The 288,358-nt window shown below is 38.3% G+C and overlaps 3 protein-coding genes and 3 long non-coding RNA genes across 26 annotated transcripts; 3 read left to right on the plus strand and 3 right to left on the minus strand.

Annotated features, from left to right (window-relative positions):
* Positions 1–3,736: 3,736 nt before the first annotated feature.
* On the minus strand, positions 3,737–39,796 carry LOC309647302. 7 transcript variants are annotated; one of them, XR_014255920.1, is made up of 5 exons: positions 39,664–39,796; positions 38,581–38,710; positions 34,433–34,541; positions 26,620–26,794; positions 3,737–18,722 (listed from the first exon to the last, which is right to left on the minus strand). It is a non-coding gene; the product is annotated as an uncharacterized lncRNA (long non-coding RNA). The 7 variants fall into 7 exon arrangements; XR_014255921.1 differs by having other exon boundaries at positions 34,757–38,710; XR_014255923.1 differs by having other exon boundaries at positions 26,620–26,787; positions 34,433–38,710.
* A 358-nt stretch (positions 39,797–40,154) lies between these two features.
* RB1 (RB transcriptional corepressor 1) lies at positions 40,155–181,514 on the plus strand. 6 transcript variants are annotated; one of them, XM_082434393.1, is made up of 28 exons: positions 40,155–40,457; positions 43,242–43,368; positions 66,991–67,106; positions 70,985–71,104; positions 77,881–77,919; positions 78,924–78,991; positions 81,344–81,454; positions 83,838–83,980; positions 86,159–86,236; positions 88,560–88,669; positions 89,621–89,698; positions 92,857–92,944; positions 98,578–98,694; positions 99,952–100,008; positions 100,093–100,124; positions 100,204–100,280; positions 101,323–101,519; positions 148,303–148,421; positions 151,246–151,391; positions 153,978–154,123; positions 156,923–157,027; positions 157,854–157,967; positions 158,066–158,229; positions 160,107–160,137; positions 162,912–163,054; positions 163,567–163,616; positions 168,766–168,983; positions 181,375–181,514. In XM_082434393.1, exons 1-27 carry the CDS (start codon positions 40,318–40,320, stop codon positions 168,939–168,941), a joined length of 2,892 nt encoding a protein of 963 aa, XP_082290519.1. In that variant the 5' UTR covers positions 40,155–40,317; the 3' UTR covers positions 168,942–168,983; positions 181,375–181,514. The 6 variants fall into 6 exon arrangements, with proteins under 6 accessions (XP_082290519.1, XP_082290521.1, XP_082290518.1 ...); XM_082434395.1 differs by lacking the exon at positions 181,375–181,514 and adding an exon at positions 166,278–166,329 and having other exon boundaries at positions 168,766–168,925; XM_082434392.1 differs by lacking the exon at positions 181,375–181,514 and having other exon boundaries at positions 168,766–169,124.
* LPAR6 (lysophosphatidic acid receptor 6) lies at positions 124,024–126,732 on the minus strand. The gene has a single exon (XM_082434501.1). The coding sequence runs from the start codon at positions 125,359–125,361 to the stop codon at positions 124,327–124,329; it is 1,035 nt and encodes a 344-aa protein (XP_082290627.1). The 5' UTR covers positions 125,362–126,732; the 3' UTR covers positions 124,024–124,326.
* RCBTB2 (RCC1 and BTB domain containing protein 2) lies at positions 172,467–211,700 on the minus strand. Of its 7 annotated transcripts, none has more exons than XM_082434405.1 (15): positions 210,868–211,033; positions 202,963–203,062; positions 199,960–200,027; positions 198,657–198,707; positions 194,072–194,227; positions 193,695–193,845; positions 191,301–191,467; positions 190,358–190,516; positions 190,133–190,240; positions 188,928–189,070; positions 184,022–184,212; positions 183,379–183,505; positions 181,530–181,669; positions 177,319–177,449; positions 172,467–173,730 (listed from the first exon to the last, which is right to left on the minus strand). In XM_082434405.1, the coding sequence occupies exons 3-15, from the start codon at positions 200,011–200,013 to the stop codon at positions 173,590–173,592; spliced, it is 1,719 nt and encodes a 572-aa protein (XP_082290531.1). In that variant the 5' UTR covers positions 200,014–200,027; positions 202,963–203,062; positions 210,868–211,033; the 3' UTR covers positions 172,467–173,589. The 7 variants fall into 7 exon arrangements, with proteins under 7 accessions (XP_082290531.1, XP_082290532.1, XP_082290533.1 ...); XM_082434406.1 differs by lacking the exon at positions 210,868–211,033 and adding an exon at positions 209,823–210,535; XM_082434407.1 differs by lacking the exon at positions 202,963–203,062 and having other exon boundaries at positions 210,868–211,007.
* LOC309647309 lies at positions 186,849–198,645 on the plus strand. The gene is made up of 3 exons (XR_014255948.1): positions 186,849–187,287; positions 194,327–194,509; positions 196,609–198,645. It is a non-coding gene; the product is annotated as an uncharacterized lncRNA (long non-coding RNA).
* On the plus strand, positions 210,884–220,182 carry LOC309647307. Of its 4 annotated transcripts, none has more exons than XR_014255942.1 (3): positions 210,884–210,994; positions 213,681–213,839; positions 219,761–220,182. It is a non-coding gene; the product is annotated as an uncharacterized lncRNA (long non-coding RNA). The 4 variants fall into 4 exon arrangements; XR_014255943.1 differs by having other exon boundaries at positions 219,779–220,182; XR_014255944.1 differs by having other exon boundaries at positions 213,681–213,833.
* The last annotated feature ends 68,176 nt before the right edge of the window (positions 220,183–288,358 follow it).

A 288,358-nucleotide genomic window follows, 5' to 3' on the forward strand; every position in this document is an offset into this window, starting at 1 on the left:
CTCTGGCTCAAAAGGTGGAAGAAAATGAAATAATAAGTGTGAGAGTGCTTTGTACAGGTCTGTACAGTTGTTGGCAGTTACGCTTTTTGTGAACCCTGATCTTATTTTTTAGTGCATATTTTTTAAATTTCTGCTTTTCCTGTATCCATTTTAGATTCTCAACACACATGTTAATAAGTGGGATGCAAAAACAAAACAAAACAGTGTTCTAAATGGTATTTATCTCAAATAGCACAAGTGGGGTGTAGAATATAAAGAAACTTAAAGGCAGTTTAATAATGCTGATAACGAAAGCAAATGGATTATGGGGAGGAACACGTCCAGATTCCACGTTTGAATGTGGTTATGTCATACTGGCTGAATCTATAACATTCCTCTAAGAGCACATTTAATAGTTTACTAGACACCCCCTCTCCACCTAGCGAAGAGTTTGTTGCCCAGAATTATGTAAATTCTACTCTGATGGACAACAATCTTTGCACGTTTAACTCTTTGAGACTCAGTAAGGGCTTCATATGTATCTTTATAAAAAGGACACGGGACATGTCCTTTTTATAAGGACATGTTGTTGAATGTCTCATCCAAAGTCAATGTTAGCTTTCTTCTCTCTGGGTCTTTCTCATTCATGTATTACATGAGGAAGAAGCATGGTTTAGTCTCAACTCTCTCACTATTTATCATTGTTAGGCTTTTATCTTATTGAGAAAATATTAATCACAATTTAAGATTTAAAAAAATATATATACTGTAGCCTTTATTCAGTGTGGACTCTTAATCCTTCCAGCCTTCTATTGCAGATTAGTCCTGAGAAGCAGATCAGTGGGAATGGGCTCTTGGGAGCTCAAAATCCATTTCTAAGTGGCATGAAACGAGAGTCCTAACTCTCGCGTATATTTGTAAATAATTTGATGGGATTTCTATATTCAGTTTTAAGCTTATATTTGCACTCACATTTTTACTGTAGAAGTCATATAATATAGAAATGTTGATGGTAAAAAGTGCCCCCTTTTTTCTACCGTCCTCTTCTCCAGTCCCATTCCCACCATTGTTAACAGTTCACTGTGTAGGGTAATTTTTAGATGACCTTATTCTTGCCCTAGTCAGTAAGAAGATGAAAACACCTTCCTCTGGTCAGATGATGATGAGGTCTTACGTGTGTTCAACGAGGAGTGTGTTCAAGAAGCCCAAGCCAGAAACCCCATCCTCTCCCCAGTCACCAAGTCCTCCACCTCCCAGCGTCCTCCTGCTCTGCTGCACACATGGCTTAACATCCACTTTACCCCTGCAATCCACTCCTCATACTGCAGCCACCACAGTCTCTTCAAAACACAAATTTGATGTTTTCTTTATAACACCCACGGCTTTAAAGCACTTTCACAGCTTTCCCTGGCTCTTAGGATAAAGAGCCAATTACTTAATGCTGCAGAATACAGCCCTAACCCACCTCTGCAGCCTCATCCTAATCATACTTCCCTTTGCTCTTCGCAGTCTGTCACACTGGCTACCTTACCGTTTCTTGGTAAATGCTATTTTCCCTCTCTTGAAAATTATTCCCATTCATTCTTCACCATGCCCTTTCATTAGCTTCTAGTCAACCTTCAGAATTTATTTCCCCTTCTCAAAGGAAACCTTTCCTGAAGCGTTAGGAAAATTCTGTTTCATGATTTCACAGCATCACGTATTTCTCCTTCATGGCACTGAAAATGATTAAAATTTTATATTTTGTCATTGTTGCTTATTTGATTAATTCCCCCACTAGACTCCTCAATATCTTAATAGGGTGCCTGGCACATAGTTGGAGCTCTTAATTATTTGTTTGGTGAATTCATCATTCCTCCCCATTCCACCTTCATTCCCTAGTCTTGACCACCATCGCCTTTATTATGGATAATATACCATTTCCCAGTTGTCTAGATGTCTCTTCCAAAATCTACGTTGGCCTTCTCAAATCTGTCCACTCTGGATCTTTGTGAGTTGGGTTAAATATAAATCTGATCATGTCTTTCTTTCATAAAGCTGCATTTAGGAAAAAAATCCAAACTCTTTCCAAGCCCTAAAACTCTGCCCTCACGAAATTTCTCTTCACCACTTTTATGTTTTCATCCTAACCTCTTCTTTCTGTTCTGGCCTTCATATAAGCTGGTGGCCCTGCCTAAAATAATTTTCTCTCTCCCTGCACCCCTTCCTCCCCACAAACAAAACATTTAGTTAATTCCTACTCATCCTTTATATCTCGGATTAAAAATTTTCTCAGAAAAAGCCACTATACCTCTTTAATTCTAATAACTTCCATGTTATTTTATTATCTGTCTCCCCGAAACCTTCCATTAGACTATTAGCAAAGCTTACCACTGTGTCCTCTCTAGTTGGTGTGTAATAGGTCTTAACATTGAATGAAGGAATAAACTAACTTCTTGGTCAACTAGCTAGAAAACAAAGTTTAACATCAAAGCTATTAAAACCAGAGTATTTTTGGCAGACAATCTTCATCATTTGAATGGACAATTCAATTAACATTTATTGAATGAATGAGCTACATTTTGTGGATCAACTAATTCAGCTGGTGAGGGTTTTACTTGGAGGCTGTTTCATCCTTGCAGGCTCATTGTGCAAAGTCATAGCCTTATTCTAAGTAAAATGTTCTGTGAGAGTCATATTAAAGTTTTTGTGTGACAAGTGGATGACTGATACATATCCCCTAATGTTTCAAACCAAACTTACGTCTTTGTCCATGCTATGTCATTCCACTGAATTTGGGATCAGATGCTCTTCCACATTCAAAAGGATACCAACATTCTTTAAAGCCCCAGTGATTACCAAAAGGGGGTGATACTAAGTTTAAAAATGTAGGAGGGCTATTTGGTTGTCACAAGGACTGGGGATGCTATTTGTATTTCCTAGGTGGAGCCAAGGATGCTAAATGTCTTAAAAGCTGGGAGTCCTGCACAACAAAGTATTGCCCTGCCTAATTTGTCAATTATACCGCTGCTGGGAAGCATGGAAGGAGTCGCAGAAGAGGTTCCTGAATGCCAGAGATAAAGTTATCCATTAACACCTGACTAAATAGACCCACGCATGGTTTCCCATTTGGGCATGAATATGGCAGCTTCTTAGAACGTTTCTTATAAAAAACATATAATTAACCAAATACAAGTTTAGTAGCTGAACCCCACATATCTAGTTTTAACCAACTCCAGAGAACATTACACTTCAGTTAACCGTTAATTATCTGATACCCAACTCCTGTCACAAACCCAGCTGAGGCATCCAGGAAGGTGAGCTTATGAAATCTGAGAAGCAGTTATTTCTCAGGAATGAGTCTCTAGATTCTATCCTTGCAGCTAGTTGTCACTCTAGAAAGCTACCTTGAATGCCTTCTTAACTCCCCATAGAAATGCCTTCATAGAACCACAACGATATTCTCTTGACTTTTGTTGAGGATCAATAGAAATAAAAATGAGCCAAAAATGTCTCTTCAACTTTTATAAAGGTTTTATTGAAAAAAATTGTAATATTTCTAATCTAAATATTCTTATTTAAATATTCTTTAATGTTAGGAAAAAATTTTTCTCATACTTGCTGATATTAGATAATAGGACTAAATTAATTATTTCCCTTTTGCCTTGATTGCTGGGAAACTCAGAGCTCCCATTGTGCTCAATTAGATTAATTGCTTTTAGCCTAGGTTTTCCTGTAGTATATAGCGCTTTCAGTAGTTGGCTTATGTTCTGTTGTGTATTTTATTTTATTTTTTTAACATCTTTATTGGAGTATAGTTGCTTTACCTGTTGTGTATTTTAGATAAAATTTCCATACAATAAAATGTACATGTGTTTAATACAGTGAATTTTGACAATTTTGTATGTCTGGCTTTAACAATCATCAGAACAACTTCATTACCCCAGAGAGTTCCCTTGTACCCCTTTCCAGTCAATTTTTCCTTCATATGCTGCAACTACTTTCTGATTTCTATGACCATAGATTAGTTTTTGGCTGTTCTTGAACTTTACTTGAATGGAATCAGAATTTGTAATCTTTTAGTCTGGCTTTTTTCACTCAACATAACGTTTATGATATCCACATTGTTGCATGAATCAGTACTTCTTTTTAATTGCTGAGTAGTATTTTACTTTTAAAAATATACTGTAATTTGTTTATTTCTCCTGTATATGGATATTTTTGTTGTTTCCAATACTTGGCTATTATGGATAAAGTTGGTATGAATATTCGTATACAATTCTTTGTGAATAGCTCATGTTTTAAAATCTTTGTTTAATGATTTCATTATGAAAGTATCTTTATCGTTAAACCTCACATCTGGATGGGGGGGTGGGCGTGAAAATATAGCAGTGCCAGTATGATTAGATTTACAGTCATAAACACTAAAAACAACTTACAAGTTTTAGTTTCCCATTGTTTTAAAATTGAAGGCCAAGCCAAATATGTAACTTATCCCTTCAGATAAACTTCTGCAATTTGAATAACTTCTCTTTTAAATTCACCTTAAGCTATAGGTTGCTATCCTTTCACAGCTTCATTTTATTTGTCCAATAGGCACACCAGATTTAACATATTCAAAGCCAAACTTAATCCCCCACCCCCTGTCAAAAAAAAAAAATCTAGCCCTTCCATATTCTCACCTCAATTCTCTTCCCAGTTGCTCAGGCTAAAAGTGTGGCGTCATCTTTGATTCCTCTCTTTTTCATAAACCTCGCACCTAAGTCGATTAGCAAACCTGGTGTGCTCTACCTTCAAAATACAGATAATCAGAAATTCATCCACTTGTCACTCTCTCTACTGCTAACATACTAGTCAAAGCCACTGTCATCTCTTGCTTGGATTAGTGAAATAGCCTCCTAACCGGTCTTCCTGCTTCTATTATTTGTCCCTAGAGTCTATTCTAAACAGAGCAGCTAGAGTGGTCCTTTCTCCATCTCAGTTACGTCAGTCACTCCTCTGCTTCAATCCCAACATTTTCATTCAGAATAAAAGCCAAAGTTCTTATGATGGTCTACAAGGCCATAAGTAATCTGGCCTCCCAGGACCTTTCCTTACATCATCTACCTCTCCCCTTTCTCGTTCCTCTCCAGTCTCATGGCTGCCTCACTTTCCTTTGAACTCCCAAGAGCAGTCCTGCCTCAGAGCTTTTACGCTGGCTGTTTCTGGGCCAGGAATTCCACTCCTCCGACCTCCAGCCCCTACCTATAGCCCAAGGCTCACTGCCTTACTTTATCCATGTCTCTACTCAGCGTCACTTCATTAGATAGGTCTTGCCTGATCACCTTTTCTAAAGTGAATCCCACCTCCACCCTCAATGCCAGCAATGTCTATTTGTATTGTATTCTTAGCCTGACCCAGGCCAGACCACAAAGACTGCTTCAAGTTTGAGGATGGGCAAAAATGATGACAAGAACTTGACTGAAGATTCCTGAAACAGCTAATAAGCAATGCAAAGAATAAATAAGAAAGTGACTGGGGACACTTGCCCACAGCCTCTCTTGTTTTCTCATGGAGGCTCCTCTGGGATTTGGTGGTCTCCACAGCCCACTTGGAGTGAGAGGTCCACTAGGTAGAGGAGCACAGAACTGTGGGCTTTGCCTCACACACCTCCTCTCACCCCCCAGCCATTCAACAACCAGAAACAACCTATACTACCTTATCATTCTGCTGCGAAGTGAGACAGATCATCAAGGCTTTGTGCCTGGGTGTCCTTGTGGCTTTGGCACTCTTGCCTTATCTATGCCTACACTCCAGTAGGGTCTAAGAGTTTTCCAGCCTGCCCTGTTAGGGGCCATGAATTACCACAATGCCTTACTTTCTCCATGATTCTTATTATCACCCAACCTATTATATATTTATTCTGTGCCTATTTGTTGCTTGTCTCCCCAAGTAAAATGTAAGTTCATGAGAACAGAGATTTGACTCTTTTTGTTCACGCTGTATGCCCTCCCCAGTACCTAGAATAGCACCTGACACATAATAATAAATATTTACTGAATGAATTTTGTTCAATGTATTTAACGTGGTTCTATGTAGTCTCCTAAATAATTGGCATCACTGTATACACTTCAGTGGCTGTTGATAACAAACGAAACCTCTCTTTTTGCTTTTTTTTTTCCTTTGAGTTTCAGAATGTTATTTAGGGGTTGGAATGGCCATGGGAATGTAAGTTGCATACACCTCACACTTGGCACTGGTTTTGCTGCCATGTTAGGAAAGTGAGCTGGGCACTGGGTTTTCAGTAGCCGGAGTATAAGAAAATTTATTTTCTTATTTAATATCTAAAGTTCAAATTACCTCTAATCTAGGGACCTCTTGAATATGATAATGCTGATTCACACTGGAGAATAAAAGATGGCAAAGAATGTATTGAAATTCAGACTGATTCACAAGTAAAAGGCCTCTTGGAAGCAACATTCTGAGAAGGGTCCCGCTTGCTCAAAAATCTGAATGTTTTGGGGTCTGAATGAGTGTGAACGGTACAGAGACTCAAAATAGAAACTCTAGCTTCTCATTGATTCAGTCCAACAAATAATTTTACCAAAGGTCTAGTATATCAGATACTCCCTTCAAATAGGTAATCCTGACCGTGATCTATTTTTTTTTAAGTCAACATCGTCTCTATAGTAAAATATTTTCTACTAGATGACCGAGAAAATCCAACTCCCAGGTGGTCAATAAGTAGCATTCAGTGAGCACCTGTGTGTGTAGACTACAGCACTAAGCTCTGACCTAAAGGAGTCTGCAATTTCTATCTGCCTGTGGGTATTGGTTGAAAGGAGAATGATAAGCTTGCCTCTCTTTCCCTGTAAGTCTCATTGCTTCCAGTGGAAGAAAAGATGTTGACTAATAAAACTGTTTTATACATCATCTCTTTTTGTAATACAGAAACAACTAAAATTTCTTTTGCAGATTTTGATAGAATATTTGATATTGACCTAATACCAGTTTGATATTACATCAGCTCATTTTGGAGCCAAGGTGGACCTCATGCCTGGGAGGGTAGTGAATCTTGTATATCTGACTCATCTTCCCCAAATACTCGAAGACCATGGTCAGGAAGATGGTTACTACGGCTCTTGTAAGAAAAGGGCATTCCACACCACCACACCAAATTCTGGTCAGAAATAATAAATATGGAAAACGGAATAATCAGCTTTTTAAGAAGCCATGTATAGGGACTTCCCTGGTGGTCCAGTGGTCAAGAATCCGCCTTCCAATGTGCAGGACATGGGTTTGATCTCTGGTTGGGGAACTAAGATCCCACATGCCGTGGAGCAACTAAGCCCGTGGGCCGCAACTACTGAGCCTGTGTGCTTTAGAGCCCTGCGCCACAACTAGAGAGAAGCCTGTGGGCCGCAACGAAAGATCCTGCATGCCGCAGCTAAGACCCCATGCAGCCAAATAAATAAATAAATAAATATTAAAAAAAAAAAAGAAGCCATGTACACATAAAAACTGAATGTGCAAAGTCAAATATTCATGTGGCTCCTGTGAAGGGCTTTGCTAAATTAAACAAGTCTGGAATAGATTAACTCTAGGCAGAGGGGTTTGGCCAAGGATGAGGAGGCCCAGCTCTGGTTGATCACAGAGCCACACAAACAAGACAGGTAAGGAGAATTTTTTTTTTTAATATTTATTTATTTATTATTTTATTTATTTATTTTGGCTGTGCCGGGTCGTAGTTGAGGCACACAGGATCTTCGCTGCGGCATGCAGACTTCTTAGTTGCAGCATGCATGTGGGATCTAGTTCCCTGACCAGGGATCAAATCCAGGTCCCCTGCACTGGGAGCACGGAGTCTTACCCACTGGGCCACCAGGGAAGTCTCAGTAAGGAGAATTTAAACCAGCACAGAAAAGTCACAGATAGAAAGAGTTCAAACCAGGAAAAACCCTAAACAACAAAACAAAACATACAAACAAAAAAAACACAAGAAAAACACAAGTTAATTGGCAGAAAATTCCTTGTTTCAACTCTGATGACTGTCAATGCAGTTCACTTAGAACGATGAACTTGAGACCAGGTACGACCCCTTGACTAGTTATTTCACAAAGAATCAATCCTTAGAAAATGGAAGGTCCTTTCTTCTGTAAGTCATGCCTTACCCAGAAGTCACAGGCTTCCTGGAATGCCTATTAAAAATCCAAGATCTCCTGGAAATGACTTTGAAACACAATTTTCAATATTATTGACCCACCCAGCCATTCCTAGATGTACAGATTGTACAGTCACATGCTGTGTGACTGGAACAGAGGACCAGGAGGAGAGAGCAGGAACAGAAGAGACACTTTTGCTATTGACCACTACTTTTTGTCTTTAAAGATCACATACGTCTTTGACTTTTAATTATGGAAAATTTCTAATACAGACACAAAAGTAGAAACAATAGTATAATAAATTCTCATGAGCTCATCACTCAGCTTTACCTGTTAGCAATATTTTCTTTTTCATTTCATCCATCTCTCCCTTATTTTATTTTATTTTTATTTCTGTAGGAGTATTTTAGCAACTCTCAAACATTATTATCATTTCACCCATAAATACTATATCTTTCTTTTTTTAGCAAAAATCACAATACTGTTATCCCCATCCTCAACAAAATTAACATTAAATTTTTTTATCATCTAATATATATCTAAATCTATGTTCAGATTTCCTCAGTTGGCTTAAAAATGGCTTTTGATAGTTGGTTTGTTTGAATTGGGATTCAAGGAAGGTCCACACTTTGCATTTGATTGCTATATCCTTTAAATCTATTTTATTTATTTATTTATTTTAACATCTTTATTGGAGTATAATTGCTTTACAATGGTGTGTTATAAATCTATTTCAATTGATGAGTTCATCTCCCTTCTCTACCCTCCTGACGTTCATTGATTGAAAATTTGGGTCAAGTGTCCTGTAGTATCTCCTAAATTCTGGATTTTTCTGATTGCATTTCCATGGTGTCATTTAAAATTTTCCCATATCCCCTATATTTTTTGTAAACTGAGTTAGATCTGGAGAAAGAATTAAATTCAGGGTTACTTACTTACTTATTTTGGCAAGAACACTTCATTAGCTGTGCTGTAATCTTCCTATTGCATCATGTTAGTAGGAAGTGATAGCTTGATCAATGGGTTCAGGTATGTTTCTATAATTTTATTTAAAACTCTTAATTATAATATACTACATTCACTGTGGAAAAACTAGAAAATGCAGATAGCAATAAATAAGGAAATAAAAAGCAAGCATGTTCCCACAATTCAAAAAAGACTACCATTTACATTTGGTATATGTCTTTCCAGGTTTTTTCTGTCTTGATTGATTAATCTTGAAACTTTCTCCTTTCTCTCCCTTATTAGACTTATGCTGCCCTTTTAAATATCATCCAATAAATCCTTCAGTTAATGAATATTTGGGGGTGCCTATTATTATTATTATTATCATTATTATTAATGATACTAGAAAGAAGAAAGGAAGGGAGGAAGAGTGCAGTTTGAGCACCTGTATGTAGCAGTGCTTTTACATTATTTTTTACTTATCTGCACAATGACCTTCTCAGAGAGGAATTATAGTCCCATTTTATAAAAGAGGAAATTGACACTCAGGCCTCCTGGAGTCTTTAACTCTGAGTCCAGAGTGCTGAAGACTTCTGATTCAAATCTAAAGTCCTAACATTCATTTCCTTCCTGAATTTTGTGATACTGATATCAAACAGGACCATTCTATCTAGTCAGTTAAAAATGTACTTGATGGGCATGAAAAAATGTAATCGTTGCTTAAAATGCTTGAGAGATTTTATTTGATCTTTAATTTAGCAAGGCAAACTCATTTAGGCATGAAAACAAAGTGCAGAAAGTTCTCTATTTTTCAGAGATTAAAAAAAAAGTTTTGCATGTTTTCTATGTTCTACTTCATCTTTACTGTTTATATCTTTTCTTGTGGTAGTGATAGTTAAGAGTCTTTAACTTAAAGTAGGTAAAAGAATGGAAAAGTGTATAAAAATCTATGATGGAGGAGACTGGGTTTGGCGCTATCTACAAATCCTGAGTCATACCAATTCTTACATGAGTTAATTCAAAGAAGCACAGAATTTTAGAACTGGAGGGTATTTTAAAGCTCATGTTCTGGAACATTCTTAATATATAACAAAGAGACTAAAACCCCAATGGGTTCAGTGACTTTCCTCAGGTCACTCAACTGCTTTGATGTCAAGGCATGACTTGAACTCAACATCTTTGACCTTCAGTTGTATGTCGCCACTGTGTAAGTTTAACCCATTTTGAGAATTTTTCCCTCTATGAACAGAAGGAAATGCTTAAACAATCTTTTCATTACACTTAGGAAGGGCACTGGGTTTACCGGATTCAGAAGCATGTCCTACAGTTGTAAAACATGTGCCAAGAATGTTTTCCTACTATTGTGAAAGCTGAGGGCCAAAGGATACAAAGAGGGACTTCAGACAGGGAGAGAAAACATATTTAAATAAGGCTACAATTATATTTTTTCTAATTTCTTTAATCCTCTGCAGGAAAAGTTTAAATAAATGTGCCTTTTAGAACCACTTTAATTCCAAAATAAAAGTAGAAGCATATAAGCTTGTTTGTAATATTATATACCATACTTTAAAAAATAGAAATACTTGAATATAGAAAAGTACAAAAATGTAAAACTCACTAGGGAAAATTAAAGCAAAATCTTTTACTATGCTAGACTTTAAAATGCAAACATGAAAGTTAAAAATAAGTGACAGGAAACAGCTAATTGTTCACTCAGTAACAAGCTCTTGGGACAATGGTTTGAAGCAGCTAGATGATGTGTTTCATATCCAGTTTCCTACAATTTTGTATAAACATTGCCTCTCTGTTTCCTTCATGGATAAATTTAACCTAAAAATCAGTCTCAGTGTCTCCAGTGCTGTCCTGTTTGTAGGGCAGTAATCAGTCCACAGGTTTTTGACACTTTGTGGCTCACAGGATATCCTTCAGCAGACGTGCATTACTTACCCATTTTCTAATGATATTTCTGGACTGTGAACAGGGACTGATGGTGCCATGTGGTATATGGCTATTTATTCTGGCTTCTAAGCAACTGGAATGCGAGGAACTATTTAGTTCCACAGCATTTGACAGAAGGGAACAGATTTGCTAGATGAGGTTGAAAACAAGCATGTCATAGTAGGCTGAGAATAAACTGGCATAAATGTAGTATCCTTCCTATATGCGTACCTAGTAGTAAAGAATAATATCAAATACCACCAACTTTCAACCCAAATAAATATTTTTAAAAATACATAATGGGGGAGAAGGAACCCTGATGTATCTAACAACTAACTTCAACAATTATCAGCTCATAGCTAATCTATTTTGCCCCCATCTATTCCCCTGCCCTGACTATATTAAAGCAAATTCTAGACATCAAATTATTGTATCCATTAAATATTTTAGCACTTATCTCTACAAGACAGGGACTCTTTTTTTAAAAAGCAACCACAATACTATATCTCACCTAAAAATTGGACAATAAAAATTTAATTCATTAAACATACAGTTACTATTGAAATTTCTTTTTTTTTTTTTTTTGGCTGTGCAGCTTGTGGAATCTTAGTTCTCCGACCAGGGATCAAACCCAGGGCCCCAGCAGTAAAAGCACAGAGTCCTAACCACTGGACCACCAGGGAATTCCCCTTCCTTTGTTTTCTTTTAACTTTGTATGTATGAATCAATATCGAAGTAAGATCCATAAATTGCAATTGGCTGCTTCTTAAATATTTTTTAAATTAAAATTTACAAAAATTTTTAATTGTGGTAAAATACACATAACATAAAATTTACCATCTTAACCAATTTTAAGTGTTCAGTTCTGTAGTGTGGTACATTCATATTGTCATGCCACCATCACCATCATCCGTCTCCAGAACTCTTTTCACCTTGCAAAACTGAAACTCTATGTCCGTTAAACAACCACTCCCCACTCCCCCATCCCCTAGCCCCTTGGCAACCACCATTCTACTTTCTGTCTCTATGAATTTGACTACTCTAGATGCCTCAGATAAGTGCAATCATACAGTATTTGTTTTTTTGTGACTGGCTTACTGCACTTAGCATAATGGTCTCACAGTTCATCCATGTTGTAGTATTCAGAATTTCATTCCTTTTTAAGGCTGAATACCATTCTATTGTATGTATATACCACGTTTTGTTTATTCATCTGTTGATGAACACTTGGGTTGCTTCCACCTCTTGGCTATTGAGTAATGCTTCTATGAACATGGGTGTACAAATATCTTCGAGACCCTGCTTTAAATTCTTTTGGATATATACCCAGAGGCAGAATTACTGGATCTTATTGGAATTCTATTTTTTTTTTCTTTTCAGGGACCATCATTTTCCTTAGGGGGTGCACCCTTTTACATTCCAGAAATAGTGCACAAGTGTTCCAGGTTCTCTACATCCTTGCCAACTCTTGTTATTTTCTGATTTTTATGGGGTTTTTTTCTTTGTTTGTTTGTTTTAAACAGTATCCATCCTAATGGTTGTGAAGTGGTATACCATTGTGGTTTTGATTTGTATTTCCATAATGATTAATGATGAGCATCTTTTCATTTGCTTGTTGGCCTTTTGTACATCTTCTTTGGAGAAATGTCTATTCAAGGCCTTTGTCCATTTTTCAAACAGTTTGTTTTTTGTTGTTAAGTTGTAGGAGTTCTTTATATATTCTGAATATTAACCCCTTATCAGATACATGATTTGCAAATATTTTTTCCCATTCCATAGGTTAAATTTTCAATCTAATTGTGTCTTTTGATGTGTAGAAATTTTAAATTTTGATGTATTCCAATTTATCTATTTTCACTTTTGTTGCCTTTGTTTTTGGTGTCATATCCAACAAACCATTGACAAATCCAGTGTCATGAAGCTTTTCCCCTATGTTTTCTTCAAAGAGTTTTTATAGTTTTAGATCTTACATTTAGGTCTTTGATCCATTTTTAGTTAATTTTTTTATTTGGTGTAAAGTAAGAGTCTTAAATCTCTTTTAATCTATAGATCTCTCACTTTCTTCTTTTTCTCTCTTCTGCCTACTGCTCTCATTTTCCTCCCTGCAATTTATTTGTTGAAAAAACTCGGTTGTTTGACCTGCAGACTGGGTTTTGTTGACCGCATCCTTGTGGTTTCCTTTAACAGGTTCCCCTGTTTCGCTTCACTGCATTTCCCTATAAGCTGGTAGCTGGCTCTAAAGGTGTGATTTGATTCTAGTTTTTTTGTTTCTGTTTTTTTTTTGGCAAGAATACTTCATAGGTGATATAAGCACATCAGGAAGCACATAGTATCTGGTTGTCTTTTCTGTAGTGATGTTAACCACCACTGAAAAATAATTACTAGAATCTATTCATTCATAAAGTTTACAAAAAAAGTGATATTTTAATTCTCTCATTCCCTTTTCACTTATTTATTGGGAAACTTCTGTACAGAGAAACTTCTCATCAACTAATTAATTACCTTAGTTTAGAGGTCATATAAGAAATAAGATAAATATTTGATTCTTTCCTTTAATTTAACACTTTTCAAAATAATGAGTTGCTTCCCGAGTAGCCTCCAAAAGTGAGAAATGTATTTTCTTATTTGTTTTATTACAAGCACATCATGAACTCTTGAAAAATGTTTGACGTATCTCAATTCATTTTATTAATGAATTTATTAATCTTATTTGTTAATCTTAATTTGTGAATGAATTTATTAATCTTATTTGTGCTCAAGTTGCCCCATCTTTTTCAGTGGAAGCCTCCTCAATTTGACTCTTGCCTCTTTTTTGAAATAGTTATATAAATCTTCGATAGCTTTCTTCCTTTCTGTAATGATAAGCTGTTCCAAGCTTTTTTTAAAATATTTTCTTCTCCAGATCAAGAATCAGCCAATTTCTGAGGATCCCTGATTCCTTTTACTGAGAAATTTAGAGATGAAAACTTGGGGTATAAAATGTGCTCATTGCTACTGAATTGGCCATTACTTCTAGACCTTTTCAATGGACTTAGAGTGTGTGTGTATATATATGTATGTTTATGTATACATAATATAAAATACAATATATTACATATATATAGTATAAAAGATAACAAAACATTATTAATTCATCCTGATACTGCCAATACAGGAAAAACTTTAACTGATGTTACATCTGTAGTCCTTTCTCTCGTACTTTACTTTATTCTCATAAGACACACACACAAGCCTCAACATCACAATAGAAACACTACCATCAGTAATAAGATTATTTAGGACTTCCCTGGTGGCCCAGTGGTTAAGATTCTGCACTCCCAGTGCAGGGGGACTGGGTTTGATCCCTGGTCAGGGAACTAGATCCCACATGCTGCAACTAAAGATCCCACATGCCGCAACTAAGACCTGGTGCAGCCAAGTAAATAAAAATAAAATAAATAAAAATATTTTTTAAATTACTAGAAGAATAAAAAGATTATTTAAAATAGTTTATAAAATATTTTCTTCGTTCCCTTGTCCTTAAAGTATATCTCACTAGGAATGTACAAGTAGATTGCTATACTTATCTAACTTTTAAATAACACCTTTGTTGAGATATATGGATAATTCATACGTCATACAATTCACACATTTCAAGTGTAAAATTCAGTGGTTTTTGGCATATTCACAGAGTTGTGCAACCATTGCCACAATCCATTTTAGAACATTTTCATTATGCCAGAAAGAAACCCTGTACACATTAGCAGTCAGTCCTCATTTTCCCCCAACTGCCCTCCCAGCCCTAGGCAAACACTAACCTACCTTCCATCTTTGTGAATTTGTCTAATCTGGATATTTTACATAAACGGAATCATATTATATGCGATGTTTTGTGTCTGGCTTCTTTCACTTAGCATAATATTTTCAAAGTTCATCCATGTTGTAGTATATATTAGTACTTCATTCCTTTTTATTACAAAATAATACTTCATTGAATGGTTATACTGGATTTCATTTGCCATTCATCAGTTGATGGACATTTGGATGGTTTCCACTTTTGCCTATTAGGAATAATGCTTCTATGAACATTTGTGTACAGTTTTTGCATGAACATATGTTTTTATTTCCCTTGGGTATATACCTAGAAGTGAAATTGATGAGCCATAGAGTAACTCTATGTTTAACTTTTAAGGAACCGCTAGACTGTTTTCCAAAGTGGCTGGACCATTTTACATTCCCACCTGCATTGTGTGAGTGTTCCAAATTTCTCCACATCCTCCTCAACACTTGTTATTATTTGACTTTTTGATTACAGCCATCCTAGTGATAGCTCATTATGGTTTTGACTTGTATTTCCCTCCTATCTAATGCTTGCTTTATGCTTAATTTGCTCTCTTTTTCCAATGTGTTAAAGTGGAAGTTTAAGTTTTAATTTCAGATCTTTCTTCTTTTTTAATGTAGGCATTTACAGCTACAAATGTCCCTTTAATCACAGCTTTTGCTGCATCCCATAAATTTTGGTATGTTGTGTCTTCATTTGCATTAATTTCAAAGTATTTTCTAATTTTTCTTGTGATTTCTTCTTTTACTGGTGATATAGATGTATGCTGTTTAATTTTCACATAATTTTTAGTATCCCAAATTTCTTTCTATATTGATTTCTACTTTCATTCAATTGTGGTTGGAGAACATACTTTGTGTGATTTCAATCACTTTAAATCTATTGAGTTTGATCTATGGCCTAGCATATGGTCTGTTCTGGAGAATGTTTCATGTGTACTTGAGAAGAATGATGTGCATTCTGTTTTTGTTGGGTAGAGTTGTTCTACAGATGTCTGTTAAGACTAGTTGGTTTATAGAGTTCTTCAAGTCTTCTATTTTCATGCTAGTCTTCTATCTAGTTATTCTATCCTTATTGAAAGGGGGGTATTGAAGTCTCCAACTATTATTGTTGAATTGACTATTTCTCCCTTCAATTCTGTTGGGTTTTGCTTCAGGCATTTTGGGGCTCTGTTGTTAGAAGCATATGTGTTTATAATTATTATATCTTCCTAATATATTGATACTTTAGTCATTATAAAATTCTTCTTTTTATCAATAGTAAATAATTTTAAAGCCTCTTTTGCCTGATACTAATATAGCCACGCCAGCTTTCTTATGGTTGTTTATATGATATATCTTTTTCCATCTTTTTCCTTTCAACCTATTTGTATCTTGAATCAAAAATGTCTTGTAGATAGTATATAGTTGAATCTTGCTTCAGTTGGGAATTGGGAGAATGGGAGCTCCATCTTGTTGGCCACAGCTGCTCAGAGTGGAGTTTTCTTTTTACTGAACTAGAGATGGGGGAAGAGGGGAATGGGTTGTGGCTCAAGTGCCATAGACTGACAGTTCTTACTGAGATGTAGTAGATTTTCTTGAGTAAACATTTCATTTGCTGTATGACTTTAGGACAATTTACAGAGCTGTTAAATGTTTTTTAAAAATAATTTTCACCATTTATGGTTGTTTCACTGGAGAGCAGGTCTGTAGAACTCCTCACCCTGCCATTCAGATCATCTCCTTATTTAAGTTTTGATTGTAAAAAATTTCAAACATATGAAAAAGAGAGAAACGAATATAATAAATCTTCATAAGCTAAATATTCATTTTAAGCAATCATGAAACATGTGGTCACGTCTTACCTTCTTTTCCTTCCTCCTTTAGATTATTTTTGAAGCAAATCTTTAATATCATATAATTTATTCTATAAACATTGCTTTTAAAAGTCAGTTAGTCTCTCTCTCTCTTCCTCTCTCTCTCTCTCTCTCTCTCACACACACACACACACACAGACACAGACACACACACCCCTCCCTCCCTCATTGCTCAGCAGTCCCACCTCTGTCACATATCAAGTATCCGTACATGTTTGGATCTGTTTCTGGGCTCTTTATTCTGTTCCATTAGTGTTTTTATTCATTCCTGTGCCAATACCACACTGCTTAAATTATTTTTGCTTTGTAAACTTTAACACCTAGTAGATCAAGTCTTTCCACCTTTGCCTTCTTCAAAAGTGTCTGAACAAATCTTGGCCCTTTTCATTTCCATATAAATTTTATAAACAGTTTGTCATACAGCTTTGAAGATTTAGGAAAATTTGGCTAATTTTTATCAAATTCAAAACCAAAAGAATGTATGCTATTATTTTAATTCTACTAAGATTTATTTTAAATAACAGATGTGTAATCTAAAAATTAAACTCATAAATATAGACTTGGTAAGTGTCTCCTACTATAGTACATGTACTTATTTATGCTATTTGTCCAGACAGTCATTGAAATCAGAAGGCATATAGCTGCAAGTCAATCTATGGTCTTTGTGCAAGGGAAAATTTAAAGGTCCTTTATCTTCCTCTAGCCTCTAATTAAAAATTTGCAGGCTAGGACTTCCCTGGTGGCACAGTGGTTAGGAATCCACCTGCCAATGCAGGGGACATGGGTTCGACCCTGGTCCGGAAGGATCCCACCTGCCGCGGAGCAACTGAGCTCGTGCACCACAACTACTGAACTCACGGTCTAGAGCCCGTGAGCCACAACTACTGAGCCCGCGAGCCGCAACTACTGAAGCCTACGCGCCTAGAGCCCAGCTGCACAACAAGAGAAGCCACTGCACCGCAACGAAGAGTAGCCCCCGCTCGCCGCAACTAGAGAAAGCCCATGCACAGCAGCGAAGACCCAACGCAGCCAAAAATAAATAAATAAATAAATAAATAAATTTTTTAAAATTTGCAGGCATTTTGCATTTGTCAAAAAAAGCAATTAGAGAGAATCTTAAAATTTAGCACTGCCTTAATAGCTGAATGAAGGGCCATATAAATACATAGATATAGAAGCTGAGTCAAATATGGTGTATATTGAGGGATACTAAAGAACCCCTGAAGGAGCCCAGAGAAGGATATTGGAAATAAGGGGTCATTGCCTTGTCTATTCCACCCCTCCTTCTTAGTTTTAAATCTGATTGAGCCCCTAGTAACAAAGTAACAAGTGGGATGTTAGAAAGGTGTTGATCTCTTGTCTAGATTTTGGGTTTTGTCCAAATACCCACTAAATAGATCTATTTTATTTTTCAAAATGCCTGGTGTTAAAGTGCTTAATTCAGTTGAACCTAGAAGGTGGGCTGTGGAGAAGTGGAGTAGCTTTGCATCAAGTATTGACCTTGACCTTTGCGCAGAGCATTCTGCAGTACCTATCTTTTCTGCTTCTTGGACAACAGACTGAACTTGCTACTTGCCTCTGTCTATGATACCTGCCTTCCTTGCTGCCAGCTCCTGTTTCTTCCTAGGACTTATGCTATCTGCCAACTCCTAGGTTTCTCCTGGGTAAAATTATGGAGAAGCTAATCATATACCTAACCAGTGTACATGCTGGAAAAACTCCATGTTGGCCCAAAGAAAGGACTTGTCCACAGGCTCCACAGTTCTGATGCAAGGCTTCCTGGCGGATCTGCCAACAGCCAAACCTTATGTAGAGTCTTGAGCAGTTTGACACTCCCAGATTCCTTTATTTAGCTAACAGGTGGCCCTGGATCCTACAGCTGTGACCAAAGTCTCACAGACAATCAGCCTTTTGTTGGAGTGAAATGAAGACGGTTGGCTTCCTATGAACATAACTAGAGTCCCCGATAGAGCCCTTTACATAGGGTTTTTAGGAGTTCAGTGATCCACCAGAGCTGGTAAACGGTCCATGGTTCCATTCACTGCAATTCTGTAACTTTCATTTCCTGGACCCCAAAAGAGATTGGCACAAACTTTACTATGTGACTAATTTCAAGAGTAATTCATGCTACATTTAAAAGAGTGAAAGGGATGGGTAGAACTAGTTTGAATAATGTATTTTATTTAGTCACTGTATCCAAAATATTATCATTTCATCATGTAATAAATATAAAAATTATTAATGAAAAAATAAAAAGAGTAATTCATGGATCCCAGCCACATCAGTGGCAGTAACTCCCCCAATTGAACCAGGCAATAAAACCAGCTGGAGCGAAAGTTTGACATCAGTTCAAGTTTCCTTTATCCAGCTCTCAAGTACTCAAGACTGACATCCCTACCCCTCCATCTCTAAGGATTCTATCCCCCAAACCTAACATCCCGGAGTGAGTGAATGCAGCCTGGCGCCATTAGCCCAGAGGAGGCTCAGCTCTGTCTCTATCAAATGGTCTCTCCACAGGCAGAGATCCCTGTCTCTCTTACTTCTAGCCATTCCGTCTTAGGCACCGTGTTTCCTGCAATCGGTATGCAGAACTCTTGCCCCACACAGTTCATCAGAGGTTTGGGTGCACCAGGGGGCTTCATTGTCCTGAAAGACTGGCTGCCAATGAGCACGAGGACTGACGTGGTGACAGAGGGATCTCCTGAAGGGCTTCTCCTCTATTATGTAGACCTTGGGCTTGGAGATCCAGATGAAAGAACAGGGGGATGCTCTTATCACAACAGGCAGTAATGAAATGGCTTCCTAAATGGTCTCCTCGTGTCCATTCTTTTCCTCTTTTCAACTCTCCACACAGCAGTCAGGAAATCGACTGTGTCCTTCCTTTATTTAAAATCCTTTCCTGTCTCCCACAGTGTGGCCTGCAAGGCCCTGTACGCCCTTTCCAACCTCTCTGATCTATCCCATGCCACCTTCTTCCTGTGATGTGCTCTAATTTTCTTTTAGTTCCTCAAATGCCATGCTCCCTCCTGCTTTGAGGCCTCTCCACATGCCATTCTCTTTGATTCTTCAATTTATTGATTCCCACTCATCTTTCAGAGCTCAGTTCAAATGCCACTTCCTTAGGGAAGCTGTCCTTGAGTCCCCAGAGCAGACGAACTCCTCATTATACTCTTTATAGCTCTACATCCCATTCCTTCATACTCTGTAATTATAAAGCTGAGTAATTTTTAATGTCTTCCTCCCAATCCGCTTGTAAGATTCACGAGGGCAGAATCTCGGTCTATAAAGGCTCCCTGCTGGATCCTGAGTACCCACGTGGTAGGGGCTTGGTAAATATTTACTGGATGAATAAATTAACAAAAATAAATATGGAAGTTACTGTCGTAGGCTTCACCAGCTGGTGAGTACAGGTGTAGTGCTGTAACTTCATGCACTTTCAATAGTTCCATCACATTTGTGACAGCTATGAATTTTTTCCTTCCATGTGACATTCACATATTAGACAGCTGCAGGAGTGGGTGACTGGCTTCTCCTCTAGTTCATTCTCCTGAGCCTCTCTCTTTTCCCCTCTGGTCCACCCAAAATACCAAGGCAAGTGTGGACACACACACACACACACACACACACACACACACAGCTTTTACACAGTATACAAAGGGCAAAAGTAGGTTTAGAACTCTGGCTTCTTGAATTCTACAAAAATATTTCTTCCTCATTTCTTTATTTAGTGAGATCTGTTAACTGGCCTCATTCTGTTAGAAAATAATGTCAATCAAAAAATAATATAACCCTTCTTTAAGAGCCACAAATTTCTCAAAATTCTAGTTTCCTAGAGATCCTAATAAAAACTCAGACAATTTGGAATAATTTTCTAACAGCACATTTTACACTCACATCCTTATCTTGCCATTTAACATTTCATTTATGTCTAGATTTTGGTTTCTAAAAAGATCACAAGCTGCTTGAGGAGAGAATTTATGGGTCTTCTACATTATATTCTCCCCATATCTGTGCATAAAAAGGGCCTAACAAATTTTCTCAGTTGTTTTCAGAAAGAGAAATTAAATTGAAAAGGGAAAGAAAATGAACTAACCCCTAGAACAAGTTATTACAAAATTGTACGTTCTATAATTATATTTCATGTCCTATGACAAAGGAAAAGGAAGGCTGTAAGAAGGTAAAGCTGTACTCTAGCTAGTTGAAATAAAAGCCATGTTAACTGTGAAAATAAAAGTTTCCATTCATAAGTGAAAGATGACAGATTCAGAAATTATCTTTTTAATGGAAAATTATTTTCACAAACTTCTCTGGATTAAAAAGTCCTTGTGACTTAAACATTCTATTATGGCCAAATTTAACTCATTTTTTTTTTTAACCACTGGACCACCAGGTATGTCCCTTAACTCATTTTTGATTAACACTTTTTTAGATATCTCATTGAATCTTCATAAACCCTGTGAGGAGGACTCAGCATAAGCAATTATGTAAAAGAATATAATGAACCAGAGAAAAGCTTCCTGACTTCAGATCAAAGATCTTCTGGGTTGAGAGGAAAGGGAAAATCCAGATGGCAATGGAACAAGGGAGAACTTGCCTTGTGGGTCACTGAAGAGGGGACTGATCTTGCTCCAGTGGGGAGGAGTGAAATGATAGAAACACCAGGTAAGTTTGTGGGAACCAAGAGGAGGGGTAATCTAGACGTGTTCTTAAAAAGAGGCCCAAGGAAACCCAAGATCTCAGAGACCGAAGGACTGTGTGGTGGGTATGAGTCTGGGACAGTTTACAGAGTCCCATGTGTCACAGTGTAGCCTGGAAGCAGATGGATGGTTCTGTGGCCTGAGAGTGCCACAGGAGTGGATGGGGTTTTAGGTAGCACCCCACAGTTTCTGTGACTCAGCTTGGCAATGGAATGAGTTTTTTGCACCCCAGAGTCTGTAGAGAAGTTGAAAGGATAGTTGTTAAACCTACACGGGCCTTTTAAATGGGATTATGGCAATGTTGCCTGTATGTCCAGTAAACAAATATGAAACGAGATGATGGATGGCTAAATGGAAGCCAAGGTGATAACAGTCAAGGACCAGATGTCACAACTCCCAATGCTTTGACACTCCACATGCACCCCAGAAATTAGATATATCTCTTGGGTGTATATTGACTAAATTTAAATATTTGCCACTTAGAGGGTAGGGGCTCTAAATAGAAAATAATTTGGGGGAAAATAAGGTTACTATTTCTAACACAGCTGGTTTTGTGAGCTAAAAATGAAACCATTACTTTTATTAATAGCATCCCCTAACCTAGTTTTGCCATTGAGAAGCAGATCTGAGTGGGATGTGGGTCTCCATTGAACTAGCAAAAGAATAAAAGGTGTTTGGGGGAAGAAGAAAGGAAGTAGGAGAGGCATTGTGAAAGGATCCTCTTTCTAATTGGAAGAGAAGGAAGAGAGAATCAAGAGGAAGAAGAAAGAAGAGAAAATAGATGACTATCCAACATCTCTTTTGTTTTCATTATGATATTCATACTGACTTCATGGGATTTCCTGTTTTTCTAGCATATTCAGGAAGGATACTTTAACCTAGACCACTGAAATTGGAATTTTATCTGAGGTGAGAAAAAAAGAATGTTAGATTTGAAATCACAATCCGGGTTGAATTTCTGGCTTTGCCATTTAATAGATGTGTGATCTTGGACAACCTCTTAACCTCTTCAAACTTCAGGTTCAAATCAACTGTAAAAAGGGTTTAATAAAATACATACCATTGAATTATTGAGAGAATTGAGTCAATATACATGAAAGAGCTTTGTAAATGGTAAAAACTGCACCATGTGGGGTACCATTTTGTGGTGGAGACAACAAGGGGAACGAAGTGTACAGGTGTAGAAGGCACATGGGGGGTGAAGGGTGCTATTTTGGAGTCTCTGAACAGATAGTTCAACATGAAGAAATCAGGCTTACTGGAGAAAAGTGGTCCAGAAGAGGAGAAAAAGGAGAGAAGGACTTAAATGGGCAGCAGAGGCAAACCCAGGTATCCTGACTTGAAGTTTAGTAATTACGTCAAACTCTGTTTACTTATGTGTACGTATCAGAGTCTCTTGCTCATTTACCTTACAGATCTACTGACAGGTAATATGTGGTACGTTGCCCTATGCTTATAGTTTTGGAATAGGTCAATCACTTCTGAAGCCTTCAATGTAAGAAATTAACAGTAATTGGGGCTGTAGAAATCAATAGTTAATCTTTCAATCACTAGAAATCTTTCTTGGAGTCCTTACTATGAAAGCCCCTGGCTATTAGCTCAACTAGTTGTTCTTCCTTTGTGACATCTCTGGAAGTTTAGCACTTCTGTGTGAAAACTTTTGTCAGTATGCTGAAAGCTGAAAGTGAGGTTGGATGACATGCAGTAACTTCAGAAATAGAAGCAGTCCTCCTAATTTGGAAGTGTTGGAATCCTCCAGTTGTGACATGAAATGAAAATTCCATTCCGCAGAATTCTTTTGAGGTAGCGCTTGGTGGGAATATTTCATTATGTTACCTGGAGTAGGGAAGATATCTCAAAAACACATGCTCAGTTGCAATGATGGTTGCTAGACTGTCTTCTCGGGAGGGTAGGTCTTATCGACTAGAGCCCCCTAGGTTTCATTGGAAATTTTGATGAGTTTAGGATTGTGAATTTGAGGATAGAAGCCAAGCAGAGGTAAATTCTTTGTACAAATAGCAAGGAGACATATTTGAAGTGGGAGGGAAAAAGAAATCTTGTATAAAGCTCCAGAGCCATCAAAGATGGGGCAGGACTGGGGAAAGAGTATTCAAGAGAGATCCCTGGTAGTGGGGAGTCAATTGTGGATTTTGGAGAACAGATATATTGAAGGAGATTCCCACAAATGTTTTATTTTGAAAAATACCAAACTTTTAGAGAAGTTGCAAAAATAGTACAATGAACACTGGTATACCCATTGCATATACATGTATAGCGACAGAGAAAGAGTACATTTTTATAGATGTGTGTGTATTCACATTCTGTATATAGATAAGCAGATAAAAAGTACATACAGAGAGAAATTTAAGCATGTGTGTGTGTGTGTATATATATATATATATATATATATATATATATATATATATATATATATATATATACACTTCTGACCATTTGAAAATTGTAGGTAGACATCATGAAACTTCACCACTAAATACTTCAGTATGTGTCTCCTAAGAACAAGGCCATTCTCCTATGTGACCACAATACAATTATCCTACTCAGGAACTTAAACTTGATGCAATACAATATCTAATATTCTGTATATATTAAAATTTCCCCAACTGTCCCAATAACATCTTTATAAATCTCCAATTTAAAGGGGATTTAAAAATTGTTTGTCATGTTCAACATAAATGTCTTCTCCATTTTCCCTACAAGATCATCAAAAATGACTACATTTCTTGTTAATATTTTTATGCCAGTAATTTATTTGGGGGAACTTGTAGATGTCTCATGTCCAGATTGGTAGGGGGTGAAAACAGAAACAATAGCAGCTGCCAGAGGAGAGGTTGGTTGAAGCTGGCTACAACTGAAGTAACAATTTGGAGGAAAGGAACTTCGTAGAGACAGTAACAGATTTAAAACCACTGTTCTGTTCCTGGCGTGCTGCCCCTTTCCTTCTGACCCTATGATTTAAACCTGTCCTCTAGTCTTTTGTATGTGATAAGTCTCTTACACTGCTTGTTTCCCAGATCCTACCTACCGTGATATAAAAGCTTGTTCTCATGGTCTTTTTTAAAAAAAATAGATTTTATTTTTTAGTGCAGTTTTATACTTACAGAAAAATTGAGAAAATAGTACAGAGATATCCCATATATCCTCTCACCCCTACACACGATTTCTCTTATTATTAACATATTACATTAGTATAGGACATTTCCTACAATTAATGAACCAATATTTTCTGATTATTATTAATAAAGTCCATACTTTATTTAGACTTCCTTGGTTTTTTTTTTTTTTTTTAATCTTTTCACCACGTTGCACAGCATGTGGGATCTTACTCCCTGACCCGGGATCGAACCTGCACCCCCTTCATTGGAAGGACAAGGTCTTAACCACTGGACCGCTAGGGAAGTCTCTAGACTTCCTTGGTTTTTAACTGAATGTCCTTCTGTTCCAAGATCCCATCCAGGATATGAAATTACATTTAGTTGTTATTTCTCCTTAGGCTCCTTAGATGATGCCAGATTTTCAGACTTTTCTTGTTTTTGATGTCCTTGACAGTTTTTCACTCCTAGGTCTTTTGATAATTTAATCTCCATACATTGCTGGGCAGAGTGCCACAACAAATATTATTTTGAATTAAGTATTATCTCTGCTAATGGGTGAAAGTCAGATCTTGTTTGAAGTAACCGCATGATAAGGATGATAGTTATTTCAGTAGCCTTGTTTGTGTATAGGTCATATTGTGACTACTTATTGATTAAATATGGGCTATAGAGTTCACAGCATTCATTGGGTGGAACAATCTTCTTTGGGTGGATTGAGTCCACGAAGCTCCAGGCACAAAGGTCAACTGAGAGAGCAGAACCAATCAGAAGGTGCCTTTTCCTCTGGAACCCTATGTTCTTACAGACTCCACATGGCAAATGGTCTATGCTTTTCCCTTTATCTTTACAAGCATCTTGGGGTAATTTGGCTTGAGGCATATGAACTATCATTTACCAAACAAGTATTTCCGTTGTCCTTTGTTTTTTATTTTTTTCAAATTAAAGTATAATTTACATATAATGATAAGCACAGCTCTTATGTGTACAGTTCAAAATGTTTTGACAAATGCATACACCTGCGTAATCCATCAAGCTAGGGAGCGTGTTCATCACTGCAGAAGGTTATCTCGTGTCCTTTTCAAGTCAATGCCTGCACTTGGATCCCCAGAGGCAGCTACTGGTTCAATTTCTTTCACCATAGATTAGGTTTGCCTGTTCTAGGACTTCACATAAATGGAATCATACAGTTTACACTCTTTTGTGTCTGGTTTCTTTAGCTTAGCATAATGTTTTTGAGATTCATTCATGTTTTGTGTCTATCAAAAGTTTATTCCATTTTATTGCTGAGTAGAATTCATTATGTTGTATCAATATACCACAATTTCTTTTTTTTTTAATTAATTAATTTATTTATTTATTTTTATGGCTGTGTTGGGTCTTCGTTTCTGTGCAAGGGCTTTCTCTAGTTGTGGCAAGCGGGGGCCACTCTTCATCGCGGTGCGCGGGCCTCTCACTATCGCGGCCTCTCTTGTTGTGGAGCACAGGCTCCAGACGCACAGGCTCCGTAATTGTGGCTCACGGGCCTAGTTGCTCCGCGGCATGTGGGATCTTCCCAGACCAGGGCTCAAACCCACGTCCCCTGCATTGGCAGGCAGATTCTCAACCACTGCGCCACCAGGGAAGCCCCACAATTTCTTTATCTACTCTTGTATGGATGGAAATTTGTTTTTTCTGATTTTTGGCTGTTATGAATGAAGTTGTTATGAATATTTATGTATGGGTCTTTTTTGTGGACTTACGTTTCTTAGGATTTTTTTTTTTGGCCACACCGTGCGGCTTTCGGGGTCTTAGTTCCCTGACCAGGGATTGAACCCAGGCCCTGGCAGTGAAAGCACCAAGTCCTAACCACTGGACCATCAGGGAACTCCCAACTAATGTTTCTCTTGAGTATGGAATATCTGGGTCACATGGTTGGTGTATGTTTAATGTTTTAAGAAATTGTCAAACCATCTCCCAAAGTGGTTGTACCATTTTATAGTCTGTATTAGTTTTCTATTGTTGCTTAATAATATTGCCACAAACTTAACAGCCTAAAGCAACACACATTTATTATCTCCCTGTTTCCATGGGTCAGGAACAACTTAGCTTATCCTTTGTGAGGCTGCAATCAAGGTGTTGAACAAGACTGCTTTCTCATATGGAGGCTCACCTGGGAAAGGATCTGCTTCCAGACTCATGTGGTTGTTGGCAGAATTCATGTCCTTTGGATGTCCTTTTGGAGGGCTCTAATTTCTTGCTGGCTGTCAGCTGGAGGTTGCCCTCAGTTTCTAGAGGCTGCTTGTAGTTCCTTACCATGTGGGGTTCCTTAAATGGCCAGCTGCTTCCTCAAAGCCAGCAAAGGAGCAAGAGACCCCAGCAAGATGAGTGGTACAATCTTATAAAATGTAATCATGTAATCAAATACATTTAATCACGTACATCCCATCTCCTTTGCTACATTCTATTGCCATATTCTATTACAAGTTCCACCATATTCAAGAGGAGGGGAGCACATAGGGCATGAATACTAAGGGGCAGGGATCAAAGAGGGCCATCTTAAGAATGTGTGTACTACATTCTCCCACCATAAATGAATGAGAGTTTTGGTTGCTAAACATCCATACCATCATCTGGTGTTGCCATCTTTTTAATTTTAGGCACTTTAGTTGTTGTAGAGTATGTCACTGTGGTTTTAATTTGCATTTCCCTAATGTCTAATGATACTAAACATTTCTCCATGTGCTATTGGCCACTCATATATCTTTCTTTGGGAAATGTCTTTTCATGTATTTTGCCCATTTAAAAAACTGTGTTGTTTGTCTTTTTATTATTGAGTTAGAGGAGTTCTTTATATATTCTGTTCATAAAGATTTTCACAAATAGTACTGAAATGACTGAGTATTTATATGGAAAAAAATGGGCCATAACTCCTACATCACACTGTATATAAAAATTAACCTAACTGATATTTATAGACTATTACAGTCAACAACTGCAGAATATACATCTTTTCAAAGGCACATAGAACATTCACCAAGATAGACCACAGTTTGGGCCATAAAACAAGAGTGAATAAATCTCAAATGACTGAAATCAGACAGAGTATGTTTTTTGAGCTTAGCAGATTGAAATTAGAGATCAATACAAAAACTCTGGAAAATTCTCAATTATTTTTGTGTATTTGTTTTATCAATTCCTGTGAAAGAAGTACTATTATTGCTAACTATAATTAAGGATTTGTCTACTACTCCCTTTAGTTCTGTCAATTCTTGCATCATGAATTTGAAGCTATATTTGACATATGCATATTTAAAACTGTTGTATCTTCTTGAGTGATCCTTTTATCAACATGAAATGTCCTTTTCATCTCTGGTAAAACTCCTTGTTGTGAAGCCTACTTTCTTTTATATTAAAATAGGCACTCTAACTTTCTTATGATTAAAGTTTTCATGGCATGTTTATGTCCATCACTTTAACCTAGTTGTGTCTTCATATTTAAAGTAAATCTCCTGTAAAAAGCATATCGTCATGTCTTCCTTTTTTATCCAGCCTGACATTTGCTGCTTTTTAATTAGAGTGTATTTGTTTTTTAGTTATGCCTTTTTTTCATTTTTTGGAGATTGGTTGCTCTAGAGATTATAATATGCAACTCTGATGAACTAACATTATAAAACTTTACATATAATGGAAGAATCTCACAACGGTGATTGTATATAGTTTTTTCTTATTATAAAACACAATGCATGGATTGTACAAATCTAAACTTACTGTATAAAAATAAAGTGAATGAGGATAGAAAGCCCAGAGATAAACCCCTGCACCTATGGCCAACTAATCTATGACAATGGAGGCAAGGATATACAGTGGAGAAAAGACAGTCTCTTCAATAAGTGGTGCTGGGAAAACTGGACAGCAACATGTCAAAGAATGAAATTAGAACACTCCCTAACATCACACACAAAAATAAACTCAAAATGGATTCGAGACCTAAATGTAAGACTGGACACTATAAAACCCTTAAAGGAAAACATAAGAAGAACACTCTTTCACATAAATCACAGCAAGATCCTTTTTGACCCACCTCCTAGAGTAATGGAAATAAAAACAAAAATAAACAAATGGAACCTAATGAAACTTAAAAGCTTTTGCACAGCAAAGGAAACCATAAACAAGACAAAAAGACAACCATAAGAATGGGAGAAGATATTTGCAAACAAATCAATGGACAAAGGATTAATCTCCAAAATATACAAATAGCTCATGCAGCTCAATATCAAAAAAACAAACAACCCAATCAAAAAATGGGTGGAAGTCCTAAATAGACGTATCTCCAAAGAAGACATACAGATGGCCAAGAGGCACGTGAAAAGCTGCTCAATATCACTAATTATTAGAGAAATGCAAATCGAAACTACAATGAGGTATCACCTCACACATTAGAATGGGCATCATCAGAAAATCTGCAAACAATAAATGCTGGAGAGGGTGTGGAGAAAAGGGAACCCTCTTGTACTGTTGGTGGGAATGTAAATTGATACAGTCACTATGGAGAACAGTATGGAGGTTCCTTAAGAAACTAAAAATAGAACTACCATATGACCCAGCAATCCCACTACTGGGCATATACCTAGAGAAAACCATAATCCAAAAAGACACATGCACCCCAATGTTCATTGCAGCACTATTTACAATAGCCAGGTCATGGAAGCAACCTAAATGTCCATCTACAGACGAATGGATAAAGAAGTTGTGGTACATATATACAATGGAATATTGCTCAGCCATAAAAAGGAACAAAACTGGGTCATTTGTAGAGATGTGGATGGACTTAGAGACTGTCATACAGAGTGAAGTAAGTCAGAAAGAGAAAAACAAGTATCGTATATCAACACATATATGTGGAATCTAGAAAAATGGTAAAGATGAACTGGTTTAGAAGGCAGAAATAGAGACACAGATGTAGAGAACAAACGTATGGATAGCAAGGGGGGAAAAGGGGGTGGGTGGGATGAATTGGGAGATTGGGATTGACATATATACACTAATATGTATAAAATGGATAACTAATAAGAACCTGCTGTATAAAAAAATAAATTAAATTAAATTAAAACATAAAATAAAATAAAATACATAACTAATGAGAACCTGCTGTATAGCACAGGGAACTCCTGTACAGTAGAAACTAACACAACATTGTAAAACAAGTATACCCCAATAAAAATAATAATAATAATAAAGTGAATGAAGAGAAATAACCTTTGTCTGCACATTGTTGTTCATCCTTTGAGACCTTTTCCTACATGTATATGCACTTCATTGCTCCTTCTATGAAATTGACGTCAGTAGGTATTATATACAACTAATTGCTCAGTCTTATGAGAGCATCTTTCAAAAGACAATACAAATGACTCTAATCTCAGAACAAACTTCTGGGAAGAAGAAGAAAAAGAATTTATCTGCTATATCCCCTTGTCAAACCTTTTCTTCTCAGACATTAAATCTCCCACATTTCTGGGTTGTGCATGTGTAGGTACTGCCTGGTCCTGCAGCATCTCACGCCTCACTGCCAAAAGAAAAACCCCAGGATAGGAGATGGGAGATATATCGTCTGGGTATAAGGTGAGCCACCAGCAGGCTGTGCTCATGTGAAGTCTGTTGCCATAGCAGTATACCCCACAGGAGTTGGTTGCCAGTGTTGCCTGGGATAAAACAAGTGGCTAATGGGCCTGCAGCCAGTGAGGCCAAGAGCATCTGATTTTAGTATAAGTGTGGCTGAGGCAAGCACAAGAGCATCTGAGTACATAGCAGTGTTTGATAAAATACATCTCTTGTACCACTCATTTTCATTCGTGCCTTCCCATTATATTCACCCCCATACTATAAGAAGGGCATCAGTTTTTGTGAGAAGCTCATGCCCTCACTTCTTTCCTAAGGGGGAAGGAACAAGTCCATTTTGTCACAGAGTCCTATTCAAGATGGTGTCCAGCCACAATCTCTGAAAAGACTTAAGGCAAGAAGGTTGAGTCAAGCTAAACCCCCTGCTGATAAAGATAACACCAAGGATGACAATCTTCACCTGTCTCTCCTCTACCCTTTTGTACCCTCATGTCAGTCAGTCACTGGCTAAGGTTTGCTGGGGGTCGGGGAGTATAGATTTCATAGATGAGGCAACTCCTGTTTGCCTGAGGACAATTCTCAGTCAACACTCACATTAGCTGGGGGATGAGTGTGCCAGTAGATTTAAGCAAAGCACCAACGGCATCCATCCACTACAAGGGGCTAATTCTATCTCCACTCTTTATTTCTTGCACCTTTATATTTTAGTTGTTGGGGGCCACAGCACCATATATTAGCTGTTGATTTGTTGCTTATATTGTATTTTGTAGGGCAGTGCCCAACCAAGCACTAAGTCTGGAGTGTTTTGTTATGCAACAAGATCTAACAAATACAGATGAGTCACACAGCAAGACCATAGGGTCCCGTGGTCATGTGTTCATTGTTTCTCTTCTTTTGTCATAAAATGGATCCTTTGATCTGAGCCATTGTTGTGAGAGAAATCATGTCAATATATCAGGCTTCCATAAATTCTTGAGTCGTGGTGCTGGCAGAGGCACTGAGGGCAAAGAAGGCAAATTCATAACCAGATTAGGTACTAGTTCTGATAAGGATTAATCACTGCCTCCTCTAAGGTAGAAGGGGTCCAATGTAACCAATCTGCCATCAAGTGGCTGACTGGTCTTCTCAAAGAGTAATGCCATATCAAAGGCTCAGTTTTGGTCTCTGCAAATAGCAAGTTGGGAATTCTAGCTAGATCAGAATTGGTGAGGAGTCCATATTTTTGGACCCATGCAAGACTTTCATCCTTGCCACCATGACCTCTCTATCATGGGATCTTTTTGCTAGTTGATGCCACAAGACAAGTCATCTTGTTCACCTGGTGCCTGAGAACCTCTTCTGTGATAGATGCTCTCTGGTGAAAATTAACACGAGACACAAAGATACAAACACTTTATCCTCACTCCCTTGGATCCATCCATATTCTGCTTTCCAGACCAAACTGTCCCTAATATTCTAATCATTTTTTTCCAGGTTCTGACCAACTAGCCAAGCCATTCATCTCTGCCCAGAAGTTCATGTATATCCACATTTCAGGCCACTTCTTCCTCTTAAGAAGTAATCAAGTGTACTGCTCACAAGTCTGCCCAAGGGAGGATTTCTCATCATCACTGTACTTTGGGGCATTAAGCAGTGCATGTAAACTAGGTCCAAGATCTTTCCTCCTCCATCAGTTGGTCTTAGAGAGCCCCCTTAGACCAAAGGACTGAACTGAGGGAGAGGTTTGTGATATAAGAGTTAGGATTATTTGTTCACATAACTTACTCATGCCTTCTTGGTCTCTGCTTGGGCCTGATCCTGAATGTACCGTATCCATTGTACCACAGATTGATGCTGCGCCTGCCAGACCTTATAATTCAGTGGATCATAATAAACTCATGATGAGCTATTCCTACTGCTTAGGCACTTGGTCTCCCATTCAGTCTGCACTCAGTCTGCATTTGGGCCCAGGAGCAAAAACAGAGCTGATTTTTCAAATAGAGAGTAATTCTTTGTTGTAGAAGACATTGCCTTGCTCCAGAAACTTAGGGCTATAACTGATACTAGGGCTTGCCAGAGACTCTATACATCACTTATTCACCACAAATACCTCTCATCCCATTGGATCTGCTAGATTATACAGCTCAAGTAGCAGGGCATCTTGCACTGCAGCCTGGACCTGATCTAGAGATGTCTCTGGGCACCCACTAGCAATTATAAGTCATCTGATGAATGGGTTGTAGTTATATTCCCAGAGACAGTATATGCCGCCCTCGAACTCCAAAGAGGTCCGCAAAGTGATGAGTCTTTCTCTTAATGGTAAGAGGTGAGAGGTGCAACAACTTGTTCTTTACATTAAAGACGATATTCCTAGCATTTCCAGAACATTGGAATCCTAAAAACTTCATTGATGTGGCAAGCTCTTGGATTACCTTAGAGTCTATCTTATGTTCTGCAACATGCATGTGTTTTACTAGGCCATTTAGACTGTGCTATTCAAAGTGCAGTCTACAGACTGGTGCTGGATGGTAAACTCTTGGTTACTGGCTCATGGTGAGATAAATTGAGAAATTTGAAAATCTAGGTTTAGAGCCTTTTATAGCAATTTGACATGGCTGTGACCTCCAAGAACATGATCAGAAGACTCATCTTATTGAACAGGGTACAGATCATCTTGGTTACTGTCAAACTCATGCGGTGATTAGCATGTGCAGTAAGTTATGTACCGGGCAAGTTCAGTCATTTCCAAAAGTACTACTTGAAGCATATTGAAAACAAACAAACAAACAAACAAACGGGTCCTTCACCACAGATAGCTTAAGAGGCATTGATCTAGATTATTTGCCCCTTCATGCTCACCAGGAGAGAGGACAGAGTTAAAATAGCTCTGAGGCTAGAAAGTAAATGTGTACTCCTCTCCTTTCTATACAAAGGCAAAGTGATTTTGATCCTTCCTACTGATGGAACTCAGGAAAATCACATTTACCAATTAATACCTCTATACCAAATGCCAAAGTCCATGTTGATCTGCTCTAGTGAAGATACCACATGAAGCATGGCAACTTCTAATGGGGCTATCAACTGGTCAAGTTTATGGTAGTCTACTGTCATCTGCCATGATCCCATTTTTGCAGGGGTCAGACAGAAGAATTGGTTGAATGAGGATATAATGGAAATCATAATCTCTCCATCCTTTAAATCTTTGATAGTGATGTAAGTCTTCACAATTCTTTCTAAGATGCTGTCCTCCTTCTAAATTACTCTCCTGGATTGGGGGTATAAGTGCCAGTTTCAGGGACCTCTACGTGGCCCATCCTAAATAATGGCTAGTACTCCACAGGTCAGGGAACCTTTGTGAGGATTTTGCCACTTGTTAAGAGTTATCTGTCCTAATTATACATTCAGTGACTTAACCACAGAATGTGTTCATAGACCTACTGGACCTACTATAAGTTGGAGCTGAGCCAAAATTCCATTGGTCCCGGTTCTAAATGGAGAGTCAGGATGGTATCGTGTTAGCTCAGATGCTGTATCTAACAGTTCTTGAAGACTCTGGGCATTTCTTTTTTTCCAGTGCATAGTTACACTGGCAAATAGCTGCAAGTCCCTTTGGAGAGCCACTTGCTTCAGGAGTCACTGCATGATTTACAGGCAAGAGAAGAGATGATGTTTCTACCAGCCAGAGGGTTCAGGGCACTGGTGGGTTAGAGCTGGCTCATATCAACTCTCAGGAGCCAATTGTGTACATCTCTTCTCAACGCTGTTTAGTGACATTATGTTAGTAGCTTGAAACTGATTAAGTTGAGAGTGTTTATTCAACAGAAATTGGCAAATGTTACAAATATGGCCCTTCCCTGCATCCCCGCCCCACCCCCACCCCGAGAGCCAGTTGCTAAATTTTTTCCTGTGTCCCACAGGGGAGAATTGGGGGATTCAGTATTCTCAGGGTCACCCACTCAAATGTCCCATTCCTAGGTCTTAGCTGTCTTTTTCCTTTCAGGGACTAAATGTGGACATAGGAGACCCTTCAAGTCTATGCATTTAGTTGCTTTTTCAGCTCTGCTGCCCTTATAATCAGGTCCCAGGCCTGATTCTTAGTATAGTTTGCTTTAGGCTATAGGAAATCAGTCTTTTAAAAAACTGCCAGTAGAGGCCCTCTCACTTTCTCAGGGTGCCTTAAGGTGACAGTTGGCTGCCCTGAGGTATCATTTTCTTTTGCAAGGCTTACAATTCCATCAACAGAATCCATTCTATCCTATTATCCCCATACTGTTCAAGCACCACAGCTATCACACGTTCCAGTGCCCCACTGTCTGTGTGCACTGCACCCCAATGGGCCACAGGGGGGAAGCTTAGTAATTATGATATCACTGTATGGTCCTACTTACCATGCCCTGGGTCTTTATCACCACAAAATCAGTGAGGAACTCAACTCCAATATCCCATCCCGATCGTCTGCAGGACACTCCTGATGCCACATCTTTTAGCTTGGGTTCTCTAGAAAATAGAGCCTGAGGTCAATTTGAGAGAAACAGGAGAGAAGACAAAGGGGAGTGGTCAGGGAAGGAGGGGAAACTAATATAATACTATAGTACTAAACTAGCTACCCTTTGGTATCAAGCCCAACTGACTGCTCAGTGTTGTGGGTACATGCCAGGCATGGGGGCACCCTAGTTAGCAGAACAGACATAGATCTACCCTCACGGACAGACCTGGCTTTATAGGCACGTGAGCCGTGCAGTTCTATAACACTCCATGTTAGACGGGCCTCGCGCTTGGTTTAGTGTTCTGCTGTCACCATCTTGAAAGTCTCAATAACTTTTGAACAAGAGGCTCTGCATTTTCATTTCCACTGGGCCCCGCAAATTATGTTGTCTGATCCTGCTAATATAAATTACAGTTTAGTAGGGAAATCAATCATATTCTCTCTCCTCATGAGTGTGAACTGATGGCACGGAGAGTAGGTCATTGTGGCAGGAGAACAGTACAAAGAGATGAAGAATAGCAACATTCACATTGCCTGCTGTTGGATGGATGACAAGATACATGAATGCAGCAGCAGGGATTCTTTTGCTTTTTTTTTGTCTTTTTCACTTTTTCCCCCTAAACTAATCATAAACCCTGAATAATTCAGGTAAACTGAGTAGGTCTCTGTTTCCTGAAACCAGAAAGAATCTAAGAACACACATATGGGAGATAATTTAAATCATGGGAATGAAATAGAGCAAGAAGAGAAGAGAGTTGAAGATATTCTAGGCCAGTGCTATCTCACACTGTGAAGGAACGAACTTTCCTTTCTTTTAATTTCCAATTTTTCATGAAAAATAAACTTTCAGAAAATAAAATTTTAAAAAGTACTAGAAAAATGAAAACAAAAAAGGCACACCAAACACAAGCTCACGCTTTAAGTATTTTAAACAGACATAAAATTACATTTCAAAAAACAGAATTAAAACAAAAAATAACATAGGATAAAAGAAAAAAGTACAGAAACTGCACTTTGTTCACTGAAAGTGTACATATAGGTGATTAATATAGAGAATTGCTAATACACCCTTAATTTTCTATCATTCCATGGTCATAACAACTAAACAAAAGGTTGATAATGAATTGGCAATTTCTCATATTAAATACTATGACAGTATTTAATATTTTAAGTTTGTCAATATTTAAAGTTTTTAACATGACAAATGAATGTGCTTCTTGCTTGTTAAATCCTCTAATCTAGGTTGGATTGCTGACAATGCCACTAGCAGGAGATAATGTATATCTAAACTGTTTCTATGTTGTATTTGAGAACACTAATAGCAGAGAAATCAGTCTCTCAAAGGTATGTTTAAGGTATGTTTAAGGGAATGGAAGAAGAGATTTTATTTCATTCATTCATTCATTCATTCATTTATTTATTTTGGCCATGCAGCTTGCGGGATCTTAGTTCCCCAACCAGGGATGGACCCGGGCCCCAGAAGTGAAAGCACCAAGTCCTAACCACTGGACCGCCAGAGAATTCCCTGGAAGAAGAGATTTTAAAACAATTTCAGCAAGCTCAGATATTCACTTTTAATTTTTATCCCAAATGAAGCAAATGATGCTTTATTTTCAAAATTCATCTTCAATTCTTCATCAATAGCCCATTCCAAAGATTTATCCTATTAAGTTATAGTTACATTTAAATTATCTTTCAATGAAAGAAATGGATTCTGGATCCATGAATTCCCTATGTGTGTTTATTTTCATGGAAAATAAAAATTCAAAATGTTTTATCACATTCATAGTTAGTTTCTTTATATTTTATATGTAAATGCCATTGAAATTTGATGGCTTTATTGCTTCATTAGTCAGTTTGTGATTTTAGTACTTTACTATGAGTTATGGCTGTGAGCTCAGTAGATGGGGGATTATTTCTGAGTAAAATTCGTACAAACACTCAGATCTTTAACTCTTGGAATCACTTCTCTGGTTATTATTTGGTTTACTACTATTATTACTAACCCACTACTGATGTGTGTCTTTTCTTGATGAAACAGGACAGTGAGGCTTATTTCACCACCTATAATTTAGGGTTAAAAACAAATGACACAAGTTTTACTTCCCAAGTTTAGCTATGAATTTCAAAAAACAGGCTTGATTAAAAATTAAAATGACTGTAAAAATAACAAGTTATAAAAGTAAACAAATATTTACATTTTCACAGATTTGTATTCACTTCTGGGTTACAGTTGACAAACTAACCTTAAAAATTTCACTCCTTCACTAATGTGGTCCTATGGCACATGACAAGGACACAATCATGCCACTGACCTGCAACTCACCACGCAGGTTGGAGAACATCTGAACCACTCTATACTCTGTTTAATGAGGGGTGTCCAATGATCACGTGCTTGGATATTGCTGAAATGTGAAACTCCTATAAATGCTGCTAAGCATTTACTCTTAACCTCTGTACTTATCTCCTTGTGGACTAAACACGAGCAGTTTACAGACCGGCACTGGTCCAAGGACCACTTTGAATAGCACTGCTGGGAGAGCTAGTGGAGGAGCTTATGAAGTAACAGGAGAGAGGAGGTGAACAAGGAGATCATGGATTTGTGGAAGACTAGGGAAGTTTTAAGAAAGAGGAAGTGCTTAACTGTGTTAACTGAAAGAAAGGTCAAGTAGGTCGAGGACCAAAAAGAAGCCATGAGTTGACAATTAGGACACTGGTGACCTTTGAAAGAGTGGCTTCAGTGGAGTGCTGGTGGTGGCAGCCAAAGAGAGGCAGCACTAGTAGTCTGAGAAGTTGGGAGAGTGACAGCACAAGTGGGGACTACCCTTTCAAGAAGCTAGACGGGAAAGAAACGGAAACAGTGTGGTAGCCTACAAAAAAGGTCGAAGGAAGACTTCTTAGACTAGGGGAGACTAAGAAAAAAAATTCTGATATCACCGAAGGGGCCTCAAACTGAAGAGAGTTCTACCTCCAGGTAGAAAATCTAAGACAGATTTTTTTTTTTTTGTCTTACAGTAATCTTACAAGTACTATGCGGGTAGAGGAAGATCAGGGGAAACTTCTTTGAAGAATCTGCAGAATTTCTAACACTTCTTTGGTGGTGCAACAGAAAGCTGTGGGGGAATATAAGGATGTTGACTGACTCAGTTCCTTCTGAGTTTGGTATGAGGACTTTATAGTAGGGAACATAGTTAAAGTAATCCATGGTAAAGATACACATCCTTTTGTAAATTGAGAACTCTCTCTTGAGCTATCATAATTATAGTAAACCCAGGTGTTGATAAGTTGGGTTTAATAAAGCAAGTCATATGAAGAGAGTTTACTTCAGTTCCTAGAACTTTCCTCTGCTTTCCTTCCCTCCCCAGTTTTAGCAAACAAGCATTTACTGTGTGCCCAACACCGTGCTAGGTACTAAGGGCAACCTCAATGATTGGTGTCTATCCTGAAGGGGTTCACTGGAGCAAAATTATCAGTTATGATGCTTTTTGGTGGAAACAACTGAAAACCCCAGCTCTGTTAAGGTCACCTCCAGGGTTGGTCAAATCAGAGGCTCAGTTATGTCACCAAGGACCCAGATTTTCTGATTTTCCTGCTGTGCCATCCTTAGTATTTCTGCCTCATCCTCAGGTCAGCTTGTCTTAAGTCACAATGGCTGCAGCAACTGCAAGTGTCACATCCTCCAAATAGTTAAGGGGTAGAAGAACTATGTCATCCTTGTATCTCTTTTCAGCAGGCTCCCAGCAGACTCTCTTTGATCTTGCAAAGACCAAAACTGGATCCTGTGCTCCTGATTACCCTAATCCCGGGCAAGGTGAGTGGAATTACCACTGTGATGGTATGTGCTCTCTGTAGCCGGGCCTGGGCATGGACCCTACCACCAGATAAACTTTTAGTCCCCGAGAGAGGGTTTCTGAACTTAGGCAGAACCAGCTGTTGAGCAGGCCAATGACTGCCACCCGTTTTTCACATTCTGGCATACACCATGGCATACACAGAAAGTGATAATCCATTGTACGACACACAGGGATAAACCCAAGAGCTATGACTTGCCTGAGGCTGCTGCCTCAGCCTTGCTCAGCTGTTCCAAGGATGGGGGGGGGGGGCGGTTCACACCAGAGCACAGCTGTATTTTATTCACAGCACCTCAGTTGGGAGGCTCCGAATCGGCAACCCACAGCATCTGCCAATGAGAGAAAAACATGTACTCAAACTAGGCAATCTATTATTATAAGTAAATACCAAGAGACAAGAGACAGTTTCTAAGCCAATGTTTGATGGTGGTAGTTCCAGCAAACTCTTCTCTTATGTCTTTGTGCCTTTGCACATGCTGTTTCCCTCTCTTGGTGTTTTCTTTAACACGATGTAATGGATAAGTAGCGTCAAATATATCTGGGTTCAAATCCTCTACCCCCTGTAAACCCATCTAACATTGTTCAAAATAAAGTAACGCCTGTCAAGGGCCACTATCAAGTCTCTTTCAGACACCCAAGGACTGGAAAATTACTGAAGACAACAAGTCTGTTCTCAGAAAAAACACATCCTATAGAAGCACAGCCAGCCTGGTGACAACTGTGGACCAGAATAGATATCAACCCATCCCCTCTTTCTTGCATCTTGCCCTTTAAGACTCAGTAAAAGACTCAAAACGCCCAACCTTCAGGGCCAACGCCACTTTATGTGTTTGGCCCCTTTCCTCCCTAGGAAAGAGAATAAAAACTAACTTTTCTTCCCCTGTTAATATTTCGGTCAATTCTTTCACAACCCGCGTCGGCTCACCTAGCATCACCCACCAGCTCTGTAATATTGGGCAAATTAACTCCTCCGAGCCTGTTTTCCCAGCTGGAAAGTGTAATAGGACTACGACTCATTTTAAAGGGTTGTTTCTGAGTATTAAGTAGGACAATTATGTAAAGTGGCCAGAACAATCCCTTGTACACAAAGTCCTCCTTAAATGTTAGGTCCGTCGGGCAAACTTCTATTCAAATGCCACTGCTCCTCTGAAGCTGTCCCTTAGACATTTCGAGGGTGCTTCCTGATTTTACACCCCTGTTAAATCATTTAGCACCCTATCATCAGTTCTTTGCCCACCCCCTTCCCCAAAAGAACTCCAAAAGACCAGTCACTGTCCCATACTTGGTCTCTCCTAAAGGTTGGCAAAATTCAGCTCCTAAGAGGTGTTCCAGAAGTTTTTGTTTTTGTTTCGGACGACTTCGCTGAACGGATTGGGCGGTAGGACTGCGGGCGAGAGGGAGGGCACCGCCCACGGAGCAGAGAGGCGTGCCCGCCCCGGGTGCGCTCGCTAGATACTCCCGGCGGGGCCTCCGCCGTAGCTCCGGATCCACTCGCAGATAGTGATGGGGCCTGCGCTCGCCCACCAGGCTGGGTAGCGCCCCGTTACCGGAACCCACGCCTGGAGGAGCGAGTTTCGGGAGGAGACAGGTTCAGGCGGCTGCGGCTGCCTCTGGGCGGGCGCCTGGGCCCAGGCCGGGGCTCCCCTCTCGACCGCGCCCCCGCCTCGCGCATCGCCCGGCACCCCGGTGCCCTCCCGACGCCGGCGGGCCCGGGAGCCTCGCGGACGTGACGCCGCTGGCGGAAGTGACGTTTTCCCGCGGTTGGACGCGGCGCTCGGTTGCCGGGCGGGGGAGGGCTCGTCCGGTTTTTCTCAGGGGACGTTCAAATTATTTTTGTAACGGGAGTCGGCCTAGGACGGGGCGTGCCCGACGTGCGCGCGTCCTCCCTCCCCGGCCCTCCTCCAGCGTCCGCCGGCGCCTGCCCTGCGAGGGCGTCATGCCGCCCAAAACCCCCCGTAGAGCAGCCGCCGCCGCCGCCGCCGCGGAGCCCCCGCCGCCGCCCCCTCCGCCCCCGCCGCCCCCTCCTGAGGAGGACCCCGAGCAGGACAGCGGCCCCGAGGACCTGCCTCTGGCCAGGTGAGCGAGCCGAGCCGCCGCGCGCGGGCGGCGCGCAGGAAGGGCGCCCCGAGGGTGCGTCGGCGGGCGCCGCGGCGTCTAGGCGGGGGCGCGTCTCCGCCGGGGCCCGGGTCCCGGCGGGAGTAGGGACCCTCCCGGTGCCCCACCGCCGCGGAGCGCCCGGAGGAGGCTGACAGGAGTCTGGGTTCGGGAGCGAGGGGAGGGCGGCCGGGAGGGGTCTCGGCTCCAGCTTGACAGGTGTCGGGCGGGTGGGGCTCGGGTCGCTGAGCGAAGTGACAGGTGCCGCCTTTCCTCCGCGAGACTGGAGTCTCGCAGGCGGCGGGTGATTTCGAGACCCCATCAAATGCAAAACGAAAAAAAAAAAAAAAAAACTAACTGGTGCCTGGTGGAGAGGTTTTTCTCCTTTTGAGGTTTGTAGTCCTCCGGTGGTCGTTTGACTTTCTGTTTTGGTCTCCTGCGATGCAGCAGTTGGAAAGTATTTTCCTCTGGGCGTGCAGCTGCATCTGAAGCCCAGTCCTGGGAGAGGCCAAGCAGAAAAGCCTTGGACGCTGCTACAGAGATGCCATCGGACGTGAAGCGCAGGGTCCTGGGTGTCAGTTGCCCCCAGGAAACTCGGCTGAGGTGCTTTATGGCGTTCCCTTAGAAGAGTGCTTTCAGTACGTGAGGATTCACAGCCATCAGTAGTGACTGGTGGAACGTAACTCTTTAGAGGAACTGGTGCATGGGCAAAAATATTGTGAGACATTTAGCCCAAGAGCTTGAGAGTTTCTAAACTTTTTCTTTTTTCTCATTGCATAAAACTCTTCTTTCATGTTAGTCTGCTTCAGCGTGCCTCATTATTTCTTCCATTTTGCGTTTTGGCTTTGAGCCAGCGAGGATCCTGGTGTCCTTCTTTCTTGTTTTGTTTGTTTGAGTACAAAATTAGTGTTTTTGTGCTCACATGGAATTATTTTTTTTTTCTCCTAAGTGGATTCTAAATTTAAGCAAGTACATGATAATGCAGTAGAATATGACAAGGAGATATATATTGCAGCAGCTTATTTTTCTTGATTGTGATGCTTTATGGTTAGAACCTAAGATTGAACGAATATAGTTGCCATTATTATTGTAAGCACTAGCCCTACTTTGAGACTACACATCAGTTTCAAGGGAAGGGGACTCCTTTCTGTCCCTCAGTACTCCCTCCTGCCGATCTAGTCCATCAGCAAGTCCAGTTTCGTTTATCTCCCCAGACACGAACAGAATTCGGGGCAAATTGTTAAAGATTGGAATGGGCTTTGGAAATGGCTTGTGAAAAGCTCTTTGAAATTCATATATTTAGACTGTCTTATGTATTAATTAAAAATCATTCTCGCTAGTTTAAAAAAAAAAAAAAAAAGCCCAGGGATGTTCTGGGAGAAGACATTCGTTTCTGATTAAACTTTGATATATCCAGTACTTTCCAGTTTCCCTTTGTAAAGCGCAGTGAAGTCTACTGTAAAGAACCCCATGTTATCCACAGAGCTTGGAAGCATTCTTGATTATTGTAGGGTAACCAGAAATATTGAAGTTCTGGCCATCCCCTGGGAAAAGAGACTTTGTTTCTTTTATTTTGCAAAACTGTATTTTATATACCTTTAAATGATGGAACTATCAAACCTTCTCCTGTAAGTCAAAACCATGCAGTCTGTTCTTGATTATTCTTACCCATAAAATGTTGCCTTAGCATGGGCTATCAAACTCTAGAGGTTAAGTACTGAACAAGGATAGAACCACTGCCTGGCAGTCTGAAGCTGAGAAACTTATTGGGATGGATTCAGGGCCCAGTCCAACTGCATTTCCAGTGACAGAGCCCATGTCTACTTTGAGAGTTGAGGTCTTCCTTCTATTGTATTATCTCTGGCTTAAGTGATACAATTGTAAGGGAAACCATCACTAGGAACAACACACCATCTTCATTCTTGAGATAACCAAAAGGTAATTATGTTTCGAAGTAGGTTTGGCAGTCTGGAATAGTGGTCAGAGGCATGGATTATAGAGTTAGGTTATTGGGTTTATATCAGGGTTTCCCATTTACTGGCTGTGATCTCAGGTGAGTACTTTAACTTCTCTGATTTGGTACTTATCCGTAAAACAAGGAGAGTAAGAGTACTTACCTAGTAGGGCTGATGCGGGGTTCAGTCTGCCTTCATCCAGGGTACTTTGTATGGGACCATAGCAAATACTAAAAAACTGTAAGCTATGCCTCGTACTACTATTATTATTATTAGATGTCAACTAGACATTAAGTGAATGAAAAAGAATTAGGCAAGAAGAATTTTTTGACTGCCTGTCTTGGTTAAGAAAGATCAAGAAGAAAAGGCTGAATTTGATCATCATGTAAGAAATACTAGTAGGCAGATTAAATGAAACATTGATTGTATTTTAGCAAAGTTACTGATACTGAATTGATTTTGTAATATTATCTAAGGCTTTCCTCTTGGCTAGTATCATCCCAGCTTTCCCAAACAGTTTTAGCTATTGTACTTACTTTCCTTCACAAGGCTATTTTGCTGCTCTAAAGTATGTGATTCACCAGACCAGCAAACATTTTTCACTGTGTGGTATTCTTGTTTTGGAAAAGACCGAAGAAGATAAACATATGTTTAAATTCTAAGTGTAATTTTTTTCAAAGATAAATAAGATCCTGAAGTATTTAGTGATGCTGTCTTTCAGGATAGTGCTATTATATGCAAACTATTGAAACAAATATTTGCTTAATTAATTTGATTGTAAGTTTGTGCCTATTATATTTTCATTTGGTAGGCTTGAGTTTGAAGAAACTGAAGAACCTGATTTTACTGCATTATGTCAGAAATTAAAGATACCAGATCATGTCAGAGAAAGAGCTTGGTTAACTTGGGAGAAAGTTTCATCTGTGGATGGAGTCTTGGTAAGGATTGTCTTAAATTTTTTTGAAAACATTTTTCTAATTTTAAAAATAATTTTTAATCACTGTAGAAAATTTAGAAAATGGAAACTATAAAGCAAAGCTAGTAACAATTCTATTATCCAGAGGCAATTTACTTCTGATAACATTAAAAATTAAAAAAAAACCCAAAACTCTCCATGTAAGCCCCCCACCAAAGTATTTTAAAGCAAATTTTAGGTATCATATTTTATTCATAAATACTTCACTATGCTATAAAGACTTTTTAAAAAACAAAAAATGCCTCATAAAATGATTTTATACCTCATAAAATAATTTTAAATAATTTTTTTATATCTTATAAAATAATTTTTAATATCTCATAATACATAGTGTTCAAATTTCCTGATTGCCTTAGAATTAGGTATGTTAGAATTCAGGATCTTTGATAATATTTTGAAATATTTCTTCCATTTTTTCTTTGCATCTGTATGTGTATACCACCAGCAAATAATTATTGATGCTTTATATGTGCTGGGGAATATTTTAACCACTTTTCAAAGAACCCATTTGACAATCCATTAAGATGTGAAATATAAAATCTTTATTTTACATGTAAAATGTAAAACCTTCATTTTATAGATGAAGACACTGAAGTAGAGCGAGGTTAAGTAACTTACCAAGGACCCTGACTAATAAGATCTAAAGCATACTGTATATAACTACATGTATGATCCCGTACATGTAGTTATATGTAGTTACATGTAGTTACATATAGTTTTGTATCTTGTTTAAAAAAATTTTTTCTTAACATGAGCATTTTCTGTTATTAAATATTGTTTGATATTTGATAACGTAGTTTCCAGTGGTAGTGTAATATTTTATTCATTATATGTATTTTAATTTGTTAACTCTTAACTGTTATATGACATTTTTTCCCCAACTTTGGAGCTGTAAAATAATGTGATTAAACATCCTTATTCGTAAGAGTGATGCCTGGCAGAAAGTAAGTCTTTGATAACTTGTTTAAATTCATGAATCAATCTCTGATTATTAGAATACATTCTTACAAGTTGAATTACTGAGTCAAAAGCTATGAACATGTATAAAACTCTTGGTAATTATTGCTAAATTGCACTCCAGACACTTTTAATGCGTTTACTTTCTCATCAGCATTGTAGTAGAGTACATGTATGTCTTTTTTTACTGATCAGATCAATGCAACAAAATATGCTTATGTACAGCCCGTAAAAATAACTATTTAAAACCATTAAAAAAAATCTCTGATGTCTTAGTCTATTTGGACTATTATAACAAGTACCATAAACTGGATAGCTTATAAACAATAGAAATTTATTTCTCATAGTTCTGGAGGCTGGGAAGTCCAAGATAATGGTGCTGGCAGATTCTGTGTCTGGTGAGGGCCCACTTACTTGTTCATAGACAGTGCGTTGTCACTGGCCTCACTTGGCAGGGTGGGTGGGAGCTTTTACTGGCTTCTTTTATAAGGGCACCAATTCCATTCATGAGGGCTCTGCCCTCCTGACCTAATCACTCCTGAAGGCCTCATCCCCTAATAACATCACATTGGGTATTAGGTTTTCAGCATATGAATTTTGGGGGGACACAAGCATTCAGTCCATAGCATCTGGTAATAAAAAAAAAAAGGAGAAAACAAATCTCACAGTTCCAAAGATCTGAACATATTCTAGAACTCCATACTAAAAAGGAATACTTGAAGTATCTTGGATGAATGATATTATTGGTATCATCCCAAAGCACCTAATATATATTTCCACTGATTTGGGTACTTCAGGTACAAAGCTGTTTCTGTGCATGCAGTTAAAGAGTCCTTCACTTCTCTCTCTTCCATAAATACTAGGCTTTTAGTTTTCAGAAAGTTGAGAAGAGGTAGTTGTATAAAGAGTTTGGTGAGTATAGATAGTTTCCAACTTTTAAGCTGGTTGTGTTCCAAATCTCTTTGCAACTACAATATGGTAGTTAGATTTCCAGGCTGGTTCACAGAAAACTTTTTTTTTTTTTTTTTTTTTTAACTGAACTGTAGCAGTTAATAGTTTTGGGCTTCGGACTTGAATATATATATATATATGAATAAATGTTCCTGCTTTTGTATCCTACCCTTTTCTCCTCCTGGCTTTGTCCCTACTTTCTATGGGAACTGGCACAGTTTAAAACTCATCTCCTGATGGAGCTCATGATGGGGACTAGGACATGTGAAATCATTCCTGGTTGTGTGCTGAGGAAGACAAGAAAGGAATTTCATGTTACCTTTGGGATTTGGGGTACCTTTTTGTTGGGTACGACTGGATGATGTTGTATAGTCCTGTTATAATTCACCAGACTTTCACATAGAAATATTATTTTAAGTGATAGTTAAGTTTTTGAGGGTTGACCTGATAATTTAACCTTCATTTATACAGTAATTTCTAAGGGAGAATATGAGCCAGTGTGTGCTGAGAAGCGAATGAATGACAAAATGAACCTGTTTCCTATGCAGCCATTCTAGTTGCGATTGGCTATCTTCTTTGAAACAAGAAGAGGAATGTGGTAACTTAGGGCACTTTTTGGCAACTGAAAATAGATAATGTTTATTGGAATAGAGGATGGGTTAAGAGCAAGGATTTGTCATCAGACTGGACTGACTCAAGTCTCAGATCTACCATTTACTGGCTCTGTGATCTCGAAAAGTTACCTAAAATCTCCAAACCTCAGTTTTTTTATTTGTAAAGGGAACTAACAATGATTTTTGGAACTTGGAGTTATTTTGTGGATTAAATAAATTCATGCATATAAAGCACTTATTAGTGTAAATGAGTGCCTATATTAGGTCATGCAAGCGGAATTATTTGAGTTAAGAACTACTGCAGAAAATCTTACATTAATATTTTTTTAGGAGAATTTAAGAATCAGTTAAAATGGTTGAAGTTTTAAACGGATGTATAGTGATTCTGATGCAGTATTTTTGCTAAAATCCACATTTTTAAGTTCTTCAGAGTAAAAAAAGTTGTTTATACATACATGAAAGCATATATTAATTCTTTTAAAGGAAAGGTTTGTGGTATTTTGTCTAGAAATTTCTCCTTGTATAAATGTTTAGTAAGTATGTAATAGGTGATTGCTGTCGTAAGATTAGATTGTGTTCGTGCTGCTTATAGCATATGAATAAAATAAGGAACTTTCCATCAAGAAATTGGCCAGGAATGCTTTTCATACTGTGACTTATGGTGAATCAGTTGTTGGAATTTTGGTTTTCTTTCTGTATCTTGAATGACAGTGTAGTAGAATAGAAAAGACCTTGGACCTCAGAGCAAAAAACTCTGTAGTTGTAATGTAGCTATATGATTTTAGGCAAATTGGTTAATTCTCCAGTCTTGGTTTGCTCATCTGCAAAGCAGAAATGATGTCTGAATGTCAGTTTCTTAGGGCTTTGCGTGTGTATGTGTGTGTGTGTATGTTTTTTGTGTGTATATATTCAAGGGCTTTGAAATATATTGCCCTTGATAGAGGCATTTTTATAGGTCATTATATTTAGAAAGATAACTGAAAAAAATAGTTTGGAATTGGAGTAATACTAGGCATTCCATTTAAGCTATACTGCAGAAATATGAAGGGGTTTCTTACTAACGTTAGAAAGCAGAATATCTATTTTAAAATTATGTGTAGTGAAAGGTCTCTGCCTGTAGTTTTCTAGTCGTTAGTAATATATGTACCCTTTCTGTCTGGCGTTGGTGCTGGTATCCTGATTGTATGTGGATGTTGCTGAGCCAAATGCACTTCAGAACATGTACGTGAACGTTATATTTGTATTACAGTTGTAGTATATTTGCAGCTTCTTTTATTTCTGTTTCCAATCCTCAGATTAATTTTTTTAAACATTTTATTATGGAGAATTGCAGATATTTATAAAAGTAGATAGAGAAAATGGTATGAATTCTTATATACCTCTTAACCAGCTTCAACAGTTATCAGTCATAGCCAAACTCTATTTCTCCCTGACCTCAGATTATTTTGAAGTATCCCAGATATGATGTTTCATCTGTACATATTTCAGTATGTATGGGGAATAAAATAAGAACTCTTAAAAAAATGACCACAGTTCATCACACCTGACAAAATTAATGAAAATTCCTTAATATCAAGTATCCAGTGTTCAAATTTTCTTGATCGTTTCATAAATTCTTTTTTTTTTTTTCAGTATGTTCTAATGAGGATTTAAATAAGGTCCATACAGTATGATTGGTTGACTTGTGTCTTAAATCTCTTTTAATCTGTTGGTTTCACGTCTTCCTTCCCTCCCCCTTTTCCTTTCTTTTCTTCTTTTTTTTTTTTTCAATTTATTTGTTGAAGAAACTGGATTGTTTATCCTGTGGAGTTTCTTACTGTGTGTATTTTACAGGTTGTACCTCCTTCATTGTTTAACATATTTGCTAATTCTCTGTGTTTCCTAGAAATGGATCTAGAGGCCTGATCAGATCCTGGTTTGATATTTTCCAGAAGAAATACTTCAGAGATGTTGTTGTGTATGACTATTAGTAGACACATAATGTCTTGTTATCTCTCTCTCTTTTTTTTTTTTTGATGTAAGCTATTATTGATGACCATTGACTAGATCCATTAGGGGCTGCTAAATGGTGAACTGATAATTTTATCATTCCGTATTCAGTTATTAGTTGTAATTCTTCTGTAAATGGAAACTTTCCTCCATCAATTATTCTTATTAAGTACATATCATTCAGGAAAGGTAGGATAAGTGCTTTATTCTTTGCTTTTATTGACTAGTTTTCAAGCTGATGAGTTTGTTTTGTAATATTCTGTAAAGGTGACCGATGATTATAATCATCTTTTCAAGTATTATCTTGACAGTACCAATAGCCCAGTTTGACTGTACATAGACATTTAATAAGATCTTTACTCAATGATAGTATGACATAGAGTTGACCCTTGAACAGTGTGCGGGTTAGGGGCACCAACCCTCCACACAGTCAACAATCTGCATATGCAGTTCCTTCGTATACAAGGTTCCTCTGTTTCCGCAGTTTCACGTCTGAAGGTTCAGCCAACCTTAGGTCACGTAGTAGTATAGTATTTACTACTGAAAAAAAGTCTGCCTGTAAGTGGATGCACACAGTTCATAGCCATGTTCTTCAAGGGTCAAATGTATTTTGTAACATCAAGAATGAAATGGATGTGAGATCATATAGTATTTAATCTTTGGGATTGTCTTTTTTCATTCAGCATAATTCCCTGGAGATACAGTGATGTTATATGTCAATATATTAGTTTGCTAAGGCTGCTGTAACAAAATACTACAGTGGCTTAGACAACAGAAATGTATTTTCTCACAGTTTTGGAGGCTGGAAATCCAAGATAAGATATGGGCAGGTTTGGTTTCTTCTGAGGCCTCCCTCCTTGGCTTGCAGATGGCTGCCTTCTCCTTATGTTATGGAATGGTTTTCCTGTGCGCATATCCCTGGCGCCTTTTTGTGTGTCAGATTTCCTGTTCATGTAAGGATGCTAGTCTGATTTGGTTAAGCCCACACTTCTGTCCTCATTTTAACTTACTGTACCTCATTGAGACCCTGTCTCCGAATACAGTTACATTCTCAGGTACTTGGGGTTAGGGCTTCAACATAGGAATTTTGTGGGGGGAACACAATTCAGCCCATTGCAAATAGTTTGTTCGTTGTTTTTTTTTTTTGGTAGTATTCCATGGTATGGCTGGACCACAGTTTGTTTAGTCATTCACTTTTGAAAGATGGATGTGCTGTTTATAGGTTTTAGCTATTATGAATAAAGCTGCTATGAACATTTGTGTATAGGTTTTTGTGTGGACATCAGTTTTCCACTCTTTAAGTAAACACCAAGGAGTGTGATTGCTGGATCCTGTGGTAAGAGCCTATGGTAAGAGTATGTTTATTTTTGTAAGAAACGTCCAGATTATATCCAGAGTGGCTGTATCATTAATGAAAGTTCTTATTGTTTCACATTCTTCCCAGCATTTGGTGTTGTCAGTGTTTTGAATTTTGGCCATTCTAATAGGTTTGCTCTCTCATTGTTTTAATTTGCAATTCTCTAATGGTATGTGATGCTGAACATCTTTACATATGCCTACTTGCCATCTGTACATCTTCTTTGGAGCGGTGTCTACACCTTGTGCCATTTTTTAAATATGTTGTTTATTTTCTCATTGTTTTAGGAGGAGTTTTAGGAGGAGTTTATGTATTTTGGGTAACAGTCCTTTTCAGATATATCTTTTGCCAATATTTTCTCCCATTCTGTGGCTTGACTTCTCATTCTCTTGACAGTATCTTTCACAGAGCAGAAATATTTAATTTTAATAAAGTCCAGTTTATAAATTCTTTTCTGAATCATGCCTTTGGTTGGTATTATATCTAAGTATCATTGCTATCATACTTCCTGACTTCAAACTATATTACAAAGCTACATTAATCAGGATGGAATGGGATTAGCATTCAAACAGACACATAGATCAATAGAAAAGAATAGAGAGCCCAGAAATAAACCCACACACATATATGGTCAATTAATTTGTGACAGAAGGAGCCAAGAATATACAGTAGGGGTAAGACAGTGTCTTCAATAAAGGGTGCTGGGAAAATTGGACAGCCACATGCACAAAATGAAACTGGACCACTGTCTCACACCATAGACAAAAATGAACTTGAAGTGGATTAAAGACTTGAACATAAGAAACCGTAAACTCCTAGAAGAAAACATAGGTGGTAAGCTCCTTGACATCAGTCTCGGCGATGATTTTTTGAATTTGACACCAAAAGCAAAGGCAACAAAAGCAAAAATAAACAAGTAGGACTACGTCAAAATAAAACGCTTCTGTCCAGGAAAGGAAACCGTCAACAAAATGAAAAGGCAACCTACCAATTGGGAGAAAATATTTGCAAATCATATATCTGATAAGGGGTTAATATCCAAAAATACATAAAGAACAAACAATCCAGTTAAAAACTGGGCAGAGGAACAGAATAGACATATTTCCATAGAAGACATATGGATGGCTTACAGGTACATGAAAAGGTGCTTAACATCTCTAATCATCGGGAAAATGCAAATCAAGCCACAATAAAATATCACTCACATCTGTTAGAATGGCTATTATCAAAAAGACAAGAAATAACAAGTGTTGGTGAGAATGTAGAGAAAAGGGAACCCTAGTACACTGTTGATAAGAATGCATATTGGTGCAGCCACTGTGAAAAACAGTACGGAGGGAGGAGAGAGAGATCAAGATGGAGTTAAAGGACACGGGCTCACCTTCACTCACTTGAACACATCAAAACCAGAACTACATATAGAGCGATGTTTGGTGAAATCGACCCGGGGACTAGCAAGATGACTCTTCTACAACCAAGGCTGTAAAGGAAGAACCACACGAAGGCTGGTAGGAAGGGAGGAGAAGCAATCTGGTTGGGACCTGTACCCGCTAGTGGGGGACACAGAAGAGGAAGGGGATGTCACAGGCTTGGGAATTATCCCTGGGGGAGTGAGGGATTTGAGCCACATATTAGGCACCCTAGCCCAAGGGTCCAACACTTGGAAGATGACCCCCTTAACTGGTTGGAAAATCAGTGGGGCTTACTGGAGAGATATAAGAAACCAAGACACCGCTCTCGAAGAGCATGCACAGACTTGCTTCCTCCCAGTCACAGCACAGAGGCAGCAGATTGAAAACTTCCTGGGGCTCTGGCCGGCTTCTCAGGACCGCCCCAGTGTACTCGCCAGCCTGCACAGGGCTCCTGCTCCAGCGCCTCTTGCTCTGGTGCTGCACCCCACTAAGGCGCAGGCTGTTGATGAGAGTGCGCACACTTGGAGGGATCCAAGCCTGCTTGAACCCAGCCCCTGTCTCTGACCAGTGTGGAGGCAGCCATTGCCAGCATGTGTGTCAGTGTGTACACTCGGGAGGGAGCGAAACAGATCCCGGGCGGAGAATGTTGTCACTCGAGTGAGGCTTCCTTGCACACACTCGAGAGGGAGCGAAACTAGCTCTAGGGTGGAGACTGCCATCGCAGGATTGTGTGTCCCTGCTCACACCTAGAAGGGGGCAAAACCAGGTCAGTAGCATGGTACCAGCCCCTCAAGCCCTGACCCAGCCTCTAACCAAGGCATGTGCACCAGAGGGTGGGGAGAGTGAAACCAGCACAGAAGTGCAGCCCCATGCCCTCGAGCCCTGGATGAGCCCCAAACCAAGACAGGGACTGCCACCCACCTCGCCGAAACCCAGTTCCCTCAGGACTCCTGTTCCAGCCCCTTGAGCCCCGCCCCACCTCTCAGGGCGGTGACAGCCCTTGAGCAGAGAAGCCCCAGCTCTGACTGTAGCCACTCCAACTTCAGCCCTATTTCCTACCAAAGTGTTGGCTGCCAGCACACCCTGAGGGAAGATCCAGACTGTGCTCACTTCAGATCCAGCAGCGCTCCTACCAAAGCAACTGGGCACATGCAGACTGCACAGAGACATTCCCACACGAGGACATGCCTTCAAGACTGGGAGAGGTAACTGCTTCACCTAATTTCATGGCGACAGAGAAAGTTAAACAATATGAGAAGACAGGAATATGTTTCAAATGAAAGAGCAAGAAGAAAACCCTGGGGGGAAAAAATACAGACTCTAATGAAACAGAGGTAAATACCTGATAAAGAATTCAAAGTGATAGTAATAAGTATGGTAACGGAACTGGGGAAAAGAATAGATGAACACAGTGAGAATTTTAACAAGGAAATACACACACAAAAAAACTAGTCAGAGCTGAAGAACACAATAACTGAAATGAAAAACACACTAGAGAGAATTAACAGAAGGTTAGGTGATACAGGAGAACGCATAAGGGATCTGAAAGATAGAATAATGGAAATCACCCAGTCAGAACAACAGAAAGAAAAACAAATTTTAAAAAATGAGAAGAATAGTTTAAGGAACATTTGGGACAATATCAGGTGCACTAAAATTCACAATATAGGGGTCCCAGAAGGAGAAGAGAGAGAGAAAGGGGTAGAAAATGTATTTGTTGGAATTATGGCTGAAAACTTCCCAAACCTAGACAATGAAACAGATATCCAGGTGCAGGAAACACAGAGAGTCCCAAACAATATGAACCCAAGACGTATCATAATTAAAATGGCAAAAGTTAAAGAGAGAAAAGGCGGCAAGAGAAAAACAGTCACATACATTTCTGTTATGAGTAATTTGTGTCTTCTCTTTCACTCTCTTTTTGTAGTTAATCTGACTATAGGCTTATTGATTTTATTGATCTTTTCAAAGTACCAGATTTTGGCTTTCTTGGTTTTTCTGTTGATTTTCTGTTTTCACTAATTCTTTTGTGTTTAGCTGGCTTTTTTATTGAAATGTTTAAATTCCTTTCTTATTTCCTTTTGTGTATATTCTTTCATTTATTTCATTTCATTCATTTCTCCCCACTTCCCTAGAGTTTGCTGTTTTTTTGGTTTTTTTTCATTTTTGTTTGGTTTGGTTTTGATTGTTGTAGGCTATGTCTGTGCCAGGGATCAGCCTGAAGTATAAATTTAAGGTCTTCTCAGGTCTTTTCTGACTATGTGCCTTTCTTGGGTGTGCACTGTGACTTTCTAATTTCCTCCATGTATTCGGTTGCTTTTGAATGTCTTAGTCCAATGTCTGGCTCCCAAAAGAGGAAAAGGAGAAAAAAATGAAGAGTAGGGGGAAGGTGCCAACTTTTTAAATCTCCTGGCAGTCACTTCAACTAGAGGGAGAGGTGCTTGCAACAATGGGGGAGGTGCAACAACAGTAGCCCCCACCTCTTTGCCTGCTCCTCCGTGATGAGCAGCGATAAGTGATCAGAGCACAGATCTGTGAAATTTGGAGGACTGGGTCCTTTCTGCCCACCCTGGCTCCTGCAGATTCTGTGCAGGCTGTTCCAGGAACATGTGCATAGTTGCCTGCCAGGTGGGTGACAGTTGGCCATGGGTACCTGTTACTGTGTTCAGAGCTGAAATTGACAGAAATTAACTATCATTTACCTTCTTTGCCTTCCCCTGGAAGTTGTAAGCCTTTAATAGACTCCAGAGTTCCAGAATAGTTACATCAGACAGATTCTGCCAGTGCAACTGTTGTCTAGGTGGGGAGACAGATTTCTAGTGCTTCCTACTCTGCCATCTTCCCAGAATTCTCTCTTCATATGAATTTTAGGATCAATTTGTCAGTTTCTTTTAGAAAGACAGTTGAGATTTCAGTAGGGATTATACTGAATCTCTAGATTAATTTGGGGAGTATTACCATCTTAACAGTATTATCTTCAGATGCATGAGTGTGAAATGTCTTTCCATTTATTGAGATATTCTTTAATTTTTCAACAGTATTTTTAGTTTTTAGGGTACAAGTCTTGCGATTAAAATATTATTCCTAAGTATTTTATTCTTACTGATTCTATTATAAATGGAATTCAGTTTTGGTTTTTGGTTTATTCATTTCTGGTGTATAGAAATACAGTTGACTTTTGCATGTTGATTTTGTATGCTGCAAACTTGCTGAATTCATATTTTAATTCAAATAGTTTTTTAGTGTATTCCTTAGGATTTTCTGAATACAAGATCATATTGTCTGCAAATAGAGATAGTTTTACTTCTTCCTTTATAATCTGGATGCCTTTTATTTCTTTTTCTTCCCTAATTGCCCTGGCTAGAACCTTCAATACATTGTTGTCTTTTTCCTTATCTTAGGGGGAAGAACATTCAGTCTTTTACCATTACTTATGACGTGGGTTTTTTGTGGATGCCTTTGTCAGGTTGAGGACGTTCCCTTTTATTCCTGTTGTATTGAGTGTTTTGTCAAATGATTTTGGATTTTGTCAAATGAGTTTTCTGCATCTGTTGAGATAATCATATTTTTTTTCTCTTTATTGATATAATGTATTATATTATTTTAAGATTTTAAACCAACATTGCATTTTTAGGATAAAGTGGGACTTATCCTAAAAATCCCACTTGGTCATAGTCTGTAATTCTTTTTATATATTTGTAAATTTGGTTTCCTCATATTTTGTTGAGGATTTTTTTTTTTTTTTTTTTTTTTTGGCTGTGTTGGGTCTTTGTTGCTATATGCGGGCTTTCTCTAGCTGTGGTGAGCGGGGGCTACTGTTCGTTGCAGTACACGGGCTTCTCATTGTTGTGGCTTCTCTTGTTGCGGAGCACAGGCTCTAGGCGCACAGGCTTCAATAGTTGTGGCACGTGGGCTCAGCAGTTGTGGCTTGAGAGTTCTAGAGCTCAGACTCAGTAGTTGTGGTGCACGGGCTTAGTTGCTCCACGGCATGTGGGATCTTCCCGGGCCAGGGCACGAACCTGTGTCCCTGGCATTGGCAGGCAGATTCTTAATCACTGCACCACCAAGGAAGCCCTTTCTTGAAAATTTTTATGCATATGTTCATAAGAGATTTTGGTCTCTATTTTCTTTCCTTGTAATGTCTTTGTATGATTTTAGTGTCAGGGTAGTACTGACCTCTCACAGAAGGAGTTGGGAAATGTTTCCTCCTCTTCAGTTTTTATGGAGCAATTTGGTGAACTGATATTAATTCTACTTTAAATGTTTGGTGGAATTCACCAGTGAAACCATCTGAGCCTGGACTTTTCTCTGTGTAGAAGTTTTGAAATTACTAATCCAACCTCTTACCTTGTTAGAGGTCTTTTCAGATGTCAATTTCTTTTTGAGTTGGTTTTGGTCCAGCTCTTTTGGAGTTAGTTTCTTTTTAGAAATTTGTCCATTTCATCTGTGTTATCTAATTTGTCAGCATGCAGTTGTTCATAGCATTCCTGTTAATTCTTTTTTTATTTCTGTAAGGTTGGTTTTAATGTCCTTATTTCATTCCTAATTTTAGCTAATTTGAGTCTTTCTTTTTTCTTGATCAATCTAACTAAAACCTTCTCTATTTTGTTGGTTTTTTCAAAAAACCAGTCTTTGGTTTTATTGTTTTTTCTCTTCTATTCTCTAAAAAATTTAATCAAACCATTTCCTTACTATCCTTTTTACCATTTAATGTTTTAAACTTAATATATATGTTGGATAACATTATTAAAGTTCATCATGAACTTTCATCATGAACTACTCAGATATATCTAACATATAATTATATATAATTGTTATTATAATATATAATTTGACTTCCTACTTTTAAAATTGCTTTTTCTTCATGAAAGTTTTTACTGTTGGCCAGTATTGTTTACTGCAGTATAGTTTCTTCTTTCTGAGGATTCATGGAAGGAATTTTACTCTCATCTCGGAATGAAGACTAGCTAGGCTTCTTCTGAGAAGCTATTTTATTTTATTTTATTTCATGGTCATTATGAATCTTATAACTGATTACTGTTTTGAATTCCACCTTTCAAGGCATAGTATGTAGTTTTTCAGATACTAACATCTTGTCATTTTTTCCCACCATTTCTATATTTCCCTTTCAGCATTTCAAAAATATATATATTCATATATAAACACACCCCCATATATATTCAAAACTCAAATATACTTGTTTTAAAAAATTTTATAGTAATAGAGTGAAAAGTGAATATCCATTGCTCTCTTTGTATTCCCACCTCTGTAGAAATAACCACTGATAAATTTTTTGCTCATTCTATCCCTCCAACCCTTCCTCACTTCCCCTTTCACACCCACACACACAAAGGATTTTTATTTTACCTCACTGAGGTCTTATTATTTACTTACACTTTTTAGCCAGTTTATTATCAGTGTGTTTGAAATAGGCAGTAGATTTAGATGGTTCAAGATTCAAAAGAAATAAAAATGTAAACACTGAGAAGTCTCTCTCATTCTTTCCCGTAAGCTGCCTGCTTCTCCTCCATAGGCAGCTAATAAAAGTTTCTAGTTTTTGCATTTTTCTGCACCTTGCTTTTTTTATGTAGTGATGTATCTTGAAGAGCACCTCTCCCTCTATGTTTAGCTTAATCTTTTTAGTGGATGTATTTCCCATTGTATGGATGTGTAATTTATTTATATATTCCCCTGTTAACAAACATTTAGTTTATTTTTGAACATTTGATACTACAAACTGCTGCAGTGAATAGCTTTTTATATACATTTAATGCACAAATGAGAGTACTGCTGTAGTGTAGATTCCTAGAGGTGAAACCACTGGGTCAGAAGACATTCACATTTTAAAAATTTAATAGATTATGTCTTTGCTCATAGAATAAAATCTTTGCTGATATCTCACTTTTCCGGTGAGGCCTAAGACTGTTTAATACTGTAATCTGCCCCTTCTTCTCCCTCAAATTCTCTATTCACTTTACCCTGCTTTTTTTTAAATTGAAGTATAGTTGTTTACAAAGTTGTGTTGGTTTCTAGTGTACAGCAAAGTGATTCAGTTACGCATGTGTGTGTGCGTGTGTGTATTGTTACAAGATACTGAATATAGTTCCCTGTGCTGTACAGTAGGACATTGTTGTTTACCTATTTTATAATTTTTTTTTTTTTTGGCTTCATTGGGTCTTTGTTGCTGCGTGTGGGCTTTCTCTAGCTGTGGCCAGCGGGGGCTACTCTTCATTGCGGTGCTTCTCATTGAGGTGGCTTCTCTTGTTGCAGAGTTCTAGGTGCGTGGGCTTCAGTAGTTGTGGCGCGTGGGCTTCAGTAGTTGTGGCACGTGGGCTCAGTAATTGTGGCTCGCGGGTTCTAGAGCACAGGCTCAGTAATTGTGGTGTACGGGCTTAGTTGCTCCGCTGCATGTGGGATCTTCCCAGACCAGGGATCGAACCTGTGTCCCCTGCGTTGGCAGGTGGATTCATAACCACTGTGCCACCAGGGAAGTCTACCTATTTTATAATTTTATATATAGTAGTGTGTATCTGTTATAGTAGTGTGTATAGTAGTGTGTATCTGTTAAGCTCTTTCCCCTTTGGTAACCATAAGTTTGTTTTCTGTGTCTGTGAGTCTGTTTCTGTTTTGTCCATAAGTTCATTTGTATCATTTTTTAGATTCCACATGTAAGTGATATCATATGATACTTGCCTTTGTCTGTCTGACTTACTTCACTTAGTATGATAGTCTCTGGGTCCATCCATGTTGCTGCAAATGGCATTATTTCATTCTTTTTGATGGCTAAGTAATATTCAGTTGTGTATATATACCACATCTTCTTTATTCATTCATCTGTCGATGGACACTTGGCTGCTTCCATGTGTTGGCTATTGTAAATAGTGCTGCTGTGAACATTGGGGTGCATGTATCTTTTCAAATTAGAGTTTTCTCCAGATTTATGCCCAGGAGTGGAATTGCAGGATCATACAGTAGCTCTATTTTTAGTTTTTTAAGGAACCTCCATACTGTTCTCCATAGTGTCTGCACCAATATACATTCCCACCAACAGTGTACGATACCCTGCTCTTTTTTCTCTCTTTCTTTTTTAATTTTATTAATTTTATTTATTTTTGACTGCATTGGGTCTTTGTTGCTGTGTGTGGGCTTTCTCTAGTTGCAGCGAGTGGAGGCTACTCTTCGTTGTGGTGTGCGGGCTTCTCATTGCGGTGGCTTCTCTTGTTGCAGAGCACAGGCTCTAGAGTGCAGGCTCAGTAGTTGTGGCGCATGGGCTTAGTTGCTGCGCGGCATGTGGGATCTTCCTGGACCAGGGCTCGAACCCGTATCTCCTGCACTGGCAAGTGGATTCTTAACCACTGCACCACCAGGGAAGGCCTCTTTTTCAAACATAGTATATAGTTTACTTACAGATACTGATTTTTGTTTATTATCGTTCTCTTCCCCCTAAAATGTCAGCTCCAGGAAACAGGAATGTTTATTTTGTTTACTGATGTATTCCTAGCAGTTATAATAGTGCTCAGTGCTTGGTAGGCATTTAGTAAATATTTGCTGAATAAATTAAATGAATTAGAGAATAAGGTACAAAATTATCCTTCCTAAAATGCCCAGTTTCTTTACCCACATATTTTGGATTTTGGGGTCTTATTTTATATAGTTTTCTAAGATTAAAAAAAATTCTTTCTAGTACATGTTAGGATATAAATGACAGAAAACAGCTATAATGTATTTCTTTTAAAAAACTACCCCCTCATCAATTCCCCACAAACATAGGGACAAACTCTAAGTTTTATTCTCCATATTAGAAGTAGATACCAGAAGGATACATCACATACTGTATAGCATCTTCTTTTCCAAAGAATTGGAATGACTGTGGAGATTGTTATAGGCTTCCAGGTTTGCTAGGATATCTTCAAACTCAATTTAATAGGACTATTTGTTTTTCTGTACTTTAAACATCTTTATGCCCTATATAAATATAATTTAGATAAAACAGATGTTTTGAAATAAATGATTGTAAATGATCTATCAGTGAATTAATTAATGTTTTCCTTATTATGTGCATTATAGTTTTAGAGGCCTGATATTCATAATTATTGATGTTCCGATTGGTAGTTATTTCTGTCTATTACATGTTCAGCTATAAACAGATAGTCAAGTTTATATGAGACCTAGATATTTAGGAGAGCTTTGAAGTGAATTATTTTATCAAAATTTCCTATTTCTCTTCCTGTTTTAATTTACCTCTTTTCAATATGTGCTCTGATTTTCTCATTCTACAAACTTTTTTTAAGGTAAGTTGAATCAGAATTATCAATATATTGCAGTCAGAAACCACCAAACTTTCCCCACCTTGGATCTGTTTTAAGAAGTTTACCAAACTTAGTTTATTAAATAATAATTTTTCCTAGTTTTATTCAAGGCATACAAAGCTGCCAGCCAGTGCTTTTTTATCAATGTAAAGGTAAATTGTGTTACCTTGCTGAATTGGATTCTAGCAAAAGTGAAGTATTTGCTACTTTAGTTACTGAGGCATTATTGAAAGTAAGCATATGGGTTCTCTTACGTTTTTAAAAATTTCAGCACATTTGCCAAAGATTATCATTTTATGATTTGGAACCCTAGAAACTCCCAGAGCACAGGACTTGATGATCAATGATCCCTTTCATTTCCCTTCCAATTGAGATTCTTTCATTTTAACGCCAACTCATTTATTCATTAGTTATGTTTTCATTTTTTCAAGTATTATATGTGATACTGGTAGAAGGAGTTGACATGCAAACTTTGGAAGATACCTTTTATACATATAATTAAATCTGAGTTGTAGGAGTTGACTTCCTCAGTTTTTTCCATCTTTGTTTCTAAGAGTGGTAGACATCGGTTTCATTGATCTTTTACAGAAAAACCAATTAATTAGTCGTTGTTTTAATATGGCAGCAGTTTTCTCTTCTCTGTGGCTATATCTTCTTGGGTGGATCATCTTTTGGGCCTTTGACTCAATAAAGCAAGCAGAGAGCTTGACTAGAAACTAAATTCCAGGTCAGTTATATATCACGTGTTTAGGAAATGAGGTCTGTAATATCATTTGTTTGTGTGAGTTAGTCCTGTTGATACTCACTAGGTTATCAATGTGTGATCAGGAGCTAAAGAAACTAGTAGAACCAATATTCTTACCTTATATTTTTTACTCATGATTCAGTTGCTGCTTGTTTCTCTGAGCATACTAGGAGGAAAAAAAAGTCAAAAAAGTCATTCTATCCTATATGGGGGGATGACTATTGCTACTGCTTTTTTAAAAAATGTGCATTTAACATCAAGTTAGTGCTGGACATTGTACTAGGTTTTTGGGGGTGTAGCGGTGTATTAGATATAATTAAGTCTTCAAAATGCTTACAGACTAGTTGAGATATGGACAATTGAGCAAATAAGTAAACTGAACTTAAGTTTTACTTAAGTGCTTAAATAGGCCTATCCATTCAGTTCTGTAGGAGCTCTTAAAGGAGGGAGCCCCCGATACTCAGTTCTTGGGCAGAAGGCTAGATGAATCTCAACTTGCCAGGTACATGTTTTTCTGGGAGTAGAGTCAACTCTCTCCCCACAAAGGCATTGTGTAACTGGATGGCTCATTCAGTTGGTGTTCACCCTTGAATATGGTATCAAAAATATGATTGAGTACAAGGAAAGTTAGCTTTTGCATTCTTCTTCTTGACAGTGGTACTCTTGCCTTTTGCTTCTTCTGACCACATCAAAGAATTTCCTTAACACTAACTGCTGAGGGCTAATATTATGCAAGTGAGAGGGAGGATTTTCTGGCATATTAGCATATTATCCCTTTTGTTCCTACATATAACCTTGGTAAGGAGGAAATCCAGGAGTGGAAGATAAAGGCAGCTCTTATCCCCTCTACTTCTCTAATACATTTAACTTGTAACTTTATGGCTAATCACGCACTACAGTCTCATGAATCTAGTGTAAGGATGTATCCTTTTTGACCCTGAGATAAAGAGCATATTTCTTATGGCTTATTTCCATCTTGGTCATGGCTGATATTTTTAAAAGGGAAGATAAGAGAGAGTAGTGTTTTTAACTTTTAAAATTTCAGTTTGAATTCATGTTGGTTATGATAGCATGACTAGTAAGATAACCTACTTTCCAGATGTTTCCAAGATGATTTATGTTACCACTTGGTGGAGCTCTTTTATAAGTTAGTGCTTGTGATAAAGCAAGTACAAGTCATCACTAATTTGGGGTTGTCGATTGGGTGCTTCAGGTGAACTAAATTAAACGACAGCTTAAATAGGTAGCCTCTTAAGTGTTGATTGTAGATTTCGATTTAAACTATAGTATATGTGATTACAGTTTTAATATTTTAAAGATTTTTCTCAAGGATATTCCTAATTTTTCTCTCTCCTGCTTTATATAAATTTAATACTTTTAAATTGACTTACTTTCCCCCCGTTTTATAGTTGTCAGGTAATTTAGAAAATGTATCTAGTGTTAATGAAGAAAATGAAAATCATTTGTAATCCTACCACCTAGAGATAATATAGTTAACATTTTGGTATATATTTGCCTTTCCTTCCTTTTAAAATTTTTTCACAAAATTGGAGTCAAAATATACACAGAATTTTGTATTCTGGTGTTTTTTTCTCTTAACATGTCTTTGGTATTTTCCCATGTCCTTATAATCTTTGAAATGTTTTAAGAGTTTTATGTTATTCCATGATATAGCTCTATCATAATTTTTTTAACTGTTTTATTTAAAGATATTTAAGCTTTTCCCACTAGTTTTACTCTTATAAATAATTCTTTGAACATATATTACACTAAATCTTGACTCAACACTCCAATTATTTTCATAGGATAAATTCTTAGAGATAAAACTGAACTCTTAAGGATCTTGGTGCATATTTGCAAATTGTCCTTCAATTGACACTATTCTGAGGTTCAGTATTTTCAAAATACGTTTATTGGAAATTACCGTTTTTTTCTTTTGCAAAATACTTTTTCTTACCCTTTCCCCATTTTTTCTTCTTTTATTTATTTATTTATTGGTCATTCTTTTGACTGAGTAAAAATTACTTTCCCTCTGTTTTAACAATTTTTAAGGTGCTGTTCTGAGCTCATTTTGTAATTCTCAACTAAATTTTCAAGAAAACAAATCAGTTACAGATTTTAGGTTGTAAATTGCCATTGGAAAATAGGGCCTGGATCTTGAGAGAGCAGTGAGGGCTGGAAAGCAGGATGAGATATGAGAAACATCTGTATGGAGGTGATGAGGGTGCTATAGAAGTGGATGAGATTGTGGAGGAAAAGAGGAGGTTCTGGGAAAAAGTCCTTGGAGTTAGGAAACACTGAAAAAGTTGGGAGAAATAAAGAGAATGAGGATGTTAGAGTGTTTAAAAAGCTAAGGGAAAAAGTTTCATTACAGTGGTGTTAGATGTTATATAGAGGTTTTGTGGATGAAACCAAAGAAAAGGCCATTCAGTTTAGAAAGAGAGCGGTCTTTGGAGAGTTAGAGGCTAGCGTCAGTAGAATAGTGCTTATGTAGTAGATATGTTCAGTGGATGCAGTAGGTGTGACTGTGAGAGTGTACATGATGAGTATGTGTGTGAATAGTGAGAATAGTGAGAGGTTTAGATGTGTGGTTAGGCCAGTAGCTTGTTAAAGTCCAGGGATAGGTTTTTTTTTTTTTTTAAGGTGGTGCAAGCTTATCTAAAGGGAAATAAGAGTTTAGAAAGAACTGTTAGAGAAATTACAAGACAGAGGGAAGAATTAATAAACTAGGTCTTGAAGGAGATGAGAGGCAGTGTGATCCAAAGTGGGAGGTACAGAGGGATTAGACATATTAATTTGAGAGTGGAGGAGAATGTCCATTTGTCAAAGTCAGAAGAGGAAGTTGAAGATGCAGAGACATTTGGAGGAAGACTGAAATTTATAGTATTTAGAAATTATTGATGTGGAGAAAAATGTTGAGGCTTTTGGTATTGTGATTCTCTACCCTTCTCAGTAAAATAGAAATGAAGAGTACAGAATAGTAAAATAGTTAAGAGTACAGGACTCTTAGTAGGGTGATGAGATTAAGGATTTCAGTAGTGAAAATGTTAGGAACATCGATGTAGAAATGTAATTAAGGAAATATTCTTAAATAAATGGAACAATACTAAATTGAGTGTTAAGAAACTTGGGTTTTAGGTCTGTGGCATCGACTGGCTGTGTTGAGCAAGTCTCAACACTCTAGCCTTTAATTTCTTAATCTGCACAATGAGAAGTAAATCAGATGTCCTTTACAGATTTAAAAATCTTGAATCAAACTGAACTAAAAAAGAATAAAACATAGCTACAGTAATCAAGACATTGTAGTACTAGTAAAAAGAAAGACAGGTAGGTCAGTGGAACAGAACAGAGAATCCAGAAATAGAATTCACACATATATAGTCAGTCTTTGCACACAGAGGTGCTAAGGTAATTCAGTGGAGGAAGGATATTCGTCTCAACAAACGATGCTGGAGCAATTGGACGTCCATATGCAAAAAATGAACTTTAATCCATATCTTGCACCATTTATAAAAATTCAAATGAATCGTAGATCTAAACTTGTAGAAGATGACATAGGAGAAAATCCTCGTGACCTTGGGTTAAGCAAAGATTTCATAGATAGTACCACCAAAAGCATGATCTATAAAGCAAAGTAATAAATTGAGATCCATCAAAATTAAAAACTTATGCTCTTTGACATACACTATTTAAGAAAATGAAAAGCCACAGATTGGGTGAAAATTTTTGCAAAACACGTATCTGTTAAGCGATTTGAATCCAGAATGTATAGCTAATTCTTACAACTTAATAAGACAAACAACTGAATAGAAAATTGGCAAAATATTTGAAAAGACCCTTTACCAAAGAAGAGACATGGATGTTAAGTAAGATTTGAAAAAATACTCAGTGTCATTAGTCCTTGGGAAAAGGTACCATTACATACTTACTAGGATGGCTAAAAAACAGGCAAGAACAGACAAACAAAAACTAAGTGCTAGTAAGGATGTGAAGCAACTGGAACTCTCATTTGTTGCTGATGGGAATGCAAAATGGTACAGCCACGTTGGAAAACAGTTTATAGTTTCTTATAAACTTAAACTTGTATTTAATATAGAACTTAGCATTCCTCAACTAGATATTCACCCAAGAAAAATGAAAACATACATCCACTTAAAGATCTGTAGTTGGATATTTAAGGCTAGGGTTAGTAGCCTTATTCATAGCAGTGTATTCAGCTGTTGGAATAGATAAATAAATTGTGGCATATTTATACAATGGAGTGCTACTCAGCAATTAAAAGGAATAAATACTAATATTATAGATACAACAATATGGATGAGTTCTCAGAAGCATTATGCTAAGTGAAAGAAGCCAGACAAAAAAGGCTACAGACTGTATAAATCCATTTGTATGATATTCTGGAAAAGGAATTGAAATCAGGTCAGTGGTTTCCAGGGGCTGGAGGTCAATAAACATGATTTCTTACACACACACACACACACACACACACACACACACACACACACACACACACACACAACTCCAGCATTCCTTAGCATTCCCAGGAATGGATGTTTTTGGTGTGGAGAAGGTTGGATTATGGATAGTATTGAGACAGATATGATATAGAGGAATGAGTGCTAGATTCACTGATAATAGTGCTGCTGCTGATAGCTGTGATTCAATGAGTATAATGCCGGGCACCATGCTGATTACTTAAGTGCATTCTCAGAGACTTCCCTGGCATTCCAGTGGTTAAGAATTTGCACTTCCATTGCAGAGGGCACAGGTTTGACCCCTGGTTGGGGAACTAAGATCCTGCATGCCGCCATGTGAGGCCAAAAAAATAAATAAATAAAAATAAAAAGCGTCCTCACTGTTAATTTTCATAGTGACTCTGATTAGATATTATTATCATCCCTATTTTAGTAGAAACTGAGGTCTAATTGGATTTAAGCAAGTTGCTCACAGTTATACCACTAGAGTATTCAAACTCTTGAATGTTTGACACCAAAATCCATGTTCTTAACATAAATGAAAGTATAAGTCCCAGGGAGACAGGGAATTTTGTTTGTTTGTTTCTGTTTTCATCACTGTATCCCCAAAGTCATAAAACCATGGCAGCTGCATAATGAGTACTTCTTTTTTTTTTAATGATTATTTCTTTAAAAATTATTAGAGATATCAAATTTTGGAAGATATAAAAAAACAAACTGGAAGAGGCAAAGAAAACTATATGAAGATATATGATTTTTAAATGATTGCAAGTATGGTGGTTAGACTGATGTTTTCCATTTAGGCATTTATCATATCAGATGACTTCGTGTTAAATTATGTTATTTGTGTTCCAGTATAATCTACTATTTTAAAAAGTGAACAAAATGATGGTAAAGTAGGATTTTGTAGTTGATTCTCATCTTCATGGCTTTGTAAATTTTTTCCCTCTGGCAAATTTTGGTGGCATCCAGATATAAGATCAGACCAAGTGGATGTTATAGGTTACAACTAAAATGCAAGCCCTTTCCATATCTATCTCTATCTCTCTCTATAATTCTATATCTAGAATCTTAAATACTTTAATCTAGAAATTCTTCTAGGACTCTCTTAATTGGAAACTGATTATTTTCTTAACATAGATTAACAAAAATATTTGTGCATGAATCATTTGGTTTTATAACATTGATCTCGTCTGTAATATGGTTCCCTCTAAAGAACTAAATCAAATATAGGTGATTAAAATACTTAATATTCTCAAGTTTAGAAGGAACATTTATTTTTCTTCCATAGATAACTGTGTATGAAGAAGAAAGAACACTTTATCTATATATATAGTTAATTGGGATGCAGCTAGAACATCAACAATATCAACAACAAAAACAACAAGATTTATAAATCATCTGAAATAAAGGTCACACATTTTGCTTATAGGAAAGTTCCTCAGGTCCTTAAAAATCAGAACCTATGTATACAACATTTTATTTAGGCATTTTATCATTTCAGATGAGCTTGTGTTGAATCGTGTTTGCTATGTCCTAATAAAATTTGCTATGTAAAAAAAATGAATAAAACACATACTCAATTTTAACAAGCTTAATACTTCATTTCCCAACTTTAAAAGAGTAAAAAAAAAAAGATTGGAGTTGCTGAAAGAAGACACATTGAGAGAAGTTAGGTTCAACAGATGATAGCCTGAGAGCAGAGAAGCAAACCAAAATCATAAGAATTAAGCATAAAAATTAAAAAATCATGGTAGTTTGGAAGTTGTTTATTATAGAGACAAACAACCTTTTACATCTTAGTAGTTCCTGAAAAATTGACCATAGTAATGTAAATACTTATAAGTGTATATACGTATATGAGTTTATGTTCATTCATTTTATTAAAACATACTTAATAGTCATTATAAGAGTCAAGCAACATATACTTTGTTGTTCAGTTTCAGAAATAGTAAGTATGAAGTATAGTTTCAATGTCAAATTTATTGAAGTATAATTTATATACACTAAATCAACCAGTTTTAAGTGAACAGTTCAGTAGGTTTTGACAAATGTTATTTAACCATTGAGATCTAAAAATTTTTTATTACTCCAGAAAGTTGTCTCATTCTCTTTTGTCATCATTCCCCAACACCTCCACTCCTGTCCCCAGGCAGCCACTGATCTACTTTCTGACATTAAAGATTAGTTTTGCCTTTTCTAGAATTTTGAGAAATCAAAGGGTACACAGCATGTACCCTTCTGTATTTGGCTTTTTTTCCTCTGTGTAATAACTGAGATTTATCTATGTTGTATGTATTTATACTTTTCCTTTTTATTGTTAAATAACATTCCATTGAATGGATATACCACAGTTTATCTTTTCACCTGTTTTTGGATATTGGAGTCCATTTTATGGAGTCTAAAATCTTTCAACTTGGCTTTGATGATATTGGATTACTGAAAAATGAAAATATTTACTTCAGAGAACTGACTGGCCCCTAGATTTTTTATAGAAAGTTGTAATTTAACTTTTTGACCTTTCTAGTAAATTTTTTGCCTTACAGTATAAAATTTAGTTACTAATTTTGTAACTAATTTGTTTGTTACTAGTGTAGAATTAAATGCTCTCAAGTATATGACCTCATAAAGATTTAGTAACTAATTTTGTTATGCTGAATAAGAAAAAAGTTGCATATAATACAGTTTTAACACAGTATCCAGTGTGTGAATGATTTAATGAAATATTTGAACCTTTTTGTTTTGTTTTGTTTTGTCTTGTTTTGTTTCCAGGAAGGTTATGTTCAAAAGAAAAAGGAACTATGGGGAATCTGTATCTTTATTGCAGCAGTTGACCTAGATGAGATGCCGTTCACTTTCACTGAGCTGCAGAAAAACATTGAAACCAGGTAAAATTTCTTATATTAATATAGGCCTCTGCCATCAAAGAAAATTATTTCTGGACTATCGTTTTAATAGACTTTAGGGAATTAGTGGGAAATGCTAAAATTAAATAAAACGTAGAAAACTTAGGTCAACTAGTGAACTCCTGTTCTCTGTTGGAGCCCTTAATGAAGGTGTATTTATGCCACACTTTCTTAAAAATGTAGCAGTTTGTGTCCTGGGAAAATTTCCATTGTGTCTCTCACTATCTGTAAACGTTCTTAATTGTAGCTGTTGATAAAGTGGACAAAAAAAGCAAAGATTTATGAAGTAGACTTACTATATATTAAAACCTTTGTGAAAGTAGTGTGAGTCTATCTTAAAGGAATTTAGTTGATTTATTAAAGTTTAAGATTATTTAATATAATAGATATTATAATTATATATGTTTTGAGACTGTATGTTCAGTTGAGTATCTATTATAATACTTGTCCCTGTAATTACTTAATTAACGTCTGTATTGAGTTTCTAAGCCTAATAAGAGGAGTTTACTGTTTCCAACAAGTCAAGAGAAGCCTGGGAATTCCAGTCATTTCTTTTGCAGTATATTTATGAAATGTAACAGTAAATAATTTTACCAAAAAGATAGTAGTGTATGTTTTTTCTTGGATAAAGCCATCTAGAGTTAGACATAATTGGTGTTTTGTGTAAATGAGATAAATTAAATTGTTGCATGTTTTAGTAACTTTTTCTTATTACCTCTAAATAAAATGTGGAAACAAAGGCCTTGTATGTTCATATTTAACTTATTGACTTAGAATTGGTTTACCTCTCAGAGATTTCACAGTTTAACTTTATTAACTAAAATTACTAAATCAAAATAGTTTTTATATAGCTGAAAAATAATCTAAATATAGAGATAAAATTTTACGTTGATTTATTCATTTATTCAGCATATGTTTTCGTGACCTCTGAGGATTAGAAAGAGAATGAATGTTTGGGTTAAGATAAACTGGGTTTATTTTACAAGGTATATGACTTGGAGCAGATTGCTTATCCTTATTAAGTCTTGGGTTCCTTTCCTTTCCTGTGAAATAAAAGTTATTAACTACTTGATAGAATTATGAGAATTAAATAACTTATAATGAGCAGAGAAGTAAATAGTTCTCGAGTCAACGCCTGTAACACCATAGGTGCTGATGAGGTCTTGATCTCTTTTTTTCTGTAGATTCCTCCTATTACCCGCCCCCCCCCCAAACAAAAAGGGGGAAGGAAACAAAACTTATCAACTGCTAGGCACTATGTTACTCTACTAGGTTCTAATGATATAGAGGTGAGATATAGTGTCTGACCTGAAGAAACTCATCCAGTTTAAATTAAACAGATGACTGCAATACAGTGTTATATAGCTATCCATAGACTGCTAAATAAATATGACAGAGAAAGTCTATTACATCCTTTATCTATAAGGTGAAAGAATTTTCCTGGAAAAGATTGTCCTAAACTTTTTCTCTGAGTATTCATAGAGCAACTCTGATTTATAAAATGGGCATATCATAAATAATATCACTACAATAATTATAGTAATGTATTTGGTACAACTTTTTCTTGGGGCATCTCTCAGCATTCTGATAACTATCCAGGAATGTTATCTAAACCACTGCTTCTTAAAAGTACTCTGGTGAAGGGCTAGTTTCTTTTCTTCCCAGTATGTAATAGACTGATGTTTTAAAAATAAGTAATATAAATTAATTACTAGAAAAATGAAACAAAAATCATACTAAACACAGGACTAAATTTTTTATTATTGGATTCAGCAGGCATTAAAATTAGTGTCAAATTGCCATAAAAGTTTGTAAGTGTTTACCCTCAATTTCTGTACTTGATCGTGGACTGGTAAACAGTTTGTGGACCATTATCAATCCATGGAGCACTGCTCCTAGAATATGTAGTTATCTACAGATCTGTGTGTTTTAATTATGGCTTTGTATGCCTGTCTGCCTGCCTTCCTCTCACCTTCCTGCCTTCACTTCTTTCCTTCAGAGGAAGACTACAGAAGGAATAGAGACTCACTTAAGTTACCCCTAGAAAAAGAAGGCTTTTTAGTAACAATTCACAGTTTTCATGGTGCTCCATGGATAGGTATTGCCATATATCTCAAAACTGGAAGTGAGAGTGGTTCCTGAATAAATGCCGTTCTAAGTTTGATTTCTTTTTCTCAGCAGGTTAGCTCCATTCTTTTTCTTTTTTTAAAGGATCGATTTTTATTTATCTATTTATTTTTGGTTGCGTTGTCTTCGTTGCTGCGTGTGGGCTTTCTCTAGTTGCATCGAGCAGGGGCTACTCTTCATTGCAGTGTGCGGGCTTCTCATTGCTGTGGCTTCTCTTGTTGTGGAGCACGGTCTCTAGATGCGCGGGCTTCAGTAATTGTGGCATGTGGGCTTGGTTGCTCCGTGGCGTGTGGGATCTTCCTGGACCGAGGCTTGAACCCATGTCCCCTGTGTTGGCAGGTGGATTCTTAAACCACTGCGCCGCCAGGGAAGTCCCCATTCTTTTTCTTTTCTAAGCAGCATCATGATTATCTACTCTGTATCATTTCTATTCCTCCTTTATTTGCTTTCCCACAAAGCTTGTCATGGCTGCCCCAATCCCTTCTATATCAGTGGAACTTTTCATAACCTTCTTTTGTGTTCTGTGCCCTCTGCTGATTAGCTGAGGCTTTTATTTTTCCAGTTCCCAAGATAAATGTCTGAGTGGTACAGCCCTCTTTTTGGAATGAAACCTGTAACTCACTGGTTGCTAGACAGCCTATGGATGGGTCTAGTGACCACCCTGTAGTTCAGTTAGCTGCTTTGGTATAACTCCTTAGACAAACTTGATTAGAAGTGAGTATGTGAGGTGCAGTTGATGATTGCTATCTGTAGCGCCCTATTTTTCAGAAGTCAAAAATGTATGTATTGATATTTCAAATAGGTTAATTTTTATAGAAAACAATAAACAATGATTTAAAATTATTATTTAAACAACTTAAAATTTTTAATCAGTTTCCCTTTTCCCTTCCCCAACAATTCAGTCCTAAAACCGCTGGTGGGCTGAAGAAAGTAGGTGTGTGCATCTGTGGTGGGGAGCACTGTGGTGCCCAGAGAAGGATGCCAGAGCCAAAGTGGGATGAGGAGGTCATCCACGAGGGGCCTGGGGCTTCTTGACATGGGCTGCTTGCTGTGCAATGTCAGAGACCAAGCAGGGTGTGCGGGCAGCTGGTATAGGGAGTCATGGCACATGTGAGGTAAGGGCAGTCTGGGGTGAGGAGTCAGAGCCCTACTAGGGTGAGGACGGTATCCATGTGGAGGGGGGAGGGCAGTCTAGGATGGGGGGAGTCAGTCTGAGCAGGAGAGGAGGGTGCCCATGTGGAGGAGTGGGTAGCTTGGTACTTATATAGGGGGATTGATTAAATGAGTAAATTAAAGATAAGTGGGTCCCAGGTTTCTCACTGTCAAAGAAGAGTTATAAATGTAGAAAGGGAAACACTGGAAGGAACCCTGTAGTTTTTGTGTTGGAATTGGATAAATGGATGTGAACTTGTGATTTTAAAACATATAGATAGATACAGAAATAAATATATGTATATGTCTGTTATAACCCTTATTTTTTTTCTGTGTTCTTGATGATAAGTAGATGTAGGCATAGGTGTATAGATATAGTGGTATAGGTTGAAGACTAGTTGATTTTTTTCCTCTTTAAATTCTAGTAAAATGCAAAAACTAAGTTCCTTCCAAAGGATATATAATAGTGATTTGGTGTAGAGCTAACAAGTGTTTTGAATTGAAATGTCTATGCTTTGAAAATGAAACAAAATGAATTTTTAAAGTTATGGATTCACTTTTTTCTATTCTTTCCTTTGTAGTGTCTATAAATTTTTTGACTTACTAAAAGAAATCGATACCAGTACCAAAGTTGATAATGTTATGTCAAGACTGTTGAAGAAGTATAATGTGTTGTGTGCACTCTACAGCAAATTAGAAAGGTAAAGTACAAATTTTATTAGGGTTACACCCTGCTTTTTCATATCAGTGTTCATGATTAGCTTCCATCTGGGAACTGTTACATTCTTAGTAAAGTTATTAAGTATTACACCTTAGATTTGTCCCCTTAATATTCTTAACTTTCTTATTTGTCCAATCATATTCATTCTGAATGTTTCTTCCAAAATTACTTGTTTTACTCATGGTTCTCATTTTTTTTTTTAACAAACTTAAAGCTAGTTTCCACTTTAGCCTTCTCTGCCAGAAGACTTGTAGCTCTGAATGGAAGGGTGACCTAAATTTAAAATTCTTCCTAATGGTGATACTATGTTTAGAAAAAGAAAGCATGTTGGCACTGGAAGGTGTATGTGACCTATACTACTGAGCTATGACTTGTATTCTCCATGGTGGTTTAGAAGAGGTAGTTTCTTTGTGGAATATCCTTTAAGAAACTTCAGGCTATCAGCTGTTTTATTCCACATAAATTAAGAAACTACAACAAGCATTAATGAAGTGACTGTTAGTACCCGCTATGTGTTAGATGCTAGGGATGTAAAATCATATGATACTATGATCATCAATTAGCTTATAGTAAATAAGTAAATTCTATCTTTTAATAAAAATAAGTGCAATAATCATTTAATGTGCTATTGTAGAGGATTATTTGTAAGAAGTAGAAATTATGTAGTGGGCAAAATACTGTGTATGTTTAAAGGTAAGAATAATTTTGGGGTGAAAAAACTATAGAAGAAGGCAATGTCTGAGTAGGGTTTAAAGGATAGATAGAAACTCAGCAAGCAAAATATGTGGAGACTGGGACTGAGTATCCTAGGCAGAGTGATAAGCATGTGTGCAAAGCCAGAGCAGTACTGTAAAGTATTTTGATATTGCTAATGGCTAAAAGGTAGGAGGGAATTAGACTGATAGTGAGCTTGGACTTTACCCAGCAGGAGATGGAGAGTCATTGATTTTAAGCTAGGGAGTGACATAGTCAGATTTAGCCTTTAAAAGGTCACTCAGGCCTTTGCAAAAGGGATTTGGAATTTTCATTGACTAGTTATATGAGATAATTTAGTGTATATTGGCCTTGAAGTAGATCAATAGGATTTCTTCTATCTTATATGTACCTTCTTTTGAAGAGCAGTTGGGAAGATTAACTGTGATACTAAAGCCTATTTATTTCAGGGTAGACTATATGTGTATATATGGCAATGTGCTGTAGTGATTATGATAACTTTTAAAAAGCTAAACAGAGCTAGATATTAATAATAATGTTGTCATTCATTGACTGTGTGAGCTAGGGAAACATACTTAACGTCTTTAAACCTCAATTTCAATCTGTAAAATATAGCTAATAATGCTCTGCTTGCAGAGTAATTGTAAGATAATGTTCCTGGTTAGCTCACCTCCAAGCACATACTAACTGCTAAATAAACAGTAGCTTTTAAAGCTATTATTAACTACATTAATGCTGTCACATAGAAATATAAAAATGCAAGCCATATATATATATTTATTTATGTATTATTTTTGGCTCTGTTGGGTCTTTGTTGCTGCACATGGACTTTCTCTAGTTGCAGCGAGCGGGGGCTACTCTTAGTTGTGGTGCGCGCGCTTCTCATTGTGGTGGCTTCTCTTGTTGCGGAGCACGGGCTCTAGGCACGTGGGCTTCAGTAGTTGTGGCTCGCGGGCTCTAGAGTACAGGCTCAGTAGTTGTGGCGCATGGGCTTAGTTGCTCCGCGGCATGTGGGGTCTTCCCAGACCAGGGCTCGAACCTGTGTCCCCTGCATTGGCAGGCAGATTCTTAACCACTGCGCCACCAGGGAAGCCCAAGCCATATATTTTAAATATTCTAGTAGTTGCGTGACAAGTAAAAAGAAACAAGTGAAATTAATTTTAACATTTTATTTAACTCATATATCCCAAAATATCAAATTCCAACACATAAATTTGTATACAGATGTTCATGGCAGCATTATTTATAATAGCCAAAAAGTGGAAACACCCTGAATGTCCATCAGCTGATGAATGGATAAACAAAATGTGATCTATCCATATGGTAGAATATTGTTCAGCCATAAAAGGGAATAGAGTTCTGCTACATGCTACAATATGGATGAACCTTGAAAACATTAAGCTAAGTGAAAGATACCAGACACAAAATGCCACATATTTCATTATATGATATGTCCAGAACAGGCATATCCATGAGATGGAAGATAGGTTAGTGATTGCTAGGGAATGGGAAGTGAAGGGAATGAGGCGTATCTGTTAAAAGATGTGGGGTTTCTTTTTGGGGTGATGGAAATTTTAGATAACGGTGATGATTACATAACAAAGTGAATATACTAAAAACTACTGAATTTATACACTTTAAAATGATGAATTTTATGTTAGGTATATTATATTTCAACAGGAAAACATGAAACCAATAGAGAAGTTTTACATTCTTTTTCTCATACTAAGTATTTTTTTTAATATTTTGGTGTGTAATTTACATTTACGGCATAACTTCATTTGTACTAGCCAAAAACATTTCAGGTGTTCAGTAGCCATAGGAGCTTGTGGTTAATGTATTAGACAGCATAGATTTATAGTGCATGTCATTATCTTTACTGTATGATAACATTCTGTTCTGAGTTACATTAAATTACAAAATGATATAAAACAATGCATCTGACATTAAACATATTTTCTATAATTATAAAAATTCCCTCTTGATTACCATCTGCTTTTTTTTTTATATAAGATAGTAGTTTTCTCTATGTAAATTTTTGATCTACATATTTTTTGTGACTGGCTTCTTTCGCTTAGCATGTTTTCATGGTTCATCCATGTTGTAGCATGTTTCAATACTTCATTACTATTTATTATGGAATAATATTTCATTGTATGGCTATACCACATTTTATTTATCCATTCATCTACTTATAGTCATTTGGGTTGTATGTCTTTTAAAGTAGTTGACAGTATAAAGGAGAGCAAGTGTATATTTATAGAGTTTGTTATATTTATTATATATCATTTCATCTCCTCTTCATTTGTTTCCATGGATTTGATTTATCATCTTGTGTCATGTGTTTACTCCAATACAGCTTTGATCCTACCCACCTCTTTGTGCTGCTGTTGTCAAACACATTACATTTCATATGTTAGAGGCCCAAGAATACAATATATACATATTGTGTTATGCAGTTGTATTTTATATCAATTAGGAGAAGAAATATGTAATTATACCATCTTTCATAATAACATAATTACCTTTACCAGTGCTCTTTGTTTATTCATGTGGGTGTGAATTACTGTCTTGGGTCATTTGTTTTCAGCCTGAACTTCTTTTACTATTTTTTTATAAGATGAGTTTGCACACTCTCTGTTTTTGTTTGAGACTATCTATTTCACCATCACTTGTGAAAGGTAGTTTTGCTGTATGTATGAGTCTTAGTTGACATTTTTTTTCTTTCTTTGAGTATGTAATCCCCACTGCCTTCTGATCTTCATTGCCTCTGTTGAGAAGTCACCTGTTAATGTTAATGTTATTGGGTTCCCTTGTATATGATGGATCATTTTTCTCTTGCTGCTTTCAGGATTTTCTCTTTGTCTTTCAGCATTTATCCTATGATATATCTAGGTGTGAATCTCTTTACATTTATTCAACTTGGAGTTTGTTCTGTTTCTTGGATGTGTAGACTTGGGAGTTTTCAGCCATTATTTACAAAAATTTTTTCTTCTCTCTCTCCCCATTCTTTTCTGGTACTCCCATTACACATATATTGGTGTATCTTTTGGTGTCCAAAAAATACACCAATATATTTTTTGGTGAGCCTCTTCTGTGAGCCTCTTCATTTTTCTTCTTCTTTTATCTCTTTGTTCTGCAAACCACATAATCTCTTTTGATCTGTCTTCAAGTTTAGTGCTTCTTTTTTTCTGCCAGCTCAGATCTACTTTTGAGTCCCTCTAGTCAATTTTTTATTTTTGGTTACTATACTTTTCAACTCAAATTGCCATTTGGTTCTTTTAAAGTAATTTCTGTCTTTTTATTGATAATCCTCTGTTGGTTGAGACATTGTCAGCATACCTTTTTTTCTTCTTTAAGCATGATTTCCGTTAGTTCTGTGAACATATTTATAATAGCTGTTTCGAAGTCTTTGTTAAGTCTGACACTTTGGTTCTCTTAAATACAATTTCTGTTGTCTGCTTTTTTCCCTATGTAGAGGTCACACTTTCCTGCTTCTTTGCATATTTCATATTTATTTTTGAAAACCGGACATTTTTGATAACATTGTAGTAACTCTGGGAGCTGATTCTTTTCTCTGGTGGGGCTTGCTGCTGTTGTTTTGTCTTTGTTATTTGTTTAGTGGCTTAGCTGTACTATCTCAATGAAGTCTTTTTCTCCCACAGTGTGTAGCCTCTGGTCTTGCTCCTTAGTGTAGCCTTGGACAGGTACATAGTCACTCTGAGCTGACAGTGGTTTTAGCTGGGTTCTCTTTGACTATCTTTTCCCTGTTCTTAAGCTAACTGCCTCTGTTGATATCACACCTAGTTGCTACCTCTCACTAATTGCCGACTGATTGCTTTATTGTTTTTTTTTTTATAAATGTATTTATTTATTTTTGGCTGCCTTGGGTCTTCGTGGCTGCATGCGGGCTTTTCTCTAGTTGCGGCGAGTGGGGTCTACTCTTCGCTGCAGTGCCTAGGCTTCTCGTTGCGGTGGCTTCTCTTGTTGTGGAGCACAGGCTGTAGGTGCGCGGGCTTCCGTAGTCGTGGCTCGCGGGCTGTAGAGCACAGGCTCCGTAGTGGTGGCGCACAGGCTTAGTTGCTCTGCGGCATGTGGGATCTAACAGGACCAGGGCTCAAACCCATGTCGCCTGCATTGGCAGGTGGATTCTTAACCACTGCACCACCAGGGAAGTCCTGCTTTATTGTTTTTGACAATGCTGTGGGTCACAAATTGCTTTACAGTCTAATCCGATTAAATTTGGCTCCCTCTGCAGGAGTAGTATTTGAGGCTAGCCTTGAGGCTTATTTTGATACTAGGAGAGCTGTTCTTAGCTGTTTCTTTCCCTGGTTCTCTCCTAGATGATCTAGGATTTAGCTTTTTGCTCTCATAAGATCTGTTGGCTTTCTCTTACTTGCTTCCACCAAAGTCTGTATTGCTTTCAACAGTTCTCTTATTCTTGAACATCCCCACACTCCATTCCAAATGAATTCCCTTGGGGGGAGCTCAAGGCTGTATGTTCTTAGGGCCTGCCTCTCCCCTAGGCACCACTTCTGTGCTACTGCTTGGGAGGTCAGGATGAGGACAGTGGTCTCTTTTCTTGGAGTGATATCTCTGTTTTAAGAGTAGGGCACTGAGAAGAGGCGATAGCCCCTGGTCTTCCCAGATTGCCTTTCTTGGCTGGAACCTCTGTCCTATGAGCTGCTCAGCAAGAGAAGTCAGTATTTTTGATGTGCTCTGTGCCTGGAGTAAAACTTTACCCTGTGAGTGGGGGCTAAGCGGAGGACAGGAGCCCCAGACCTCTCAGCTCCTCTTGCTTGGGATAGACTTTCTGCAACACAGATCTGGGGGCGATGAGAAATGCTGGTAGCCTACTCTTCCCAGAGAGATAGTTCTAGGCTGGGAGCTGGAGAGAGAAGAGCCCTGTGTCTTGGCTACACCTGCCAGGGGTAGAGCTTTGTTATGCTGAGTTGGAGAGGAGGAGGAAATGAGTTTTGCTTTGAATTCTACAGACTGTCATTGTTCTTACCAAGATTTAGTAGATTTTCTTGAAGAAATATTTCCTTTTTTTGTTGTATGCCCTTAGGAAAATTTCCAGAGACTTTAAATGGTTTTTTAAAAATAGTTTTACCAATTGTAGTTATTATATTAGGAAACAGGTCTGCAGAGAACCTTACTCCACCATTCCAGAAGTCATTGTCCTAAATAGGTAGGTTTTATACAGTAAGTCCCCTACATATGAATGAGTTCCATTCCGAGGGCACATTCGTAAGTCCAATTTGTTCGTGAAGTCCAGCAAAGTTAACCTAGGTACCCAACTAACAGAACTGGCTACATAGTACTGTACTGTAAAAGGTTTATAATACTTTTCACACAAATAATACATAAAAAATAAACACACAAAAAATAGAGAAAACATTTTTAATCTTACAGTACAGTACCTTGAAAAGTACGGTAGTACCAGCTACGTCACTGCTACTTTTACGCTTGCTTCCAGACATCCTGGCCTTGAAGTAAAGATACTGTACTACTGTACTCTATACAGTACTGTACAGTAAAGTACACAAAGCACAACCACTTGTAAAGGATGCACACAGGTGACAGTGTACGCCAGACACGTGAACTAACTTACACGATTGGACATGTGAACGCACGTTCACATCTTTGAATGTTTGCAACTTGAAGGTTCGTGTATAGGGGACTTACTGTAGTACTTTTCAGTTGTGTTATTTCAGTGACACTTTTAGTTAAATAAGCTTTTATGACCTGATCTGAGATTCTAACCAGATCAAGATTCAATTACAGAATGTATTCCAAGTTAGAAATGCACATATCGAATCCAGTCTTTTTGTAATTAGGTATTACAGTGATGTGCGAAATGTCATAAATTGGAAACATCTACTTTAACTTTGTTTTATAATGCTGTACTTGAGAAAAAATTTATCCTTCTTAAAATAAGATGAATAAAGCATGATAAAACTGATTTCTAAATTATGAAAAAAATTTAAAAGTAAGTTTTAAAAAAACCATAATGTTAACATAATTATTTCTTCCTTTCAGGACATGTGAACTTATATATTTGTCACAACCCAGCAGTTCGTAAGTACCTCAGAGCATGTTAGTTTTCACTTTTGGGGTTGTTTTTTTTTTTTAGAGATTTTTGTGGAATAATCCCAAACACGTTGATAGTTTCAGGGTTAGTTTGATTGACTGTTCTATGCTACTTCATAAATTAAGGTCATAGATTTAAGCCCTATACAGCTTATTTATCTTTTCACAAAGAAAGTGGTATGAAATACATGCCTTTTACTACAAGGGAGAACTAATAAGGTTGAAGTTAATTCAGAGCAACATTTTACCAGCTCTGGGAAAAATGCCAATTCATTGACAAAATCTTTTTTCAGAGTATGTTATAGGTATTTTATTAACTAAGACTCAAGAGCATAACTTTTGAGTAAGAATAAACATGAACGTCTATATTAAAATTTCCAAATAGTCTTTTTAAATGTATGATACATGTTCCAACAGTATACCATTGTAAGAGCGCTAGAGTTTTTCTTCGGAAACAGAACGAGTAGTATGTGAGATTTTCTGCCCCAATGAAGTAATAATGCTGTAGATGATTGATACAAAGGGAAATTGTGTATTAATGACTATTAATTAACTCTATTAATTCCACTTGTTAATTCCAACAAGTGAATAACTTAATGTTTATGAAGGCATAGTGTTAATTTGGTAGAGTCACCTAAACCTCTGTTTTTCTGCTTACAGAAAATTGATTTTAATTAGAAAAGAGAGCAGAAAAGCATTAATTGGAAACCATGTATGTCATATTATACCACTTTCTGTGCATATTTTTAGATTACAGTAGAAGATATTCAATATTTTCTTTAAAAAATGTATACTACTCTGGGAAAATATATATAACAGGGTGAAAACACTGAATTGAGACAAATTGAATTCATGTGTAAATTGTGCATTTAAGATGGACTGTATTCTATTATGTGATCAACTGTGGTCTATAATTGTAAAAAATGAAAAAAAAAAGGTGTAGTTGGAAAACAGTGTGAGTTTTTTTTTTCTTCTTTCTATTTGTTTACTAGGATATCTACGGAAATAAATTCTATGTTGGCGCTAAAAGTTTCTTGGCTCACATTTTTACTAGCTAAAGGTAAAGTCATTATGTTTGTTACATACTAATGTTTCAAATGTAATAATTTATAATTCTTTCGACTAAGCTGAAAATTCTAATTCCATTTAATATTGTTCCTCCTTCCCCCTAGTTCTTTGTGTGACTTTTTAACTGTTTGCAAGTTCTTGTAATTCTGATACTGGAGGCAAGCTTGAAAATGTCCCATTTCATTTCTTTTTCTAATATTTTTCATTCTTTCCTATTTTTAAGAATAATGTTACTGTTTTTATAAAAGTGATACATATTCATGATAAAGAATGCAAATAATACAGCAAAGCACAAAGAAAAATGTAGAAAAATTACCCAAAACCCACCTAGAAATAATCATTAAAATTATGTGGTTGTATGCACAGAAATGTATCTGGAATAACATTCTGATTCAAAAAGGTGGGTGGATGAGTGCACTCACAAACATATATTTAAGTTTCTAAAAATAATATCATATTATTGTGCTATGTTTAAAATATAAAAATTAATTTTACTCAAATTTTATAGAAGAAAATAAGAGAAATGGAAGGAATTGCTTAAATTTATATGTTTTGTCACTTAAGCAGTATTATTTCTTAAAATATTACTCTAAGATTATGAAAACATTAAGAGGTTAGAATCTTTATTTGACTTTGTGTTTTGAGTTAAAGCAATATATATTAATCTGCTCTGAAGAAAAAGAATTCTCACTCTTCCTGTCACCTCCCTATTCCCTACTTTCAGATTTGCATATTTTTTGTTATCATTACATTACCAAAGATTATAATATTTACATTCTGTTCTGTAATTATAATTATCACAGTTGTTTTGTCTCATTTATGTATTTAAAACGGATTCTAAGCTTATTGTCACTCCTGTATCATAGCTTCTCCATTTCTGAGTTCTTTATTTTGGTCTGTCCTTAGCTGACTAGATTTTACTGTGACGGAGTTTTTCAAAAAAGCCTTTTTGGTGCCATGTTTTCTATGTTTGACATGTTTATGAACCATGTCTGTAGTCTTTAGACTTGAAGGACAACTTGGTTGAGTATTCTGTTCTTGTATCATGTTTTTTCCCCCTCAGGACACTATTTTCTGGAATTGAACATTGCTGTTGAGAAATCTGAGACTAGCTTAATTCCACCCCCCCTCATTTTCTTCCTTGAATATTTGAAGAATTCCTTTTTTTAAAATTTGAGATTTAATATATTAACCAGAAAGTTTCTGTACCTTCAGTATTGGGATTATTAGTGGTTTAGCAGTCAGATACCAATAAGATAGAAAATGAATCAAATTAAACTTCTCTTTTAAAAATACTGCACAACATAGAGCCATAAGCAAATATGTCATAGCTATATGATTTGTATATTTTGTGTAGCTATACTGTTCTTTTCTTAGGTGTTTATTATATGCATTAATTTCCTTATATACAGCTCTTTATAATAAATATACAACTCTTTAGTTGTATATTATATAAACTTTTAGGATTTTGTGCTAAATAATTGCTTTATAGATGACTTTACAATTATGTACTAATTTTATTATTTCTTAATGGCTTTGGTTATTTCTTAATATTTTGGAGTGTGTTGAAATTGAAAATATATGAGGTTTCATAAATAAATAGAACTGAAGACTAACATGTATCATTCTTCAAAATGATTTTCAGAGGTAATAAATTTTATAACTCTTACCAAAACTGGAAATGAGTTTAAAGAAGGAAAAATCAAAATAAATTTAGACATCGGGACTGAATTATTATAATAATACCTAAATGTAAAATTCTCATGGTAGACTTATACTTCATTTATAATTTTTTTTAATAAATTTATTTATTTTATTTATTTATTTTTGGCTGCACTGGGTCTTTGTTGTGTGGGCTTTCTCTAGTTGCAGTGAGCGAGGGCTACTCTTCGTTGCGGTGTGCTGGCTTCTCATTGCAGTGGCTTCTCTTGTTGTGAAGCACAGGCTCTAGGCACATGGGCTTCAGTAGTTGTGGCAGGTGGGCTCAGTAGTTGTGGCTCACGGGCTCTAGAGCACAGGCTCTGTAGTTGTGGTGCACGGGCTTAGTTGCTCCACGGCATATGGGATCTTCCCAGACCAGGGCTCAAACCCGTGTCCCCTGCATTGGCAGGCGAATTCTTAACCACTGTGCCACCAGGAAGTCCCCATTTATAATTTTATAACTTTATATATTTTTATATATTGCAAATCTGACTGAATTATTGCAAAAAAAAAAAAAAAGATCTTTAACATGCTTCTAGTGATTGTTGCATAAATGAGTATATGGATACAGCCATACCCACAATTTTCCCTGACTTAAAGACCTCAATCTCTACCTTAAGATGTGGACCTTCTTTGTTTTCAGGGCAAGTTTTACAAATGGAAGATGATTTGGTGATCTCATTTCAGTTAATGCTGTGTGTCCTTGACTATTTTATCAAACTCTCACCTCCTGCATTACTCAAAGAACCATATAGTAAGTATTTTAAGTAATGTATGCCCCTCCTACTTCATCATTCAACAGTTGTTTATGGACTTACACTAGATCCAAAACATGGTTCTAGAGCCAAGGGAATAATAAAAAAGAAATCAGACATGGATTCTGCCCTTAAGTAGTATAAGATATAGAAGGAGAGATAAGTAAGCAAGTAATTAGAGTATATGGTTGAAAATAGTCTGGGCCAAAATATAGCAAATACTATGGGAGTTGAGGAGATGAGAAAGTTTTCCAAGCTGGGAAAGACCAAGGAAGACCATAAAAAAGTGGCGGCATTTGAACTGAGTGTTGAAGGAGTAGTTAGGGTTTGAGTGTTGTGGTAAGTTGGGAGACTGCACTCCTAGTAAAGAGAAAATCAAGAGGCAAGGCATAGATATGAATGAGACTGCACAGGGAAGAGTAGCCCGTTGTATAGGAACGGATTAACTAAATTTTTATTATTGGAAGCTATAATGATTATGTGACTGATTTTTTTTTTTTTTTGCGTATGAACTGTAATTGATCCACTTCAGTGGGTGATGAAATGGGAGGTGTATTTAAATAATAGCTATTGCTGAAATAATTAGATAGCATTAAGCAAAGACAAGTATATTCCTCTTAGAATGGAATTGCTCCCTTTGGTGGCATGTAGAGTAGGATTTAAAATCACTTAATACACTATAGAGAAATGTAAACTTAACTAAGGCTTAGCTGATTCCTTGCTCCTAAAATGTTGACAGTATTAGTAATACTAAAAATAATAGGGGAAAGATCAAGACATGGAAGTCTCAAAGTGTTGAAGTGGCTGAAAAGCTGAAGCCTAATTAATGTTCGTGAACAATAACTTCCTGGAAAAATGAAACAGAATTTTGAAAAGATGTTGAACATGGCTTGACAGAAAAGGCAGGTCATTTAGCATAAACCACATGCAAAACAGAGGGGAAAAAATAGAAAACAATATATTTTTAAAATTTCTGAATCTTTAAAAATTTCCTTTATATGCCTTTTCCTCACTTTTTAAAAATGTTATAACTTTAATAAGTTGATATATAACTTTAGGTTGACAGCCTTTGTTCTTTTGGATAATTCAAATGTACGTTTAATTCTGTAAGTGCCATGTTAAAGAGAAAGCAGGATAAGTTGTTGAATTAACTGGCTATGGTAAACTTGTAATTAGCTTTTTATTATGAAGAATTTCAGTGAGCATAAGAGAAGAAAGTCATATAATAAGCCTCCATGTACTTATCACCTGCCCTCAATGCATAACTTATGGTCAACCCATAGTCCTATCTGCTGCTCAATTCTACCAGCTATATTATTTTGAAGCACACTTTTGCATACCATTTCATCCCTATAAATTTCAGTATGTATCTCTGAAAGATAAAGTCTTTTAAAAAAGCATAATGACAGTACCATTCTCACACCTAAAAATCAATTAATAGCGATTCTTTAATTCCACCAAATATCTAGTAAGTGTCCATATTTTCAATTGTTTTATAAAAGTAATTAAAAAAATTTTTACATGTTGACTAAATCAGAATCTAAATAAGATCTCTACTTTGTGATTGGTTGGTATGCTTTTAAGACTTAAAAAGTTCTTCCTCCATCTATCTTTCTCTCTTTTTCTTGTAATTTATTTATTAAGTAATCAGGTGGTCTTGTTCTGTTGAGTTTTCCATGGTTTAATTTTTAGTGATTGCATCCTATGGTATAGTCTTAACATGTTCCTCTATCCTGTCAGTTTCTTGTAAGTTGTTTGTTGGGCCTAGAGGCAGTTAATACTTTTTATACTTAGTCATCTGTAATCTCTTTAATAGCTGAATTCACATTCAGTTTGAATTGAAAATGCTGAAAATAATCCAGGGGATTTTTTTTTTTTAATTACAATTTAGTGTCACATGAGTATATTTGTACGCTTAATTTTTTAAAAGCATCGTAATTTATTTGCTAAAACTTTAAAAAATTTATTTTTTATCCTGTATTTACAAATTGAATCCATAAATACATGCTTATTATTTTTAAGACTCTTTTATGATAGAAAACATTTTTTCCCCTTGCAGACTAGTAGGATACACTTAATATTAGTTTATAAGTTGGCTATTTCCCTTGCATTTTTCATATTTGTCTGTGGGGTTTTAAATTTCTTTTTTGGGCTAGTTGGGGGCAGAAGAGAATAGGGATGGCAACAACTATTACCAGTATATAATTTACACTAGATATTTAATAAATAGATTAAACTGTTAGCTTTTTAATGAAGCCTAATAATAAAAGTAGCAGAATGTTACCAAGATTATTTCTGACCTTCCGAGTTATAATTAGAATACTTCATTATTTTATACAGTGGAATGTGCAATTGTTCTTATCTAATTTACCATTTTTACAGAAACAGCTGTAATACCTATTAATGGTTCACCTCGAACACCAAGGCGAGGTCAGAACAGGAGTGCACGGATAGCAAAACAACTAGAAAATGATACAAGAATTATTGAAGTTCTCTGTAAAGAACATGAATGTAATATAGATGAGGTAATTTAACTTCATGATTTCTTTAAAATAGTTAAAGTAGATTTAGATGTAAGTTCTTCCTAACAGTATATAATTCTTTTATGATGAGCTTGCTTTTTGTAATTAGTGCCAACTCTTTTGCAGTAGCAAAATATTTATAAGAAGTTTAATTTTCATACTCAGTTACTTTGATTTTAAAGAGAATAGCTCCCTCACTCTGGAATCATTGAAATGTACATGATTAAGGCAGTAGTTTTCAAATGTATTTGTTCTTTGATTCCTCTGTGGTTACTGATACTCCTAATGTTTTCAAGTATCCTGCTCAGAAAACCCTAGTGTTTTGGTTTAGTGCTAAGTGATACCAACATTAAATTTCTGTTTAGCCTTCTATAGTTACTCTTTTTCTAAATATCACACCAGATGTTAATGACTGGTAGAGGATACATGAACACCCAGGAATTGCTTATCTTGTTAATAAAATCTGGAATGTTAGAATTGGAAGGACTCTTACAAGTAATGTACTTGGCCTCCTTTTACTAATGAATAAACAAGCTTCTAGAGACTGATAGCTGATTACTAACAGAGTCTATGCTTTGGACCATCTGCTACCAGTGCTTCTTTCACTGTGCCGTGCTCTTTCTCTCATAGACTGTTATATTGTCCACAATTCACTACCACTAGATAGCTATGTGAAATGTTTCATCTTTGAAATTGCTCTGTCAACTCTGGGAAGGAATTGGGGGTATGATCTCAAAATCTAGTTTAAGAAGTGTTGGAATGATTTATCAAGATATCTGGGTTTTAGCACTGTGGCTTTTGTTAATTTTAACAAATATATAGATATAGACATATAGCTGTATCAACTTTACACATGTAATATATTTACTTTTCTAGAATAACAAATTATCTTTGCTAATAAGCTGACAAATGTAGTTGAAATATTTTTTTTTACTCCAGTCTGTTGCTTAGTCCCTCAAGATAATGAATAGGAATAAATGCAATTTTCTAATTCCTGGTTGTTAATTCTCTGTATTTTAGAACTACTTATAAAATTGCATTTCAAAAATCCGGAATAAATCATGTTTTTCCTTTTTATTTTAAATAATTCTTCTATAATTTAGAATGTAATAACGATTTGTAAAGTGTAGGTGATTAATAGCTTTGGGGGTAATTCATATTAATTTGACACTTGATTATTTACATGTAGCATTTATAGTTATATAACTATTGGTTAGTTACATTTATGGTTATATAATTATTGGTTAGTCACACTAATTGGTTAAATAGAACTACCCACCTTATAATTATTCCAGTTCAGTGGGAATTAATTAGAAAACAATACTAATATGTATTACAGAAGCTTAATCCTTAAAGCATTTTTGTGAAGTAGAAGATAGGAACTTATTAATAGGAAGATATTAAATTATTCTACCTTAATAAATGTGGACTGCAAATTGGAAAAGGAAGTTAAGTGAAGAAAAGTAAGTTATTTAAAATTCCATAACACTTTGCCAGTGTAAAATAGTTAGGGGTATAACTCCAGGTTTTCCAAGGACGGTCTTTATTATCCATGTTAAATGTAGGGTTTTTTATATGAAACTGCATAATGACCAAAACATTTTCACTCGGTTTTGAATAGAATTGTTGGGTATTTGTATGTGAAATCATCTTCTTATAAAAGCAGGTCATTTTCCTAAATTTACGCTAAAATAATTGACTCGATATTCCCTAAGCTAGGTAATGTGTGTGAAGTGGCCCAAAAATATGCTTTGGGGAGAAATCAGAGGCAGTGTAGAGAAGTTAAAAGAGTCTTGGCTTTGATGCTAGACAGATTGGGTTTCAATTCCAGCTCTGCCACTTCCTAGCTGTGTAACTTTGGTGAAGTCGCTTAATATTTTTGAGCCTCCCATGTTTTCACCATTTGATAAATGTGGGATACTGAAGTTGGTTTCGATGGATTTTCTTCTTATAAATCCCATTTCATTAACAATTCCCCCCTGCACCTCCATTTTAGGACCTGAAATCTGCCTCACATAAATTAAAAAGTGAATAATTGAATTAATTATAAATAAGCATCACACTGGGTTGAATGTAACTCATTGATCAAAATGTCAGTTAACACTTTCATTCTATTGTTAATAGTGACAGAGATTGTTCTTTTTTTTAATTTTAATGGTCATGTAACTTTATCTTTTTCAGGTGAAAAATGTTTATTTCAAAAATTTTATACCTTTTATGAATTCTCTTGGAATTGTAGCTTCTAATGGACTTCCAGAGGTAATCTGAAAGAAAACGTAATAAAAAATTAATGTGTTTCGGGACTTTAGCGAGGGAGGAATAGTTGCCTAAATTTCTTAAGATCACTTTACTGTATATTAAATATTTTTTACTCAAGGAAAGAATCTAAGTAGAATTGTGGTGAATCAACTTTATATAGTAAGAAGAAGCCCCTTTTGAACCCATTTATGCTCAAATGTATAAATAAGCAGCATTTAAAAATTTGCCCTAGAAGTTGATTTGTACTAAAATTTTTCAAAAATCAGAATGTAGGCTTTTGAACTTCTAAATGCCATTAAATATTTAAATAGAAGTAAATATCTATAATCAGATTTGATTCTAATTTGCTTTGCTATGCTTCTTTAAGCGTAGGAGCCATGATTAGTGCCATCAACATTATTGGCATTACTGTACTTGGAGCAACTCTTTTGAGGCTTTTTTTTTTGGCCGCAACGCGTGGCTTGCAGGATCTTAGTTCCTCCGCCAGGATGGAGCCCAGGCCCCGGCAGTGAAAGCCAAGTCCTAACCACTGGACTGCCAGGGAATTCACTCTTTGGAGTATTTTTAAAAAGCTACTTAATTGGATGTAGCTTTGGTTGAAATGACTGTGATTATATGGTAGAAACGTTTTACCTTAGTGGTGTGCCATCCGTCCATCTGTTTCTTTTCACATTTTTCCTCATATGTCTTGCTCTTCAGTGAGAACAGAACAACTGAGAACTTTATGCGGTAATGTGTGGAGAAAAGAATGCTTAAATAAATGATGAAGAACAAGTACTCATTGAGGAAGCAGTGTTTCAGACACACCTAGTATCAGTCACCAAGACCAAAAGACATGAAATCAGAGAGCTAAATTGCTGATTTTATGGCCTGAGTTGGTAGCTAGTCCTCCTTGAATTAACTAATTCATTCAGTAGTTATTTAGTGAGTGCTTAATATATGCCAGGCATTGTGCTAGATATCATCAATGCAGAGATTTAACTCACAGTCATTGTCATTAAGATGCTGGTGGAAGAGACGGACACAGAAGTAGAACATTAACAGGAGTCTACAAGAGTCTAATAGATGTGTACTCAGGGTGTTGTGATATCTCAGAGTAGGGCTACCTAATCCAAAGTGGGCCAGATAGGTTTTGCGGAAAATTCTTTGGAGGTGTTGTGATTTCTGAGCTGAGTAAGGTTTATGAGAAGTGGCATTTCCAGGGGTTGGAAATTATAGGTTGAAAGGCACAGTGATATATGATAGTATGGTCTGTTCTGTAGAGTGAGTGGTAAGACATGGTACTAAAGAAACAAGAAGGGACCAAAAGTTGTATTTCTGAGTTCTGTTACCAACTTATATACCAAAAAATACGCTGTTTACAACTCTAAAGAATCTTGGACATTCATAATTTTTTTCCCTCTGAAAGGATTACAGGGTTATTATTAGAAAATTCAAGATAAACTTTACATTATATAGCACTAGTAGCTGCCAGTCAATAAATGATTGATAATTAGTACCTAACTGACATAGGGCAGGAATGACGATTAAGCCTAATCAAACATGAATGGCTGTTTGGCCTAAAAAACTTATGCAAACAAGCAAAAAGTTTACATTTAACTGGATTTTTTCCTACCACTCCTTTTAGAATGCAATTTTAACTCTCTCAGGTTGGAAACACTCTGGCTTTAAAAGTCACAGGAGAAAGCTGCTAAATGGTTTTCTATTGGGCATTGGTTTTTATATTATGATTAGAAAATTATGAATCAGAACTGATAAAAGAATTATAGATTGTAGCATTTGGAAAAGTGTCTAAGATTGGAAATAGATTGTGCAAGTATGTTAATTGGGCTAATTAATTGAGCTTATCCTCTTGCCCAAGATACGTAACTGAAGGGAGTCAGAGTGAACCAAAGGATTTAGAAAAGATAGGCAGAATACATAATAAAGGTCTGTTACAGTGTTTGAAAAATTATTTTATATCGATAAGTGTAGTAGAAGATTAAAAGTGAGTGATGTATAGGATGGAGGATCTCGGCAATTAAGTGGTTATAATAATGTCTTTTCATCTTACAGTTCCATCTCAGTATTGTTCTGTAGCATTGGTGATCCTTGTCTAGATAAAATGTGAGATATGTGCATAAAATAGGTTTAAAATTGAGTTGAAAAAAATTTGCAGTTTTCTTTACTTCACTTTTAGATATGCCTTATTTATATTCCATGTGAAGTCTGTATAGTGTAAAATTAAGTGTATATTTTTACGAAGATTCTTTAAATCTGTATTTCTGTGTACTGAGAAGTAATGACATGAAAAGGATAATCATCAATATTTTTTGCCTTTGAGGTGGAAAGTCTCTCTAAACAATATGAAGAAATTTACCTTAAAAACAAAGATATAGACGCAAGATTATTTCTGGATCATGATAAAACTCTTCAGGCTGATCCTACGGACAGGTATTATACATGATATGTTATTATTTGTTGATATGCTGGTTCATTTTTTAAAAAGTTAATATAAAATTGTATTCTCTTGAATTGTCATATAGAATCCTAAAGTAGGGATGGTTGACGGTAAGTATAGGCGCCTGTGAGATATTGTGTGTTCTGTTCCAGGCCATTGCAATAAAGCAAATCACGCAAACTTTTTGATTTCCCAGTGCATGTAAAAGTTATGTTTACACTGTACTATAGTCTGTTAAGTGTGCAGTAGCATTATATCCAAAAAACAGTGTACATACCTTAATTTAGAAATACCTTATTTCTAAAAAATGATAACCATCATATGACAATGCAGAGTTTACAAACCTTCAATATGTAATAAAACACAGTATCTGTGAAGCACAGTAAAGCAAAGTGCAGTAAAATGAGATACGCCCGTAAAAAATTTTTGAATGATTGTTAAGTGTGGTTAATTTTAAGTCTTTAGCATGAAATCTTTTTAATATTAACTAAAAAAATATGTATATATATAAAATTTGGAAGTTAAACACAAAATGTTTCAGATTTTATTTAAGTCAAAGTAAAGTTTTTGGAAGGCGAAATGTTTGAAAAACTTGAGTTTTGATATTTTTGATACTGAACAATCTTGCTAGTAATATCATCAACATCTAACATTCTAGAGAAAACAAACATCTAACTTGCACTTTCAAAAAATTTCTTAGTGATTGGTACACTGTTTGTTGTAAACCTAGTGGAAAGAAACCCAACTTAAAAATTATGATGAAAAAAATAAAATTTTATTTATTTAAGCAGCTTCTGGATCATCTATTTCCTATCACTTCTATTATTTACTTAACCATTTTGTATGATGTTATGAGTCAACAGAAGGTACTTTACTGCTTTTTTGACTCATAAATCACAAATTGTAAGTTTTCAGTCTGAATGACTTTGCTTATCATTATTTAGTTTTGAAATGCAGAGAACACCACGAAAAAGTAACCCCGATGAAGAGGTAAATGTGATTCTTCCACAGACTCCAGTTCGGTATGAATTTTTTTACTTTTGATTTTCATTATAATTATTTATTCAGTACTTTATACTGCTTCGGGTTTATTCATTTGTTTCATTATATATTTGTATATACATGCAGCAAATATATATTGAGTGCTCTTTGTATGCCAGACATGTTGTTACTAGTTGCTGAGGATATGATTATTAGACGTAGTTCTGTCTATCCTTAAGGTATATAACCTAGAATGAGAATGTGTTCCATTTCAGTATATAAAAAAGAGAAAAAAAAGTATCACCATTTGCTCTGTATATAACTTAGAAAGATTGGAGCCATTTTTTAGTGTCCTTTTCCTCACTTGCTCCCCACACCTAATCTGTTTTCAAGTCTTGTGGAGTCTGCCTCCTGAGTATGTGAGTTCATCTACTGTTCCCCATTCCTACTCTTCTCACCCTTGTCCAAGATATCTCTGTCCTTCTCTTGGATTTTTTGCAGTAGCCTACTAACTGATCTTGCTGTTTCTACTCTCATGACTATCCCTCTCTCCCTATCACCAAATATATTCTCCAGAGAGCCCCCAGAATAATATTCTAGAAATGTAAATCAGATCATGTTCACCCTGCTGTTAAGTTTGTGATTGCTTCCTACTGCAATTGCAATACAGTGCAAATTCCTTAACAGTGCCTACAAGACCTTATATGATCTAGCTTCTTTTACCTCGTCTTGTTTTCCTGCTCATTATGTACTAGCCAGTTTTCTGAACTCTCCAAAATCTTCTTTTGTACTCAGTGACCTTCACATTTGCTTTTGTTTCTTCTTGAAACTCTTCCTTCTTTTCTATGAATTGCCAACTACTACCCTTCTTTTAGGTTCAGCACAAATACTACTTTTTTGAAGACTTATTTCTCTCTGAAGTATTTTCCTTTATTATTCTTTCTCACAGCATCCTGTTCTATTCCTTCAAAGTATGTATCACAGTTTGTAATTATAAATTCATTTGTGTGTTTGCTTGTTTTTGTCAATACCCACAATAGCCTTTAAGTCCATACCACATGGACCATGACTTTCTTGTTCACCATTTAATCATTAGGACCTAGGACAATACTTGGTACATAGTAAAACAATCAGTAATTTTTTCAAATGACTACATAGACACATAAAAATACATTTTTGTTTAAATATAGTAAGAGACATAGGACAAGTTAATGAGATGGCACAGAAGGGACTTTATGAAGTGATATTTGAACTGAATTTTGAAACATGTAAGTTTGTGTCACAGGAGACTGGCAGCATGTGCAAAGGCATGGAAGTATGAAACAACATGATGCATCTGGGGAACTATAAGCAGCTCTGTATTGATGGACTAAATGGGAAGATGAAATGGCAGGAGAGGAGGGTGGGTACTAGATCATGAAAGGCCTTATATTCCATACTCAGAAGTTTGGACTTTAGCTTGTGCAGGATATGGCCTGTTGCTATACCTGGGTGTTAAGCAGGGCTGGGATAAAACCAGACTTGATTTCTGAAAGTTTACATGGTAGTAGTTTGTGAAGAGATGGACTGAGGAGGGCGTGGTGAGAAATAGAGAGACCTGTCAGTCTGTCACAGTGGTTAGGCAAATTAGGATAACCTGAGGAGTTTTTTTTTTTTTTTCAAAGTACATATGCCTAGACCCTGCTGCCATAGACATAGTCAAAATCTCAAAATGCTCTATTGCAGTAATTCAGTTGAGAGATGCTGAAGATCTGAACCAAGAGATAGGCAGTTGGAATGAAAGAGCCAGAACAGGTTTGATAAATAGTTGATGAATTCATATTTAGAATATTATTCTTAAGGCATTTATGGGATATGAAGAAGATAATGTAGTAAGTAGTAGGATATAAGGATCTTATAGATTTGGGAATCATCAGGGAGAGTTAAAATCAGAAAAACAGGGTTGGGGGGCTGGTGTGATGAATTGGGAGATTGGGATTGACATGTATACACTGATGTGTATAAAATGGATGACTAGTAAGAACCTGTAGTATAAAAAAATAAATAAAATAAAATTAAAAAAAAAAAAAAGAACCAGAAAAACAGATGAGGTTGCCTGAAGTGACGGTGCATAATAGCAATAACGGTTGGCTAAGGGCTGAACCCTAAAGAATGCTAGCATTTAATGACGAGATAGAAGTTAGATTAAAGAGAATGAGAGGTGTGATTGGGGAGGCCAGAGAATGAAGCCAAAGAAGCCAAGGGAGGAAGGGAGTTTCAGAAGAGAGCAAGTGTTTAAGAGTGTCAAATACCTCAAGAAAATCAAGTATCAGAACAAATAAAAAAGATCTTTTGGTTTTAGCAGTTGGTCACTTATGGCTTTAGTCATTGTGGCTTAAGTAGATAAGTACATGTACACGTCATAGAAGCAATATATTTAAAAGTTGAGGAAGTGTAGATATCAGTTTAGAGAGGCTTGACTGAGAACACTGAACATGTTTTATTAAATAATATTTTAAAACCCTTTGGCTATAAACATTCTACAGCTTTTTGCATCATTAAACAGTGCCTACAGAGTAGCGATGAACTGCTACTCCAAAATTGGAACATTAATATTTACTGTATACCATACACAGACACGTGCACACACACACACACACACACACACACACACACACACAATTATATAATTAAAGAGATCTTAAGAGATTGACCTACTTTTATGTTTTAGTGATGATGACTTCTAAAATTATGTATGCTCTCATCTTGAAGGTCTCTGTGAAGGACAGTCACTTGGTTCTCTACTTGAGTTACTGAATATCTTACCGTCTTTATTTGAAAATTTTTAATATTTAATTGTAATAATGTTTTCTTAAAATATTACCATTTTGATGCCAGTTTATGTTTTATCCTTAAAATAATGTCATTACTTTCATCAATTGTTTTGTTGATATTTAGTTCTATTAGTAAATAAGCATATCAGTTCTTTAATTATAAACTTACTGATGATGGACATATGCTTTCTTAAAGATTTAAGTAAAATGTAATTCCTCATAAACAGCAGTACACTAAGGCTTTTATAAAATCTTATTTCAGAGAACCTCTTAAAGATAAACAGGAGACAGTGAGATTGAAGATACGTGTAACTTATGAAATAGATACTTATCATTTTTTCTTTTTATTCCTTCATTGCTTAACACTTCTTCCTATTTTTTTCTAGGACTGTCATGAATACTATCCAGCAATTAATGATGATCTTAAATTCAGCAAGTGATCAACCGTCAGAAAATCTGATTTCCTATTTTAATGTAAGCCATATATGAAACATTATTTATTATGATACCTTGGCAAATAAATTTGAAATTAGAAGTTAAAATACTGAGTGTTTTTTTAAATACCCATTTCCCAACCAACATGTAGTTGTCTATTATCTTATTTCTTGCTTTTTTTAACTCTCCAAATTAGATATTATTAGTAGTATTGTTTGTTTTTTTTTAAAAATTTTTATTTATTTATATTTATTTTTGGCTGTGTTGGGTCTTCATTTCTGTGTGAGGGCTTTCTCTAGTTGCGGCAAGCAGGGGCCACTCTTCATCGCGGTGCGCGGGCCTCTCACTGCCGCGGCCTCTCTTGTTGCGGAGCACAAGCTCCAGACGCGCAGGCTCAGTAGTTGTGGCTCACGGGCCTAGTTGCTCCGCGGCATGTGGGATCTTCCCAGACCAGGTCTCGAACCCGTGTCCCCTGCATTGGCAGGCAGATTCTCAACCACTGCGCCACCAGGGAAGCCCCAGTAGTATTGTTTTATTTAGACAGTGTTATTTTTAGATTTTCTCATATTTACTTTTTGTGTTGCTCACCATTCTTTTTTACAACTTAGACCTCACTTTCATAATTATTTTCTTCTTTCTTCAGATACATCTTTTAATCATTCCTTTAGTGGGGGTTAGTTTGGGATGAACTTAACAAGCTTTTTGTTTTGTTTTGTTTTGTTTTTTGTCTTAAAATATCTTTACTCTTGGACTTCCCTGGTGGTCCAGTGGTAAAGACTCCGCTCTCCCAATGCAGGGGGCCCAGGTTCGATCCCTGATCAGGGAACTAAGATCTCACATTCCACAACTAAGACCCGGCACAGCCAAATAAATAAATAAATAAATTACATACATACATACATATATAAATATTTTTTAAAAAATATCTTTACTCTTATTTTTTGTAAGGTAGTTTACCTGGATCTTCAATTCTAGGCTGACTTTTACTTTCTCTTAGTAGTTTGAAGATATTACTTCACTATTTCCTGGCTCTCATTGCTACTAAGATGTTTTCTGTCAGTCCATCTGTTGTTCCTTTATAGTTAATCTATCTTTTCTCTCTGGCTCTTTTAAGATATTTTCTTTGAATGTGACATTAGACAGGATTTAACATTTGCCATATCTCTACAGTCTTTTTTATTTAGCCCACTTTCATTTACATTTCTTGAGTGGCCCTGTGTGCATTGCAGTTTGCAACTCCTGATGGACCCTGAGTTTGATATCTGAAGGACCCCTGCTAGCCTCCCTCCCCTCAAAAAAGGGAGAGAGGAAGAGAGAGAATGAAAACTAGTGTCTGTATTCCTTGTTTGCTCCTTTACTCCTTTAAAATCAAGTGAGGCTTGGGAGCCACTGACATGCTCATCTGTGGCAGTTGGATGAGGCTAGGAGACTTACTAAATTTGGCTTATCCGGTAAGTGCTTTGTGTGGTTAACATTCCATTTAATATCATAAGCTGCCTGTGGTTTTGTCATATTCTTTGTTGTCTTCTTGTTTATATTTCCACCCCCCCAAGAATTAACAGAGTATTTTCTGTCATCATATTCATAATTGTGTTGGCTCAAAACTGATTTTGTTTGTCCAATTTGCATAAAGTTGCTTTTATTTGTGGGTTATCTGTAGCACAAGAATATTTCCCAAGCATAGCTACCCAGTTACTTAGAACTTTTAGAAGGGATAATGGTAGAAGTAAAAAGAATGATAATCTCTCTCTTCTTAAATATTGTTTTTAATATTTCCTCCAACATTTGGAGTATGTAGGAAGTCTTTTTTATTTTAAACTACTTCAGTTGGGCAGAAAATTCTGCCTCAAAGACATTTTCCAGAGCTCAGTTTAAAGCTTAACATTAAATGACATGCAACAGTTTAACTGCAAATTTTTATGCACACTACAAATGGCCTGTCTCAGAGTGGGCATATCTTGAAGACCATTAAGTTTTTCTTTGAATTTGCTTCTTTATTAGTTCAGGTGTCTTCATTTTAAAAATTAATGCCATCTTTTCTTCTGTGTGTAAGTAAAATCTTAGAAGCTATAGACATTTTTTTTCTTCCAGTTTTATTGAGATATGCTTGATGTACAGCTCTGTATAAGTTTAAGGTATACAGCATAATGGGTTGACCTACATACATCATGAAATAATCATCACAATAAGTTTAGTGAACATCCATTATCTCATTTGGATACAAAGTAAAAGAAATAGAAAAAAAATTTTTTTCCTTGTGAAGAGAACTCTCAGGATTTACTCTCAGCAACTTTCATGTATAACATATAGCAGTGTTAATTATATTAATAATGTTGTACATTACATCCCTAGTACTTATTTACCTTATAAATGGAAATTTGTACCTTTTGACTGCCTTCATTCAGTTCCCCCATCCCCTACCCCCACCCCACCTCTAGTAACTACAAATTTGATCTTTGTTCTATGAGTTTGTTTGTTTCTTTTTGAAGTATAATTGACCTACAACACTGGGTTAGTTTCTGGTGCACAGTATAGTGATTCGATATTTATGTACATCTCAAAATGATCACCACGGTAAGTCTAGTTACCATTTGTCTCTGTACAGAGATATTATATAATTATTGACTGTATTCCCTACACTGTACATTTCATAGCTGTGACTCATTTATTTTGTAACTAGAAGTTGGTACCCCTTAATCTCCCTCATCTGTTTCTCTCTTTCCCCACATCCCTCCCTTCTGGCAACCACCTGTTTGTTCTCTATCTCTATGACTCTGTTTCTATTTTGTTGTGTTTTTTTTTTTAGATTTCACATATAAGTGAAATCATACAGTATTTGCTTTCTTTGTCTGATCTACTTCACTTAGCATAATACTCTCTGGGTCCATGCTTGTTGTCACAAATGGCAAAATTTGTTTTTTCTTTATGGCCAAATAATATTCCATTGTATATATATACCACATCTTTATCTATTCATCTAGCAGTGGGCACCTAGGTTGCTTCTATTCTTGGCTATTGTAAATAATGCTACAGTGAACATAGGGGTGCATATCTTTTCAAATTAAGTGTTTTCATTTTCTTTGGATAAATACCCAGAAGTGGAATTGCTGGATTGTATGGTAGTTCTGGTTTTAATTTTTTGATGAGCCTCCAAACTGTTTTCCACAGTGGCTTCACCAATTTACATTCCCACCAACAGCACACGAGGGCTCCCTTTTCTCCACACCCTCGCCAACACTTGTTATTTGTTCTCTTTTTGATAATAGCCATTAGACAGACGTGAGGTGATATCTCATTATGGTTTTGATTTGCATTTCTCTGATGATTAGTGATGTTGAGCATCTCATGTGACTGCTGGCCATCTGTATGTCTTCTTTGGAAAGATGTGTATTCAGTTCTTCTGCCCATTTTTTTAATCAGCTAGTTTGTTTTTTTGGTGTTGAGTTGTATGAGTTCTTTGTATGTTTGGATATTAACCCTTTATCAGATATATCGTTTGCAAATATCTTCTCCCATCCAGTAGGTGGCCTTTTCTTTTTGTTGATAGTTTCCTTCACTGTGCAGAAACATTTTGGTTTGAAATAGTCCCACTTGTTTATTTTGCTTTTGCTGCCTTTTCTTCTGGAGTCAATTCCAAAATACCATCTCCAAGACTAATGACAAGGAGCTTACCACCCATGTTTTCTCCTAAGAGTTTCATGGTTTCAGGTCTTATGTTCAAGTCTTTAATCCATTTTGAGTTAATTTTTGTGTGTGGTGTAAGACAGTGGTATAATTTCATTTTTTTGAAACTGGCTTTCCAGTTTTACCAACACATTTATTGAAGAGACTGTCCTTTTCTTACTATATATTCTTGGCTCTTTTGTGGTAAATTAATTGATCACGTGCATGGGTTTATTTTTGGGCTCTCTATTCTGTTCCATTGATCTCTGTTTTTATATCAGTAACAAACTGTTTTGATTACTGTAGCTTTATTATATAGTTTGATGCCTCCAGCTTTGTTCTTCTTTCTCAGGATTGCTTTGGCTATCTGGGGTCTTTTGTGGTTCTGCACACAGTATTGAATTGTTTGTTCTATTTCTGTGTAAATACCTTGGAATTTTGACAGGAAGTTTATTGAATTTGTATATTGCTTTGGGTAGTATGGGCATTTTAACTATTAATTCTTCCACTCCATGAGCATGCAATAGCTTTGCATTTATGTGTGTCTTTTAACGTTTCTTTCATTAGGGTCTTAAGTTTTCATTGTACAGAACTTTCACCTTCTTGGTTAAATTTATTCCTAGATTTATTTTGGATACAACTGTACATGCGATTGTTTTCTTAATTTCTCTTTTTGATAGTTTGTTATTAGTGTATAGAAATACAACTGATTTCTGTATGTTGATTTTGTATCCTGCAACTTTACTGATTTTTTTTATTAGTTCTAACAGTTTTTTTGTGGAGTCTCTAAGGTTTTCTATATATAATATCATGTCATCTGAAAATAATGACAGATTTACCTCCTTTCCAATTTGGATGCCTTTTATTTCTTTTTCTTGCCTAACTGCTCTAAGACTTCCAATACTATGTGGAATAAAAGTGGCAAGAGTGGGCATCCTTGTGTTGTTCTTGACCTTAGAGGAAAAGCTTTCAGCTTTTCACTGTTGAGTATGATGTTAGCTGTGGGCTTGTCATGTATGGCCTTTATTATGTTGAGGTACATTCCCTCCATACTCACTTTGTTAAGAGTTTTTATCATAAATCGATGTTGAATTTTGTCAAATGCTTTTTCTGCATCTATTGAGATGATCACATAATATTAATCTTTTATTTTGTTAATATGGCATATCATTGATTGATTTGCAGATATGGAACCATCACTGGGATAAATCCCACTTGATCATGGTATAAGATCCTTTTAATGTATTCTTGAATTTGGTTTGCTGATATTTTGTTAAGGATTTTTGCATTTGTATTCAGGAGGGATATTGGCCTATAATTTACTTTCCTTGTGGTGTCCTTGTTTTGGTATCAGGATAATGCTGGCCTCATAAAATGAGTTTGGGAGTGTTCCCTCATCTTCTGTTTTTTGGAATAGTTTGAGAAGGATTGGTAGTAATTCTTCTTTGAATGTTTGGTAGAATTCACCAGTGAAACCATCTGGTCCTGGACTTCTGTTTATTGGGAGGTTTTTGATTACCTATTCATTCTTCTTACTAGTAATTAGTCTTTTCAGATTTTCTATTCCTTATGATTCAACCTTGGAAGGTTGTATGTTTCTAGGAATTTATCCATTTCTTCAAGGTTGTCCAGTTTGTTGCATTCAGTTGTTCATAGTAGTCTCTTATGATCATTTGTATTTCTGTGGTATCAATTGTAATATCTGTGAGGCTGTTTTTGATGGATAATGGAAAGGGCTAACAAATCTGTTCTTCCCTAACTTGCCAGCAGAAAATTTAGATAATAGAGTTTTTTAGTTGTACTCTAGTATTTTTTGGTCACTGTTATCCCAGAATGGAATCCTTTATGTTCCTCATATTTTCAGTAGTTGTATTTACCTAGTTTATTGTGGAAGTGTTTCCACAGTATAAACAATTGAGAGTGATAAGTCATGTACTATAGAACAGAAAATGTTAATTCTCTGATTAAACAATATTCTCAATGTTAATTTATGTTTTTCCTTCTTAAAGAATTGCACAGTGAATCCAAAGGAAAGTATCCTGAAAAGAGTGAAGGATATTGGGTACATCTTTAAAGAGAAATTTGCTAAAGCTGTGGGACAGGGATGTATGGAAATTGGATCACAGGTAACTTGAGTTCATTTTGATTAGTGCCACTATATAGTAAATAATTTCAAATGCAACATCTGTCCCAATTGTATAAATGCTGTAATAGTATCTGTCCAATAGTATAAAATATTGGCAGATACCATATCCCAGCTGCTTGTGTATGCTGCTACTTATGGAAAGCTTTATGGGACAGCTCCCCTCACTCCATTACAGAAACCAAAAGTAAACATGCAGAAAATTTTAGAAGAATTGTAGAAAATTTAAAAACTACAGTAAGAAAAAAATCAAAATCTTGCTAACATTAAGTTTTTGGTGTATATTCTTTAACTTTTACATATTCATGTATGCATATACTTATACAAATGGAATCATATTATACATGCCATTTATCAGTGATATTATTAAATGATGTTGTTTTTACTATTGCTATTATTATTTCAGAAAATCTAAAACTAATATTTGGTAAGCCAGTGGGCTCTGGATCAGAGCCCTGGGTTTATATCTGGCTCTATCATATATGAGCTGTCATCTAACTTCTCTGAGATTCAGGTTTCTATATTTGCTCTGCTTTGCTCTGTGGCATTAATGAGGTAATATATAAAATATATTTGAAAACTGTAATCTACAATACACATTTATTTCGGTGTAGTGAGGTTATATTTTGATTCCATCTGTGTTTTAAACCATTATATTTAAAAGTTCTTTTTGGTTATATATGAAATTTGTACTCATAATTTGGAATGAAGGATTTTGGGGGGGAGGGTGTGTATGTGTGTGTTTATCTAAAATTTGACTGTTCTTTGGACTAATGAAAACTAGTTATTTGATAGCTTTTTGCTTATAAGATCAGGTAGGTCTGATTTTTGCCTTTGACCAGTTTTATGGAAAGAGACTATTCTCTTAATCCTGGAGAGCTATCTTGAAAATATGTGTTCTAGGTCACAAGAAGTATTACATTAGTATGTAAAATGGTTAAAATAGTACCAGGTACGTAATATATTCTTAGTACATGTATATCTGTTGAATGATGTAGACTGAAGTGGAATAATAGAAAACCAAATACTGGACCCCTCCTCTTGAAAATTTATCAGGAATGTTAAAACCGTCATTTTATACTTAAATCTTGAGTTTTAGACAAGCAAGCTTTTGTGATCTCTTGGTAGCCATATTCCTAAGAAGGGTCAGGAATGTGTCTCAAGAGAAAACTTTTAAAAAATTAGTAATTGTTATGGTTTTCTAAAATAGTGGGATCTAATTTTTTTTCTTTCTTTGTAGCGATACAAACTTGGAGTCCGATTGTATTACCGAGTAATGGAATCCATGCTTAAATCAGTAAGTTAAAAAGAACATAATAGAAAAAAAATTTAATGCTGACACAAAGAAGGCTTCAGTTAATTTTTTTTTAATCTGTTTTAGGAAGAAGAACGATTATCCATTCAAAATTTTAGGTAAATTTTTGTTTTAGTAAAACAATCTCTTCTTTTTTCAAAAGGAAATGTTACAAAATCATTCTTTTTTTTCCTTTAGCAAACTCCTGAATGACAACATCTTTCATATGTCTTTGTTGGCATGCGCTCTTGAGGTTGTAATGGCTACATATAGCAGTAAGTTGAATTTTAGTAAATAAACATTTCAGTTCAATTTAAAGTTAAAAAAAACTTACCTAATGTGTGGTATGGGTTTTTGTGGTGGGGGGAATGGAGAAGTTAAGGAGTTAAGGAGAAGAAATGCATATTTTAGATCAGTATATACTGAAGAATGTAATTGGTTACCGTAATGTGGTCACCATAAAGTGGTTTATTAACCTGAATTATTTCATGTCATCTTGGGAATAGTTTCACTAGACCCCTATTCTGGGCTATCCTGAATCCAGGAAATGTACCTATTGAAACCCCTTCAAAGACTTATGAGACTGTAAAATGCCTGAGGAGTACTATTGAGCGGCTTCCACTGATATGAAAGCACTGCTACATATATATTCTGTGGTTATGAGACCAAAGGTTGGAGCTAGAATCCACCAGATAAACAGAACAGAGGCCACCAATAGTGGTTTTCTTTAAAATATAATTTTAAACATGTATTATTTTGCAAATAATGTAGCAAATGTCAAAAAAAAGTTTTGTTTGCAAAAAACAAAAGAAGAAAATTAAGGATACAAATATATAATAAAAGAGAAACTTAAATTAGTAAACAAATATGGACAACTGTGAATCCTCATTTATAACCAAGAAATACATAATTAAAACATATTTTCTAACCAATCAAATTATCAAAATCTTAAAGAATCACTTCCTCTCTTAATCAAGGATTAATGAGACAGCTAAAATGGATATGCTAATGCATTGCTGGTTAGATGTTAAACGTGTCCCGGATACAAGTTTAGGGTGTTTAAACCTTTGAAAATTTGATATAAGCTGTGAGCCTTCTATCCAGGAAAGACATATATGCACATACACTCAAACTTTGGAAGCCTATTTCCTAGGAGTCTGTGGACCCCAGAATAAAAAATTCTGTTCTAAATAAAAATTTTTGTTTAGACTTTCTACTGTGTTTTAATTTTTTGTTTGATAAAACCTTCAAACCGAAAAATACGTCATTCAAGGCTTAACATTTCATACCTAAGTTATGTTTTTCTTTCATTTTTAGGAAGTACATCTCAGAATCTGGATACTGGAACAGATTTGTCCTTCCCTTGGATTCTGAATGTACTTAATTTAAAAGCTTTTGATTTTTACAAAGTGATTGAAAGTTTTATCAAAGCAGAAGCCAACTTGACCAGAGAAATGATTAAACATTTAGAACGATGTGAACATCGAATCATGGAATCCCTTGCATGGCTCTCAGTAAGTAACTAGCTAAAATAGTTAAAGATACTCATATGCATATGGATAACAGTTATCTGTTAGTGAGAGGTATTTGTTAACATTTACCTCAAGAACAAATATGCAATTTAATGAATAATGATGTTTCAGTGTATAGCCCAAGAAGTAAGTGGAATATTAGAATGGAGTTTTCTTTGAGCTCCCCAGACTGTCTGATATAGGGATTTATTTATGAATAGCTTTTCTTAAAGCTTGGCACTTCAAAACAAAGCAGAATTCTTTAAAGTATTTGGGAACTTTATTTAAAATAGAGGTGTCATGTATGAAAATTTAAATGTCTGCTGTTAAAATTTCAACAAAATGATGAAAAAAATTGAGATTATGTTATTGAGATGATTTAAAAATACAGATTTTTAGTTCAATTTAACCTGATTTTTTTTGTCCCATTGTTAAAGGTAATCCAAAAATCTACACAACTATAGTTATTGTTTATAACATTATAAGAGCACAAAGCATATTCTGTAGGTAGTCTATTTATAGCATATAAGCTATTGATAAGGCTTTATTTTAGTAAAGGTGACATTTCCTATGTAGTAATAGTAAAATATTTATATGAAGTTCTTCTGTTATGCTCTTTAAATCTTCATAGTTGGGTAATACTTTGTTAATCATCAGGTTTGTAGATTAATATAGAGTTGGTTGCTTCTGAAACTGTTGCATGCTAAGCATATATCTTTTCATTTTTATCAGTATATAGAAATGGCAATAGAAAAATTAAGACTTTAGTTATATTAGAATCCTAATCTGTACATGTAAACCAAGTTTTGCTTTTTTGATATTTTAAAAATGTAATGGCTAAGAGTAACTTGTTTCTTAGTGCTTTTCTTGTATTGCTGTATAGACAGAGTGGATAGAAAAGGAGAGAAGTATGGGAAGTTGATAGAAAGACATTGTATTGCTAAGATTGAATTGGGTAACACCTTTATACAGGAGCTTCCACTGTAGAAGAAAAGGAGTGGTTAGGAGAAAACTCTCAGAATCCGGGGGTTAAATGAAAGTAGCAAAAATAAATAAGTAGATCAATAAATGAAACAAGCAGATAGAGTACTTTTCAGAGGCTGTTGTGCCCTCTCTTCCTGGAAATTGAAATCAAGACATCACTGTATCATCTGAAAGTGACTATTCTCATTTCTTTTAGAGAACTACTTTTATTTCCATCAGTACACATCTGCTGTATGCCTTGCATTGAGATAGACATTGTGAGAATATAGAAAAGACATGGGCTCTGAAAATTGTGGAGGAAATAGTAGAAATGTATGGTTTAACAACTGCTTGTGCTCAAGCCTGTTTAGTTCAGTTACTGGTGTTCTAGGATTCAAAACAATATTCCTTTATTTTTGAGAATTTTTGGAGAAAAAGTGACATGCACAAAGTCTGGAAAAGGGTATAATTTTTTAATAATAGGATGATGTGGAAGTCATAATAAGCGTCTGAATTTAAATTCTAAGTGTGGTATTTCTAGGAGATGATTTTTAATGTTTGGATTTTTAAAAAATCAACACATACTACTGTTTTAATTATAAAGAATGGAGTGGTAGTGGGTAACTGTGAAGATAAGTCATCCTACACAAACACAATATGTGAATTTTTCCTGTAAGAATAATTGACATTTTAGAGAAGAGACATACTATAGATCTATTTGAGCTTTCACAGGCTTTAGGATTTTTTTCTTTATTGAAGTATAACATATATACAGAAAAGTATATATCACAAGTTTTAGTTCAAAGAATTTTTTACAAATTAAATATACCCACATTACCAACATATACAATAGATCAAGAATCAGAGCAATTGAACACACCCATGATATCAAAATCCAGATCAAGAATCAGAGCAAACTTTCATGGTTTTTTGATTCTGTATTATAATAAGAGTCTCTCATTAAACTGTAGTGATTTATAAGAACATATTCAGTGTTGTTTACCTAGGGAAACATCAAGTGATATATTACTTACTTTTACCTGTTGATAATTTAATGAAAGAAAGAACATCATTGTATTTTTAATGGTTGCATGGGAAAAGGGTTCATTATCTTTATTTCACAATCTTGAGAAATAATAAATCAAGAACAGAATAACTTTAAGAAGGAATAAGCACACTTCTGTTTCTTTTGATCCCAGAGAGATTAACAGGCAATATATGAATGTAAAATGCTAAACAATCTATTGAAAAACCTAGTGAAATCTTGTTCTCTGGAAATTTGGAGGATTAGAGGTGGTTTAAAATAAACCATACCTAAGCGTTAGATTGAATGACTTCCAGATGTTTAGACCTCTTAAACCTGCTAAGCAGTTTATAATGCCAGCAGATGATGAGGTGAGATTTGGATATTTTACTTTCAGTATATTCAAACTGTATCCGATCTTTTCAGTAAAATCTTTGTAAACCGAAGTAGACCAGGTACTTTATTCTCTAAATGGTCTTTTTTTGTGGGCGACTGTGGACTTTTCCTGTTGATCTCCCCACATCTCTTGCTGCCTTAATACTATTTCTCTCACAGCCACCAGAGAAATTATTTCATAAATGCAGAACAAATCTCATTATGCTAATTCCTCAAATAAAAACCTTTTGTAGGGGACCTATGCATCTGGTAATATTAAAGATAGAATCCTGAGGAGCTTCAACATTTAAGTGATAGACAGAAAAGAGAAGCCTATAAAAGAGATTGAGGAATCTGATATTCCTCCTCAGAGACAGGAGGAGGATCAGAAGTGGTGTCATACTCTCTCTCTCAGAGAGAGGGTACTAAAAGGTCTGAGTGAGTGCTTGCTGTTTCAGATACTGCAGGAGCAGTCAGTAAGAACTGAATGAAGAGTGTTCATTAGTTTCCGCAACAAGGAAGCCACTGGTGAAGGTAGCGAGGACTGTTACAAGCGGTGGTGGGGGCAGGAGTAGATTGCAGTGGAATTTGGATGAGATGTGAGTGAGAGATAAAGTGGAGACAGTCATTATAGATAGCTTTCATCAGTCTTGTCTGAGAAGGGAAGTAAACGTATAGCTGGAGGTATGTGAGGTGGAGGGAAGATTAGTTTTTAAGATGGGAAAGGAAGGATTAAATGTTGACAGAAAAGAGCCATTAGAAGTGTTATCTATTGCTGGATGACACATTAGTGGCCTAAAACAATCATTTTATTTTGCTCATGATTCTGTGGGTCAGGGATTTGGGAAGAGCTTGACTGGGCAGTTCATCCCTGACCATGTAGTATCAGCTGGTGTCTGAGGCGGGATCCACTTCCAAGATGCTTCTTAACTCGCAAGTCTGGAACCTTGCTGCTTCTTGGTATGTGCTCACCTCTCCCTTCCTTTCTTTCTTTTTCCCTCCTCATCTCATCCTTCTGGGCTTCTCATATGAGAAACTATGCATCTTATAGCATTTTGGTTTTAGAGTAGTTGTGCTTCTTACACAGCAGCTCTTTATCACTGGTTTTAGGCAATTTGATTGTGGTGTGCCTTGGTTTAGTTTTCTTCATGTTTCTCTTGTTTGGAGTTCTGCTTCGAAAGGTGAGCTTATAGGTTTCATCAAATCTGGACATTTGGGGCCATTGTTTTCTTAAAATGTTTTTGTTGACTCCTCCCACCCCTTCCCTCAGGAATTCCAGTCACACATGTATTAGGTCACTTGAAGTTGTCCCACAGCTCACATCATGATGCTCTGTCCTTCTTTTTTTTTTTTTTTTTTGGTTCCAGATGTTTTTGTTTCTGTTTCGTTTGAAATACTTTCTATAGCTATGTCTTCAAGTTCATTCATTTTTTCTGCTAAAATGTCTAATTTGCTATTAATTCCATCTACTATATTTTTAATCTTAGGTACTATATTTTTCATCTCTAGAAGTTTGACTTGAATCCTTTTCTAAATCTTCCATATCTCTCTTTAACATGTTTGTGCTTTCCTTTACCTTCTTAAACATATAGAATATAGTTATAATAATTGTTTTAAAGTTCCCGTTTACTAATTCTAACATCTATGTCTTTTTAGGACTGTTTCTGTTAACTGATACTTCTCCTTTTAAGGGTCATGTTTTTCTGGGGTTTTTTTTTTTTTTTTTTTTTTTTTTTTGCCTGCTTGATGACTTCTTATTGGACACCAGACATTGCAAATTTTACCTTACTGGGTCCTGGATATTTTTATATTCCTTTCACTATTCTCGAGCTGTGTTTTGGGACTCAGTTTAGTTACTTGGAAACAGTTTGATCCTTTAAAGGCTTTTTTGCTGTTTATAGACAAAGCCAGGGCAGTCTTTAATCTATGACTAATTTTTCCCCACTGTTGAGGCAGTCCCCTTCTGAGTACTCTACCTGATGTCCCATATATTACAAGGTTTTTCCACCCTGGCTGGTGGAAATCAAAACTCTTCTTGGCCCTATGTCAGCTCCTGGAATGGTTCTTTTTCTGGCTTTGGGTAGTTTTCATGCACTGATCAGTACTAGGGGGAAACTTGAGGGTACCCCTCTGCAGACTCCTGGAGCTCTCTCTTTGCAGCTCTCTCCTTTCTGTGCAACGCTCTGCTCTGCTCTTCTGTCCTGCTAATTTTAGCTGCCTTAGCATTCTTGAATTCTCAACTCTGTTTTCTCCAACCAGGCAGACCACTGGGATCTATTTCAGTTTCTCCTCCCTGTGTTGTAGCCTGGGAACTGTCTCCAGGCAAAGGTGGGGCTTACCGTTTGCTTTCTTTCTCTCAGACATTACTGTCCTATACTGTTTGTTGTTCATTGTCTGAAAACTGTTATTTCATTTATGTTGTTCGATTTTGTAGTTGAGACAGATCTGGTCTCTGTTCCTTCATCACAGCTGAAAGAGTTATGTATAGTATTTAGTGATTGATAAAGTATTTTTAAATATGTATACTTAAAGAATATTTAGGGTATCATTTCTATTTTCCTGTATTGAATGCATCATATCTTCTGAATAATATTGTTTCGGAGTGGTACTTACTATATGGAAAGCATAGAAATACTAGTAATTAACTGTTGTATTTAATTTTAGTAAGTCACAAGAAAACTGAGCCTCCTGTAAATGTTGTCAAATATAGCTGACTCATTAAATTGGATTTTGTCATACTGTTTTTTTTGTAGTCACTAAACATTAGCAGGTTTCTTCATTCAGTTGCACAAATGTTTGGCCAGAGTACTTTTACCAAAGAAAAGATTAAAACTGTTTCCATTTTATTATTCTTCCAAAATTTAAATGAAGGCCAGTTTTACATGTCAGTACAGTTGTAATGAATAGCTTGTATTTTTAGAGTCCTGATTTGATGACAAACTTGTAAACAAATTTTTAAGCTTCTTTGGTATTCTTTGAAATGTCAGACTTGACAGGAAATGAACACAAAAGGGAGAAAAGCCTGTGGCTCTGAAAAAGCCAGAAAGGATATCTGTTGTATATTTGGATGGTAGATCATTAACCTCTGGTGCACTTTGCACAATGGTTTTAGTATTTACCATTAGACATTATTTTTTTCAAAAGTTATATTTTACTGAGAACTATGTCTCAGGAAGGTGAATGAAATGTAAGATAATGATTAAGCCATATTTAACAGTTTTTAAAAATATGGGTAAGGATGGTGAAGTAATATGATACCATATACTATATTTATATAGCAGCCATGCTACTATAATGAAAAATGTTTTATGTTGGGTTTTTAAAAGCTCCTCATGAGTTATTTTTTTTAAAAAAACATATATTTATCTCTTTGCCAGCAAGAGAACATTTGTTTTGAAAAAGTCTGATTCTTTCTGAAAATATCACTAAGGCTTTAACCTTTCTCACTCTGACCCAACATGTTCCTAATTTCTTGCCCTTAATTCCCATAACTAACTAGTAGCTTCTCAAGTGATTTAGGAGATTTGACTTTACCTTTCAAAACTGAAATTATTTTATTTTGTTCTAAATACAACTTTACTTCCCAATATCTATATTTTTATATTACTTTTCAAGTCATCCAGGCTTGAATACTGAGCATTTTTTCCTTCTTTTTCTCTATAGTTAGATATAGTCTTGTAATGAAAAAAACAGAAACCAAAACCCAAAAAACTTTACCATGTCTTTTATATTTATTTCATTATTATGTTAAAGATCTATTTTCGTTTACATTTCCCTAGATCAGATCATCACGTTCTTACATTTAACATATTATTTATTATAGACTCCTGCTTGGTCTCCCAGCTTAGGCACTACCCTCTATTTTATACTTTGGTGCTAAGTTAATATTCCTAAATGCTTATTCATGCCATACTCCTGTTCAGGAACCTACAGTAGCTCTGCATTCCCATGTAGACAAATGTAGCCTCTTTACTCTGGTTGTGATAATCTGGCCCTGCCTTACCTTGCTAGCCTTCCACTATTCCTCAGACACTTACTGTGTGCAGAGAGTTCTTTCATCTCTTGAGCAAACCAAACCACATTTATCTAGTGAGAGTGAGTATGGCCTAATGTGGGATGTGGAATCAGAAGACCTGGCATTAGGGCCTAGCTCTTTCATGTACAAGTTAATGTCTTTGTCTTAGTTTCTTGCTTTGTAAATTGAGACAGACCAAAAGATTTGAATATTTCTAGCTCAAATATTTTATAAGTCTACAAAACTGTTTAAGTGTTGAGAATTATTTGCCACTACTGAAGGTGGATCCATATTCTTTTAGATTGCTTCACAATTTATAACATTTTGAAGAAATATTTTTCAAAAAAAGGTAACACAGAGGTCTCATTTCCGTATTCTCCTTTAGCTCAGTTTTTCTCAATTCTCTTTGGGCCATACCTGATATTTGTACATCAGATATTTTAAAGGAATTATACTTTCTCCTGTGAGGTATCTAAGGACATGGAAAATAGCCCCTATCCTTAAAGAGGCTTGGAACTTAGTAGAAAAGTAACTCACTGTAATATACTGTGAAGTAAGATAAACCATGAGGGTCAAAGGAGGAAGTGATCAATCATATGTGGATGGGAAAAGACTTAACAACAGGTGTGGAAATGTGGACACAAGCAGGAGAGCCTAGCATGAGGTACACTGGGGGAGAATTCTGGCCCAGCATTGGCAGTGGTAGATGAGTACTGATTGAAGACTAGTAATTTAGTCTTAAAAGTTAGAGTTTTTAGCCTTGTGAAAAGTGGAGAGCTAGCTCTCTTGATAAATGAGATATTACACAAAAGTGAATGTACCAGATAATTTTATGTGCTAGTTGAAAGTAAAATGTATGTGTATGTGTGTGTGTGTAGACACACACAACTTTTTTGAGGGAAATAATCTTGAAATAGAATACATGCTTTCGTCTTGGAAAGTAATTTTACGTTTTCTTTTTGAGCCAGGGACATCATTATAAACATTAATATATTATTCATGGGCTGGACTCCTCATTTGCCTATGGAAAATACTGTGCTCTTTACCTAGTGTTTTAGTTTTTTCTGCCTTTCCCCTCCCTTTCCTTGTGAATTATTCTGTATTTCTCACTATTTCAAGTTCTACCAGACCATGATGCCTGTTGCCTCTAACTTGCTCTCCTAAGCTAATTAAATCAGTATGCACTATTGTCAATGCCCTTTGTCCTTTTGGATTTTTGGCACAATGATATTGATAAAGTCCTTTTCTTACTTCCAGGCTGAGGGTTATTTTCTTAGTAGTAGTTTTCAAACTTTAATATCCATGGAGATCTTACTAAAATATACTTTCTTATCAAGTGGTTCTAGGGCGGGGCTTGCAATTCAGCATTTCTCACAGGCCCCCAGATGGTTCTGACGTTGCTAACCCGTGGGCCACTCTTTAGAAGAGCCAGATTCTAGATGACCTTACATTACTGGGCTTTAAAATGAAATACTCTGTTGGTTCTTTACACTAAATCCACAAGGTAGGTGTAGCCATGAATCTCATTTCCCGTATGAGGAAAGAGAAACACAGAATATTTGTGTCCCACCTGGCAGCTAATTAGCAATGGATGGAAGGCAGCTAATACTCCTTGACCGGTTGCAATGTGCTGTGCACCAAAAGTATTTGTCTAATTTAATTCTCATAATAATCTGTGACATCACTAATACTATTTTCATTTTACAAAAGTTTAAACAGGCTCAGGAAGGTTAAGCAATTTGTCTAAGGTCACACACTTGGCATTTGAACCCAGATTGGTTAGATTCCAAATTCCACGTTGGTCGAGTAAAGTACCCCTCTCATTGTACCACATTTTTTCTGTTTATTCATTCACACTGTTTTTATTACCACTATAACATGTAGTCAAGCATATGAGACAGTATAAAATTTTATTCTAAGTGAAAATATGTATAATACATTTTTTATCTTGAGTAACAAGGTGAGTGTTTTGCCCTAGAGCTAGTCAGTAATAGGAAGGGGGGAAGGTACTACCCTTTGTTGACCAGCTCCTTTGTGTAGTGCACTCTCACTGTTGATCTACTGGATCCCTCAGGAAGAAAAGATTAGAAGACTTTACAAAAAGAGCAAACTATATTTTAAAAGGAGTTACTGCTGTGTCTGTATGTTCGTTTAGGTAACTCTTAGAATGAGATTTTAATATAATAATATAAGTATTTTTAGAATCCATGATAGTTTAGGGTTGATAAAATTAGATATTTGGATCAACCCTCAAGGAGATTTAAGGGAAGGGTGAGAATGAGGTAAAATGCAAAACCAGGTCCCTTTTCATAGACTGAAATTTTAAAACTGAGTTTTTTCTGAGTTTTTAATGAAAGATTCCAGGTATGCCTAAAGTCTTCTATAAGAATGAAAAAATGTAAAGCCCAAGAAGGGAAAATAAAGGAAGACAATATCTTAGAAATAAAATTTTTAATAGTGACCTTGTGTTCTCCAGTGAAGTAGTCTAGGGAGAAATAAAAAAATATAGATATGCAGAAAAAGTACAAAAATAAGGATAGTAACTTACTTAGTTCATATGAATAATTATCCACTAAAATGTGAATAGATGGTTGCTTTATAAAGCTCTAAGACTCTAAGCTCAATTTAATAAAATAACTCTCTTTCTTCTTCATAATTAAGCCATTGAAGAATCAATGAGGCATTAAATGGTTTTTTATGTTGTTCCTCATATGTTAAAAAACAACAAACAGAAAACCCAAAGAAACTGAGATAGATAACTGTTATAAATTATTGCATGTCTTCTCCTGTATTGAATGTTTACGTGAGCCTGCGTTCTTGATCCAGGTCTGTTTATGGTTTTAAGCATAAAATCGTTTCCATATCTAAACCTTTGCTCAAGTGCCATCTTGTCTTGAACCCTGTGTTTGACCCCTCAGTCTATTCTTTTCTCTATGTACTTGTCTCCTTTTTTCTTTAGAACACTCTGACACACATGAGAAATTGCTAGAGTTCACTGTGGAGGACACAGTGAAGTATTGATGACTTGTCTGTTCATGTCTCCCTTCCCCCTCCCCCGTTGTCCATACTATACATTCTCCTTCTTCATGAATTGGCACAAGGGACTAAAGAAATTCAGGGATATAAAAAAAAAAATCTCAAATTCAGAAATGTCCCTTAGGTAGCTCATAGAAACTTGCTTTAGAAAGCAGTGCTTGTAAAAAGCTCATCACTAGCTTACGTCTTTGGAATCTTTCCTGATCATCATACAGAGCTGCATCAAAATGACCCTCACTTATGCACATTACATTTCAGTGTAGAAGTCATAATAACATTTTTGCATGTATGCTGATACAGGCACTATTAAAAGTGCTGAAATGTGTTAACTCATTTATTTCGCACAACTCTGTGAAGGAGATCACCACTTCATAGATGAAAAAACTGAGGTACAGAGAAATTGAGACTGTTTCCCTTACCCACAAAACTAAGTTGATAGCAGAGCTAGAATTTTAACTCAGACTATCTGGTTCCAGAGACTGTGCTCGTAACCTCTATGCTGCCTCACGGTGTGTATTAGTTTACTGCTGGGTATATGCACTATCGTGATTAGTTTCTTTATTCATGTTTTATCTGTGTTTGTGTCACTGTGCAGTAGCAGAAGGAGCCTGGGCTTTGGCGTCACTGTATCTCATTTAATCTTCACAGAAGGTAAACATTGCTGTTCCTGTTTTACAGATAGTAAAAGCTGAGGTTCATTCAAAGATGCCAGGTAACTTGCTTTGGTGTGATTCTGAGCAAGTTATACCTCTGTATCTCAGATTTTCTCATCTGTAAAATGGGCATGATAATACTTATCAGAGTTGTTGTGAGGAATAAATGGACATTTATGAGAATGGTACATTTTAGAAACATCGCAATTAATTGTTAGTTTCCTTCAGTTTATTGTCTTTACTATACAGTGATTTCCTAAGAACAGAGAACTGAGAACACAGTTAAACAGTATTGGATCTGTTTATCCCGGCTTACTACAAGTATGTAGAACTCTCCTCTTCTCCCGAGGCACCTCCCCCTCCCTCACTGCCTTCTCAAAATGGAATAAGTTCAGGGAGAAAGAGGTGTAACTGAATTCCAGCATTGTTAAATGTGGGCAGTGTTCTCTGTTATACTGCAGTTGGAATTTGTTATGGTGCTTTAGTTATGAATCATGTCAGTAATTACCCTGAGGGCGGTGTTCATTATTCAAGTACAGACAAGAAGGGAGATAGCAGTTGTAGAAGAATAGCTTGGAAATATCCTCTGTACTTAACCTGTGGAAATGGAAGCACTTGTACTCTTGGTCAGAGAGTATCTTGTACAAGGTCATGATGTTAGAAAATTACCTGAATATAGTCTGAGAATTTTCAGTCTCTAAACTGGTATCATATCATATCCTGACTGTAATAGTGAGGAAGGACTCTGGAATCTAGATGTGCAAGAAACAAAAAGTAGAAGTATCTTATGAGATCTCGATTCTATTTAATGTCTTTTCTGAATTCCTCCAGCCAAATCAGAGGCTGTTATTAATGGTGAGTTTAGTAAAATTTTAGAACCACTGTAGGGCAATTGTTCTTAAACCATCTAAGTTCAGTTACCTTTAATTATAAAATAGATCCAACTTTTTGGCATTTATCTTTTCCAGATATTTAGGTCATGTTTTTAAAACTAAACTGTCACAACCTAGTCTGTTTTAAAATGCATGTGAGTGACCTTTGCATTTGTGGTTTTATCAATTTACATATTGGTTCTTAGTATTTTCTGTTATTGTCAGAAATACCCAAATATCAAAAGTATTTTTGGTGTCTTCCTGTACGTGCTAAATTTAGAACATGATTTAAAAAAACTTAGAATAGGAAACAGCTGTATTTGTGTCTCACTCTTTCAAAAAAACTTTTTATTGTTCTTGCTCAGTTTCATTGTTTCTTGCCTCCATTAAATTATAACAGATAATTTCTCTTAGATTTTGATTATACTCTTTAAGAATTCTCAAAGGCTAACATTTGTCTTTTAGATTTTGATTATACTCTAAGAATTCTCAGAGACTAACGTTAAGTCTATCTTGCTATCTTTTGTGTCATTTCCTTTTTGGAATTTAATATCTGGTCATTTTTATCCTCATTAATAAAGTAATAAAAAGTATTATTTTTATCACTATCTGGTCATTATACTTACCCTTTCCATGTTTTAAGATAATTTAATAGTCTAAAAGTTTTATTTACAGATTAAGTAATGCTAGTTTTTATAACTTAAGTTTTTCCATTTTGATTTTTTTCTCTTAAACATTAAAATGAGAGAGGTAAAGTAAAATGACTTATCTTTTACTAATACATGAGTAATAAACAAAAATGAACATAGGATTCCCTAATCCAGTACTGAACTCCTGAAAATATAAACTTGTTCTTGAAAATATAAGCTTTTGCATTATCTTTGTAATAGGCATACTGGACACTTTTAATACTGTGTACTTTTAGACCAGGACCTAACTCACGTATTCAAACAGGGTTGTCTGAACATAAACCTTTTCACAGTTCAGTTTCAAATGAGGAATGAATAGCCTGAGTAGATGGAGATGGGTAAAAGTTACCATAATAATGCAAAAATGATATCCCTGATCTTTTTAATTATTTCTCTAGGAACAGCTCTGTAATGTCTTGTAGACAAACTATTTATACATGGCCTTTTTTATTTTTTAGCACATGTCCATATTTTTTCCTTCTCTTAAGTAGCTAAGATTATATTATGTGTGTTTCAGTCTAAAGAAGTCTCATGAGACCACAACACAAAGTATAACAATTTTTCCACAACAATTTTGAAATCAGTTGTTTTGGCCATCAGCAAAAATTACATATGTGACATATAAACCAAAAGGTGTAATTTTTTTTTAATTTTTATTTATTATTTATTTATTATTTATTTTTGGCTGTGTTGGGTCTTCGTTTCTGTGAGAGGGCTTTCTCTAGTTGCGGCAAGCGGGGGCCAGTCTTCATCGCGGTGCACGGGCCTCTCACTATCGCCGCCTCTCTTGTTGCGGAGCACAGGCTCCAGACGCACAGGCTCAGTAGTTGTGGCTCATGGGCCTAGTTGCTCCGTGGCATGTGGGATCTTCCCAGACCAGGGCTCGAACCTGTGTCTCTTGCATTGGCAGGCAGATTCTCAACCACTGCGCCACCAGGGAAGCCCAAAAGGTGTAATTTTTTTAGTTCTATGTTTTAAGTAATATTCATTTTTATTTAAATAAATAGCTGCTTCTGTTTTCATCAAGTACTATACATAAAATCCTTTTTCCTGAAAAGCCTAAATTGTAGTCCAGTGTAAATATTTTAAACTCATGTAATTAAATACATTTCTTTATTTTAAAATAAAGAATTATAATAAAATGATTCATAGATTTTTATGCCCTATTAAAATATGAGCTAACAATTAGTAATTGATTAAACAGTTGGAAAATTATCATTTTTTAAAGAAAATTAAATTGAAGATTATATCGTTCATAATACAAGGATTTGTTTTGTTTTGATGAAAAAGCCCTTTGCATGTTATTCATTAGCAACAATGAAAGGGTTTAAGTAGTATAACTTTTTCTTGTGTAACTAAGACTGTGTAATTGCTTTTAAAAACAAGACTATCTCTGGTTTAAAATAGCAAAATGACCACACATTTTTACCTCCTTTCTCCCCCAAAACCCTACAGAAGTGACAGAAAAGGGAAAAAAACCACATGGCAGTGAATTCCAGCAGTACCAAGACTATGAAGTGGGAAGTTTAGGGGTTAATTCAGTTTTGAGGATAAAAAGTAAAAGAGGTGTCTGTTTGATGGATACAACGAAGTAGAGAAAACTACTGAATACAGTAGGCGAAGACTCCCACAGTGGAAGTGGGATTCTTAGCCTCTAAGTTCAAAGTATTGATAGAAGGTACAGAGAGTGTGGCAGTAATCAGGAGAGTTTTTCTAAAGTGCTGTCTGCCACTGGCTCTCAAACTTTTTGCATGTATCAAAAGGCTGGAGGGCTTGTTAAAAGACAGATTGCAGGTTCCTGGGCCTAACCTCAAAGGTGCTAGGATAGGGTCCAAGAATTTGTATTTCTAACATGTTTCCAGGTGATGCTAATGCTGGTCTAGCCACCACATTTTGAGAACCACTGGTCCATGAAACATCTGGACCAATCCCCCACCTCAGGCCATGCCGGCTTATAAGGATCAGGAAAATGAACCGCCTCCCTCTGTACTAGTGAATTAGAAAAAGATGCCCCTCTGGACGCAACCACCCCTGGCTTGCTATGCAGAGTTTACAGTGAAGCCCCGTGCTTTCGTGTAGTGCACAAATTATATAGATGCATGCCTGGTCCTATCCCAGCTTCCGTGTACACATACAGGGCTGTGGTCTCCTGCTGGTGCCTGCAAGAGAAGCAGAGCAGAAATTTTGGTGAATCCAGACTTCTACAATAGACCTGAAGAAAAAAAAAGAAATAGAAAGGTGATTCTGCCTAAAAGGAAAATACGTAAAACTACCGTGCTGCTAGGGTATAGTCCCCTTATTTTGGTATTTTGGGGTACCTCAGTTCAGTATCTATCTATTCATCTCTAAAAGAAAGACCAGAGAAAATGGAGGACACAAAATAATAATTTTTTAAAAATTAATGGAAGAGGGACTTCCCTGGTGGCTCAGTGGTTAAGAACCTGCCTGCCAGTGCAGGGGACACGGGTTCGAGCCCCGGACCGGGAAGATCCCACATGCCACGGAGCAACTAAGCCCGTGCACCACAACTGAGCCTGTGCTCTAGAGCCCGTGAGCCACAACTACCGAGCCCACATGCTGCAACTACTGAAGCCCGCCTGCCTAGAGCCCGTGCTCCACAGCGAAAGAAGCCACTGCAGTGAGAAGCCCGCGCACCGCAACAAAGAGTAGCCCACGCTCGCCTGAACTAGAGAAAACCTGAGTGCGGCAACGAAGACCCAACGCAGCCAAAAAAAAAAAAAAAATTAATGGAAAAAAAGTTTCTAAGCCAGTCAGAGATGGGAGGCATCCGATGGAAAGGGCTCATAGTACCAAGCAGGATGAATAAATATGGATACATCTTGGTGAGAATTCAGAATTCCATAGGCAATGAGAAAATTATAAAAAGCTTCTAGAGAGAAGAAGTAAATTATTTACAGTAGAATAAGATCCAGATCAGCATTGCAGCTCTTATCAGGAATACTGGATGTTTGATAACCTAGAATTCTGTAGCTGACCTACACGTCAAATGTGAGGGTAAAGTGAAACAGTTTTCAGACATGCAAGGACTTAGAAAGTTCATCTCTTAACCATCCATTTTAAAATAAAATTACTAGAGAATATGCTTGAGCAAATTAAAAAAAAAAAAAAAAAGAAATCCTAGAAGGGAGAAATCATGAGACCTAAGAAAGAGTGAATCTGTCACAAGAGTGCAGAGAGGAAAAAACTGGAAAAACCGTAGTATGCAGCAGGCCTACAAAATAGTGATTCCAAAAGAGAAGTCAGATAATTCCATGAAAAATGTCTTCAAGACATAGTTTCTTTTTTTTTTTTTGGTTTTTGTTTTAAAATTTTTTATTTATTATTTATTTATTATTTTTGGCTGTGTTGGGTCTTCGTTTCTGTGTGAGGGCTTTCTCCAGTTGCGGCGAGTGGGGGCCACTCTTCATCGCGGTGCGTGGGCCTCTCACTATCGCGGCCTCTCTTGTTGCGGAGCACAGGCTCCAGACGCTCAGGCTCAGTAGTTGTGGCTCACGGGCCCAGTTGCTCCGCGGCATGTGGGATCTTCCCAGACCAGGGCTCGAACTCGCATCCCCTGCATTGGCAGGCAGATTCCCAACCACTGCGCCACCAGGGAAGCCCAACATAGTTTCTTTTAACAACTGTATAACCTCATTTAAATTGGTGGGGATTCAACAGATACAGTTTAAGATTCATAAATCGAGTAATAAGAGTTATGGTGATAACTGCAGGAGTTGAATTCTTGTATCAGAGTACTATTGACAAAGGAAAATTTGCCTTTTTTTTTGGGTTTTTGAAGAATTGAATGAACTATAGGTTTGGTGAAATAAAAGTTTCTTTGCATTTTTGTGTGTAGGTACGTATGCGACATTTATTAGAACGACATTGATAAATACAGAGTAGGTACTGTGTAGGTAAATATTGGTTATTAAAAATGAATCTTCAGTCTGGCAGGCAAGTAACATCTAATTTGTTCTTAACTCTAAGCCCCTTCCTTTCAATCTCTGATCCCTCTATTTTAATCTTATGTTATGTGCTATGGAAAATACAAAGTACAAAACATAATCCCTTTCCTCAAGGAGCTTGAGGTGTCTAGTTAGGAAAAGAAGACATAGCCCATGTAAAAAGATAGCTAACAAAGGCAGTAAGAAAAAAAGATACCAAATAAGTGATAAAGACAATAAAAAACCTTCATTATCAAAGGTTTTCTTTAGGAGTTGAACTGGGCCTTGTAGGATGGAAAGGGTTTCATCAGAGAAGGGGGCAGACTGGGGTGGGGGAGGAACGAGTACTGTGTCATGTGTCTAAATATCTAGAGTCAAGAAAGTGAGAGTTATAAATACAGGACAAGTAGGGGACCAACCTGCAGTGGAAGAATCATGTTTGGAAGACAGAAACCAGAAAATTGAGTAGGTCAGGGCCATATTTTGGACAATCTTGTACTTTAAAGCTGAATTTTTCCTCTCAGTCAATGGAGAATCTGACACCTTTTAAAATTGGACAGTAAGTGAACAGCATAAAGTGGTGATTTAATAGGTGAATCTGGTTGATCTGTCCTGGATGGGTTGAGGGAAGAAACTAGAAAGCAGGCTGAGTGAGGGAGTAACCGCAGTAGTCCCAGTGTTACATGGGAACAGTGGTGATAGTGGTTATTAAAAGGAAGGAATGGATGGACGTCTTAACTGACTAGAATGAGAAACAGTATGTGAGGCATGGCATGGACCTTACATGTTATCTAGTCCAAACCTCTTAGATGAGATGAAGGGGTCAACATAGTTATACTAGTTTGTAGCAAAGCCCTGACTAGAACTCCGGTCCATCTTTTAATAGAACTTTAAGGTTTATTCATTCAGCAGTGAATTGCAGAGACCTGTTATGTGCCAGGCACTAATAGAGAAGGAGTTCTAGGTATTTTCTCTTTCTCTCCCATCTGTGTTATCTTTAGTTTTCTGACTGTAGCACAGGAGGTGGCACACACAGCCCACAGGCCAGCCACTCGACTTTGCACGTACAGTCTTATTGGAGCGCAGCCATGCTCGCTCATTTCTGTTGTCTGTGGCTGCTCTTGCACTGTGATGCAGAGACGAGAAGTTGCAGCAGGATTGTGTAGCCTGCAGGCCTAAAATATTTACGTGTAACCCTTGAAGAAAAGGTTTTCTGATTCCTGATGTACAATATTAACATGCTTCCCCAAATCTTACACATAGATAAGTGTCATAACCTTCCATATCTCTTCTACACTGTTTCCCATCCCGTTCCTTATTTATTTATTTTTTTTGCTTTCTTGTGTTTCTTTTTGTAAAACAAGCAGATATATGTATGCTTTCTTATTTTGCCTTTTTCTTACAAAAAAGGTAGCATACTATATGTACTCTTTTACACTTTACTTTTTTCATTTAACAACACTTTCTGGAAATTACTCCTCCATATCAGTTCATAGAACTCTTTTTAATTCCTTATTAAAGCTGCATAGTGCTACATTGTGTACATGTGCAGTAATTTATTCAACCAATTTTCTATGCTTGGACATCTAGGGAGTTTCCAATGTTTTGCAGTTTCAAATAGTGCTGCACCTTGTACATATGTATTTTTATATTATTGAAAGTGTGTCTTCAGGGTGAATACCTAGAAGTGGAAATGCTGGGTCAAAGGGTAAGTGTGTGTGTGTGCGTGTGTGTGTTAGGTATTGCCAGATTCCCATCCATTAGAGTTGTACCATTTTGTTTCCCACCAGCAGTGTATGAATGTATCAGTTTCTCCACAGGGCTGCTCACTTAATTTTGCCAAGTAACAACATTAAAATATTCTTCCCATCCATCATCTCCTTCGTTTCAAAAAGAAAGTCCATTTTAATAAGGGGGAAAGGATATAATCAAAATAAAGGATAAGAGGATCTCTTTAAATTTCAATTGAATAAATATAGCTCTTATTGTGATTGTTCTTCTCTTTTTGCTGAAGACAAATGCATCTCTACCTTATAATCAGAGGGATGGGATTTTTTGAAATGCAAATGTAATCATGTCTCTCCTTCTACTTGAAATCCTTCAGGGCTTCCCACATCTCCTCAGATCTTAACATGGCTATATCATGGCCTATGTAAGATCTCAGCCCTAGATCTTCAGTCACTTTGGATTTGGTTTAATCCTTTCAATATACCACGTTCTCTCCAGCAGGGCCTTTGCATGTGCTACTCCCCTTACCGCCATTAAAGGAATAGACAAGTCAGAAAAACCAGATTCTTACCTGGCTCTACCTTAACTTGTATGTGACCTTATGAAGTTACTTAGCCTTTTAGTTCTTCAGTTTCTTCTACCTAAGGTGAAGTAGTTGTATCAGATGACCTCCAGACTCTTTCAGTTTTAAATTATGAATTTACCAGAATTCATTTTGATAGGAAGATAATGGAACTCAGCACATTCACCCTATGGCTAATAACTATAACTTTGCTGTAAAAACACATATTTGTTTCTCATTCTTTTTTTTTTTTTGTAGGTATTCCTATTTTTATTTAGGTAAAATTGGTATATAATATTATATAAATTTCACATGTACAGCATTGTAATTTGACAGCTGGATACACTACAAAAAGATCATCACCAAAAATCTAGTGACTATTGATCACCATACAGTAAATCCCCTTCACCCAATTCACCCACCCCTTAGCCCTTTCTCTCTAGTAATCACCAATCTGTTCTCTGTATCTATAAGTCTGTTTTTGTTTTGTTTGTTCATTTGTTTTGTTTTCTTAGATTCCACATGAGTAAAATCATTTGGTATTTATCTTTCTCCATCTGACTTATTTCACTTAGCATAATATCTCCTAGATCCATCCATGTTGTCGCAAATGGCAAGACTTTTTTTTTTATGGCTGAGTACCATTTATTCAAACAAATATATAACAAATTCTTTCTCCATTAATCCACTGATGGGCTTTTAGGTGGTTTCCATATCTTGGCTATTGTAAATAATGGTACAGTGACCATAGGGGTGTATGTATCTTTTCAAACGAGTGTTTTTGTATTCTTCAGATAAATACTCACAAGGGGAACAGCTAGATCATATGGTAGTTCTATTCTTAATTTTTGAGGAATCTCTGTACTGTTTTCCATAGTTGCTACACCAATTTACATTTCCACCAGCACTGTAGGAGGGTTCCCTTTTCTTCACATCCTCGTTAGCACAGTTTGAGAATAGTCATTCTGACATGTGTGAAGTGATATTGTGGTTTTGATTTGCATTTCCTTAATAATTAATGATGTTGAACATCTTTTCATGTTCCTGTTGGCCATAAATATTTATTTAACTTTAATTATTTTCAAAAGGTATCTGATTGGTTGAATCTATATGAGTAAAGCAAGTTTTGAGTGTGAAAACTGATTATTAAATTCATGAATTATCTCTACTTCTGCGGTCCTGTATCTTGAATTCTGTTTTAGCCACTGCTTCTAGCATGGTAATATTGTACCCTTTTAAGGAGTTACTGGAATAAATCTTTTTTTTTTTTTTAAATAAATTTGTTTATTTATTTATTTATTTTTGTCTGTCTTGGGTCTTTGTTGCTGCCCGCAGGCTTTCTCTAGTTGTGGTGAGTAGGGGCTACTCTTCGTTGCGGTGCGTGGGCTTCTCATTGCAGTGGCTTCTCGTTGCAGAGCACGGACTCTAGGCGCATGGGCTTCAGTAGTTGTGGCTCTTGGTCTCAGTAGTTGTTTCTCGCGGGCTCTAGAGCGCAGGCTCAGTAGTTGTGGTGCACAGGCTTAGTTGCTCCGTGGCATGTGGGATCTTCCTGGGTCAGGGCTCGAACCCGTGTCCCCTGCATTGGCAGATGGATTCTTAACCACTACGCCACCAGGGAAATCCCTGGAATAAATCTCTTTGAGAGATGGAGGAAGGGGAAAGACTTGCTAAAAAAGTTTGCCTGGAGTTAATTTCATACTCTTTAATTATCCCTGTCTGTTGCCCTGTTTAATTGATATTCTTTGTACTTTTATAAAATTGACTGTCAAAAAATGGGTAGCAGACATCAAGAAAAAAAGATGAAGAAAGAGATAAAATAGAAATTTGAGAATTAGTGATTTTTAGGACAGTGTATATGTTGATCTCTGGAAAATGCTGCTGTTTAAGAAATATTGTTGATCATTAAATAATCTGGTTGATTTAAATATATTCTGTGTCCTTAAATTTCTCCATTTGTTCTTTTTAATTTGGAATTTATTTCTTAGAAGTCATGTTATAAATGGATGATTTGGTTTTCAGGATAGCTCAAAAGAGCTTTTTAAAAACAATTTCCCTTAGGATTACCTTAAGATTCATCCACTAGGAAGCACTATTTCTAAAATCTTATATATAAAAGTTCATTCACAACTAAGAGCACCCAGGTCACATCTTCCCTCATTTGTGACATCTGCGGTTGGATTTGGCATGCAGGCATTAAAAAGTTTGGGTGTTGGGAGATAGTTAAGATTCTGCAAGGCGATAGTAACTTAATACATTGACAAAAGACCAGGTACCTCATTCATCGGAGGTCCAAAATTGCAGTTGCTTCAGATTCTTGCTAGCTGCATACCAGTCATAAATTAAATGTTTCTCAGTTGGGTATATGAAATTTGCTGATGTTCAATTTTCTATTTTATGTTCCTCAAATGAGTGACTGATTCTTTAAATACCAATTCTATAATTAAGATTTATAGCTCAAATTTACTTTCGGTATTTCAAATGTAGAATATGAAGACAAAACTCCTTGATAAAGTAGAGTCTTAAGTTCCTTTTAATGTATGGATATAATACATATATTTTCATACATTGTTTTGGTAAACTAGCTACTTGGTTGATATTTTCTTAGAAAAGATCATTTCTAAGTTCAGAACCAATCATTAGGATGCTGGAAAGCTGTTTTCCACACCTCGAAACTTTTTCCGTCTTACTTCTTTTCCTTTGAGGGAAGTTAATATGGAAAGGAAGATTAGATAAATCATCTACTCTTTTATAAAGATGTTAAAGACAGTGGGCACAGTGTCTGCAGGGGGGAGGGGGGTTGTATTGTCACTCTAAGGAAACAAAAAGTGAATTCTCAGAGTTCCATAAATACAGGTTTTCTGGGTAAAGGGGAAAGAGAAAACCTTCTAAATGTATAATTTACTTTAAAGTGCAGTGCTAACAGAGGAAAATAACGTTAGTACCCTTTCTGTCCCTGTAGTTAAGATTTACCCAGGATTTAAAGTTCTGGATGAGAAAACTAATATTTATCTGTTATGTATTACTTTGTGAAGAATCTTATAAAACTTTTGACTCATCTTCCTGTTGACAAGCGGGCAACAAAAATTTCTCCAGTGAGCACAGTAATAACAACTATCTGATGACTGTTTTGCTTGTATTTTAAAAATAGCGTCCATGCTTTGAAATCTTGCTTACAGATATTTAAGCCGAGGAAAGTTCTGAGAAATCTGTTACAAACTCACTGCCCCTTTCTTCCATATCGTTAAGTTGTTAGTTGCTTTCCAACTCAAAAATATATGTTTAGAGTGCTTAATGTATTTGTTTTTTTCTGAAGAATATCAAATAAAGGCACTTCAGCATCAATTGAAGAAAACATGTTTACAACATATATACTTCTCTTGGGATATAAAGAACTATGCTTAATTTCTTCACTAGTTTTTTTTTTTTTTAAGGATTTATTTTGCTTTAGGTTTATCTAAAGGAAGTTATAGCTCTCTAAAGAAAATTCCCCACTGTTATTTTTTTGAAAACAGGTTTGCTTATTTAGCTTACTTACTTACTATAATTTATTTGAAGTCATTGCAGCTCAAATCCAGAGAACAGCAAAAATCAAATTTAAATCTTTAAAACAAAGAGTGTTTGTCCAAAGTTGTATTCAGGACTTGAAAGACTGAAAATGTAAAAATCAGATATGTTGAATGCTAAATTTAATTATGTCTTTCTTCTCAAGTAAAAAGAATATTTTTTTAGCTAACTTTGGAAAACTGCTTGAATTTGGAAAAAATGTGTTGGAAAATGAAAAAGTTTCAGTGTAATTGGCGCTTTATATCTAAATTATAGCTCAAAGCAATACCTTTTTTATGTTTAGTGAAGTGAAAATGTAATTGTACTTAGTTATTTGGCCCTGCAGTTTTGCTTCTTTTTATGGAAGGAACTATGTCCTTACTTCATAGATTATTTTGACATACAGTAACATTTTGCCTACTTGAAATAATATATTCAGCTATTCAGTGGCTTCAGTGGTCAAAAGATATATATTGATCACTTTCTAAGTGCCAAGTATTATAGCTCACTATCTAGGTTGCTTCTCTGATCTAAAATACTTAAAATACAAGTTATTTATTGTGACATAAATATACCTTTAAAGTGTACCTGTAATAGTTTTTTTTTTTTAATTTACTTAGCAAAATAACATTTTGTTAGTTTCCTCCTTCTCAGTTTTTGTGGCATATATCATTTTTAAATTGGCTGCTGTTAAATGCAGAAAATGGATCAAAAGAGTAATTTTAAAACATACTATACTGTGTGGATAGCATCTGCTTTTTACGAATTGCATACAAAGACAAAATCCTAAATATTATCTCTAAGTGTGACTGCTTGAGAGCCTCAAATAGTGTCAGTATGTCATTCTACAGGACACTACATTCTATACTGTTTTTTGAAAAATACTGTAAAAACGCTTATTGAATATTTCAAATTACTCTTTCTCATTTATGTTGTTATAGTTTAAGAAACATGATTAGTAGATTCAATTCAGATTGAAATCAAAATTAGATATATACTGAATAAAAGTATTAAACACTTAAATGAAACTTTTAATATTTGTTAATTATCCAGTATAAAATTACTAAGACATTCAAAGACCATACAGATGGTCACCACATGACTTACATCATACTTACTTTTAGAGTTTGAACAACTTTAGGGATTTTTTTTTTTTTTTTTTAATGAAGAGGAAGGTGTAAGTCAAAATGGCTCAGAAACATAAAATGGAGTATATACAAGAGTAGAATACATTTTAATGCTTAACACATCGAATACATTTTTTTAAAACTAAAAACTTTAAAATGTCCACATGTTTATTTTCTTTCAGAGGTGGAGAAATAGTTGTCCAAGAAAACACTTTTCACAGTTGAAGGAACTTGGAGGTTCTGTCCCAGTGAAGTCCCGGTGGTTTTATTTAAGGCAGCTTATATTGTAGATTCGTTGTCAAATATCTTATTTTTTAAGGTCTGTAGGTTATGTTGAATAAAGTTCTCTGTGCCTTGAACTTCAGAGAATCTGGAGTCGCTTCTCCTGGTAGACCAGTTTTTCATTTTTATTGAATTCTGAATCGTGTCTGACGTGAAGTAGTAAACTATAGGGTCAAAGCAGCAGTTTAAAACAGCAATGCAGAGAGTGATTGGGTACATGGTCCTTACCGCTGTTGCTGCTGAGCAATTAACAAACGTCTGTGTTCTCATAAGAGAATATAAAATAAGGTTGATGTTGTAAGGCACGAAACAGAAACAGAATATGACCAAATGTACAAAAATCATTCTTAAAACCTTAGTTTTGTTTATTTTGCTTCTGCTTAATGTAAGAGGTTTATTTAAAGTTCTTAGCACCATACTAGAACAAGTTACGTTTAAAATTAGAGGAATAAAAAATCCCACTATTTCGATGAAAATTACAATCCTTGAGAGATATGTTTTCCATGTGGCTTCTGGGAAATTTTCAAAGCAGGCTTCTGAGGTATTGTTACCCTGAGAGTGGGTGGACTGAAAAAAAACTGCTGGTGCACTTCCTCCCATCACAGTTAACCATACAGCAATGCAAACGATTTTTGCATTTCGTTTGGTTCTTAGAGTCTTTGACTTAAACGGGTAGACGATTGCCAGAAATCGGTCGGCACTAATACAGGTTAAGAACAGAATGCTTCCGTACATGTTGGTATAAAACAGCATCACTGAAATTTTACAAAGTAAATCTCCAAATGGCCAATTCCGTGTTGCAAAGTAAAATATCCTGAAGGGTAAAGTAAAAACGAAAAGCAAGTCTGACATTGCCAAGTTAATCATATATGTTGTTGTTTCATTTCGCACTTTGAGAGTGCAGATGAAAATGTATATGGCAACACAGTTGGATATTAACCCAAGCACAAACACCATACTAAACATGCACCCGTACAAAGTGTACTTAAAGGAGTCATCATAGACGCAGTGGGAGCTGTTATTGCTTACCATTATAAAGGCACGTCCAGTTTACAGTGTTGAAGTCCTTTGGTCAGCTGCAGTCTCCTTTGGTATTCAGATTGTGACCCCTTTATGACCTCCAATGTATTTGCAAATCCTTTGGATCTTTGCGTGATTTTATAGATATTTCTGTTTCCTCCAAAAGAGACATGAAATTTGTTGCTGTAAAGTTTCCACTTGGTTCTTCAATAAGAAAATATTTTCATTTTCAAATCTCCAGAAAATCCGTGATTCCAGGGCTACGTTTAAAAAACGCAGTCAGTGAAGCCAACCCATTGGATTATAAATTTTAAATAAAAGCTGTGTTCTGAGAGGGAAGAAAACTACTCGTCTGGTAAACTTCTGTTTCAGTTGTTAAGATGAATATTCCAAAATGAAAGTTTCTTTATGCTCCAGAATGTTTAAGCTAAAGTTAGCAATCTTATTTTGCTTTTCAACGCAAAGTTTCAGAGACTTAAACATTCCCAGTTCGGTCTCGTTTACTTCTTGCTCCTTCTAAATGAAGTTTTCCTCTTCCGTATTCCTGCAGTGGATCCCAGATGGTGGTAAGCAGAGGAGTCTTTCAAAGGTTCCGAAATAAATTCCTAAGCGTGTTAGCTCTTGCTGAATCGAGGCCTTTTCCTCGGTTACCAGCTGTATTGTGAGATGGGCTTTCTCTGAAGAGAAAAAGAAAGCCGTGCTAGATTTGTAATATGACATCACAGGAAGAAGAGGCTGGACTTGGACAAAGAAAGGTTTCAGCCCAGTTTGTTTGCAGTTCCTTTAATCTGATAACGTGTCTGCTGGGAATACACCTAGGAGGCTTGCAAAGGGCCACTGACTGTTTAGCTGAGCAGTCTGCCCATTACCTCTTTTTATGCAGAAATGCCTCTGGAATGTTGGCCACCTCTCAGGGAGTTTTCTTTCTTTTCTTTTCTTTTTTTCTTTTTATTCTTTCTTTCTTTTTGGTAGTAGTAATTGAGAGAGGACAAAAATCAGTATGTGATTGCTTTTGTGTTTGGGATATGACTTTTTTTTGGAACTAAAATGTGTATGTGTATTTATAAACTGAAATTGTTAGTGGTATCTTAATATGACATTTAAAAAATCTGTTTACTGACTGTAAAAGAGAGAAATTGAATCTTTAGTTATAAAAAGGATTTCAGTTGAGAGACCAAGTTTTGCCACTCTTGGCTTCTGTTTTCCATAATTGCTCCTTAAGATTTAATTTAATTCCCATCATTGTGAGTGGCTCCAATCCTGGATCTCTTTACTTTTTGATAAACAATTTTCTCACATTCTTACCTCTTTCCTATAAAATTAAATTAATATTTTATAGCACTTCCAATTTTTTAAATCACTTCCACCAAAGAATAAATTTTATTTATTTTTTTTATATATTTATTTATTTATTTATTTTTGGCTGCGTTGGGTCTTCATTGCTGTGCGCAGGCTTTCTCTAGTTGCGGCGAGTTGGGGGCTACTCTTCATCATGGTGCGCATGCTTCTCATTGCGGTGGCTTCTCTTGTTGCGGAGCACGGGCTCTAGGCGTGCGGGCTTCAGTAGTTGTGGCGCATGGGCTCAGTAGTTGTGGCTCGCGGGCTCTAGAGCACAGACTCAGTGGTTGTGGTGCATGGGCTTAGTTGCTCCGCGGCATGTGGGATCTTCCCGGACCAGGGCTTGAACCCATGTCTCCTGCATTGGCAGGCGGATCAAAGAATAAATTTTAAAATGTTTGTGTTTGGTGTGGTATTAATCTTACAGAACAAAATTGTGTCTTTTTAAACAAAAAATTTTTTTCCCTAAATTCATTGAAATAAATTTTGGAAAATAAAAGTTATACTACTTGGCTAAGTTTTAGGTTTGGAATTTTAATTCCCTCCAGCCCTCCCTTTACCCCTCTTAATATGACATTAACTATGTATTGGAATATGGGTCAGATTTTGTTTTCATTTAAAAGCTCATGTGAGTGGTTTCTTTCTATATATTTAAAGTATACTCATTTTTTAAAGCCCAAAGAAATCAGAAGAAAGTATGCGTGGGAAAGGGGTAGTTGAATGTCGATGTTATTTCCTCAGGAATTGAGGATGTCACAACCTGTGGACACATACATGTTTCTTTTGTTTTAAATTACCATTTTTCAGAAAAGGCTATATCCATTTGTGGTTTACTGTTATTATTTTCTAGTTTGGTTTCATTTGGGCTGAAGCCCTTACTTTCGGATATCAATTAAGGAAATTTGAGAATTTAAGAGCAATTTATTTTTCTTTCATAAATTACTTAGCTAATTTAAAACTAATATTTTTCAGTAGCGTGTTTTGTGCTGATTTTGTACCTTTTTAATTTGGGCTTTACTCTCATGCTTAGCAACTTTTGTTGTTTGTTGATGAATCCCCCCTGAATTATAATCTATTTTTGTTGTTTTGACTAGGAAATTTACCTATAATCAAGTGACACAAAAAAATATGAGTATTACTTACAACCAATAAACTTAAAACCTTAAAGGGCTGAATTTCTTTGTATCACGTTGGTATGGAAAAGAGGTAGTGTGTGTTGATATAAGAAGACAGGTGGAAACCTAGCGTGAACAGTAATGATGAGAGTAGTTAATGAGCTTGTGTTCTCATGGAGAAAAATTTCTGTTATAGTTTCTCAGTAATCGACTTTCAGATTGATAATCTCTTCTCTAGTCATCATTAAATAATGAAATTTAAGCAGTTATATGCCCTGACTTTGTTTACTTTTACCTTCATTTTGAATATGGCATTGTCCCATAAAACGTACTAATTCTACATTGGAATATTCTTCCACATATTGATGACGTCATTCACTTGACTTAATACTCACTTAACTGTTCATTTGTAGTTTTTTCATGTTTGAGTTACTGGTGCTTAAAAATAGATAGATCACTGTTCATTGAATTAAACTTTTTGTTATTATCAGTATATTAGTACATGTTTGTATTTCCAGTTTTACACAGTGCTTGACCCTTAGTGGATACTCACATGTTTGCTGAGGCATGAATTATACTGATAAACTGGAATTTTATTGAGAGTTGTTTCTACTGAGGAAGAGCAATAGCAGAAGGGCTATCTGTTTTAACAGGAAGAAGATCATTGAATGCTAGATTTTATTGATTGATTGATTGATTGATTGATTGATTGCTGTGTTGGGTCTTCGTTCCTGTGCTAGGGCTTTCTCCAGTTGCGGCGAGCGGGGGCCACTCTTCATCGCGGTGCGCGGGCCTCTCACTATTGTGGCCTCTCTTGTTGCGGAGCACAGGCTCCAGACGCACAGGCTCAGCAATTGTGGCTCATGGGCCTAGTTGCTCCGTGGCATGTGGGATCTTCCCAGACGAGGGCTCGAACCTGTGTCCCCTGCACTGGCAGGCAGACTCTCAACCACTGCGCCACCAGGGAAGCCCTGAATGCTAGATTTTTCAAGACATTTAATTTGACTTCTAATTACGGAGCCAAAGTGAAATTAGATACCTTTAAAATTCCTTAGGTTAAGATTTGAGAATCGTAGAGTAACTACTTACAAAAGGGAGTTAAATGAATCCAAGGACTCAAGGATATTTAATAGTTGCTTTTGTATTTGATAGAGGCCAAACCAGTTTAGTGTGAGATTTGTATACTTCTAAAAGTTAAGTCTGGGAATCAGTTGGTTTCTTGAATGAGTTTTTTTAGGGGGTGAAATAACTACAGCTGATTTGAAATTTAATGAGTCTCATTATATAACTCATCACTTTGCAGATTTTTATTACATCAAGAAGCCAGGTCAGTAACCAGCTAGCCTGTAAAGTACATGTTTTATTCATCACTATAGTAATGGTATAGTTGTGTTTTAGTTGCATAACTAATTTTTGTGTGTAAAAAATTTTGTGTGTAAAAAAAACTGTTAACTATTATAAGTTTAAGGATTTGAGTAACTTCTGAGTTCTTATCTAAAGTTCTGCTACAACTGTGGCTTTGAGAAGGCAAGAAATCTGACTTTTTCATACCTGATTGAAAATAGGCTTTGGTTTGCCATACAGAGTGAAGTAAGTCAGAAAGAGAAACACATATACTGTATGCTAACACATATATATGGAATCTAAAAAAAAAAAAAAAAGTGGTTCTGAAGAACCTAGGGGCAGGACAGGAATAAAGATGCAGACGTAGAGAATGGACTTGAGGACATGGGGAGTGGGAAGGGTAAGCTGGGACAAAGTGAGAGAGTGGTATGGACATATATACACTACCAAATGTAAAATAGATAGCTAGTGGGAAACAGCCGCATAGCACAGGGAGATCAGCTCGGTGCTTTGTGACCACCTAGAGGGGTGGGAAGGAGACGCAAGAGGGAGGGGATATGGGGATATATGTATACGTATGGCTGATTCACTTGGATATAAAGCAGAAACTAACACACCATTGTAAAGCAATTATATTCCAATAAAGATGTTAAAAAAAAAAAAAAAACATGGGCAATTTTGCATCCAAAAAACCAAAACAAAACAAAATAGGCTTTGCTGAACACCCGTTATAAACAAATAATGTGTAAAGTGGGCTCCTCAGCCATTCTTCCTTTCTATTCTTTTTCATATTGGTTATTTCTAGCCTTGATAGTAATACCAGTTTTATCTTGTCCCTTTTTTATTCTCTCTGCTATCTTTTTAGACTAACCCTGTCGCTCTTATCTATATAGTTGTTATGGTGTCTTATCTTGTCTTACTTCTAGTCCCACCAGTTTCCCCTGCCAGACAGACACAGATCAAGTCATGAATGAATCAACTATTTATTGATTTATACCTTTCTTGCTTCCAAAAAGGATTTAAAGCAGATTATAATTTTAAAACTATCCAAACTGATGGAACTAAATATTTAAGATTTTTATTTTATAGAAATTATACCTACATTTAAGAAGTTTAAAAAGAAAGTCAGTGTGGAACAGTTAAAGTTTTTAAATGTGAGAAATGTGAGGAAAATTATTCTAAATATTAGTCATATCCATTATCCTAAAACTTATTCATTTTGAATGTAATAAATGTTTGCAAAAAGCAATAAATAAAAATCTTAAAACACAAATTCATTAACACATTAGTAAAAGAATAAAAGTCAGTACAACATGGGAAAGAGAAGGGTGGGAGGAGCAGTGTGAGAAGGGCAGAAAAATCTAGGCTGAGGGGAGCTGCTGCATTTGACACAAGGCAGAAAAGGAAAATATAGTAGATTATGTAGTTTTCATTTAATGAAAGAAAATGTTCCAGGGTGTCAAGGGAAAAACTTTGCTTTGCTTTATCTCAGAAATATATTGTGAATCTTTACACATGAACCACAGCAGATTGTGTTCTAATGGTAGAACGTGTGCCATTTCTTGTTGGCCCTCAATTTAGGAAAAGCACCCAATGTCAAATTGTGGTTCTGGGAAAATGTATTATTTGTTGGAAGATTAAAATAGTCCAAATATATGTGGTAGTTTGGTTTATGCTGAAGCAAATTTGACAATATAGTGCAAAGGATCTCACCTGATGACCTTAAAATTGCTGAAACCCCTGTTGTATACATTCTCCTGGGGACAGGTCTTATGGCTTTGATTAGATTCTCAAACAAGATTATGACTAAGAACAGGTAAGAAACCACAGTCTAAAGAAATGAAGGATTAGCAAATCCTGTAGGCTATTCCACTGAGGTATCTGGAAATCTGAAACATTTTGAAAGTTTTTTTCTATGGATAGCTTAAAAGGAATCTCAAACTATTAGTTGCTAATGCAGATTCTTTATAAATGAAGTTAAGATGTGTGTATGTAGGCAATTAAATGTTAATGTGTATTTATTAATTAATTAATTTATTTGGTTATTCTGTCCTTTTCTTTTTACTTTTTCTTTTTAATTTATTTATTTTATTTATTTATATTTGGCTGCGTTGGGTCTTCGTTGCTACGCGTGGTCTTTCTCTAGTTGCGGCGAGTGGGGGTTACTCTTCGTTGCAGTGCTCGGGCTTCTCATTGCAGTGGCTTCTCTTGTTGTGGAGCATGGCCTGTAGGCACACGGGCTTCAGTAGTTGTGGCATGCATGCTCAGTAGTTGTGGCTCGCGGGCTCTAGAGTGCAGACTCAGTAGTTGTGGCGCACGGGCTTAGTTGCTCCGTAGCATGTGGGATCTTCCCGGACCAGGGCTTGAACCCGTGTCCCCTGCGTTGGCAGACGGATTCTTAACCACTGCGCCACCAGGGAAGTCTTCTATTTTTATTTTAAATAGGAAAGTAAGAAAGTGTTGTGTTAAGAGCAGAAGCAGAGAATCAGAGAAGCTTAATATGCATTCACTTGACCTTTCTAGGGTTCTAGCTTCTTGGCTGTACAGTGAGGGAGTTGGACTGTTCAAAGGTGCTTTCCTGTTTGTATATCTGATTCCAGTTCTTTGAATGCTTAAGCTTTTAGGTTGGGTTTTTTCACTCTTAGGTATAACAAATCAAGAAGTCACTTTTCATTCTTTATGTTTAAGGATTTCTAGTTTTGAAACCAGTTTGTATATGTACAAGAATTATTCTTTGCTTAAGCCAGGAGTCTCATTGTATAAGAAGAACTTTGTTAATATTTTATCATGGTGTCAAGATTAAACATTAAAAAAAAAGCCCTTCCTTTATATTTCTATAGCATTCTTCTCTAAAAGACCTTTCTTTTCCAAAACACAAACAAGATACTATGTTCTTTTACTATAAAATCGATCAAAGAGGAATTGTTCAAAACTTAAAGTATTCTCTCATTAAAAGTTTTGATGGCTATAATTGGAGTTGTACCTAAAATAACGTTGAGAATATGAGATACGCAAAAAAATTGGATGAGAAAGTATGTGAAATAAATATGTTCAAGTTTAAAAGAAAGTGTGGAACAGTGAAATTTTTAAATGTAAGAAAAATATTCTAAATTTATTTTATTCATTTTGAATGCAGCAAATGTTTCCCTTGATGAGAAGTGTTTCTTCAGGGCCTTTTTCCATCTCAAATTTATACCTATGAAAACAGTTTTCTCATTTTGGATTTTTCTGAAGCCTGTTAATGATAAATTTTCTATTTAGATTTAGAAACAAAACTTTCTCAGCTTGAGAAAATATTTATAATTTATCTTGATAGAATATGTTTATTTTATATAAAAAGATCTTTTAGCCTAACAGGAAAATTTATTAAATTCTAGACAAACTTAGTATTACTATACTGATACCGTTTGAAAATGATTTACCTTTCTGTCATTACTGCAAACACTTAACACTTTATGTTACTCTCTACTGGAGCATGAGTCATCTGCCCAAGTTCAAAGCATTGAATCAGCTTGTAGGGTTCGGTAGGAGTAGAAGAAAGATTTAAAAGGTAATGGATAATGGTTTATAGCAAAGTAAAAGTGCACGGGAATGATGGTTGTAGCAGGTTCAAGCAAAGAGATAAAGGAAATTAAGAGAAGAAGGAATGTGGTTTAAGACTTAAAACTTGAGTAAGCATGTTTATCACTGTCAGCACTTGAGTTGTCCCTTCCTCCTTTTTTCCTGTCTCTTCCTGCTCCCCATTCCTTCATCTGCCTCTCTTAAAATCTTATCCCATTTTTCTGTGGAGACCTTTCAATCTCATCAGTTCCTTTTCTGTACTCCCACAGTACTTAGTTAAAATGTCTCACTTTTAAGACATATTCATGCAGTCAGTTAGGGTTAAAAAACAAAGAAATAATTGCAGTACAGCTAACAATATATGTTTGTACAGCATGGAGATGAGAGTCAACCAAGTCAATTAAAAGGTCTTCAGAGCAGATGATGTCTAGAGAAGGCTAGCCTTTAAAGTTGAATAAAAGTTTCCAGTTTCAAGTCTTAAAGACTAGAGCTGTGCCTGGTAATAATGTCGGTATAGTCCCACTAGTATAATCATGTCTTTCTCAACCTTAAACACAGAAGATGATTTGAGTGACTGTCTCCTCAATTCTCTCAAGGATACCTCATAACTAGTTTCATTCTAAATTCCTAGAAGAGGAGTGAATATATACATTTGATTCAATTTCTTTTTTTCCTTTTTTTTTTTTTTTAACAAGTGACAGATTTTTAAGATCTAGTTCCGTGAACACTATTGCAAATACATTTAAAAGCAGAAACACATCTGAGTTTAAGCATTTTTGTAGATGTTTTGCTTTTAACCCAGCCAGAATTCAGAGAAGAAGATTGACTCTTTAACAGATATTAATACCCAAAGGCATATGGAAGAATTAATCAGTAAGATTCTAAGCCACTAGTAATCCATTCCCAGAACAAAATTTCCATGATCACTTCTTTTTATTGGTTTTGCCAGTGTGTTTATTTTAATCAACTGATTTCACACTCTTGGAAATTTTGAGGATTTCCTACCAATGCCAGATGTTACCAGTGCTGCCTCAGAAAGGTTACAAACAAAGCCCGGAAGGACTGACTCTACAAAAGGGGCCCCTTTAAAGCCAAGGCTTTTGTTGTTCTTGTTTTTAGCTAAACAGAAGTGGACTGTTTCAGGCTGACCAAAAAAAAAAAAAAAAGAAATTGCTGGCTTGTTGTCCTGGTTAAATGGATAGGTAAATAGGATAAGCACATTTAAGTTATTTTTCCTGCTTATGTTATCTTTATCTTTGGTATGCCGATATTTATTTGTTTATTCAAGAGCAAATATTTACTGAGTACCAGCTGTGTGCCAAGTGCTCTTCTAGGTGATAGATGTATAGCAGCAAATGAAACAGAATTCCTGAGCTTATATTTTATTTTGGAGAGAGAGGCAATCAATAAACAAGCAGTTATACAGTTGGCTGTATGGTGATAAGTTCTCTGAAGAAAAATACATTCAGGAGGAAAAAGGAGGTATTCTATATAGGGAGTTCTAGGAAGGGCCTGTTGATAAGGGGACACTTGAAGAAAGACTTGAAAGAAGTGAAGGAATAAATCATGTGGGTATCTCAGAGAATTAACCTTTAACTGTTAAACAGTCTTATAAAAGGCTCTCCTCAATCTGTATTTCCAGCCTCATCTTCCATCACTTCACTCACCAGGTTCATGTCCCCAAGATTTTCATGGCAATTGGAAATCTCTGAATAGTATTTCAATTTGATAAAATTCCGCATGTCGGTTTCTGACTTTTGTTTTGCCTGACACATCATAAACTGGGAGTTTTGTTTTGGTTTGGTTTTGGCTACTTGACAGTGTTCTTCAAGCTGAATACTTCTAGGAAACTTACTATCTTAAATTAAAAGGAGCCCCAGGTCAATAGCTGCATTTCAAGTCAGATCCCACCCTGACTTCTGTGTCCCTGTGCAATTATTAGGTTTGTCTTTTTCTCTTGATGTTTTGGCTAGTACCCTATTACCTCAAGGGACTGAATTTTCTTCTGCTGAGTTCAGTTTCCCAATAGCAGTGACATCTGACAGCCTATATTAACTTGTTGATACAACTGCCAGTTAAAAAATGTCACTCGCCACCAGGTTCTACAAGAATTAAGTCCTTGGCCACTGTAGTTGTTGACCTTTAGCACCCCCTGAAAGGAGTTCAGGGCAGAATGAGGCACTCTGTGCTCTGGGAAAACTGGCAGAACAGTCCTTCAGATAGTTAGATATTTTCAGGGGAAATTTTTTATGAACCTGGATTCTTGCATCTTTCCATACTTAGAAAAGCACTGAAACCATTAACTAAGATATGTGCTCCTCATGACTAGCAGCAACCTTCTACCAAAATGTGTGCTTGGTTGCAAGTACCACCTTCGCCAAAATCACATATATACTGACCTCTCCCCTTACCTCTTCAGAACAGTTTCACACAACTGAGGGGTTATCTCCTGGGCTATAGTCGTCAGTAAGACACTGAATAAACTTGACTCACAGCTTTTACGTTGTACGTTTGTTTTTTTGTTTGTTGTGGGTTTTTTTGGTTTTATTTTGAAGTAGACACAACTAGGTCAGCGCTCTTTACTTCTGTTAATTATCTATCCTACATCTGGTTGAATGGACATCTAGGACCTTAAAGGTAGTTCTATCCCACTTGTCTTTTTTCCTTGATAACATGGTATCCTAAGTTTGGGTCTACCTTCAGATTGTTGTCACCATGTCTGTCCTTCACAGAGCCAACTCCTGGCCTTCCTCTCATTTTCTGACATATGACCATTATCCAGCCCTACTCGTACCTGGAACCATGACCAGTTTTCTCTGACTCAACTCCATTACTTTCTAAGCACATGTGACATCATTCCATGAGCTTTGTTTTTTAAATTTTTTTTTAGGAATAAATTGTTTATTTATATTGTAGGAGAGATATTATTAAGGCTCTTAAAGAGCAATAATAAGAGAAATAGAATAAAATTAGCAGTAAAAAGATAATATAACTCTACTACTGTAATAAATCAGCTGTTTATAATTTTCCAGACTAAAAAACTTTTTAAATTGAGATACAATTGACATATAACATTATATTAGTTTTGGGTGTACAACATAATGATTCAGTATTTGTATATATTGTGAAATGGTCACCACAATAAATCTGATTAACATTCATCACCACACATAATTATAATTTTTTTTCTTGTGATGAGAACATTTTTAATCTTTTAGCAACTTTCAGATATGCACTACGGGGTTATTAACTGTAGTCACTGTGCTGTATCTTACATCCATGACTTATTTATTTTATAACTAGAAGTTTGTACTTTTTGACCCCCTTCACCCTTTTTGCCCACCCTCCGCCCCCTGCCTCTGGCAACCCTCAATCTATTCTCTGTGTCTACAAGCTCGTTTTCTTTTTTTTTAACCCACATATAAGTGAGGTTGTCCCTTGGTGTCTGCAGGGGATTGGCTCCAGGATCCCTGCAGATACTAAAATCCGTGGATGCTCAAGTCCCTTATATAAAATGGCATAGCCCAATCAGCCGTTTATATCCATAGGTTCCACCTCCCACAATATGGAAGGCCAACTCTATTTATCTTTGTCTGACTTATTTTACTTAGCATAATGCCCTCAACTAAGAGACACCTGCAGCCTGACCTGGGGACAGTGTGCAGATTCACATAACCACCATCATAGACAAGATACTGAACAGTTGCGTCATAGAAGGAAATACAGTCACATCTCTCCAGCCCCACTATGCGTGTCCTAACCCCTGGCCACTATTATTCTGCCCTTTATTTCTAAAATTTTGTTATTTCAAAATATTATATAAATGAAATCAAATAGGATTATCTTTCTTCTCACTCAGCCAAATTCTCTGGAGATTTAAGATACTGCATGTATCAATAGTTCATACCTTTTTATTGCTGACTAATATTTCATAGTACGAATGTACTACAGTTTCTTTAACCATACACATATTGAAGAATATTTTTGACTATCACAAGTAAAGCTGCCATAAACATTTGTGTACAGGTTTTATATGAGCGTGAGTTTTCATTATACTGGGATAAGTGCCCAAAGAGTGCAATTGCAGAGTCATGTGGTTATTGTGTTTTATTTTGTGAGACTGCCAGATATTTTCCAGAGTGGTTGTACCATTTTGAATTCCCATCAGCAATATATGGGTGATCCAGTTTCTCTGCATCCTTGCCATTGTTTGGGATTGCCACTATTTTTTCTTTTAGCCATTCTGATCATGTGAGGATAGTTCATTGAGGTTATAATTTACATTGCCCATCAGGATGATGGCTAATGGTATTGAATATCTTCTTCTGTTTACTTGTGATCTGTATTTCCTCTCTGGTGAAATGTCTCTTCATGTCTTTGCCCATTTTCTAATTGGATTGTTTGTGGGTTTTTTACCATTGAGTTTTGAGAGTTCTTTATATATTCTAGATACTAGTCTTTTGTTGGATATGTGGCTTGTAAATAATTTCTCCTAGTCTCTAGCTTCTTTTTTCATCCTTTTCACATGTCTTTCTCATGGCAAAAGTTTTAAATTTTGATGAACTCCTGTTTATCAGTTTTTTATTTTATGGATCATGCTTTTGGTGTCAAGTCTAAGGACTCTAGATCCCCAAGATTTTCCCCTATGTTTTAAAAGTTTTATAGCTTCACATTTAATATTTAAGTCCATGATCCATTTCCAATTTATTTTTGTACAAGGTTTGAGATTTAGGTCAAGGTTCATTCTTTTTCCATTGATTTGCTTTTGCACCTTCATCAAAAGGGAATAAAGAACAGATGGAACAAATAGATGTAGGATTTAAAGTAACCATGTCAATAACTACATTAAAGGTAAATAGCCTAAACCCCAATTAAAAGGCAGAGACTGTCTGAGTGGATGAAAAAGGAAGACCCAACTCTATGCTATCTACAAGAAACCAGTTTTAAATATAAAGGCATAAATATGTTAAAAGTAAAAGCATGAATCAAAAGGTTAGGTGCCTGGATGGAACTGAGGGTAATTCTAAGATTTGTACTGTGGGTGATTAGGTGATTGATAACAGTTAACCAAAGAGGATATTGAAGGAGTCATAGCTGATTGGTGATGAGGATAATAAGTTCATGTTAATGTTTGAACTTGTTAATATTTGAGATGTTTGCCACATATACGTGTAGAGATCCAGGGTATCTAGTTGGACATACTGGATCTGGAATTTGCAAGAATAGTTTTAGTCAGAAAGGTAGATTTAGGAATAAGTAGAGATGTAACTAAAGCCATGATAGTGGCTCAGCCAGCATATATATTGGCAAAAGGATACTGAGAAATATCAATATTAAAGAAGTAGTGAAGTTGAATGGGAAAGAACTGTCAGAAAAGTCAAGGCCTGCCCAAAATTTTATGTTTTGTATTCTAGTTTCCTTTTGCAAGGTAGAATGGTCTTATAATGATTTGGCTTAGGATAGTACAAAAACATTTCCTGTAATGTAAGGCCAATAATATTTCTTAAAGTACCCAGAAAACAATAGCAATTCCTGTCTTCCACTTCCCCTATTGTTAATTTTTCTACTAGCACTGGAGAACTCTTACGTACTTGGATAATCAGAATCTCTTTTAGGAACACCTTGACCTGATAGCCTTTAAGTCCTTTACTCTCTGGAGAAGTTCACATTTGCTTTAGATGTATGTTAATATGAAAGATCATGTAGAGTAGACTTATAACTTTTTCTATCCATATTACTTGCTGACAGAGAGAGTCTGGTTTCCTTCACATGATTAAATGGCAAAATAGAGTGGAATGTCCAGAGAGTGATTATGCTGAGAGTTAATTTAAGTAGATCAGTAATGACATAAGACAGCTTGCCTGAGACCAAGAGTAAACTTCTGTCTGAGTCCTGAATGTGAACAGTGCTATAGATATAAATGCATAAATTTTCAGAAGTCAAATAGTCCATTAAATACTTTCTTTAGATTAAAAAAAAAAATCAGATTCTGTATTAGTTATCTATTGCTGTGTAAGAAATTACCCCAAACCTTAACAGTTTAGTAAAACAACTAATGTTTTACTTCGCACATAATTTCTGAAGGTTGGGAATCTGGGAGTGGTTTAGCTATGTGGTTTTGGCTCCAGTTCTCTCAGGAAAGTTCCTCAAGTTGTCAACAAAGGCTGCAGTCAGCTTAAATCCTTCCTGGAATTTGAGAATCTGCTACCAAGTTCACTCACACGGTTGTTGGCAGCCCTCATTCCTTCACTGGTTGTTGGCCAGAGGCTTCATTTGTTTGCCACATAGACCTCTCCATAGGGTTGCTTACTCCAAGGCAGCTGCTTTCGCCTAGAGCAAGAAGAGATCCGAGAGAAAGAGAGAGAGAGAGAGACAGAGAGCGAGCACGCGAGCACGCGCCTAAGACGGAAACTGCAGGTTTTTTATAAGCTAATCTCAGAACTGACATGCTGTCACTTCTGCTATATGCCATTGACCACACAGACTAACCCTAAGACAGTGTATAAGGGTGTAAATACCCAGTGGCAGGAATTATAGGGGTTATTTTGGAGGCCAGGTGCCACAGTTGATATTTAGTGTCAGTTAGAAATCAAATCTTATCATCCACTTTCTTCTTTGTGCTTTGCTGTGTTTAATTAAACCTATGGTATGGTTATGTCATATAACATTCTAGAAATATTTATTGAGTGTCCACTATATGCTTGGCACTGGGTTTTGTTTTTGTTTTTTGTTTTTGTTTTTTTCTGCTGCATTGCGTCTTTGTTGCTGCACGCGGGCTTTCTCTAGTTGTGGTGAGCAGGGGGGCTACTCTTCGTTGCACTGCGCATGCTTCTCATTGCGGTGGCTTCTCTTGTTGTGGAGCACGGGCTCTAGGCGTGTGGGCTTCAGTAGTTGTGGCTCGCAGGCTTAGTTGCTCCACAGCATGTGGGATCTTCCCAGACCAGGGATGGAACCCGTGTCCCCTGCATTGGCAGGCGGATTCTTAACCACTGTGTCACTAAGGAAGTCGCCGGCACTGGGCTTTTATTTTAAGAACTCTCTAAAAGTCCCGTCTGGAGAAGAAGTTAGACTTGGGGTATATTTTGAAGTTGGAGCCAATATGACTTGCATGGATTGGACAGTGGAGAGTGAGACAAAGAATAATAAACATGATTCTTTTTTGCTTTGGGCAACTGTATATAAGAAGTGTTAATGATATGGGAAAAACTGAGGAGGAGTGGAAATTTTTTGGTGGTAGAGGACAATTACAGTTCATTTCAAATGAACATGTTGAATAAGGTGGAAGAGGACAGATGCTTCTGAAGTGACCCTATCAGTAGCTGGCAACTGGAGGGTTGTTTACCTTTATGTTCCTACTTCCTAGTAAAGCTCCTGTTATAGAATAGACATATGACGAATAATGGGTGGATGGATGCATGGATAACTAGGCATTATTGTCATTAGCATCTCCACTTTACAGTTGAGAAAAGTGAATCATAACAAGGTTAAGCAACTTTCTCCAGGGTCATGTGGCCAGTAAGTGGTCAGGACTTGAACCCTTGTGGTGTGGCTCCAGAGTCTGTGTTTCTGTCCACTGCACCATACTTCTTCTCATTATTATTATCATGGCATAATCATTATCATAAACCTATATCTATATATCTCTGTGACCAATTGGGTTGGGGGAGATGGAGTAATAAAAGTGATACTTGAGTGAAACATGAAGACTGTTGGTGAACAAAATGCCACCTTCATCCTTGGAAGAGGAATTCACTTTGGTATAATCCTATTGTGCTAATTTAAAGCATAACCAGGTAAACCATCTATGGGTTAAACCATATCTGAAGAGAAAGTAACATACCTGATTAATAGCATACCTAAATCCTATTAAAGGCTCAGGTTTACTTGCATATCTTTGTGAGTCTCAAGGTCTCCTGAAATGTCTTTGTTTGAGAAACGAGTGGGATTAGGTGACTCCTGCTGAATATATGTGAATTTGTTCCATTTATCCCATATGTAAAGATATTCAGTTTGTCAATGACTAGAAAATGTAAAACATTGAGTATGACATACATGCATTAGCTGGTGTTAATTGTTAGCATTATTTTATGCAGATGAAAGCCATTACTTAGATTGCACTTCAGAGTGCCCCTAATGAATACAGGAAAGCATGCCTTGACAATAGGAATTAGTACATTATGGTGGTTGTAGAATAAATCAGTATTGTTTATTTTTTAAAGACTTTGTTTAACTTAGTTTATTGTGGTTTTAGTTATACAGAAGTTTTCAGGTTCTGTATAGTCAGATTGCTTCATCTTTTCCTTTATGACTTCTGGGTTATGGTCAAACCTAAAAGGTCCTTTCCTTTCAAGAAGTTATAGAAACTTACACAAGCCTCTTAGATAGCCTCATCCACCAGAGGGCAGACAGCAGAAGCAAGAAGAACTACAATCCTGCAGCCTGTGGAACAAAAACCACATTCACAGAAAGACAGACAAGATGAAAAGGCGGAGGGCATTATACCAGATGAAGGAACAAGATAAAACCCGAGAAAAACAACTAAATGAAGTGGAGCTAGGCAACCTTCCAGAAAAAGAATTCAGAATAATGATAGTGAAGATGATCCAGGACCTCGGAAAAAGAATGGAGGCAAAGATCGAGAAGATGCAAGAAATGTTTAACAAAGACCTAGAAGAATTAAAGAACAAACAAACAGAGATGAACAATACAATAACTGAAATGAAAACTACACTAGAAGGAATCAATAGCAGAATAACTGAGGCAGAAGAACGGATAAGTGACCTGGAACACAGAATGGTGGAATTCACTGCTGTGGAACAGAATAAAGAAAAAAGAATGAAAAGAAATGAAGACAGCCTAAGAGACCTCTGGGACACCACTAAATGCAACAACATTTGCATTATAAGGGTCCCAGAAGGAGAAGAGAGAGAGAAAGGACCAGAGGAAATATTTGAAGAGATTATAGTCAAAAACTTCCCTAACATGGGAAAGGAAATAGCCCCCCAAGTCCAGGAAGCGCAGCGAGTCCCATACAGGATAAACCCAAGGAGAAACACGCTGAGACACATAGTAATCAAATTGGCAAAAATTAAAGACAAAGAAAACTTATTGAAAGCAACAAGGGAAAAATGACAAATAACATACAAGGGAACTCCCATAAGGTTAACAGCTGATTTCTCAGCAGAAACTCTACAAGCCAGAAGGGAGTGGCATGATATACTTAAAGTGATGAAAGGGAAGAACCTGCAACCAAGATTACTCTACCCGGCAAGGATCTCATTCAGATTCGTTGGAGAAATCAAAAGCTTTACAGACAAGCAAAAGCTAAGAGAATTCAGCACCACCAAACCAGCTCTACAACAAATGCTAAAGGAACTTCTGTTAGTGGGAAACACAAGAGAAGAAAAGGACCTACAAAAACAAACCCAAAACAATTGAGAAAATGGTCATAGGAACATACATATTGATAATTACCTTAAATGTGAATGGATTAAATGCTCCAACCAAAAGACACAGGATTGCTGAATGGATACAAAAACAAGACCCATCTATATGCTGTCTACAAGAGACCCACTTCAGACCTAGGGACACATACAGACTGAAAGTGAGGGGATGGAAAAAGTTATTCCATGCAGACGGAAATCAAAAGAAAGCTGGAGTAGCAATACTCATATCAGATAAAATAGACTTTAAAATAAAGAATGTTACAAGAGACAAGGAAGGACACTACATAATGATCAAGGGATCAATCCACGGAGAAGCTATAACAATTATAAATATATATGCACCCAACATAGGAGCACCTCAATACATAAGGCAACTGCTAACAGCTATAAAAGAGGAAATCGACAGTAACACAATAATAGTGGGGGACTTTAACACCTCACTTACACCAATGGACAGATCATCCAAAATGAATATAAATAAGGAAACAGAAGCTTTAAATGACACAATAGACCAGATAGATTTAATTGATATTTATAGGACATTCCATCCAAAAACAGCAGATTATACTTTCTTCTCAAGTGCGCACGGAACATTCTCCAGGATAGATCACATCTTGGGTCACAAATCAAGCCTCAGTAAATTTAAGAAAATTGAAATCATATCAAGCATCTTCTCTGACCACAACGCTATGAGATTAGAAATGAATTACGGGAAAAAAACGTAAAAAACACAAACACATGGAGGCTAAACAATATGTTACTAAATAACCAAGAGATCACTGAAGAAATCAAAGAGGAAATCAAAAAATACCTAGAGACAAATGACAATGAAAACACGACGACCCACAACCTATGGGATGCAGCAAAAGCAGTTCTAAGAGGGAAGTTTATAGCTATACAAGCCTACCTCAAGAAACAAGAAAAATCTCAAATAAACAATCTAACCTTACACCTAAAGGAACTAGAGAAAGAAGAACAAACAAAACCCAAAGTTAGCAGAAGGAAAGAAATCATGAAGATCAGAGCAGAAATAAATGAAATAGAAACAAAGAAGACAGTAGCAAAGATCAATAAAACTAAGAGTTGGTTCTTTGAGAAGATAAACAAAATTGATAAACTATTAGCCAGACTCATCAAGAAAAAGAGGGAGAGGACTCAAATCAATAAAATTAGAAATGAAAAAGGAGAAGTTACAACAGCCACTGCAGAAATACAAAGCATCCTTAGAGACTACTACAAGCAACTCTATGCCAATAAAATGGACAACCTGGAAGAAATGGACAAATTCTTAGAAAGGTATAACCTTCCAAGACTGAACCAGGAAGAAATAGAAAATATGAGCAGACCAATCACAAGTAATGAAAATGAAACTGTGATTAAAAATCTTCCAACAAACAAAAGCCCAGGACCAGATGGCTTCACAGGTGAATTCTATCAAACATTTAGAGAAGAGCTAACACCCATACTTCTCAAACTCTTCCAGAAAATTTCAGAGGAAGGAACACTCCCAGACTCATTCTTTGAGGCCACCATCACCCTGATACCAAAACCAGACAGAGATACTACAAAAAAAGAAAATTACAGACCAATATCACTGATGAATATAGATGCAAAAATCCTCAACAAAATACTAGCAAACAGAATCCAACAACACATTAAAAGGATCATACACCATGATCAAGTGGTATTTATCCCAGGGATGCAAGGATTCTTCAATATACGCAAATCAATCAATGTGATACACCATATTAACAAATTGATGAATAAAAACCATATGATCATCTCAATAGATGCAGAAAAGACTTTTGACAAAATTCAACACCCATTTATGATAAAAACTCTCCAGAAAGTGGGCGTAGAGGGAACCTACCTCAACATAATAAAGGCCATATATGACAAACCCACAGCAAACATCATTCTCAACGGTTGAAAAACTGAAAGCATTTCCTCTAAGATCAGGAACAAGACAAGGATGTCCACTCTCACAACTGTTATTCAACATAGTTTTGGAAGTCCTAGCCACGGCAATCAGAGAAGAGAAAGAAGTAAAAGGAATACAAATTGGAAAAGAAGAAGTAAAACTGTCACTGTTTGCAGATGACATGATACTATACACAGAGAATCCTAAAGATGCCACCAGAAAACTACTAGAGCTAATCAATGAATTTGGTAAAGATGCAGGATACCAAATTAATGCACAGAAATCTCTTGCATTCCTATACACTAATGATGAAAAATCTGAAAGACAAATTAAGGAAACACTCCCATTTACCACTGCAACAAAAAGAATAAAGTACCTAGGAATAAACCTATCTAGGGAGACAAAAGACCTGTATGCAGAAAACTATAAGGCACTGATGAAAGAAATTAAAGATGATACCAACAGATGGAGAGATATACCATGTTCTTGGATTGGAAGAATCAATATTGTGAAAATGACTATACTACCCAAAGCAATCTACCGATTCAATGCAATCCCTATCAAATTACCAATGGCATTTTTTACGGAACTAGAACAAAAAATCTTAAAATTTGTATGGAGACACAAAAGACTCCGAATAGCCAAAGCAGTCTTGAGGGAAAAAAAAGGAGCTGGAGGAACCAGACTCCCTGACTTCAGATTATACTACAAAGCTACAGTAATCAAGACAATATGGTACTGGCACAAAAACAGAAACATTGATCAATGGAACAAGATAGAAAGCCCAGAGGTAAACCCATGCATCTATGGTCAACTAATCTATGACAAAGGAGGCAAGGATATACAATGGAGAAAAGACAGTCTCTTCAATAAGTGGTGCTGGGAAAACTGGACAGCTACATGTAAAAGAATGAAATTAGAACACTCCCTAACACCATACACAAAAATAGACTCAAAATGGATTCGAGACCTGAATGTAAGACTGGACACTATAAAACTCTCAGAGGAAAACATAGGAAGAACACTCTTTGACATAAATCACAAGATCTTTTTTGATCCACCTCCTAGAGTAATGGAAATAAAAACAAAAATAAACAAATGGGACCTAATGAAACTTCAAAGCTTTTGCACAGCAAAGGAAACCATAAACAAGACGAAAAGACAACCCTCAGAATGGGAGAAAATATTTGCAAATGAATCATCAGACAAAGGATTAATCTCCAAAATATATAAACAGCTCATTCAGCTCAATAGTAAAGAAACAAACACCCCAATCCAAAAATGGGCAGAAGACCTAAATACACATTTCTCCAAAGAAGACATACAGATGGCCAAGAAGCACATGAAAAGCTGCTCAACATCACTAATTATTAGAGAAATGCAAATCAAAACTACAATGAGGTATCACCTCACACCAGTTAGAATGGGCATCATCAGAAAATCTACAAACAACAAATGCTGGAGAGGGTGTGGAGAAAAGGGAATCCTCTTGCACTGTTGGTGGGAATGTAAATTGATACAGCCACTATGGAGAACAGTATGGAGGTTCCCTAAAAAACTAAAAATAGAATTAGTATATGATCTAGCAATCCCACTACTGGGCATATATCCAGAGAAAACCGTAATTCAAAAAGACACATGCACCCCAATGCTCATTGCAGCACTATTTACAATAGCTAGGTCATGGAAGCAACCTAAATGCCCATCGACTGACGAATGGATAAAGAAGATGTGGCCCATATATACAATGGAATATTACTCAGCCATAAAAAGGAACGAAATTGAGTCATTTGTTGAGACGTGGATGGATCTAGAGACTGTCATACAGAGTGAAGTTAGAGAGAAAGAGAAAAACAAATATCATATATTAACGCATGTATGTGGAACCCAGAAAAATGGTACAAATGAACTGGTTTGCAGGGCAGAAGTTGAGACACAGATGTAGAGAACAAACGTATGGACACCAAGGGGGGAAAGCCGCAGGGGGTGGGGTGTGGGGATGATGGTGTGCTGAAATGGGCAGTTGGGATTGACATGTATACACTGATGTGTATAAAATTGGTGACTAATAAGAACCTGCTGTATAAAAAAATAAATAACATGAAAAAATTTAAAAATAAAGAAGAAGTTATAAAGAAGGGGGTGAAGGGATGAAAATAAAAAGGTAACTATGTGAGGTAATGAATGCTAATGTAGCTTGATTGTGGTGATCATTTCACAATGTATGAAACCATCACGTTGTGCACCTTAAATATATATGATTTTTGTCAATTATACTTCAATAAAGGTGAAAAAAGATTTTTTTAAAAGTTATAAAGATATTCTCGTATACTTCTAATACTTTCTTAATTTTGTTTTTTAATATAAGTAATTGATTTTCTATATATTATGAAAGTGTTATAATTTTTTTTCAAATTGCTAGCTAATTTTTCACTTTTTATTGAATAGACTATCTTCATATTTTTACAAAATCTACTTACATTCTACAGTGTTTTGTATTTTTATTTACGGATACACCGCTTTTCCTTTTGAAATAAACCTAGCATCTTGGCCATCTGTCTGTTTTCTTGCCCTTTAGTTCAAGTACTAAAAGAATAGAATATATATGGCCCCCATTTTTATGGACTTGCAAGCTTTCACCTCCAGAAAGTTACAATTTTTGAATCAAGGTTTTTAATGGTTCTTACTGCTGGTCTTACTTTTTTGTAAATGATATTTTAAAAATTATGCTTTTAAACTTTTTGCTTGGTATATAGAAATATAATTATTTTTCACATTGATTTCATAACAGTACAGAAACCTTGCTAATCTCTCTTATTCTAATAATTTCACTGTAGATCCTTTTGAATTTTCTTTATCAGCAGATAAATCATTTGTGAATAGTGGTATTTTTGTTCTTTCTTCCTTTCCAGTCTTTTTTCGTTGACTTATTGAGCAGACTGGAACTTTAAGTATAATGCTGAATAGAAAGCAGGATAATGGGACAACCTTCTCTTATCTCCGATTTTTTAAGGGGAATGCTCTTAACGTTTCACCACTACATATAATGTTTGCTGTGGTTTTTCTGTTTATTTGTAGATGTCATTTATAAAATTTGGAGTACCCTTCTGTCCCTGGTTTAGTAAGAGTTTTCTTTCTTTTTTTTTTTTAATGACAAATGGGTTTTTAAATGAGAACTTTTTCTGCATCGATTTTGACAAGATTTTTCACCTTAGATTTATTAGTGAGGTGAATTGCATTATAGATTTTCTAACGTTGAACTAATTTTGCAACCTGGATAAACTCAACTTGGTAAATGATGTATTCTTTTTAACACTGCTGCTGTGGGTTGCTAATATTTCTTGTTCAGAATTTTTATATCTCTGTTCATGAGCAAGGATGGGCTATAATTTACCTTTTTGTGACAGTTTTTAGTATCAGTGTTGTACTAGCCTCATAAAATGAGATAGAGAATGTTTTTACTTCTTCCATTCTCCGAAGAGTTGGAGCAAAAGTGGAATTATCTATTCCTTGAATATTTGGTGGAATTCACTGGTAAAACCAGCGGTGCTTGATGTTTTCTTTGTGGGGAGACTTTTAATTACTGATCCAAATTCTTTGATAGTTTATAGGACTGTTGAGGTTTATTTATTTCTTATTGAGTTTGGTTAATTTATATTTTGAGGAATTTTCCATTTGGTCTAAGTTTTCCTATGAATTGACATAAAATTTTTCACAACAGTCCCCTATTATCTTTCTAATCTTCGTAATGGTGGCCCCAGTTTTGTTCCTAATACTGTTTATCTGTCTCTTCTCTTTTTCTCAATCTGACTGGAGTTTTGTTTAATTTTATTAGTTATTTCAAAGAACCAATTATTAGTTTAGTTGATCAAACCATGTATTTTATCTTTGTTTTCAGTTTCATTAAATTCTGTTCATGTCTTTATTATTTTCTTCCTTTTACTTTCTTTGGGTCTCTTCTGTGTCTCTTTCCCTAACTTTTAATTTCTTTTCTAATACAAGCATTTGAAGTTATACATATTCCTAGTTCTTTATTTTATGTGTAATACAAAAATTGGCAGTCATTATTTTCAAGGTGGAGAAAAGAATCTTATTCTGACTTCAAAATTGCTATTGTCAATTATGACTAAATTCATAATGCTCACCATGTCAAACCATATGATTTTGATATATACATTGGAGAATCATACTTACCAATGTTGTTTTAATGTCGTCTTGTTTCATATAGGATTCACCTTTATTTGAGCTTATTAAACAAGCAAAGGACCGAGAAGGACCAGCTGATCACCTTGAACCTGCTTGTTCTCTCAGCCTTCCTCTCCAGAATAATCACACTGCAGCAGATATGTAAGTAGAATATCTGTTGTGTCAATCCATTCAACTTGCAAATAGATTCTGAGCATAGTGTAATGCAAGATGTTATACAAAAGCTGTAGGGAATAGAATTTTGAATAAGACATTTTTCCTGCTTTCAGGGATCAGTAATATAAGATACATGACCCAAATAAAGTTCGTATACAGTGATACAGAGTGCTACTGAAATCACTCAGGTTTGGTGTAATGAGGACAGGTTTCATGCAGAGATGGCAATCTAGATAGTCCTCAAAGGCAGAGCAGGATTTCAACATGGAAACTGGAGAGGAGGGAAGAGACAGAAATAGCATGAACCCCAAAGTATAGCAGCCAGGAAAGCAGGAAACATTTTTCAGGGAGTACAGCTCAGCGCATCTGGAGTGAAGCATAGGATGGGCAAAGGGAGTAGTGTGGGATCAGAGACTAAAACGGTTGATTAGTTCATGAAGGTGTGATGGAAGAAGAAGGCGATAACTAACATTTATTAAGCGTTCACTATGTGCTGGACAGTGACCTAACAGCCCTGTAAGATAATAGACGCGGCTATCAGCCTCTGTTATCTAGAAGAAGGAATTAGAAATCAAGCCCAAGCAATCTGACCCCAAAGCCCATGCTCTTAAGCAGTCTAGCTACATTGCCTTTCATAGAAATGTGCCTAATGTTATGTTCCTGTTCAGTTCTGTATAGGAATTGACATTACAGAGTTCTGTGATTAGTGCAGGGACTGTTTTCCAGAGATGTCATTTCCATGATAATTTGTACCAAAGTATTTCTAGCATATGGAGCGTCTGCCTTCACGTATAAATTTGTTTGCTAGGTAATACATAAATATAAAGAAGTCAAGCCTTATCTTTTCTTTAATTCAATAAGCAGTTGTCTGTTAGGTGCCAGGAAGTGCTCTAGGCACTGGGAATACAGAGGCGAATAAGATGGACTAGGTCCTTCCCCTCATAGAGCTTAGTCTCTGGAGGAAGGAAATAAACAGTGAACAAGTAAACTAATACATAAGGTGATTTTAGAATATAATAAGTTCTGTAATAGAAAGAAACAGAATGATGTGAAAGAGAAGCTAAGAGAGTGATAGAATGTTTAGGGAAGCTTTCTCTGATGAAGTGCTATTTGACCTGAGACTTGAAGAACAAGTGGGTGCTGGCCAGGCAAAATCTGCATGATGTGCATTCCAGGCACAGCAGTATTAAGTGCAGTGGCCCTGGGTGGTCAAACTTAGCTGGTCTGAGGAACAGAAAGAAACCCCGAAGCAAACAAGAGGAGAATGGTACAAGATGGGGCTGGAGAGGCAAACTGGAGCTAGACCTTGTAGGTTCTCATAGGCCGTAGGGAGGAGTTTCGGTTTTAGAAGGGCAGTGGGAAAGCATTAAGGTTTTAAGCAGGGGTGCAGCTTGCTATAATTGGTATTTTTAAAGTCAGTTTCTGGCTGCTATTGGAAGTACAGGTGGGTTTGGAGGAGGGAAAGGAACAGGGCAAGGAAGAAAGTAGAAAGACCAGTTTGGAGAAAATTTCAGTAGTTCAAGTGAGAGATGTAAACGACTTGGTCTAAGATATGTCAGTAGAGATACAAAGAAATGGAAAGATCTGGGGTGTATTTTAGAGGAAGATTTAATAGAACTTTCTTTTGCATTGGGAAAAGGGAAAAATTAAAAATACCTCCTAAGTTTTTAACTTAAGAAACTGGATGTAATGTGGAGCCATTTCTTGACATGGGAAAGAAGTCAAGAGCTCCACTTTGGCCTTCTTAAGTCTGAGATTCAAGTAGCAAAGTCCAGGAGGTAATGTGTTCACCTAGAATTCAAGGGAGACTAACTTCTACCCAAGTTAAGTCAGTCTACAATATTGTTAGTTAGTGAATTGAAGGGAAATTCAAGGGTGATAATAGACTAGACCCTGGTACTTAAAAAGTTGTAATGGTGATTCCCTTTTCCTAGTGTACTAGTAAATATATTGCATGTACTAGAAACATCCATAGTAAGGTACAAATCCTACGTCCTGCTCAGAATGATTTCTCAGCTACTAAAACAAAATTAGAAAGTTATGCTTTGGTGTTTACTCCCTAGTACTTGCTCTTCATAGTAGATTCTGGGATATTTTTAAAAGACTGTAAACCTTTTACTAATAGTGACCTTAATAAAAAGTGTTCTTGAAAAAAAACAAAGAAAGTAGACCTGGATTATCCTCTAAAATAAAGGGCAACACAGAGCAGTAGAAGGTCAGAAATTGAGAAATAATTTTACTAATATCTCTGCCTTGATTTATGCCTGACATATTTTTAGTATACAGGTGTAAATCTGCCTTGATAATGTTACCTGAAATATTAATTCATATAATCATGTACTATATAGTTTAGGAGGGAGTATGTATGTGTAACTTAAGTCCTATGTATATGAACCATAGTTATCAATGAAATGTTTTTAGGAGAAGAATCAGAGAAATTGATATTTTGATATCAGTGGCTTGTTCTTTTAAGCTGGAGTCATTTTATGAACTCAGTCCCACTTTAGTTATTAGAATTGAACATATAAACATATGCAGCTATTTTTTAAATAAGGCAGTAATTCCCAAGAAAAGCCATTTATTGAAAAAGAGTTAGAAATGATAAGGACAAGCTTAGTTTTCCTATTAGTCTCTCTTTTCCAACTTGTATTTAAAGAGGAATTTGGTGTAGAACAGTAGATTAAATAGACAAGATGTGTTTGGATGCATGTGTACAGCCGTGTGTGTGTGTGTGTGTGTGTGTGAGCGAGCGAGAGAGAGAGATTCTTAGCAAACTTCAAATGAAGTCTTTTCCTTTGAATATATCTAGGTATCTTTCTCCTGTAAGATCCCCAAAGAAAAAAGGGTCAACTACACGTGTAAATTCTACTGCAAATTCAGAGGCACAAGCAACCTCAGCCTTCCAGACTCAGAAGCCATTGAAATCTACCTCCCTTTCACTCTTTTACAAAAAAGGTTAGTAGATGATTACTCTCAAGAGCATGGACTCTGAAATGAGGCTGACTGAATTCAAATCATGGCTCTTCTGCTTAACTAGGCGTGACTTTGGGCAAGTCGCTTTAATATCATATGACCCAGCAATCCCACTACTGGGCATACACCCTGAGAAAACCATAATTCAAAAGGACACATGTACCCCAATGTTCATTGCAGCACTATTTACATTAGCCAGGTCATGGAAGCAACCTAAATGTCCAACGACAGATAAATGGATAAAGAAGATGTGGCACATATATACAATGGAATATTACTTAGCCATGAAAAGGAATGAAATTGGGTAATTTGTAGAGATGTGGATGGACCTAGAGTCTGTCATACAGAGTGAAGTAAGCCAGAAAGAGAGAAACAAATATCGTATATTAACGCATATATGTAGAATCTATAAAAATGGTACAGATGAACCTATTTGCAGGGTAGGAATAGAGATGTAGGCGTAGAGAACGGACATGTGGACATGGTGGGGAAGGGAAGGGTGGGATGAATTGGGAGATTAGGATTGACATATATACACTACCACGCGTAAAATAGATAGCTAGCGGGAACATGCTATAAAGCACAGGAAGCTGAGCTCGGTGCTCTGTGATGTCCTAGATGGGTGGGATGGGGGTGTGGTGGGAGGGAGGTCCAAGAGGGAGGGGATATAGGTATAAATATAGCTGATTCACTTCATTGTACAGCAGAAACTAACACAACATTGTAAAGCAATTATACTCCAATTAAAAAAAAAAGGAAAAAAAAAACTTCAATATTTCTATGCCTGTTTTCTCATCTGTAAAATGGAAATAATAATAATCTACCTTGTATGGGTTTTGAGATAATTAAATGAATTAATACATAAAACGCTTCCAACAGTGCCTAGCCCATAGTAAGCACTCAGAAAGTGTTAGATGTTGTTATTGTCACTGCTACTGTTATGCTTTCAAATTTATGCCTGGAAATATTTGCTCCTAACATTACTTTTGCTGTTCAGGTGTGTGAGTTGAGATTATACAGTGTGTTGTGGCCTAGTGCAGGTACCTTTCCTGGTAACCAGGTTGTATTCTCACACATTCTCTGATTGTGTGTGTATGTGGTGGGATGGGGAGGTCATTTGGGTGTCTGTGCATGTGTATATACATGCAAGTGCACACCCACTTGGAGCTCTTTGAAGGAAAGTAAAATGCCACATTCCTCTGTGATAAATCATTTTTCTGATTTTTATTCAAGTCAGAAATATACTGAACTTTATAGGCATGTTATAAGCCCTTACGTTAGAGCGTTGTTTCCAAAGTGTGGTCCCCAAGCAGCAGAATCCACCTCACCTGCTAAGTTGTAGAAATGAGAATTTTTGTTTGAGCCCCGCCCCTAGAACTACTCAGAAGCTCTAGGATGAGGAAAAAAAAAAAAAAAAATCATTGTTTTTACAAGCCCTCAATGCAAGTCTGATATAAGCCAAAGTTGAGGACCACTGGGATAAATTATTAACTAAAAAATTCTGATTACCTTATGCAAGTCTTTGAAAAGTAAATTTAAACCAAGGGTCATTATGTTTAAAGTAGATGGAGGAAAATTCAGTTTTGTGGATTACTTTTCTCCAACCTGTGTTCCACTAGCATTTTTAAATAAACTCTCTAAATTTAATATCACAGTCATATTACCACTTAGGTAATCTACAAGTCTAGCATTTTTATAGAGAAATACACTATTTGTTTTTTGTTTTCAGGATTGGAAAAATTGAGGGACTTTGGAAATTCCATTATTTTAAAAAATAATTACCCTCTTGAATATTGATAGTGAGAATTTTCAACATCTGTGATGAGAGATTACCAGTGGAACTGAAACAAACCCTATTTGGATTGTCTAATTTCACAAGATCTTAGGATCTTTCTTCCTCCGCCTCAACTTTATTTTATTTTATTTATTTAATTTATTTTTGGCTGTGTCGGGTGTTGGTTGCGGCACGCGGGATCTTCTTTGAGGCATATGGGATCTTTCATTGTGGCGCACGGGCTTCTCTCTAGTTGTGGCGTGCAGGTTTTCTCTCTCTAGTTGTGGTGTGCAGGCTCCAGGGCGCGTGGGCTCTGTAGTTGTGGCGTGTGGGTTCCAGAGTGCGTGAGCTCTGTAGTTTGTGGCACGCAAGCTCTGTAGTTGAGGCGCGGGAGCTCAGTAGTTGTGGCGCACGGGCTTAGTTGCCCTGCGGCATGTGGGATCTTAGTTCCCTGACCAGGGATCGAACCCGCGTCCCCTGCATTGGAAAGTGGATTCTTTACCACTGGACCACCAGGGAAGTCCCTCTACCTCAATTTTATGCTGTAATAATTTAACAAAAGAATTATTTTTTGCTGAATAATGCTTTCAGCAAAGTATTATTTTGCCTTCTAGTATCTAGGACAGTGCTAAGGCTACAAATCATTTATTCATAAGGAAAACAGCGGTAGAGATGAAGTTAATGTTAAAATGCTATTTAACAGCATTTGGTTATAGCAATTTAATGTTTTGAAAAAAATCCACTTGTGATACAAAATTAAGAGTAAATGTGATTAATTACCCTTATTTTTCCAGTGTATCGACTAGCATATCTTCGACTAAATACCCTGTGTGCACGCCTTCTGTCTGACCACCCAGAACTAGAACATATCATCTGGACCCTTTTCCAACACACACTGCAAAATGAGTATGAACTCATGAGAGACAGGCATTTGGACCAGGTAAGAAAATTATGCACTTTTCCTACTCGACTCACTTGTTAGCTGTGTACTGATTTCTTAAGAAAAGGTTAGATTCAAATGAGAAGCTGCATCGATTTAGTAGACTTAATATATATTTGCTTGTTGGCTACCCTTTATATTTTTGCTATATTTCTTACAAATGAGAACTTTAGAGCTTGAGAATATTTCAATAACTTTACTTATTTAATGGCATGAAAGATCTCATTGCAAAACTCACTGAAGAAACTTTATCAAAGGCTTTTTCTATGTTGTGGTAAGCTAGAATTCATTTAGTGTGGAAAAAGCATGAGACTTAAGAATAGTTGATCTAGGACTTCCCTGGTCCAGTGCTTAAGACTCTGCTTCCACTGCAGGCTGCAGGGGGCACGGGTTTGATCCCTGGTTGGGGAACTAAGACCACCCGGGGATCTTAGTTGATCTAAAAAAGATCTAAAAAAGAATAGTTGATCTAAAACAATGTCAAATGAATAAATGAATGAGTTAATTTACAAAGACCATCTCTCATATCTTCCTCTTTCTTCTGTTTATGGAATAATAATATTTTTGTAACAGTTTTATTGAGATGTAATTCATATACCATGCTAATTACCCATTTAAAGTGTACAGTTCAGTAGTTTTTAGTATATTAACAGAGTTGTGCAACAATCACCAAAATCAGTTTTAAAATATTTTCATCATGTCAAAAAGAAACCCTGTACCTGTAGCGTGCATGCCTCTATTCTGCTACCCCCTCTAACCACAGGCAACATGCTAATCTACTTTCTGTCTTTATAGACTTGCCTATTCTGGACATATAAATGGAATCATATAATGTTATCTTTTGTGTCTGGATTCCTTCAGTTACTATGTTTTCATTGTTCATCTGTGTTACAGCTTGTATCAGTACTTCATTCCTTTTTATTGCCAAATAATATTCCATTGTATGGCTATACCACATCATGTTTATTTATTCATCAATTGATGTACATTTGGTTTCCACTTTTTGGCTATTATGAATAATGTTAATGAAAATTCATGTGCAAGTTTTTGGGTGGACGTATGTTTTCATTTCTCTAGGGTATTTACCTAGGAGTGGAATTGCTGGGTCATATGGTAACTCTATGTTTTACCTTTTGAGGAATGGCCAGATTGTTTACTAGCATGGCTACCCATTTTATATTCCTGTCAGCAGTGTATGGGGTTCCAATTTCTTCACATCTTCACCAACTTCTTACTTGCCTTTTGGATTATAGCCATCTTAGTGGATATGAAGTGATATCTCTTTGTGGTTTTGATTTGCACTTCCCTGATGGCTAATGATATTGAGGATCTTTTTGTGTTCTTATTGACCATTTGTATATCTTCTTTGGAGAAATAGCTATTCAGATACTTTACCTATTTGTTCATTGGGTTGTCTTTTTATTGTTGAGCTGAAAGGGTTTTTTATATATTCTACATGCAAGTTCCTTATCATGCAAATTCTTATATGATTTGCAAATATTTTCTCTCATTCTCTGAGTTGTCATTTCACTTTCTTGATTGTATCCTTTGAAGCTTTTGGTGCTTTAGTGCTTCAGAAGCTCAAATTTTCTTTTTCTTCTTGAGTCAGTTTTGGTAGTTTGTGTCTTTCTTTAAATTTTTCCGTTTCATCTTAGATGTCTATTTTGTTGATATGCAGCTGTTCATAATGTACCCTTTTAATCTTTTTATTTTGGTAAGGTCGGTAGTATTGTTCCCAGTAAGAATGAAATTTTGAGCAAAAGATGAATTATTGTATAAAGGTATAACCTACAAATATGTATATTTTTCAAGAGCATATTTGAACTCTAAATTCTAGTATGTTGGATTTTTTTTCTAAGTAGGCACTTATTGCCTTATGGGTCTACTGCTTTTCGATAATATAGAAAGATAGACAGTAGTGCTAAGGATTTCTAAAGAGATTAGGTATCTGGAATCAAGAAGATTTTGTGAGAGGTACCTTAGGTAAAGTATTGAAATAGGAGAACTGTGAATTAGCAAAGAGGATACTTGGATGGCATTCTAAACGGGAGAAATAGTAGGATTGGGGCTGTTTAAGATGCTAAACAAGGGATGTTGAGTAGGTATTCTTGGCGGTAGATGGGAGCAAGAATGTTGCAGAAGATATCAGTTCTTAAATTAGGTAGTAAAATTCAGACAAATGAAGAAAGTTCGATGTTTCAAAGTCACAGAAAATTACTTCAAATTTTATTTTTATGTTTAAAATACCCTTCTCTTTAAATGTAATATGCGTATAGAGTAATCGATATATCATAAGGATACATCTTAATGTAAATTCATCAACTGAACTCATCTATGAAAGCAAATCAAGAAACAGAACATTGTCAACAGAAGACTGTCTCCTATCCCCTTCCAGTTACTGCATCCCCCTTAACACCACCACTGAGTATAGTCAATATTATTTTATCTAATAGTTTGAACCCTTTTCACACCTGGCTTTTTTTTTTTAAGTGCTAGTTACACAGTTAATTGATTCCATTTTCAACTTTTCTCTTGTGAGAAACATTTAAGGAACAGGAGCCAAAGTTAGGGTTACTTACAAACCAGATGATCAGTCCTGAATAATTGAGAGTTGGCTATTTGCATTCTGTTCTTTAAATACTTTACATGTACATTCAAACTGAGCTCAGGATGGGAAAAGATAATTCTGTAGGAAATTAAATTTCCATTTTTTGAAACTAAAAGGAAGATAACAGTGTTTTTTAGAGTACAACCATGCAACAAAATCCTGACTATTTTTATATCACATTTATTTACTAGATTATGATGTGTTCCATGTATGGCATATGCAAAGTGAAGAATATAGACCTTAAATTCAAAATCATTGTAACAGCATACAAAGATCTTCCTCATGCTGTTCAGGAGGTAGGTAAATTTCCATGGTAAGAATTTTCCAGATATATACGTATCTATAATATGGATAGCTTCAGTCATTAATTATATCATATGTTCTGACTGTATTATATAAATTTACATATCAACTTTTTACTTTCGTATTGGTTAATTATTTGTAACTAAAATGTAATTGGGAAGTTAACACGCTTTAGTATTCAAGTTCATATTATAAAGTAAATAAGGAATACTGTATCCCTGACAATAAGCAGGATATTTGTAATAAACTTTTACACAAATATATAAAAAACATATTGTATATATCTATGACATTTCACTGCTAGTAGAGCAGCTATAATCCAAGCCTAAGATGGCTTTTTCGGATTGTTTTTGCCTGTAAAATATGTGTTTTTACTGTTAAATAGTATTATGAACTATTAAAATAGAATATCTAGGGCTTCCCTGGTGGCGCAGTGGTTAAGAATCCGCCTGCCAATGCAGGGGACATGGGTTCAAGCCCTGGTCTGGGAAAATCCCACATGCCACGGAGCAACTAAGCCCGTGCGCCACAACTACTGAGCCTGCGCTCTAGAGCCCGTGAGCCACAGCTACTGAGCCTGTGAGCCACAACTACTGAGCCCGTGTGCCACAACTACTGAAGCCCGCGCACGTAGACCCCGTGCTCTGCAACAAGAGAAGCCACCACTCACCGCAGCTAGAGAAAGCCCGCACACAGCAACAAAGACCCAATGCAGCCAAAAATAAATTAATTAATTTAAAAAAAAAAAAGAAAGAAAGAAAATCTAAAGAGTTAAATACCCAAATTCATTTAACAAGTGTTTTCGCTCTTCTTCCTCAGACATTCAAACGTGTTTTGATCAGAGAAGAGGAGTATGATTCTATTATCGTATTCTATAACTCAGTCTTCATGCAGAGACTGAAAACAAATATTTTGCAGTATGCTTCCACCAGGGTATGTTAAAAAGCATCCTTTGTTTGGGAAAGTCTAATTATAAAGCAGTGGATCTCACTAAAATGTTAAGTAATCTACTTTTTTTGTTTTTCCTCTAGCCCCCTACCTTGTCACCAATTCCTCACATTCCTCGAAGCCCTTACAAGTTTTCTAGCTCACCTTTACGGGTTCCTGGGGGGAACATCTACATATCACCCCTGAAGAATCCGTATAAAATTTCAGAAGGTCTGCCTATGCCAACAAAAATGACTCCAAGATCAAGGTTTGTGTTTTCTTTTTAGGGAAGTGGTAAAGAATAAGAGGGGCTTATTTTGATCCAAGCATAAGAACACAAAGCTTTCTTCATCTAAAATAAGCTAGATTTGAGACTCTAATTTCCTCATTTATATTAAGTGATGTGATAAGAATTGGGGGTCGGGGGGGAGGTAATCTGTTTACTTAGATGGGTTTGCACATTTAGTCATCAGCTTTCCTGGCTGCTGGGGTCTGTTCTTTTTTAAACGGTCTGAGCACCAGTTTGATGATAAGTTTCAAGTCACTCTCATGTTTTTGTAAGTAGCCAGTCTGCTAAACAAAGTAGATTACTTTTGGTTAAGAATTTTTATTCTGGAGTTTATTGAATGTCGTGTGAACTCTTTCTGTGGATGTGTTCATCTTGCTTATAAAAATGTAGATGACTGATTAAATGTAGGTGACTGTAAATTAAGTCTTTAGAAGTCCATCCCTAATTCAGCCTGTGGCCTCCTTGTATTAACTTGAGCAGGTCTCAGGGTGCTGTGGCTCAGGTAAATGATGAGTGTGAAACTGTTTTAAATTCTCAGATGAAAGGTTCTGTGCAACTACAAATCAGTATATTATCTTCCACATCCAACAGCAAGTGCTCTCTGGCTTTTGAAGTACTTCATTTGACTCATTATGTGTTATCATGGGCTATTTAAAACTGACTTTATTTGAATAAAGTGGAGGCAGATTAGCTTGTAAAGTCTCAGAAAATGTTAGCCCATATAGTTGTACTTAATGGGCAAGAAAAACAAGAAGGGGATATATTAACCCTATAGAAAACATTCATGTGGTGTGTTTAATTATGTAAATAATGCACACTCATAAAAATTTCAAACTCTACAGTAAAAGAAAAAGTAGAAAATAATTGGCAAATGATATAAATGCTCTCATGTACCCCTGTATCATCTTCTGTTTATTTGGTGTTCTTATAGTTGAGTATCTGTGTACTGATATCTACAACTTACATTATAAGCTGCTGAGATGCCACACCATGTCTAATTTGTACACATGAAAATGTGTACTTAGCTAAATTTTTAATGGTGATAATTAACCCATGTTATGCTGATAATGATGGCTTTTTGCTGATCTTAGTTAAATCACTTCCAGGTTGGAGTCCTTCAGCAAAAAAGTCATATTCTGAAAATCCTGATAAATCATTGATCAGGTATTAAGAGAGCATCTTAACACTCTACATATTCAGCATATTTAGTTAAATCAAATATATCAATATATAGAATGATGGCCACTTATCAAAGAATTGGAGGACAATAAAATCCATATATTTATTGATTCCATGTACATATGATCCAATCTTTGTTGTGTCAGGCTAATGCTGTTCTTCATCTTTATTATCAGGAGCGTAAATTATATGGTTCAAACAAGGACAAACTAATAAGAGATTTCTGATTCTAGGATATGTGTTAAATAGCCTTTACTATATATAGATCCTAATTAGAATTCTGATTATCACTTATAAGTTTTTACCAAATGTAACTTGAATTTTTAATGAGAAAATGTGAAAGAAATTTTAATTAACTTAGTCATTGATTTATGAAGAATTAAGTATGGATAAACTTAAAATTTTCTTTTACCCTTTTTAAATGTGAACAATGGCAGAATATGTTCTTGCAGACATGCAGGTCTTGCTTTAAAAAATCTAAGGAACCAGCTCAGTGTTTGACTAGACTAGCACTACCAGAATAAGTCTCTAGTGAGTATAATTTGTCAGTGGTTCTAGGGGTAGAGGAAACCTTTGATTTGGTATTCCTGATAGTTCAGAATGACGTGTGTATGTTCACCTCTGCACAGTTGTATATGATTTGCATTACTAATTTTCATTTTATATTAACTTGACAGAATCTTAGTATCAATTGGTGAATCATTTGGGGTGAGTATTTTTCGAGAATTTCTATAATTGAATTTACAAATGCTATTATTCAAGCACCTCATTCAGGCATGTTGCGTAGAATTTAGAAGACATATCAGATTTATTTTCAAATCAGATTTAATTTTAAATCATATTCATAATTGGTGAATTTCAAAGTTGTTTTCTAAACATTTCTTTGAGATTATATAATATTTGTGTGTATACATTCATGTATATACATACAAATATATGCATTATATAATCTCAAAGGAATGTTTTAAAAAACAGCTTTGAAATTCACTGATTTGAAATAAGATACTCCAAAATGTAATCACTGTGTCCAGATGTCACCAGCCAGTCCTTACCTACTGGTCTCCTTCTATACATATACACACTTTTGCTTTTCTTCCTCTCCAAATTCTAGGATATTCTTTCCCTGTTAAATTGATTAGGAATTGGTTACATGCCCCAGTATAAGTGACAGAGTCTGTGGTGGTCTTTGTTCTAGAGGAATGCAGGGGAAAGCTTAGCTTTGAAATGGTTATTCTAGTCTGGGAACCCACTACTCTAGCTGGCCTTTCATTACCATCACTAATTCAGCAGTCCTGTATTCCGTGTGCATTACTATTAATGTTTCATACCACCCACCCCTCTGCTTGTATTTGTTATTTATTGCTGCATAACAAATCACCCACAAATTTAGTAACTTAAACCTTTTTTCATCTCAGTTTCTGTGGGTCAGTGAGCAGGCATGGCTTAGGATCCAGGGTCTCTCCGGACAAGGCTGCAGTCAGTGTGTCACCTGGAGCTGCAGTTATCTCCAGGCTCACCTGGAGAATGACCTCTCACAGACTCATTCATATGGCTGTTGGCTGATCCTCGATGGCTATTGGCCCAAGCCATCAGTTCCTTGACACGTGGGCTTCTCCGTAGGGTGACAGGCTACTCACAACATAGCACCTTGCTTCTCCCAGAGCAAGGACTCCAAGAGAGGGAGGCAGGGAAGGAGGGAGATAAACAAGCAAAATGAAAGTCAGTCTTCTTGTAATCTTGGAAGTGACTTTCCATCACTTTTGCCACATTTAAAGAGCTCCTGACTTGTTTATTTATTTATTTATTTATTTATTTCATTTTTTTGTCTGTGTTGGGTCTTCGTTTCTATGCAAGGGCTTTATCTAGTTGTGGCAAGCGGGGGCCACTCTTCATCACGGTGCGCGGGCTTTTCACTGTCGCAGCCTCTCTTGTTGCGGAGCACAGGCTCCAGACGCGCAGGCTCAGTAGTTGTGGCTCATGGGCCTAGTTGCTCCGTGGCATGTGGGATCTTCCCAGACCAGGGCTTGAACCCGTGTCCCCTGCATTGGCAGGCAGATTCTCAACCACTGCGCCACCAGGGAAGCCCCCTGCCACATTATTTTGTCAGGAGCAAGACACCACCAGGTCCAACCCACACTCAAGGAGATGAGGATTAGTGAGAGCCATTCTAGCATCTGCCTGCTGCACTGCCCCAAATGAAATAACTAGAGAACCATAAATGTTTGTATACTAAAAGACCAAATGTTAAAATGTTTGTTACAAATAGTAAATGCTGTGACATTTAGCTCAACATAGGCTGCAGCTGTCAGGCTTCACAAAGGGGATATGGACCACATAAATAGGATTGGATTTGGATAAGTATAGAGTAGTGGTCTTCAAACTGTTTTGCTTGCCATAGCCTCTAAAAGAATTGAGAAAATGTTATATGTACTTCCATATTTTAAAGCTGATAACTGAAAATCTTATAAATTTAATAGGTGCCCAGAATTTTGTTTCTATCATATTGTACATGTGCTCTAAATATATTTTCCATCAAAATCTGGTTTTGCATTTAATTTTTATGAAACTTAGTTCATTTAATTTTTGGAAAATAAAGCATAATTAGCAAAGCTAATCCTTACTGTCAAATCAGTCAAATCACATTTAATTTCTATCAGGAAGTCTGACTTCATTCTTGAGTTCAAATAAATGTGTTAATACACATCACTGAGATTATCACCTCACTCTGGTTCTGAAATAGATAGACAAGACATAGAGTTTTTCCATATGTTTGTCCTTTGGATAAAATAAGGTATTGCGCCCCCTTTGGTATTTCTTACCAAAGCTTTCTTTGCTGTGAAAGGATTCTCCCTCAGGAGATAAATATCTCAGATCATTGCTAGAGATGATGGATGGACTCAAATGCTTAAGTTTTTTGGCTATTTAATATTTTATTTTAAAACTTTTAGAGTTAGGATATCAACGAATACTACTACATCAATAATGGCTTCAAATATATAGTATGACTTGTCAACATGATACCCATAAAGTGAGTCCAAAATTATTATTCAGTAAACATCGCTTATTAAATTCCTGTGACATTCTTTCTGGTTATGCTGTGCTCTAAAAAGAAAAAAAATCTGTCAGAAATAAGGTTCCAGGAAGCTGTTCCAACTTTGCATGCTTCTGAGAAGTAGCCCTGGTTTTGTGTGTGAGTAGGTTCTGAAAATGAGGAACTAGGACTTTTGGAGTAGTCATCAGAGTTGTTGGGAAGACACAGGAGGGTTTGAAAATAGCAGGTATTTAATTGGGGCAGAGTTAGGTGCAGTTAGTCTGATTTTAACATTTTTCATATCTCTTATTTGGTCCATAAAAGCAGAAAATTAAAATGCAGATATTACCTCTGCCTGATTTTTGACCCACCTCAAACCTACAATTAGGGGTTGCTAACTGCAAAGTGGTGGCATTTAATGATTTAAAATAAAGAATTCCATAATTTGCAGACTTCTGAGAAGTTCCAGAAAATAAATCAAATGGTGTGTAACAGCGACCGTGTGCTCAAAAGAAGTGCTGAAGGAAGCAACCCTCCTAAACCACTGAAAAAACTGCGCTTTGACATTGAAGGATCGGATGAAGCAGATGGAAGGTAGGAGCAGTGTTCGAATGTCTTTCAGTAGCTGAGCTGGTTATCGGGAGAACCCAGAGTGCCCACCCTACTCCTGGCTTACACCAGTCCTTCTCATGCCAGTTTTATTTGGAAATTATGAGGATTGCTCAAAATAATAGGTGTGACTGCATCCCAAAGTTAAAAGCACCATGTAAATCTACTGAAATTCATTGAAAATATCAGATGTTAAAAATCTGGTCATTTTTTTACAAAGCTATTGATAAAATTTTGTTAGTTTTGATTAACATTAGATTTTAAAATGCTTACTCTTGAAAAATGCTACTGTGTTTTATAAGAACCACCGAAAAAATATCTAGGATCATAAATTTGTGACACTTATATTTTAGATGTTCGATTTATAAACCTTTGAAATTAAAAGCTACTCACTAAAATAAGAGCATAAAAAGTCATTGAAAACATAGTTATTGGAAATCTGAGGTTTTCATTTATACATATACGTATGAAATATTTTGCATTTTTTAAATCTGCAGTAAACATCTCCCAGGGGAGTCCAAATTTCAACAGAAACTGGCAGAAATGAGTAAGTACTTATCATTTACATTGCAGAAAGCCTTTTCACATTATAAAAGAATAAATTTATAGAATCTCTTCAATTAGTGACTTGCTTATGCGTTCAAGATATAATTTGGTCAAGCATGTGTTATTTACAAGCCTGTATGGATTAGATGTGTGATGCAAAGTGAAGGTCATCTTCATCCTTCCTAAAATCTGTGTGGGAAGACCAAGAAGTGAAACCAAATCTTCAACATGAATGGCTGTGGTTAGAAAATATTTTAGGTAGCAGAACTGTAATGAGGTACTCTTTATTTAAGAGTATTGGATGTAGGCAAGAATGTAATAAACTTAGCATATATAAACATCATCACCTTTATTTAAAGAATAATCTTTTATTCTGCAATTACTGAACTTTCCTAATTTGCAAGTTTTAGAACTTATTTTAAACAAAAGTTTTCCATTACTGGAAATCAGAATTTTGATAAAGAACACTAGAGCGTTTTCCAAGTTATACAGAGTGACGTAAGTTTGGAATGTTAAGGCAAATGGACTTCTCTCCTAAGCTACTCTGACACTATGAAAGATTAACCCAAGTATAGTAGATGGGAAGCACATTAAGAAAAAGATCAGTGTGCACTAACTGCTACTGCGTTGTCTTAGAGAGGTAGCCATGAGGGTGAGTGTGACATTTCCTGATAATCTGGTGCCAGATGCATTAACAGGAAACAGAGCTGGGTCTTGGAAAGAAGACAAATATTTAGGAGATAATAAGAATTAAAACTGTCATTCCTAGGTCATAAGACATATCAATAAGAACAGTACCAATTAAAATGTGACTTTTTAAAAAGGGACTTTCTCTCAATATGTCTCTGTAGATACTAACTTTGAAATATAAAGTGTTTTTAAAAATACTTTTGATTTTTTAAACCATATTTCTATGTGTATTATTTTGAAGAGTACTATTGAAACTAAATTAAATTTTGTGGTTATAAATGGATCTCTTTTTGGATTTTACATCAACTAATATACTCCTGTTTCAACTTTTAAATAGTTGTAGCTTTTCCCCCCAGTACATGAAAATAGACATGAAGCTTATAACCAAAATCAGACCTTAAAAACATGTGGAAGCATTTTGGAACCCACAAATATGCATTTTAAAAGGAGCAGAAAGCTGTAAAAACATGTATATTTTCTTATAGAAGAGCTCAGTTGCTGTAGTCAGTACATTTCGCAGTGACACACTTAGCTATGACCATGAATTCCCTCTGCCAGGCTGAAGTTCAGGGCCTTTGTGCAGCTGAAAATTGAGGAGAGGTAGCAGGAGTTTTAACCCATAAGGATAAGGAATTCTCCAGGTTGCTCTTCAGCTTTCCTCAAAAAAACTGTATTCAGAAAAAGATCATTACACAGTGCTAGATTGCTCAGAGTGGAAGGGCCAGAAGGGGAGACTTAGAGTCACTCCTTTCTTTACCAAGTGTGAATGTTCTTTGTGCTTCTTTATGAAGAGCCTTTGCCCACCTCTAAAATCAAGTTAAGATTTTTAAAATTATTTAAGAGAAGCATTCCGTTTTTGTGCTGTAATTAATAATGTATTTTTAAATGTCCACGTCCAAATTAAATGAGCTGTGAGCTGATGTGTTTGCAGTACTTGCAGCGTGTCTCCAAACACAAGGGAATTCCTGGCTTTATGAAGAATAACACTCACTTCAGCAGATCATCCCAGAATTCTGTATTGCTCAGGTGCCAAACTTAACCGTATCATCTCTAGAACAGTGGTCTACAAAGTTGGGCACACTTGGGTGTGTGTAAGACCACCTTTTGGGGGTACATAAAGAGACTATTAGAATATTTATCTTTATCTCATCTATTTTAATGTTTGGGGTATGTGTGTCTTACAATTTAGACACATGTACATACATACATACATACATACATACATACTTCAGTGGTACATGCTTGGAAAAAAATTTGCTGATGGGGATGTATGATTTAAAAAACGAAACCACTGCTTTTGCGAGGCCCTGGGCTCCATCAATTTGGCGTAAGCATAACATATGTGGCAGCCCTTTACCAGCTTACCCAGCACCGTCAGTGCTATTAACATTTCTTCATCCTTGTTTTAGCATCTACTCGAACACGAATGCAAAAGCAGAAAATGAATGATAGCACGGATACCTCAAACAGGGAAGAAAAGTGAGGACCTCACGACCTTGGTGGGCACCCTGTACACCTCCGGCTTCATTGTCTCCCACAGATCTGACTGTAGAACTCTCCCAGGTTCTGTTTACGGCCACATTTGATACATACCTTCAGCTCTTTTTGTGGATAGCACAGTTGGGTATTTGTGCAGGGGATTCCTAAGCCACTTGCAACATTGTAGTCACTAGAACATGCATTGTTATTGTACAAGATTGAAAATCATGTGCCAGTCCTGCCATTTAAAAAGCTGTAGCAGATGTTTCCATTTCCAAAATACAGTAAGTCCCCTACATACGAACCTTCAAGATATGAACTTTCAAAGATGTGAACAATTGAATCCAGCAAGGAACCAGAACCTGTGCCATTAATGTCAGGCGTGAGTGAAATTGCAGTTTGCCCTCTGTCTCCTATTGCTGACGATCCTTCAGCTCTACCACCTCCCACCTCCTCTCCCTCCTCCAGTCAGTAACTCTTCTTGCCTCTTCAGGCGATGCCAGCCCGTGTGCCAGCTGTTGTACTGTACTACTGTACTTTTCAAGGTACTGTACTGTAAGATTAAAAATGTTTTCTTTATTTTTTGTGTTTGTTTGTTTTTTATGTATTATTTGTGTGAAAAGTATTATAAAGCTATTACAGTACAGTACTATATAGCCGATTGTGTTAGTTGGGTACCTAGGCTAACTTCGCTGGACTTACAAACAAATTGGTCTTATGAAGCACTCTCTGAATGGAACTCGTTCGTATGTAGGGGTTTTACTTACAATTGCTCTGCTTTACAAATGGTGGCAGGATCCCCTGGGAGTGAGAGTCCTCACAACCTGTGCCTATCTGAGTACTTTGTCTTCTCTTGTGGCATGTATGTGATGTTTGCTCTTATTTTTATTAATTTATATTTATTTTTTTAACTTAACATGAACACCCTTAGAAAATGCGTCTTGTCTTCCAAATGCAATTTGGCTGACTGCCCCCATTCACCCAAATGATCCTGAGCTCTTGTGCTAAAACATATATTAGAAACTAGGGAAAAATTACTAATTTTTACACATTAGATTTTAGTTTACTCATGGAAACTAAATGGATGTACTGTGTGTTTGTTTTATAAATATTAGTTTTTAAATGCAAACAGAAAGCAAAGTATAAACATATGAGATACTGTCATACTACTGATACAGATTTCATACCTCAGGACTTGTAAAAATTTATTCTTTTCTTCATCCAACTCATGTTTTAAAATAAAGAGTTATTAATAGTACTCTTGGTTTTTATACCATTCAGATCACTGAATTCATGAAGTACCCATCTAGTGCTTGGAAAATAAAGTGTTCAGCTAGAGCTTTGCTGCAGAGGACCCTAATACAGTATATCCCAAGTGCACTTTCTAACATTTCTGGGTCCTGAAGCATCAAGATACAAAATAATTTTACTCCACAAACAGACTGTTAACTATAGGAGCCTTAATTTTTTTCTTAGAGAGTTATATAATTACATCTCAGCAGTTACTCTGCCCTCCTGAATGCGGGAAGAGGGTGTGTTTGTTCTGGAATGGTACATGTCTTCCATGTATCTTTTGAACTAGCAGTTGTCTTTTTTTTTTGTTTTTCCTTAATTCAGCATGGTCTAACACTGGCATATTCAAAGCCGCATCATTTCTCACCCAAAATGCAGGTAATGAAAGGTCTTTGGGTTAGGCATTAATGTTTCTGATTTTGTGCAAAAGCTTCAATTTAAAACAGCTGCATTAGAAAAGAGGCGCTCCCCCCTCCAACACCTAAAGGTGTATTTAAATATCTTGTGTGATTAACTTATTTAGAGATGGTATAATTTAAAATAGGTGGTATTTAAGGTAGCATCTACTAGCTTTTAGGAAAATTACTTTGTCTAAACTCAGAGTTCTTTTTAAAAAGAAACCTGGTCTTATTTGTTAGAAAACAAAACTTTATTTTGTGCTCAGTTAAGTTGCAAACTTATTTTTTTTGACAGTTATCTTGATAACAAAGGCACTAGAAAGCTTTATCTCATTTCCTCATTCATTTTTGCATGAATATCAAACAAATCAGTTAGTTTTTAGGTCAAGGGCTTACCACATTTCTGAATCTTTTGCTAATAAGTTCATGTTAGAATTAGTGTCAGAACTTAAGGAACTTCAGAGATCGTGTATTGAGATTTCTTACATAAGGCTTCAGACATTGCTTTATTGCTTTTTGTATTGGTTAAAACTGTACATTTAAAATCGCTATGTTACTATTTTCTACAATTAACAATAGTTTGTCTATTTTTAAATAAATTAGTTGTTAAGAGTCTTAATGGTCTGATGTGGTCTTTGTATTAAGTGCACTAACGTTCTCTTTGGTATCTAAATTCTCTCCTAGTATCTCATCCGTTCTTAGCCTTTAAGAATGGGCTTTATATGCTGATGAACCCCAAATTTATTTCTCCAGCCCTGACCTCTTCATTGGAGGTCAGAGCTCTCATAGCCAACAGAACTGTTGATTCCTACCCCTCCTCCCCACCCAACTTCTCAAAATATAAACCAAAATCAAACAAAAACACCCTTTTCTACCCTAGTCTTTTCCCATGTTACTAAACACTTAACTTGCTCAAGATAAAAACCTGAGTCTTCTATTAGCTATTGTCTGGACCACCGTTAAAGACTTCTAACTGGTCTCTACTTCCCTCTCTTTCCTCTTTACCCTTCTACTCCTTAAAGACCCCTTTAAAATATAAATTGATTCACTTTGCTCCTCTCCTTGAAGTATTCACACTCCTGATCGCGGCCTGGGAAGCGGCCCGTGCCTTCTTCTCCGTCCTGTTCTCAGGCTACTTTCTCCCTGCTCGCTGTGCGTTATCCCCACTGGCCTTTTTCTCTTATGACGCCAAGCCCATCCCTACCTCAGGCTTTTATATTTGCTGTTCCCTTCTGTCCCAGGTGCTCCTCCCCCAGGATTTTGCTTAGCTGGTTTCCTCTTGTCTTTCAGGGCTCAGCTCAGAGGCCTTCCTTGACACCCAAGCTAAAACCCTTCCTCTGTACTGTGCCACTCTCCTTCAAAAGTGTAACAGCATTCATCACCGTCAGAAACTGCCTTACTCGGGTTGCCTATTGCCTGTTTACCCACCCCGGCATCAACCTGGCTGGCCTTACCTACTACTATAGTTCTAGCATCTAGAAGAAGCCCGTATGTAGGGGGGAGAAAAGGTATGTTTCCTGTATGTTTTCCAAGTATGTAGAAACAATATTCTCTTTCTCTTTGAAAATGCCATGTACTGAGTACCTACTGTATTTCAGGCACATTCTAAATGTCAGTGATACGACAACAAATAAATAAAATGAAGATTCCCCCTCTCTGTGGAACTTACATTCTAATTCTAGTTTCGGGAAAAGAGAGCAAACGAATAAATAAACGAGGAATATAGTATATGTGATTGTATGAAGTTCTGTGGAGAAAGACATGCCAGGGAGGAGGACGGGGAGTACCGGTAGGGAGAGGAGTTTTTACACTTAAAGGAGAGTGGCCAGGGCAAGACTTGCCGAGGTGGTATTTGAGCAAAGTGTTGAAGAGGGGGAGGGAGTGAGCCAGGCACAAGGGGGGGTAAAACAGAACACAGAGAGGAAAAGCCAGTGCTCAGAGGTGGGTGTACGTCAGGTGTGTCTGAGGAAACCTAAGACGTCACAGTAAGATGGAGAGTTTTAAGAAAAGGAGTCGGGGCGGGGGGGCAAGTATCTCTTTTCATCTAACACAGAGTTTATAAAGGCCTTTCCTTCCAAGCATCCTTCACATATATATATATTATAAGTCTGCAGTCCTTTATCTGCAGTTCTGAAATCCAAAAAGCTTTTAAAACCAAGTGGTTCTGTGTGTTTGGTACCAAAAGTCGTATGGCATCAAAAACATATCTAAACTGGCATAGAGCTACTGAGAGGCTTTATCCCACTTAGTGGGAATATTCTTGTTTCACCATTAATGCACCGATTTGGGGGATCTAACCTAGGCCCTGCTTAGGTATCACGTATTATGTAATATATGTACCATATGATCATATTAAACTCCAAAAAAAGTTAAGAAACACATCTGGTACCAAGGGATAATCTTGAGTTTAAGTAATGTGATTTCTCAAAAACAGGTGGACAGTAAAAGTCCCTCCTTGTGAAACAGCAGCATGTTTGTCCCTGAAGGAAGAAAGGCCAATAAAGAAGTTCCAGCAGGAAAAGCAGCAAGCATACCTCAGTGGACTGTATTTATGTTGGATGCAGATCTTCCATGAAATGCAGTCTCTTAGGTCAGGGAAAAATCAAGCAGCCTTTATAACATTAAAAATTTTTAGATGATAGAAAACTGATCACTTCTGGAGATTAATTTAGTATTCCAGTAATTAAAGCTCTTTATAATGAAAGGGACAAGCTCAAATTCAGTATTTACTTTATTCATTACAGTTTTCTGGTACGAATGGTGGGCGGCGGGGAGTATCAGTTCTATTACCATCCGGTTGATTTCCTAGAAACTTGCCTGTAGAAGCATATTTTTGTTCCTCATTTTTGGGCCAGACAGCGTACATGGCATTGGCAAGGATTTATTCAGTAGAATTTTCCTTTGGACTAAATAAATGTTTTACAAGACAACCTGAAACCTTGCCTCTAGACATAGCAGATTTCCACAAATATGGGGTCTTAAATAGAAATATAGTAACACTATATGTCTGAAAGGAATTAAAACAACTCTTTTAATAAGAAGCTGGAATAGTCATCTATTCTTAGAAATACTTTTTTGCGTCCATTATCTTGGAACTATACTTACACTTTAGTATTGATGTATGATGACAATTTACTATGAAAGTTAAATTTATTCCACAGACCAATATCAGTTACTTTCTAAACAGAAAATGTTATGATTTTAACTGAATTTAGTGAGAGAAAATCCTTATGGTTTATGTTTTTATGCTTTGGCAAAGACTGAATTAAAAGTGACAGTACAGTATGGTTTTTCCTTTCTCTTTACAGTTCTCCCAACCTGTTTGTTGTGATAATAGCACAGGGAGGACTCCTAAGATTGATAAGACTGTGTAGTTTGTAATTGCCTCTTTTTCGTTATCACTGGTCAAGAATTCTGCATCTAACACTCACCAGGTTATGGTCTAGAATGACTGGCAGTTTCTTCAGGTCTCAGATGAAAACATTTAACCCTTTTTAAAAAGCACTGAATGGTATCTTCACAAACCCCTCTCAGCAGATGAGGACGCTACTTAATTCCCGTAAAATCTAAACCTCTCTGTGTGTAAGTTGGGGTGAAATTATATTGGAAGCACTAAAACACTGAATTTCTTGTGTGAGCAGAGAGGAAACAAAACTTAAGGATGGAAAATGTAAGATGAACTTAACGGAGCCACTGACTTCTGATGTAGTGTCATCATGAAAATGGACCTTCCCTCTCACATATCCCTGACTAAACTTAGGGTTTCTGAGCTCTACAAACACTCATCTGTTAGAAAGAAATGAAGGAACTAAAGTGATATTTTCCTTCATATAGGAGCACTGATGGCCAGCCTATCCTCAAAGACCAGAGAGAAAGCATGTTTTTTCAGAGAGATGTAACCACGGGACTCGTCTGTCATCTCCAACTGGTCTAAAATTAGCCCTTCCTTATTGTTTGGCATCCCAGGTTTTAAGAGCTAAACCAGTGATTCTCATCCTTGGCTAAACATCAAAATTACTTGTGGAGCTTCGTAAACATACTGAGTTAGAATCCTTGAATCTATATTTTGTAAAAATTTCATAGATTCTTCTATGCCCAGAGATAAGCAGCACGGAGATACAGAGCAGTGCAACCTACACATAACAAGCTTAGAGGAACTCTAGATAAAACTCCGCCCACCCCTTCTTACTAACGTGCACTCTGGCAGAGCCTTGACCCACTGGGGTGTCTCGTGGAGGGTAATCCAGTTTTCATCCCTAAATAAACTTACCTTTGGGTGGTTCCCTTTGGGTGGTTCCCTTTGGGTGGTCCAATATTTCCATGAAATGAGTTCATAAAAGAAAAAGGCATTGAGGAACTTCAGAAGACCCTGTCAGAAAAGGGCAAGAAAGAGGAAGACAAGGTTTGGGAAGACACTAAAATATAAAGGCTTTTCGGTCAGTGACAGGGAGCATAGTGGGGTGAGGAGAACAAGTTGGAAATGAAGCCTGTGGACGTCTGACTGTGAGAACTGATGGCGAATGGTAATACCCAGGCCTCAGTGTTTCTTTGCTGGAGAGAACAGCTAACCTACCAAAACAGACAGACAAATGGTGTAAGGCTGTAACATTTTATGGAAAAAAACCAGAACGAACTTTTTGGCCAACCCAATAAAATAACAAATACTACACAGTTCCAAAAATGGGATTCTGATTTAGAATTGGAGGCATCCAGACTCCTTTGCCTCTACCAGACAAGGTCTGCAAAAACGGATAAAAAAGAAACTAAGGATTCAAAAGTGACCTCACCAATAAAGAACATTCATGGGCAATCATATGAACAGTTGATTAGTTGTTTAGAAGCCATTTACGTTTTAGGGTAGGCTTCGCTGTGATGCCTTATCTGAGTAACTGCTTTAAAAAATAAGCTTATAGCACATGGATTTGTGTATATCTAAGAGACAAGGTTGACAGAATCTTGCTGCTTCTGAAGAATTAAAAAACACACACACATTTGTTCTATTATCTGCAAATAAGCACTTTATTATCAAACAGTTCAGCATCAGAACAAGGTTTCCAAAAGAGGTTTCTCTACATAGTATCATATTGTGAAAATACATGTTAGGAGACTCTACATCCTACATCCTGTTCCAGTTTCTCATTTGTAGTTGGGTAACTTGATCTAAACAGTATAAATTTACCTCTTTCTTACTAGTGGCCGTCCATGAAATGTAAGCATAGTTCCTTTTCGGCTAGTACTTTGTAATTACACTGTGCCAAGTTAAAAGACCTTACAGTGACATAAAAGTCAACTACAAGAAAAACAAAATCGTTTTTACTTACAGAGGCAAATCTCTCTTCACACAAAAGTAAAGGACATTATGCAATTATGTAAGGCAAATGAGCCCAGAAACAACATTCATTCAAAGATAGTACACTTCTTACTCGATAACCCCGTGTGAGAAATTAATGACTCAGAGTAAAGAGGGAATTAAAATTAGCCCTTGGGTCTTTGACAATTTAATTGCTAAGGCCTTTTGTGAATTCCAATTAACGCTCTAAATTAGCCGCTATTTCTCAGAACGAGGTACAGAAGAATATGAGCCTCAGATGTTTTAAATTCGTTTTGTGAACGTTATTCCTTCATCCAGTATCCCACAAGTAAAGCTGTTCTCGGGGCATAATTAAGATTCATATAATAAGCTGAGTGCCTTACTCTATGCAAGGCACTGTGCTGGATGCTGCAAGTGTGCTAGTGACAGCATTCCTTGTCAAGCTATCTGTGTGGTATCAGCCTGTTGAATATGGAAATTTGTCCAGAATAGCATATACTTAGACCCATGTACCTACCAAAAGTCTCCAACTTAAGTGACTCGAAAGAGGAAACGGTAAGTATACTAAGACATTTCAACTTTTTTCCCTTGAGCTTAGTCCCATCTGATCAGAGAGCATTTAATGCCTTCTCTCTAGATTGTGGATTTCAAAAGGTGGGGAAGACTGACCACCATCCTTCTCTTGACAGAACATTAAGTATTCAGCCAAATGTAGCTCATCATAAATACTATTAAAGAGAAATTATTCTCTGGCTTTTGCAGGGAAAATGGAAATGCTAAAAATTCTTTCCTGCAGGTGAGGATTAATTTTTAAAGGCTCCAACTCTGCTTGCTTTGCTGATAAAGTTCTTCAAGAGATCATGGTCCATTTCTGCAAAGCCTGACGTCTGTGTTACTACAGTCAAATGGTTTATGCAAAACCTGAAGCAGAATTCTTCTAAATCCTAGGAATGACAACAGAAATTTAACAAATAAACAAATTTGTTTTAACAAATAAACAAATTTGTTTTAACAAATTCACATATCCCAGTGCAATGCAATGTAGCACAAAAATTCCTAAAACACATAGGCAAGGAAAAAGGATTTGATGGCCAGCAGAAAGAAATGTTGGGACAGCAATGCCTAAAGAATAGTTGTAAAACTATATAGCTAATATGAATCTATGCTTGTAAAAATTTAAATAACAGAGTAAAGCATTCAAGTGCCTCCACACTAACCAATGCAAAAAATGAGACTTTTTCTTCCCAGAGATAGGCACCTACATGTATTGTTCATTCCACTTTCAATATTTATGCAGAGTATGACACTCCTCTTGTTTGTCTGTTTAATAAATATTTATTTATTGCATGAATGTATTGAGCAAACTGTTTAAAAGATTTTCTTTATGTTGAGCCCAACACTCCTCTTTTATATTCTTTTAGGGGCTTAAATAGTTTTACCTGTAAAGAGTTTGTGAGAAAAGCTTAAGCCATAAAACAGTCATCTTGGGAAATGCTTCTCTGAAGTCATTAACAGGCCACTGCTCTTTTTCCTTTACAAGAAGATAAAGGCTGGGGTGATTAGATTTCATCAGATCGCACATAGCTTCAATAATCTGAAGTGGGAAAATGCTTTGAAGAAATCATGACTTTCTGCTAAGAGAAACTGCACAGATGATTGATTGGTGATTTCTGGCTTACTGTAATGTACGCCAGGCCAAAAAATAGTACTGTAGTGATTCTCTTGATTAGATCTGCAAACTTGAGAATCAGAAATAAGGTGGCTGGACACTTTTTTGGTCTGAGAGAAATGAGAGCTAACGTCAGGCCAGCCTGCGGAGACTCTGATATGCCTCCGACCCTGGGCTACGCTGCCCTCCTGACGCAGCTCCTGCCATGCCTCCTTAACGTCTTTGCTCAAGTCTCCTTCTAAGTGAGACCTTCCTTCCTTCCCGGATCACGATTTAAAACTTCAGCTTTAATCTCAGCCTGCCCCCCACTGCCCCATTGCCCTTCTCTAACTTACTTTTTTATATCATTTATCACCACCTAACAGACCATATATTGTATTCGTCATCTATTGCCCTCACCAGAAAGCTCCAGGAAGGCAGAGATTTTGGTCTGTTTTGTTCACTTCCTGTACCCTTAACTCCTAGAACCATGCCAGGCACTTAATGGGCACTCAGGAAATATTTGTTGAATCAGTGAATAAACATTGCTGATTTTAAAATATGGGGGCAATAGAGAATTGTAGTAAAATGTGTGGTTTTGAAATTTGTCCAATATTGGATTGCATTCCAGCTTTACAATTATTAGCTTACTAAGAATTTACTTAATCTCTCTGAGATTCAGCTTCCTCATTTGTAAACTGGAACAAATAATAATACATATATTCTTAATAAGGTTCTTTTGAGAACTAAACGAGATATGAACTGTGCTTCAGATAATCCCTGGTGTGTATTAATTACGTATTAAGTGTAGTCAAGCATGAGGGATAATTTGCTGAAAAGGTCCGTTTCTTGCTTATTAGAGTCAGCAAGTAACAATACTAGTCAACTCAAATATACTGTTCTTTATTTATAAAAACTTTTATATTAAGTATACATTGAGTCTATTTTACTTGTGGTCTATTATACTAATTTAGGGTACCACAGTTAGACAGCCTGTAGTAAAATACAGTGCCTCTACAGGCAAAGTTGAACATTCATTAAACAAATATTTAATGAGCACATACTATGTGTCAGGCACTATCCTAGGCACTAGGGATATGGTTGTGAGCAAAACAAAGTCCTTGCCATTTGCTCAGGGAGGTTGCTTTCTAGAAAACAGGGCTGAATGGTAACCATACAAATAATTCACATAAACAGGGAATATGAAGAAGTCTTGGACATTAATTCTAGTTCAGATGGAAACACTATGTGCCCACAATCTCATCATCTGAGGCAGCCCACCGGAGTCCAGTATTATCAGCATGACTTTAACAAACTCTTGAAAAAGCACAGTTATTGTTTGGCCATGAAGCCTTCTGCGTGTTGTAAGTGCCCAAAGTATTATTACCTTGATGAAAGACAAACATTCACTATGCTTGTAAATGTCAATGGTTCAAGGTGGGTAAGATTTTTTTAAATGTTAAGTGAAAAAAATCTAGTATTTAGAAATATATATTAGGTTGGCCAGAAAGTTCGTCCCGGTTTTTCCATAGGATGTTACGGAAAAACCCAAACGAACTTTTTGGCCAACGCAATACATAACCTAGGAAAAAATCAGAAGGAGCTGTGTGAAAATGTTAGTGTCCTCTGGTTGAGGAGTCATTTCCTTCCTCATACTTTTTGTATTTTACAAATTTTCTTTAATAAGCACATTATTACTTATATAAGCAGAAAAGAAGTTATAACCTTTTTTCTGCCCACGACTAAAATGTCCCTGTTTTCTGACCAAAGGAAAGGATATCCTTAAGGAAATCGACTCCAAAAAGTATGGCCTGTTTCCTAAAGATTTAACTCTAAGACAAGTTTTCTTTCCTTTCTTTATTATCAAAACAATACATGGTCACTGTAGAAAGTTCAGGAAAAACAAGCAAAGATAAGGAAATAAAAATCATCCACAATCCCACCATTCAAAGATAACCACTGACTGTATTTTTCAGTCTTTTTTCCTATGTAGATAATAAATTTTGGTCTTTTTAAATTCAGCTATTTATACTTAAAAAAAATTTATTTTACTATTTTTATTTAAAAAATAAAAATAAATATACTTATTTAAAAAATAGGAGCACAGTTCTTCAGTCAATGATATATGTTGAATAGTATTAACGTTTTTTAGTTTAAACAATCCTTTCCTGTTCACACTGACTTTTTCCAATTTTTAAAAATTATAAACAACACTGCAGGAAACATCTTTGAAGCTAAAACTTTGTCTGAATCCATGGTTACTTCCTTAAGATAAGTTTCTATAACTGAATTCCTTAAAGAATTACATTTTTGAAGCTTTTAATACATATTATACCAAACAGCCCCCCAGACTGATTATACTAATTTGCATTCTCCTCAGCAGTTTAGGAGAACACCCATTATCCTGAGCCTATACTATTTCTAAAAATAGACTCCCTGGTTTGACAGCTGAAAAATTATACCTTATTTTCATTTATATTTTTCATTTGTTCATAAATCCATTTGGTCCATTTTTTTCCATCAAACTGCTCATGTTTTCTTTTTGTTTTAAGAATCATACATTAACTATGGTGAACTTGCTTTGTGATATTACAAATATTTTCCCCAGAGTATCATATACTTTGTTTTTTTCTGTTTATTTTTTTGTGTATAAACATTTTTGTTTTTTTGAGATCAGATCTATCAATCCTTTCTTTTATGGTTTCTGCCCTTGAGGTCCACCCTAACTTTGTATGTATATATAAACATTCCCTTATATTTTTTCTGGTACTTTGTTTACCTTAGATCTTTAATTTACTTAGACTTTCTTTTAGTTTAAGGCAGGAAGGAGACAGCTAACCATTTCTTCCAGAAGGTGAGCTCCTCGAAAGGATGCCCTTCTTACCTGAGCGTCATACTTCACGGCGGCCGAGAGCAGCGCGATGGCGTTCTCCTCACAGATTCCTTGCTTGATCGTTTGTTGGCAGAGTTTTTTCAAACGATTTTCTCTATAAAATGTAGCCAAATCTAGCAATCCTAGTGGAAAGAGATGTTTTCTTAGGGGAGTGATCTCAAGCACCCGGATTTAAACTCACTCAGCCTGTCAGAGATGATTCTGAATATAATCCTCAGTGAAGGGCTGTGGAAATAGAGACTTGGGCTTACTTACACTCTGAGCATGTGGCTCTCTCTACCTGAGAACGCAGCTGCACTGAGAGAGTGCAGTACACAAACAAGTAGCTGTGGAAAAACAGGAGCAAGTGAACATGGCCCTAGTCTCTTCCTCAGAAACGCTCCTCTAGTTAGCCCTCCCCCCGAATTCTCAACATCTTCTCCAGCAGCATTCGCACGTGCTGTAATAGTGCCCATCTTCAAAAAGAAAAGAAACGCCTTTCAGGCCTCCTGCGGCCCTGCCCCGTTTCTCTGCTCCTCTCCTGAGCGAGCCTCCTGGGGAGAGCGGTCTCTGTTTGCTGCCTCTGTTCTCTCACCTCCTGTCCTCACCTTAAGCAGAAGCCCAGCCCCTCTGCTCCCTGACACCACACCTGTGATGGTCACTAATGGCTCCCATGGTGCCAAATCCAAGGGGCTATCCTCTGATTTCATCTTACTCAACATTTACACAGAATTTGATGGCGCTGAGGAGGCTCCCCTTCTCGAAATGCCTTGTTACTTGCTCGTGTTTTCTTCTCCTTCATGAGTTACTCTTCAGTCTCCTGGCTGGACCATTTTTCCTGGCTTCCAAGTATTTGAATGCCCCAGAGTTCAATGTTCAGATTCTTATTTCACTTATTTCCCTAAATGATCTCCAGCCCCTCAGTTTTAAATACCATCTGTAAAAACTGATGATTCCTGTTACATTATGTCATCCGCTTTCCAATAACTCAACATAGAGCGATTTAGATGCTTAAGTTAATTTTCATCTACCCCAAGGGACACTATGAAGCACTCTAATCAAGAATGGTTGGTCAGTTTGCATTTGAAAGGCCCTTGTCAGGGGCTTCAGTTATGGCTACCTAAATCTTCATTGGAGGGCGTGTTAATTAGCATAAAGAATGCTACAAACACTTTGTCACTGGTGAAATGAGTGGCACTCAGGTTATGTGGCTTGGCTAGAGATGCTGTGAGGGCGCCTTTGGCCCCTGCGTGATCGGGGTTCAAGCACCATGGGCTCAGCAGTCCTACTACACCCTTGGAGTGGTACATTCGCTGGGTCTAATCCAGTCCTGGTTGCCACCTGATCAAAAGGCTAGCTGAATCCTGATTCTGGAATATTGTCACGTTTACTTCACAATAACCTTTCACGGAAGGTACTTCATAGAGGGCCCAAAGGACAGAGAGCCAGGATTTCATCAACCTTACAACATTAACCGTTTTTATATCTGCTAATAAGTTTTGTACGTTTGGTAGAAATTTCTACTAAGTTTGGTAGAAACTTGCTTTCATTGTAACATGACAAATATTATCAAAATTATAGAAGAAAGGCCTATGGCCCTCTGAAATCTTTTGAAATCTTGAGAGCCGTGAATGGCCTGATTGTTCCTGGTCAGTTCTCAACAACTCCCAAGTTCACATCAACAGCCCCACACACTCCGAGCATCAGACTCACGCATGCGTGTACTCACGTGTACTGCCCTGAGCCTCTGCTCCACGGGGCGCAGCTCTGCACCCGTTCTAGGCACCCCCCTCTCCACAGGCTGGCCAAGGAGCCAAGTGCCCACTCCTAGACCACACTCTGTGCTCCTGGGACCCTGGGATTCCCTGAATAATCAGCCCTGAAGCCACATATGTCGGTATTTCCTCCCCTCCAGACCATGTGCAGACCCCCCGCCCCAAGGGGTGGCCGGAGGGGTTGACTGGGACACAGACATGCAGGCTGGGATGCCCACACCCCCCTGGGATGCAGGATGTAACTGGGGGTGGGTAAAGGAAGACGGCAGGGCCTAAGCTGGAGGCCAGAGGCCTGTGCTTCCTGTGCCACTGTGTCCCCGCACAGAACTCCAAGCATCCTATAACTCTAAATTCCAGCTGAAATTCCCACCTGGCCTTTCAGTTCTTGACGAAGGTATATTTTTCAAGGTATGAGGATTGAACATATTTTATCTGAAGCTTGTTAGCTTGACATATAACTTTAAATTTTTAGACAAATGGTGCATAGGCCTCCATTTAGACTCTTGCCCAGGGCCCTGCAAACTTGAGGGGCGGGCCCATAAAAAAAAAAACCTGCCACGCAGACGTCTAAAAAGCAGCTCAAACGCCTTTGAGTTTTCAAACTCAAGAGCAAAACCTGGTGCTCTCCACACTCAAGCCAAATACCGCAGAGCAATCATCCTTCTCTCTTTTCCCCTCAAAACCCACATCCCATCCACCAACAAATCCTGTCAGCTCCCTATTTAAGATATACTCAGAATCTGATCTCTTGCAACACCTCCACTGCTAGACCACACTAACGCAGGGCACCACCATCTTATACCTCAACCATTTCAGTTACTGATCTTTTAAAAACAAATCCTCTCACCCCTGGAGTAGAAGCTGCTCGCCTCTCCCTTCACATATGCACAAAGCCATTCTCCCTTTCTTCCAAAATCACAGACTACGTGGCTGAGCCATGACCATCTAGAAATGACCACTCCCCCCAACTTCCTGTGCAGCTGAGTTAAGGCCTTGGTTATCTCTGGTCCATGGTTTAAAAGAAGTCGGACTTCCTTAACCAACACTGGGATTTGCCCTTTGCCCCTTGTCACTGTCCCTTCCTCCATCCTGCTGCCTGTAATGCACATGTGGTCTTGGCCATGAGTGCAGGGGCCATATGTAAGGATGCCTTGCACTCTATCCCTGTGTGACAGAGAGAGAAACTGTCTTGTTTAAGCCACTTCCTTTTTTCATTTTACTGCTAAAGCAAATCCTAAATAACGCAACCCTTGTGCTCAAAACCTTCCAAGCCTATCCATCACGCCAAGAATAAAACTCGAGCCCTTCACAGTGGCCTCCAAGGTTGTACCTGGTCTTGCCCAGACCCAGCTGCCTGGCCTCAGTTCCTCCGACTGCCGGTCTCACTCTCTCCCTCCAAACCACCCGGGCCTTCCTCCTCCCCCTCCCCCTCCTCCCTCTTCCTCCCCCTCCTCGTCCTCCTCCCCCTCCCCCTCCTCCATGTGCTACATATGTTCCTGTCTCAGACCTTTGCACCTGCTATCTCCCTTGTTTAGAACACTCTTCACCTGGGCGTCTGCCTGCTTCCCCCAGCTCTCTGCTCAGCACACGTCCTCACAGAGGCCTTCCCTGACCTCCCAGCTGACTGCTTTTCTTTCTTTGTTTAGGGCTGGTCTCCCTCCTCTGAGCAGCAGCTCCACAGGAGCAGGGCGTCGCTCTGTCTCATTCATAGGTGCCGAGGGGAGCACGGCACATAGTGGGCCCCGGGCGCTCAAGTATTGTGGGAGAAAGGAAGGAAAACTATAAAACTTAAGAAATCAGACTTTTTTTACCTAAGGAAAATTAAATGCTGATCTGGTAAAAAAGTGTTATTGGATTTATACATGTTAAAATGAATATTTAATTGAAAAATTTGAGAGCTGAACTCTTTCTTCAGTTCCTTACAGAAGTAACTCCTTAATCCTCTGTCCCATGGGCCAACAATATTGCTGACAGCTGTAAACTGAAATTTAGTATGTTTTCACCTTGTGCCCGCTGGACGCCCTGGGTTGCTTTCCTACCGTCAGTAAACCTGAGGTGCAGTGATGCGCCAGATCACAGTGGGTGGTCCCAAAGGGACAGTCACAGTTATGGAGACCAGCAGGGCTGCCTATTACATGCATTTTCTCATTTTTATAATGTAAGTATCTTGAAGGCAGCAGCTGTGTGGTAGCTAAAAAGTCGGGTACAGTATCTAGTAATTCAGGAAGAATGGCACCTGTCCCACAGTGCTGATGGTTTCATAATTCATCCATGTCTCATTTTATCCATCCAGTCAACCTTTGTGTGAAGTGGGAACAAGGGAAAAGCGTTTGGGTTCAACACACAAAAAGAGAACTGCTTCTGTGATTACCCTCACAGCCACTTCCTTTTAGGCTCTACACGAAGCACCTTTCTGCCAATCTCTTGGTCAAGTCTGGTGGCGATTACCTACGGCCTCCTCGGGGGACAGGCTGATGCTGTCTGTGTACAGGTACTCCAGGAAGGCTCGGTAAACAGGATATGAAAATTCACTCATTTCTACAATATCATCCTCGCTGTCTTCCAACGAAGAGCGAAAATGCTCACACCTGAAGGAAGAAAGAAGCGCATCAGGTCCTGGCTTCTGGGCAAGAGCCAATGACCTTCCTGCGGAGCGTGTGCTCGTGGCGGTTAAAGGGGAAACAACTAACAGGGAGAAAGGAAAAACACAGCACCACGCAACTCCGTGTCCTTGCCGGGCCCCTGGCTTCCCCTGCCGGCCGGAAGTCTGCGGTCGTTTATTCGAGGAGGCTGCAAATGCTAACCTGCTGCGGGGCAGCTGCCTCCAGCTGCCACGAGCTCCCAGGGGCCCTCCCACACCACGTCCGCGGGGCAGCACTTACAGAAATCAGGTAGGTTTATTTTCATAAACTCTTGAGTAATTTTGTTTCTTCTCCTCCTGTTATGAGTTGAATTGTATCCCCCAAATTCATAGGCTGGAGTCCTAACCTCACTATAACAGTATTTGGAGAAAGGACCTTTACAGAGGTAATCAAGTTAAAAGGAGGTCATTAGGGTGGACCCTAATCCAATATGACCGGTGTCCTTACAAAAGGGGGGATTTGGACACGGGGAGAATGCCGTGTGAAGACTGGAGTTACGCTGCCACAAGCCAAGGGCTGCCGAAGACTACCAGCAAACCACCAGGAGCTGGGACAGAGGCATGCAACAGATTCCTGCTCAGAGCTCTCAGAAAGAACTCATTCTATGCACGGCCCTGATCTTGAATTTCTAGCCTCCAGAACCATGAGAGAATAAATTTCTGTTGTTGCAACAGATTAGTCTACAGAACTTTGTTACAGCAGCCCTAGCAAACCGTAACCTCCCCACTTCTATGAAGGTTTATGGGCTACAGTGAGAGTGAACAAATACTGCACAGCCTGACCTTACTAAGAAGTGAACTTGAGACTAAAATGCCGTATTGAGTTTGTGATTCATTGAAGTAGGATTTAAATATCTGTTACACAGCAACGAAATGAATTTCAAAATCACTATGCTAAGAGAAAGGAGCCAGGCAGAAAAGAATGCATATTGTATAATTACATTTACCTAAACTTCTAGAATATGCGAACTAATCTATAGTGACAGAAAGAAGATGGTGCTTGCCCCAGGGCTGGGGCCTCAGGGATCTTTGAGGGGTGATGGAAAGGTTCTGTGTCCTGATTTGGGGCAGTGGTTTCCCACGAGTATACGAATGTCAGAACTCCTCAAACCGCACATTTTAAATGGATGCAGTTGCTCAAAAATTATACATCAATAAAAGTGATGTTTAAAAATCTCTGTGTTAGCTTTACTCCCGACCTTGTTGCTCTTCTCTTTTTTCAAGCATCTAAATGCTCAGTGTTAGCAAATGTAAAATAGATAGCTGGTGGGAAGCAGCCGCATAGCACAGGGAGATCAGCTCGGCGCTTTGTGACCACCTAGAAGGGTGGGATGGGGAGGGTGGGAGGGAGATGCAAGAAGGAGGGGATATGGGGATATATGTATACGTATAGCTGATTCACTCTGTTGTACAGCAGAAACTAACACACCATTGTAAAGCAATTATACTCCAATAAAGATATATATTAAAAAAAAGAAAACAGAGAGTACAGAAGAAATGCCACGTATAATGTGTTTCCCCCGCTGCAGGGCATGCTCGTAAGGGCAAAGAGAGCCTTACCTTTTTTCAGAATCACAGACGTGCCTAACATAGTTCCTTGGAACTAGCAAACAACAAACATATTTATTTCAATTCTTGGAATAAATGATTCCTTACCTAATTTTGAGAAGGACTTTATGCGCATAAATGTACTTTCCATCCACCAGAAATCTCAGGTCTGCGGTGCTGGGATTGTCAAATTCTCTCTTCAGGGACTCAGCCACGGTGAGGTGGCCGTCAGGTTCTGTGGGGCGGGGGGGCGACACCAGCGCTTTCTAAAGAGGACGCAGGCCCAGCACAGCTCTGCTGACACGAAAACACCAGTTCCCCAAATAACTGCCCCACTGAGCTATGCGCTCTTTTCCCAAATACAGATTCCCGCTGCTGCAATCATTAAGGATAAGAACCTCAGACACATCTGCTTATAAATCTGGCAAAACAACTAAAGTCCCAAACCACCACACTAAATAAAATTTTTGAACGTCTGAGTAAATATACCAGCTAAAAATAAAAGCTATAGTTTCCCAGTCACATCAGAAAGCAATCCAAAGGACTTTTAATTTGGTATGAGATGCTGATTTCTAATACTTTTGAGAAAAATGAATCGATCCAATGAGTTCCCTTTCACAGGAGCTCATTAGAGGGACATAAATTGCCTGACACTGCACTGAACAAAGTCCTCACTATCAAAAAATGAAAACACCAGAAGTTCTCCTCCTGGCTTGCAGGCCACCACCCCGAAGGACAGCGGTCAGCTCACCCACGGACAGGAGGCGCCAGGTGACGGCGGGCGTGGCGAAGCAGGCGAACACGTCGTCGGTGGAGGAGAAGTGGGTGAGGTGAGGCAGGGTCACCGACTGGCCCCGGCACTGGCCCCACATGTACACGTGCCCTCCCTGCGTCTTGGCTGCAGACGTGTGGGCAGAGTGGCAGGCCGCAATCTCTGTAATTCTAGGTCCACAAACACACACCAAGTAAACACGGTAAACAGGAGAAGAAACAAGGTGATTTTTTCTTCCCTTAGGTCTAACTGATTAAAAACAAAAACAAGACTTAAGACACCTAAGCTTCTCAACTGTCAGGCACCCAACAGTTATTTATATGTAAGCTATGCCTCAGTGGCACTCATGTATCATGAAGGTCTGCTTGTTACCACTTCCAGCCAGTACGCCCATAAAAATATGTACCATCCTGTTTTGAAATTCAAGTATTAATACAATCCAAGAGAGCAGAGACCAAAAACAAAGACCAAAAAAAAAAAAAAAGAAAAAAGAAAAAAGTGATGTAATTGTTTTCTTAAAACATTACTTACTAAAGTAGATCAGAAAGATTTGGGCCATCTTGACCCAGGGTCAATAAATATTTTCATCAAAACTTTACCAATTTACGGGCTTCCCTGGTGGCACAGTGGTTGAGAATCTGCCTGCCAATGCAGGGCACACGGGTTCGAGCCCTGGTCTGGGAAGATCCCACATGCCGCAGAGCAACTGGGCCCGTGAGCCACAATTGCTGAGCCTGCGCGTCTGGAGCCCGTGCTCCGCAACAAGAGAGGCCGCGATAGTGAGAGGCCCGCGCACCGTGATGAAGAGTGGCCCCTGCTTGCCACAACTAGAGAAAGCCCTCGCACAGAAACGAAGACCCAACACAGCCATAAATAAATAAATAAATAAATAGATTTAAAAAAAAAAACTTTACCAATTTTAGGGTTAAATGAAGCATGCTGTGGGTCACCTCAACTCGCACTGCAAACAGTAAGTGCAGTGGTTCTGACTCACTGGACTATATCATCTGGAACCCAAGAGAGCAGTTTTCTGGGATCAACCACATGTTAGACCCTGTTTCAGTAAGTTCATGATTGACAGGCAGGTAGTTCTCAGAACACTTCCTAGTGGAAACCACTGTTTTGTTGAGTTGAAAATAATTATTTTCTCTCAGACTAAGCCACCATACAGATTTAAAGAAAAAAAACTATTTCCCCAAGTGAAGTACCATCTTGATTCTGTCTCGGGCAATGGTACCAGCATCCCCAGTGACTTAGGCTCAGAACTTCAGGGTCATCTTTGACTTCTCCCTCCTCATGTATCTCTTTGTTCAGAACATCCGCTTGACAAATAACAGCAATTCTTTCTTTGTAGTGCCTCCCATTTGCCACACCCTCATCAAGGACACCCATACCCAGACCAACGCAACTCTTAGGGCTCCCTGCCTCAGACTTTCTCTCCCGACCTAAATCGCACAATGCTGGCAGGTTAACGATCCTCTTGAAACACCATTCTCATCACTACTTTCAAACCTTCGTTGACTTCCCATAAGACAAAAATCCAGACACATGACCTTAAGGCCTTCCATAATTTGCCTTCCATCTATGTCCAGCACTCTCTCAAATCACCTTTGCCCACACACTCTCTGTTCCAATCAACAGATGTACTCACTGCCCCTCAATGTCATTATGCACAAAGCCCTTGGTCAGGAATGTTCTTTAGCACTTTGGGAGACCACTTACAATGACAGCCTCTCTTTTCCCTGATAACGTTCTATGAAAAATGTAACTGATTGGAACACAATCGTGTCCTTCTATGCTAAACTACCCAACATCAGGAAATCAAAACAACTTCATTCCTACATTCACTTCTGAAATGTTTACCATTAGCCTCCAGGAGAGGGGAACGGCCTTTGCCATTCATTAGAGGAGGTGAGACACTGCTTCCACAGCACAGGGGTTAAGGATGCAGAAAAGCTGGGAAAGCTGGCCCTCCCTGAGCATGGCCTTGGGGCATTTACCTGGAACACCCAGTGCCACTCGGGAAGTCAGGGGTGGGGCTGAGGCTTGGCTGACTGCAGCAGCTGCTACAGCAATTAGAATGGAGAAGGTTTAGAGGGAACCTTCAGGTCTCAGCTTGGGACTCGACCATCAGCCAAGGCGCCCTGCCTTTACCTGATGTCATCTGTCCTTACATGTGATTCATACCAAGAAGCAAATGTGGAAGTTCAGATTTTCCAGTCATACATGCAATAGACAATGACTATAAACTGCGCTAACCTTTACTGTCAGGATGTCTGGCATATTTCACACTTTATTTTGTAGCCATTCTTAATGGAAAAAAATTACTATATGTTCATAATAAATAGGTTTGGTGTCACCTCAACGGAATGATCCGCAACAATGGCACAGCTTAATGTCTGAGAAGTACTAGAAATGAAACAGCAGAGAGTGAGACAGAAGGCAAAACAGAAAACAACGAGGAAAGAAAAAAGGTAATTTGTGAGGGAGGAGAATAATGGAGAAGAAATCATGATTATAAAAAGATCCAGAGCACTGTTTCCCAATCCTGGTTCTGTAAGAGGTCAACACATGATTAATGACCTCAAGAAGTCACAAAATTCACAAAAATTCAAGGCAAAGTTAGTTTTAGATCAATCTAACTTAAACTCTGTTTTTAGGGAACTTTAAAGACATGCTGGTAAATCAAAGTCCTGAAAATTCAGAAAGATTGGGAATGACTGGGTTAGAGAAGAGAATCATTTTAATTATTAAAATCACTTCTATGTGAACATAAACAGTGACATAAAGTGTTAGCATTCCTCACCATAAACAGACTTAATCAGGTTTTTCTTGGGTTGTTGTTTGAGCAAATAATCCCACGTAGACAGATTTCCCCTTTCCGCTTCTGTGAACACGTAACCAAGAGCTGACGACCCACCCCGCCCCAAGTTCAATCCTGTTTGTTCTAATTAGCCAAGGCTCCCCGTGATGGGCCCCAAGAGTCAGGAGTTCCTGAGAGATAAGTCATAACGTCTCTGCAAAGTTTCAGTCATTGAAAAGGGCGGGAAGGTGCCGAACAAGTCCCAGCAAACCTATAGGTTCCTCCCTCGCAATATTTGTGCAATGGAGAGCCTGCAAGCTCAGCAATCACCACCTGAAATTCAAGCACGGAAAACTGAGAAAAGCAGGACCATCTCATTCAAAACTCATCCCTGATATCCGTAGCCAAAATCATGTTTACGTGGACAAGACCAAGTGTGCAAGTATTTAGCTATTTCTACTTTTACATATATAATTCAAAAAAATGTTTTGAGTTATGAAGTTTTTTAAAAAGACAGAAAGCAATAGATAACTCTCCAGTGCCACCCACGTGCCCTGACACTCACATAACTTCCGTGCCCTGCTTCTCTGCCTCTTTCGCTCTTTCCCACTGAGCCGCCCTACAGTCTGTCTGTCCCAGCGTGACCACAGTCAGAAGACCTGGCACTCACTCTCGTACTGTCAGGACCAGCGGCGCAAGGTGGGGCGCGTCGCTGGTGGGCAGATGGCAGCGGGCTCTGTGAGTCCAGACAGAGGAGTTCAAGTTTATGTTAAATGTGGCAGCACGAGAAAAATGGTAAAGTGCCATACAGATAGTCTGTTTTCATACCCATGTTACCTCGGATCCTTTAACACTTCTTCGCTATTTTGTCTAAGTACTACAAGTCCCCACTGACTGGATTTGCTGGCCGGAGGCATTTTTGTGATTGTTCAAAGCCTCAAGACTGTCTCTTCTCTTTTTACTGAGCGGCTCTGAACCACCTTTAAGAGAAATGAAAGTAACACAGCTGCTTGCATCTCCTGTGTGCCTGCCAGCTCGTGACCTTCACTATCTTTCCTCTTCCCCAATTCTTAAGGAGTCTAGGGTCTTACTGTAAGATATGGGGGAAAAAAAGGTTTTTTAACCAATTTAACATAGGTTAAATAAAAGCAGCCAGGTTCACAATACTCAAATGAAAATCAAGGGAGCTGAAAATGACCATCTGGTTCTTCATTTTCATTGTTAAATATTCCAATAGAAACATATAAAAGAACTGCTACAAATGCAAAATAATTTATCCATATATTTATTTAAAATCAGATATAGCAAAAATTAATATGTAAAATAAAAATGAAAACAGCAATATTAATTTCCACAATGATTTCAACCCTGGCTTAATGGAACAGATAACAAAATGTTCTTGTTCCATGCTCCTGTGTCAAGAAATGAAGAGTGAAAAGGCAGTGATATATCCATGTTTGAGAAATTTCAAGAGACCTTGAAAAATAGTAGGATAATCTGGGGGAAAACTCTGGATATGCTACTCACTTAATACAACCTTGCAAACAAGTGCACACACTCAGTTTTAATTTTTTAACCATTTTGCTCTGCTTCACAGTGATAGCCTGGGAGTTGAAGTAATGAAACAGCCGTATTCCTTTCAACTGGCAAATTTTATAAGTAGCTGCGTGAATGGCTTTATACCCCCATCTGAGATACTTTCATCTTCCTAAACCATAGAAGATAGACCTCCAATGTTATCAACTTCTTCTTAAGAATGTGAAATAGGAAACAATGAGAATGGGGGGAAAAGGTCTTTTTTGAGCGAGAAGAATAATGTGGAAAAGCTGTTGGAGGATTAGTCATTGTAGTTGGTGTAAAGTAGCTATTGGAGGTATAGATGAAATATGGGTATGTGAAAACAAAATATTTAACATCAATCAACTTGCCCCAAAATTCTAAAGCTAATTTTAAACAGGAATGAATGGTATTGTTCAAGAATATTCTAATACTAGCAGTCAATTGCCCATAATTCTATACAATGCCTAAGTTTAGTTTAATCACGAAAGAACACGGAACTTATTTTGAAAATGCATATATTACCTGTCCTTTTCCACAACAACAGGAGTAGGGTAGGACTGGTTACTTTTATTGCCAGTGCCCAACTGGCCATAAGAATTTGCGCCCCAAGCATACACTTGACCTTCATCTGTTAATACTAATGTGTGTGCATAGCCACAGGCAACCTGGAAAGAGAAAAACCAAATCCACTCAGGCCTACAAACAGAAAGAAACATGTTTCACAAGATACGTTAAGAATCAAAAAATGAAAAAAAAAAAAAGAAAAGAAAAAAGGGACGAGGCAGTCTGCCAGAGAGGCAGGCATTAAGTTAACCAACATCCCTCCAGATCTAGCTTAGGCCCCGTGTGTGGTGAAAACTGCAGTGAGATCAACATGAGTCCTTCAGTGACAAGAGTGCAGTTTATTCACCTTTAATACGGCATTCATTATGCTCACAGAGATCAAGGGGTGTGAAGTGAATAAGAAATAGACGCTTCTATTTTTTAAGAATTATTTTCTCCTTTTATTATAAAAGTAAAAGATGTTCAATGTGAAAAAAATATAGGAAAATATAATTATGAAAGTCATCTCAAGATCTGGATTTTTTTCTATTTATATATAAATATAGAGATATGCACTGATAGCTTTTTAAAAAAATGATCATATCTGTATAAGCAGTCCTGTATCTTTCTTTTTACTTAACATTGCATATAGCATTATTTCCCTACCATTAAAAATCCTTTGTAAGCATCATTTCTGTTAATATAGATTTAGTATTGATATTAATTTATTTAACCATTAACTTACTGTTTGATTAGACAAATTGTGCTACTATTATTTGTTATCAATTCTTTTTTCTTTTTTTTTTTTGCTATATCTTTACTATACCTTCTGCAAGTCACTTTCTCTTTGGTTCCTTAGGATAATGCCCTAAATTTAAGTAGAATTACAGATCAAAGGGTATGAATATTTTTAAGCCTCTTGGTACATACTGCCAAAGTTTCCTTGGAAAAGATGATAAAAATTTACATCCCAACAGCTATGTATGAGAGTGCACTGGAAATATAAATTTTCTGATAAACATCTACAACTAAATTCAGGAAAAGAGCTTTAACCTTTACTTCAGTCAAGATAGCCAAGCAGCTTACCTTTTCATCCTGCTAAGATAACTGAGTTTTTAGTACATTGGTATCTTTGCCCCCGTAGCCTTAAAAACAGGCAGCACGTGAACCAACAGTGGACGTACCCGCTGGACACGAATGCCTTGCAAAGCTGCTACCCTACAGGGGGTTGGCTGGTTACCGCTGCTGCCGAGTCCCAGCTGCCCGTTTCCATTGTAACCCCAGACATAGACCTGAGAGAAGATGAGAGACTCAATGCCCACGAAAGACAAAAAGAAGCATTCCATGTCGGTATGACACTGAGAAGGTAGACAGCCTTTTTTAAGCAACACAGGAAGTAACTTTCTTACCTCCCCAGTGTTCACCACTGCCATGGAGCACATCTGCCCACAGGCTATGTTCACAACTACTTTATTCTGTAAGCAGCCCGTGACTCTTCGAGGGATCGGCTGATTAGCTGTTGATGCAGACCCTACCTGCCCGGAGTTATTATAACCCCAGGCAAATACCTATTTGAAAGAAGAGATCAATAAATGAAACACACTAATATATAAAGTGTCTCAATTGGCACTTACGGTGCCTCATCTTTGCCCTCAAAATGCCTGATACCCATAAATGCTCACAACACAGGCAGGGAGGTTTTCATAGAACGCATTCTTACAAAATGTATTACTTTATTTTTCTTTTAAGATTTTTTTGATGTGGACCATTTTTAAAGTCTTTATTGAATTTGTTACAATGTTGCTTCTGTTTTATGTTTTGGTTTTTTGGCCACGAGGCACATGGGATCTTAGCTCCCCGACCAGGGATCAAACCCGCACCCCCTGCATTGGAAGGCAAAGTCTTAACCACTGGACCGCCCAGGAAGTCCCAATGCATATTACTTTATAAAATTAGGTTACTGGCATTTACCTACACAAACAGCAATGGTTATAATCAAATAGCATATAATCCTTATAAAATTTATATCTACTTTGCTTCAGCCATATTTTCCAGCATTTGGGGATTTTTCTTTTTGCAAATAACCCCCTTGAGTATAGCAACATAGGAGTAACAATACATCCTTTTAAATTTTGCAGTTATAGAAATCCTTACTACATACAGGCATACTTCATAATATAAACACCATGACTATGAACTGCTAACAAGAGTTAAGACTGAATTTGAGGTAGGTGGTTATTTTAACCAAATGATCATATTTCCAGGACTGCTACAGGAATCTATATAATCGTACTGAAATTAAAATCTTATTGAAATCTTATGATCAGTGAGATTTATGCCGACGATTCTCACCTCTCCATCAGATGTTAGCACCAAAGAATGGTAAGACCCACAGGCCACTTCAATGACTTGTTTGTTTGACAAATTAGTAGAGATTTGACAGGGCACTAGACCATGATTAGTTGTCCCATTGCCCAGCTGACTGTAACCATTGTGACCCCAGGTAAAGACTTCTCCTTCTGAAAAGAAAAAGAAACATAACCAACTTTCAAAACGTCTATTCTTATATGAAAATATATATATTACACACTTCCACAAAAGGAAACTAAAACTTCACATGCAAAAGCTAATCAACTTCCCTATTCCACAGAACTCATTTTATAAAAGAATACATTTGGAAAGTTTAACTACATTCTACCTCAAAGCAACAAGACGAAATTTAAATGGATGCAGTTATAATAGCTGGAAGATAGGTTTTTAATAAACAACAGAGAAAAGGCTGCTAAGAGTAAGAGGAAAAAAAAAAAAAGATTGAAATTCAAAAGACTGTAAGGTCATTTAACTTCTCTGAACCTTAATTTCCTTATCTATAAAATGATCTCCAAGTTAACTTTTTGAATCTTTGTTATATTACTTATTGTGCAGTATAATACATATTCAGAAAAGTTCTTAAAATATATACAGTTTTATAAATAATTACAAAGTACACATCCATGTACTACCACTCAAGTCAAGAAATATAATCTTATGATCACCCCAAAAGACCCCCACATATACATCCTGGATAACAGGATTTAGTCTTTCTTGGTTTTGAACTTAACATAAATGGAATAATACAGTATATACTCCTTTCATCTGTATTTTTCTACCATATTGTCTCTTTGTGCTACATTCCAGATAATTTCTTCTGATCTATCTTCCAGTTTATTAATTTTATCTTGCTGTGTTCAAACTGCTGCAAAACTTGTCCACTGATTTTTTCATTTTGATAATTATATTGTTTATTTGGTTCTCTTTCAAGTCTTCTATGACCTCTTCAGGTATCTTCAAGCTCATTTTTTATTTTTTCAAACATAATAACTACAGCCATCTTATAAGTGGTGTCTGGTAATTCTAATATCTGATATTTAGCAGTTGTTTTTTCGCTGTCTTTTTTGCAGGTTCTTATTCAGGGTGCCTTGTTTCCTTGTACCTGGTTGTCTTTGACTATGTGCTACTAATTGCCATTGAAAAATTATTTTTTGATGGCATTACATTCCTTCAGGCCTAGAATGAAGGTACCTTCATCTAGAAAGAATTTGCATTAACTTCTCTCATGTTCTTAAGGCACTTTAAAGGTACCTCTTTAATAAATCCAAGGCTTGAGATTTCTTGGACCATCCAATCTAAGGTGAATTGGAATACAAATCCATGGATACAACACCTCAGGGAGAGGTTTTCTTTCTTTTTTTTCTCCTTGCTTTGCTCAGAGCCAAGGAATTCTTCTGTTGAGTCCCTTAGAGATGAAAGAAATGACTCATCCTTGCCCTAAGAGTGTAGCCCTTTGTGGTCCCAGCCTAACATGTGAGGTCTTTGACTTGTGACCCCTTCACCTCATAAGTACATCAGACCACAACACTGTTTAAGTGCATAGGCAGATGGCTTTAAGGCAAAATTAGCTTCAAGGTCCCCTCTAACTTCTTAGTTCATACTTTCTCTTAAATATATTTGGTCTAATAATTCCTTTCTGCCTTATCAGTGTTCTGATGCTTTTAGAAAATTTTTAAAAATATTTTATCTAGAATTTGTATTTGTTTTCAGTGCAGAAATGGTGTGAATAATCCAGCCTGCTACTACTGGCAACCAAAAATCCCTAAAACTTATTTTTAAAATGTGAAATAAATATACGAGAGTATTTGTAAAATTTATTTTCCATTTAAAGAACACTAATAAAATGAATACCCAGCTTGAGGGAAACTCTAAGGTGTGTTTTAATTATGTTGTCTTATCAGTCTGAATGCATGAAATAGCCATGAGAATATTTAATTCCTTATACTACTAATACCAACTAGAGCCATCAGTCACTGTTTAAAGTCAGGATCACAGAACGCCAAGAGTTAGAGGGGATCTTGGAATCTAGCTTTCATCGCTCTGTTCATAGATCAAGAATCTCAAGTTCAAAAAGTCCTGAGTGAGTTCAGCATTCTAATGCAAAATAATTACACATATAAACAAAAGGAGTTTACTGGGCTTATCGCACTGTCATTCTTACACCCAAAGTGCCAATGACTGCTAGATTCCATCTGCTACATTATCTTACTTTGATATTGATATTGATATTTCATATTGTCCAAAGCACAGTCAAGTTCCCAGGGCAGAGTCAGAAAGCCAATCAAAACGTATGTTCTCAGTGTAAGGGGTGGTCCTAGTCTTGTTTCTCCACAAAGAAAGCAACGGCTAAAATTCCACCCTGTGTTCCTAGGTTACCTGCTGTTGCAAGGACAACATGTGGACCACTCCCATAGCTGAGGCAGGCAATTTTTTTGCCACTTAAAGACTCCAGTCTCCGAGGTTCAATGGTGCTCTGGACATCACCTAATCCCAAACAACCACAGCAGTTTGTGCCAAGCACAAAAATCTGTGGGAAAAACCACAGTTAGTTCAAGCAGTTCTATTTCTGACAAACCTGTACATTCAAACAGGCACAGTTCCCCTAGGAAAACTGCTTCATTATTTAATAAATAAGAATCTACTCTCCGTGCATTTTTTTTTTACCTTAATTCCTTCCTTAACTCCTTAGTTCCCCCAAGATCTTCAATTCAGCAAATCCGTTACTGAAAATATAATTTTTTCTTCAACATTACCTCATCATTTACTGTAGTATATAAAACTTCATTGCCAGCGCTGCCAAAGACACAGGCCTGACGAACTAACTGCAGTTCTTCCTCAGAACAAAGGGAGAAAATTGGCCACTTTCCCACATCTAACATCTTCAAAGATGACAGAGTAGCCTGTACTGGCTGAAAAAGAATTTAAAAAAATAAGTAAATAAAATAAATATATATATATATTGACTAATAATAAAAAATACATTTTCTTTGCCCCCTTCATTTCTGTAGAAGAGTTAGCATTGGTTTGAGGAGGAACAAACCCTATCTATTTTGGGAACTGCCTTTACAAGCTTGACTGCTTCAGGACCACTCTCACTGCAACCAAGAGCCAGAGGTCCTGGATGGAATCAGATCTCACCTATTAATTTTCCTCAGGGACACAGGAATCATCCAAGGCTGAACTTTGGGGAGGTGAATGTCTGGCAAGCACTTTCAGTGTCTGTTATGTCTTAAATGTAGCTCTGGAAACTAAGCTGCTTGTGAAAGCAGGAAAAAAGTGAGAAGACTGCTGTTTCATCTGCTGCCTAAGTCTTAGCAAAACAAGTCCTTGGGAAAGAACAATGCCAAAGGTGACACCAAGGAAAAAGTCCCAGAAGGTTTCAGTTCACGGGTCAGTTCTGACCATTCAGTTTGAGCAACTGGTGGGTTCCCTCATCCCCCCACTCAGATTTGGGGATTGGTAGGACAAAAACACCCAGAAAGTACATGTATTCGTTTGCTGCGACTGCTGTAACAAAGTACCACAAACTGAGTGGCTTAAACAACAGAACTTTATCTTCTCACAGTTCTGGAGGCTAGAAGTTCAGAGTCAAGGTATCACCTGGTCTGGTTCCTCCTAAGGGTTGTAAGGGGAAGATCTGCCAGGCCTCTCCCCTCGGCTTGCAGACGGCCAAATTCTCCCTGTGTCTCTCACATCATCTTCCCTCACATGCGTCTGTCTCTGTGTCTAAATTTCCCCTTTTTTATAAGGATCCCAGTCATGCTGGATTAGGTCACCCTCATGACCTCATCTTAACTAAACAATTTACATCTGCAGTGACCCCATTTCCAAAAAAGGTCACCTTCGAAAATAATGGGGTATCTTAGTCAATTTGCTAAACCAAAACACCATACACTGGGTGGATTATAAACAACAAAAATTTATTTTTTATAGTTCTGGAGGCTGGGAAGTCCGAGATCAAGGCGCCAGCATGATCATGTTCTGATGAAGGTGCCCTTCCTGGTTCAGAGCCGGAGTCTTCTCACTGTGTCCTCTCGTGCTGGAAAGGGCTCAGGGTCTCTCTGGAGCCCCTTTTATAAAGCACTAATCCCATTCATGAGGTTTCTCCCCTCAGGACTTAAACAATTCTTGAAGGCCCCACCTTCTAATACCATCACTTTTGGGGGTTAGGATTTCAACATATGAATTTGGGGGGGATACAATCAAATCCACAACAGGATGCATTAAGATCATGAACATCTGCACTCCCGTAAGAGCATTCAACGTGGACATGATAAAGCTGTTTTTATTTATTTATTTTTTATGGCTGCATTGGGTCTTCGTTGCTGTGCACAGCAAGCAGGGGCTACTCTTCGTTGCAGTGCGTGGGCTTCTTATTGCGTTGGCTTCTCTTGTTGCAGAGCACGGGCTCTATGCACGTGGGCTTCAGTAGTTGTGGCACGCAGGCTCCGTAGTTGTGGCTCACGGGCTCTAGAGTGCAGGCTCAGTAGTTGTGGCACATGGGCTTAGTTGCTCCACAGCATGTGGGATCTTCCTGGACCCAGGATCGAACCTGTGTCCCCTGCATTGGCAGGCAGATTCTTAACCACTGCACCACCAGGGAAGTCCCAATAAAGTTGTTTTAAAGAGAGCTTTTACTTATTTGCTACACTGGAAACATTTTTACTTACATACTTTTCAACTTCCAAAAATTTTTAAGATTATAATAAAATGCATAAATAGCCAACATGCCTATCAAATGGCATGTCTAGCCATTTCCCTCAATAATCACCAAACTCTAGCTTAATTTAAGGGAGCAAAGGATTTTCTACGCCCTACCTTTCCCATCAGGTATTAAATCAGTCTTACCAGACATATGTCTAGTAGAGAGCAGATCAGACTAGCTACTTATTTTTTTTTAATTATTTATTTATTTATTTATTTATTTATTTATGGCTGTGTTGGGTCTTCATTTCTGTGCGAGGGCTTTCTCTAGTTGCGGCGAGCGGGGGCCACTCTTCATCACGGTGCGCGGGCCCTCTCACTGTCGCGGCCTCTCTTGTTGCGGAGCACAGGTTCCAGACGCGCAGGCTCAGTAGTTGTGGCTCACGGGCCTAGTGGCTCCGCGGCATGTGGGATCTTCCCAGACCAGGGCTCGAACCTGTGTCCCCTGCATTGGCAGGCAGATTCTCAACCACTGCGCCACCAGGGAAGCCCCTAGCTACTTATTTTAGAAAGGATATTTGTGCTTTCCACCTTAGGAGTCAGGGGAAAAAATTATTTATCCATTCATTCATTCATTCATTTATAGGACTTGGCTCACAAGATTAGGAGGCTCAGAAGTCCTATGTCTGCATTTGTAAACTGGAGACCCAGGAAAGCTGGTGGAATAATTCAATCCGAATCCAAAGGCCTGAGAACCAGAGGAGACAATGATGTAAATCCCAGTCTGAGGGCAGAGGATGAAATGAGATGTCCCAGGTAAATCAACAAAGCAGGAAAAAAGGGATGAATTCTTCCTTCCTCTGCCTTTTGTTCCATTCAGGTTCTCAACAGATTGCATGATACCCACCCACACCAGGAAGAGCCACCCATTTACTGAGTCCACCAGTTCCAGTGCTATTCTCATCTGGAACCACCCTCACAGACACACCCAGAGACGATGTTTAACCTGGGCACCAGGGGCCCACTCAAGCTGACATGTAAAGTTAACTAACTATGTGATGACACACAGTGAAGATGGAGGCAGAGACTGGAGTGATGCAGCTATATGTCCCGGAACACCAAGGATGCTGGGAGCCCCCAAGAAGCTGCAGGCTTCTTCCCTCCAGCCTTCAGAGAGCGTGGCCCTGCTGACACCTTGATTTCAGACTTCTGGCCTCCAGAACTGTCAGAGAATAGATTTCTGTGGTTTTAAACCACCTGGTTTGTGGTACTTCATCAGGGCAGAAACTAATACTAAGAAACTAACACAGAGGGGAAGCAGTTTGTCACTGCTAACAGCATCACCCTCAGTGAGTGGCATAGCCTGAACCAGGGGAAGCTCCCCTAATGCCAAATCTGGCCACTTCCCCCCATGACACCACCAAACTGTAAGACCCTGTCTGGAGAATGATGTCTTCTATTATCTTTTGAGCAGCACCTAAGGCCACTGTGGGGCTAATGACAGAATCTTGTTGTTACCTTTTAGTCTAAGCTTCTACTTTAAATTACCCACCTCCTTATATTATGAAGGAATCTTATTTTCTGTGAGGTGTTCATTTTAATATTTTTTTCCTATTTAAGTCTATAATTTTCAGAAAGAACAATGTTTGGGATGTGGCATCAAACTTTTCATGTAGACGTGCTAACGTGCTAGTTAAAAGAGTTCTTCCATATTATTTCTAATCTTCCCAAGTGTAGGACATACACATTGCTATCCTCATTTTACATATGAGGAACCTGAGGGCCAGAGAGACCGAGAAATACTCCAAGATCACCAGCTGCTCAGCGGGTAAGCCAGATTTCTTTCCACAGATCATCTGTTGCTGAGTAAAAAGTTCACATAAAAAGTGCTAACTCGTGGCAGGCCTGGTGTTTGCTTGCATTTGTAGGGCTTTGGCTGTCGTGCTCATGAAGTCCTTCGTAAACAGGGCAGTAATGCCCACCGTGGGTTGTCTTCCTTCGTGGAGCTCACAATTTAATAGGAAACAAATAATTACAATATAACCTAAATACAACAGGTGTGAATACATTGCTTTTTAAACCTCTGCCAGAAGGTAGAGATTTTTACTTCAAAAATTCATGTTTCTAAGTCTGCGGGGAAACTTCTTCATAGGGAACCAATGACTTCATTTATGACATGCACATGTTTATACTTTTTTGAAGTAAATATTTAATATCAGTCTCCAGGAATTGAGTATCTTCTCTCACAGAAGAAAAATACATTCTTCTGTCTGGCATAATCTTGAGCATATATAGTTATACACATTGTACATACTGTATACATATATATGTACATATATAGCATATATGTATACTCTGTATATATATACATTGCATATAGTAAGAGTGTACATAACATAAGGATGCACACACTTTAGGAGCCTCAGTCACACCACAGCCAGCCTGCATGGTAGCAGGCATCTCCGCAGAAGGCACCCAACTACCTCTGGGCCCAACTATTAAGTAAGGGACTGGCTGAGTAGGAGCCAAGAGTGGGCAATAAAAAAACTGTAGGGGAAAAAAGCACTACCAGGGAGCGAGAGCTTGGCAACATACGTCATCAAGATCGTGTCCCCGGAATTTGCATCCTAGCTTGGAGCCTCCTTCCTGCACTTGTCACCAGCATAGGTGAGAATTAACCCCAGGCCAGCTTACCTTCGCTACTTTGCTCACATCCAAGCCACCTCTCTCATCTTTCACTGGCATCTGTTTGGGAAATGCAAAGCAGTAAAATTTTAATATTAGCTCAAGGAAAACATAATTAAGGAAATACATCTCCATAAAGTTAGAGACCAAAATGCACTGTATCATTCCTTTGCGTGTGTGCTCCCTGTATTAACTCTGCTTCTCCATCCGTATGAAGAACCAAGTGGATTATGATACTTCATTTAACTATGGACAACTATTAAGTTGTCACAATTCAATTTAAAATACCGCATATAAAAACAGAATTAAAATCACATGTTGGGCACGCCTAGCAAAAAAAAAAAAAATTCTTAAAGAACAACAGCCAACACCTCACGTTTTGAGAATTTCCTGGCAGCATAACACCATGTAATACAGTAATTTCTTTGCTAATTCCATGAGTCTTTTATTTTACAAAATCTGTTCCCAGAAAAAAATAATGAAATTTTCTATGAACATTCTATAAGCCTTTCAGGTTCTATACATTGCTTTTGTAAGCTACTTTCCTACAGGAGCTCACAAATGAGCACTTCAAGTCAGCACGCGGCAATACTATGGTTCAGGTTGAGAAGCTGTGCTGTTTTTGTACATGACGCTGGCTGTGATGATGATTTACATCTTTTACTGGATTTTGACCATATTTTATTTTTTAAAAAGTGGAAAACAGAAAAATGAAAGTTAATGGTGGCAGTTAATATGAAGCTGTCAACAGTGAAGAGCAGATATTTTGTAAATTTAATAAAATCAACAGAAGATAAGAGATCGATGTGCATGCTGAGAGATGTGAAACTTTTAACATCAATTGGACGCTGACCGGACCTAAGCTGGCTGACTGTAATATTCAGATGTGATGGAAACGAAATAAAGAATATCTGCGATGAATTAAGAACATGCCATCTAAGATTAAGTATTCTGTAATTTTTTTTAAATCTCTGGCAGTGGAGCAAACATTGTTCAACTCAGACCCTTTTTGCAGGACAGCATTTTCTGTGCAAGTAGAGCTGGTGTGGCTCCTCATCCAGCTCAGACGTCACCGCCTCTGGGAACCCTTTCTCTACTCCCCAGACGATCCGCAGAGTCCCATGCTGGTCCCTCTGGCATTCTCTACACCCATAGCAGTGATCGGCCAGCATCTTAGTCACTATACTGAGAGCCCTTCAAAGACAGACACTAACTATCTCATTGATCTTCCTACTGGATGACCAACAGAGGTTTGATGAAGTATGTTTTATGTGACAGAAAATACATGCTCCAAGGGCGTGATTTTTCTAACCTTGCCACTTTTTCCATAGAGAAGGAAAAGTTCTTCTTCCATATGGTCTTCCATGGTCCTGTGCAGTCCTTGGGGAAAAAGTATGTGGTAAAATCAATATCCCACATGTCGAGTGAAACTGGGCAGGTTAAAGTTACTTTACTTCTAATTAACAGAGAAAATAAGCTAAGCTCAAATATGGTGAAGGGAAAATAAGGGAATTAAGTTTGGGGCATGGGAGTTAACAGCTGTAAAACCCAAAAGATGTTTTAACTGTTGTTCTCCTATGAGAATCCTCCTGCTGAGGTGTGGAAAAATCATCCCAGGATAAACCTATATTCTTAAATCTATTAGGGAATGAGTAGAAAATTTTCATTTCAGAGTTGACTTCCTATAGATAAGAAAAAATAAATTTTAGACCTTGGTCAAATTTCCCCTGGGATTGGAAAGTTCCAAATCACTGTGAAGAGTAGACTTATCAATTCTCAGCTCTACTGAAGAGTGTATGATTTGCTAAGGGGGAGGGAGGGGGGTAATGAATGAAAAGGATAAAAGGATGAAAGAATGAATGAACAAATGTGACTTGTTGCCTTAACAAAAAATCTGAAACAACAGCCATCAAGTATGTAGCTATATAGCACTGAATGTGCTTGCCTTAATAAACCAGCTCCACAATGACTACCTTCTACCACATACAAGTAACAACAGAAGCAGCCCTATCAGATAATAGGCAGTATGTCTGGACTGTGGTTAAATCATTACACAGTTATCACTAAAAATAAATATGAATAAATATTCTCTCCCCTCAGAAGCAATTTAATGAAATCATGTTTAATAGTGTTGATATTCTGATTCATTAGGTTGGCTTCTATTTACTCAAATACAACCCATATTTCAAGTGCCTAACATGAGAACATTTTATCTAATACTACCTACAAGCAGTTAGAGCCTTGCAATAGATAAAAACAATAACCAAAACAAGGCTAAGTCTTAACAGTGTTCCTTATCGATGATTTATATTCACTTGAGGATACGGGTAAAATTCTGTTTTCTTCAGCTGTAAAAGGTCTCTCAGCATATAAGGAATAATAAATAATATACTCAGAATAATTATTACTCAAACTATGGCAATTAATACCAATCATTATTTCTAATGTTTGGAAAAGATATGCTTGTTGTGAAAAGGATCACTTAGACTTTTCTCACTTATAAATTTCTAAAACTTGATCTGGTTGCCAACATGGAAAAATAATTTCATGTGGCAGTTATTCCTATACCATCTGTCGTCTCTATTAATTTTCAAGCTCTTTAAGAGAGAGGACCTTGACTCATTCATTGCTATAACTACCACAACACCTGGCTCAGAGTAGAACACAAGATATTCGTTGAAAGCATCTTCTGAATACAGCTTTTTGTAGATTGCAGACAGCCTATATTGGGGATTCTTCTCTTTTTTTGCCTCATCTTAACTGGAAATACCTTTTCCATACCTGCCCCAAGTTTACTGGAATAAAAAATAAAAAGATAAGAGAGGGAAGAGAAGAAAGAGGAAGAGAAGAGAAAGTAGAAGAGTAGAGGAAGGGAATTCAAAGGCAAAAAAGGAAACAAACAAGAGAAGGAAAAGGGATCTAATTAGAGAAGTGACTGCCCCTCGCTGGACTTTAGGACCCCTTTGTGTCCCTAGCAGAAGGGAAATCTTGCTGATATGCTGAGATCACTGAACAGTAATCCTGGGGTTTGTTTTGTTTCATTTCCCCACCCCATCCCTCTACCATTGTAGGTAACCAATTTCACTGGTTTCTGGTTTCTTCTTCTGTTTCTTTTTGCAAAAATAAGCAGGCATATGTATGTGTTTTTATTCCCCAATTCTTTCTTGTACAAAATATAGCATACTTTACATACCCTTTTGCAAGCTTTTTTTTTTTTCACCTAATAATGTATCCTGGAGAGCACTCTATATCAGGTAATAGAAATTTTTTAACAACTGAATATCTTGGGTTTTTAAGGAGAAAAATAAATAGCTCTTTTCAGTGTCTTTGATCAGTTTCAAGTAGAGTAACTCTTTAAAAATTAGAATGGTGAAAATCAGGTCATTCCGTTTATTTGACTAATCAGGTTAAGACATAATTAATGTATGACATATGAAAATTACCATATTCAAAGAAATATCATTCAGTAAAATTCAATTAACACTAAATATAATATTAACATCATTTCATTTTTGTCAGTCAGAATGTCCTTGAAGATTTAAAAATGATTCATGATTAATTACTATTATACAGTTCTGTGAAAAAAATGATGTCAAAATCTGTAGCATTGTGGAAAATGGTTGGCTTTATTTTTTTTTTTTTTTTTCCTTTTTTGGCTGTGCTGCGCGGCTGGCTTGCGGGGATCTTAGTTCCCCGACCAGGGATTGAACCTGCAATCTCGGCAGTGAAATCACGGCATTCTAACCACTGGACCGCCAGGGAATTCCCTGGTTGGCTTTTTTTTAACATTATTCCAATGTGATACAAATAAAATAGAGAAAACTAGCTTTCCCAATTTGCACTACTTGAAGAATACAGTTTGCAGAATATATGTGAGGATTATAGTTATCTCATCCTGTTATCTATGTGATATCACCAGGCTGTTATTATAGCAATGTTATAGTAATATATCAGCATATACTTCTTAAAAATCCATAATACGCATATAGAATACCACATCCATGATGTGATAAACATGAATTCTAAACAACAGCGACAATAATAACAGTTAAAATAAACAGTTACCCTGTGCCAAGCACTAAGTGCCTTATATTATCTCATTTAATCTTTACAATAGCCAAAAGAAACCGGTATAATCATTGCCTCTGTTTAATGGACATATTTCAATACTTTGACTAACAGTCACCAGTCAGTCAGGGTCAGAGCCAGGACTAATTCCAAAGTCCTTGCTCTTGGACCCTCCGCTGTAATGCAGGGATATTTTAAGTTTTCCCAACTGACTGTTTGGGAACATTCCCGCCAAAAATGTTTGTACCTGATTGTTTCTAAATTTCTGGAGCCCAGTATTCAGTCATCTTTAACCCTGTTCCTTCTAGATCCTTGTGAAGTTGTCATCTAGGGTAAGGTTAATGTGACTGAAAATGGAAATACATAAATAAATTCTATTAGAGAACAAAAGAAAAGGAAAAGAATATACCACCTTGAAACTTTAACAAGCCAGTATTTATCTGAGAAAAATACAGTTAAAAAATTGTATCAGCTCTATTTACTGTTAGAAAGTCAGCAGCAGAGGTGCTCAATTATAAAAAGAATTAATATTATAAAATATAACTTTCAGATATTATATTTTATAAGTTTTGGGAAAGGGCTTCGACAACTTGGACGCTGAAACTTACAAAAAAACCACAACGTTTAATCTATAGTATTTCAACATAAAAAAATGCAAGGGAAACCATATGGAAAGGGAAAAACGCAAAATTTTCAAATTTTTGGAAGAAAGTATAGAAAACATCTTTATGACCTCAGGGCAGGGAAAGATTTCTTAAATGAGACACACAAGCATAAACCACAAAGGAAAGACTGGTAAATTTTACTACATTAAAGATGAAAACTTTGGCAAAATAAAAGACAACATGAACAAAGGGAAAAACATGCCACAGAATGGGAGAAGATATTTTCAGCATATATAACTGATACCTAATTAGCATCCATAATATATAAAGAACACCTAAAAATTAGAACAAAAAAGACAATCCAATTTAGAAATGGACAAAGGATACACAGGCAATTCACAGAAGAAATTAACAAACATATCCATGGAATTTATCATGGAAATGTAATCACGATCAGATAGATCTCACCAATCAGATCGGCAAAATTAAAGGAGATAATACATAGTGTTTGTGAGGATGAAAATCAAAAGGGACACTCAGATAGCTAGAAGGAATGTAGACTGGTACAATCACTTTTAGAGCAACTCAACAATATTTAGGCCACAGCAGTGTCTTTCAATCTTTTTTGATACATATATGTACCTGAAACAAGAGTTTCAAAAAATAATTCTTACCCTTCCTATATGAGATGCTAAGGGATATCCTCTTTCCTAGTTTTTTCTACTTTACATTATTCTGTTCTACCCTACCCTATTTTGTCCTTTTCTATTTCATTTTTTCAATGTTGGTTTCAGCCCACTAAGATAATTTCAATATCATTAATAAGTCATATCTTGTAGTTTAGAAAACACTGGCCTAGATGAGCTCTAGTGCATATACAAAATTGTTTGCAATAGCAAAAAACTAGAAATAGTGGATAGAATTGATCAACGGGCTCCATCAACAGAATTTATAAACTGTGGAATGTGTATACCACACAGCAATTAAAATAAATTATCTAGAATCAACACAGGTAAGTCTCCAAAACAATTCTGATCAAAAATCACTAAGTCATAGAATGATGCATATGATACACTATTTGATAAAATTTTAAAACATGCAGAAAACAATACTATTTTAATGTGTAATGGATACTGACATACACATGGCTGGACTTTGATGGAAATGTTTCATAAGAAAGTTTTGACGGAGGTAATGCCAAAGGCAAAATTTGCCATGTAATTCTATCAACGAATTGGTGTGATTTGGCTTTTCCAATTGACAAGACAGTTTTCAAGATTTTAAGCTTAAGTTAATCATCTGAGTATGGGAGGATAAGGTTACCCAATATTAAGGAAAACAAAATTGTAGAATAAAAATACCACCATTCTAATACTGCCTTTACTGCGAACATAGGAATTCAATAGAGGCTTGATAATGACAACTCATAAACCACAATTTCTTTCACCGTCGGTAAAATAAAATTTTACCAACACTATAGGAAGATAATAACTCAATAACATAGAAAAAGTACAGTATCTTAAATGCCATGGAAGAAAAATATGAAATAGAAAAAAGCATATCAGAATGTGTTTTTTACTTCTTGTCTTAATCTGCTTACAAATTTCCCCCTTTTCTGCACAGGAGGGAGACCCAGGGCAGAGGCTGGCATTTGTATTGGGAAGCTCTTCTTCATAGTGACAGTGTCATGGCATAAGATCATCCCATATGATACGTACTGTATGTTGCTTTGTTTTTTTTCCTTACATGTGTTTTGGGATACATAACTTGGCTCATATATATACTTAATTACTCACATTAAAAAGTGCCTTGGGGCTTCCCTGGTGGCCCAGTGGTTGAGAATCTGCCTGCCGATGCAGGGGACACGGGTTCGAGCCCTGGTCTGGGAAGATCCCACATGCCGCGGAGCAACTAGGCCCGTGACCCACAACTACTGAGCCTGCGCATCTGGAGCTTGTGCTCCGCAACAAGAGAGGCCGCGATAGTGAGAGGCCCGCACACCGCGATGAAGAGTGGCCCCCGCTCGCCGCAACTAGAGAAAGCCCTCGCACAGAAACGAAGACCCAACACAGCCAAAAATAAATTAATTAATTAATTAAAAAAAAAAAAGTGCCTTGTGTTTTGAAAAGTAGTTTCTTATGCATTTCCTCATTTTGTTTAAATGTAATAAAAAGAACTATGTTATTATAGAATCTTACTGTACTGATATTTGCCTTACAATATAAAAAGAAATGGGAGCATAGGTACCTTCTTCAGCCAGAAGCTCCTGACACTGACCTCTGCCTTAGGAGGATTTTTTTTTTTTTTGGCCATGCCACGCAGCATGCAGGATCTTAGCTCCCTGACCAGAGATTGAACCCATGCCCCCTGAAGTGGAAGCACAGACTCCTAACCACTGAACCGCCAGGGACTTCCCACAAGAGTAATTTTCAGAACCAAACATATATCAACTAAGGTAATCTTTTGCATGACATTTCCTATTTTGACTGTTTTTCTAAACTTGTAGAGTTCAGTAATTTATTTCCATATTATCCCTGTTTGAGACAGATAATTCCTTTTCGTACATATTGTATTTTGAGAGTTTTCCCTATACTCTTAATAACTACACAGTTGAAGATCAGTGGACAAGACGACAGTCTTTCAGTAACTGAACAAGATAAACATACCCATCCCTAATCCTCTTGAAGAACAAATAATTCATTTCCTTGTACAAAGCATATAATAAGCAGTCTCTACATGTTATTAATGGTAAAGTAATCAGTATTAATCAGTGTGTCTGCTAATATGACAATGTGTCGTATTACTTGATAATACTTCTGACCTAAATGAGTTAAACTGATTATAGGACATTCATTTGCCTAATTCAATCAACAAATATTGACTTAGTGCCTGCAATGGGCACTAAATTGAAAGCAAATACGTAAAAAATAAAAATAGAAGTAACTTGCAGCAAAAGGATATCCAGCTGGTAGCTGCCTGTGTCAATATTACCCCAACCCAGTAGTATGCAGGGGCCTCAAGAGCTAATAAACTAGATACACTGTATCTGAGAGAAGGCATTTTCCATGGAAATTGTTATCTTGCAATTAACTAGAAGCTTCTAAATGCTGGTATCTGTTTTCTAGAAGTGATCCCAGAAGGAAAAAAAAGAAGAATTTTTGCAGAGAAAGTCCAGTGTCATGTATGTTTTAAAATTCAACTTAACAGTATGAGGTCAAATCTAAAGCTATGCTTGAGACACATAATGTATAGAAACGTTTTCTTGCAATACAGAACTCAATGCTTTCAACAAATTCTCTCATCTGGGCAACACAGTTGATGATGCTTTTATAATCAAAGAAACAAGGCATGAAGGAAAACCAATGTCTTTTAGGACACCAGCATACAGTTTACAGTATCAGTGTGTTGACGAGCTCCAGACCAAGTACATGTCAGTGGGATAATGATGGTTCCCACCTATATGCTTAGCTGAGTCATTAAATGGTATGTCATCAGAAAGCTGGAAATAATATAAATATGTATAAATGTAATATAAAATAATTAAACATGATCCCAAATATCGCTTGCAAAAAAGGATGACAGGCATAATTTACCTCCACTTGAATGAGCTGCCGTAAGTCAATGACAAATAACGGTAAGATACCCTACACAGCTGCTAACTAACGTGGGACAATTATAAACAGGATGGACAAAACTAAAAAACTAAAAGCCGAACTAAAACTAAAGCACAACCTCAGTGGGAATGGTATTGCCCTATGTGTATGATAAACAGCAAACTGACTTATGGAACACAGAAACATAGTTACTATTTTAATGATTTCACTGTACAAAGGTTTCCAAACTTCGCCAAGAGTGATGAAGTAGACCTTCAATCCAAACCAAAGTTGCATTTAGTTTGAAAATATTACTGAGCTCATTAAAGTTGGTCTTTTCGGCCAAGCGCAGCAAAAGTGTCACTTTCAAATATGAAAAATAATCAACGTAAACTATACAAATATTTTTAGATTGTTATACTAGCTAAAATGAACTGATACTTGAGACATTTGTAAATCCATTTGAATTTTAGATCCTTATAGATCTAATACAATTTTTTTTAAGCCCTTAACATGCCTATTAAATAGAATACTGTTAACCATCTCTGCCCCACAATGTAAATATCTGTTCAACATGGTAGCCCCTCTTGGCCTTGGCTCACTTCCATTTATGATTCAAACTGTTCAGTCAAATACATTCAGCGTAATACAGAACATATGATAATGGGGTCACAATTCATGATTTACTCACATACTGGTACTTGTCAATGTCTTGCAAGGGGAAACAGAGGTACTATTGGGTTGGCCAAAAAGTTCGTTCGGGTTTTTCCATAGGATGTTACGGGACCACCCAAACGAACTTTTTGGCCAACCCAATAGATACGAGCTCAGGTTAGATTAGCAAGGCTGAAGACACATAGAAGACACACCCCAGTGTCATAGTCATGCTGAAAGAAACTATTACACCTTAAACTCCCTGGAGACTTTCACGGTAAGATGAGATCACTGTGTGAATTAGACACATGTTCCTTCTGGATAATGAAAGCGAGAAGGAACACATCAGCCTTCCATTGAAGGACACTATGAATATCCCTTTCAGGGAGGCAAGCTATTTGCTCCTTTTAAGTAAGTATCCTCATTTAGCCCTCCATTTTCAGCCTTGAACAGGAGTCCCTGATGCCACCCGGCAACCCTGATCATTCCATTCCATAATTCCATTCTCTTCCAAAGAGATTCTCATATCTCTTTCCTGGTCAGTTTTTATTTACAGTAAGTCAACTCCAGTAAACCTCAAAAGTAACAGCATCTTAGGGGCATTTTAATTTCACTTTAACCACGTGATAAAACCAAAATTAAATATGACAAACGCCTAAAGTCATAAGCAAATCCCATGGGTACTCTACATTTATAGTTTTAGATTAATAGCTTTTGATATTTAAATACAGTGTTTGTAATCCACTTAAGGACCCAAAGGGAAAAACACTTCACTTTCTAAAACTGTTCCTCTCTATCAGCCTCTTTCACTAAGCATCCTTTAATTACAGAGTGCAATTTGGCTAGGCTTGTCTGGTTCATTCAGAAATCTCAAAGAGCAACAATTTAGTACCTTAAAGCATGACATCACCAGGTGACTCTTCAACACAGTTCCAAATAAAGAAAATCAACAACCACTCTTAGAAAACAACTTCACCTAGGCATTCACAGTCAGAGGGACATTAAGAAGCAACTGCAAAGTACAGTAAAACGTGAAGAAAATATACATTTTTTTCTCCAACCCATCTGTAGTATTCGTTTGGCTAGTCTTTTCCATTCAAGAGCCCAGTCTCTTCATTTGATTTGCTGCATTAAACTAAAATCCTGAATAAAGTGAACTCTTTTTGGAAAAAATATTTTTTCACCTATATACTGCAAAGGACAGTTACATTTGTCACAATGGACATGCTATGGGGCCCCATGAAACACATAGCAGAGAATGGTAAAACAAACAAACAAAGTTCTCCCAGAAAGATACTGAATTCTAAAAACCAGTTCTCCATCATGAACATCACCTTCAGTTTATCCTTTAGACCCACCATCACCATGCTGTTTAAAATTGCAACGCACACCTGTACTCAGTCCCCTTTCTCTGCTCTCCTTTTTTCATTATTTTATGGCACTTATAATTTTCTAATCCAACAATTAAATATGTTTACTGTTAATCATTCTTTGCTAGATGTAAGCTCCAGAGGGAAGAGATCTTTGTTTATTTTGTTCAATGACATACTCTAAACACCTATACACAACCTGATACAAAGTGGTCACTCAGTAAATGTTTTTTGAATGACTGAATGAATGCACATTGCGACTTCAGTTCAAAGTATTTCTGGAGCCAAATACCAATTTCATTTATACAGTTAACAAATATCTACTGAGCTGCCATTATGGGGGAGACAGCACATACACATACAAATCCATAGTATCAGATAGTGATAAGTGCTACAAAGCCAAATAGAGCAGGATAAGGAGATGGAGAGTGAGAGAAGTGGCTATTTTAGATGAGGCAGTCACCTCTGAAGTGATGGCAATTAATTTGAGATCTGAATGAAGTTGGGTGCCATGCAGATTTGGGTGGAGGGGGAAAGTGAGCTTTGAGCATGGAGAAAATAGCAAATGCACAGGCCTAAGGGTGGAGGCCGGCTTGGTAAACCCAGTAACAGCAGTTAAGGCCTGCGTGGAAGGAGTGGGGTGTGCAAGAATATAGCATTCCACCTGCCTTTACCTACTACTTAATAACGTGTATATTGCCTAGTGCCCTGGGGAAGAGAGATTACATTTCACCTCTGAGTACTCAGATTCTCTGATAGTTAAGGGCTTCTTCTATTCTGGCCTCCAAATGTCCGTATCATCACATCATATAAGATTACAAGGCACACAGTAATGACATTGTTAAAAATCATTCCAAGAACATCCCCAGGAGTCACGAAACTTACTTAACTAAGTACCACTGCCCAGGAAGGTGTAAAGCCAAGCAGGAACGTAGTACTAGAAGGGTGCAAAGCCAGGAGGCTCAATAAACATTAAACAGGGACTGTCACTTCCCAGTCTGGGGGAAAGAGCGTCGTTCCAATTAAGTCGCCAAGCGCGGCATCAGGCAGCTCTACGACATGCATTTTGTTACAGTCCCGGGCTCCAACTGTTCCGACTTATTATGTAATTTCCCAAAGAACAAAAGCAAAAAGTTCACTCTGAACTAGCCTTCCAACTCAGGCAGGAAGCTCTTTCTCGGCCAGGGCAGAGCACTTGGAAAGTTTTCAGCGTCTGAAAATCCCTATTTCCGGGACTGAGCAGGGCAGTATCTTCCGGTTTAAAATAAAGATTTGTGGTGATTTCTCCCCATCTCTCCACAGCAGTTCCAAAACAGCTTCGCCGAGCTTAGTCAAACTTTCTGCGCTATCCCTCGACATCAGGACCAAATGTGGAAGGCATAATGAGTTTAGCGAGCCGCTTCGGGGCCGGAAGCTGGGTGAATAGAGATAGATACACAGGACGGGAGCCGAGGGTCTAGGCGACATAAATAAAAACTGCAGCCTAACGGGGGGCGGAGAGTGGGAAAGGAACTCCGAGGCAGGTGCCTCCCCAGCGCTGGCCGAAGGAGGAGAAGCCTCTAGGAAGGCAATAGCCCTGATGCGACGCCACACGCAACCCTCGGCACGGCGCGCCACTTCCGCCAGCCGACTCACGCATGCGCAGCGCCGCCTCGGCCCGCGGCCTGGGTCAGGGTACAATCCCGGAGCCGCGCGCCCAGGCCCCGCCAGCAGCTTTGCGCACGCGCGGAGACGCCTGGGCTCGCGGCTCGGGCGGGGTTGTCGCCCCAGGGGCTACTCCTCGCCAGTACCTCGCCCGGAGCTCGGGCGGCGGGGGCGGTGTGGGGAGAGGCGGCTCGCCGCTTGGGGGGTGGGGGGGGGTGTCTGAGAGCGGCCAGCTTCTAGCCTGGCGCCCCCCCCCGACCTCCTACGCCATCCCCTTTGTCCTTACCACAACGCAGGCCCGAGCCACATCCGCTCCGCCTCCCAGGTCGCCGTTACTGCTCGGTGGGGGCCCGCCGCCGTGATGAGTTGGCGCCTCCCCTCGAAGCAGCTCGGCCTCGGCGGGACGCGCTCGGGTGACCGACCGGGGAGGGAAAGAGGAGGGGTGCGCGCCCGAGGGGAGGGGAGGGGGCCGGGCGACGGCGCCTCGCCCCTCCTCTCCGCTGCCCCCTGCCGCCCCCTGCCGCCCCCGCCCCTTTCTCGCCGACTCTCTCTCGGCTCCGATCGGACCCCTAGGACTGGACACTGGCTCTCCCGCTGGGTCCATCTCCGCCCTTTCCCCGGGGATTCCGCCGTGGGAAACCCCCACCTTCTCCAGGGTTCTGGTCCCCAGAGTCTTGGGAATTTGGAGATGCCTAACCCGGAAGGGTGAGGCGCGCGGATGATGCGGCAAGCTCTTATACAGTCCCTCTCCCCCAGTCTGTGCCAGCTTTTCTTCTGGTGGTCCCTCCATCAAGGAGCTCAGACCACTTCCCCCTACGGTTTCCCTGCTTTCCCCTCACTGCTGTACCTTTCTAATCCAGAGGCCGAAATAATGAGTGATGCGTGCTAAAGGGGTGACCTGCCTACCTGGGGACCAAGGTCTTCTAGACCAACCACACTCTCTCTTTATTAATTTGCAGTGATTTCTTGTATTACACTGCACTTCTCTTGGCCTTAGTAGATTTTAGTAAAATGCATCACAGCTTGATAACGTGCAATAATTTCCTCCACATTACTACACTTACTTCGGCCCGAGTGGGTTTTGGTAAAATGCTCCACAACTGGTGTTATTAGCTGTTCCTATGGAGTAAAGCTGACTGCTTTCACACTGACTTTTTAATGACACAGGTTCAACGTTCAAATGATTTGCCAAAAGTAGAACACCCGGATGGAATAACAGATTTCAACCCAGAATGACCGTGTCAGTCTTTTGTTTGGTCTGGCTTTTGTCATTTCATTGGAAAAGCATCATTCCAGAATGTCTAGCTGCTTTTATGGCAGCTGCTATAGTTGGCAGATAATTATGTCTATCATCAGCGTATAGTCCTTTGAGCCCCAGAAGGAGACTTGCATTTATTCGATTTTATAGGGTATAAGCCGGGCAGAAATCTAACATGCATGGCATTGCATACGAAGAACTTTTCCCCCGAAACAATGTTATCCTTTGGCCTTTTAATATAAACTGTGATATAGCCATAAGTGAAAGGACAGCTTGGAGTTTTCATTTGAAAAGGATAATCAGGAGGAACTCCTTCAGCAGTATTTATCTAAGGGGGAGGGTGGCCAGACTAAGGAGAGTAGTCAGATGAGGTGGGGTTATCGCTTAAACATACCTTCCTTATACAACAATTATTTGTGATGTGTCTGTCTCACTAGATTGTGAAACTCTTGAGGGCACAGATCATGCCCTATTAATATCTGTATCACAAAATGCTTAAGAATTGTTTGTGGAACCAAATTAACATTGATTATGTGCCTTTAGTTCCTCAAATATGCTTTCCTACTGCATTAAAAGACCTAAATAGAAGCATGAATCCATAGTCTACTTTCATTTTGGATGATTTGTGCCAGTTCTCCTGGACCTGACAGCCTGGATAGACGCACCTCTTAAGTGTGGCTGATACTAATCCAGAAAGGCTTTAAGTCACCTTTTCTTATACCCTGATCAACCAGTTTTCTCCTTCCTCCTTTCCTTGTGGCAAAGCAGCATAACACTGAGTCCACGTTAAAAAATCACTTATTTTTCTGTTCAGGAAAAGACTTTTCCTCTGATCACCATCAAAGCTAAAATTCATCATTAAACAAGTTTAGGAATTCTTTCTAATTCAAACATTCAATATTTCCTGCCACTTTGTCCCTGTATCCAGACTACTTTATATGTAAGGCATTTTAAGGGATTTGAGTCACCATTTAGAGAGCAAAATTATAGAAAACCACTTTCATACAGAATGTCACACATAATTTACAAATCAACCTGTATAATAATCCTTTCCCTGCAGAAATAATGTGCTTTACAAATTAGTATTTATTTTTTTTAATTAGGGTATTCTTAAAATAAGGTAGATACTTCTTAAAAGTCCTGAAGTTTTTAGTCCTGAGATTATTCCTAAATGATGAAAAATGAAAAGACAGTTTATAGCATAGACTTTCTCTGATATCTACCACTGAAACCAATTGCTAATGGGGAACTTAATGTTAAGATGTGATTACAGCAAGAATGATCAGAACAGAGGATTCAACAGGTGTAGTCCTAGAATATAGAATAGGAAACTTCCTGCAACAAATCTGACCCCTAGAGCAGCTGGAATGTGGGAAGAAATTGTTAGAATATCTCTATTTTTATCTAAATTAAGAAATCAGACTTTACTAGTATTTAATATGGAGACTGACAATAGTGCGTATTTTTTGTGATCAGAGTACATGATCAAAAATGTGTAGAAACCAACTTCCTTAGAGTACCATCAGCTCTGCGGGCAGGCATCTGATTTCACCACATGTTTTGAATTTAAGTAATATTTTAAATAAAATAATTTGGATTTATATAACATTTTAAGTATTACAATCTTGAAATATATATATTTTGTTTTACCTTTATATTATGTTAACTTTTACTATGCAATAAGTAAATGTTTATTGTTTAGTCACTTTTAACATTAGACATTTATTCAGCAAATCTTGGTAATTTATATAATGTTTCTTTGCAGTAACTGTAGCTTTGTACCATCAGATTTAGAAAATCATAGAGCTGAGAGAGATTAAATATAAATCTTCATTTTATAGATGCCCTGATTGTGAAGTAAGTTTGTCTCAAGTCCTTGGAATCGTACTTGCAGTGCTTCTTCCAATCCATCCTGCCACTCATAGGACAAACAGCAGGATTTCGTTGTCTAGCACATGAACGATAACAGCAACGCCATTGAACAAGACGGGAAGGTACAGGTACTTCTCATAGGACTCTAAGTAGAAGAAATTCTTTCTAACTTTTTACTTTAAAATAATTATAGATTCACATGAAGTTGCAAAGATAGTACAGAGAGGTCCCATGTGCCTGCCCCATTTTTCCCCCTAGTTATATTTTGTAAGTGGAGGAAATTTACCAGTTAATATGTTTGTTCTCAGAAAAAGCTCAAACTGATAGATTTAATAATGAGAGCTGCAATTTTTTAAGCACCTATTTTATACCAGCAGCTTTACCTATATTACCTCATTTAGAACTTACAACAGTCCTGTAAGGCAGAGGTTATCCTCAGTTTACAGGTAAAGCAACTCAGATTCCAAGAAATTAAGTCACTCCCATCAACTCCCAAGGCCAGATCTTCCTGCCTTGCATGTTTCACTTTTTCCACATTATGGACAGTTGAAGGTCATACATTCCTTACACTGTGTTCCAGCTGAATCCTGACAATTATCTAACAATAAAAACATTGTCTGTATTATTATCGTTTTTTAAAAATTGTGTGAATATTTTCTCAGAAGTTAAAACTGTTTCTTTTTAAAAAGAATGGATATATATGTATATGTATAACTGATTCACTTAATACACCTGAAACTAACACAACATTGTAAATCAACTAAAAATTTTTTTTAAAAACTGTTTCTTTTTAGAAAATCTATGTACAAAAGAATGTGTTTCATTAAATATTTCCATTTTATTTGGGACCAATAATTTTCCCCAGGGAGTTCAAAATTAAAAGCAGGAGGGAAAGATGACTAGATCACATGTAAGTTCCTTTCCAAAATCTTTGATTACTTTGATCTATTGACTTAGTATTGCTAAATTCTTTGGACTAGAAAGTTGTACTCTGAGACATTATAGGTCACTATTTTAGAGGTTAAAATTCCCATCACCACATCTGTCAAGTTTATCTACTGTCTCAGTCAGTTCTGTTTGCTTTAACAAAGTACCATAGACCGGATGGTTTATAAGCAATAGAAACTAGTTTCTCACAGTTCTAGAGGCTGGAAGTCCAAGATCAAGATGCCAGGAGTGTGCAGTGGGGAGGATGGTGAGCCTGGGGCCAGGGGGACCATGTTAAGGCTCTATTGCATCTGCCCAGGCAGGACACAAGGAGTCCTTGAACTCAGTGTGACAGTGGGGTGGGCTTAAAGACAGAGGAGAAGATGGATTTGAGAAGATTTTGAGAAAATATTCACATAATTTTCCATAATAATAGGTCAAAAGACTGCAGTATAGTGTAGACATGGCTTTTTTATGCACTGGGAAACCAAGGAATGCATGTGACTCACCTTATTGCAATATTTGCTTTATTGTGGTGATCTGGAACCCAGCCTCCAAGGTATGCCTAGGTGGGTTGCATGAGTTTTTTGGTTTCCCAGTGCATGTAAGGGTCGTGTTTGCACTGTACTGTAGTCTATTAAGCGTGCAATAGCATTATGTCTAAAAAATGTACATACCTGAAATAAAAAATGATAAAAAAATGACAAACATCATCTGAGCCTTCAGTGAGTCATAATCTTTTTGTTGATGGAGGGTTTGAAATACTGTGAGAATTACCAAAATGTGACACAGAGACACGAAGTGAGAAAATGCTGTTGGAAAAAATGGTGCCAATAGACTTGCTCAACACAGTGCTGCCACAAACCTTAAGTTTATAAAAAAAACACAATATCTGCGAAGCACAAGGAAGGTGTAGTACAATTTAAAAAAAATAGGTCAGAGCAATAGGAATGTTTTGATTGATGCTGAGAACATCTTTGATAAAATTCAATTGTCAATATTCATTTTTGATAAAAGAAATTTTGCTAAACAGCTACATACACACACTGAAAACTAGCTTCATGTTTAGTGGTGAAATCCTAACAGCATGTCCATTAAATATAGTAATAAAACAGTGGTGCTACTTATCTAATTAATGCTGTAATGCTATTCTGGAAGTACCAGCTAATGCAATTAGATAAGAAAATAAAGTAAGGAATATTCAAGACTGAAAATGATACAGAAAATTTATCATTAATCATAGATGATGCAATTAGATTTTTTGGCTAAGGAGTGCTCACAGCCTCTTTTCCATAACCCATTGTTCCATTCCACTTTTTGGATTGATCAAGTTCAAAGGCACTTTACAGTTGCCTGCCCCCAGAGAAGGGAGCTGTTATTGTGCCATTCTGTCTAGAGGGAGGCACTGGGAGTGGCTCTTGTGGCCCCATTTTTTTAAGGCTTGAGAAAAAAATGTCAGAGCTTCCTCTTGTGAGACAGCCAACATACTAACTCCATTTGTGACTTTATATTCCTTGTGCCTGAAAGGCAAGCTCAGTGATAATACAATTGCCCCAAGTATTGTAGCAAATGCTTTTTTGCTCTAGTACATGCTTCTCCTGGCCAAGTGCTCTGGTTTGTCCTTAGCCCGCATTGCAGGGGCAAGAGCCAAGATCCAGGACAGGTTTCAGGGCCTGCTTTGGTTCTGTCATATAGGCATATACAGGGTAATGGTGTAGCCTGATCTCCTTGAGTTCAACACTAGCGCCCAGGGCAAGTTATCAGATAATAACTGTGATCACTTGCCTTGCTTTGATTTTGTGTGCATGTGCATGTACTTTTCTTGGGGACCTTAAAGAAAAGGAGGTCAAGAGCTGGATTTGAGTTTTTCTGGATCTCTTTGTCAAACACCACCTTAATTGCTCTTACTTTTGGCATGACCAAAATACACCTTGAAAACCCAGGAATATAAACTGAAAAACTTTTAGAAATAATAGTTTAGTGATGTGGCAAGTTACAAACTCAATATACAAAAATCAATTAGAAAACTATAATACTACTGAGACAGAGGAAGGCAAAATTGAGAGGCATACTGTTTTTTGCTTTTTGTTTTCTTAAATTTTTTATTTATTTATTTTTTTAACATCTTTTTTGGAGTTTAGTTACTTTACAATGTTGTGTTAGTTTCTGCTGTATAACAAAGTGAATCAGCTATATATATACATGTAACCCCATAGCCCCTCCCTCTTGCGTCTCCCTCCCACCCCCCTAGGTGGTCACAAAGCACTGAGCTGATCTCCTGTGCTATGCAGCTGCTTCCCAGTAGCTATCTATTTTACATTTGGTAGTGTATATATGTCGATGCTACTCTCTCACTTCATCCCAGCTTACCCTTCCCCCTCCCTGTGTCCTCATGTCCATTCTCTACATCTGCATCTTTATTCTTGTCCTGCCCCTAGGTTCATCAGAACCATTTTTTTTTAGATTCCATGTATATGTGTTAGCATTCGGTATTTGTTTTTCTCTTTCTTACTTATTTCACTCTGTATGACAGACTCTAGGTCCATCCACCTCTCAACACATAACTCAATTTTGTTTCTTTTTATGGCTGAATAATATTCCATTGTATAAATGTACCACATCTTCTTTATCCATTCATATGTTGATGGACACTTAGGTTGCTTCCATGTCCTGGCCATTGTAAATAGTGCTGCAGTGAACATTGTGGTACATGACTCTTCTTGAATTATGGTTTTCTCAGGGTATATGTCCACTAGTGGGATTGCTGGGTCATATGGTAGTTCTATTTTTAGTTTTTTAAGGAACCTCCATACTGTTCTCCATAGTGGCTGTATCAACTTACATTCCCAACAACAGTGCAAGAGGATTCCCTTTTCTCCACACCCTCTCCAGCATTTATTGTTTGCAGATTTTTTAATGATGGCCATTCTGACTGGTGTGAGGTGATACCTCATTGTAGTTTTCATTTGCATTTCTCTAATAATTAGTGATGCTGAGCATCTTTTCATGTGCTTCATGGCCGTCTGTATGTCTTCTTTGGAGAAATGTCTATTTAGGTCTTCTGCCCATTTTTGGATTGGGTTGTTTGTTTTTTGATATTGAGCTGAATGAGCTGTTTATATATTTTGGAGATTAATCCTTTGTCAGTTGCTTCATTTGCAAATATTTTCTCCCATTCTGAGGGTTGTCTTTTCGTCTTGTTTATGGTTTCCTTTGCTGTGCAAAAGCTTTGAAATTTCATTAGGTCCCATTTGTTTATTTTTGTTTTTATTTCCATTTCTCTAAGAAGTGGATCAAAAAGGATCTTGCTGTGATTTATGTCATAGAGTGTTCTGCCTATGTTTTCCTCTAAGAATTTTATAGTGACTGGCCTTACATTTAGGTCTTTAATCCATTTTGAGTTTATTTTTGTGTATAGTGTTAGGGAGTGTTCTAATTTCATTCTTTTACATGTAGCTGTTCAGTTTTCCCAGCACCACTTATTGAAGAGGCTGCCTTTTCTCCATTGTATATTCCTTCCTCCTGTATCAAAGATAAGGTGACCATATGTGCATGGGTTTATCTCTGGGCTTTCTATCCTGTTCCATTGATCTATATTTCTGTTTTTGTGCCAGTACCATACTTTCTTGATTACTGTAGCTTTGTAGTATAGTCTGAAGTGTGAGAGCCTGATTCCTCCAGCTCCGTTTTTCTTTCTCAAGATTGCTTTGGCTATTTGTTTTTAGATGGGAAGTTTCAATAATGTAAGGATATCAATTTTCCTAAAATTAATTTGTAAGTCTAATGCTATCCTAATAAGAATCTCAATGATATTCTTTAAATAATTTAAAAATCCATTTGAAAGTGTAGCTTGGTAGAGCCCTTTTGAAGGCAGTTTGACTTTATGTGTTAAATTTGTCCTTTGACTCAATAATCCCACCTTTAGGAATCTGTTAATATGAAAAGATGTATGCAGAAGGATGTATGTCACAGCATTTTTATAATTAGGAAAAAATGGAAAACAGCCTATATATTCTATGGCAAACTAATTAGATAAGTTAAAGTATGGCAAATACTGTTGGTTGCCTACCTAAAAGCTGCCCTCTCTCCCTTCCTTCCTTCCTTCCTTTCTTTCTTTTATTTTTTATTAAGAAAAATTTCAAACATATACAAAAATAGATAGAATGATTCATAAACCCCCAAGTACTCATCATTCAGCTTCAGCAATTAGCAATTCACAACCAAAATTGTTTTATCAATACTTCTATCCACCGCCATATTATTTTGAAGCATCTTATCATTTCATCTGTAAATATTTCAATGAATGTTTCTAAAAGATAAGAACTCTTTCATAAAAGGCATAACCAAAATATTATCATACTTTCAAAAACTAACATGAATTCCTTGATCATGAGACATCCTTTCAGAGTTCAAATTTTTAATTACCGTCACAAGTACCATATATATTTTTTAACAGTTTCAGTGACTCAGGATTGAAATAAAGTCTACTCATTGAAATTGGTCGATATGTCTTTTAAGTCTCTTTTAATCCACAGGTTCCCTCTTCAGTTCCTTTTGTTTTCTTGAAATTTATTTGTTAAAGACACCAGGTTATTTGTCCTCTGGATTTTCCAAAATCTGGTTTTTGCTGAATGCACTCTTCATACTTTCCATAAATTGGTAATCTAGAGTCTTGGTTAGATTTGGGTTCTTCTTTTTTTCTTGGCAAGATGACTTCTTAGATGGTGGCGTGTCCTTCCATCAGGAGGCATGTGATGTTGGATTGTTTCTTTCTGTGAAGTTAGTAATTGTTGATGCTCAATGCCTATATCCGTACTATGCTGAGTACAGTCAACAGAATTAGATTAACATCGAGTGTTATAAATGGTGATCTCCTAACTCCATCATTTCTCCTCCATTTATTAGCTGGAATACTTTTATAAACAGAAACTACTTTCCTCAATGATTTGGTTTCCCAGGATAAGCATTTAATTCTTTCTCTTAATTTGCTAGTTTACAAAATAATGAGTTGTTTCACTAACAGTCTCCAACGGTGACCAAAAGAGTTTGTCTGTTGGTATCATTGTGAATTCATGGGTTTAAACTTGCTTCATGTGTTCCATCCCTTTTTTCTTGCTCACAGAACCCTGTTTTTGTTTAGGTAGTGATACGGTCAGTCACAGAGAAGAAATCCTGGCTTGTATGAGCACGTCATATCAATCCGTTCTCATTGGCAGTGTCTGGGGTTGGCAGGTGACTAGTCCCCGATGAAGACACTTATGAGGAAGGTCACGTTGAAGAAAGACCCCGCCACCCACTCAGCTGCTCCCTTCTTCTCTTCAGGCTTTTTTCATATTGTCTCATGAGGACTTGATATTTGGAGAGCTGCTGCTGAAGCTTGGAATGTCCCAATGGATACACATGATACATATGCACAATTATGAACTTATACTGCAGTTCTAGATTTATTGACAGGGAAAGATATCTATGATATGTTGCTGATATGATATGTAACATTAAAACTATTTACATAAAATTGAACACAATTGTGTATATATGCACCAAGACCTGCCTGGAATTATGTTCATTTAAATATTAAGAGTGGTCATCTCTGAGTAGTGAGATGTTGGTGAATTTCTACTTTATTCCTTGTATTTTTCTGTAAGGTTTAAGGTTTAGATTTTAATGTGAATAATCAACGTTTTTAAAAAGTATGATTCTGGGCAATTCTCATCTATCTCATGTTACTTATAATGGATTTTTTTTCCAAACAAATATATCCCATCATAAAAATTCTTTTTTATAAGACCGCATAACTGGCATCACATGATTTTTCTCCATGGCATAATCATCAGACAGGAAATGTTTTGATTCTGGAATAACATTTCCTGATAAACATTTGTTGGAAACATTTAAGCATTTCCTGATCTGAAAATTTTTGAGATTTTTTTCCTTTGTGTATCTTATTGTTATAATTAACAATACTCTCTAGCCCAGTGGGACAGAATCAACCTGTTGCAGGAAAAAAAAAAAAAAAAAAAAAAACTTTGAGAAAAACATGAGTTTTATTAGAGAGACATTTTCCAGTCACCAGGAAAATACAACTGGCACAATTTTCACCTAGTGGTAAAACTAATAAGTAGTCTCCCTTTAGCCTACATTTACGAAATTTTAATTTCTTTGGCACATTTAATTCTCAAAAGAAATTGCCTATTCTTAAAGCCAAAAAGATGTTAAAATCTTTTAGGCTTTAAGAATAGTCTAGGCCTCCAGCGTAAAACTGAAAAAGGGCCTTTCTTCCTTTAGCTAATTCCCCTTTGTGTGGCTTGTTCTGCGAGGCCATTAGCGCAGGGAGCCACGGCCTGCTGACTGCACAGTGGACAAAGGAAATGGAATCAACAAGTATCTATGGCCCACGTGCTGTGTGCCCGTGTTACCACAGATGCCGTGGCAAGTTCAGTGAGGGAGATAACCTTGCGTTCCCAGACTTCATGAACTAGTGGGGAAATGCCATGAAGACATGTGGGGAGACAGGCTGGAGATGAGTCTAGAAAGGCAGTTCCTTGAGAGCATGGGTGAATTTTAAACAGAGGTCAGGTATGGTCTGGAGAATGGCATGACGGGGGCAGATGGATGTAGGGAAACAAACTGAGAAGTGCTTCAGGAGTCCGGATGAGAGACAACGCAAGCATCAATTTGAGAGGTGGTTTGGGGATGGAGAGGAGAAAGGAGGGATTAAGCTAATACTTACATTCTATAGTCTCTGTTGTCATTTCTCCCTTGTTCTCTCTTAACATCAATGGAGGCTTCAGCGGGATTTAATTTACTTCAGCTGCAGTAAGGGAAACAGAGAGCAAGGTTTTTTCCATCCACCCTGGGGTCAGAGCTCTGAAGGAGGTACGGCTGGCTCCTGGCAGCCAGCATGGAAGTGGTGAAACTCTGAGCCAGGTTATCCGCAGGTTTGTTTTTTGGTGCAAAAGATCCACCCTGTCACCTGATGATTGACAGTAGAACTCACCTCCCCATACAGACAGGGGTGCAGCCCTGAGCCCAGTACAAATAGAGCAGGCCATCAATCAGGGCCATAGTATAGCCTTGGTATCTTCTCCCTGTCCTGCCCTGAGTTTTCAGTGAGGGGATGTCTCTCATACCCTCAGCTGGGAGCATTCTTATAGCTTCTCGATTGGGCCTGGTCATTTACAGTCTTCCTACACAACTGGCTCTTCACTCAAATTGCCTTTTAGGGGACAGACTGTCCTGAAATCTGGTCAGAGGTCAGACAAGGCCTCCCTAAGGCTTCTCTGCAACATCAAGGACCCAAAACTGACGTTGCCACTCAAGCCCGAGCCAATGTGCCTCTGGAGAAAATATCATAGCAAATTTGCAACCTGGAGAAAAGGCTGAGACTGTCTTCCCGCCAAGCTGTTCAAGATTCAGGATCTCAGGTCTGCTTTGGGTCAAGAATGCTATCCCCACTGGTAAAAATACAAGGCATGGGTCAGTAGTGAGAGAGTTTAAGAGCCCCACCTCAAAGAAACTTCGTGGAGACTTTATTGCTTAGTACCGGTGTCTATTTAATCCTCCCCCTTCTGAGATTTCTATCTAGTGTGCTAGTTCCTAGCTAGGGTTTGGCACCTCAGACCCAAGTCACTAGAGAAAACTTGGAAACCAATTCCTCATCTCACTTTGCAGGGTCTCGTGTAATGTTTCCAAAGCTTGATAGTATAGTCTGAACTGATGATCATAGTGAAATGAAGAACAAAATGAAATTTCTAACTCTTTTTTTTAGCTTTTTAAAAAACTTGAAGTAAAATTGGTGCATTCTGTTATATAAGTTTCAGGGGTACACCACTGTAATTATATGTATAACCTGTATCCACTACAGAGGGATCACCACCAAAGGTCTACTTTCCATCCATCACTGTACAACTGATCCCTTTCACCCATTTTCTGACTGTTTTGTACACTGAAATAAAATTACCCATGAAATGTGTTGTGATAAGGCCACCTTCAAGGTTCCTAAAATTAAAATGAGGAGAGGGATCCGTAGAAAAGTTCTGGCCCTGTTCCCTGGACCTACCCAGCCTGGCATATGGGCGATGTCCTGAGCCCTTGTCCCAACATCACCACCCAAATGGCTATCTATCCTATTCCCAGAGGACTTGAGGCACCACGTAGAAGGAGAAATGAACAGTTAGGCTTTAGACATATTACGAGTCGATTATTAGTCAGTGGTTTACAACAAGGCTTCAAAAGAAGCAGGAAATACATCATCAAGAATCCAGGAACTTGTGGGATTTCCCTGGTGGCACAGTGGTTAAGAATCTGCCTGCCAATGCAGGGGACATGGGTTCGAGCCCTGGTCTGGGAAGATCCCACATGCGGTGGAGCAACTAAGCCCGTGAGCCACAACTACTGAAGCCCGCGCGCCTAGAGCCCGTGCTCCGCAGCAAGAGAAGCCACCTCAATGAAGAGTAGCCCCTGCTCGCCGCAACTAGAAAAAGCCCGCGCGCAGCAACGAAGACCCAATGCAGCCAAAAATAAATAAATAAATATATTTTAAAAAAAAAGAAACCAGGAATTTGTGATGCAATGCTGCCTGCCTCTGGCTGTGCCCCGTGATCTCTGAAACTCCCTTCTCACCTCAACCCACTTCTAACTCCAATCTCTTCTGCTCTTCTCTCTGATTAGGATTTGATAGTAGCTCTTGTCTACACTGAGTTGTAACCACTTCTGTTACCTACCAAATTTCCACACTTGCCAAGCTTTTTTTCTGGACCTTTCTTTCCGATTAATTGGTCTATTTTTCTGCCCGTTTGCCAATGCCTCGTTGTTGTACTTTCTATAGTTTTATAATAAGTGTTAATATCTGAAAAGGTGATATCTTTTAATATATTTTTTCTCCTTTCTTATACTTTTTCCTTCAAAAATTTTTTAGCTGTTCTTGACCCTTTACTATTCCCTTGACGTTTAGGTTCAGCTTGTCAAAGCCCAAGATAAAGCATTAAATTTGTAGATTAATTTGGGGGAAGGACTGACATCACTATGATAATGAGTCTTCCCAGTCATGAGCATAGTCTATCTCCCTATTTATTTAGGTCTTCTTTTGTTAGTAAATAATACATTATAATGTTTTTCATAAATGTTTCTCATACCTTTCATGTTAGTTGTATTCCTAGGTTATTTTTGTAAATGGAAAAAATTTTTTTAAATTATAATCTAATTGGTTGTTGCTAGTGTCCTAGAATGCCATTGCTCTGGAAACACACCATCTTATTAGCCTGGACTCTCTTATTAGCTTGAATAGTTTGTAGATTCTCTTGGGCGTTCTGTTAGGACAACGCAATTCTTTGGAAATGATTTTTTTCCGTTTCTTTTATTTTTCTTATTTTTTAGCTCTGGCTAAGACTTGTAGAACTGAGTTGAATGGAAACAGTAATGGTGGTATCCTTGTCATGTTCCTGACTTTAAACAGAATGTTTCTAATGTTTCACTACGTATGATATTTGTGGTAACTTTTTGATAAATACCCTTTATCATTTGAAGAAATTTTCCTTCTGTTCCTAATTACTAAAATTAGGTTATTTTCATTATTGAAAATCATAAATTTTATTGAATTGGGAGACATATATAGAGATTATCATATATTTTAAAATTTATTAATGTGGAAAATTACATTAATAAGGTTTCATGTCTTAAACCATTCTTGTATTCCTGGAACAAACCCTGGTTAGTCATGATAATTTTTATACACATTGCTGAATTCAGCTTGCTAATATTTTATGTGTGATATTTGCATTCATGATCATACCGAAGTTTACATACACATTTTATTTCTTATACTTTCTTGTCTAATTTTATTTGGGAATTGATTCTTCCTTTTCTATTATCTGGAAACTTTTTTTTATAAGAGAAGAGTTACTTGCTCCTTAAAGTTTTGGTAAAATTTGTTTGTAAATCTTCTGGACATGGTACTTTTTGGTGTGTAGATTTTTGACTCATTTAATTTCTTCAACAGATATGGGTGGGATCGATAGTCATTTAGCACACATGATAAGTCTATACCAGTTATTTTCAGCAATTGTCTGTTTGGACTTCTTAGTTTTCCTTTGGTTTTATCATTGCTTGTCCTATATCACTTGTTGAATACTTTAAAATATTATCTTGGATGTAGATTTATTCAAAATTTTATTACTTCTCGGGTCAGTTTAGATGACTTAGGTTTAACCAAAAAATGTCTATTTGATCTAAGTTTTCGAATGTATTATTATGAAGTTGTTCAAAGTATTTAGTTAATTTAAAACATTTTACAGTAAATTCTTTCATTTCTAATATGCTTTATTTGTATATTCATTTTTTCTAGATCAGTCTTCCCAGAGGTTTACATAGTTCTAATTTGGAGGGGTTTACTCTGTTGCTTTTTCCTAACTTTTGATTGAATACTTAGCTCATTTATTTTCAATCTTTTAAAAACTGTCTAAAATGTAGGCATTTAAGACTATAAATTTTCCTTAAGTATCACTAGCTATATCACACAGGTTTTAAAATGCAATGTTCAAGTATGGTACTGGCACAAAAACAGAAATATAGATCAATGGAACAGGATAGAAAGCCCAGAGATAAACCCACGCACATATGGTCACCTTATTTTTGATGAAGGAGGCAAGAATGTACAATGGAGAAAAGACAGCCTCTTCAGTAAGTGGTGCTGGGAAAACTGGACAGCTACATGTAAATGAATGAAATTAGAACATTCCCTAACACCATACACAAAAATAAACTCAAAATGGATTAAAGACCTAAATGTAAGGCCAGACACTATAAAACTCTTAGAGGAAAATATAGGCAGAACACTCTATGACATAAATCACAGCAAGATCCTTTTTGACCCACCTCCCAGAGAAATGAAAATAAAAACAAAAATAAGTAAATTGGACCTAATGAAACTTAAAAGCTTTTGCACAGCAAAGGAAACCATAAACAAGATGAAAAGACAACCCTCAGAATGGGAGAAAATATTTGCAACTGAAGCAACTGACAAAGGATTAATCTCCAAAATTTACAAGCAGCTCATGCAGCTCAATATCAAAAACACAAACAACCCAATCCAAAAATGGGCAGAAGACCTAAATAGACATTTCTCCAAAGAAGATATGCAGATTGCCAACAAACACATGAAAGGATGCTCAACATCACTAATTATTAGAGAAATGCAAATGAAAACTACAATGAGGTATCACCTCACACCAGTCAGAATGGCCATCATCAAAAAATCTACAAACAATAAATGCTGGAGAGGGTGTGGAGAAAAAGGAACCCTCTTGCGCTGTTGGTGGGAATGTAAATTGATACAGCCACTATGGAGAACAGTATGGAAGTTCCTTAAAAAACTAAAAATAGAATTACCATACGACCCAGCAATCCCACTAGTGGACATATACCCTGAGAAAACCATAATTCAAGAAGAGTCATGTACTACAATGTTCACTGCAGCTGTATTTACAATAGCCAGGACATGGAAGTAACCTAAGTGTCCATTGACAGATGAATGGATAAAGAAGATGTGGCACATATATATAATGGAATATTACTCAGCCATAAAAAGAAACAAAATTGAGTTATTTGTAGTGAGGTGGATGGACCTAGAGTCTGTCATACAGAGCGAAGTAAGTCAGAAAGAGAAAAACAAATACCGTATGCTAACACCTATATATGGAATCGAAAAAAAAAAAAAAACTGGTTCTGATGAACCTAGGGGCAGGACAGGAATAAAGACGCAGATGTAGAGAATGGACTTGAGGACACGGAGAGGGGGAAGGGTAAACTGGGACGAAGTGAGAGAGTGGCATGGACTTATATATATACTAGCAAATGTAAAATAGATAGCTACTGGGAAGCAGCTGCATAGCACAGGGAGATCAGCTCAGTGCTTTGTGACCACCTAGAGGGGTGGGATAGGGAGGGTGGGAGGGAGACGCAAGAGGGAGGAGATATGGGGATATATGTATATGTATAGCTGTTTCACTTTGTTATAAAGCAGAAACTAACACACCATTGTAAAGCATTATACTCCAAATAAAGATGTAAAAAAAAAAAATGCAATGTTCATGTAAAAACCACCCAAGTCTAAACATATCATACACTTAATTATGATTTGTTTCTTTTCAGGCTACTTTTAAATCTTGGTTTCTAATTTTATTGTGTGGTGGTCAGTGTGGTCTATATGTCCTCTTTAAGAATTCCTTTGTGGCCTAGCTGAGTGCTTGGTTTTAATAATTTCTCCATATGTTGGGCTGTTGGGGACAGTTTCCTAGATTATACAAAACTTATGTTAAGACCTTTAATATTACTGTTCAAATTTTCTAAGATCAACCTAAATCTCACACTTTATACAAAAAATAAATTCAAAATACTTAAAATACAAAATACTTAAAATATACTTAAATGTAAAGCCTAAAACTATAAAACTTTTAAACAAAACAAAACAAACAAACAAACCAGGGGAAAATCTTCAGGATCTAGGGCCAGGGCAAAAAGTTCTTAGACTTGACACCAAAAGAAAATAAAAGAAAAATTGATAAATTGGGCCTTCTCAAAATTAAAACTTCTACTCTGCAAAAGCCTACGTGAAGAGGATGAAAAGATTAAATTACAGACTGGGAGAAAATATTTGCAAGCAACATATCCACAAGGGACTGGTTTCTAGAAATAGGAAGAATTCTCAAAACTCAACATTAAAAAACAAGCAAACAAAAATTGATAAAAGCCATGAAGAAACATTTTACTCAAGAGGTCATACAGTTGCCAAATAAATATATATGAAAAGATGTTTATCATCATTTGCCATTCAAGAAATCCACATAATCCACATGATGTTATATCACTATACACCCATCAGAATGGCTAAAATTAAAAATAGTGACAACACCTGGTACTGGCAACGATGCAGAGAAACTGGATCATTCCTACATTGTTGATGGGAATGTAAAATGGTACAGCCACTCGCAAAACAATTTGGCATTTTCTTATAAGTCTAAATAGGCAATAACCATACGATCTAGCAATTGTACTCTTGGGCAAACGAAATGAACACCTGTACATGAATGTTCATAGCAGTGTTCTGTAATAGTTAAAAACTGGAAACAGCTCGGAAGTCCTTCAACAGGTGAATGGTTAAACAAACTGTGGTTCATACATACCACATACTACTACATATGGTATATACATACCATATACTACTTAGCAATGGAAAGGGATGAACTACTGATACACATAGTAACTTGAATGAATCTCCAGAGAATTTTGCTGAGTGAAAAGAGCCAATTTCAAAAGGTACATACTGTATGATTCTTTTATGCAATACGTTTGAAACGACAAAATTTTAGAAATGGAGCACAGATTAGTGGTTGCCAGGAGTTAAGAATGGGGGGAGAGGAGAGTTGGATGTTGTTATAAAAGAGCAACAGGAGGGATCCTTGTGATGATGGACTGTTCTGTATGTTGACTGTGGTGATAGATGCATGAACCTACATATGTGATAAAATTGTATAGGATTGGGTACACACAAATGTGTATAGGTTAAGCTGGGGATATATGAATAAGGTCAGTGGAATGTATCAATGTCAGTATCCTGGTTGTGATATTATAGTAGAGTTTTGCAAAGTGTTGAGGGAAACTGAGTAGAAGGTACGTTCTGTATTATTTGTTATAACTGTATGTGAATCTACAATTATCTCCATAAAAAATTCAATTAAAAGTAATCTACTAAATCAATTCACTAAATAATCTAAATTTCTTTAATTTTTCTACTTTAGTTCCATTCTTTATCCTTTACCTGATTTATTTTGCACACAGTTACAAGATAAACAAATAATTATACACAATAACAAGATAAACTTATTTTGCAGATTACTTCTTAAAGAGGAAAAAAATAGGGAGATGGATACACATGCTCCCAAATAACAAACAATAAACAGAACATTCTTGGATCTAGTGCTTTTTTCAACTGAGTTAGTTATATTAAGAATTATCCTCTTTAATTAAAGGAGTAGAATTTCAAAGAAGACACTTGCTTGGATGTGGTCAGGTGACACTTTTCTTTGATAATGAAGTGCTTAAGACCTTCTGTTCTTAGAATTTATAGTAGGCACAGCATCGTGGAATTGAAGAGACGTAGTTCTTCAAGTCTATCTGTTCCATCTCCCTACTACTGCAGAATTGTTCTCTATGCTGCACTCATAATAAATGATGATTACTATGATTAATACTAATAGCTCCAACAATATTATACAGCATAATGGCTCCAGCAATTATACTGAGAAGTTTGATATAGGAATTATTTTCCTGAGCTCATGCTAAAATTTCTTCTTGTTCAATATTATCTTGTTATTTCTATTTATTTCTCCCCAAAAATACCCTCCCCATTACTTCCCCTGTAACTATAAGCTCACTGAAGTGAGGCCCTTTCATTTTGCTTTCCTCTTCACTGCCTGAAGCACTGCGGGCCCTCAGTAAATGCTGTTTCACTTTTGATGTTGACATCTTCTAATGGAGACAGGTGGCTTCATGAGTTAAGACAGTCATTGCATCAACCAGGATTAATTTGATAATTTGCTTCAAGCTCATTATAATTTTGGCTCTTCTTCAAGCACCCTGAGTTTTAAAAGATTAGTGCTGATTCCCCAGGCTTATTCACTCCTTTCAGATTTGAAAAATCTGACCCAAAATGCTCAGGAACTTTTTATGGTTTCATTGTTTACAGTGATATTTAATGTAAAAAATATATAAGATCATAATAAGGTTGACTTTACCCAATTAAACATTGATAAATATTAATATAACTATTTTCAGATTTATTTTTTATTAAATAACACAGATCCATAGCAGATTAGCATATGAACTGGTAAATTTACAAACTCTTAAGCAGAAGAATAACGTTCATAAAAAATTAACTAAGCAGCTACTGTACCACTTGTTGCTCCGACGTTTTCAAAAACTGAGAAACACAAGATAAAATGAGCAAATTACAGGAACTACATCTAAATTACGGTAACACGACAGGTTAAATAAATTAGATTCTATCGCCTGAAGAGACCATATTTTCTACAGTGCCTGTCAGAACAGTGCGTTCAGTGAAGGTGCTTAGTGAACGTTCATTGAAATGGATTTACAGACCCACTGGATATACAAATTCTGCTGTTGAAAACAAATCCATGATTATCCTGATGCTGATGCTGATAAATGCCGATTAGAAACCAAATCTAACGCAAGTAGAGTTTATGTTGACCAGTGTGTCTTGTTTGCTGAATGTGACCTGTAAAGAAAAAGTGATATACTGACTTGAGATATTTTAGTGCCTTATCTGCGGGAAGCACCACTAACCTGAGAGAAAGAGAAAGAGAAAACATACACGAGAGACTCAATAAGAGGCAGTGAGAACTGGGTCTGAGCCACAGAAATAGTTACACACAAGGAGTGTGGCTTCACATTTAGACAACCTGGGAGATTCCAGGTGTGGGTTTCTGTTCTGCCATGTGGTCAACCTCATGGCTCCAAATTGCAGACCCGAATTTGGTACAGTTTCTCCAGATCAACTAAATAGTTGATACCAAACTTAAAACACAAATTAAGGGCTTTCTATATGCCCAAACTTGGACAAAGTATGGGAGAACACTAAAATTATTTTTTTGGCAACACCACATGGCCTGCGGGATCCTAGTTCTCCGACCAGGAATGAACCCAGGCCCCCGGCAGTGAAAGTGCTGAGTCCTAACTACTGGAACGCCAGGGAGTTCCCCAAAATGATGTTTAAATGGTTCCTTACTTGGAGAAGGGGAGGAGCTTGATGGTAGTAGTATAATGCGGGAGAAGGTGGGTAAGATTAATATACACAGTGGGTGTGGGTTGAAACTGGGAAACGGAGGATGCAGAATGAGGGCTCCTGACCACGATTCCTGCCCTCTCCAGTGGCTTAGATATTAGGAAATGCCATTTTCCATCTCTCTCCAGAATGGTTGTCCGCTTAACCATAATGATCTCCTTGCCTTGAATTCTTCCCATCAACCCCCTTTTCAGTGGTATCTCAAGATTGCTGAAACCAAGAGTAAATGGCAGAAAATATTTGGTTCCCAGAAATACTTGACTGCCTCCTCTGTTGGACAAGATGGTTTCTAGTGCAATCTATTCTTCAATGAAATAAGAAAATGTTGAACTTGGTTTTCTTCTTCTGAATCCCTCTCTGAATTTAAATGCACCTAAATGTTCCCAGAAATCAGTGTTTAAGGCCTACAGCCATATGCCCTTTGCCCATATCTTTCTAGGGGATGTATATGATATCCAGCATTATGACTATAATAAGGTTGCAGTTTAATTAACAAATATATCTCTTTATTGTCAAAATAGCCAAAAATAATACAAATCCATCATTTAATGGAAAAACACTGGGCCAAATCTGTTTTGTCCAGCAGCTAACTGCTGGCCTTAGGTGAGCCACCAGACCTCCCTGGCTCCCAGCTTCCTCATCTACAAAGTAAAACACTCTAACACTGCTCTAACACTCCCTGATTCTGTAGAGCCCTGAGAGAGAGTCAACTTTCCCTCATTTTTTATTTTTTTTATTTTTTTTTAATTGGGGTATAGTTGCTTTACAGTGTTCTGTTAGTTTCTGCCGTACAATGAAGTGAATCAGCTATATGTATACATATATCCCCTCCCTCTTGGACCTCCCTCCCCTTCTCCCCTCCCCCCGCCCCATCCCGCCCATCTAAGTCGCCACAGAGCACCTAGCTGAGCTCCCCGCGCCATACAAGGTTTCCAGTTATCAATTCCATTCTTCTGGTTGCTTTGTATCCAAACCCAAATTGCTTGAATTGTTTAAGGGTAATTATCACATTTAAATTTGTGTTTGAACTATAAGGGACAGTGGCCAAAGGAATCTTAACATAAGGCCATGTGACCCTTCACTTAATTGAAAAAACTTCCCGTTTCATCAACTATCCAGTCATCCACGCTTGCACTGGCCTTGAGATGCTTTTAATAAGCTGTGTGACTCACCAGGAAAGCAAAAGTAATAGGTTCTGTTAGTGTTCTAGACTGTTTGCTGGTAAAATTGTCCAAGGGAAGACGTGATACAGAGGTGCCAATCAGCATCTTGGAAAGAGATTGAAAATGTGGTTGTGATAAGAAAAGCAGAAGGACATTTAAGATCCTCAAGTTTTTTAAGTAGAAATAAAGAACGATAAATAAATGCTATCCTTTCTCTGGGGTAATTGGTGATAACAACGCACACACACACACACACACACACACACACAAAATCATGCTATTGCAGCAAAGAAAAATGATGATAATAAGAGGCCATGGCAAATAAGGAAGGATGTTTACGCTGGTTTAAGGAGATCATCTTTCTTTGTCCGTGTTTTACTTCCTTTTCAGGCTGCTGACCTAGTCTATTTTGATAGTGATAAGAGGCACTTTGAGAGGTTTTACAAATACTGACTCTACATAAGTTTGCAGTTATCAGTACGCTTGGCCCCATGCCACTTATGTAGGCAAAAGAAAATGAAAATAAATGGTGCAATGCAGAGTTTGCCTTAGAATTGAGTATTAAGAGAAGAAAGGGGGAAACGTATGTGAGCGTGTGTGAGTGTGAGTATGGGTGAGCGTGCGTGTGCCCCAGATGAGGCACGCTCGTGGATGCGGAAGCTCTTCTTCAGAGGACCGTGAGATTCAGCCTAGGGACAGCGTGAGGCCTCAGACTTTAATTTCTGTAGACTTCAGGTGATATTTCATCTCTTCATATTTTGTAGACATTCTTACAACTGGGACCATGAAAGATGGGCTCTTAAGATTTGATGGGGCCCATTTGAGTTCGTCACATTAAATCAAAATGTCCCCCTTCTCAGAGACACTACAGGTGGGTTCCAGACTTCTGAATAGGTGCTAGCAGAGTGATCGCCTCATCAATGATATTCTGGCCTTTCGTGCCCCAGGGTCCGTGACACATGGGTCCCTTAGGTGTTATGAGGCTTTTAAGTCTTTTGCTGCAATGGGGTAGGACATGATGGAGACAGAAATTTTATGTGTTTAATTCAGTTGCACTTGTTATTCAACTTCAATCAGTCTATTTATAATGCAGTATGAAACCTAAGGTGATGTCTGAATCAAATATTCTATTAAACAAATTGCAATATGTAGTGGAACTTTATTATACTCTTTCCATCAAGGTGATTACCTACGTGCATTTACAAATGCCATATACCAACACTTGCAGTTTTCAGTTCTTCGTATATATTCTATAACACATACGTATATAAGTATAGGGTGTGTTCTTTCCTTTTAGAAAATCCTATACAGTAAAATCTGAAGTTGGAAAACAGATAACCCTCAAAGTGGTTTTTTTGTATTATCACAGAATTCTTTACTTTCCAGAATAGTTTCCCTATTCAATTCTCTGCCCCACCCCAAATTGTTCTGTTTAGCATTCCATAGTTTTGCCTTTCCCAGAATGCCATGTAAATGGAACTATACAGTATGTAACCTTTTCAGACCAACGACTTTCACTGAGCAATATGCATTTAAGACTCATTCATGTCTTTGCATGATCTTTTTTACACCTGCCTGTAAGTCTTTGTTTTTCTGCTTTCTGGCATAGCACAGGCTCATTTTGTATTCCGTCCCCCCACCATCCCAGCCCTGAAACTCTTCCTTTTCTCAAGGAGTCCAGTATAATGGTATTTAGAAACCAGTACCTGGGCACACAGTGTGTTTATTGCTACTGAGGTATCACCGTTCCTAGGGCCCTTCAGTACAGAGAGTTAGAGTATATATTTATTTAAGCCATGGCTGAATTACACTGAATCCTCTGTTCCTAATCCAAACCACAGGGTTCTTCCTTTAATGGAAAGGTATTCTACATTCATTAACTCAAATCAGTTCCCCCTAGTCAGGAGTGTTTCTTGTTTGGCATTCAAGTTTGGAACCATTTATTTCTTATTCTGCTCCCGGCCTGACTCAGTAAAGGGAAAGCTGATGTGGAAACTGATTAGCTTTCAGGGTAACCACTTTTCCCAAGCGGAATACAATAGTTTCCATCCCTTTCACCTGGCTCTGAAAGTGCAATCTGTTATTTCTTTTAGTATCAAAATCAAAAAAAAAAAAAAAAAAAAAGGAGCTTTTGAAGATCCTAAGTACTTCACATGTCTCTAAGGTTCAAAGGAGAGAACAGAAAGGACAGGGGCTGACTGTCTCGTGATCTCTTACAGTCTACATTTGTATTTCTTAATATTTGGAGTCCTGAGGCTAGGAGAGTTTACTTCTGTTACCAGATAATTAAGATACAATGTCTTAACTATCCTTCTGTTCTGTTGCACATCAAGGGTGTGCTGTGGAGAATGTTACAGAACTTTGTATCTTCATTGGCTCCAAAAGGCTGCCCTATTTCCTCAAAAGAAACGTGTTTTTCATAACAAAGCTGGCTTAATTTTCAAGTGGCATGGCATAATTAAAGTGATGGTAACAATGACAGAAGTGCAGCTTTCCTGCTTCTTTCCTTTCTATGAAGTCAAAGGAGGAAACAATATAGAATGCAAACATGCAAACCGAAGATTTCTTTGTCCTCCTACTGCGTTTTGTTTGAGGTTCCAAATTCAACATGCAGCTAAGGCAAGGAGGGCACGCAGCCGCTGCAGCCAGGATGAACTGCACTGTCTTGTTCTTTTGCCAAATCCATTCCTGAAACAAAAATGAAACAGTCCCTGAACCTTCTTAATCTTTGGAGGTGAGGCCGAATACACGGGGCAGAGAGTGCTGTGCCTGGGAAAATCTCTACTTGGGGCCGGTTTTACCACTTAAGGCGGCAGTGGCTTTGACCGCAGCGCTCGTTCGCTCTGAGCCTGTTTCCTTCTCTGCAAAATGAGAATAAAATTCAGCACCTTGCTTACCTCATAAGGGCGCTTGAGGTTCAAATTAAATGCGATAATGTCAAAGGGCTTTGTGAACTCTAAAGAACTATAAATATAAGGTGTTATTAGAAGTGGTTGGAAGGAAATGATGAGACAGCTTAATTTAAGTCATTTCAAATGACTCAGGGTCGAGGAGAGCTGTGTGAGGGTTAGATATGGTTATTGCTCTATGGTAAGAGGGGAGGGCTAGCAAGGGGAACAGGGTGATTTCTCCTCTCCCCCAGGAAGGAGGGCAGAGTTGAATCACTTTCTGAAGAAGGAAAGAATTATCACAGGGGTTTTGAGACTGCAGCTATGATGATGAACCAGGATGTAACTCACAGGAGACAGAAAGATGGTGAGAGGGGCCGAATGTGCTCCAGAAATACCGGAAGTGGAGCAAAAGATGGGGGGTTGCCTAGAAGCGGAAAGAAAACAAAGGCAGTCGAGACTGATAAGGACAGAGGAGGGGCAGCTGCTCATGGCACACAGGGGCGGCTGCACAACTGAGGTGAGGTGAGAAGGCATTTCGAGACTCAGGACCAGAGGGCCCAGGGCGTCAGCAGCCTCAGGGGCCAACCCTGGAGAATCAGCTGGAATAGGGCTCCATATCCTAGACTCGTGGTTTTCAGACACCTAGAGATATACTTATTTACAAGTGTCCACTGTGTGCCAGGTACTGGAAAGGGGACCCTGTTTTTAAACAAAATCCTACACAGAAGCCCACTATGTGAAACAGAAAACAATTGAAGCTGCTTTTTTTTTAAACCCATTATGATTTATTCTCTACAATACTTTGTTAAAGAGTTCAACGATTTGCACTCAGAAGTTATATAGCCAAGAGGCAACCAAGTGTAATACAAAGGATTGATCTAAAGTCTTTGCACTGAAGGCCATGCAAAAGTCTCTGCTTTGTTGAAGCTGCTTTGTTGAAGCCAGGCTTGGAGAACCCAGGGCCTCCCAGCTTCCCTCTGAACCCTGTTGGCAGCTCCCAAGGCATCTGTGCAGGGACATAGGGTTCTACCGAGAGGCGGAGATAAGCCCACTCAACCTTGTTTCATCTCTGGCACCCAGCACCTGAGAGGTACTCAGTATTGCCCGAATGAATGAATGTGATAGAGGGTAGGTGGTCTACAGGAGAGAATTCAGATAAGTGGGTTCAGGGGATTCTGTAACTACATCATGGGGCTGTAACTTGTCATCCATGCATAGTGTATATATGAAAGTTTTTCAAGCTTTAGACGTGGAATGTGGCTGGTTTGTCAGGGGTGAGGGAGCCCCCTAGTTAGGGGTGTGTGTGCAGCCACAGGAGCCAAAGTTGGAGAGGGTAAGACAAGCCAGAATCAGAGGACACTTCTATGGAAAATATCTTGGTCATTTCATCATGAAAACACAACCAGTCCACTACTCTCTTCCTACACTAGTGGGGCAGGATCACAGATAAAAACACCTAACATTTATTGGGTGTTGACTACTTGCCAGGCACAGTAATAACCCCTTAATGCTGTGTAGTGGCCAAATAATGGCCCCCCAAAACATCTATGTCCCAATCCCTGGAGTCTGTGACTATGTTACATTAGACAGCAATGGAGGAATTAAGGCTGCAAATGGAATTAAGGTTACTAATCAACTGACTGTGAGAGGGGTTGATCATCCTGGATTATTTGGTGGGTCAGTGGAATCCCAGGAGTCCTTATAAGTGAAAGCAGGAAGCAGGGGTCAGTGTCAGAGAAGGAGAGGTAATGGCAGAAGCAAAGGTTGAAGTGATATGATGTGAGAGCTCTACTGGCCATTGCTGATTTTGAAGGTGGAGGGGGCCATAGTCCAAGGAATGTGGGCAGCCTCTAGAAACTGGAAACACAAGGAAACAGCTTCTCTTCCAGAGCTTCCTGGCCCTGCTGACACCTTGATTTCAGCCCAGTGAAACCCGTTTCAGACTTCTGACCTCCGAACTGTAAGATAAAAATTGTTTTTTTTTTAAAGCCACTAACTGTGGGGTAAAGTTGCAGCAGCAATAGGAAACAAATACAGGTTTTCTCACTCCCCCTTTACAACTGCCCCATCAGATGGGTACTTAATATTGCTATTTTGCAAATGAGTAGACTAAGGCTTGGAGGCGTTGACTCATTTGACACAGAGGTGAGTGTATGGCTTGACTCTGGAGCCACTTGAAGATGGTTTTACTTCTTCATTTCACAAATGAGAGAACTGAGGCCCGGAGATGTGTCGTAATCTGCTTCACACGCAAGTTACTGACAAGGCTCACTGCTCCTCCATGGGGATAGGGTAGACCAGTGCTTCACAAACACACATGTGCCCACAAGTCCCCAGGAGTCCTGCTAGGATGCAGGCTCAATTCAGCAGGTCAGGGCTGGGATCCAGGGTGCTGCATTTCTGACCAGCCCCCAGGTGAGGCCAATCCTGCTAGCCATAGAGTAGCAAAGCTGTACCAGTCCTGTGCCCTGCTTTGGGGGTTCTGAGCAACCCAGAGCCATCAGACTGCTTTGGGCCTCTAGTGGGATGAGGGGGCCCTAGGGAGGGAGACACAGGAACAGATGTCTCACAGTTCTGTGGCCAAGGAGATTTAGGGTCTTAGAGGGAAAGGTCAGAGTTAAAGACAAGGCTATCACTCACTGGGTTCCTTTGAGAAAGATGTCACTCAAACGTGATGATTATTGTTGTCATTTGAAAAGTCATTCAAAATTTGCTGGCATGGGCCTGGCATCACGATTGCCTCTACTGTTTTATGGGACAACACATGCAGGTCGAGGACACTTTCCTGCCACGGAGACTAAAATAGCTACATGTGATTGTGTGGGAAAAAGCAAAGGTCTCCATTCCCTGACATATGTTTTATGTAAAACTAATTTCTTTTGAGCAAAATAAGACAGTCTGTTTATCCTTCGAGAAACGTCTCTAAAGCTTTGATGAAATCAAGGAGCTCTTGCCCCTGGCCTCTTCCTCTCCTCAGCCACAACACCACGTACACAGCGGACTGCAAACGAGGACAGGTAGGTAGTTCAGTCTGTAACTGCAGTTGTGGTTCTCTGAGTCTTCATTTTGTGCTTTAGAAGAAGTATGTGATACGTGTGTGGGAGCTGCTGGGAGTTTCCCCTACCCTTCTGCACTGTGATTGCAGAATCGCCAGCTCTCGTGGCTCCCGGAGCTTCCGGAAGGCTGGGAAAGTTCTGCTTTCATTCTGAACAACAGCCAGACACGCAAGCAAGAAATAACAGCTTTTGTTTCAGATACAAGAAATCAGAGAAGGAAGCCAGCGTTTTGCTGTTTCCTAGGGGTATGGTGTGAAGATATGCCTCTGTGTACTTACAATGGCTCAAAAATGAAAGGATTTTTTTTTTCCCCACTCATCTACCTCAGCACTATTAACCGTCAAAGCTCCCTAATCTACAATTTGAAAATGGACCTTTAAAGTGTTTCTAGGGACTTCCCTGGTGGTGCAGTGGTTAAGAATCCACCTGCCGATGCAGCGGACACGGGTTCGAGCCCTGGTCCGGAAGTATCCCACATGCCACAGAGCAACTAAGCCCGTGTGCCACAATTACTGAGCCTGCGAGCCACAACTACTGAGGCCCGTGTGCCTAGAGCCCGTGCTCCACAACAAGAGAAGCCACCGCAATGAGAAGCCCGCGCACTGCAACGAAGAGTAGCCCCCGCTTGCTGCAACTAGAGAAAGCCCGTGTGCAGCAGCAAAGACCCGATGCAGCCAAAAATAATAAAGAAATAAAGAAATTTATTTTTTTTTAAAGTGTTTCTAAAATAAGGTTTCTACAGACTTTCTTAGCTCTAGGGTTTGCTTCTGAGGGTAGTGGTAATTCTTCTGGAAAAGAATAAAATATATCCATTAGTTGTCGGGATCAGTCAGCAAGCACCGAGCAGCCCTGTAAAGTACAAGGGAGGTATCCGGCTGGGTTCTTCGCCTTCTTCAGGTCCGGATGCTCAGAGCATGACAGGTCTGGACACCAAGACCTTTAGTGGGGAGGACTCCGGCCAGCCTGGGAACTTGATGTTATGGGCAGTTTTCAGTTATCAGTGTGGGGTGGTGAGAAAACACAGTTTGGGAGTCAGACAACCCTTGTTAGTGTGTTATCTTGTCCGGGGCCCCCAACCTTTTTGGTTTACTTCACTATGGGCTTGTGTCCCTATCTGCAAAATACAAATAATCACACCTCCTCTCAGGATTATTGTGAGGATTAAAGGAGATGATAATACAAATGGCACAAAGTAAGCCCCTAAAAGTATTTGCTCGTCCAAGAGCCAGAAATAAAGCGACTTTCAAGAATAATTTCTGTTTGACCATGGAATGTATTATGTTACTTTCTGCCTTGAATCATCTTCCCCATGATATTTTCCTTGGCCTACCAATAATATCCTTCTTATTTCTTTTGCACATACAATCGATGATGGGAGAGACAGATCCGAAGGACAATTTGTGGCAATCTGTTATGGTCACAATCCACAGAATGAATAAATTCAGGCAAATACTGTGATGGCTGTTTTTAGAAAAATTGGTAATAAATCAATTAATTGATTTATCCTGGTGATGTGAAACATAGATTCAGTGCCGGAAGAGACCTTCTTTGGTGCCTACTAGTAATTGCTGGGGACCAGGAGACTTAGACCGGTTTTCCTTTCTTTCCTGTCTCCCTTCAGTTCCCCCCACCCTGCCCCCTCCCCTGCCAGCTGGCAGGGAAAGTGCTTCCAGGGTGATACTGATGGGAATGCTCCTTCCTTTGCCCTCTGTGCACACCCCTTAAGCCACATAGCCAAGGTCAGATCAGGTGAGCCAGGTGCCAGCCCTACCTCTTCGCCTTCCCCAAGCCCATTCCTCCCCCACCCCCATCCTCAGGGCAGAAGTTGTAACACTTTACATCAGGGCAGAAGGATTGGCGTGCTGGCCAGTTTCCTGCCTAATTACCAGTCAGAGGGAGTGAAGCTTAAACTGCAGGGCACTTCCTTTGCACTGGCCCTTCTAAGGCCCTAGAAATAGGTTCTCATGATCATATGGTTTTTTAAAACATAAAATTTGCGAGAGCTATTTTAACCACAATCAGTGAAGATCCTGTTTCTTCTCTGACTTCCCTTCCATCATTCTTTCCCATCTGGCAGTGGCATTGTGGGTTTTCATGCGTATTTGGGGGGAGGTTGAGTTGGAGATACATCTAGTTTGGGACTGGTTTCTCACGGGGTCCGCTACCCAGCTGTGATTCCAACTTCTCTTCACCAGCACCCTGGGAATTCCCTTTGCTCACACTCTGTGTTGGAACCCCTGTTTCCTAGAATCTGTGTCTTCCTCTTTCGTGGTCTAATTCCTTACTTTGGTAGAGCACATCCTTCTGGAACTTTCTGAGAAGGAGTTGGTGGAGGGAAGTTTTGAACAGTGGGATATATTTTTGTACGCTGTGGTCTCTTCCAAGTAGTCAAGCTATTTCTAGGAATACTCCTATCGCCCACTCGCTGGGAGTCCTGACAGGAAGATGCAGGGACAGAGGTCATTTCACGACTTGGACAGGTCCTGTGGCATCTGACACTGCAAGTATGAGGACAGTGGAGGAGAAACAGGTTTGAAATGTTTGGAGCCAAAAAACAGTCTGTGGGACTTTCTTCCAATCTTCAGTAAATGCAAAATTCAGTTCTCAAACAAGTTTAGTCAAAATGCAAGTTCTTTCCTGTCAGGAATATACTTGAAAATGCAGCATAGAAAATTATGATACACTGTGTGTATACATACATATATATATTTTTTTCTTTCCTGTATTGGTGGGTATCACATATGATAACAGTTATCAGAATTCCTGAGTTTGCGGGCAACAAGTCTGAAGCAGTATTACAAGAGCAAGTTGTCTGAAATAGTTCATAAATGAAAAGAACAAAAATAGAGGAGTTTCAAAATTCAGGACAATGATCTTAAAAATGTACATGACTTTATCAATAAGGAGTTAGAAACCAGAGAAAAAGTTTTCTAAGCAACGAATTGTAAAAAAATAGATTTCAGTCAACCTTGCTAGAGGGAAGACTGAATTATCTTTCTAGTCTCTCTATAGAAAATATGACAAAATTTTGTTATATGGATCAAAGATTATGCATCCAAAATAAAACAGGAAAAAAATTATTTTAGAGGTATGTCAGGTAGTTAATTAGTAAAATGTAATGTCACTTCTCCGGAGTTTTAGGTTTTGGGTATTTAACAGCTTTAAAAAATTTGTAATTTATTGTGATATATTTTCTCATTCTAAACAATAAAGATAAATAAATATTTCTTTATATTATTTTTCTTAGAGAGGATCTCCAAGGTCATATAAGTTTTTGGTCCCATAAAACGTGGATCTGCTCCTGATGCTAATGTATGATTGAAAGCATTTTCAAACCTGCAAAGGATTCAGTCAGAGATGCCGAGACCACAGAACCAAAGACCAAAAATGATGTTGCTGATATACCAAAATGTGCCTTACTCTACCACCCCGGACACAGCCTGGGCTCTGGGTCTCTCCGGGAAAAAGGAGGCATTTGGGACGGGCCACTTGTACACTGCCTCACCGTCCTCCATATGACCAGCAGACAACCCGAAGGACCCTGCTTGAGTCCTTTTGGAGTTGCGGTTACAACTTTTCTCCCTCTTCTTTTTTTATTAAATTGAATCTGTATTTTTACAATATAATACATGTCATGGCTTCAGAAGACAAATAACACTATGAAGTTTATTTATAATGAGAGACACAGCTTTCTGCCCCCCCCCTCCCCTTCCTAAGGCCTCCTCCCTACAGGAAACTGCTGATTTTTTCAAAGCAATCACTTCCATAGTTTAACCAAAAATGCTACATTGCAGTTTATTAATTTCTCAATCTTAAGCATTATTTGTTGATTTTTCCTGTAGAATGAGAGACTTTAGTTCATTTCCACCTCCCCACCTCCACTCTCTACCTCCCTATATGGACGTTTCAGAAATTGGGGTTAAATCAATATTTGGTATCATGTGATTATCAATATATATATATATTCACTTTTTAAAAAAAAAATAGAGACTTCTCTGTCCTGCTCCAGTTGGGACTGGTTGCTCACGGGGTCTGCTACCCAGCTATGATTCCAACTTCTCTTCACCAGCACGCTGGGAATTCCCTTTGCCCACACTCTTGTGTTGGAGCCCCTGTTTCCTAGAATCTGTGTCTTCCTCTTTCGCGGTTTAATTCCTTACTTTAGTAGAGCACATCCTTCTGGAACTTTCTGAGAAGGAGTTGGTAGAGGGAAATATTGAAACACTTGCTGGCCTGAAAAAGGCTTTATTTTACTTTCATATTTAATTGATAGTGTAGCAAGGCAGAGAATTCTAGGTTGGTGAAGAGTTCCCTCAAAACTTTGAAGACGTTTCTCCATTCCTTTCTCCCTTTTGGTGTTGTCGAGAAATCCAATGTCATTCTTTCTTAGTCCTTTCTGTAAACTTTCAGGATCTTTTCCTTATTGTGGGTGTTCTGAAGCTCCACGGTTACATGCCTTTTTGGCCCTTTTGTCTTTCAGTTTTCTGTTTCTGAGCATACTTCAGTTCTGAGAAATGTATTAGCTCCTTAATAAATGTGTCCTTGCCATTTTCTTTGCTTTTTCTTTCTGGAACACCTAGTATTGTTTTATATTTTGTAGAGTTCTGCTTTATACCAAGAACAGTTCTAGGCTCTTGGGACATAAGAGTGAACAAGAGATAAAATCCCTCCCCATGTGAAACTTGTATCCTTACAATGGTGGGTCAGATATTGGATTCTCTGAGTTAATCCTCTAACTTTCTTATCTTTCATATTTCCCCTCTTACCTTTTATTTTTCTGATTAAGACTTTACTTTTTAAAGTAACTTTAATTACAGAAAAATTGAGCAGATTGTATAAAGGGTTCCCATATGCCCCTTTTTCCTGTCCCTTTCCTGCTTCACTTTCCTCTGTTATTAATATTTCTCAGTAGTGTGAGACATTTGTTATAATTGATGAACAAATATTGATACATTTTTGTTAACTACAGTCCACAGTTTTCATTAGGCTTCACTCTGTGTAGTACAGGCCTGTGAGTTTTGACAAATACATGTCATGTACCCTCCATTACAGTATCGTACAGAATAGTTTCACTGTCCTAAAAATCACCTGTGCTACATTTATAGCCCTCTCTCCCTCCACCAAGCCCTTGGCAACCACTGTTTTTTTTTTTTTATATATATATAGTTTTGCCTTTTTCTAGAATGTCATATAGTTGCAATCATACAGTATGTAGCCTTTTTAGATTGGCTTCTTTCACTTAACAATATGCATTCAAGGTTCTGCCTTATATAACTGTTTATGGTTTGATAGCTCATTTCTTTTTAATGCTGAATAATATTCCATTATCTGGATGTATCACAGTTTATTCATCTATTCATCTGTTCAAGGACACCTTGGTTGCTTCGAAGTTTTGGCAATTATGAATAAAGCTGCTATAAATATTCGCATATAGGTTTTTGTGTAGACCCAAGTTTCCGACTCATCTGGGTAAACACCTAGTATCATGATTGCTGAATTGTATGGCAAGAATGTGTGTGTGTGTGTGTGTGTGTGTGTGTGTGTGTGTGTTTCCAGCTTTAATGAGATATAGCTGACATATGACTGTGTTTAGCTTTTTAAGATACTGCCAAACTGTCTCCAAAAGTGGCTGTACTACTTTGCATTCCTACCAGCAACGAATGAGGGTTTCTGTTCCACATCCTTTCCGGAATTTGGTGGTGTTAGTTTTTTTGGATTTTTAGCCATTCCTAATAAGTGCGTGGTGGTATCTCGTAGTTGTTTTAATTTTCAATTCCCTGGTGACATATGACATGGAGCATCTTCTCATTTGCTTACTTGCCATCTGTATATCTTCCTTGGTGAGGTGTCTGTTCAGATCTTTTGCCTATTTAAAATTAGGTGGTTTGGGACTCCCCTGGCGGTCCAGTGGTTAAGACTCCGTGCTTCCACTGCAGAGGGGCACGGGTTTGATCCCTGGTCAGGGAACTAAGACCCCATGGCTGTGTGGCGTGGCCAAAAAAATTAATTTAAGAAAAGAAATTAGGTGGTTTGTTTTCTTATTGCTGGGTTTGAGTTCTTTGAATACAAGTCCTTTTTATCAGATATGTGTTTTGCAAATATTTTCTCCCAATCTGTGACTTGTCTTCTCATTCTCTTAACAGTGTCTTTTGTGTAGCAGAAGATTTTGATTTTCATGAAGTCTGACATCAATTTGGATTTCTCCTTTGGTGTTCTATTTAAAAATTTATGCCAAACCCAAGGTCACCTAGATTTTCTCCTATGTTATCTTCTAGAAGTTTTATAGTTCTGCATTTACATTTAGGTCTATGACTCATTTGGGGTTAATTTTTGTGAAAAGTATAAAATCTATGCCTAGATTAATTGTTTTTTTCTTTTGCATGTAGATATACAGTTGTTCCACCATGATCTGTTGAAAAGATCTCTTTGTCTATTCTACTTCTGAGAGATTTTCTCATCAACAGATATCTCCATCTTGGCTTACAGTAGTTTAAAAAAAGAACCCCAAACCCTGTCTTGGCCATGGAACGACTGGACCCATGCCTACAGCACCCTCTTTTAACCCCCAGCATCAGCATGTGTTTCTATCTGTACCTCATGGTCACTATGTGGTGTCCATCCTACTGGGCTCCACCCTATTTCCTACTTTGTAGTTGATCATATTTGCAGGTCTTCCGTAGGTTTGAAAACTCCAACTTGTGGAGAAAATAGATTATTTACATTCAGTCCAAGAATAGGGACTGACTTCCTGACACAGAGAAATACTGAAATGACACAGAGACACACAGAATAGGGCACTCAGAGAGTCACCGTAGTTTAGTGGTTCCAAGTATAGACAGCCTGGGTTCAAATCCTGGCTCTGCCTCTGCCTGGCCATGAAAGCTTGGATGAGACATTTAAACCTTTCTTGACTCAGTTTCCTTATCTCTAAAGTAGGGGTAATAATAGAAATTGCTTCCCAGGGTCGTTTGTAGATTAAATGACTTATTTCATGCAGAGGGAGTAGAACGAGGCCTAGCACACAGGAAGAGGTGTAAACATGTTTGCTATTATCGTTACTGTCTGACTAAGCATGTGAGTCACAAAAAACTCAGAATCACGTCAATCCCCTTGCGTAACTGGTCATTGTTCACTTTGAGACAAGACAAGCTGGGGCTGGAATCACAGAGGTAGCTGAATCATTCCAGCTCTTCCGATCCTGACAAGCTTTCACATTTCAGTGCTAATTTAGAATGAAGAAGTACCTGCATCAGTGATAAGTGAAAAGGTTTACACAACTTTAGCAAACTACTCCATTTTAATGACTTCCCAGAAGTATCAAGGCTCCAATTAAACTAGTCCCAGGAATTAGGACTGCTTATAAGGTCACCATTGGATTGTACCAACTCAGTACTGGATCGGGAACACTAAATCTAGGTACCAGGGAAACTTCAGGTTCTTTTCTGATAACCTGACCCTGTTTGCTTGGCTCTGTTCCTATCACTTCATAACCCACACTACCTCTGGTCTTAGCTCCCACTTTCAAAGCAGGATGTTGTCCAAAGCCCTCTCAATCTCCCCAGGAGGACTCCAGTTTTCACATCAGAATTTGATCTTTTATTGAGTTTGGAGACTGAAAAGCTCCCAAAGGACTTGGGATCCAGCCCAGAGCACTAAGTTCAAAGGAAATAATACTCCTCCTTCTAATATCATCAAGTAAACAGAAAAGGTCAACTTATCTATAGTGAGACGTTCTGGGAGAAAAAAATGAAATAATTTTTTGAAGAGTTCCGAGATGTTTTAAAAAGTTTCTTTAAACGTTTTCCCTTCCCTCTTCTTCTGATATATCTCTTACATCTGGATTCAGGGTATGGTTGAAATGTCTAGCCTTGATTGCTGGAAGAATATCATCATCAAGTTCAGGTGTATGAAACACGGATCTCTAAGAAATTGTGACTAACTCTCACTTTCTCAGTCCTTGACAGCAAGGTCACAAAGAGTGGAAAGTGGATTAGTTCTTTTAAGAAGTGTAGAGGAAGAGGTAGAAAGGTTAGAAAGGTCAAGTCTCTTGGAAGCTTTGTGTGGGAATTCCATCACTTTATCTTCAGGATACAAGGTAATGATGGTGATGAGGATGAGGATGAGGATGAGGTTGATACACTGTGCTCACATAAAAGCCTTTCATCTGTAGAAGAAAAGTGCAACACAGCCACTAATTAATTCTGAGGGCAAGGTAGGCAAACATCATTATCTCTGATTTAATGGTTAGGAATCCAGGCAAGAGGAAATTAAACCCTTTACCCAAGATCAGAAATGAAGAGTCCCTGCCTCCTTACTTTCCACTGGCCACCCTAAAGGTAGCTACAGAAGGGCTTTCTTTTATTTCACAGAAAGAGCTAGCTCCTTGCCGCATCTGACCCTTCCCTTTACAGCGTTTGATAAGGGCAGGAAAGAGATCTGGTAGAATGACGTCTCTACCACAGAATGATTTTGAGGGCTGCTACATCTCTACCTAACCATGGAAGCAGAAGTGTGGGAGGTGTACATGAAACACTAGAGTCAACTTGAAGGTAAGAACTATATAACTTATACTTTTGAGCCACCTACAGTACCCAGCATAGGATCCAGCCATAGATCTTCACCAATCTTGGTTCTTTCTTGATTGATAGTTCTGTTCTTTGGCAAGGAGAAAAGGTATTTCCTTTTTATCTAAAGTCTACTGAGCTAGTTTAATTTTCCTGTTCCAAGAAGGAATTTAGGGAGTGTGGCAGAGAAAGTGTAGCTGACCACAAAGGATTCATGTTCCTTCCCATATAGAGTTGTTTTGGGGAAGAGGCTACCCAACTGGGAAATATATTTCCCAGAAGTTTCTCATCTGGGCGACTAGTTCTGGCCAATGGAATGTGAGAGGAAATGGTGTGTGTCATTTCCAGGTTGAAGGAGTCGATGATCTGATATGCTTCTTATCTTTCTACCCATTGGAGCCACATGTTGAAAAGGACTTGGGTCCCTCCATCCCCCACGTGCAGGGGAATCACCAAGTAATATCTGCATTAGACTTAAGGCAAGTGAGAGGTCAACCTCTCTTATTGCATTGAGATTTTGGAGTCATTTGTGACTGCAGTAAGCCTACTCTGACTAATAAAGGTAACCTTTAGAATACATCCAATGTGATAAACAACAACTTAGAGAGGAAGCAATTAGGGCAAAAAGAAAGCAAGGGTAGGAAAATAGGATGAACACAAGTGCAAAGCACATACGGAAAATACATGTCCTGTGGGACTGTACAAGTTGCTGGAAGTGGGCAACATATTTGGCTTTGAATTTCCCAGCATCCAAAATAAAGAGGCAAATTCTATGAGATGTAAGATTCATAATGCCCGGAAGAGAAAACACACTAACACTCAGGATAAATACACATTTTCCTGGTTATTCAAACTGATAGACATTTCTCCTAAGACGCCTGAAAAAGGGGATCAGTGCTGTCAGCTGGATTGGGCCACATCCTCAATAACACCGGTACAGTGGCTATCACAGAAAAGTTCCTATAGCTGACATAATGTTCCTTGATGCAAAAAGTGGCAGTCTATGAAAAGCTGGTTCAGAAATGGTACTTTTAGGAGAGGCTAAGAAAATGCAGGGCACAAAGGCAGATGTCTGATGGTCTGGCTTAATCCAGTGTCCCAAGACCCCAGTGGGGTGGCTTCCGCACTCTAGCACAGGCTCTGGGGGTACCACTAGAGAATCAAAACCATCTGCTTCTGGACGAGCCATGAACTATAAGCCCAGCCACACCATCCTGCAAGAAACAGCCTGCCCCACTGCCGGGATAATCTTGTCCTTTGATCAGATGTGCCAGGAGGTGACCCAATACCTGACTTGCTGACCATAAAGTGAGGAAGTTCCCCTCCCTGACCTGCTTGTTTGAGTGGATGGCCCCAGTGTGGGTTTTCCTTCAATTTCCACATCTCAAGGGCGGTGATGGGAAGGAAATCAAGGCTGCGCCTACTGAGACCACCCTAGGTTTCCTAAGGTCCACAGGCGTGGATGAGAAACATCTGGTCAGGAAGCCAGTCCCTGGAGTGAGGGCTCCCAGCCTCGCCATCAGGAAAGAGGAAGGTTCCTCAGCATCGTTGTGGCCACCATTCAAATCCTTGGGGTTTATGGAGCCATGAACTGCTTCATACAGTTGCCCTGCCCAGGTCTTCAGGATGAGGTAGATTACATCTCCGGATGTCTAATCCTTCCTGCAGCCAGGTGCTTAACCCCACTGGCAGGGATCACACATCTCCCTCTGAAGGAGGTAACCAGTTGTTCTTGGGGAGAAATGTGCCATGGGGAATGACTTGACATTTTTCCCAGAGAGCATGTTCTCCATTTGCCCAGTGGGACAGAAAGTGGACATGTGTCAAAGATCTCAAAGCTGCTTTAACTCCTGTCCTCTCCTCTCCTCTTTTCTTCTCCCTTCCCTTCCTCCCTTTAAGACACAGATGGAAACAATACATTAACTATAACCATGGATATTGTATTTACCAGGGATACTTATTTACAAAGGCTGATACCAGTAGGATACAATATCCTTCTCTTCTTTTTGAAGATTTTCATGGAATCTTTTTTTTTTTTCTCACTCAACAAACATTTGTTGAGTGCATCCAGGGAGTTGGTGGGACAGTTGGTGAAGAACACTGGCTTCTGGCTGGCTCACCAGATCTAGATTTTATCCCACATGACTTTATCAGCTGCTGGACCTTGGCAAACCCAGAACTTCTCTAAGCCTTGGTTTCCTCACGTGATTGTCTGGGAGGTTTAAGGGAACTGATGCTGCAAGATGCCTGGCAGGAGTAAGTGGGAGTTCTGCTCCTTAGCGTCCGTTCTCTTCAGGCTAGATAGATATAGATACAAATACAGATATAGCTATAGGTATATACTATACATAATAGGTATAAATAGGTGGTTCATGGTCTTTAATTAATTCAGTCACTTTATTATTGTTCTTTTGAGCAAGATAGATCCTGCGCAATCTTCCTCTGAACATATTGTAAAACATATGTTAATTTTTCTAAATCTGATACAATTAAATTGGATTTACTTTAAGAATTCGGGTGAATTTCAGACTCCCTTTGAGACCGTAAAAGAAACGATGAATACCTGAAAAAGAGTAAGAATCAAAACACTAAGCTGAAGCTCTGTGGCTGGTCATCTCTTTGCTACTTGTATTCTCTAGAGCCCTTTCCAAGACCTTTAATTCTTCGGAGGAAAGGGTGTACGGGTCTGACATTTTTCCTCTTCAACTAATTTTTCACAAGCTTCAAAACCATTATCTTACCCAAGGGTCACCAAACCTCCTGGGATCTGAGTCACTGAGGAAGTGTCTGGAAGAGTGAAGTTCTGGGCTCCTGGGGCAATTGATGCTCTTTCCTAGGGGCATGTGTTATCCCAGCCTGGCCTGGCTCCTGCTGAGGCTTAGGATGTGGCTTTTAACCTTGAAAGTTCCCCCCTGAGAGCCTTCGATGCTGTCTTTCTGGCATCTCTGGGGCTAATCCTCTGCAATACTCTTGTCGAGGGTAAAGAGAGGCCAGAAAGGCTCTCAGGGAACATGGATGAGAGCGTCTTCCCTTCCCTCCTTCCTCTCACACTCTTGACTTAGGGGACACCCTGGCTACAGCTCCATTTTAAGGTGGGCTAGGGCTGAGTCTTCCAGTTAACAGTAAACTGGAAGGAACTTTCCAGTAAACTTCCAGTTCACCAGTTTCCTGGTCACTTTCGTCAGTACCTGGATGATAGCACTGGTTTCTGGGACTCTGAAGCCTATGTATAATAAGCACTGCCTTTACCTTGGGTCTTAGTCTGATTGAGCTGCTATGACAAAAATACCTTAGACTTCGTGGCTTAAACAACAGAGATGTATTATTCACAGTTCTGGAGGCTGGGAAGTCCAAGATCAAGGTACTGGCAGATTTGGTGTCTGGTGAGGGCCTGCTTCCTAGTTCATAGACGGCAATCTTTTTGCTGTGTCCTCACACAGTAGAAGGGATGAGGGAACTCTCTGGATTCCCTTTTATACGCGCAGTAATCTCCTTCATGAGGACTCCCTTTCATGACAGTGCAAGAAAAACACCATCTCCCAAAGGCCCCACTTCCTAATACCATGACATTGAGGGTTAGAATTTCAACACAGGAATTTTTGGAGGACATAAATATTCAGTCCGTTGTATTTGGTGTTACCATCTGGAAACAGGAAGCCAGTGGTTTAGTCTGGAATAAGCCAGTGCCTGAATAAGCCAGCTTACCAGTGGGTCAGGATCATAATAGCCTATATTAAGCGAAGAAATAGGGCACAACCAAGGCCATGATGTCATGCAGTGTGGACGCTTGTCTCCACAGTGTGTATGTATTAATTTGGTCAACTGCTTGGTCCTCGCCGTTCATTTCTCAGTCTGCCTTTCCCTGCCTGCCTTTCCCTCTATGGAAGGGCCCAGGTTGGTGTTTAATACACATGGTAAACTCAGGGAGAGCTGCTGGATATTTTGTATGCACAGAGAAATGTCATGTGAATATGGGCATTTAATCAATAACTCTTTGCCTTTGGTGGTGGTGATGACAGATTCTTTCCTGGCAAGATATACAGTTCCTGATATAGTAAGTCTTATATTTTTGCAGTTAATTGTGTGCTTAAATATATGTATACCTAATACACTATATATAGTACAATATTTATGAATGTGTATACACACACACACATATATATACACATATCAGACACAGGCACACATGTAAGCACTTTGAGATGCTGCCAGTTTTAGAAAACACAAAAGGACTGGTAGTAGAAAGCAATCTTGTGGTTTTTATTGTTGGAGGTTATATTCATAACTTTCAGTCCCTTGAGAGCAGCAAATCCCTTGACATTGACATTCTGTTTTGGTGGTGCCATGGTGCAGGCAAGCAGACAGAAGGGCTGAGTGGAGTCTGTGGGGCTCCTTTTACACCTGTCCAGACGTCTCAGCAACAGGGCCCACCCTCTGCAAAAGCCACCTCCCACTCCAGTCCCTGATGCTGGAATTTCTTCCACCGCGAGCAAAAGTTTCTATTTCAGTTCTAATTAAACAAATATCAAATACCCTAGTGGAGGCAACCAACACTCACAAGTTAAAACTTCCCTGAAGGCAGTTTTTACATCTAGAAAGAGAAGTGTGTAGCCACTTAGCTGGGGGTGTGAGGGGGACACCATGGGGAGTAGACACATTCTTGGAAAGAGGAATTGAGAGTCTCAGAGTCAAAACTCATTACTTCATGCTTGTTCTTTCAACCTCATCTTCCTTCCCTGTCTCATCTTTGAAGAAGCTTTCAATTCCTGACACAGCAGTGTCCAATGTGAGCCATGGATTATTTGCCTACATGCTTTACCTGTGTTTAAATGTAAATTTTCGACCATTTATTCAAGATCTGGCAATAATTAACTCGCTATCAGGAAATCACATGATTTTCTTAGTGAAATGGCACCAGAAAATAATTCCCTGGAGTCACTGAGAACTGTAAACAACTATAGTCACATTCAGGTCATTTCGTGTCAACCAGGGCCAAAGTTCTCTTTAATTATAGACGGTGCCTGCCCTTTCTGGGCACTGTTAGCCTCAAGCAATCTGAGTGAAGTGGACTTTCAGGCATGTGGGTGAGTCTTGTAGACACACAATTGTCCTGTGTGTTTAACTAAAAGCTTCCCTGGAGCTGGAAGTAGCGTGAATGTCCGAGTATCCAACACTTTTTTGAGCACCTACTTAATATTGGGCACTGTTAGACTCTGGAAATCAAGAAACTGGTAAACAAACAAACAAATAAAAAAAAACTACTGTTTCAGCTCTGAAAAGATTTGCTTGACACAAGAGCCCTTTCTGTTCTGATCAAACAGCTACTCTCTTCTCAAGCCTACAAATGCTAAAACTCATTCTTATTCGAATTAAAATTATCTGAAGGCAAATAAGGAAAGTTAGCCTAGAAAGAATCACTAGAAAAAAAAATTTTTTTCAGCCCTGTAACATTTTACCAACGCTGCCCTCTGCAGGGCAAAACTAGAATCTCAGCTCAGCAGTTCATACGAACTCCTCAACACTGGCCAGTTTGGAGAGACATTGAAGGTCCTGGGATCTTCAGACTTTGCTCATAACCCCCCTAAAATAGTTGTGAGCAATTATGTGCCCCCTGTACATTTCAAAGATGACATCTAGATTTGTATCCTCAATTTCATAGTTGTAAAGGATGAACTTTCCCACATGTTTTCTGTGTTTTAAGTAATTGCAGCTTGAGCCCCCCTAGCGAATGAATAATGCTCTCCCTCTCGTATCTCATCGTGGGCAAAGGCAGCCCTCACTGTCAAGCCAGTGGTCAAATTAGAATTGCTTTCTGACAGGAGAAAAAAGTTTACTTGATTGCTTTCCATTCAAGAAACTGTTTTTTGGTGGTAACCATGGTACTCTTGTCTGATACTAGGGCAGCACTGGTGACGGTGGCACTGCCCCGTTAGGATTTTCTTTGAGAAAGCTCCCTTTGCTTTGCTGTCATGGGACTTTTCTCTTAGATCTGAAGTTTCCTTTTGCACTGTTGTTTGGTGCACGTTTTCACATACTGGGACCGTGTGTGTGGTAAGATGTGGGACGGTTGGAGGTGTATGTCTTTCTTTTGTTAAGTGGGAGAAAGGGGAAAGGGGAGGCATAAACAAGAGTGAGGGCAGCCCACCGACTGAGCTACCACAGGTACTTCTGGGGCAGTTTTCAGAGGGAGAACACGATAGTTGAAGATGTGGGAAATGATTTCTGCAGGCTGACCTAAGGGGTAACGTTCTCCAGTGCGCTGTCCTAATTCACCAGAGGAGCTCGGTCACCTGAGAGTCACACTCTGGCCACAGCCGGGGTCCAACAGGTCACTTATGGTCAAGTGACTCCTCTTATCCCTCCACGCTTGCTTTGGCCTTTACAGGCAATGACTTTGCTTCAGGGTCACCTGGAGGGCAGGACTGTGACGTGTCTCTGTCGTTGTTTAAAGGTTAGGCTTCCTGGAAAGTAACTTTTCCTTCTCTGTCTCTCTTGAGGTTTTGAAGATAACTTTTGGTCCCCAGGAGCTACTTGTCAAAAAGTAAATGCCACTGTACAGCAGCTCTCTGCACATATTGACGGGGCAAGAGGGGTCCCATCTGGATAAAGAGTCCAATGTGGATGCAGAAAACAAAGCCACAGGGCCTGGGTGAGAGCCGGGATGTGAGGATAATCTACTCTCTGCCACAGGGCACCTTGAATGCCAGACTAAGCCGTTCCAGGTCCTGCACCACCTGACCCCAGCCTACCTTTCCAGGCTCATCTCCTGCTCTCCCCTGCATCCTACTGATGGAACTGGAACGTGCTTCCTTACACACCCTATGCTGTCCCATCTGTCTGGCTTGCCTGGACCCTCGTCTTGGTCGTCAAAAGCCACTTTCAAGGCTAAAATACTGTTTCCCGATTATTCCCCAGTACAAGCCTCTCTCCTCCCTCTTAATCCTATAACATTCTGTACTTTTTTAGGACATGCATTGTATTTAGCCTTGTGTTATAATTATTTAACTACATGTCTCATGGCCCTTTGAGGAGAGAGAGGCAAATTAATCTTTATATTTCCCAGCTGTCTAGCTCAATATCTGGTATGGAGCAGGGGCTCATAAAGTATCTCCAGCCCCAGGTCCATCCCATACCACTGCTATGTGAGTTTATAAAATACACCTTCCAAGTAAATGCAGATTTATTTTCTTCAGATCAAAGCAAGCATTTTTTCTCATCACGCATCTAAAAGATGACAGGATAAGTTCTGAAACTTGGTAGTTTCTTCTGGAATTCCAGCCAAAGGCAGCTGTGAGAGTAAGGCAGTTATGAGTGTGATCAGGGATTTTTGTCATGGATGAGACACACTTTGGGTGACATCTGTAAAGCACTGCCTGGTGCTTCTAGGTCAGTAGACCTGAGTTGAGTGATGGAGGGCTGTGCATCAAAGGAAAACCAGGAAGCTCAATTTGATTCATGCTTTTTTTACCCCCTCTCCTATAGGAGATATTCTGCTCAAGACCCAGATTCATTTGTTGATTTAGGTAGTTTTTAAAACATGTCAATTACCCAAAGGTCTTTAGGAATGTTTCCAAACGTTATCAAAGACATAGAAACAAAATAAACAGAAATCAAACTTCAGGGTAATGCCCTAAGCATATTCTAACCCCCAACTAAATGTGTGGATTAGATTTAAATGATGGTCATGTACCATCACTTAATGGAGACAGGATACATGAAAAATAGAAGTGATAAAAAATTTCCAGCTAAATCATATCTAACTTGGCAGGGACCAAGCTCATTTAGATATTGATAAATCTGTAGATAAAAAGGAGAGTAGCTGGAATGGCTCTGCAGTGTGATGGTTTTCCAAAATAAATCAGCTCAGTCAAACCAAAAAATTGAGAAAATGGAGGCTGTGTAAATTGTCTTATACACAAAGCATAAAGAATGATGCCTCTGGAAAAGTGTGATTTTGTTTCACCCTGAGAGAATGAAAATCTCAGTCATCAAATAAGAAAGCAAATTTTTGAATGGAAATACATGCCAAGTCATATGGCACAGCATGACTGTTTCTTGCCTGGGGGCTTCTTGCCCCAGCTCTGCCACTAACCAGCTGAGTTGACTTTGCCTGAAGATCTCTCCATTTTTATACTTAAAAAACTGAACATTGGGGCTTCCCTGGTGGCGCAGTGGTTGAGAAACAGCCTGCAAATGCAGGGGACACGAGTTCGAGCCCTGGTCCGGGAAGATCCTACATGCCACAGAGCAACTGGGCCCGTGAGCCACAATTACTGAGCCTGCGTGTCTGGAGCCTGTGCTCTGCAACAAGAGGGGCCGCGATAGTGAGAGGCCTGCGCACCGCGATGAAGAGTGGCTCCCGCTTGCCGCAACTGGAGAAAGCCCTCGCACAGGAACTAAGACCCAACACAGCCATAAATTAATTAATTAATTAATTAATTAAAAAAAACCCAAAACTGAACATTGGCCAGTGAGTGCAGATAGGAATACTTTGGATGGCTAATTAGTCTTATTAAAGAGTCAGCCACTTTTTAGATGCTGAAGTTAAGAGAATTCATCTACCAACTCTCTCACCCAACCTGCGCTTCTTCCCTGAGCACCTACTAGCAGCTCTGCACGCCTGGCACTTGAGTATTTGACAGCCAGGGTGTTCCCATGGAAACCAGTTCTACTCCGGGAGAGTTTTCCAATCTGGCTATAAATTGGGGTTACTGAAGGCAGCCTCCACCCCACTAAGAAACAAAGCCAACCTTTCACAGGAGCAAGATGCTCTCAGTTTGCCGAGTGTTTATCCAACATCCTCTATAAAAACCCTTAGTGGTGTTCCCTGGATGACCTCTTGCTGACCTTTCTCTTATCTTCTAGATGCCATTCTCATGCCAAGCTTATTGAGAGTTTTCATTCTTACTGCAATAGTAAGGTTGTCAGATTTAACAAATAAAAATACAAGATATCCAATTTTAATTTCAGATAGACAACAAAGAATTTTTAAATCTACAATATTTGGGACATACACTAAAAATTATTCATTATTTTTCTGAAGTTGAATATAATGAGGTATCTTGTTGGCAGCTCTATACAGGGATTCAAACGTCCTACTTTTCATATCCACTGGAATGTTTGTTTCTTCTGTTTCTCTCTCATATCAGGAAATAATGCTACATAACCAGGACAACTTTACTTACCTAAAAAGAATATGCGTTTTTTACAGAGCTCTGACCGCCACAGCAACAGTCAGCTCTACCCACCACCAGAGCCTCCCATCAAGCCTCTTAGATAGCCTCAACCACCAGAGGGCAGACAGCAGAAGCAAGAAAAACTACAATCCTGCAGCCTGTGGAACAAAAACCACATTTACAGAAAGAGAGACAAGATGAAAAGACAGAGGGCTATATACCAGATGAAGGAACAAGATAAAACCCCAGAAAAACAGCTAAATGAAAGGGAGATAGGCAACCTTCCAGAAAAAGAATTCAGAATAATGATAGTGAAGATGATCCAGGACCTCGGAAAAAGAATGGAGGCAAAGATCGAGAAGATGCAAGAAATGTTTAACAAAGACCTAGAAGAATTAAAGAACAAACAAACAGAGATGACCAATACAATAACTGAAGTGAAAACTACACTAGAAGGAATCAATAGCAGAATAACTGAGGCAGAAGAACGGATAAGTGACCTGGAAGACAGAATGGTGGAATTCACTGCTGCAGAACAGACTAAAGAAAAAAGAATGAAAAAAAATGAAGACAGCCTAAGAGACCTCTGGGACAACATTAAATGCAACAACATTCGCATTATAGGGGTCCCAGAAGGAGAAGAGAGAGAGAAAGGACCACAGAAAATATTTGAAGAGATTATAGTCGAAAACTTCCCTAACATGGGAAAGGAAATAGCCACCCACATCCAGGAAGCACAGAGAGTCCCATACAGGATAAACCCCAGGAGAAACACGCCGAGACACATAGTAATCAAATTGGCAAAAATTAAAGACAAAGAAAAATTATTGAAAGCAGCAAGGGAAAAACGACAAATAACATACAAGGGAACTCCCATAAGGTTAACAGCTGATTTCTCAGCAGAAACTCTACAAGCCAGAAGGGAGTGGCATGATATACTTAAAGGGATGAAAGGGAAGAACCTGCAACCAAGATTACTCTACCCGGCAAGGATCTCATTCAGATTCGCTGGAGAAATCAAAAGCTTTACAGACAAGCAAAAGCTAAGAGAATTCAGCACCACCAAACCAGCTCTACAACAAATGCTAAAGGAACTTCTCTAAGTGGGAAACACAAGAGAAGAAAAGGACCTACAAAAACAATTAAGAAAATGGTCATAGGAACATACATATCGATAATCACCTTAAACGTGAATGGATTAAATGCTCCAACCAGAAGACACAGGCTTGCTGAATGGATACAAAAACAAGACCCATCTATATGCTGTCTACAAGAGACCCACTTTAGACCTAGGGACACATACAGACTGAAAGTGAGGGGATGGAAAAAGATATCCCATGCAAATGGAAATCAAAAGAAAGCTGGAGGAGCTATACTCATATCAGATAAAATAGACTTTAAAATAAAGAATGTTGCAAGAGACAAGGAAGGACACTACATAATGATCAAGGGATCAATCCAAGAAGAAGATATAACAATTATAAATATATATGCACCCAACAGAGGAGCACCTCAATACATAAGGCAACTGCTAACAGCTATAAAAGAGGAAAACGACAGTAACACAATAATAGTGGGGGACTTTAACAGCTCGCTTACACCAATGGACAGATCATCCAAAATGAATATAAATAAGGAAACAGAAGTGTTAAATGACACAATAGGCCAGATAGATTTAATTGATATTTATAGGACATTCCATCCAAAAACAGCAGATTACATGTTCTTCTCAAGTGCGCATGGAACATTCTCCAGGGTACATCACATCTTGGGTCACAAATCAAGCCTCAGTAAATTTAAGAAAATTGTAATCATATCAAGCATCTTTTCTGACCACAACGCTATGAGATTAGAAATGAATTACAGGAAAAAAAAATGTAAAAAAGACGAACACATGGAGGCTAAACAATACGTTACTAAATAACCAAGAGATCACTGAAGAAATCAAAGAGGAAATCAAAAAATACCTAGAGACAAATGGCAATGAAAACATGACGACCCAAAACCTATGGGATGCAGCAAAAGCAGTTCTAAGAGGGAAGTTTATAGCTATACAAGCCTACCTAAAGAAACAAGAAAAATCTCAAGTAAACAATCTAAGCTTACACCTAAAGAAACTAGAGAAAGAAGAACAAACAAAACCCAAAGTTAGCAGAAGGAAAGAAATCATAAAGATCAGAGCAGAAATAAATGAAATAGAAACAAAGAAAACAATAGCAAAGATCAATAAAACTAAAAGTTGGTTCTTTGAGAAGATAAACAAAATTGATAAGCCATAAGCCAGACTCATCAAGAAAAAGAGGGAGAGGACTCAAATCAATAAAATCAGAAATAAAAAGGCGAAGTTACAACAGACACCGCAGAAATACAAAGCATCCTAAGAGACTACTACAAGCAACTTTATGCCAATAAAATGGACAACCTGGAAGAAATGGACAAATTCTTACAAAGGTATAACCTTCAAGACTGAACCAGGAAGAAACAGAAAATATGAACAGACCATCACAAGTAATGAAATTGAAACTGTGATTAAAAATCTTCCAACAAACAAAAGTCCAGGACCAGATGGCTTCACAGGTGAATTCTATCAAACATTTAGAGAAGAGCTAATACCCATCCTTCTCAAACTCTTCCAAAATATTGCAGAGGAAGGAACACTCCCAAACTCATTCTATGAGGCCACCATCACCCTGATACCAAAACCAGACAAAGGTACTACAAAAAAAGAAAATTACAGACCAATATCACTGATGAATATAGATGCAAAAATCCTCAACAAAATACTAGCAAACAGAATCCAACAACACATTAAAAGGATCATACACCACGATCAAGTGGGATTTATCCCAGGGATGCAAGGATTCTTCAATATATGCAGATCAATCAATGTGATACACCATATTAACAAACTGAAGAATAAAAACCATATGATCATGTCAATAGATGCAGAAAAAGCTTTTGACAAAATTCAACACCCATTTATGATAAAAACTCTCCAGAAAGTGGGCATAGAGGGAACCTACCTCAGCATAATAAACGCCATATATGACAAACCCACAGCAAACATCATTCTCAATGGTGAAAACCTGAAAGCATTTCCTCTAAGATCAGGAACGAGACAAGGATGTCCACTCTCACCACTATTATTCAACATAGTTTTGGAAGTCCTAGCCACAGCAATCAGAGAAGAGAAAGAAATAAAAGGAATACAAATTGGAAAAGAAGAAGTAGAACTGTCACTGTTTGCAGATGACATGATACTATACATAGAGAATCCTAAAACTGCCACCAGAAAACTGCTAGAGCTAATTAATTAATTTGGTAAAGATGCAGGATACAAAATTAATGCACAGAAATCTCTTGCATTCCTATACACTAATGATGAAAAATCTGAAAGAGAAATTAAGGAAACACTCCCATTTACCATTGCAACAAAAAGAATAAAATACCTAGGAATAAACCTACCTAGGGAGACAAAAGACCTGTATGCAGAAAACTATAAGGCACTGATGAAAGAAATTAAAGATGATACCAACAGATGGAGAGATATACCATGTTCTTGGATTGGAAGAATCAATATTGTGAAAATGACTATACTACCCAAAGCAATCTACCGATTCAATGCAATCCCTATCAAATTACCAATGGCATTTTTTACGGAACTAGAACAAATCATCTTAAAATTTGTATGGAGACACAAAAGACCTCGAATAGCCAAAGCAGTTTTGAGGAAAAAAAACGGAGCTGGAGGAATCAGACTCCCTGACTTCAGATTATACTACAAAGCTACAGTAATCAAGACAATATGGTACTGGCACAAAAACAGAAACATTGATCAATGGAACAAGATAGAAAGCCCAGAGGTAAACCCATGCATCTATGGTCAACTAATCTATGACAAAGGAGGCAAGGATATACAATGGAGAAAAGACAGTCTCTTCAATAAGTGGTGCTGGGAAAACTGGACAGCTACATGTAAAAGAATGAAATTAGAACACTCCCTAACACCATACACAAAAATAGACTCAAAATGGATTCGAGACCTAAATGTAAGACACTATAAAACTCTCAGAGGAAAACATAGGAAGAACACTCTTTGACGTAAATCACAGCAAGATCTTTTTTGATCCACCTCCTAGAGCAATGGAAATAAAAACAAAAATAAACAAATGGGACCTAATGAAACTTCAAAACTTTTGCACAGCAAAGGAAACCATAAACAAGACGAAAAGACAACCCTCAGAATGGGAGAAAATATTTGCTAACGAATCAACGGACAAAGGATTAATCTCCAAAATATATAAACAGCTCATTCAGCTCAATATTAAAGAAACAAACACCCCAATCCAATAATGGGCAGAAGACCTAAATAGACATTTCTCCAAAGAGGACATACAGATGGGCAAGAAGCACATGAAAAGCTGCTCAACATCACTAGTTATTAGAGAAATGCAAATCAAAACTACAATGAGGTATCACCTCACACCAGTTAGAATGGGCATCATCAGAAAATCTACAAACAACAAAAGCTGGAGAGGGTGTGGAGAAAAGGGAACCCTCTTGCACTGTTGGTGGGAATGTAAATTGATACAGCACTATGGAGAACAGTATGGAGGTTCCTTAGAAAACTAAAAGTAAAACTACCATATGACCCAGCAATCCCACTACTGGGCATATACCCAGAGAAAATCGTAATTCAAAAAGACACATGCACCCGAATGTTCACTGCAGCACTATTTACAATAGTCAGATCATGGAAGCAACCTAAATGCCCATCAACAGACGAATGGATAAAGAAGTTGTGGTACATATATACAACGGAATATTACTCAGCCATGAAAAGGAACAAAATTGAGTCATTTGTTGAGACGTGGATGGATCTAGAGACTGTCATACAGAGTGAAGTAAGTCAGAAAGAGAAAAACAAATATCGTATATTAACGCATGTATGCGGAACCTAGAAAAATGGTACAGATGAACCGGGTTGCAGGGCAGAAGTTGAGACACAGATGTAGAGAACAAATGTATGGATACCACGGGTGGAAAACTGCGGTGGGGTGGGGATGGCGGTGTGCTGAATTGCGCGATTGGGATTGACATGTATACACTGATGTGTATAAAATTGATGACTGATTAAAAAAAAAAAAAGAATATACACTCTCCCTCCCTCAAAAGTTATCGAAAACACCTAAGAGATACACTTTTCATTAATGGCTGTCCTGGGGTTTGTGTGTTCTCTTCTCTGATAACTCCTATAATGGTTGCCTTTCAGTCTTCACCTATTTCCATCTCTGTCACCACTTGTCTCACTTTCTTAAATAAAAAAAAGAAAAATCCTTTTTTTCAACCATGGTATGTGAAGCAAAGTGGTTCTCAAACCCTTTATCTGTGTGGGCTGTGGAATCCCATGAGTTCTGAATCCAGTAACAGAAGAGCTACCCTGTACCTACTCTTTCTGTTGCTAAGTAGCGCTTGTATGAAGTAAAGGTAGCCCTCACATTTTAAATGTTTGGAAAAGACCCCTTATTTTCCTTTTTCTGAGTTAACATAACAATCTGGGGGATGGTTGAGGACTCAGCAACAACCAAAGTCTTCACCGCTGGCTTCTGCCCTGACCGTTGTCACAGTCAAGCCTTTCCACCCACAGGAAGGCTGCCGTCCCGCTTCAGAGTTTGGCCTCCGGCCAGCCTCTGTCTGCAGCTGAGTCTGTGTTGGAACCTGCTGACAGTCTCTGGGTTAGCTGCCCTAACATGAGCTAGTGCCACACTCTGGGAGGCGACAGGGAGCTGATTACACAGAGGAAACAGAACCAGCAGGACGGGTCACTGTCAAGGGTGGACTTATTCCTGATTAACTGCGTGGGGAGATGCAACAGGAAGGTATAATCACAGGGGAGTGTTTGTACCATCAGAGATGAGCATGTATAGCATGAGGCGGGTAAGCGTACACACACCTCCTCTCACCCACGGACAGAAATGGGGAATAGCTGAGGAAAATGAGGTGGGGTTGCAATTACTGGCTGCTGGTGACTTCATCTGAAATGGTGGTCTCTCAGAGCAGGGGGACTCTGCCTGTGCTACTGGCTTGTCACAGTCTAGACATCACAGAAGGTGACCACCTGAGGTGGAGGCTCAGCTTTTGCCACCAAGGCCGGCTCATGACACCGTTTGAAACGGGAACACAGGGTGCCAATGAGGACTCTAGATCAGAAGGGGAAAAGATGTCACCAACTTTCTGATCTCTGTAGATACAAAGGAACACCCATTTATGGAGTTTTCGCATATATCAGATTCTGACCTCACTCTTACTGGAAACTGATGTTTATTTTTCTTTTCCATGCAGGGTAAAGTGTACGGCGGGGCAAGGAGGTCTCAGAGAGTGACAGGAGCAGATGCAGACCCCCTCTCCTCCACCTCATCAGAAAAGTTGAGGGGGAGGCGGGAAGAGCCAGGCTTGGCGGTCACACATCACTGGGCTGCCATTGACAGCTTGGGTGAACTTGGGCACTAAACCTAACCTCTGGGGCCACTGGATGTCAGCGGACATGGGGCTTGCCTCAGGGGGAGGCTGAGGGACCTCAACAGTACGTGTCAGCAAATTGCTTAGCACAGCGCACATAATAACTGCTCAACAAACACCAGCTTACACTTGACCATTACTTTGTTCCATTTGATGTTTATCATTTATTTCCTTTGGGCACTTTTCTCCCAGAACTTCAGCAGAGTGCTGAGGTCAGCTGTCCTTTCTTCCTGCCATTCCTCAGGGCCTGTGAAAATGGTTTAATTGCTCTTCAAATCAGAAGAAAAAACACATTTTAATGAATACATAACAGTGAATCCAGCCTGTATTATACTAATTTTATACCAGTGCGGTCATCAAATATAATTTTGTTTTATGAAGGAAGGAGCCACGAAGATGAAGGGCCTTGGGCCCTCAAAAGTCATAATTCAGTCCTGCAGGTTCTGGAACGCACAAGAGTTGGCAGCTTGGGCTGCTTTTTGGCAAAGGCCGGAGGGACCGAGCCAACAAAATATGCCTCGGGGGTATGTAGGAGACATCATTCGTCAGCTGTGGAAAAGCACAAATCTTTTCCTGGAGAAAGCGCTCAGCGTCCAGATATGCAGAGCAAACAGTTTGCCCGGGTAACTGAATAGGTGGAGTGTGAGGGGACGTCTCGTGGTGAGAGCTTGGGGATTCAGCATGGGGGACGAGGGGGGCCACGTGCGGGCATTTTTCAAACAGCTGAAGCTTGCATCTTAAATCCTAGATGGGTGCTTGCTGACGCCAGCCGTTTTTGAAGGAAATCTCTTTATAATGCACCACATTCCCTAGCCATCTCTGGGCATTTGTAACTTTTATCAGTGGTATGTATACACACACATATTAAGTCCAATAGTACTAAGAGTTTAAGAGAAATAACAGTGGCTCCCTGCTTCACATTTCTGTCTTTCTGGTTCTGCATTCCCGCTCCTTGAAGGCAATCACCTTCAACTCTTCTAAGCCCCTTCTATTTTTCTGGTATTGAACTGAATATTTCTAAGGAATATACACATACAGCTATTTCCCGACTTGTCAGTTTCCGATGGTAGCTATTGTCTTCCTGTTGTGGTAGATGAAGATTCAGCTGCCTGGCATCCCCACCTTATTTCTCTTCTCCCCTCCAGCTGCCAATTAGGTTATATCATAAGTTTTTTTTTTTTTTATTAAGTCTATATTTAGAATGTTCATTATTAGTGCTGTGGAAATGTCCACGCTGGGCCAACCATTGCATTCCTTCTTATACAATATTTAGATTGTCCAGAGTTAATATTTGTCTCACTTTGAATATTTGTTTGGTTATCTTTTTGTGCCACTCCTTAATGCTTCCTAAAGAGGCCAAGTAATCTGTAGAACATGATCAAAGACATCAGGCAATTTATCTGTTCCTTTTCTCCCTCTGGAGCCCTGTTGGGAAATGGGCTGATCTCACGCCATTCAGGTGGTTCCCCTGCTGGCCTCCTGGTGCCCCTGTTTACTGCGCTCCTGTGTGGGAGCCTAGTGCTCTGGATCTACTGCCTTGCCCTTTCTTCTTTCTGTATTCATTCTTTCCTTTTCTTCTCACATTTGCTCTTTTGATTGGTAGCTTCTTGAGAAAGCAGACATGAGACATAAATCTTTTTGACTTACTGTACACCTGAAAATGTCTCAATTCTACATAGCAATTGATAGATTGAGTTCCTAGAATTTTGAAACATCTCTCTGACATATTCCAGCTTCCAGTGTTGTTGAGAAGTCCAAAGTCATTCTGATTCTTAGTTCTTTACATTTGATTGGAAGCTTTTAGGGAGCTCTCTTAACACCAGGGATCCTGAAATTTCATGATGCTGTGCTGTAGGGGTCCTTTTCATTCACTGTATTTAGTGGGCTCCTTTCAACCCAGAGACTTATTTCCTTCAGCCTGGTTAAATGTTCTTGTACTCGTTCTTTGAAATTTCCTTCCCTCTGTTTTCTCAATTCTCCCATCTCCTATTAATAAGATATTATACCACCTGATACCGAATTTTCTTACCCCTTCCCAATTATCTCTTTGTCTTATTGTGCTACTTTCTGTGTCATCATATTAAGTTGATCTAAGTTCTACACAGATAAAAGTCTCTGGATCTCTACAATCTTTTAGCATCTTCTAAAACTGTGTGGACACTTCTTGACCATCATTGTTTCCTCTTGCGTTCTCTTGATCCTTGTGCATTTATACTTTTAAAATTCCTTGACTATCACTTTGGTAGGGGTTTTCAGAAGAAGGATTTTGGGGAGCAGTGTTGGTGGGGATAGGGACAGAGTGGAGGTTTCAGCACTGTGGCTACCGGCTGGTTTTGTTTCTATCTTGTTGCTGATCTCTTTATTCCATAGGACCTAGCACACCACTGGGTTCGGTCACTACCCTCCCCTTCATCCTCAGTTTATAGAGGGAGAGGATATAATGGAAGACTTCTAGATTGGGGTCCTACAAAATCAGCTCAAACTCCAGTTCTGTGCTTCATTTGCAGTGTCAGCTTAGTCCAGGCGCTAAATCTCACTGCTGCCATGTCCTCCTCTGTGACATGGCTCTGTCACCTCTACGCCAGGTGGCTATTATGAGCATCAGATCAAGGGATACCATGTGTATACAGAGAACACACAAGTGGTTACCAGAGGGGAGAGTGGTAGGAGGAGGGGCAGAATAGGTGAAGGATATTAAGAGGTACAAACTACAAGTATAAAATAAATTAGTTACAAAGATATAATGTACAGTGTAGGGACTATAGTCAATATTTTATAATAACTTTGTATGGAGTATATTCTATAAAAATAAAGAATTACTATGTTGTACACCTGAAACTAATACAGTATTGTAAGTCAACTATACTTTACTTTTTCCTTTAAAAAATTTTTTTTATTAAAGTACAGTTGATTTACAATGTTGTGTTAGTTTCAGGTGTACAGCAAAGTGATTCAGCTAGATATATATATATCTATATATACTATACTTTAATAATGAAAAAAAGCGATGTCACGTGTAAGAGTGTTGTTAAACTGTAAGAATTACAAACATGTTAATTAGACTTGACAGTGAACGTAGAGCTGACAGCTAGTTTCTCAGGAGGATCTCATGTTTGGAGGCAGAGCGCGGGGTGTTTTATTTCCTGGCTGCCTCCATGACTCCTTCTGAATACTTGCTACAGACAATGGCTAGACTACTGGGAGCCTTGAACTTGGAAACTCAGTTGCCCTTTGGGGAGGAAACAAGGATGAATCAACACATGCTGAAAAGGACTGACTCCCCCCAAGAGATACACAGGAGGAGCTGGGGAGACTCTAGCAAGCCTCACCCACTCTCAAGCAAGATGACCAGGTGCCCGGGTGTAGTCACCAGGTGGGGTGGTTGGAAGGTGGGTGCTAGAAGTGGCTTGTACCTTGTCCAAAGAGAGAATGTGACACCCCAAGGGCAGATCTGCCAAGTAAAGGGAGGTCATGGAGCTGAGTGTTATCGGTGTCTTCAGCACCCTCCAGTGAAGATGCCAGTGGGGGCACGTGTCCAGCTTGGCAGCTGTATTTTCATTTATTTATTTATTTATTTATTTATTTATTTATTTATGGCTGTGTTGGATCTTCGTTTCTGTGCGAGGGCTTTCTCTAGTTGCGGCAAGTGGGGGCCACTCTTCATTGCGGTGCGCGGGCCTCTCGCTATCGCGGCCTCTCTTGTTGTGGAGCACAGGCTCCAGACGCGCAGGCTCAGCAATTGTGGCTCACGGGCCTAGTCGCTCCGCGGCATGTGGGATCTTCCCAGACCAGGGCTCGAACCCGTGTCCCCTGCATTGGCAGGTAGATTCTCAACCACTGCGCCACCAGGGAAGCCCAGCAGCTGTATTTTCTTAGCAGAGATGGCGGTATCACTCCACCTAAGCCTGTCACCGCCAATAGGGCAATTTTCCTTGTCCTAATTTTATGTTGATTACAGAACTCTTCATTCATTCAGCAAATATTCATTGAGCATATGCTATGTGATGGGTATTCTTTTAGGTGCTTGGGATACACTGGTAAAAAAGAAAGGCAAGATGCCGGTCCTCCTGGAGCTTACTTTCTACGAAGGAATAAATTTTTGAGTGATCATTCACAGTGCTAGGGCTTGGAGTGAGGGTAATAAGGGCTCATACTGGCCCCCTAGGGACTCACAGTTAGTGGATATGGTTTTCCAATTAGATTTTCCCATAAGGAGAGAATGGTTGATGAGCTAATTCAGATACCCAGTCCCTTTGGTACACTAAATATTAATTACCTGCATTCTGGTCTCTTGTGAGTTTGGTTAGCTTGAGGTGGTTTCAAGATTGGGTTTCCAGACACAAAGGACGTATGACAAAAGCCTGGAAAGGGCTGACCCCGTACTGTTGATTTTCCTTAGCTACCCCAGGCCTGGATGTCCCTCTGTAGTTTCTCTCTCATGTCCCTTTCTCTCTCTAACCTCAACAGAGTTGTTCGTTAGGTCATCCGTAATCACACTGTCTCTTGCAGAGCACACAGAAGAAAAGAGAGAAGAAAAGAGCTTTCATATATTTAATTCTCCGGTATTTCTTGAGATCTATTATATACCAGACACTGTGCCCATCAGATGAACACGGCAGTTTCTCTCCACAGGAGCTCAAAGTCCCGCTGATGACAGGATAGGTAGAAGAAAGCTCTCTTGATGGACAGAGTTGAATTCTAGTCCTGGATCTGCGGCTAACTTGGGAGAGAGACCTCTGCTTCCTGGGCCTTCGTGATCTCAGTTGCAATGGAGACTCTGCACTAGCTGAGCCCCTGACTTTATGTGTCAGGAAGGTATGTGGTGGGACCATCTGGAGAGTGACCAAGAGGGAAAACAGTATGCTGTTTGGAAGACAAGGGGAGAAGAGCAAGGATGCAGGGTTTTGCTTTTTCTGTATTTTTCCACCACCGGAAGCTTTCCTCTTTCCTCAGCAGTCCTGAGGAGTCACGGTCAGTCTGCCATGGAGCGCCTCCTGTCTTTGCCAACAGGTGGTGGACTAGGTGATGGATAAACTGGGTGATGGATAAACTGAGCAGGGCTTCCAGGCCCTGACCACAAGTTAGGGTTAGGCGGAGGCAAACCGGAGTCTCCGAGCTAGATTCCTGCCCCTTCCCCAGGCTGGGCTTGCCCTCTCAGCACCTGGATGGAGAAGGGAAACAGCTTCTTCACAATCTGCAGTTTCCCTCCGCTCCTTTACTGCTCTCCTCAAATGCCATTTTCTCAAAGCAAGTGCAGAGAGGAGGGTCCTTATCCTTGACTTGTAGCCACCCAACAATTAGCCCTCTTCCTGTGCCCGGATCCTCTCAAAACACACAGACACACACACTACACATTACACAAACACACACTACACACACTATACACACATACTACACACCACACACACTACACACACACCCTGCCTTTAACCAATATTTTAGCAAAATGTTATGTTTTCATCATTCATTTTCTCAGTCAGTAACTATTAAGACCCTACCAAGTGCCAAGCCTGTTCTAGATTCTGGGGATCCATGGTGAACAGAAGAAATCGAGGCTGCCTTCATGGAGCTTACTTTTTGTGGGAGAGAGACCATGAACGTATAAGCAAATAAATATACAATGCAACATCCAGTTGTGGTACATGCTGTGAGATGAAGTAAAGCAAGGTTGGGGACTAGGGACCAGGGATGCAGGGGAGGCTGGCTAAGGTGATGAGGGAAGGCCGTCCCCCTCCTCAGGCGATCTGTGTGCAGGGCTCCTTAGGAATGAATCTTCCCACTTTCCAAACCTGACCTCTTTAAATGCCAAAAAATTTTATTCTAACTAGTTTTGACCACAATTATTTTAGATGCATCGTACACCTCTGCCTTATAACACAGGAACCCGACATAATCGCATCTTTTCTTAAAAAGAAGCAATTACTGGGAACACCGGGTAGTGCCCTGGGCTAGAATCTAGGTCAGCAGTTCTCAGAGTGTGTCCGGGACCAGTAACGTCAGCACACCAGAACGTGTTAGAAAGGCACGTTCTCAGGCTCCCGCAGACCCACTGAATCTGAAATTTGGGGGGTGGGGCCCAGGATCTTCTTTTTTAATCCCTCCCCCCAGGTGATTCTGAAGTTCACTCAAGTTTGAGAAGGGCTGATATGGGGATGCCCTCAGGGGCCGTGGCGGGGTGGAGGAGCGGGAGGGAGGGCGGGCAGCTGTTTCACCTTTTGCAGGAGGAGCTCCTGCCACCTTTCTGTAGGTTCTGTCTCAACTGAGGGCTGTCAATGTTCACCCCTCAAGGCTGTCTGCAGAATGTCTCTGTCTAATTTGTGTCCCTTCTACTTTGCTGCTTCAGTCTGCTCTGTACTGAGAAAGCAGATCACCAGCCTACTTCATTATGTAGAAAGTAGGAATAAATTCCAGGGCTGCTGGAGCCTCTTGTTAGTAATTTGATCTTTTGCCCTCTTGACATTTGGCATAGTGGAGAGAACACAGGTTCTGGAGTCAGCTAGACCTACATTTCAGGGCACACTCCCACTCACGTGGGGATTCTGTCAGCTGCTGTGTATGCCTATTCCAATTACGCACTCTGGAAATGAAATAACCACAGGATAGGTTTGGGGACTCACTGGACCCACTGTGAGACAGACCTGAGCTAAAATGTCATCAATCACCTGACCTCCATAAGCCGCCACTTGGACTGGTGAACCACAGCGATGTGTTGGGTCTCCTGGAATTAGTGTCAGTTGGGCATTAGTGTACAGTGATCCCTGAATGTTTGATTATTTCCTTTTCCCCAGTGCACAGTCACCTGGTAAAAGGCTAAAGGTCCCTTTGGAGAAGGCTGGGATAAAGAGTAACAGTAAAAAAAAAAAAAAAAAAAAAAGAGTAACAGTATACGTTTTAAGCAGCGTAGTAGGGTCCTTCCTCAAGGGGACCTGACCTCCCCTTTTACTGGCTGAGTGATCTCGGCAGAGTTAGAGCAAGAATTGCCTGGCACCAATGGCTGGTGCCAGGTCTGTCTGACAGGCACCAATGACTGGTACCAATTGCCTGGCTCAACAAGGCTGGTTCTTTTCTCCTTGGCTGGGAGATATAGGGGAGGGATTAACCTATGTGATTTTTTTTTGCAAAAGTCACTGGTTTTCTGAAAAATTTGCTCAATCTTTATGTTATTTTAAAAAGCAGCTTAGAAATAGATTTGAGATATAATCACATTCTGTACAATTCACCCATTTAAAGTGCACTATTTAATGACTTTTAGTATATTCACAAAATTGTGCATCCATCACCATAATCAATTTCAGAATATTTTCATTACCCTAAAAATAAACTTCACGTCCCATAGCCATCACCACCCCCCACCCGCCCCCATTGCCCCATTTCCTCCAGTCCTAGGCAATCTATCTAATCTATTTTCTATCTCTATAGAATTGCCTATTCTGGGCATTTCATATAAATGGAATCATACAACATATGGTCCTTTGTGACTTTCTTCTTTCACTCAGGATGATTTCGAAGTTCATCCATGTTGTATAGCATGTATTAGTACTTCATTTCTTTTTTTTTTTTTTTTAAAGAAATTCACGTTCTTTTATTTATTTATTTATGACTGTGTTGAGTCTTCGTTTCTGTGCGAGGGCTTTCTCTAGTTGCGGCAAGTGGGGACCACTCTTCATCGCGGTGCGCGGGCCTCTCACCATCGCGGCCTCTCTTGTTGCGGAGCACAGGCTCCAGACGCGCAGGCTCAGTAATTGTGGCTCACGGGCCCAGTTGCTCCGCTGCATGTGGGATCTTCCCAGACCAGGGCTCGAACCCGTGTCCCCTGCATTGGCAGGCAGATTCTCAACCACTGCGCCACCAGGGAAACCCTTCATTTCTTTTTATTCCCAAATAATATTCCATTATTTAGATATATCACATTTTATTTATTGATTCATCAGTTGATAAATTTGGGGTGTTTTTACTTTTTGGCCGTTAAGAATGGTGCTACTATGAATGTTTGCATACAAGTTTCTGTGTGGATATGTGTCTTTATGGACTGAATGTTTGTTTCCCCCCAAAATCCATTGGTTGAAGCCCTAACTCCCAAAGTGATACTATTAGGATGTAGGGCCTTTGGGAGGTATAGATAATTATGTCATAAGGATGGGGCCTCATTAATGGGATTAGCACCCTTAAAAGAAGAGGAAGAGACCATAGTGCGCTCCCTCTCTCTCTCTTTTTCTCTCTCCACCATGCGAGGACACAGTAAGAAGATACCATCTATAAACCAGGAAAAGTACTTTCACCAGAACCCAACCATGCTTGTACCCTGACCTCAGACTTCCAGCCTCCAGAACAATGGGAAATAGATATGTTTGCTGTTTAGGTCATCCAGGCTATGGTATTTTGTTACAGCAGCCCAAATGAACTAAGATATGTAAACACATATGTAAACACATTTGTCTTGGGCTTATACCTAGAAATGGAGTTGCTAAATCATATGGTAGATGACTCTATTTTTAAACATCTGAGGAGTTGCCAGACTATTTTCCAAAGCAGCTAAACCATTTTACATTCCCATCAATAGTGTATGAGGAGTCCAATTTCTCCACATACTTGCCAGCATTTGTTACTGCCTGACTTTTTGATTCTAGCCATGTAGTGGCTGTGAAGTGGTATCTCATTGTGGTTTTGATTTGCATTTCCCTGATGGCCAATGATGTTGAGCACATTGTCATGTGGTTATTGGCCATTTGTATATCTTCTTTGCAGAAATGTCTATTCAGGTCCTTTTCCTATTTTAAAATGGGCTTATTTGTCTTTTTATTATTGAGTTGTAAGAGTTCTTTATATATTACATATACAAGTCCCTTATCAGATATATGATTTGCAAATCTTTTCTCCCATTCTATAGATTGTCTTTTTACTTTCTTTACGGTGTTCTTTGATGCCCCCAAATTTTAGTTTTGGTGCTGTTATTTTTTAATCTATTTTTTCTAATGTCACTTGTGCTTTTGGTGTCATATCTAACAAACCATTGCCTAATCCAAGGTCACAAAGATTAACCCCTATGTTTTCCTCTAAGAGTTTTATATTCTTAAGTCTTACACTAGGCCTTTGATCCTTTGAGCTAGTTTTTGTTAGTGATGGTGTGAAGTGAGGGTCCGACTTCACTCTTTCGCATGTGGATATCTGTTTGTCCCAGTACAGTTTGTTGAAAAAACCATTTAATTGTCTTGGCATCCTGGTCAAAAATCAGTTGATTGACTCATTTTGCTTTGTTTTAATTTTTCACCCACAACAATTTTGCTGGTGAAGATGTTGATACAAGAAAAAACAAACAGATGAATAAACAGACACGTTGAACAAAGCAAACAGTATTAAACTATTTCTGGATAGCAGAGTACAGCCTCCACCCTATGTTAAGTGCTTCTACTGTCTGTTTTAGTGCACACTGGCCAATTTGTCCATCAGCTTGCTGCTTGGCGTCATGTGCCGAAAACATTTTATTCTATCTCAAAGCAAACAGAACAGAGACCCATGAGAAGTATGGTAGCTCTAGATGACTAGAGAGACCTTAATATCTGCCTCAGTCAACCAGCTTTATTTCTTCTAAGACTATGGCTTTTGACCAACCTGGAAGAGTCCACTAAAATTCTAGTTGTAAAATAAAAAGCTGTTGAGGACATCGCTGCCTTTCTTGAACAGTCATGGCATCAGTTCCAAGGCTGCGATTTAAGGAGTTGCTCAGTCCCAGGATCACCTTCCCACTAAACTCCTCAATTCAGGAGACTGCCCACTTATAAGAATGGTGTGGCATCACTACATACATCAGACATTGCAGAAGCTGTAACTCCAATACCGTCCATTACAAACAGTCAGAGATCTCCTGTTCATAGGGAAGAGAAGAGGGAATGTGTATTCCCTAACTTGGGCCCAGTTCAGACATGTCAGCCTTGCCTATGGTTTAAGAGCTGTCTGCGTAGCCACAGAGGCAGGGAACAGAGACTTCAAGGAAAAGAGCCACCTTAGGAGAGTTTATCATTCAAAATCCATCCAATGGAGGCACACATCTTCATTGTGTGAGTTGAATCCCATTTAGAAGTGTATTGACAACAGTGCTCACCAATGGCCTAACGAGTCAGCTCCAGTTATAGGAGAGTTTTCTTCAGTCTGGTCGCAGAATTCAATTTCATTTCCATTTGCTCCTCATTGAACACCTAGTACATGAAAAGCTCTGTATGTGTATTGTGGAGAGGAGGGCATGTAAAGATCAACATAGAAAGACAGAATTTTCACTGTAATGGAATTTATAATTCAGCAGGACTTTGACAGAACTGAATGTTAGTGGAACCATGCATTGTTTAAAAAATTATAGACTTTTATTAGACAATAGTTCCTGTGTTTGGGGGTCCACTTCAGATTCCCAGAAGGTCTTCCAGGGTCCACCCTCAGGTTCAGTGATTCACTAGAAGACTCACAGAAATCAGCAAAGCTGTTATAATCATGCTTATGATTTGTTACCGTGAAAGGATATAGACTAAAATCAACAACAGAAAAAGGGTCATAGGATGGATTTTAGGAGAAACCAGGCATAAGCTTCCAGTTGTCCTTTGCCAGTGGGGTCATGTGGACAATTAATTCTCTAGGCAACAACGTGGGGCAATGCACATGAAGTATCACCAATAAGGGAAGCTCACCTGAGCCTTGGGGTCCAGGGTTTTTATTGGGGTTCTATCACATAAGCATGGCTGACTGCTTGTGTGGTTGACTTAACTCCAGAGATCAACCTGATACCACGTGGCCCAAGGGTCCCATCATAAGTCATGTTGTTAGCATAAACTCTCTGGTGTGGCCAAAGACCTTTAGGTAATCAAAGACAATTTTATCTGACAGGATATTCCAATAACTTAGAGGTTATCTCCTAGGAGCTGAGCAAGAATGAAAGCCTTCTCTGAAATGGGCAGGGTTTGGACAACCTGGAATTACTGAACTAATCCTTTACTGCACAGTACCCAAATGAATTCTTATTGTTCAACAACTTCAGACATAACAGGTAGTTCTAAAGCACTCTTTCCCACGTCAGGAACATCTTTACAAATTCAGCATGCACCAGGGCACTGCGGCTAGAATCTCTGTTGTCATGTGCACTTGGATTCTTTTTCAGAATAACTTCAATGCCTTGTAGGAAGAGAGATGATGGAAAGCGCACTTAACATTACAATAACCCTCCTACATGTTTCCCAAGAAATTCTCAGAAGGGCTTGACGCCAAGTACATTCCATTTGGATCCAGAGAAATAATGGAAAAAGCTAAAATAAAAATTTTCTCTTGGGAAAAGAAGACTGCTCGTAAGAGGCACTTGTCTTCAAGCCAGCTACAAATCTAAAGTGGTTTATGCTTGTTCCTCTGGGATCACTGTGGAAAGCTGTATGGATTTAGAATGCTAAAATTGATAGAATTTGTTTTGAGCCTTGGCTTTGCCACTTCTTAGTGACTATAGTGGGTTGACTTGTGCCCTCCCCCATAGATACGTCCAAGTCCTAACCCTTGATACCTGTGAATGTGACCTTATTTGGAAATAAGGTCTTTGTAGATGTCATTAAGTTAAAGATCTAGAGATGAGATCATCCTGGACTTAGAGTAAGATGCAAATCCAATGACTGGTGTCCTTCTAAGAGAAAGGCTAGGGAGATTTAACATACACACAGACACACAAAGGGGAAGGCCTTGTGAAGAGGGAGGTAGAGATTGGAGCGATGCATCTACAAGCCAAGCAATGCCTAGGTTGGCTGCTGCCACCGGAAGCTAGGAGGGAAGCAAGGAAGGATCCTTTCCTAGATGCTGCAGAAGCAGCCAACCCTGCTGACACCTTGATTTTGGACCTCTGGCTTCAAAAACTGTAAGAGGATACATTTCTGTTGTCTTAAACCACTAAGTTTGTGGCAATTTTTTATGGAGCACTAGGAAACTAAGACAGCAAACTTGTGTTATTTTCTGAATTTATCTAGTCCTTTGCTTTTATCTATAAAATGGTAATACCCACCTCCTGAGAGGATTAAATGCGATAACATATACATAAGAGTGAGAATTTTTTCTAATTTGAAATTTCTCTTTTCCTAGAAAATTGTAAATGCTTCACCAAGATACTGTACTGCTTTCAGGGGTTCCAGGGTATGGTTTTATATTTTATCAACATGGTGACCATGAACTCAATGGAGGATGAACTTCAGAGAGAGATTCTATGAAACCTTGCATGATTTCAGTGCAAAAGGGTAAGAAGAGAGAAGTATGAATTAGAATAAGTGAGCTACCTAAGCTCTCCTTTAAGAGATACACATGACCTTCCACTAAGACAGTTATGGCTGAGTGACTTCATTGCCTCCTGGAAAGGTCAGTCCCAGGGACTGGGGGGTCCCACAATGGGAGGCTGTGTCTAGCAACGCTCACTGTGCCCGTGCATGGTGGTGAACAGAACCACTGTCTCTTTCCTCTGGGTCCTCTGTGTTGATGCTGTGCTTTGACACAAAATGCCAGAAGGCACTGAGGGGCAAGGACTAGGTCCTTAACAGTAAAAATTATCCCCCCATGGAGCAAGAAGTCCTGTTGCTGCGGGAACAGAATTTCCATAACTTACCACTATGGCTCTGCCTGTCCCTCATGTTGGCATGCCAGCATGTCATTGCTTACCCTCAAGTCTAGAAGAGCAGTCTTTGGTGTAGGTGCAAGGAACCATCTGATGCCATGGCCCCACATAAATTTGTCCTTGTCACTAGAAGGACTCATATTAAAGAAGCCCTAGACCCTCCTTCAGGATAATCAAATCCTGTGCTTATCAGAAAGGGGGGTGGTTAGAAACTTAATTTATTTGAAACTATTCTGTGCCAGGAACAATGTTAACTGCATTTACATACATTTTCTCATTTAATCCTCATTTGATTAACTTGGAAAGATCCTAGTTTAAATTGGATCTGGGGGATATGGCCTAAAAATACATTGACCCAAGAATTCAGTCTTCACAGGCCATTGGGAGGAGGATTATCTGCCTTAAGATGTCTTGTTATGGAATCACAATTTTGCCCCAACAGAATCATTCATTCATTTTGGCTCACTCATGCAACAAATATTTACTAAGTTCTTTCTGCGTGTCACCTTTCATGAACAAAACAGGCAGAAATTCCCATTCTGAGGCACTTATATTCTAGCTTGAGGAGAAGATATAATAGATTGGTAAATTATATGATATGTGAAAGGATGCTGTGCAAGATGGAAAAAATAGAGAAGAATAACAAGTTTGGGGAGTGTAGGGGTTGGTAGATTACAATTTTATTTATTTATTTATTTTTGGGCCACATGGCTAGTGGGATTTTAGTTCCCTGACCAGGGCCCAAACCCTAACCCTAACCAGGGCCCTTGGCTGTGAAAGCGCAAAGTCCTAATCACTGGACTGCCAGGGAATTCCCAAGTAGATTACAGTTTTAAACGGTGGTCAAGGTACACCTCACTGAGAAAATGACACCTTAGCAAAGACTTGAGGCAGGTGAGGGAGGAGCCATATGGGTATCTGGGGAGGAGTCTTCTAGGCAGAGGCAGGGGCCCTATGGTGGGAGCATGCTTGGCTTGTACAGGAAAGAGTAAGAAGCCATACAGCCAGTGAGGATTAAGGGAGAGGTGAAGGCAGGAAGAGGAGATTGCAGAGGATCTGCAACTGTAAGTCAGCAACTGTAATCACTTCGACACGGAGGATGTTAGAGGGTTTTGACTGGAGGAGTGATATGGTTGGAGGATATTAGAGGGTTTTGACTGGAGGAGTGATATGATTGGATCACTCTTGGGTCTGTGTTGATCTAGACTGTAGAGGGCTGTATTCACTTCCTTGGGCTGCCTTAACAAAGTGCCACAAACTGGGTGGCTTAAAATAAATATCTACTCCTTGACAGTTCTGGAGGCTAGAAGTCTGAAATCAAGGTGTCAGCAGCGCCATGCTCCCTGGAAGAATCCTTCTCGACCGCTTCCAGCTTCTGGTGGTTGCCGGCCTTCCTTGATGTTCCTTGGCTCGTGGTAGCAAAATTCCAATCTCTGCCTCTGTCTCCACGTGGCCTTCTTCCCTATATCTTTGAGTCTCCAAATCTCCCTCTCCTTATTGAGGAGAGCAGTCATTGGCTGAAGGCCCACCCTAATCCAATATGACCTCATCTTAACTTGATTATATCTGCAAAAACCCTATTTCTAAATAAGGTCACACTCACAGGTACTGGATGTCAGGACTTCAACAAATCTTTTTTGGGGACACAATTCCACCCCTCAACAAGGGTCAAGGGTGGCAGCAGGGAGTCTGGCTAAGAAGCAGTGGCAGCCCAGAGATAAACCCACACACACATGGTCACCTTATCTTTGATAAAGGAAGCAAGAATATACAATGGAGAAAAGACAGCCTCTTCAATAAGCGGTGCTGGGAAAACTGGACAGCTACATGTAAAAGAATGAAATTAGAACACTCCCTAGCACCATACACAAAAATAAACTCAAAGTGGATTAAAGACCTAAATGTAAGGTCAGACACTATAAAACTCTTAGAGGAACACATAGGCAGAACACTCTATGACATACATCACAACAAGATCCTTTTTGACCCACCTCCTAGAGAAATGGAAATAAAAACAAAAATAAACAAATGGGACCTAATGAACCTTAAAAGCTTTTGCACAGCAAAGGAAACCATAAACAAGACCAAAAGGCAACCCTCAGAATGGGAGAAAATATTTGCAAATGAAGCAACTGACAAAGGATTAACCTCCAAAATATACAAGCAGCTCACACAGCTCAATATCAAAAAAACAAACAACCCCATCCAAAAATAGGCAGAAGACATAAATAGATATTTCTCCAAAGAAGATATACAGATTGCCAACAAACACATGAAAGGATGCTCAACATCACTAATCATTAGAGAAATGCAAATGAAAACTACAATGAGGTATCACCTCACACCAGTCAGAATGGCCATCATCAAAAAATCTACAGGGCTTCCCTGGTGGCGCAGTGGTTGAGAATCTGCCTGCCAATGCAGGGGACACGGGTTCGAGCCCTGGTCTGGGAAGATCCCACATGCCGCGGAGCGGCTGGGCCCGTGAGCCGCAATTACTGAGCCTGCGCGTCTGGAGCCTGTGCTCCGCAACAGGAGAGGCCACGACAGTGAGAGGCCCGCGCACCGCGATGAAGAGTGGCCCCCGCTTGCAGCAACTAGAGGAAGCCCTCGCACAGAAACGAAGACCCAACACAGCCAAAAAATAAATAAATAAATAAATAAATAATAATTTAAAAAAAAAAATCTACAAACAATAAATGCTGGAGAGGGTGTGGAGAAAAGGGAACCCTCTTGCACTGTGGGTGGGAATGTAAATTGATACAGCCACTATGGAGAACAGTATGGAGGCTCCTTAAAAAACTAAAAATAGAACTACCATATGACCCAGCAATCCCACTAGTGGACATATACCCTGAGAAAACCATAATTCAAACAGAGACATGTACACAATGTTCATTGCAGCACTATTTACAATAGCCAGGACATGGAAGCAACCTAAGTGACAGATGAATGGATAAAGAAGATGTGGCACATATATACAATGAAATATTACTCAGCCATAAAAAGAAACAAAATTGAGTTATTTGTAGGTGGATGGACCTAGAGACTGTCATACAGAGTGAAGTAAGTCAGAAAGAGAAAAACAAGTACCGTATGCTAACACATATATATGGAATCTAAAAAAAAAAAAAAGCTTCTGAAGAACCTAGGGGCAGGACAGGAATAAAGACGCAGACATAGAGAATGGACTTGAGGACACAGAGAGGGGGAAGGGTAAGCTGCGACGAAGTGAGAGAGTAGCATCGACATATATACACTACCAAATGTAAAATAGCTAGTGGGAAGCAGCTGCATAGCACAGGGACCACCGAGAAGGGTGGGATAGGGAGGGTGGGAGGGAGGCGCAAGAGGGAGGGGATATGGGGATATACGTATACATATAACTGATTCACTTTGTTATACAGCAGCAACTAACACAATATTGTAAAGCAATTATACTCCAATAAAGATGTTAAAAAAAAAAAGCAGCAGTGGCAACAATTCAGGTGAGAGATGTTAGTGGCTTAGACCTGAATTGTAATAGAAGAGTAGTGAGAAGTGGCCCGACTCTGGACGCATTTTGAAATCTGAGTAAAAGTATTTGCTGACATGTTGGGAGTCAAAAAGAGAGGCATCAAGGATGTCTCAAGGTATTTCACCTGAGAACCTGGAAGGTTAGTGTTGTCATTAATTGAAATGAGGAGGCTATGGGCATAGCAGATTGGGATATGAAGGCTAGATGTTTGATTTTGAACATGTTTAATTTAAGTTGTCTTTCAGACATCCAACTGAAGATGTTGAGTAGAAAACTGAATATAGAAATCTATGGTAATTCAGGGAGAGGTCTGAGCTAGAGATGTAATTGGGAGTCATGGGCATATAGACGGTGAACTCCTTATCTTGGCCATTCTATAGACAATATATCAGAAAAATATTTACATGGACGCTATAACTGGATATCTGGAAGTCATTCTGATGTTGAAAAAGCATTTGTTAGGCTTCTCAGCATAACCCTCAAAGTCACTTACCCTTTCATAGGAAATGAATATGACAAAGAAATGTGGTCACTTAAGACAGTAGGTAAAATTTATTGAGCTCCTACTATCTGCCAGATTTATTTCATCAGTTCTTTCATTTAACACTTATAATAACCTTCTGAGATTGGTACTATTTTTGGCCCCAAATTACAGAGGAGAAAACCTAATTTTAGTGTGATTAGGTAACTCACCCAGAGACATCCAGCTTCCAAGTGGCACGGTGGAGATTCAAAGCCACGTTTGTCTGAGGATGAGGTTTGAGAAGCTGGGCGCTGTGTTATTTCACCTCCCAAGTGTCTGTATTCATTTTGTAGCACTGTCCAAGGAAAGACCTCTCATTTAGAGTACATTTCTCAAACTACCTCCAACTTCCTCTAGTTTTTCATCAGGCCCAGCCATCACAGCTCTGCTTGTTATTCTTAACTAATGATTACCCTCAACCCCTCATTTCTGACAGTGTGTCTGCATTTCCCATAGGTGAGTTTAAACCATTTTCTGTTCAGGAAGGAATGCTAACCAAGCTGTGACATCAGGGCCCGTCAGCCTCCAGCTGGAGCAGATAACTCTGGCTTCTTGGACCCAAACAGCCAGAGAAGAACAGCCTCTAGCCTGGTCACACTGCCTGTCCCCAAGGTGTTTCCACAACCCCAGGGCAGGCGTCAGAGCTGCAGGACAGGTCAGAGCCTCTGGCTTGGGCTATGGCTCCATGTTCTTTGGAGCAAATACAATGCAGCTACACCTGTTCACCAGGCACCTCCTGGTCTACCCACTCCTGACACCCCAGTCCCGAGTCGTGCTGGACACTGCCTTCGCCCTCCATCAGCGCCAGGACCTCTCGTGGGGGAACACAGTTGAATTTCTCAGTCTGACTTTGGCTGCTGGTTTGTCTTCACTCGACTCTCAGTGTTGGGTGACCGATCACTTACTGCTGATAACAGCCAGCTCTTCCTTTCCCTCCGCTCTCACTCCTGCCCCTACTCTGTGCCCCTAGGCTTTTTAAGGTGATAGTAATTATAATTATTATGACAACAGCCAACATTTTTTCAGTGTTTATGATGTGCAGGGGGTTTTACGTATGATGATTTCTCCAAGCCTCACAAAACTCAGTGAGGTAGATACCACTTTTTATAAGGAAATTGAAGCATAGAGAGATAATATAATGTCCCCAAGGTCATACAGCTATGGATGGGATTGCAGGAGCTTGAACCCAGGCCCTCTCCCTCCAGGACGCAGGCTGCCAATCTGACTGGACTTCACCACATACACTCCATCCCCCCCGATGTTTTCTTTATAACGATAAGTATAATTATAATTCCAATCAGGAAATATGTCACTACTTGTGTCTACTGCCCCCCTCAAATTTAGATAAGGAGGCCCAAGGAAAATTAAACCATACTCTGACTGTTGCTGGATATAGTTTACTCTTTCTTTCCTCCCTCCCTTCTCTCTCCCTTCCTTCCTCCCTTCCTCCCTTCCTTCCTTCCTTCCTTCCACTCACCCTTCCGAATAATAGACTTGGAACAAGATGGCAGCCTCACAAAAGTGGGGTCACGGGGATTGTCTCACACAGCGAACACAAGGTCAGCTTTGGCATCTGCTCGCTGACCAACTACTCTAGATCTGGGTGACTTAGCAGTGGCAGACCCAGGTGAACACATCCTCAGAGGTCACTTAATGATGATTTTTCTAACTTCACTCCTTTGGAATTTCCTAGGAAAAGTTGGTTCTCTTTCTGTCATCCCAGTGGCTAGAAGGGTCCTTGGCATTTCTATGCTGGCTGGTCAACCACGAGGACAGGACTTATAAAAGGGACAGGGTGTGAGGTACATTTGGTTGGATTATGATTCAATACCATTGTTATTATCCATTTTAGTTTCTATATATAACCAGTTTACTCAGGATCTAAATTCATGTGTCTAAAACATAAAATGGTCTTATTTTTTCTAGGAATTTTGCCCAGCTGGTCTTGTGAAACTTTACCAATGGGTAGCTCATTCTTTATTGATATCTTGACCAAATTTTACAGTTCTTCAGGCCTTTGTGTTTTGGAACAGTCTCATTTTGGCATTTGAAACTCACTTCTGTTCATTTCAAAACTTCTATCTCAAAAGTCATTTCAAGTTCTTTTTTTCCTCATCCTCCTTGTAACAAGTAAACCTGGCTTGGTTCTTGGGGTTTGTGAAGTTACACGTGGTTTGTACAACTGTGGTTGAGAGCAGGTTTAAGTCCTCCAGCAAGATCAGAGTTTATTTATGAGACAACATTCCAGACCACGTGACTCTGTAAATTGCACTGGCTCCCTCTCCCCCCTTCTCATCGTCCCCATCCACATGAAAGATGGGCCATCCCATAGCCTCTTGCTCCTGGGGTTCTTCTTTCCTGCACGTTAAGTGGCTTTGATTTGATATCAGCAACGTGATGCAGACCTGGTTGTTTTCACTAGAGTCTCTTTGATCTACTGGAAACATATACATGTTTGCCTTGTCAAATGGTGGGTGTACTGGCTGTTCCGCTGCACAGAGCTCTTTGCACGTTGCCATCTTTCCAAGTTTCTCAGCCCCTTGCTCAGGTAACAGGGGCAAATTAGCATCTCTAATAGATAAGCTGATGTTCAACCAGGGAGTGAAATGCAACTCTCCCCTTTTTGTAGTTCCCCCCTCCGAATCTTTGGAGTCTTCTACCTTCCTTTGGAGAATGGGATGAAATATCTTTTTCTCATGAACACTGTATTAGTCAAAAAGCCAAGGATTCCTTTACTTCCCAGTCTTCTTCTTAGAGTCCGTGGGTGATGGGATGGGGTGAGGGAGGGAAAGTAGGATTAACTCTGAACTGGTGCCTCTTGCCATTGGTAAAGAACTAACGTCAACTGATGGCTGCTTTCTGAATGTGGGGTGCTTAATGTTTCTGGCTAATTCCAGGACCACAGGAAAAATCTCACTTGATGTCCTATTACATGTAATTGCACATCTAAACAGTTTAGTGTGGAATTTACCCAAGTTATTTTTCAGCAATAAAGGACAACCTTATTACGATCCGTGTGCTTGTTATAAAGTCCAGCGTCCATTCTTCCCTTCCTTCCTGCCAGCAGAATTGGGATTTTATTCATGAAGAAGTCCTCCTCTTTCTTCTCTCTCTCTCTCTCCCATTATTTTTCTGGATCTTTTAACAATAAGACACAGATATGGTAGCCCCGTACTCCTAATATTTCATTGTGTATTTTCTAAACACAAGGGATTTTCTTACATAACCACAGTATAATCATCAAACCCCAGAAATGGACATTGATAAAATATTATTCTCTCATCTACAAACGTTATACATATTTTGTCAGTTGGCCCAATAGTATACTTTACAGCAAAATAAAATCCAAGATCCCATGCTGCATTCTGTTGCCACATCTCTTTAGTTTGTCTTTGGATTTCATGACATCGACGTTTCTTTTTTTTCTTTTTCTTTTTCCTTTTTTGGCTGCACCCCACGGCATGTGGGAACTTAGTTCCCTGACCAGGGGTCGAGCCTGTGTCCCCTGCAGTGGAAGTCTTAACCACTGGACCGCCAGGGAAGTCCCGACATCAACGTTTCTTAAGGGTAACAGGGCAGGGAGTTTGCAGACAGTCCCTCGATCTGAGTCTGGCTGATGGTCCCTGGTGGTCAGGTCCAGCTTCACGCTGCTCAGCGCTTCCCATCAGGACACACCTGAGGACGAGGCCGATTCCTGGCAGAGAATTCGATTTCTAACATGAGCTTTACTGACTCACGGCCCCTTGCCTCTGTTGCTTTGTGACCACACTCAGGATTTGCCAGAGTCATGCCTCTGTGCTGACTACCTTGAAGGTCATTTCTCTCCTCCCCACCCCCTAACTCAGCAAGCTGGTCATCAGCGTGGAATGGAGGGCAGATGCTCAAGACTCAGCTAATAAAACCAGATCTATTTCTACTCATTTAATTTTGGAGAGAACTTTCTGCAAATATGGACGGTCCTCCCATCTCCCACTCACTATTCCTGGTTTCCCACAGCCCTGCTCAGAGTTCAAAAGATGACCCAAGAGTATTTCACCTGCTAAACTCCAGGCTTCTGGGAATTGTTCCCGAATAACGTTCAAAATGGGATTTTAGTGCCCACCTTTCATTTTTAGGAAGCGAAAAGTCACAGTCAGAGTTGATTGGCTGATTTTTTCATTTCTAAAGTACACACTGTCCTTCTGATCAGGTACCTTCGTCTAGATCTGCCAAAAATGGACTTCATGCGCGTGTGCTCGGGAGTCAGCTACAGTCTTCCGAGACTAACCCTTGCTCCTCTTGAGAAGGAATTTTCCCAACACCAGCTTCTGTGCACTTGGCTTTCCTAGCTGAGGAAGGGGCTCTGAGGTGCTCTACTGAACTCACACAGAGTTCTGGGCGATGAGAGCCAGTCATGATGTTTCCTTTTCTTTCTTCTGAAATTCTCAATAAAAGAAGCAGACACCCCAAGTGGCTTCACACCTTCTGTGTAGGTGTGAGATGTGGTTTAGTGCATCCTCTGCAGAGTAATCTCTCTCTCTCTGCACCAGGGTCTCCCCAAGAGTGGAGGGGTGACACTGGGTTGCGAGGTGCCGATGGCTTCATCTGTGGGTTGCCGCGGTGCCCAGGAGAGTCCCTCCTATGCAGTGTGTCCTCAGCTGCCTTTACAGACAAGGTACTATGGAGCAGATGTCAGCGATCGGAAGTGCTCTAGCCAGAGCACACAGCGGAGAGGGTGGGGATAAGAAGGGAATCTGGCTTTTGTGGTTGAGATTGGACCCATGATAAATGTCTCCAGTGCTCCTCCAGGAAGCTGACAAAGTGGGGAGTTTCATTTTATTTTTCGTGGCAGCCAAAAGTGTCAATTCCTACTAGCCACACTTGATACTGCTATATTCAATAGTGGGTTTTGACTCATGGTTTTCAAAGGGGCTACAGCTATAGTTTCTTAAATAATGGCTAAGTGAGTTTTAAGAATGATAAATTCACCTCTAAGCATATTCATAGGCCAAAAAGAAAAATAGAGAATAGTATTAATATGACTATCCTTATGCTAATAAGTGTAACCCTTGCTTAGAGGTGCCCTTGCTTACATGGTGGAGGGTCTTTTTTTTTTTTTTTTTTTTTTTTGGCCATTCCCCGGGCTTGTGGGGTCTTAGTTCCCCAACCAGGGATCAAACCCAGGCTCCCTGAAGTGGAGGCACAGAATCCTAACCACTGGACCACCAGGGAATCCCTACAGTGGAGGGTCTTAAGGGAGGGGTTGGGAGATGCTGTACGTTCCACTTAGCTTGAGGTTACATCCTGCACGTGGAGCCCACAGACCTCATCTCTTGAGAGCATTTTTCTTTTGCATTTTATTATTTTTAAAAATTGAGACATTTCACACACCATGACACTCACCATTTAAAAGTATGCAATTCAGAGGCACTTAGTCAGTTTACAAGGCTGTACAACCATCACAGATGTATCCAAATATTTATATACCACATTTTGTTTATCCATTCAACAGATGATGGACATTGAGTTGTTTGTAGTTTTAGCCATTATGACTAATGCTGCTGTGAACATCTGTGCACGAGCTTCATCTCTCTTGGGTATAGTCAAGAAGTGGAGTGACACGGGATCAATCCCTTTTCTGTCCCGAAGCTAATCAGCTGGGTTCCAAAGCAAGGACTTTTGTCCACTTCCCAAACTGGACACCAAGGCAGGTTTCTAAGGAGAACAGTGGGGAAAAAGACAAAGCTCAAAAGTTCCAGAGAAGATGATTGAGACTTTGATGATTCGACTTAGTCATTTCCTTGGAAAATGTCTAAAATTAGAGATTATACTTAATGGACAGGAATCCAACCCATTTCTAAAAAAGGCAGAGACTGTTCTCACAGTGAGGCGTCCCCAGATCCAGACCATACGAATGAGAGAGGGTGGCACCCCTCCGTCCCCCCTACCCCCGCCCCCCGACCCCGCTGCCTTTGGTGCCTCCTTCACGGCTCCTGAGCCTCTGGTTTAGGACGCACCTGACTCTGAATTTGCCTTTCTCCATTCTCTTGAGGTTTCAGAGCTCAAGGAAAACAAAACGAAACAAAACCCTCCCAAAAACGTTTCCCATCTTCCGTGCAGCTCAGATTTGACCATGCACAGTCCTCGCCCTGCAGTGGAGAACAGCGTGCCTGGACATTCTGGGTTCTTCTCGGCCAACCCTCAGGCTTCAGGCAGAACAGGCTGGTCCCTCCTTGACCAACTTTGTAGTCTGAAGTTTTCAAGTTTCCTTCACGCCCTTGAGCGAGGGAAGGCTGGGCAGCGTCCATGCTAACCAAAGATGAGTAATTATTTGCATTTCAGGTATATCTATAGAGCAAAATGTGTGTCTTTTTCCTTTGGTTCCTGCTCTAAGAGTGTCTCTCTCTCTCTCTCTCTCTCTCTCTCTCTCTCTCTCTCTCTCTCTATCTCTATCTCTCTCTCTCTCTTCCTATCAAGGCTCTGTCCTCTCCTTCTTTCAGGTTAGGGGTTGACTATCTGAGCAAGTAACTCAACTTTCACAAGTAAATGTATTCACCACCCAGACTGTAACTCTTTCAAAAACTGGCCCTAAAGCCAGAAGAGCTTGTACAGTTTGAAAATACTTGTGTGAATAATTTAAATTCTGGCAAAGGGATTTCCCTGGTGGCACAGTGGTTAAGAATCCGCCTGCCAAGGCAGGGGACACGGGTTCGAGCCCTGGTCTGGGAAGGTCCCACATGCTGCGGAGCTTCTAAGCCCGTGCGCCACAACTACTGAGCCTGCACTCTAGAGCCTGCGAACTACAACTACTGAGCCCACGTGCCACAACTACTGAAGCCCACTCGCCTAGAGCCCTGTGCTCTGCAACAAGAAAAACCACCGCAATGAGAAGCCCGTGCACCGCAGCGAAGAGTAGCCCCCGCTAGCCACAACTAGAGAAAGCCAGTGTGCAGCAAAGAAGACCCAACGCAGCCAAAAATAAATAAACTAATTAATAAATTATAAAATAAATAAATTCTGGCAAGAAGTTTAGGTAGGTGGATGGGTCATGGGGAATTAATTCTCTCCTTGAATGTTAACTCTTTCTAAGGATAAAATAAAACCCAAAAGGAGGTCATGGGATCTCTTTTACCTTTCCTGAAATAAAAGTAATAACTGCTAACCTATGCAACACTTACTGTGTGTCAGTCACTGTTCTCAGACTCTGCAAAGATTAACCCACTCAACCCTCACATAGCCTCAGGAGGTAGAAACTATTATCCAGGAGGAGATTAAGAAACTTGCCCAAAGGAAATGGTGAAAACCCAGGGAGTCGTTCAGGGACCGCTGCAGAAAATTTTAAAATAAGTATCAAAATATTATAAAGTTTGCCCTCCTGCGCCAGGAAATAGACTTGAGAGGGTCCCTCCCACCCTTGTCATGGTGGCCCCAAATGAGAGCTTTCTGAACCTGTCAGGTCCTAAGGTGGGAGGCCTTGGTCCCTTTTCTGCATCTGGTTTCAGGAAGCGCTACTAAGACACATACCATCATCTCATCTGCAGCAAGCAAATCTTACTTAAAGTGTAAGCAGATAGGTTAAGAGGTCCCCAGAGAAAGAGAACCAGGCATGGCTTTCTTGACAGAAGAGAAGCCATTTTTGGCCTAAGCCGTTTTGTGATCCAAACCTGGCCACAGTTCTTATGCTTGAATGAGTCTTAGTAATGAATGACCATAAGGGAACAAAAGAATGCAGAAACAAATGACTGTTATCAGGCAAGAGAAGTAACACCAGCAAAGATAACATATCTGTTGTGAAGACTCCCAGTTCTGTTTCAATGGTAAAGATTAGCCTGCAGCGCTCAGCCATCGGATCAAGTGGCACCTAAGGGAGGATGCTGTTGACCCTCTCTGACCCTCATGACTTCAATCAACTAAAGCTTGGGCTCTGTACCCTTAGCTTAAAAATTCCCCAATTTTGCTGTTGGGAATGACTGCTTTGGGAAAGATCCCCTGTGTTCTCCTTCCTCACTGCAAGTAAGAAAGGCTTCCTTTTCCTGCTCTTTGGCTTAAGCTGCTAAAGCTGGTTACTCTTTTTTGCAATCAAGGCATTTTGACTGGTATAGTCATAAAGATTTTGAATAATTGGCCTCGCTTTCTGGCTTACACATTCGTCATCTGGAATTCCTTTTACTTACCCATCTTCTATGGTCCTCCCATCAGAAGCAGAGTGATGAGGTTTTCTCTGTTTCCCATCTCAACAGACTCTGGGACTGTGGATCGCCTTGGTCCTCACAGGTTGCCCGAGAGTAATCACTCTCCTCATTCAAGCCAGGGTCTGGGGAGCTATGGATGGAAGCCAAGTCTGCATCCTAATCTTCAGCCTTAAATCAAATGTCTCACAACTGTTCCTTAGAGCAATGTGTTTGTACTGAAAATGAAGAGAAAAAAGAACCAGATTTCTTCCAGTGGAGTCCACACAGAGCTTTGTGTCTTCGAGCACAACAGAGGCTTACACCCCAGGTATCTGTAAAAGCATCTCGTGTGATTGTAGGAATACTGGAGTTGAGCAGATCACCCAATAACATCAAACAACCAGCTCTCTCTTTTTCTTTTTTAAGATTTTTTTTTTCATGTCGACCATTTCTAAAGTCTTTATTGAATTCACTACAACATTGCCCCTGTTTCGTGCCTTGGTTTCCCGGCTGCAAGGCAGTTGGGATCCCAGCTCCCCAACCAGGGATCGAACCCGTACTCCCTGCATTGGAAAGCGAAGTCCCAATCACTGGACCACCAGGGAAGTCCCAAAAGCCAGATCTCTTTCGTTAAATCCCACCTCCTACTCCAATGCCCCTTAGTCACCAGTTTTGAAATCAGAACTTCTACTACAAAACAATATTAATTAATTAACTGATTTATTTTTAAAATTAATCAAGACACTGCTACAGAACTTTGAACAAATCTCTTAACCTCCCCAAAGCCTGTTTCATTATCTATGAGAAGAGAGTAACGAGACCAACTTTACAGGGTGATTTGAATTTAGCAGGATCCTAAGTTCCATTCACCACTAGGGGTCAGAAATTGTTGAGCATGTTTGGAAACCTGGTAGGACAGGCTCGGCTCTAGGACTCTTGTTTCTACCTTAATGGACTCCTGGGGGAGAAGGTCATCAGGTCAGAGATCATGAAGGATGTCAGTGGGGTAAAGCATCCTCCCCCACGTCCTGTGCTGCAGCCAACAAGTGACTCCTGGGGAACGCCAAACCCATGTGTGCTGAGCAGCTAGCCTGGCCAAGTAACTTTTGAAAAGATTTTTTTGTTTGCTTGGTGGTAGAGCCAAAGACCCCATGAGGCCTTAGGAGACGTTGGGATAAATAAAAAGGCCTAAAAACTTCTGGGTTAGGGACATAGGGTTGAGAAAAGGAAGTAACATTGAATGTTGGAAAAATATTTGTGCGCTATAAGTGCTATTCTCGGACTCCTGGGAAAGATTGAAACGCCACATGTGAAGCATTTACCACTAGATTGAGCAACAAACATGAGGGTGTATTAAAAGAAATAGTGCTGCTGAAAAAGGTGAGATAACCTGTAATTTTCCTTCGATCTCAACTTTCTATAATCATGGTAATTTTTGTTGCCTTTGTGTTTAGATAAACTTCTCTGTACAAACATTCAAGGCTTTGGTCCTCAAATTGAGCCAAATCTGTGGTTTAAGATGTTAAGGCTCCTATAAGAGAAATCTATGTGCACTGCCCACTGTTGATAAAATATCCAGGGTATTTAACAGCAGTATTGGAGTAAGGAGGGTTGGGAAGGAAAAGGAGATTGGAAGGGGCAGGTTCAAGATCTTTTGACAAGATATAATATTCCAATTAATTT

Source organism: Balaenoptera physalus (genome assembly GCF_965194825.1).
Source record: "Balaenoptera physalus genome assembly, chromosome: 18".
In the NCBI taxonomy this organism is placed as follows: domain Eukaryota; kingdom Metazoa; phylum Chordata; class Mammalia; order Artiodactyla; family Balaenopteridae; genus Balaenoptera; species Balaenoptera physalus.

Excerpts from the sequence above, each read along its gene's own strand:
- RB1 (XM_082434393.1), top strand. The coding sequence starts at position 40,318 with ATGCCGCCCAAAACCCCCCGTAGAGCAGCCGCCGCCGCCGCCGCCGCG. Across the intron at positions 89,699-92,856 it reads CTTCCACAGACTCCAGTTCG|GACTGTCATGAATACTATCC; the intron begins GTATGAATTTTT and ends ATTTTTTTCTAG. Across the intron at positions 163,055-163,566 it reads TCGGATGAAGCAGATGGAAG|TAAACATCTCCCAGGGGAGT; the intron begins GTAGGAGCAGTG and ends TTAAATCTGCAG.
- LPAR6 (XM_082434501.1), bottom strand. The coding sequence starts at position 125,361 with ATGGTAAGCAATAACAGCTCCCACTGCGTCTATGATGACTCCTTTAAG.
- RCBTB2 (XM_082434404.1), bottom strand. The coding sequence starts at position 211,371 with ATGGAGGGACCACCAGAAGAAAAGCTGGCACAGACTGGGGGAGAGGGA. Across the intron at positions 189,071-190,132 it reads AAGGCATTCGTGTCCAGCGG|GTTGCCTGTGGCTATGCACA; the intron begins GTACGTCCACTG and ends TTCTCTTTCCAG. Across the intron at positions 183,506-184,021 it reads CTGGCGCCTCCTGTCCGTGG|AACCTGACGGCCACCTCACC; the intron begins GTGAGCTGACCG and ends CCCGCCCCACAG.